Here is a 285102-nt window from a genome sequence, read left to right on the forward strand (position 1 = left end):
TCCCTGAGTAAGTTCTTTCGCTCCTCTATGGGCTTCATTCTGAATCCGATACACTTGTTAAGCGGATGCGGCCTTTTATGTATAGGGCATTCTTTGTTAAGGTCCCTTGGTTTCTTGTCCCTTACGGCCGCTTGGCCGGGACTCGCGTGGGTCGTAGGGGGCACGTCCGTCCTGTGGACCGAGATGGGTGTTCTGGCATCCTTGTATCTCGCTGCTGACCTTTCGTTCCTTGGGTGGCTGGCACTGGATGTGGTCTGCGCACCTAGGATGAAGCTGGGGTCGTTTCTCGTCCTTGCTGCTTCGCGAATGAAGCTCAAGAAAACTGAGAATGGGGGGTAGGCGACTTGCTTCTCCCTTTTGTATTTGGAGCCTTGTGAAATCCACCTTTCTTGGAGGTTGAAGGGTAGCTTCTCCAGGATGGGTCTCACTCCACGAGCTGAGTCTAGGACGTTGAGACCTGTTAGGGAATGGTCTTTTCTTGCAACCTCCAGCTCTTGCAGCAGGTCTCCGAGCTCTCGTAACTTCGAGTAGTCTCTAGTTGTGATCTTGGGAAAGCTGTCGACTCTTTTGAAGAGCGAATCCTCAACTGCTTCGGGGCTACCGTAGCACTCTTCTAGCCTCTCCCACACTAGGTCAAGACCTACTTGGGGGTGGTTTGCATTTGCCGTGCGAAGTCTCTTTGCGTGCTCCCTGGATTCGTTTCCCAGCCATTTGAATAGCAGGTTGAGCTCTTCCCTTGCTGAGAAGCCCAAGCTGTTGATTGCGTCCTTGAACGTGAACTTCCACGTCCGGTAGTTCTCACGGCGGTCGTCAAAGCTGATGAGTCCTGTTCGCACCAGGTCACGCCGGATCGTGTAATTGGCTATGTCTGTCAGGCCTGAGGCATCGGCGTGTTGGTCACGTTCTGAGGTAGTTGCTGGGAGGGTCCGTGCGGTCGCCTCTTCCTTGGCGTGGACACGTGATGGCTGCTGGTCAGTGTGAGGGGCTGTGTTCTCCCGTGTGGGTGTACCTGGATTGCGAGCCTGTTGTGGTGCATCCGTGTGCGCGCTGGCGTGTGGATCACTGTTGCGGCTGTGGCTATCCCAGGCAGCATGTACCACTGAAGGAACAGCATTTTCTCCTCGTGGAGCTAGCAAGTTTTCGGTGTCTGTGGAGTCACTCCCTCTATGTTGAGATGGTGCGCTGGTGTTTACACTGAAGAGGCTCCTTACGTAGTCTTCAGTGCGTTGGGCTGGATCCTCTGAGGCTATCCATCTGTACGGTTGCTCCCCGCCGTCCTGTTGCTGCTTCTAGGACTTCAGCTTGGGCTATAGCGGCGGCGGCTTCCTTCTCTTGATTAAGTGCCTCTAGTTCCGCATCAAATTCGGCTTTCCTACGCGTAGTGGCTGCGGCAGTAGCGGCGGTGGCAGCGGCAGCAGTGGTGGCGGCATTAGCGGCGGCTGTCTGCTCCTCCTCTTCTATGCGCGCTCTTCCTGCTTTTACGGCTGCCTCTCTCCGACTATATTTCGGCCCTGGCATGTGCGGCCTCTGCAGCGGCTCGCACCTTGGTAGCGTTTGTGCTTGCGCTGGACGCGTTAGATTGCGCTGATCTCGCTGACCTTGATGAGTGCCTGGATGTGCTTGAGCGCTGCGATGCGGTCTCCTGCAACAGGTCTTTTCTCTTATTCTCAGCTTCCGTGATGGCGGTTTGCACGATGCCATCACTGTGACGGGAGCTTTGTGACAGGCTATTAATAATACACACCAAATACATAACTGGGTTGAACCGGATGAGACTTAGATATGATAAAATATAATTTATTCCTTGATAAAGGTGAACACACGAGATATACAAATAACAGGCAAAATATGGACACTTACTTAAAGGTTAGGACAAGAAAGCCATCAGGATACAGGATGGGCCATTTCTTCCATAATTCAGTTGACATCACAGCAATACATGCAGCTCATGAAGGCACATGAAGGAACCCATGAAGACATGAAGACCTGAAAACTTTTGAGTAAGGGGTGACTCTGACTTAAATACCATGTCAAACTCATCTCTTAACCCTAGATGCCGAGTTGGCTAGAAAAAATCTCTTTGAAGCAGATTTTGACTTCCATTGTTAGTGTGAAGTATCACACTTAAAAACCACTCAGTTCCTTGGTTCCTGGCCCCAGTATAAACAATTAGGGCAGTTACCTTTTTGATCACTGGCCTATGCTAATTCTTGCAGGATGCTCTCCCTGCCCTATTAGCATAGTAGATGAGGGTCTGCATTTTCAGAGCAGAACCAAAATTCCATATACACTGTAAATAACTTCATAACTTCAGTTCAGTCATACTTACTGGCACGCGAGACATATTAATACATTCCGTCACGCATGACGCTCCCAATGAGACTAAATATTATCGTGTAATACTAAAATTAAGAGAGATATTAATATCTGTCTATTAGAACCGGCTAAACATCAGGTGGCTGTAATCGTTATTTGCGAATCAGTCCCACGAATACACATATGTAGCTTTTAGCACGTTCAGCTGAGGACATCTCATAATATTCTTATATTTAATAAGGTCACTCATTCTGTAGCCCCACTCCTAAATCAGGTGCGTTTGGCCAGTCTACCAAATGGAGTGTCTGGCAGGAAACTATGGTTTGTAAGTGTGAGTTTTAACACTCACAAACCACTCCAGCTTCCTAAACATTTGGTCGCATTCCTTAGTAGGCAGGCATCTTTGAGGGTAACTTAAACAAGGGCTAGAATCACTATTTTGACATTAACCCCTTCCCTCCCGCATCAATCCTAGTGTATGTGTGGGTGCAAACACCAGGATAACACAATACATTTACACAGGGGAATAAACATTTGGATATTGAAGCAAGGCAAAACACATTACTGGACCTCAGTCCAGTTAACCCCTTGCTTCCCTGATGAGAGTAGAGGGTGGCCAAATGGGGGTGTAACCCCTTTAATCCCGGGCCAAATCCTCTCGATCATGACAATCACGTTCTAGGTCAATCGCCTTTTGCAGGTCGCGCTCTCGTATGCTATCTTCCATGTTAGTTCTTGTTAGATAGGTGAAATATGCCTGTGACAGTGCTTGGTAGCGCGAGTTTTCTATCTTCAATTGAGTTATTGCCTGCTTGAGCTGTTGTACATAGTTACCAGCGCCGGCGACATTGCACATCCCAAGTGTGGTGGTGTCCCAGGCCAACTCTAATTTAGCGCGGTGCGCTTCAATGTCAGTCTCATATTTTTCGCGGGCCTTTTGTGTCAGTGTGACTGTCCGTTGAGGCCTTGCGTCTGCCTGCTGCCTTGCGCAGCGGTCTCTGTGTCTGAGTGGTCACTCTCCTGCGTGATATCTGGTGAGGCTCTGAGTTCGGCTATGCTGTAGGTGTGTGTAGGCCTTTAGCCAGTGCGTGTGGCCTTTTACCTGTGTCAGCGATGGGCGACTGTCTCAGATGATGCCGAGCGGTGTCCTGCAGCGTTCAGCGTAGGGGTAGCTGTACTCACAGGTGTCCGGTGGCTCTGACCCGTGTCCTGGAGGTGTCCGGTGGCGTGGCCCTTGGTGGCGCTTGCCGGGAGACGTGCGCAGGGTTAGGTGAGATGGTAGCTCCTCACTGAGAAACTGTGCAGAGGGTGGACTCAAAAAAACAGAGAAGTCAATCAAGGCTCTGTGTGTTATGAACTTTCTGTCTGCAAAGCTGCGTGTGCAGTGTAAGCTGCTTGCTACTTGTCAGTCTGCAGAGACTGCTCTGTGTTATCATAAAGTCTAGAGTAGCAGCTCCTGTAAGTGTCTGTAAGGCACACGGTCTTCATTTTCACTATTCTGGAGGCCAGGGTCATGTGTAGGATGATTAGCCCAGATAAGTTCAACTCGGCCCTCTTTCCAAAACACAACAAGTCCTGTATATTTTCTTCACTTTATTTTAGGGAAAGCAGCAATAAAGACAGGCACTTGTGGATGAGATGTTTGTGATGGAATAATGTCTCACTGTGGGTGCTTTGTAGTAAGGGCAGGTGAAAAGGATAAATCCTGCCACTAGAGAAATGACAGAAGGTACTCACTCAGACAGTGATTAAGGTGGAAAAGGAAGTGTGAGTGTATTCTGGGTAACAAGATAGCCTGGGGACAGACCATCTGTGGACAAGGCAGAGTAACCCAATCTGAGGGAAAGGCTGAGGTTGCTATAGCAACTCACTGAAAAGTCTAAGTAAACAACAAGTGTAACAAAATGTTGCTCTTTACATGCAGCAAACTGCTGGAACAGGGGAAATATCAGGCAACTGAACAAGGGAGAAATGAACCCCATAAGCTGAAAGGGGAGACAGAGGAATATGGAATCTAGTTCTAGGACAGTAAGTTAGCCCTTACAATGGGATTTGTTATTTTGTTGTTTTTGTATGTTTTGCCTGAATAAAGGTACAGGCTCAATAAAGCCAAGATATAATTTCACCCAAATCGTTCTCCATTATATGTACCTCGGCACACATCTCTTACATATGGTGTCAGAAGTTGGGATGAGAGGTGGCCCTTGAATTTCAAAGGGGCCCCGGAGACTGCCTGGGAATTTTTTCTGCTTTTGCCTGCATACAGTTCCAACAAACAGCCTGAGCAACAAAACAAAGAATCAAGTGCAGAAGTGACCAGAATTAAAGGGCTACACTTACAGGCAGGAAAGCTACAACTACACTGGAGAAAGCCACTACGCCACAGTTTGACTGGGAGGACTGCGACAGATGGTGACCCACACAAGGGACTGATGCTGTGACCAGAGTCTACCCCACTTGTGGGGGAAAAAAGAAAAAAAAACTCGGATTTTAAAATGGCCACCCAGCTGAAGTCAAATACAGACTCTGCAAGAATGGGGGAGAAAATGTGTTCCTGGTGTAAAGAGCCCAGCCACACGGAGCAGTGTCCCTTCAGGTCTTATTCTGATGATGAGGATGATCCCTATGTGGCCCCAGAAAAAGGGCAGCAGCCAGAGGAATATTTTTTTCAACGTGCCTAGGAACTGCAGCAGCAAGCAATGTGCTGTGGTATCAAGGAAAATGCAGAAGTTTTTCTTAGCAAGTGCACATTCAGTATCACTGATGAGAAAGAATGTGTGCACAGTACTGCTGATGTCTCAGAATCTGCAAAAGTAAAGAAGAGAAAAAGTCTACAGAGACACCTGTGAGAGCTACGAACTCTGCAAGCAAAGTCTGCCCACCTGTAGGACTAGCAGCTGGGGTTCTAGGGAATACAGTGAAAACAGCTGCCATAGCGCCTCCCGAGGTCAGGAAGAAAAATACACCTGATACCGCCAAAATGGAGGCAAGATGTGGCGTTCCTGTAATGAAGTGAGCTATGAAAAGTGACTGCGGCACTCCCTCAGATATAAAAACAATCATACAAAGTCATAAAAAGCACAGAAAATACCAAATGGTAATTATACTGGCCCTTAGATGCTGCTGCTCAATCAAAAAGGATCTTCCCTTGATCCCCATCAGACGTGAAAAGCAAGTGGCAATGAGCGCATGCAGAAATGAATAAGCATAAAAAACACTGATGAGTGGTTGTACTTTCTTGTCAGCTAGGGTAACACACAAACAATAGGAAGAGGGATGTGTTAAATGAATAAATAAATGCATAAGCAATACTCACATGGCCATGTGCGAGACTAAATCCCTTAGAGAATCTTTGGGCACTGTAAGTGCCTTTTCCCGATGATGGCTAATCAATCTATCGTCTGGTGTCACGCATTGATAGGCGTCCAGCGTCCTTGCAACAGACCCAGAAAGGATGATTGGTGCTTTTTTTCGGTTCCTGCTGTTCAACCAATTTTTTTGCATTCTACCAGAAAGGATGACAGTCACAGGACAGAATATAAAATATACAATTTATTAGAAATAAAAGTATCCGTTGAGTTACATCAATAAAACATCACAGCTGAAGGTAGCCCCTCCAAGTGATCGGGCGCAGTTGCTTCCTCCTTCCGCGTCCGGACGCCAGCCCGAGTTCTCGCGAGGATACGGTGGCCTTTGTTGGACAAAACGCTCCACTTCCCAACACGGAACAACGCGTGTAGCCCTTACAAAGGGATAGGGGTTATTTTGTTGTTTTTGTATATTTTGCCTGGATAAAGGAACAGGCTCAATAAAGCCAAGTTATCATTTGTCCCTAATCGGTCTCAATTATATGAACCTCTGCACTCATCTCTTACAGTCTCCCAGGCACCAGTACTGATCACTGGGGGCAGGAATTCTTACGCTGTGTAACGCTGGGGCAGTAAGGGTCTCCCAGGCACCAGTACTAATCACTGGGGGCAGGAATCCTTACGCTGTATCACGCTGGGGCAGTAAGGGTCTCCCAGGCACCAGTACTGATCACTGGGGGCAGGAATCCTCACGCTGTGTAACGCTGGGGCAGTAAGGGTCTCCCAGGCACCAGTACTGATCACTGGGGCAGGAATCCTTACGCTGTATCACGCTGGGGCAGTAAGGGTCTCCCAGGCACCAGTACTGATCATTGGGGCAGGAATCCTTACGCTGTATCACGCTGGGGCAGTAAGGGTCTCCCAGGCACCAGTACTGATCACTGGGGGCGGGAATCCTCACGCTGTGTAACGCTGGGGCAGTAAGGGTCTCCCAGGCACCAGTACTGATCACTGGGGGCGGGAATCCTCACGCTGTATAACACTGGGGCAGTAAGGGTCTCCCAGGCACCAGTACTGATCACTGGGGGCGGGAATCCTCACGTTGTGTAACGCTGGGGCAGTAAGGGTCTCCCAGGCACCAGTACTGATCACTGGGGGCGGGAATCCTCACGCTGTATCACGCTGGGGCAGTAAGGGTCTCCCAGGTACCAGTACTAATCGCTGAGGGCAGGAATCCTTACGCTGTATCACGCTGGGGCAGTAAGGGTCTCCCAGGCACCAGTACTGATCACTGGGGGCGGGAATCCTCACGCTGTATAACACTGGGGCAGTAAGGGTCTCCCAGGTACCAGTACTGATCAGTGGGGGCAGGAATCCTCACGCTGTATAACGCTGGGGCAGTAAGGGTCTCTCAGGCACCAGTACTAATCACTGGGGGCAGGAATCCTCATGCTGTATAACGCTGGGGCAGTAAGGGTCTCCCAGGCACCAGTACTGATCACTGGGGCAGGAATCCTCACGCTGTATCACGCTGGGGCAGTAAGGGTCTCGCAGGTACCAGTACTGATCAGTGGGGGCAGGAATCCTCACACTGTATAACACTGGGGCAGTAAGGGTCTCCCAGGCACCAGTACTGATCACTGGGGGCGGGAATCCTCACGCTGTGTAACGCTGGGGCAGTAAGGGTCTCCCAGGCACCAGTACTGATCACTGGGGGCAGGAATCCTCACGCTGTATAACGCTGGGGCAGTAAGGGTCTCTCAGGTACCAGTACTGATCACTGGGGGCAGGAATCCTCACGCTGTGTAACGCTGGGGCAGTAAGGGTCTCCCAGGCACCAGTACTGATCACTGGGGGCAGGAATCCTCACGCTGTGTAACGCTGGGGCAGTAAGGGTCTCCCAGGCACCAGTACTGATCACTGGGGGCGGGAATCCTCACGCTGTATAACGCTGGGGCAGTAAGGGTCTCCCAGGCACCAGTACTGATCACTGGGGGCGGGAATCCTCACGCTGTATAACGCTGGGGCAGTAAGGGTCTCCTAGGTACCAGTACTGATCACTGGGGGCGGGAATCCTCACGCTGTGTAACGCTGGGGCAGTAAGGGTCTCTCAGGTACCAGTACTGATCACTGGGGGCAGGAATCCTCACGCTGTGTAACGCTGGGGCAGTAAGGGTCTCCCAGGCACCAGTACTGATCACTGGGGGCAGGAATCCTCACGCTGTGTAACGCTGGGGCAGTAAGGGTCTCCCAGGCACCAGTACTGATCACTGGGGGCAGGAATCCTCACGCTGTGTAACGCTGGGGCAGTAAGGGTCTCCCAGGCACCAGTACTGATCACTGGGGGCGGGAATCCTCACGCTGTGTAACGCTGGGGCAGTAAGGGTCTCCCAGGCACCAGTACTGATCACTGGGGGCGGGAATCCTCACGCTGTGTAACGCTGGGGCAGTAAGGGTCTCCCAGGCACCAGTACTGATCACTGGGGGCAGGAATCCTTACGCTGTGTAACGCTGGGGCAGTAAGGGTCTCCCAGGCACCATTACTGATCACTGGGGGCAGGAATCCTCACGCTGTGTAACGCTGGGGCAGTAAGGGTCTCTCAGGCACCATTACTGATCACTGGGGGCGGGAATCCTCACGCTGTATAACGCTGGGGCAGTAAGGGTCTCCCAGGCACCAGTACTGATCACTGGGGGCGGGAATCCTCACGCTGTGTAACGCTGGGGCAGTAAGGGTCTCCCAGGCACCAGTACTGATCACTGGGGGCGGGAATCCTCACGCTGTGTAACGCTGGGGCAGTAAGGGTCTCTCAGGTACCAGTACTGATCACTGGGGCAGGAATCCTCACGCTGTATCACGCTGGGGCAGTAAGGGTCTCCCAGGCACCAGTACTGATCACTGGGGGCGGGAATCCTCACGCTGTGTAACGCTGGGGCAGTAAGGGTCTCCCAGGCACCAGTACTGATCACTGGGGGCAGGAATCCTCACGCTGTGTAACGCTGGGGCAGTAAGGGTCTCCCAGGCACCAGTACTGATCACTGGGGGCAGGAATCCTCACGCTGTGTAACGCTGGGGCAGTAAGGGTCTCCCAGGCACCAGTACTGATCACTGGGGGCGGGAATCCTCACGCTGTGTAACGCTGGGGCAGTAAGGGTCTCCCAGGCACCAGTACTGATCACTGGGGGCGGGAATCCTCACGCTGTGTAACGCTGGGGCAGTAAGGGTCTCCCAGGCACCAGTACTGATCACTGGGGGCGGGAATCCTCACGCTGTATAACGCTGGGGCAGTAAGGGTCTCCCAGGCACCATTACTGATCACTGGGGGCAGGAATCCTCACGCTGTGTAACGCTGGGGCAGTAAGGGTCTCTCAGGCACCATTACTGATCACTGGGGGCGGGAATCCTCACGCTGTATAACGCTGGGGCAGTAAGGGTCTCCCAGGCACCAGTACTGATCACTGGGGGCGGGAATCCTCACGCTGTGTAACGCTGGGGCAGTAAGGGTCTCTCAGGCACCAGTACTGATCACTGGGGGCGGGAATCCTCACGCTGTGTAACGCTGGGGCAGTAAGGGCCTCCCAGGTACCAGTACTGATCACTGGGGGCAGGAATCCTCACGCTGTGTAACGCTGGGGCAGTAAGGGTCTCCCAGGCACCATTACTGATCACTGGGGGCAGGAATCCTCACGCTGTGTAATGCTGGGGCAGTAAGGGTCTCCCAGGCACCAGTACTGATCACTGGGGGCAGGAATCCTCACGCTGTATAACGCTGGGGCAGTAAGGGTCTCCCAGGCACCAGTACTGATCACTGGGGGCGGGAATCCTCACGCTGTGTAACGCTGGGGCAGTAAGGGTCTCCCAGGCACCAGTACTAATCACTGGGGGCAGGAATCCTCACGCTGTATAACGCTGGGGCAGTAAGGGTCTCCCAGGTACCAGTACTGATCACTGGGGGCAGGAATCCTCACGCTGTGTAACGCTGGGGCAGTAAGGGTCTCCCAGGCACCAGTACTGATCACTGGGGGCAGGAATCCTCACGCTGTATCACGCTGGGGCAGTAAGGGTCTCCCAGGCACCAGTACTGATCACTGGGGCAGGAATCCTTACGCTGTATCACGCTGGGGCAGTAAGGGTCTCCCAGGCACCAGTACTGATCACTGGGGGCGGGAATCCTCACGCTGTGTAACGCTGGGGCAGTAAGGGTCTCCCAGGCACCAGTACTGATCACTGGGGGCGGGAATCCTCACGCTGTATAACACTGGGGCAGTAAGGGTCTCCCAGGCACCAATACTGATCACTGGGGGCAGGAATCCTCACGCTGTATAACACTGGGGCAGTAAGGGTCTCCCAGGCACCAATACTGATCACTGGGGGCAGGAATCCTCACGCTGTGTAACGCTGGGGCAGTAAGGGTCTCCCAGGCACCAGTACTGATCACTGGGGGCGGGAATCCTCACGCTGTGTAACGCTGGGGCAGTAAGGGTCTCCCAGGCACCAGTACTGATCACTGGGGGCGGGAATCCTCACGCTGTATCACGCTGGGGCAGTAAGGGTCTCCCAGGTACCAGTACTAATCGCTGGGGGCAGGAATCCTTACGCTGTATCACGCTGGGGCAGTAAGGGTCTCCCAGGCACCAGTACTGATCACTGGGGGCAGGAATCCTTACGCTGTATCACGCTGGGGCAGTAAGGGTCTCCCAGGCACCAGTACTGATCACTGGGGGCAGGAATCCTCACGCTGTGTAACGCTGGGGCAGTAAGGGTCTCCCAGGCACCAGTACTGATCACTGGGGGCGGGAATCCTCACGCTGTATAACGCTGGGGCAGTAAGGGTCTCCCAGGCACCAGTACTGATCACTGGGGGCGGGAATCCTCACGCTGTATAACGCTGGGGCAGTAAGGGTCTCCTAGGTACCAGTACTGATCACTGGGGGCGGGAATCCTCACGCTGTGTAACGCTGGGGCAGTAAGGGTCTCTCAGGTACCAGTACTGATCACTGGGGGCAGGAATCCTCACGCTGTGTAACGCTGGGGCAGTAAGGGTCTCCCAGGCACCAGTACTGATCACTGGGGGCAGGAATCCTCACGCTGTGTAACGCTGGGGCAGTAAGGGTCTCTCAGGCACCATTACTGATCACTGGGGGCGGGAATCCTCACGCTGTATAACGCTGGGGCAGTAAGGGTCTCCCAGGCACCAGTACTGATCACTGGGGGCAGGAATCCTCACGCTGTGTAACGCTGGGGCAGTAAGGGTCTCTCAGGCACCAGTACTGATCACTGGGGGCGGGAATCCTCACGCTGTGTAACGCTGGGGCAGTAAGGGTCTCCCAGGCACCAGTACTGATCACTGGGGGCGGGAATCCTCACGCTGTGTAACGCTGGGGCAGTAAGGGTCTCCCAGGCACCAGTACTGATCACTGGGGGCAGGAATCCTCACGCTGTGTAATGCTGGGGCAGTAAGGGTCTCCTAGGTACCAGTACTGATCACTGGGGGCGGGAATCCTCACGCTGTGTAACGCTGGGGCAGTAAGGGTCTCTCAGGTACCAGTACTGATCACTGGGGGCGGGAATCCTCACGCTGTATAACACTGGGGCAGTAAGGGTCTCCCAGGTACCAGTACTGATCACTGGGGGCAGGAATCCTCACGCTGTGTAACGCTGGGGCAGTAAGGGTCTCCCAGGCACCAGTACTGATCACTGGGGGCAGGAATCCTCACGCTGTGTAACGCTGGGGCAGTAAGGGTCTCTCAGGCACCATTACTGATCACTGGGGGCGGGAATCCTCACGCTGTATAACGCTGGGGCAGTAAGGGTCTCCCAGGCACCAGTACTGATCACTGGGGGCGGGAATCCTCACGCTGTGTAACGCTGGGGCAGTAAGGGTCTCCCAGGCACCATTACTGATCACTGGGGGCAGGAATCCTCACGCTGTGTAACGCTGGGGCAGTAAGGGTCTCCCAGGCACCAGTACTAATCACTGGGGGCAGGAATCCTCACGCTGTATAACGCTGGGGCAGTAAGGGTCTCCCAGGTACCAGTACTGATCACTGGGGGCAGGAATCCTCACGCTGTGTAACGCTGGGGCAGTAAGGGTCTCCCAGGCACCAGTACTGATCACTGGGGGCAGGAATCCTCACGCTGTATCACGCTGGGGCAGTAAGGGTCTCTCAGGCACCAGTACTGATCACTGGGGGCGGGAATCCTCACGCTGTATCACGCTGGGGCAGTAAGGGTCTCCCAGGCACCAGTACTGATCACTGGGGGCAGGAATCCTCACGCTGTGTAACGCTGGGGCAGTAAGGGTCTCCCAGGCACCAGTACTGATCACTGGGGCAGGAATCCTTACGCTGTATCACGCTGGGGCAGTAAGGGTCTCCCAGGCACCAGTACTGATCACTGGGGGCGGGAATCCTCACGCTGTGTAACGCTGGGGCAGTAAGGGTCTCCCAGGCACCAGTACTGATCACTGGGGGCAGGAATCCTCACGCTGTGTAACGCTGGGGCAGTAAGGGTCTCCCAGGCACCAGTACTGATCACTGGGGGCAGGAATCCTCACGCTGTATCACGCTGGGGCAGTAAGGGTCTCCCAGGCACCAGTACTGATCACTGGGGCAGGAATCCTTACGCTGTATCACGCTGGGGCAGTAAGGGTCTCCCAGGCACCAGTACTGATCACTGGGGGCGGGAATCCTCACGCTGTATAACACTGGGGCAGTAAGGGTCTCCCAGGCACCAGTACTGATCACTGGGGGCGGGAATCCTCACGCTGTGTAACGCTGGGGCAGTAAGGGTCTCTCAGGCACCAGTACTGATCACTGGGGGCAGGAATCCTCACGCTGTATAACGCTGGGGCAGTAAGGGTCTCCCAGGCACCAGTACTGATCACTGGGGGCGGGAATCCTCACGCTGTGTAACGCTGGGGCAGTAAGGGTCTCCCAGGCACCAGTACTGATCACTGGGGGCGGGAATCCTCACGCTGTATCACGCTGGGGCAGTAAGGGTCTCCCAGGTACCAGTACTAATCGCTGGGGGCAGGAATCCTTACGCTGTATCACGCTGGGGCAGTAAGGGTCTCCCAGGCACCAGTACTGATCACTGGGGGCGGGAATCCTCACGCTGTATAACACTGGGGCAGTAAGGGTCTCCCAGGTACCAGTACTGATCAGTGGGGGCAGGAATCCTCACGCTGTATAACGCTGGGGCAGTAAGGGTCTCTCAGGCACCAGTACTAATCACTGGGGGCAGGAATCCTCATGCTGTATAACGCTGGGGCAGTAAGGGTCTCCCAGGCACCAGTACTGATCACTGGGGCAGGAATCCTCACGCTGTATCACGCTGGGGCAGTAAGGGTCTCCCAGGTACCAGTACTGATCAGTGGGGGCAGGAATCCTCACGCTGTATAACACTGGGGCAGTAAGGGTCTCCCAGGCACCAGTACTGATCACTGGGGGCGGGAATCCTCACGCTGTATAACGCTGGGGCAGTAAGGGTCTCCCAGGCACCAGTACTGATCACTGGGGGCGGGAATCCTCACGCTGTGTAACGCTGGGGCAGTAAGGGTCTCCCAGGCACCAGTACTGATCACTGGGGGCAGGAATCCTCACGCTGTGTAACGCTGGGGCAGTAAGGGTCTCTCAGGCACCAGTACTGATCACTGGGGGCAGGAATCCTCACGCTGTGTAACGCTGGGGCAGTAAGGGTCTCTCAGGCACCAGTACTGATCACTGGGGGCGGGAATCCTCACGCTGTATAACGCTGGGGCAGTAAGGGTCTCCCAGGCACCAGTACTGATCACTGGGGGCGGGAATCCTCACGCTGTATCACGCTGGAGCAATAAGGGTCTCCCAGGCACCAGCACTGATCACTGTCTCACTGTGTGTGTCTGTATCACTATCTGTTTGTATGTCTGTGTCACTATCTGTGTGTGCCTCTCACTGTGTGACTATCTGTGTGTGTCTCGGTCTCTGTGTCACTCTGTGTGTATGAGTCTCTGTCTCAATGTGTGCATGTCTCTGTGTCACTGTCTCAGTGTGTGTGTGTATCTCTGTGTCACTATCTGTGTGTCTGTATCACTGTATCTCTCTCACACTGAGTGTGTCACTATCTGTGTGTGTCTATGTGTGAGTCTGTGTCTCTGTCTCACGATCTGTGTGTGTCTCTGTCTCACTGGGTGTAACTGTGTCATAATCTGTGTGTGTCTTTAACACTATCTGTGTCTCTCTCTGTGTTTGTGTCACTATCTGTGTGTCTGTCTCAATGTGTGTGTGTCTGTGTCTTTCTCACTCTGTCACCATCTGTGTTTGTCTCTCACTGTGTGTGTCTGTGTCACTATCTATGTCACTGTGTGTCTGTAAATATCTGTGTCTGTCTCATTGTGCGTGTACGTGTCTCTGTCACTATGTCTCTGTGTGTGTGTCTGTCTCACTATCTGTGTGTTTCTCTGTCACTTTGTGTGGCTCTGTCACCATCTGTGTCACTATCCATGTGTGTCACTGTCCCGATCTGTGTGTGTCTCTGTCACTGTCCCTATCTGTGTGTGTCACTGTCACCATCTGTGTGTGTCACTATCTGTGTGTGTCTCTGTCACCATCTGTGAGTGTCACTATCACCATCTATGAGTGTCATTGTCACTATCACCATCTGTGAGTGTCACTATCACCATCTGTGAGTGTCACTGTCACTATTTGTGTGTGTCACTGTCACTATTTGTGTGTGTCACTGTCACTATTTGTGTGTGTCACTGTCACTATTTGTGTGTGTCACTGTCACTATCTGTGTGTGTCACTGTCACTATCTGTGTGTGTCACTGTCACCATCTGTGTGTGTCACTGTCACCATCTGTGTGTGACACTGTCACCATCTGTGTGTGTCACTGTCACCATCTGTGTGTGTCACTGTCCCAATCTGTGTGTGTCACTGTCACTATTTGTGTTTGTCACTGTCACAATCTGTGTGTGTGTGTCTCTGCATCGCTATCGTTTGTGTCACTGTGCGTGCCTGCCTTCTTGCGTGCGGGCAACAGTGTGCGTGTGCAGTGCACCGCCCGCAGTTGCAAGTCCCCACGTGATCTCATCTCCACGGCCAATCAGCAGCTGCGCGTGAGGCGGGGATTCCTTGCGCGCGCGTCACTGTTATATTATATTTGGGGCGGGAAGATAAAGCACGTGACCCGGCCCCCGCGCAGGCGGGAAACGGAGTGAGGGGGGAGTGAGTGAAGGGGCATGGCGGGGAGAGGGGAGTGAGGGGGGATGGAGAGGGGAGTGAGTGAGGGGGGATGGAGAGGGGAGTGAGTGAGGGGGGATGGAGGGGGGGAGTGAGTGAGGGGGGATGGAGGGGGGAGTGAGTAAGGGGATGGAGGGGGGAGTGAGTGAGGGGATGGAGGGGGGAGTGAGTGAGGGGGGGAAAGGAGAGAGCGAGGGGGGGAGAGAGTGAGGGAGCGGGGGGGGGGTGGAAGGAGAGTGAGGGAGCGGGGGGGGGGGAAGGAGAGAGTGAGTGGGGGAGGAGAGCGTGAGGGGGGAGGAGAGAGAGAGGGTGGGGAAACGAAAGAGGGTGGGGGAAGGAGAGAGTGAGGGGGGGGAGGAGAGAGTGAGGGGGAAGGAGAGAGTGAGGGGGGGAGAGAGTGAGGGGGGGAAGGAGAGAGTGAGTGGGGGGGAGGAGAGAGTGAATGGAGGGAGGAGAGAGTGAGTGGGGGGAAAGGAGAGAGTGAGTGGGGGGGGAGGAGAGAGTGGTGGGGAGGAGAGAGTGGGGGGGAAGTAGAGAGTGGGGAGGGAAAGGAGAGAGTGAGTGGGGGGAAAGGAGAGAGTGAGTGGGGGGGAAGGAGAGAGTGGGGGGGAGGAGAGAGTGAGTGGGGGGGAAGGAGAGAGTGATGGGGAGGAGAGAGTGAGTGGGGAAGGAGAGAGTGAGTGGGGGGAGGAGAGAGTGAGGGGGAGAAGGGGGAGGGGGAAGGAGAGAGCGAGGGGGAAAAGGAGAGAGCAAGGGGGGTGGAAAAGGAGAGAGTGAGGGAGCGGGGGGAAGGAGAGAGGGGGTGGGGAAGGAGAGGGGGTGGGGAAGGAGAGAGGGGGTGGGAAGGAGAGAGGGGGTGGGGAAGGAGAGAGGGGGGGAAGGAGAGAGTGAAGGGGAGAAGGAGAGAGTGAGGGGGGGAAGGAGAGAGTGAGAGGGTGAGGAGAGGAGGATTGAGGGAGGGGAGGAGAGGAGGATTGAGTGAGGGGAGGAGAGGAGGGGGAGAGGAACAGAGAGTGAGGGGGGAGAGGAGGAGGAGAGAGTGAGTGAGGGGGAAGGAGAAAATGGGGGGAGAGGAGGATTGAGTGAAGGGAGGAGAGGAGGAGGAAAGAGTGAGGGGGAGAGGAGGAGAGAGTGAGGGGAGAGGAGGAGTGTCGGGAAGAGAGGGGGAAGAGGAGGCGAGAGAAGGGGAAGGAGGAGAGAGAAGGGATAGGAGGAGAGAGGGGGATAGGAAGGAGATGTGCGTAGGAGAGAGAGAAGGGGGATAGGAGGAGAGAGAGGGTAGAATGAGAGAGGGGTAGAATGAGAGAGAGGGGGGTAGAATGAGAGCGAGGGGGGATAGGAGGAGAGAGGGGGGGATAGGATGAGAGAGGAGGGATAAGGGGGTAGAGGGGATAGGAGGAGAGAGGGGGGATAGGAGGGGGGTTGAATAGGATAGGAGGAGAGTGGATTTAGGAGGAGAGAGATAGAGGGGATAGGATGAGAGAGATGGGGCATACAATGAGAGAGAGGGGGGATAAGAGGAGAGAGAGAGAGGGCAGGATAGGAGGAGAGAGGGAGGGGGATAGGAGGAGAGGAAAGGAGAGGAGGCGGAAGGGAAAGGGGAGGAGGGGGAGAATACATCTCGCATTATCTATCTATACACCTCACATCTCTCACACTATCTACCTATACACCCCACATCTCTCACACTATCTACCTATACACCTCACATCTCTCACACTATCTACCTATATACACCTCACATCTCTCACACTATCTACCTATACACCTCACATCTCTCACACTATCTACCTATACACCTCACATCTCTCACACTATCTATCTATACACCTCACATCTCTCACACTATCTACCTATACACCTCACATCTCTCACACTATCTACCTATACACCTCACATCTCTCACACTATCTACCTATACACCTCACATCTCTCACACTATCTATCTATACACCTCACATCTCTCACTATATACCTATACACCTCACATCTCACACTATCTACCTCACATCTCTCACACTATCTATCTATACACCTCACATCTCTCACACTATCTATCTATACACCTCACATCTCTCACACTATCTATCTATACAGAATACATCTCTCACACTATCTATCTATACACCTCACATCTCTCACACTATCTATCTATACACCTCACATCTCTCACACTATCTATACACCTCACATCTCTCACACTATCTATACACCTCACATCTCTCACACTATCTATCTATACACCTCACATCTCTCACACTATCTATCTATACACCTCACATCTCTCACACTATCTATCTATACACCTCACATCTCACACACTATCTATCTATACACCTCACATCTCTCACACTATCTATCTATACACCTCACATCTCTCACACTATCTATCTATACACCTCACCTCTCTCACACGATCTATCTGTACAGAATACATCTCTCACACTATCTATCTATACAGAATACATCTCTCACACTATCTATCTATACAGAATACATCTCTCACACTATCTATCTATACAGAATACATATCTATCTATCTATACAGAATACACCTCTCACCCTATCTATACAGAATACATATCTATCTATCTATCCAGAATACATCTCTCACACTATCTATACAGAATACATCTCTCACACTATCTATACAGAATACATCTCTCACACTATCTATACAGAATACATCTCTCACACTATCTATACAGAATACATCTCTCAGACTATCTATATATACAGAATACACCTCTCACACTATCTATCTATACAGAATACACCTCTCACACTATCTATACAGAATACACCTCTCACACTATCTATCAATACAGAATACATCTCTCACACTATCTATCTATACAGAATACATCTCTCACACTATCTATACAGAATACATCTCTATCTATCTATACAGAATACATCTCTCACACTATCTATCTATACAGAATACACCTCTCACACTATCTATATATAATACACCTGTCACACTATCTATCTATACAGAATACACCTCTCACACTATCTATACAGAATACACCTCTCACACTATCTATCTATACAGAATACATCTCTCACACTATCTATCTATACAGAATACATCTCTCACACTATCTATACAGAATACATCTCTCACACTATCTATCTATACACCTCACCTCTCTCACACGATCTATCTGTACAGAATACATCTCTCACACTATCTATCTATACAGAATACATCTCTCACACTATCTATCTATACAGAATACATCTCTCACACTATCTATCTATACAGAATACATATCTATCTATCTATACAGAATACACCTCTCACCCTATCTATACAGAATACATATCTATCTATCTATCCAGAATACATCTCTCACACTATCTATACAGAATACATCTCTCACACTATCTATACAGAATACATCTCTCACACTATCTATACAGAATACATCTCTCACACTATCTATACAGAATACATCTCTCAGACTATCTATATATACAGAATACACCTCTCACACTATCTATCTATACAGAATACACCTCTCACACTATCTATACAGAATACACCTCTCACACTATCTATCAATACAGAATACATCTCTCACACTATCTATCTATACAGAATACATCTCTCACACTATCTATACAGAATACATCTCTATCTATCTATACGGAATACATCTCTCACACTATCTATCTATACAGAATACACCTCTCACACTATCTATATATAATACACCTGTCACACTATCTATCTATACAGAATACACCTCTCACACTATCTATACAGAATACACCTCTCACACTATCTATCTATACAGAATACATCTCTCACACTATCTATCTATACAGAATACATCTCTCACACTATCTATACAGAATACATCTCTCACACTATCTATCTATACAGAATACATCTCTCACACTATCTATACAGAATACATCTCTCACACTATCTATCTATACAGAATACATCTCTCACACTATCTATCTATCTATACAGAATACACCTCTCACACTATCTATACAGAATACATCTCTCACACTATCTATCTATACAGAATACATCTCTCTAACTATCTATCTATACAGAATACATCTCTCACACTATCTATCTATACAGAATACATCTCTCACACTATCTATCTATCTATACAGAATACATCTCTCACACTATCTATCTATCTATACAGAATACATCTCTCACACTATCTATCTATACAGAATACACCTCTCACACTATCTATACAGAATACATCTCTCACACTATCTATCTATACAGAATACACCTCTCACACTATCTATCTATACAGAATACATCTCTCACTATCTATCTATCTATTCAGAATACATCTCTCACACTATCTATCTATACAGAATACATATCTCACACTATCTATCTATCTATACAGAATACACCTCTCACACTATCTATCTATCTATACAGAATACACCTCTCACACTATCTATACAGAATACATCTCTCACACTATCTATCTATACAGGCATACCCCGCATTAACGTACGCAATGGGACCGGAGCATGTATGTAAAGCGAAAATGTACTTAAAGTGAAGCACTCCCTTTTTTCCACTTATCGATGCATGTACTGTACAGCAATCATCATATACGTGCATAACTGATGTAAATAACGCATTTGTAACAGGCTCTATAGTCTCCCCGCTTGCGCACAGCTTCGGTACAGGTAGGGAGCTGGTATTGCTGTTCAGGACGTGCTGACAGGCGCATGCGTGAGCTGCCGTTTGCCTATTGGGCAATATGTACTTACTCGCGAGTGAACTTAAAGTGAGTGTCCTTAAAGCGGGGTATGCCTGTACAGAATACATCTCTCACACTATCTATCTATACAGAATACATCTCTCACACTATCTATCTATCTATACAGAATACACCTCTCACACTATCTATACAGAATACATCTCTCACACTATCTATCTATACAGAATACACCTCTCACACTATCTATCTATACAGAATACACGTCTCACACTATCTATACAGAATACATCTCTCACACTATCTATCTATACAGAATACATCTCTATCTATTCAGAATATATATCTATCTATCTATACAGAATACATCTCTTATCTATCTATACAAAATACATATCTATCTATCTATACAAAATACATCTCTCACACTATCTATACAGAATACACCTTTTAGCTATCTATACAGAATACATATCTATCTACAGTATTTATACAGAATATATCTCTAGCTATCTATACAAAATACATCTCTCACACTATACAGAATACATCTCACACTATCTATCTATACAGAATACATCTCTCACACTATACAGAAGGCTTGTCTCCTTTTCAATATATATGTATATATACAGTGGTCGACAAATCACCAAAAAATCTACTCGCCCAACAAAAAAATCTACTCGCCACCTAGTACCAAACGTGTGATGTCTGGGCCACTAGGAGCTCGCCACGATGTTAAATCCACACGCCCGGGGCGTGCAAATGTATAGGTTTGTCGAACACTGTATATATAGATATATTTGTGTTCTATATTTTATCATCATCTTCAGCCCTTGTCAGTGCTGGATGAAGGCCTACCCAATTATCTTCCAACTATTGCGGTTGGAAGCTATATGTATATGTATATGTGTGTATCACTTCAGCCCTGGTCTCCCCACTGCTGTATGAAGCCTCCCCTATATAATGTGTGTGTGTCTCCCCAATGTATGTATATATATATATATATATATATATATATATATATACAGGCATACCCCGCATTAACGTACGCAATGGGACCGGAGCATGTATGTAAAGCGAAAATGTACTTAAAGTGAAGCACTAACTTTTCCCCACTTATCGATGCATGTACTGTACAGCAATCGGCATATACGGGCATAACTGATGTAAATAACGCATGAGTAACAGGCTCTATAGTCTCCCCGCTTGCGCACAGCTTCGGTACAGGTAGGAACCAGTATTGCTGTTCAGGACGTGCTGACAGGCGCATGTGTGAGCTGCCGTTTGCCTATTGAGAGATATGTACTTACTTGCGAGTGTACTTAAAGTGAGCGTCCTTAAACCGGGGTATGCCTGTATATATATATATTTTTTTGATAAGTTATGGTGGGTGAAAAGGTGACGAAAAACCCTCCCCCGTATAGTATATAGCCAATAAAGAATATCACTTGTGAGCACATTCACATGTATTAGACAGGTCTGCAACCGTGCCTTTCACCATTATCACCTAGCACAGCGGTGCGCAAACTGTGGGGCGCGACCCCCAGGGGGGGCGCGACACTGCCGACGGGGGGGCTCGGGGTTTACAGAGGCCCCGCGCGCTTCCCGAAGGCACTTAAATTAAGTGCCGGGGAGCTGCAGGGCCTCTGTAAACCTAACTTACCGTGGCTCCGGCGGCTTCCTCCCTGCGTCGCCATGGCAACGCGGCGGCAAAATGACGCTGCGAGGTCATGTGACGTCACGTTGCTATGGCAACGTGACGTCATTACGCCGGAGCGCGGGTAAGTTGGGGTTGGGGGGGGGGGGGGCGCGGGAGTGAGGGGACAGCCGGCAGGGGGGCGCAGGGAAAAAAGTTTGCGCTCCCCTGACCTAGCATATAGTGCTCCCACTACAGTAAGGGATTCTGGGAAACGACATGCAAATGAGCACACCGTGTCACCTTTTGCCTTAAATCCATTTTTACTTGGAACCCATATAAGCTTATGCAACACTGCATTACACAGCTCATTTGCATGTCATTTCCCAGAATCCCTTGCTGCAGTGGGAGCACTGTATGCTAGGTGATAATGGTTGAAAGGCAGGGTTTCAGACCTGTCTAAGACATGTGAATGTACTCACAAGTGCTATTTTTATTTGCTGTGTATATAGATATATAGATACATACACACAAATAATCATCGCCAGCCCGTGTCTCCCACTGCTGGATGAAGTCTCCCCAATGATCTCCCAGGTACTGCAGTTACAGCCTCTCTTCTAAACATCGCTCCCACACATGTTCTCATCTCCTCCTCCCATCTTACTTTGGGGCAACGTCTTGGTCTTTTAATCTCTCTCGATATCCAGTCGAGTTCCATCGTTGTCCAACAATGATCATTTCTTCTTGCGATGTGTCCGGCCCACCGCCATTTTAATTTCTTCCCCCGTGTGATCGTGTCACAGACTTCTTTGGTTTTGAACCCATTTATTCTGTTTCCTGTCCCCAGGTTATACCCAGCATGCATCTCTACGGTGTCTCCCTGCCGCACTCCCTTACTGATCCTGGTGACACCATGTCTCCCTGCCGCACTCCCGCCCTGATCCTGGTGACACGGTGTCTCCCTGCCGCACTCCCTTACTGATCCTGGTGACACCATGTCTCCCTGCCGCACTCCCGCCCTGATCCTGGTGACACGGTGTCTCCCTGCCGCACTCCCTTACTGATCCTGGTGACACCATGTCTCCCTGCCGCACTCCCGCCCTGATCCTGGTGACACGGTGTCTCCCTGCCGCACTCCCTTACTGATCCTGGTGACACGGTGTCTCCCTGCCGCACTCCCTCGCTGATGCTGGTGACATGGTGTCTCACTGCCGCACTCCCTTACTGATCCTGGTGACATGGTGTCTCCCTGCCGCACTTCCTCACTGATCCTGGTCAATGATTCTTCCTGCCGCACTCCCTCGCTGATCCTGGTGACACGGTGTCTCCCTGCCGCACTCCCTTACTGATCCTGGTCACATGATTCTTCCTGCCGCACTCCCTCGCTGATCCTGGTGACACGGTGTCTCCCTGCCGCACTCCCTTACTGATCCTGGTGACACTGTGTCTCCCTGCCACACTCCCTTACTGATCCTGGTGACACGGTGTCTCCCTGCCGCACTCCCTTACTGATCCTGGTGACACGGTGTCTCCCTGCCGCACTCCCTTACTGATCCTGGTGACACTGTGTCTCCCTGCCGCACTCCCTTACTGATCCTGGTGACACGGTGTCTCTCTGCCACACACCCGTACTGATCCTGGTGACACGGTGTCTTCCTGCCGCACTCCCTTACTGATCCTGGTGACACGGTGTCTCCCGGCCGTACTCCCTTACTGATCCTGGTGACACGGTGTCTCCCGGCCGTACTCCCTTACTGACCCTGGTGACACGGTATCTCCCGGCCGTACTCCCTTACTGATCCTGGTGACACGGTGTCTCCCGGCCGCACTCCCTTACTTATCTTTAATAGCATCTTCATGTAATCTAATGGTTCTTAATGCCTTTAAAACTTCTGAGGTATAGAGAGCATTGAATGCTTTTTTGTAATCTTTGAATCCCTGGTACAGTAGATCGTATTCATTACTTTGGAAAAAAATTATTGTGCAACATGGATGGGATCCATTGTATTGTCTAAATCCCGCGTGTTCTCCAGGCTGGGAAACTCCCGGGACTGCTGCAGCCGATTAGTGAGTATCTCCGTATAAACCCTGTAAGTGATTGGGAAGTAGGCTGATTGGTCTGTAGTTCTTGAGGTCTCTGTCTCCTCTCTTGGGGCTGAGGATAACTGACATTACTCCATTGTTCTGGGATGTTCCTGTTCCACAAGCCGCATGGAAAGACTTGTGCGAGGATTTTCTCTTCTCCAGCTTCTTCCCAGATTTCAGTTGTTATTCCCTCTCCCCTGGGAGCCGTCCCATTCTTTATGGATATTATCGCCTTTGCCACTTCTTCTGGAAGGACACGTGGTACATCCTTGGTGGTTTCTTCTCGCGTGTCCTCTGCTGGGTCACACCCTGTATTATCTGTGTTCCCGTACAATTTCATGTAGAAATCCTAAACTCTCTTTATGATAAGTGCACGGCCCTTTATTGTTGATCCATCGTCTTGTTTGAGTGTGATGACTTCTTCCCAATCACAAGTCGCTGCGTCGTCTTCTTTAAGCTTTTGTTATCTTCCATCGTCTTCCTCACATATCACAGTTACATCCTCTTACATCCTCAGTTATACGTTTGGGGATCGCACAGCTCTGTATATTCAGTTATACGTTTGGGGATCACACAGCTCTGTATATTCAGTTATACGTTTGGGGATCGCACAGCTCTGTATATTCAGTTATACGTTTGGGGGTCGCACAGCTCTTTATATTCAGTTATACGTTTGGGGGTCTCACAGCTCTGTATATTCAGTTATACGTTTGGGGATCGCACAGCTCTGTATATTCAGTTATACGTTTGGGGATCGCACAGCTCTGTATATTCAGTTATACGTTTGGGGAGCGCACAGCTCTGTATATTCAGTTATACGTTTGGGGATCGCACAGCTCTGTATATTCAGTTATACGTTTGGGGATCGCACAGCTCTGTATATTCAGTTATACGTTTGGGGATCGCACAGCTCTGTATATTCAGTTATACGTTTGGGGATCGCACGGCTCTGTATATTCAGTTATACGTTTGGGGATCGCCTCGCACAGCTCTGTATATTAATTTCCTGCATTTTGGGATTGCTTCATTTCTTTTCGTCTCCTCAGTTACTCTTTTCGTCTCCTCAGTAACTGATTTCAGATGATATTATCCTGGTTTTTCTTAGCGGTTCCTCCAGCTTGTATGTTAATGTGTCCCGGCGCTTTTCCAGCTTTCCGCTCTTGTGGAAATAATCGGCCGTTATTCTTGATGAAAGTTTTTGTCTTTTTTTTTATCAGTTTTCTTCTTTCCATCGCCCCATGCCGCTGTAATCTGCAGCGAACCAATCAGTGATCTCTCGCGGTGTAAAATCGGTTACGGACCTTGCAGTCTTTAATCTCATGTTTTTTCTTAGCTAGTACATAGTCCCTTTCATTCCTGACTCCATTGGGTCCACTCCATATCCATTCTCTATTTGGATTCTTCTTGAAGAATAAATTCCTGATGGTGAAGGTTTCACATCCTGCAAATGCTAGGACTCTGTCCCCACGTTCATGCCTGTTACCGTCACCAACTGATGCTTCATCTTTCTATAGTATAGTGTGTGTGTATGTGTACTGTATGTATGTGTGTGGATATATATATATACAGTGTTCGACAAACCTATACATTTGCTCGCCCTGGGCGAGTGGATTTAACCCCCGGGCGAGTAAATATTGGCCCAAGCAGCACACGTTTGGTACTAGGTGGCGAGTAGATTTTTTTTGTGTGGCGAGTAGATTTTTTGGTGATTTGTCAACCACTGTATATATATATATGTGTAGGTATCATACTGTATATTGTTGGGCTTGTTATGATGTAGCTGTGAGCACACACTGTGTGTGTATATATATATATATATATATATGGGTCTATATCGGTGAGTACTGTTTGGGGTGTATTTTCAGGTAGTTGTGAACACACTGTGTATATACAGTATATATCGGTGAGTACTGTTTGGGGTGTATTTGCAGGGATGGACTGGTTCCACTGTAACCTGTGCTTCCTGCGAGAGGACACCGCCTTCTACGTCACCAGCTGTGGACACATCCTCTGCCAGATGTGCGTCACCAGAGGTCCTGCCCATTACCCACATGTTATAACCCTTCACCAGAGAGAGGTGTTACATGGGGGGCTGCCCCAGGGTGCGGTGGGGTACCCCTCCTAACATCCCATTAGGCAAGCCTTCCTTCTCTTGCTGAGGTTCTTTGTGTTCGCAGTGTCACATGGTGTGGGTGTGTGGAAGTGAGCAGGGGATTGTGGGTATGTGAGGATGAGAGTATACCTAGAGGGATATGTAAAGTCTGAGTGCACTGCAGGAGGTATAGACTCCTTTCTCCCCGCGTGTATTTGTATATCCACTTCTCTTGTCCCAGTTTTCTGTTAAACGTACCAGTATTGCATACAGAAATAGCTTTGAGAAGTGTGAATAGAGGTATGTCCCGACGTCACTTCTCACCAACGAATCGCGTTGGGGATACAAGGTATCGGGGATACAGAAGCTGATTCACCCGTGTCTCATTTAGTATATCGTTAACGAACTGCTCGTTACTCTGTCAGGTGTTAAGGGCAGAGGAGGCCAACTCCAGTCCTCAAGGGCCCCCAACAGGTCGGGTTTTAAGGATATCCCTGCTTCTGCACAGGTGCAGTCGTTGACTGAGCCGCTGATTGAGCCACCTGTGCTAAAGTAGGGATATCCTTAACACCTGACCTGGTGGTGGCCCTTGAAGGCCGGAGTTGGCCTCCCCTGCAGTAGAAAATGTGGGGATTACGGGATTTGGGTTCCTGTAGATAATCTTTCCATGACCTGTGCTCGGGCTGTGTAACCCCCGGGAAACTTCAGCTGAACTAATGTAAGGGATTTCATGGAGAGGACGATTATTAACCGTTACGTGTAAGGGATTTCATGGGGAGGAGAATTATTACCCCGTTATGTTTAAGGATATGAGCCGCTCTCCTGTGGATGACGATGGGCACCAAAGGTTGCTGTCCATGTACACAGTTGGTTGTGTAGGACCTGCTGATGGTGTGTGTGTGTGTGTGTGTGTGTCCTGCTGAGGGACTGGCCTTTGAAATGTCCTGGCCGAAGGGTTGAACTAAATGACCCATACTTATGAGAACAAAAACCGGATTACACAGATAGTGCTGAACTAAATCATTTGTCTATTGTTGTATATTTGAGGCCACTGTCCCAGTAGCCCGCAAAGTGACAGAAAGCAATATATACAGTATATATATACAGTATGAGGAGGTGGCTTTGGGTTTTGAGCTTACTAAGATTCCCAGGCGAAGGTCTCTTTCTTATCAGTTGTCTGTGCTGGTTTCTCCGTGCCGGGGCGGGGGAGGGAAAGCAGCCTGAAGAAATGCTGATGTGGCTGAGTTGATTAAATGCTGATGAGGGAGGCAGTCGTGCCCTAGCGCCCTCACTTACCTGCAATCGTGCCCTCACTTACCTGCAGTCGTGCCCTAGCGCCCTCACTTACATGCAGTCATGCCCTAGCGCCTTCACCTGCAGTCGTGCCCTAGCACCCTGACATGCAGTCGTGCCCTCACCTGCAGTTGTGCCCTAGCGCCCTCACTTACCTGCTGTCGTGCCCTCACTTACATGCAGTCGTGCCCTCATTTACGTGCAGTCGTGCCCTAGCACCCTCACTTACACACAGTCATGCCCCGGAGCCCTCACTTACACGCAGTCGTACCCCAGAGCCCTCATTTACATGCAGTCATGCCCTAGAGCCCTCACATGCAGTTGTGCCCTGGCGCCCTCACTTACGTGCCCTCACTTACGTGCCCTAGAGCCCTCACATGCAGTTGTGCCTTGGCGCCCTCACTTTACATGCCCTAGAGCCCTCACGTGCAGTCGTGACCTGGCGCCCTCACATACCTGCAGTCGTGCCCTTGTGCCCTCACATACCTGCAGTCGTGCCCTTGCGCCCTCACTTACCTGCAGTCGTGCCCTAGCACCCTCACTTACGTGCCCTCACTTATGTGCCCTCATTTACCTGAAGTCATGCCTTAGCGCCCTCACTTACATGCACTCGTGCCCTAGCGTCCTCACATATATGCAATCGTGCCCTAGCGCCCTCACATATATGCAGTCGTGCCCTAGCGCCCTCACATATATGCAGTCGTGCCCTAGCGCCCTCACGTGCAGTCCTGCCCTAGCGCCCTCACGTGCAGTCGTGCTCTCACGAGCAGTCGTGCTCTCACGAGCAGTCGTGCCCTAGCACCCTCACTTATACGCAGTTGTGCCCTAGTGCCCTCACTTACGCGCAGTCGTGCCCTCATGCGCAGTCGTGCCCTAGCACCCTCAGATACGCGCAGTCGTGCCCTAGCGCCCTCACGTGCAGTCGTGCCCCAGCGCCCTCACACGCTGTTCTGCCCCAGAGCCCTCACACGCAGTCGTGCCCTAGCGCCCTCACTTACGTGCCCTAGCGCTCTCACTTACATGCCCTCACTTACGTGCAGTCGTGCCCCAGAGCCCTCACTTACGTGCAGTCGTGCCCCAGAGCCCTCACTTACACGTAGTCGTGCCCTAGCGCCCTCATTTACGTGCCCTAGTGCCCTCACTTACGTGCAGTCGTGCTCCAGAGCCCTCACACGCAGTTGTGCCCCCGTGCCCTCACTTACGTGCAGTCGTGCCACAGAGCCCTCACTTACATGCAGTCGTGCCCTAGTGCCCTCATTTACATGCCCTAGTGCCCTCACTTACGTGCGGTCGTGCTCCAGAGCCCTCACACGCAGTTGTGCCCCCGTGCCCTCACTTACGTGCAGTCGTGCCACAGAGCCCTCACTTACACGCAGTCGTGCCCTAGTGCCCTCATTTACATGCCCTAGTGCCCTCACTTACGTGCGGTCGTGCTCCAGAGCCCTCACTTACATGCAGTTGTGCCCCCGTGCCCTCACTTACGTGCAGTCGTGCCCCAGCGCCCTCACGAGCAGTCGTGCCCCAGTGCCCTCTCTTATGCGCTTTACCACTTAGATTGTAAGTTCTTCTGGGCAGGGACTTCTTTTCCTAAATGTTACCTTTATATCTGAAGCGCTTCTTCCCATTATATGTTATATCATGATGTCCCGTGCATTACTGCTGTGAGGCGCTCTGTACCTGGACGGAGCTATATAAATAAAGACATCCATCTGCACAGGATTACACGGGACAGTGACTACAACTGAAGCCTTTTTACCTTCCCAAACAATGTCACGTTCTGCAAATATTTGCTCCCGTTACCAGAGCAATAAGAAAAAGGTCCTCCGATGTTTTGTTTCCATCGCCTTGGTCAGCTCACCAACAGAAACCTCTAGGACCCCATTGTCAACGCTCAACCCCCCTCTTGTCTCGGTCCTTGTGGGGTTTGTCCGAGCTGTGCGATTGGGGGGGGGGGGGGTATTACATGTATTTTTTCACATCTGCACCCTCCGTCCATTACACGAGGATTGGAGGATTAAAGAAGATATGGGCTGCTCCAGTCGACTTTCTCACGGGGCACATGGATGTATATCTCTATAGTGCCACCCATGCACATAGCGCTTTACGGCAGTGACAGACGGGACGCCGTGGGAATACGCACTTCATACAGCAAAGACATTAGGGAAAGGAGTCCCTGCCCCGAAGAGCTCACACTCTGGTAATAATAGCAGATTGTGTTGTTCTTATAAGCAAAGTACGGGAGAATGCATGTACAATACTGAAACACATCCCTCTTCCCCCCCATCACACCTGTTACGCTCTGCGGAGGTTGCTGAATTGGATGTGAACCCTGCCCCCAGCCCTTTGAGCCGGCACTTATAGGCAGTTAATGGCTAACGTGGTCTCCTCTGTCTCCTTGCGCAGATTATTGCAGCGTCTGCAGGACGGCCTGCAAATACCTGGCACTATCAGAGAATGTGAGTGTGGGGACGGGTTTCTGGTACTTGGGAAATGGACCAATTACACATGTGACAGCACATATATATCGCTGTTAATGCTGACCTGGGACAAAGAGAGATAAGGATGCATTCTGATCTCTACAAACACAAACAGCGACACACACAGTTTGCCCAGCACGACTACCCCCCTGTGAGCCGTTGTTTTTTGTGTCACTGTGTCCTCTTTAGCTCAAGCCACAAGAGAAGATCTTTTTTCGAGGCCTGAAGGAGACAGCCCAGAAGTACTTTGATCACATCGCCCAGGTGCGTTTCTCAGACACATGAATGTCCCTGTGGGGGACGAATACATGGAGATGGCCCTGCATGCCGAGTTACAGGCAGAACATGCACACCTTGTAGACATGGGGATGGGCGCCTGAAACGGTGATGATATGAGGATCGTGAATTCTACCTCATGAGGGTTCCCATGCTCCTGCAAAGTCTTCCAGATGGATTTCTGTCTGTGATATAAAAAGATAACCTGCTCAACCTCCCAGTCAGTGCCTCTGATAACAACGGGTTAGCCCCCCCAAGCTGGGGACCTTATCACATAAAGAGGAAGGGGTTAGTGAGTGAGCCTGGATATTTCGGTACGTCTGCTCCTTGGTTGGCCCAGCGGGTATGAAAAGCTGGTAACCTTTGAGATGTGCGGCCCAAACACAAGACTACATGGGAAGTAGTTTGACCATATGCAGGTAGTGTTATTGTTCAATTACTGTAGTATAAAGTGAGCTGCTCTGAGATACAATTACTGTTCAAGGCCACACATAGATAAGTGGCAGGTAGAGGCAGAACATGATTAACATCTGAAGATGTGAAGGGAGTCTGCATGAGTTCACACAGATGCATGTGTTACTGCAGTGGCATTGGTCCCTATAGGTGTGTATTGGGTGACAGTGGTCCCTATAGGTGTGTATTTGGTGACAGTGGACCCTATAGGTATGTATCAGGTGACATTGGTCCATATAGGCATGTATCAGGTGTTATTGGACCCTATAGTGTGTATTTGGTGATTGTGGTCCCTATATTCTTGTATAGGTTGACATTGGACCATACAGGTGTGTATTTGTTGACAGTGGTCTCTATAGGTGTGTACCAGGTGATATTGGTCCCTGTAGGTGTGTATTTGGGGACAGTGGTCTCTACAGGCATGTATATGTTGACATTGGTCCCTATAGGTGTATATCGGGTGCCATTAGCCCCTGTATGTGTGTATCTGGTGACATTGGCTTCTATATGTGTGCATCGGAGGACATTGGGCCCTATAGGTGTATATTGGTGCCATTGGTCCTTATACAGGATTATAGGGTCCCATTGGTCCCTGTACATGTGTATTGTGTAATATTGGGTCCTGTAGATGTGTATCGGAGGACATTGGTCACTGTAGGCATGTTTACGTGTGTCATTGGTCCCTATAGGAATGTATAGGGTGACATCGGTCACTATATGCATGTGTACGATGTAATTGGCCCCTATAAGTGTGTAATGGGGGACATTGGTCCCTCCCTCTAGGTATGTATAGGGTGACATTGACCCTTATAGGTGTGTATATGTTGAAATTGGTCCCTATAGGCATGTATACAATGTAATCGTTCCATACAGGTGTGTATAGGGTGACATTGGCCCTTCCCTATAGGTGTGTGTATAGGGTGATATTGGTCCCTATGGGTGTGCATCGGGTGACATTGGTCTCTATAGCAGTCTATAGGATGACAGGTCCCTATAGGTGTGGGTGTGTAGGGTGACAGTTCCCTATAGGTGTCTGTGATTTTCCTCACAGGTATGGAGTTTTCAGAAGCAGCAGGGGGACCTCACCATGGCTTTCTACAAGCAGCACCTTTCTAAGACCCAGAATGCATTGCAGGAGGCGCTACTAAAGATTGACAACCAAGAGAGGTATTGAAACATACAGACATGACTACGCAGGATGTCACACACGTGCGTCTCCACACATTAATAGCCGTGTTCCTTCCCTTTCCTTAGGGAGTTGAAAGCCACAAAGAGGGACAACACAGAGCTCAGGTCGCTGGTCAGCCTCCTGAAGGTGAGGAGGGGGCCCGAGACCTACCGGGCCGCTCCGGTAGGAAGGGGGCAGAGGTATAGCCGTGTTACCCCACGCCCATACACATGGGTTACCATCACATATTCATGTTACTGCTTTTTCTGTTCCTACCGACTCTTCTCCTTGTCTCTTTCCAGGGCTCACTGAGCAGGTCGCAGAGTAGCAGCCGGTAAGACTCGTTGTCAGTGCTTATTGCTGGGAAGTGCCCTGTATTTAGCTGCTGTGGAAAGCAAGTCTGCGCTGTTATACGTGTTAGAGCGCCCCTCTGTGGCGAGAGGGGAAACAGCTCGGTGCGGAGATGCTGTAACTATGTTCCACGTTAGATCTGCACAGAACGTGGCTTCATTCCCTGTGCAGAGCTTGACGGCAGCTTATTGTGCTTCTCTCCCACCAGGTCCTGCACGCCACGTCCCGTGGCTATCACCTCTCCCACTCAGACAGGTAAAGGATGCGTGTTGTGTGTGTGGAAGCCTGCCAGAGCCTCACAGATACATAACTTCTTTACACAAGGTCGCAAGGTGTAGAGATAGGAACGGGCCGAGAATATCGGTGGGTAACAGAGACCCCCGCGTGGAATGGGCCGAGTCGTACAACCGGGACACACGAGAATATCGGTGGGTAACAGAGACCCCCGCGTGGGCTGGGCCGAGTCGTACAAACAGAAACCGGGACACACGAGAATATCGGTGGGTAACAGAGACCCCCGCGTGGGCTGGGCCGAGTCGTACAAACAGAAACCGGGACACACGAGAATATCGGTGGGTAACAGAGACCCCCGCGTGGACTGGGCCGAGTCGTACAAACAGAAACCGGGACACACGAGAATATCGGTGGGTAACAGAGACCCCCGCGTGGACTGGGCCGAGTCGTACAAACAGAAACCGGGACACACGAGAATATCGGTGGGTAACAGAGACCCCCGCGTGGACTGGGCCAAGTCGTACAAACAGAAACCGGGACACACGAGAATATCGGTGGGTAACAGAGACCCCCGCGTGGACTGGGCCGGGTCGTACAAACAGAAACCGGGACACACGAGAATATTGATGGGTAACAGAGACCCCCGCGTGGACTGGGCCGGGTCGTACAAACAGAAACCGGGACACACGAGAATATTGATGGGTAACAGAGACCCCCGCGTGGACTGGGCCGAGTCGTACAAACAGAAACCGGGACACACGAGAATATCTGTGGGAACAGAGACCCCCGCGTGGACTGGGCCGGGTCGTACAAACAGAAAACGGGTCACATGAGACTATTGGTGGGTAACAGACACCCAAGTTGACCGGGCCGAGTCATACAAACAGAAAACGGGACACACAAGAATATCGGTGGGTAATAGAGACCCCCGCGTGGGCTGGGTCGTACAAATAGAAAACAGGACACAGCCAATATAAGGATAAAAACAGCGCAAAGAGATGTGGTGGAAATAAAACCAAGCTATAAATAAAAATGTTGTGTGTGGATAACGGAGCCACAGACATCTTCTGGTTTCTTGAATAGCGTGGCTTAGTAAACATGGGCCTGCGTGTGAAGCATCTGTACAACTCTGGTCAATGCCGTAATTGTGCTTCTATCTTCTAGTTACACCCCGGCACAGCTCTCAGCACTGCAGCCAGGTGGTAAGGTAAGGGGCTGGCAGAGCGTGCACAGAGAAAGGTACCAGGATTGTGAGATAGCCGCTGGGTTGGTATGGGTCTGGCAGAGCGGGGACATTACGCAGCCAGGTGGCAAGGGGCTTGCAGAGCGGGCACAGGTATATTACACAGCCAGGTGGTAAGGTAAGGGGCTGGCAGAGCGGGCACAGAGAAAGGTGCCAGGATTGTGAGATAGCCGCTGGGTTGGTATGGGTCTGGCAGAGCGGGGACATTACGCAGCCAGGTGGCAAGGGGCTGGCAGAGCGGGCACAGGGACATTATGCAGTGAGGTGGTAAGGTAAGGGGCTGGCAGAGCAGGGACAGGGACATTACGCAGCCAGGTGGTAAGGTAAAGGGCTGGCAGAGCGGGCACAGGGAAAGGTGCCAGGATTGTGAGATAGCCGCAGGTTTGGTAAGGTAAGAGACTGGCAGAGCGGGTTGGTAAGGAGGGAGGATACTATCAGGGAGGTATAATTTGTGCCTTTTCTTTCCAGCCGTTCATCCTCCGTGGATTCGATCCCGTACCGAGTGTCCCGCTCGGGGGAACGGAGTGTAAGTTTCTCTCTCCAAGAAAAACACTAAAAACAATCACTCCACACCCTCCCATCTCTGGGAGAGTTGGTTCGTAATGGTTAAATGATGGACATGTCATGTTAGACTTGGGGGATACAGGACAGGCTTAGGAATCCATCATTAAAGTCCTGCAGACAGAAGAGAAGAATTGTGACGGGTCCCCACGTCCTGATCCTTAGCAGGAATATATTCAGACCTTTGTCACCAAGAAGGGCGGCTCAGTAATGGATTCCCCATCCTAGAACAGACAGGGCACAAAGCCATAAAAATCATGGTCTCCCAAGATCTCGGGCCCAGCACACATGCCGGGTCTGTAGTTTAAGGGTGAGGTGGTATAAGGAAAACTTTGAAGGTTTTCCCTTGGGTAATATCTGGATACGTCCCCTTGTGTCTCCAGCAGTCGGCATCCACAGGCAGAGTGCAGGACAGGACCACTCCGATAACGCCCAGTCACGGTGAGGGGGAAGATGGGAGGATGGGGGGAGGCAGAAGGGTGGGGGGTAAGGAAAGGTAGGACCGATATGTAGGGGGAGAAAAGCTAAATGCCCAAACACAGATTTAGCCGATACTGCAGTTGTGTAGAGTAGCTCCATGGCAACACGGTGCAGGAAACAAGGTCAGAAGTCCGAACCACGGTACAGATATCGTGTGCTGGCCACGTGGTTTCTATAATTCACAGGCACACACTTGAACTCATCATTTAGTTTAAAAAACAAAACATCACCTAATTAAAAATTTAAGCTTTCAAATGACACATAGTAAGACAAGATGATCGGTCTGGGTGTGCGGCTAAAATGGGGGTTCGGTTTCCACTTGATTTAGGGATTCTTGCAGTTTCACATGGTGGATTAATGATATACCGGTAATAATTAGTAAGTTAAGAGCTAGCCGTTCTCATTCTTTTCTGTCAGGCGCGCTAGCAGGACCCCTTTTAGTGTTACAGTAGATCACAAATGTAATGTTCATTTCTAGGTGTCCACAACATAGTGACTGAATTTCATTACAGGGTCGCCCATGTCTGGACACAGCGGGCCATATCGGTAAGAGAAACCGTCCTCGCTAATTGTGGGAGAGATTGCCCCCCGGCAGTATATATTTATACGGGCAGTCGATTCCGAGTGCATTGTGGGGAACACACGGTTACATGGAACGGGAGGGGCCACTTGAGTATGTAACATTTTTCCAGACCCCCGCCAGGACCTTCTGACGTAGCCAGTGTTTGATACGGTTACAGTTTGCTCACTGAACAGATTAGTGGTGTATCGTGTGTCTTTTTATTACCTACCATATCAGTAGTGTTTGGGGGGGACATTACATGAGGCTAAAATGATGTCCCGGGCTATGTTATCGAGGTCACAATGATAGGAGCCCCGTGGCTGTGAAATGCGTTGGATAATGTCGGTGATGTGGAACTCGCCTCCTCTGTTTTTGTAGCTTCCCTTCACATTCATCATCCATGGTGAATTTCCCTTTCTTGGGGGAGCAGTCAACGGACTCTGTGGACCGGCTACAAACCCACACGGATAGAAGCACTCCCCGAATATACTCAGGTAACTAAATATGGCCAAGGAATGTGCCCTGCCTGTTACGCAGGTGATCATGGCCAGCGGGCAAGAAGATGGATACATTGTGGGGAGAAGCAAACGGACGCAGAGCAGATAAAACCCAATCCAAAATCTATAGGGGCCAGGCCCTCACACTGACAACTCTGCTATATATCTGCTACATATTCCCACGCGGGGAACGCCGGGCCCTCACACCGACAACTCTGCTACATATTCCCACGCAGGGAACGCCGGGCCCTCACACCGACACAACTCTGCTACATATTCCCACACGGGGAACGCCGGGCCCTCACACCGACAACTCTGCTACATATTCCCACGCGGGGAACGCCGGGCCCTCACACCGACACAACTCTGCTACATATTCCCACGCAGGGAACGCCGGGCCCTCACACCGACACAACTCTGCTACATATTCCCACGCGGGGAACGCCGGGCCCTCACACCGACACAACTCTGCTACATATTCCCACGCGGGGAACGCCGGGCCCTCACACTGACAACTCTGCTACATATTCCCACGCGGGGAACGCCGGGCCCTCACACCGACACAACTCTGCTACATATTCCCACGCGGGGAACGCCGGGCCCTCACACCGACACAACTCTGCTACATATTCCCACGCGGGGAACACCGGGCCCTCACACCGACAACTCTGCTACATATTCCCACATGGGGAACGCCGGGCCCTCACACCGACACAACTCTGCTACATATTCCCACGCGGGGAACGCCGGGCCCTCACACCGACAACTCTGCTACATATTCCCACATGGGGAACGCCGGGCCCTCACACTGACACAACTCTGCTACATATTCCCACGCGGGGAACGCCGGGCCCTCACACCGACAACTCTGCTACATATTCCCACATGGGGAACGCCGGGCCCTCACACTGACACAACTCTGCTACATATTCCCACGCGGGGAACGCCGGGCCCTCACACCGACAACTCTGCTACATATTCCCACGCGGGGAACGCCGGGCCCTCACACCGACAACTCTGCTACATATTCCCACGCAGGGAACGCCGGGCCCTCACACCGACACAACTCTGCTATATATTCCCACGCGGGGAACGCCGGGCCCTCACACCGACACAACTCTGCTACATATTCCCACGCGGGGAACGCCGGGCCCTCACACCGACACAACTCTGCTACATATTCCCACGCGGGGAACGCCGGGCCCTCACACCGACAACTCTGCTACATATTCCCACGCGGGGAACGCCGGGCCCTCACACCGACACAACTCTGCTATATATTCCCACGCGGGGAACGCCGGGCCCTCACACCGACAACTCTGCTACATATTCCCACACGGGGAACGCCGGGCCCTCACACTGACACAACTCTGCTACATAAATAGTCAGAAACCTGAAGATACATTTCTTTTTACCATCGAACATTTAATAAAATAAGCTCAGTCTAGAAACACAGTCGGTTATACACAATAGCACAGTGCGCAGCAACGCAAATAACCCCACACCATGTCCCACGCCTCTCCCTGCAGGTGATCGGAGGGAATCCAGCGTTACCCCGGGGAGCAGCACGGACCGCCTACGGGCCATTCAGGTGTGTGCAACGTCCAGGGGCCGCCGGATCCTGAATTACACGTCTTTCAGGTGTATCTGAAGCTTGCCGTTCGGTTGTTGCAGGCAATGACGGGGCCGAGATTGTGCGCATAGCAAACCTGTAAAATCGGACATGCTAGCTCGCATCACACAGATCTGCTTCACTACATGCCTCATTATAAGGCCGTGATACCAGAAAAATCGCCCTCGTCGAGCGGCGCCAAAATAAATATGATAAAACCAAAGTGTTCATACCTATGGCGACGGTCGCGCCGCGCCATACTGCAAAGCGGGAGGCTGTGGAAGAGATTTCTAAATTTGTTGCCATCTGGTGACAGCCGTATCACGTGATGCAAACGTCCAATCAGAGTCTTCCGATCAACCTTGTCTCCCTTGCAGTCGCGTGCGCCAAAGAATGTGCTTGTGCACGTCACAGCATCGCACATTGCCGTACTCGGTATAATCTCAGCCTAAGGGTGTATATACAGAGGTAGCAAGGCTTACTGTCTTCTGCATCTAAGGACGAACGCTTCGGGGGGGTCCCATTGAGAAGCATGGACCCTGTGCAGCTCCATCGCAGCAGATACCGTCCCTGGCGCCCGAGGAGCTGTAGGGACGCGTGATATTTATCAGCGTATAAACCCGATACGTGCTGCAGGGCTAACACATTGGACAAGATGTGTCCTGGCAAACGTGGGGGCACAAACTGGGTCATATTCACCTTGTGTAGAGGGTTTGCGCACAGTTTTGTGCCGTGTGTGTCATCTTGTGATGTGGGAAATGTCGAGTAGTTACAAGACACGCAGATTGTGAGATGTAGCAAACTCTGGCCCAGATTCCCAAATGGGCCTCAGCCCAGTACTTTAATCTCCGGGAGCAAGGAAAGCGTCGCTCCCTTCTCCGGATCTACGTCTCACGTATTTGTGTCACAGACACACCCGGTCGGAGGCGACTCCCAACTTACATCAGGTATAGAAAACTCTAGGGCCCCTTTTATAGTTGTGGCTTCAGTGCACACGCGTGTCCGCTTGACGTCACTTGCGCGAAACCTGCGCTGGAGGCATCGGGCGCCGTGATGTCACGGCAGCAGTTCGCCCTCATTGGCTGAACCGTTCATGTGTTTTGGCCGTTGCGCAGCAACAACAATTTCAAATATGTTAAAATTTCACGCGGTTGGACGCGCTCAAAGAACATTACGCCGTGCGCTGCCACTACAAAGGTCCTTACACATACATCTCCCCATATAGTTTACCGTACAAAACACTTCCTGATTGCAGCGAGTACTTTTTAAGGCCTGTACGACGTGACTGCTTGCGTTACCATGTTTCCCATGCTCACCTCGTAAGCGTACGGACTTCTTACCTCTCTTACAGCTGACTTTCACCCCGAGAACACCTGGATCCCATCACTCCCGAGGGTAAGTACAGTCCCCCCTTCACCAGAAGTGGGTATGTTATTTCCATGTAATAATAGTCTGTTCTGTATCTCACCTCGTCTGTTTCTTCCCCAAGAATCCCAGACACAATCGGTTAGACGTCCGTATTCCCAAGCCGCCTCCGTCGTTAATCAACGTGAAGGACAAACGCCCGCGCCCCCCCCCCCCCATGTACATCTCAACACCGATTACCCCTCAACTCTACACTCCTAATAAACGTGATGCTCACTTATCTGCATGCGCCAGTTGTGAGTCCCTTCAGCGTGTCGCTATGTGAGGGACAGACTCCGTGGCTTTGTTCTGTCACTTTATCATCCCGTGGCAGCAGGTATGCTCCGTATCATTTTGTGACTACAAAAAGTGGTACAGAGTATATCATGCCACAGGATGGTAGCGTAGTAGTCCGTGGGATAAACGAAGAAAAGTACATTTAAAGTGATACCTTTTTAAATCGCTCACTCATGGCTAAAAAGAGTGTAAGCTCTCAGGATCACAAAGGTTCCTTCAGGTAAACAAACCTTCCCGGAGAAAGGACCTTTGTGGACCAGAAATCTTACCTTTAATAGACAACTCGTGGCTAAAAAGAGTGTGTATCACTTCAAAATGTACTTTTCATATACCGTTAACAAAATTCCGACTGCGCAAACGCATACACCGGCCCACGTCCAAGGTGAGATCCGGCCGCTCAGATTAACAGGCTGAAAACAAGGCCATGTGTTTGTATATAATGAGAGCCCGGGTGCATGCAAACTGAACGCAGCTACGTAGCGACCTCCAGGAGTACGAAGACTGGTCAAACCACACAGGGTTATCCAAAAGAAAGAGGGTACCGACCATATAACCCTTTCTAGGCTGGAGCAATCTCGCTGTACAACGATATACCCGGTGCTGTACGTTTCTAAACGGTTTTAAAGCAAACGATGCAGAAACCTCCCTCCCCCCAACCGTAAATCCACAATGTTTATTTATTTGTTGTGTACAGGTGGTGTGTGTGCTCCTGGAACTTGCAGCAATCGTGTGTCAAGATTCAGAGAAATCAGATTAACATGCATGTTGAAAACAGATATAAATTATACTAAAAAAAAATAAAGGGCGGGTCACAAACAAGATGCACGTTCAGATATCTGCGCTGGGGGAGGCCAACTCCAGTCCTCAGGGGCCACCAGCAGGTCTTCAGGATATCCCGGCTTCAATGATTGAGCCACCTGTTCCGAGGCGGAGATATCCTGAAAACCTGACCGGCTGGTGGCCCTGGAGGACCGGGGTTGGCCGCCCCCAGCTCTAGAACAAGTAGATATACAATGTGACGGGGCAGCGGTCACCTGAACACTGGGGAGACGTGGTATAAGGAGGCTGCAGTAGCAGATTATTTATGTATAAAATGTGTTACCAGGAAGTAATACATGGAGAGTTACCTCTCGTTTCCAAGTATGTCCTGGGCACAGAGTTATGCTAATAGAAGGTCATGGGTTGCACGTGAGCGGAGCTGGTATCTTGCTCTAAGCCAGCGTTTCCCAAATGGGGTTTCTGTGGAGCAGTCCCAGGGGTTCCGCCTACGGACGGGCCGCCAGCACTCACTGTGCCAGATTTCCCCCTCAAAAAAGCAGTCCGTCTGTAGCTGCAATTTCTCAGTCAGGCATTAGGTGGCACTGTGCTGCACAGCTCATGCAGCACCTCGTCTGCCTTGCTGCATGCATCGTGATAAGGTGTGTGTGTGTCATTGTGTAAGAGAGACATGGGCAGAGGTGGGGTGAAAGAGGCATGGGGGTGTGAGACATATTGGGGGGAGGGGGAGACACTAGGGGAAGGTGAGAGAGACACTGGAGGGAAGGGAGAGTGAGAGAGACACTGGGGAGGAAGTGACACACTGGCTGGAGGGAGAGAGAGACCCTGAGGTAATGGAGAGACACACTGGGGGGGAGGTCAGAGAGAGACACTGGAGGGAAGGGATAGAGACACTGGAGGGAAGGGATAGTGATAGAGACACTGGGGGGAGGAAGTGACACACTGGCTGGAGGGAGAGAGACCCTGAGGTGATGGAGAGACACACTGGTGGGAGTGAGAGACACTGGGGGGAGGGAGTGAGAGACACTGGGGGGAGGGAGTGAGAGACACTGATGGGAGGGAGTGAGAGACACTGGGGGGAGGGAGTGAGAGACACTGGGGGGAGGGAGAGACACACTGGGGGGAGGGAGAGACACACTGGGGGGAGGGAGCGGTGGGGGTCTTTTAAAAATGATCTTGAACCCCCCCAAAAATACGCTTTTTTCCCCCATGTGCTACGCTAAAAAATATTTAGGGGGTTCCATTCTGTTTTACAAAATATAAAAAGGGTTCCACGACTAAATGTAATTGGGAAATACTGCTCTAAGCAGCGGCCCAGCTTTGTGAATACGTCCATGACCCTAACCAATGGGAGCGTCGGCCCTGTATAATTATCGTGTGAAAGTACTACTACCACTGACCCCCAAGACTTTATGGACCAAGGGGTGGGACGGGCGGGCTTGCAGCCACGAGACCAGCTAGTTCTTAACGTAAAAGCAAAGTATTCCAACTCTGTACTGGTGGCTCATAGGGAACATATAATTGTACCCTGTATTTGTACACCTGGATTGGAGATATGGGACTGGTGACCAGATTGAGGGGAGGGGGGGGGGGGCGCCCCAGAATGAAACGGTTAGATGCTTCGTCTTCTGGCCCCTTTAAAGCTGCAGTTCAGTCTTTTTTTTTTTTTTTAATTAATTTTATTACTTCAATATTTTCATGTGGGCAATCTCTAATTACCTAAAGAACTGCATAGCTGCCGGTCAATTCGTTCTCCATGTATTGATCGGCAAAAATTGTCAAGATCTTTAGATATGGCATATGTTTTTCTTCTGCTTCTGTCACTCAGTGGAAGCTCATGAATATTCATGAGCACTCCTGCACTGACATGTGCTAGGGAGGGCAGGGCTGACAAAGGGGTGTGCCAGGGCTTGTGACAGGACATGAAGGGGCAGTGCCTTAGCAAATGGCTGTTAAATTAGAATACAAGAAAATTGGTCTTTCAAAGTTGTTTTTTTTAAAACAGAAAATGCTAAAAGTATTTTTTCTTACTACAGAACTGATTTATTATAAAAAAACACACATGCAGGATATTGACTGAACTGCAGCTTTAAGTACCAGGAGTCAGAATGATTCAGTGACTAAGAGCTTCAGTAAATTCACCAAATTGGCAGCTTACGTAAAATGGGAGCAGGACAGTGGCCCAGCTGCGTGCCAGGCCAACACGGTCATCTTCTCACTTCCCACTCATCCATCAAACCTTCTTTCCCAACACACATCTCTGCCGGATTCTCTCCCCCCAAACTCCTCGATCAGGCACCTTTCTAAACCCTCTGTGCCCATGGAGTGGTTTAACAGGTCAGAATGGACTCGAGCCAACAATGAACACACACGAGAGGGAAACCCTCTCTCACACATGCAGTGACCTTCGCTCGGGAGAGGCAATCTATTTCTTTTGTTTTATTCAAATAGTCTATTGAGGGAGGGGGGGGGGAATCTCTGTGTATACAGGAGCGTTTGTAATTTCCATGGCACTGTATATAGTCCGGGGAGACTTGAGCTAAAGGGCCCTTTAGTCCTGAATAACCACGTCATCATCCTCTTCTTCCTCCATCTCTTCCTCATCGTCGTCCTCCTCCTCTTCATCATCCAAGCACACCTCCACCTCAGCTGGCTCGCTAGACTTGTGACAGAACCAGTCCAGCACCTGCTGGCGCCCTAACCCCGACTCCATGACCAGCGAGGGTAAGTCCACGTCCTGGATGTGACGGTGAAGGGTCCAGTAACGCTCCAATACTCCAAAGTCAATGCGGTGAGGGGCGGCTGGAATGGGAGATGGAGGAGGAAGGGGTGTCTGTACTGTCTCTAATGCTGTGAGTACCACCTGGCCTACTGGCTCTGAAGTGTTTGTAAAGGGAGACTGTGCTCCTAAACTGCCTTGTACAACTGCCTCTGTGCCTCTTGCCTCTGGTGTCTCTGAGGTTATTGCCCATTTAGCATCCAGCATTTCGGGGGCTTTTGCTTCATGTACCCCAGAGCCTTTCACCTCTGGCGTCCCTGAGCACTGAGCAGATGCAGCTGCAGCATTTGGCACGGGCATCTGCACCACAGAAATTGCCACTGGAGTCGCCATGGCTTGTGCCACTAAAGTCCTTACTGGTTGAATTATAGTTCTTACGTCTGCCCCTGAAACTCTAACCACCGGCATTGCCATTTCTGCCCCGGGACTTCCCCCAGGCTTTGGCTCAATCGGTCTTCCATTTTGGCCAATAAGATGCTGAGGCTCGTCCAGCCAGCTGGGCCGGCCCTGGGCATTGTCCCGAAACCACTTCAGCTGCCCATGCTTCAGCGCATAACGGGTATCGCCGAACCACTGGATGATCTCTGGCCTCGGCAGCCCTGTTATCTCCTCCAGCTTCTGGTAGTCCTCACGGCGTGCCCACTGGCACTGCAGGAAGAAGGACTTGAGCACCGTCAGCTGTTCTTTGGTTTTGCGTTGGCGTCTCATGACTGGCATGTAGCAGTCGTCGCCCCGGAAAACACCACCGCCGTGGTCCTGATACCCGTGACCTTGCGATGCCATGAAGCCGTCCATATTCCAGGACGGAGTGCCCACCCTCCTGCACAGCTCTTCCTCGGAGGGGAGGCAAGCCACGGCCTTGCTTACTTCTGTCCCATCAACGCCAAACATCTGACCAGCAACCAGAAGCTTGGCTGGGATCCTCAGCTCTGGCTGCCGCTCCATGCGAGCATTCGAATCTGGGAAATGGTGGCCATAAGTGCCGGACGGATCCCACGCCCTCCCAGGACTCGGCATCCGATGCTCCGGCGTGAACTCGGCAGCCCTTACTGGTCCTCGCTCGGACGCCATGCACTCTGTCCTCGCCCTTTTAGCCTCGGGGAGAGCGTTGCCAGAGAACGGGAAAGGTGAGGGAGGCGAGATCTCTCGCCTCGTCTCGCTCTTGGGAGCCGGGATCGATAGTTTCTCTGGGGTTTGATGGCCGCTGGCTTTCCTGGCCAGGGCAACCAGAGGCTTGAAGTGCAGCTGGTCCTGATTGTAAAGGAGACGGGAGCGCGTCTCCTCAATCTCCTCCGACGACCAGCTGATCCCGCAGCGGATACGCTGCACCATGAACCAAGTCTTCACCTTCTCCATCTGCAGCCCGTAGCGCAGGCAGAGCAGGGCTATCTCGGGCATGCTAGGGTAGGGGAAGTAGCTGAAGGTGTGGACCAGCTGCGGGTGATCGTCCAACTCGTTGGTCAACTGGGGCTGAGTCCAGATCAGCTGCAGGTCATCCGAGATGGGAGGCAGGCAGACCAGCTCTGGGGTAAAATTTGGGCAGACCCCAGGATCCTTAGTGGTTGTGGGGGACATTGTCAGAGGCTGAAGGGGTCACACCCTGACCCGCGCCCCTTAGCGAAGAATCCTGGGTAACCTCAAGTGCTTGTTCAGTAGTCACACTCTCTCTGTGAGGAGGGGCAAGAGGATCCCTCTCCCTGCTCACTGGATCTCCTGCAGAACAGAAAAGAGATGGTTAGTAAGGGCAGGAGACGTATACAAAGGTTTGTATGGACTGTACAACACGTTATATTACACAGGCACTGCGAGGATATGTGTCACTGCATGTTATATTACACAGGCACTGCGAGGATATGTGTCACTGCATGTTATATTACACAGGCACTGCGAGGATATGTGTCACTGCATGTTATATTACACAGGCACTGCGAGGGTATGTGTCACTGCATGTTATATTACACAGGCACTGCGAGGGTATGTGTCACTGCATGTTATATTACACAGGCACTGCGAGGGTATATCACTGCATGTTATATTACACAGGCACTGCGAGGGTATATCACTGCAAGTTATATTACACAGGCACTGCGAGGATATGTGTCACTGCATGTTATATTACACAGGCACTGCGAGGATATGTGTCACTGCATGTTATATTACACAGGCACTGCGAGGATATGTGTCACTGCATGTTATATTACACAGGCACTGCGAGGATATGTGTCACTGCATGTTATATTACACAGGCACTGCGAGGATATATCACTGCATGTTATATTACACAGGCACTGCGAGGATATGTGTCACTGCATGTTATATTACACAGGCACTGCGAGGGTATGTCACTGCATGTTATATTACACAGGCACTGCGAGGGTATATCACTGCATGTTATATTACACAGGCACTGCGAGGATATATCACTGCATGTTATATTACACAGGCACTGCGAGGATATGTGTCACTGCATGTTATATTACACAGGCACTGCGAGGGTATGTGTCACTGCATGTTATATTACACAGGCACTGCGAGGATATGTCACTGCATGTTATATTACACAGGCACTGCGCGGATATATCACTGCATGTTATATTACACAGGCACTGCGAGGGTATATCTCTGCATGTTATATTACACAGGCACTGCGAGGATATGTCACTGCATGTTATATTACACAGGCACTGCGCGGATATATCACTGCATGTTATATTACACTGGCACTGCGAGGATATATCACTGCATGTTATATTACACAGGCACTGCGAGGATATAACACTGCATGTTATATTACACAGGCACTGCGAGGATATAACACTGCATGTTATATTACACAGGCACTGCGAGGATATATCACTGCATGTTATATTACACAGGCACTGCGAGGATATGTGTCACTGCATGTTATATTACACAGGCATTGCGAGGGTATATCACTGCATGTTATATTACACAGGCACTGCGAGGGTATAACACTGCATGTTATATTACACAGGCACTGCGAGGATATATCACTGCATGTTATATTACACAGGCACTGCGAGGATATATCACTGCATGTTATATTACACAGGCACTGCGAGGGTATGTCACTGCATGTTATATTACACAGGCACTGCGAGGGTATGTCACTGCATGTTATATTACACAGGCACTGCGAGGGTATATCACTGCATGTTATATTACACAGGCACTGCGAGGATATATCACTGCATGTTATATTACACAGGCACTGCGAGGGTATGTGTCACTGCATGTTATATTACACAGGCACTGCGAGGATATGTCACTGCATGTTATATTACACAGGCACTGCGCGGATATATCACTGCATGTTATATTACACAGGCACTGCGAGGATATGTCACTGCATGTTATATTACACAGGCACTGCGCGGATATATCACTGCATGTTATATTACACTGGCACTGCGAGGATATATCACTGCATGTTATATTACACAGGCACTGCGAGGATATAACACTGCATGTTATATTACACAGGCACTGCGAGGATATAACACTGCATGTTATATTACACAGGCACTGCGAGGATATATCACTGCATGTTATATTACACAGGCACTGCGAGGATATGTGTCACTGCATGTTATATTACACAGGCATTGCGAGGGTATATCACTGCATGTTATATTACACAGGCACTGCGAGGGTATAACACTGCATGTTATATTACACAGGCACTGCGAGGATATATCACTGCATGTTATATTACACAGGCACTGCGAGGATATATCACTGCATGTTATATTACACAGGCACTGCGAGGATATGTCACTGCATGTTATATTACACAGGCACTGCGAGGATATATCACTGCATGTTATATTACACAGGCACTGCGAGGATATATCACTGCATGTTATATTACACAGGCACTGCGAGAATATATCACTGCATGTTATATTACACAGGCACTGTGAGGATATATCACTGCATGTTATATTACACAGGCACTGCGAGGATATATCACTGCATGTTATATTACACAGGCACTGCGAGGATATATCACTGCATGTTATATTACACAGGCACTGCGAGAATATATCACTGCATGTTATATTACACAGGCACTGCGAGGATATATCTCTGCATGTTATATTACACTGGCACTGCGAGGATTTATATCACTGCATGTTATATTACACAGGCACTGCGAGGATATGTCACTGCATGTTATATTACACAGGCACTGCGAGGGTATATCACTGCATGTTATATTACACAGGCACTGCGAGGGTATATCACTGCATGTTATATTACACAGGCACTGCGAGGATATATCACTGCATGTTATATTACACAGGCTCCGTGAGGATATATCACTGCATGTTATATTACACAGGCTCCGTGAGGGTATATCACTGCATGTTATATCACACATGCACTGCAAGGCTATATCACTGCGAGGATATAACACTGCATGGTATATGACTGGCACTGTGAGGATATATCTCTGCATGTTATATTACACAGGCACTGCGAGGATATATCATTGCATGTTATATTACACAGGCACTGCGAGGATATATCACTGCATGTTATATTACACAGGCACTGCGAGGATATATCACTGCATGTTATATTACACAGGCACTGCGAGAATATATCACTGCATGTTATATTACACAGGCACTGTGAGGATATATCACTGCATGTTATATTACACAGGCACTGCGAGGATATATCACTGCATGTTATATTACACAGGCACTGCGAGGATATATCACTGCATGTTATATTACACAGGCACTGCGAGAATATATCACTGCATGTTATATTACACAGGCACTGCGAGGATATATCTCTGCATGTTATATTACACTGGCACTGCGAGGATTTATATCACTGCATGTTATATTACACAGGCACTGCGAGGATATGTCACTGCATGTTATATTACACAGGCACTGCGAGGGTATATCACTGCATGTTATATTACACAGGCACTGCGAGGGTATATCACTGCATGTTATATTACACAGGCACTGCGAGGATATATCACTGCATGTTATATTACACAGGCACTGCGAGGATATGTCACTGCAAGTTATATTACACAGGCACTGCGAGGATATGTCACTGCATGTTATATTACACAGGCACTGTGAGGGTATATCACTGCATGTTATATTACACAGGCACTGCGAGGGTATATCACTGCATGTTATATTACACAGGCACTGCGAGGATATATCACTGCATGTTATATTACACAGGCACTGCGAGGATATGTCACTGCATGTTATATTACACAGGCACTGCGAGGATATGTCACTGCATGTTATATTACACAGGCACTGCGAGGATATATCTCTGCATGTTATATTACACTGGCACTGCGAGGATTTATATCACTGCATGTTATATTACACAGGCACTGCGAGGATATGTCACTGCATGTTATATTACACAGGCACTGCGAGGGTATATCTCTGCATGTTATATTACACAGGCACTGCGAGGGTATATCACTGCATGTTATATTACACAGGCACTGCGAGGGTATATCACTGCATGTTATATTACACAGGCACTGCGAGGATATGTCACTGCATGTTATATTACACAGGCACTGCGAGGATATGTCACTGCATGTTATATTACACAGGCACTGCGAGGATATTTCACTGCATGTTATATTACACAGGCACTGCGAGGATATGTCACTGCATGTTATATTACACAGGCACTGCGAGGATATATCTCTGCATGTTATATTACACAGGCACTGCGAGGATATGTCACTGCATGTTATATTACACAGGCACTGCGAGGATATTTCACTGCATGTTATATTACACAGGCACTGCGAGGATATGTCACTGCATGTTATATTGCACAGGCACTGCGAGGATATGTCACTGCATGTTATATTACACAGGCACTGCGAGGATATGTCACTGCATGTTATATTACACAGGCACTGCGAGGATATATCACTGCATGTTATATTACACAGGCACTGCGAGGATATATCTCTGCATGTTATATTACACAGGCACTGCGAGGATATATCACTGCATGTTATATTACACTACACTCTCCTTCCATAGCAGGAGAACTATTCTGATTTCAAACTATCTATAAAGCCCATGTAACTATATACCGCAGGCTGGTATCCTCAGAGCATGGGAAGTTTTGCCCTGGTCCACGGGAAACGTTGTGTCTTTGTATGATAAGTCCCACGTGGGTATATCTCATCATACAGCTTGGAAGAGATTGGCCTCAATAACTGCATCTCCTAACTTCTGCCTTGTATGATGGAGACCATCACCCTACTGTTTCATGGACGCTGCAATAGATGTGTATGTATTCACAAAAGCACACACTAGTCTTGTATATGCACACACAGACACACAGAAACACAGAGACACAGAAACACAGAGAGCGATGATCTATTGTGTAGGCGTAGGGCCCAGTGACTGTGAATGGGGATGTGTGTTCATGGCCTCAGCAGTAAGGGGGAGGGGGTGGGGGATCCCTGCGTTGGGTGTTGGGGTGCTATTCTCCCTCACCTCCTTACCTGCCGCTCAGGGTGCTGGGATTCGGGACTTGACATGGAGCAACACCCTCTATGAAGACATGGAGAGAATCAGAGGTCAGCCTGGGAGCCCCTCACCGCAGCCGGGGAGGGGGGTGGGGGGGATTCCCACAGCAAGACAGAAGGTAGCAGAGAGATGCAGCATGAAGCACATCACATGGGGGGAGGGAAGAGACACCCACCCCCCACCTCTGACGGGAGAACAAAAGGTTAACTCCACCTCTGGTGTCCACCCAGTCCCTCTGTCAGGCTCCTTTGTCTTGTCACCTCTCTCTCAGATGAATGGGATTAAGCCAGCAGCTCTGATCTGATCTCCTCTGGGATCCCACAACCTCTCTCTCCCCCCATTACTCTGCTTAAATCAACCCCCCCACCTAACCTCTCTCCCCCCCTTTACTCTGCTTCACCCCCCCCCTACCTAACCCCTCTCCCCCCCTACCTAACCCCTCTCCCCCCCCCCAATTACTCTGCTTCATCAACCCCCCCCCCTTTACTCTGCTTCACCCACCCCCCCACCTAACCTCTCTCCCCCCCATTCCTCTGCTTCATCAACCCCCCCACCTAACCTCTCCCCCCCCATTACTCTGCTTCGTCAACCCCCCCATTCCTCTGCTTCATCAACCCCCCACCTAACCTCTCTCCCCCCCATTACTCTGCTTCGTCAACCCCCCCCATTCCTCTGCTTCATCAACCCCCCCACCTAACCTCTCTCCCCCCCATTCCTCTGCTTCATCAACCCCTCCATTACTCTGCTTCACCCACCACCCTACCTAACCTCTCTCCCCCATTACTCTGCTTCACCTCCCCCCCCTCCCCTAACCTGAGCATGCAGCACGTCTCTACTACTGTGTGTTTGTATATATGAGAGCGTGCGTGTTACACGGATGTGGACAATGCATAGAAACGTAAAGGTCATACAGGCAACACACGCACACACCAGGGTGAAACATGCAGAAATATGTACTCCCACAGCTCACACACAGCGCTCACACACAGATGTAACACACACAGATGTAACACACACAGATCACACAGCATTCACACACAGATGTAACACAAACACACAGATGTAATAATACACAGCCCTCAGACAGATGTAATACACAGAGAGAAACACACGGAATCACACACACAGCACTCAGAGAGAAATAAGCACACACACAAATATAACACACAGTGTTGAGAGAGAGACACATACACACAGATATAACACAGCGCTCACAGAGAGAGAAGCACACACCCGCACACAGATGTAACACAGCTCTCACGGAGAGAGACGCACACAGCAAGAGAAACACACAGAAGCGCACGCACAGAGAACCGTACACACGCGCACAGAGAACCGTACACACACACACACACACACAGACTCAGAGAAAGAAGCACACACAGATGTAACAGTGCTCACAGAGAGAAGCACAGACACAGATATAACACACAGCACTCAGAGAGAGAAACACACACACACAGCGTTCACAGACAGAATCACTCACACACACACACACACACACACACACACACACACAGATGTAATACAGCGCTCAGAGAGAAACACAAAGATATAACGCACACAGATGTAACAGCGTTCACAGAGAAACTCGCACGCACACACACACACACACACACACACACACACACACGAGACAGTAACAGAGAGAGAGACACACACAAACACAAGAGACAGTCACAGAGAGGCACACACACACACAAGACAGTCACAGAGACACACACACACACACACACACACACAAGAGACAGTCAGAGAGAGAGAGAGACACACACAAGAGACAGTCAGAGAGAGAGACACACACACACAAGAGACAGTCAGAGAGAGAGAGAGAGAGACACACACACAAGAGACAGTCAGAGAGAGAGACACACACACACACACACACACAAGAGACAGTCAGAGAGAGAGAGACACACACACACACACACACACACACACAAGAGTCAGAGAGAGAGACACACACACACACACACACAAGAGACAGTCAGAGAGAGAGACACACACACACACACACACACACACAAGAGACAGTCAGAGAGAGAGAGACACACACACACACACACACACACAAGAGACAGTCAGAGAGAGAGAGACAAACACACACAAGAGACAGTCAGAGAGAGAGACACACACACACAAACACACACAAGAGACAGTCAGAGAGAGAGAGACACACAAACACACACAAGAGACCGTCAGAGAGAGAGAGACACACACACACACAAGAGACAGTCAGGGAGAGAGCCCCCCCCCCACACACACACACGAGACAGTCACAGAGAGAGAGACACACACACACACACACACACAAGAGACAGTCACAGAGAGAGACACACACACACACACTAGAGACAGTCACAGAGAGAGAGAGAGAGACACACACACACACACACACACGAGACAGTCACAGAGAGAGACACACACACACACACACACACACACACACACACACACACAAGAGACAGTCACAGAGAGAGAACGAGGCGAGAGAGAAGAGACAGTGCGGCACAAGAGAGACACAGAGAGAGTCACACATAGAGAGAGAGTCACACAGAGAGACAGTGCAGTACAAGAAACAGAGAGAGACAGTGTAGCACAAGGGACAATCACAGAGAGACAGCACAAGAGACTGTCACACTCACCATGGTAGCAGTCTCTCCATTTAGTGGCATTTCTTCCAGCACTCCCGCTCCCTCAGCTCGTTGTGCTCTCGCTGCGAATCAGACTGTCTCTTGGGGAAGTGGAGCACTCTCTGTGACTCACACAGTCTCTCTCCGGCTCAGACAGTAGCAGTCTCAGGCTGTCTACACATCCTGATGTAGCAGTCTCATACAGCAGCGAGCTGCCTCTAACTTCTTGTCTGTCACTATGTTGATGTTATCTTGCTGGAGGTCTCTTCGGGCCTAGCCGCTACCAGGGTGTCTCATCTGGGAGGAGAGACATCCAACCAGCAGTCACTGTCTGAGAGCAGAGATTGGTGAGAGCACAAGAGGGAGGAGCGAGGGGACAACCCTCCCAGGGAGAGGAGACAGGAGGGAGGGGACAAGGACAACCCTCCCAGGGAGAGGATAGAGAGGGAAACAACCCTAACCGGGAGAGGAACGACGGGGGGAGAGCGGACAACCCTCACAGGGAGGGGAGCGCTGTCTCATTGGGAGCCATAGCGCTCTGATATCTCATTACTGAGCAAAGGAGCGAGCGGACAACCCTCACAGGGAGGGGAGAGACGTCTCATTGGGAGCCATGCCACTCTGATATCCCAATACGGAGGGGAGGAGTGAGCAGGCAACCCTCTCAGGGAGGGGAGAGCGGTCTCATTGGTAGCCAGGGCACTCTGACATACAATTACCATCCCATCCATACATCAGAACATCCCCTCTGTTTCCTCCTCCCATCCTACACTGCTTCCTAAGGCCTGGGGCATGGTCAGCGCATAATGCTGAGCCGCGCTGCTGCTCGGCACTGAGCCCCTGCAGCCGCAATGAGAGCGGCTTTAGCAGGGGCTCGCGCACGCTTGGGGAAGCGTGTGTCTGACGGCGTTTTGACATTTCCCCACTTGCCGGAGCGCTGGGCCGGTCACGTGAGCGGTTCGCCCAATGAGGGCGAACCAGCTCCGTGACGTCACTGGCCCGCCCTCGGCCCGCCCCCTGATGGCGCGCTGTGTAAGGCCAGGGAAAGCACCGCTTTCCCTGAGCCTCAGCGCGCCTCAGCACGTTTGAGAGGCACTATGTCCCAGGCCTAAGGCCTCGGACAAGCGCTGACCTGAGCCCCTGCAGCCACAATGAGAGCGGCTTTAGCAGGGGCTCGCTTACGCTTACGCAAGCGTGCGGAAGCGTAATTCTTAGCTACATTTTAAATTTTCGCGCTTGCCGGAGCGCAGGGCCGATCACGTGAGCGGCTGTGACGTCACTGGCCCGCCCCCTGACACGCCCCCGGACGGCGCGCGGTCTAAGGCCAGGGAAAGCACCCGCTTTTCCTCAGCCTCCGCGCGCCTCAGCACGCAATCAGGAACCATGGACGCAGCCTTAGGCTGGGGCCATAGAGGGGGTAGCAGGGCTGAGGCTCGCCTGCTGAAATCTGCGCGATTTCATGCCCATGCAGGCGAGCCAGCGGGCGCGATCGGGAGGCGGGGGGAGACTGAGGGAGGCGGGGCAGTGACGTCACTGGGCCAATCACCCGCGACGCACCGACGTCGCGGCGCCCGCCGTGACGTTGACGCTGCTCTGCGCTGATATGATGTTTTCAGCCGACAGCGCTCTGAAAAACAGTTTGGCGCTCGGCTGAAAAATCCAGCGCCTCAGCACGTCTGCGGACGCTCGCGTGAACCCTCTCTAAAGACATCCTCATGGAGGATGCAGGGGCTCAGCGCTGAGCGTCAGCACAGCTCAGCACGGCTTGTCCTTCTATGGACTCGGCCTTACTCTCCTCCTGCCTTCCTTGACTCTCTTTCCGCTGTCACAGAGGAGGATGTGTCACTGCTGATCTCCACTTCTCCCTCTACCACTTGCCCTCTTGACCCCCTTCCCTCCCATCTCCTAAAACCTCTTGCTCCTACTACAATCCCTACGCTCTCGCACATTTTTAGCTCCTCCCTCTACTCTGTTACCTTTCCCTCCTCCAAACGTACAACAGTCATACCATTACTCAAGAACAGCAAGCTTGACCCTACCTGTCGTTCTAACTATCGACCTGTCTCCCTTCTGCCTTTTGCCTCTAAACTCCTTGAACGTCTTGTATTCTCTCGCTTGCTCCATTTTCTCAACACCTATTCTCTCCTAGACCCTCTACAACCTGGCTTCCGCACTGCTCACTCCACTGAAACAGCCCACACTAAAATAACTAATGACCTCCATGCTGCAAAAGACAGAGGTCATTACACTCTGCTTATATTACTCGACCTCTCTGCAGCATTTGACACCTTGGACCACCCTCTTCTCCTTCACATTCTCCATTCTCTTGGTATAAGTAACAAAGCTCTATCCTGGATCTCCTCTTGCCTCTCCCATCGTACTTCCAGGGTCTCTTCTGCTAACAAATGACAAAAAAGCGCAAAAGCCCATAGAGTAGTATAGTAATAATTAATAATTAAAAAAACGATTACAAACGTAAGTTGTAACAGGCACTTTGGTACTTAGAATGACCGCTGGAACAGTAGCAGTCCCCCTGTCTTAGCTGGGCGCTTGGTGTCCTTCCTTTGCTTTCTTCCACTCGATCAGCGGCGTGCATCCGCTTCCGCGTCACGTGGCTCGTAGCTCGTAGGGGAAAGCTAAGGAATATTCCCTGACGAAGTATATCCATATACGAAACGCGTAGGAAGGAAGAGGGCGCGATCCAACCCATTACCTATTGAGCTTCAGGTTTAATACCAACATTGACTTTGTTCGGGACATTTTTTGCCTAAACGGCAAAAGACGCGACGCGAGTACCCAGACGGCGCCATCTGATGACGTCATCAGCACACGTGCGGTGAGCCGGAACCGTAACAGCGGCGGCTCTACCCTCACTACACGGTGAGGGCTCCAACTTATTCGAGTGGAGGGAGCATCTATACAGCCCCCAGAGAAGGAGGAGAGAGACCTGATCCGGCCGATGGGCGGTCACAACGTGGCCCACGGTCGCAGCCTGCATGGTGGTAACATGTCCCTAACATGTCATGCTGATTTACATCTTTTTTGATGTACGTGCAATACTCGCCTGTTTTAAGTTATAAGCACGTTTTTATTTACTACACCATGAGGTTTTTTTGCGCTGTTTCTCTTTTTGTTTTTATATTAGTCTCGGTATGTGGAGCCATCCCACGTACACAGCAGCACTTACCTCTATTCAAAACAGGTTATATTTGTTATAATCACTTTCTAAGGGTTGAACACTGTCTTTATTTGCACTAGCAAATTTATACTCTAGCGCATTATCACATTTTTATGAGCGCAGATCACTCTTTTTTCACTCAACCCCCTTTGTATCTAAAGCCCTCTCCCGCCTTAAACCCTTTTCACTGACTGCCCCGCACCTCTGGATTGCTCTTCCCCTCAGTACCCGACTAGCACCCTCTCTATCCACCTTTAAGACCCACCTTAAGACACACTTGCTTAAAGAAGTATATGAGTAGCACCGTGGATAATCCTGGACACACGATACATAAAGCTTGGCCCCCTGCAGACGCACTTACCAGAACTCCCTCCTACTGTCTCTGTACGTTCTCCCTACCTACCAATTAGATTGTAAGCTCTTCGGAGCAGGGACTCCTCTTCTGAAATATTACTTCTATGTCTGAAGCACTTATTCCCATGATCTGTTGTTTGCATTATCTGTTATTTATATGATTGTCACATGTATTACTACTGTGAAGCGCTATGTACATTAATGGCGCTATATACATAAGGACATACATGCATTACTGAGGGGAGTAGCGAGCGTATAACCATCGCAGAGAGGGGAGAGTAGTCTTATTGGGAGTGTTACGTACGGCACCATGTGAGCACACGACCTAATACTCACGCTCACAAGTGCACCCACTTTTCACCCCCCGCAGACGTTCCTCAAATGGACAATATCTCCTCTACAAGACAAGGATCAATACACAACCCGCATGCTGCCCCACTCTTCACCTCCGCAAAGGTCCCTCAGATGAGTTATATCTCCTCAAGCCATCCCATTATACCACCGTCCCGAACAGCACACAAGTGAGCACGTGACTTAGAATTGCAACCAGGGTTAATACACACGGCTACTCTAGCAAACTCAACTTTCTCCTGCGCAAGGTACCTCCAGTGAGTTAATATTAACCCCTTACTCAATGGTAATTATATCTATACACTGTCACCACCTGGGATATAGAAATAAGAAATTAATTAATTAATTAATCAAATTAATTTTTGCGAGGGTCCCAGGTCCCTGCTTATTATAGAAAAAAACGATGCACTTTAACACACACCAATTCTGTTGTAGCAAAATGTGTCCGAAAATGTAAATACTCTCTCCAGAGCGTGCAACAGTTCATTCAGAGCCCAAAGCATTACTTAGTAAAATATATAAAAAAAAAAAAAAAAAAAAAAAAAAAAGAAGCGCAAACTCCATAGCGCGGGACTGTATAAAAAATATGGCAAATTTATTAAAACAATGATCCCAATGAAATGCACTTACAGAGTCCTTTAAAAACACGTGTGGGAGAGAAATCTCTGTGGGAGTCAAACAGCATGGACGGAGAGATCCACAGTGGGGGTATTGCACCTGGACATTTCCTTGGGATCATTGTTTTAATAAATTTGCCATATTTTTTATACAGTCACGCGCTATGGAGTTTGTGCTTTTTGTTTTTTATCTATAGGTTCATCAGTGGGAGGCTACACCACTTGTTTTGAAGCAGCATTATACTCCTAGGATCTCATTGCTGGGTTTCCTTCTCTGGACTTCTTTGGAACTATATCAAGTTTGATCAATTGAACTTCACATTTATATATATATACATATATGTTTTATATTAATATCTATTGCAATATCACGATTTGGCACTACAGGCATACCCCGCTTTAAGTACACTCACTTTAAGTACACTCGCGAGTAAGTACATATCGCCCAATAGGCAAACGGCAGCTCACGCATGCGCCTGTCAGCACGTCCTGAACAGCAATACCGGCTCCCTACCTGTACCGAAGCTGTGCGCAAGCGGGGAGACTATAGAGCCTGTTACAAATGCGTTATTTACATCAGTTATGCTCGTATATAACGATTGCAGTACAGTACATGCATCAATAAGTGGGAAAAGGTAGTGCTTCACTTTAAGTACATTTTCGCTTTACATACATGCTCCGGTCCCATTGCGTATGTTAATGCGGGGTATGCCTGTATATAATATTGTTTATTTATTTAGATTAATTAGTAATATCATCACAGTTAATAAGTTATTTAATCATCTTTATTAACATTTATTCACATAATTTTTCAAATGTATCACTTTAATCACTAACTATTTAGCGCTACTCTTTGTGTGTGTTGTTTGATATATATATATATACACACACACACACAGTGGTCGACAAATCACCAAAAAATCTACTCGCCACACCCCCCTGAGGAAGGTCCTGCCAGGACCGAAACGTTGGGTTTATAGTGTGCTGTTTTGTAACTGCTAATACATGTCTTTTTGCTTTATCTGAGTGTTGCTGCTTTTGTGCCTTCTCTTATGGGAAGACAGGGTTTCTATATTGATTTCTATGGAGCATGCACCTTGACTTTACATTTGTTGCTTGGAGTGCTGGCTGCTGCTTTTTGTTATATATATATATATATATATATATATATATATATATATATACATATACACACACACACACACACACACACACACAGTGGTCGACAAATCACCAAAAAATCTACTCGCCACCTAGTACCACACGTGTGCTGCTTGGGCCAATAGGAGCTCGCCACAATGTTAAATCCACTCGCCCGGGGTGTGCAAATGTATAGGTTTGTTGAACACTGTATATATATATATATATATATATATATATATATATATATATATATATATATATATAGCAATTGGAAATATTCCTGTATGCTCATTTGCATGTCTTAGACAGGTCTGCAACCCCGCCTTTCACCATTATTACCCCGCACACAGTGCTTCCACTGCAGCAAGGGATTCTGGGAAATGACATGCATATGAGTATACAGTGCCACCTTTTGCTTCAAAACGATATATATATGTAGCCCTTTTTCTGAACCCTCCCAAAGGAACTACTGGTCGCTGTACAACACCTGCGGCTCCAGGAGATCTGAGCCTCCGCTAGCTGGGAGCCTTACCTTTCCTTAGCGCAGCGCCTCCACTTACCCAGGATCCCCGTGATGTGAGATTCCCCATGGCAAGAAATACATACACACATATGTGATGCAACCAACTTTACTGTATATGATAATGCATGGCAACCTTATCACTGTAACATGCATTTAGCAATAACACTTATCATACTTATACTCTAACGGTATAACTTTAGTGGCTGCCCCCTCTTCGGGGCAACGTCTCCGTCCCCTCACCGCGTGCCCCACACATGTGTCCATATATTGTATATTGGTATAGGCTCAGTTCTTTAGCCACTCGCTCAGTGTCCCTAAAGAGTTACGCCTAAGGCGGGATCAGCGCCTGTTGACCGGTGTTGGTGCACTTGATGATATAATACCTTCCGGTCAGACCGGCAACAACTTCACAAAGGGTCAGACGCCTCCAACACGCAGCCTCCAGATATCACGGTATCCAGCCGTCTGGTCCCAGGTGACTGCAACCGCCGCAACTCTGTGCTTTGTCCCTAACTGGTACTCAGTAAGGGGTGATGCTCGCTCTCACTATAAGCCGTCCCTACAGCACAGCAACCTTGAATGGCTTTAGGGGAAACTCCTAGGGCCTGCGGGGTAGCCTATCCTATGCAGGTGGGTCACTGACCCCCTGCACCCACACTACCTCTCCCTTCACCTCCCGGATCCCCTCTCACTAACTTCTCCCTAACCTCTGCAGCAAACACACTGCACACACACTCAACCTGCAGCAACCCACTGTACTGCACACACGGTGCCTACTTGTCAGCGCTCACAGCACTACCAGCCGTGACACTGACAAACCTGCACCCTCACACACCTAAGGGCAGAGTCCCTAACCTGGGGCTGTCCCTCAGTACTACCCACTACCCTAACAGGGATTGGGGCCTGCCTGGGACTTGGGGATCCTTACCTGGTGCGGGAGCCACTTGCTCCTTGCACCCTTCCGTCCCCTTCCTGCTCCCAGCTCCAACTCCTGTTAGTGACAGAGCCCCTATCCTTAGGCTATCACTGGCAGCACTTACTCCACTGGGCGACTCAGAGCTATCTTGGGCCTTGGGGGCTGCTGGCCTAGTGTAGGGAGTCACTGACTCCTGCACCCTACCTCCTTCCCTTGGCTGCTCCTGGGTCTGACTGACCTGCGTGCTCCAAGCCCGCGAAATGTATCCTTTCTCCCTGCCTGGGAATCCTTGGCCCTCATTGGCCACTATCAGGCACCTGGTGCCTGCCTCGCTAGGCCCTATGGGAATTGTAGTCCCGTGGGACCTGTCTGTGCATTGGGGCCGCGTGCGCACTTGCCCTGCGCATGCGCGAACCCCTAATGGCCGCCGCAACCTTTTCCTCTGCTTCCCTGCACTCGCGCGACTTCTCCCTAGCTCCCGAGTACCTTCTGCGCATGCGCGATCTGTCTGGGGCCTTCCCTGTGCCTGCTTGCCGTTGCGCATGCGCGAACTATTGCGCAATGGCGGCGCCCTGTTCCCCGAGCCGCCGGGACCTCGGCAACGCGATCGCGGCCCTAACAACGGGCCGCTCGCGTCCCCAGCAACCGCCCGCATCAGGGAACAGCGCACGGCTCCCTGCACTAGCCCCCACCCTCGCATTCTGCCGGCGGGTCCGTCGCTGGCTCCGGCGGCACCCGCGATCGCTCGGCACGCTACAGAGAGGGACAAGGAGTGAAAAATAAGACCATGGCTACATATATATATATATATATATATATATATATATATATATATATAATTATAATACAGTGCTTGGATTACAGGGAAAAGTATTACACATACAGTTACAATAAAATGCCGAACAGTTTCTCAAAATAAAAAGGATATAACATTAAAAAAAACGCTATACATAACCCTGTGACATATATTTTCTCCCAGAGAGGTCACTGGTACAGAAGATGAGATTTCCCGTATTGGTCCGAAATACACTTCTGTAGACATCTGATTTTTCATAATCTTTGCCCAGACTTTCCGTCCAATTTTCCCCATTGCCCCAACCTAAGCCCACCCCCATCATAAATGAGCTGTGAGATTGAAAGTGTTGTGACAGAGACAAAACATCACATTTTCTTTGAAGTTGACAAAGTCCAGTCTGCTTATTGTTTACAAGCTTCTAAACAACAGTGTCACTTGAGTGGGCTATCCTGGATAGGACCCCCCCCCCCCCCTCAATTAAGTCTCTTTGAAGCTCAGCACCGAACCATGAAGGGTCCTGGCCTGTTACAAACCCAGATATAGTGTATATATAGATATATATTTTCTTTAACTATGCATGCAATGTATTGTATATAATGTATACCCAGCTCACTTATGTAACTGTATTTGTAACCATGTATTATTTGTCATTTTAACTCTATGCCCAGGACATACTTGAAAACGAGAGGTAACTCTCAATGTATTACTTCCTGGTAACACATTTTATAAATACATTTGCAAACTTCAAACTGTAGCTCATTATCCCCTGAAGCACCAGATGGATTAAAATACATAATACCTGATAACATTATCATGACAGGGAGCCATGGCACTCTGACATCCCATTACTGAGGGGAGGGAGGAGCGAGCGGACAACCCTCACAGGGAGGGGGGAGAGCTGTCTCATTGGGAGCCATGGCACTCTGACATCCATTACTGAAATGTAGTTTTGAGGTGACACAGTTGTGTGTTGGGGGTCAGTACTGGAGATGTAGTGTTGGGGTGACAGTTGTGTGTTGTGGGTCAGTATTGGAGATGTAGTGTTGGGCTGACAGTTGTGTGTTGGGGGTCAGTTCTGGAGATGTAGTGGTGGGGTGACACAGTTGTGTGTTGGGGATCAGTACTAGAGATGTAGTGTTGGGGGTCGGTACTGGAGATGTAATGTTGGGGTGACACAGTTGTGTGTTGGGGTCAGTTCTGGAGATGTAGTGTTGGGGTGACACAGTTGTGTGTTGGGGATCAGTACTGGAGATGTAATGTTGGGGTGACACAGTTGTGTGTTGGGGATCAGTACTGGAGATGTAATGTTGGGGTGACAGTTGTGTGTTGGGGATCAGTACTGGAGATGTAATGTTGGGGTGACACAGTTGTGTTGGGGATTAGTACTGGAGATGTAATGTTGGGGTGACAGTTGTGTGTTGTGGATCAGTACTGGAGATGTAGTGTTGGGGTGACAGTTGTGGTTGGGGGTCAGTATTGGAGATGTAATGTTGGGGTGACAGTTGTGTGTTGGGGGTCAGTACTGGAGATGTAATGTTGGGGTGACAGTTGTGTGTTGGGGGTCAGTACTGGAGATGTAGTGTTGGGGTGACAGTTGTGTGTTGGGGGTCAGTATTGGAGATGTAATGTTGGGATGACACAGTTGTGTGTCAGTATTAGAGATGTAGTGTTGGGGTGACACAGTTATGTGTTGGGGATCGGTACTGCAGGTGTAGTGTTGGGGTGACACAGTTGTGTCTTTGGGGTCAGTACTGGAGATGTAGTGTTGGGGTGACACAGTTGTGTGTTGGGGATCAGTATTGGAGATGTAATGTTGGGATGACACAGTTGTGTGTTGATCAGTACTGGAGATGTAATGTTGGGGTGACACAGTTGTGTGTTGGGGGTCAGTACTGGAGATGTAATGTTGGGGTGACAAAAGGCTTTTTGGGGTATAAAACGCTTTTATTCGGTTGCCCTGCATACAGTGTACACAGCACTGTGCATCATGGGATACAGACACACTGGAGGTGTGCTCCACTCTGCCCCGAAGAGCTCACCGTCTGCTCCGGCAGGGTGTCAGCATTGGCAAGCCGTGTGCCCCTCTTTGCCATATTGGGGTATTATTTTTCATGCCCACTGCTGGGTTCCCTTAATCCAGTCTCTTCACCCCGGTAGCTCCTTCTCTCCCACCCCCAGCAGGGGCTTTCCTCCCCCCTCCCCAGCAGCTCCTTCTCTCTCCCCCCCCATCCCTCCCTAGCAGCCTCTTTTCTCCCACCCCTCCCCGGCAGCCTCTTCTTTCTCTCCCCCCACCCCCTCCCTGGCAGCATCGTTTCTCCTCCCCCCCGCCTGGCAGCCTCTTTTCTCCTCCCCCCCCCCCCCCCCGGCAGCCTCTTTTCTCCCCCCCCCCCCACGCGGCAGCCTCTTCTCTCCCCCCCCCCGCCCGGCAGCCTCTTTTCTCCTCCCCCCCCCCTCCCCTGCAGCCCCTTCTCTCTCTCCCCCCCTCCCTCCCTGGCAGCATCTTCTCTCCCACCCCCTGCAGTCTCTTTTCTACCCCCTCCCCGGAAGCCTCTTTTCTCCCCTCCCCCCCTACCCGGCAGCCTCTTTTCTCCCCCCCCCTACCAGGCAGCCTCTTTTCTCCCCCCCCTTACCAGGCAGCCTCTTTTCTCCTCCCCCTACCAGGCAGCCTCTTTTCTCCCCCCCCCTTACCAGGCAGCCTCTTTTCCCCCCCCCCCCTACCAGGCAGCCTCTTTTCTCCCCCACCCCCCACCTAGCAGCCTCTTTTCTCCCACCCCTCCCCGGCAGCCTCTTCTTTCTCTCCCCCCACCCCCTCCCTGGCAGCATCGTTTCTCCTCCCCCCCCGCCCGGCAGCCTCTTTTCTCCCCCCCCCCCACGCGGCAGCCTCTTTTCTCCCCCCCCCCCCCCACGCGGCAGCCTCTTTTCTCCCCCCCCCCCTTACCAGGCAGCCTCTTTTCTCCCCCCCCCTACCAGGCAGCCTCTTTTCTCCCCCCCCCCTTACCAGGCAGCCTCTTTTCTCCCCCACCCCCCACCTAGCAGCCTCTTTTCTCCCACCCCTCCCCGGCAGCCTCTTCTTTCTCTCCCCCCACCCCCTCCCTGGCAGCATCGTTTCTCCTCCCCCCCGCCCGGCAGCCTCTTTTCTCCTCCCCCCCCCCCCGGCAGCCTCTTTTCTCCCCCCCCCCACGCGGCAGCCTCTTTTCTCCCCCCCCCCCCACCCGGCAGCCTCTTTTCTCCCCCCCCCCCCCACCCGGCAGCTTCTTTTCTCTCCCCCCCTCCCCAGCAGCCTCTTTTCTCTCCCCCCCCCCCTCCCCGGCAGCCCCTTCTCTCTCTCCCCCCCCCCTCCCTCCCTGGCAGCATCTTCTCTCCCACCCCCCGCAGTCTCTTTTCTACCCCCTCCCCGGAAGCCTCTTTTCTCCCCTCCCCCTCCTACCCGGCAGCCTCTTTTCTCCCCCCCCCTACCAGGCAGCCTCTTTTCTCCCCCCCCCCTTACCTGGCAGCCTCTTTTCTCCCCCACCCCCCACCTAGCAGCCTCTTTTCTCGCCCCCCCCTCCCTCCCTGGCAGCCCCTTCTCTCCCACCCCCCTCCCTCCCTCCCTGGCAGCCTCTTCTCTCCCACCCCCCTCCCTCCCTGGCAACATCTTCTCTCCTCCCACCCCCCGCAGCCTCTTTTCCCTCCCTCTCCCCGGCAGCCTCTTTTCTTCCCTCCCCCTCCCTGGCAGCCCCTTCTCTCTCTTCACCCCACCCCCTCCCTGGCTGCATCTTCTCCCCCCCCCCCACTCGGCCGCCTCTTTTCTCCCCCCCCCCCACTCGGCCGCCTCTTTTCTCCCCCCCCCCCACCGGCAGCCTCTTTCCCCCCCCCCACCCGGCAGCCTCTTTTCTCCCCCCCCCCCCCCACCAGGCAGCCTCTTTTCTCCCCACCCCTTCCCAGCAGACTCCTTTCTCCCCCCCCACCCCTCCCTAGCAGCCTCTTCTCTCTCCCCCCTCCCCCCCGGCAGCCTCTTTTCTCTCCCCCCCCCCCCCCTCCTCCGGCAGCCTTTTCTCTCCCCCCCCTCCTCCGGCAGCCTTTTCTCTCCCCCCCACCTCCCCGGCAGGCTCTTCTCTTCAAAACCCCACCCCATGGCAGCCTCTTCTCTCTCCCTTACTCCCCCTCTCCCTGGCAGCCTCTCTTCTTTTCCCTCCCCCGGCAGCCTCTTTTCTCCTCCCCCCCCCACCAGGCAGCCTCTTTTCTTCCCCCCCCCCCCCCCACCCGGCAGCCTCTTTTCTCCCCCCCCCCCCCCACCAGGCAGCCTCTTTTCTTCCCCCCCCCCCCCCACCCGGCAGCCTCTTTTCTCCCCCCCCCCACCAGGCAGCCTCTTTTCTCCCCCCCCCCCCCCCACCAGGCAGCCTCTTTTCTTCCCCCCCCCCCCACCCGGCAGCCTCTTTTCTCCCCCCCCCCACCAGGCAGCCTCTTTTCTTCCCCCCCCCCCCCCACCCGGCAGCCTCTTTTCTCCCCCCCCCACCAGGCAGCCTCTTTTTATTTTTTTTATTTACTTACAATTTTTATTAATCATTTTTTCAAAAATAAAAAAAAAGGGGGTACAGAAAGAAAAAATGAGGGGGGAAATACAACGGTACAGTGTTTCAAATAATCTGGTGTTTACACATTAGGGGGGGGATGAGGGGGGAAGGGGACAGCATTTGAAACCATATAACATAGTAAATAATAGGGTAAATACAACATAAACCACTCCGTTCAAAATAACCTAATCTAAATATGGGGATATACCTGCATGTCAGAACCAGGGAGCCCGAGCTCCCGGCAGCCTCTTTTCTCTCCCCCCCCGGGCAGTCTCCTCTCCACTCCTCGGCGGCCCCCCTAACGGTGACATTGCTGGCACGCTGGCTTCTTGCTCCCATACCCGTGACAGTCCGGCCCGACACACTGGCAGCAGCCGTTGTGGAACCAGCGGTACTGGCCCGATCCCACGGACTCGCACGCCTGCCGGCATCGGCTCATGGACATGCAGGGGTTAAAGTACAGCACCGTGCAGAGAGAGGACACGTTCCCTGAGGCAGGAGGACTCCGAGCTGTGCGAGGGGGAGAAGAAAGAGAGAGGCCCAGGTTACAAAATGATGCTCAGCCAATGGAGCTCTACCCCCTTACCTTAGCTCCACCTCCTTACTGAAGCTCCACCTCCATACTGAAGCCACACCCCCTCACTGGAGCTCCACCTCCTTACTGAAACTCCACCTCCATACTGAAGCCACACCCCTCACTGGAGCTCCACCTCCTTACTGAAGCTCCACCTCCATACTGAAGCCACACCCCCTCACTGGAGCTCCACCTCCTTACTGAAGCTCCACCTCCATACTGAAGCCACACCCCTCACTGGAGCTCCACCTGCTTACTGGAGCTCCACCTCCTTACAGAAGTTCTATCTCCATACTGAAGCTCCACCCCCTTACTGAAGCTCCACCCCCTTACTGAAGCTCCACCTCCATACTGAAGCCCCACTCCCTTACTGAAGCTCCACCCCCTTACTGAAGCTCCATCCCCTTACTGAAGCTCCACCCCCTTACTGAAGCTCCACCCCCTTACTGAAGCTCCATCCCCTTACTGAAGCTCCACCTCCATACTGAAGCCCCACTCCCTTACTGAAGCTGCACCCCCTTACTGAAGCTCCACCTCCATACTGAAGCCCCACTCCCTTACTGAAGCTTCACCCCCTTACTGAAGCTCCACCTCCATACTGAAGCCCCACTCCCTTACTGAAGCTCCACCCTCTTACTTAAGTTCCATCTGATGGAAGCTCCACCCCTTTACTGAAGCTCCACCCCTTACTGAAGCCCCACCTCCTTACTGAAGCCCCACTCCCTTATTCAAGCTCCACCCTCTTACTTAAGTTCCACCTGATGGAAGCTCCACCCCTTTACTGAAGCTCCACCCCCTTACTGAAGCTCCACCTCCTTACTGAAGCTCCACCCCCTTACTGAAGCTCCACCTCCTTACTGAAGCTCCACCCCTTTACTGAAGCTCCACCCCCTTACTGAAGCTCTGCCCTCTTACTGATGCTCCACCCCCTTACTGAAGCTCCACCTCCTTACTGAAGCTCCACCTCCTTACTGAAGCTCTGCCCTCTTACTGAAGCTCCACCTCCTTATGGAAGTTCCACCTCCTTGCTGAAGCTCCACCTCCTTACTGAAGCTCTGCCCTCTTACTGATGCTCCACCTCCTTATGGAAGTTCCACCTCCTTGCTGAAGCTCCACCTGCTTAGTGAAGCTCCACCCCCTGCATGCTGGTTATAGAGGAAAGGACCCCCCTCTGTGCTGCGGGGATGAGACCGGGCCCCTAAACTCGCCGGGATGGGAGTACCAGCCCTCCCCCTGGTAATACATGTGCAGCGAGAGCAGTACTCACAGACCCCCGTGTGAGCCCCCAGCAGCACGTGGTCCGTGTGCGTGAGCTGCGCCAGCTCCTCGGACATGGGCAGCTCCTCCACCTTCCATGCGGGTGCCGAGTCTCTTTCCTGCATGCCACTCAGAGCCTGGAACAAAGAGGGCACCGGGGAGGGGAGGCCCCCCAGTGAGCTCCGGCGGGCGGGAGGCTTGCCGGCACCTCTGTCCTTCCTGCACAACCCTGGGGGGGGGGCACAGAGAGGCTGGTCACACGCATGTTACTCTGCAACACTATAGATTGCGGCATATTTCTTACACACATAAATTTGCTTACCTCCGCGGGTTGTTATTGTACCTGCAGTGGTGCCGAATGGACATACTCACCCACGCAGTTGCAGCACTGGTCCCACGCGGTGCCCAAGCACCGGGTACACTCCCGGCAGCACGGGCAGTCCCCAGCCGTCACCTGGCACTGACACAGCTCCTACAGGAGAAGCACAGGCCGAAGCACACCGTGACGGGCCGTATTCACTAAGCAGTGCTAAGCCTTAGGACCCATTTACTTGATTTGGCTGGAAGGTGCCGTACGGCTTAGCACTGTGAGTAATATGGCCCCATTGGGCTCATTTTAATACTGCCATGATATATGTGAGCCAGGGAATTTATACGTGAACCCAGGGGAATTTACACATGAAGCCCAGGGAATTTGCACATCATCTGAGGTAATTTACACATGTAATGCCCTAAAGGAGGCAGAGACTTTGCAAGAGCTGAGCTGCTCATGGAACCTTCGGAGGAGCAGCATGGAGCCTTCAGAGGAGCAGCATTGAACCTCTGGAGGAGCCGCATGGAACCTCTGGAGGAGCCGCATGGAACTTTCAGAGGAGCAGCATAAAACCTTCGTAGGAGCCGCATGGAACTTTCAGAGGAGCAGCATAGAACCTTCGTAGGAACCACATGGAACTTTCAGAGGAGCAGCATTGAACCTCTGGAGGAGCCGCATGGAACTTTCAGAGGAGCCGCATGGAACTTTGAGAGGAGCCGCATAGAACCTCTGGAGGAGCCGCATGGAACTTTCAGAGGAGCAGCATAGAACCTTCGTAGGAGCCGCATGGAACCTCTGGAGGAGCCGCATGGAACTTTCAGAGGAGCCGCATGGAACTTTCAGAGGAGCAGCATAGAACCTTCGTAGGAGCCGCATGGAACCTCTGGAGGAGCCGCATGGAACTTTCAGAGGAGCCGCATGGAACTTTCAGAGGAGCCGCATGGAACTTTCAGAGGAGCAGCATAGAACCTTCGTAGGAGCCGCATGGAACCTCTGGAGGAGCCGCATGGAACTTTCAGAGGAGCCGCATGGAACTTTCAGAGGAGCCGCATGGAACCTCTGGGGGAGCCGCATGGAACTGTCAGTGTAGCCACATGGAACCTCTGGAGGATCCGCATGGAACCTCTGGGGGAGCCGCATGGAACCTCTGGGGGAGCCGCATGGAACTGTCAGTGTAGCCGCATGGAACCTCTGGGGGAGCCGCATGGAACTTTCAGAGGAGCCACATAGAATCTTCGTAGGTATATATATTGACGATTTGATTTTCATTTGGAAGGGGGATGAAATTTCACTATTTTCTTTTATTGATTACCTTAACAACAACACTCACAATATTAAGTTTACTTTTGAGCACCACATCAATCACATTCATTTTTTGGATTTATTCCTGTATATTGACGGCAATATGACAATACAATCTGACATTTATAGGAAGCAGAATTCCAGAAATACACTTTTATGCGCGCAAAGTTCCCATCCACGGTCTTTAGTCAAAAACATTCCAGGGGCTCAATTCATCAGATTGAAAAAACTTTGCTCAGATAATGAGGTGTTTTTATCTCGAGCCAAGGAGATGTCAGACAGATTTCTGGCAAGAGGTTATTCGATTAAGGACATATCAGCAGCGTTTGCCAAGGCAGACACTATAGATAGACGTACACTCGTTTGCAAGAAAAATAGGAATTACATCTCTAAAAGAGAGAAAGAGTTATCATCAAGATCTGACAACACCAAAAGTCCATTCTTTATTAGTACATTCAATTCCCAGTCTCAACAAATCTGTAACATTATATCCAAGCATTGGCACACATTGTTATTAGATAAAGATATTAGCCCCATTGTACAACATGGACCTAGATTCACTTACCGGAAAGCCAAGACATTGGCCTTTCATTTATCTCCTAGTATGTTTACTTCTAAGTCCAAGTTTCCGAACATCAAAAACATTCCCAAAGGTTTTTTTTCGATGTGGCAGATGTTCCATGTGCCAGTATACATCCCAAAATTAAATACATCACATATAATGACAACCCTAGAAAATATTACATCAAGAATTTTCTTAATTGCAATATTAGTTTCGTCATTTATGTTCTTTTTTGTGGTTGTGGGCACAAATACGTGGGTCGCACCACAAGACCGCTTAGAATAAGAATAGCCGAGCATGTACGTTTAATCAAAAAAAGAGATCTAAACCATCCAGTACCTAGACATTTTTCACAATGTTCCAAAGGTGGTATTAACAACTTTTCTTTTTCAGCAATAGAACATATACCTTGCCACCCTAGGGGTGGAAACAGGGAGAATGTTCTGAACAAACAAGAGATGTATTGGATATACACTCTCAACACTCTCCACGCACATGGCATTAACCTTGATTGGGAGCTAAAACACTTCCTTCAGGGTTGAGTGGTTGGGGAGTCTTGGGAGTGTGTCTCCATACATCTCAATACATATTATATATCCATCGTTGTTGTCTATATATGCTCGGCTATCAGTACATTATATTTTGTGACATAATTTACATAATTTACATACAATTTGTACCCGAGGTTATGCATATATCCTTTCATTATAGCATATTTATTGTACTTTATTATATTGACATCATATGTTATAACTTACCTGTACTGTAACATGTACATCGCCATCTTTGGATGGGGTGTGAATATATAATGCATTTTATTTGTCTATTAGTTCAAAATACAATTTTCACTCCATATACTTCCCCTATGGGTTAAGATACCATCTAGTGCAATTCATTACTTTTATATTTATGTTGCTTTACATCACTCACAGTTGTTTTTAACATTATTTTTAATCGTTTGTATGTTGTTACATGTTTATCACCTTATTATGTGTTGCCATACAGCACATCTTGCAGGCAAGTTCGTTTTTCACATGAGGTTTCAATCTGATTGATTGATTGATTAAGTGCTTTTCACTGTGTGAATATATTTTTAGCCAATAGGAAAGAAGGACTTGCCTACTTAAGATGTTCCTGTAGAGAGTTTATTCACTCTTTGATAAAGTCCCAGGATGGGACGAAACGCGTCAGAGGTCTCTCTGTGATGTACAGCACCATTGGTTAACAAAGCTGATTTTAATCTTCTTTTTGGCTGAAGTTCCATCCACGCAGTGACCGCCTACATTTCATCTACTTTTTTTAGAACCTTCGTAGGAGCCGCATGAAACTTTCAGAGGAGCCGCATGGAACCTCCTGGGGGAGCCGCATGGAACTTTCAGAGGAGCAGCATGGAACCTTCGTAGGAGCCGCATGGAACTTTCAGAGGAGCCGCATGGAACTTTCAGAGGAGCAGCATGGAACCTCTGGAGGAGCCGCATGGAACTTTCAGAGGAGCCGCATGGAACTTTCAGAGGAGCAGCGTAGAACCTTCGTAGGAGCCGCATGGAATCTTCGTAGGAGCCGCATGGAATCTCTGGAGGAGCCGCATGGAACTTTCAGAGGAGCCGCATGGAACCTCTGGGGGAGCCGCATGGAACTGTCAGTGTAGCCGCATGGAACCTCTGGGGGAGCCGCATGGAACTTTCAGGGGAGCCGCATGGAACCTCTGGGGGATCCGCATGGAACCTCTGGGGGAGCCGCATGGAACTTTCAGGGGAGCCGCATGGAACCTCTGGGGGATCCGCATGGAACCTCTGGGGGAGCCGCATGGAACTTTCAGGGGAGCCGCATGGAACCTCTGGGGGAGCCGCATGGAACTTTCAGAGGAGCCGCATGGAACTTTCAGAGGAGCCGCATGGAACCTCTGGGGGAGCCGCATGGAACTGTCAGTGTAGCCACATGGAACCTCTAGAGGATCCGCATGCAACTTTCAGAGGAGCCGCATGGAACTTTCAGAGGAGCCGCATGGAACCTCTGGAGGAGCCGCATGGAACCTCTGGGGGAGCCGCATGGAATTTTCAGAGGAGCCGCATGGAACCTCTGGAGGAGCCGCATGGAACCTCTGGGGGAGCCGCATGGAACCTCTGGAGGAGCCGCATGGAACCTCTGGGGAGCCGCATGGAACCTCTGGGGGAGCCGCATGGAACTTTCAGAGGAGCCACATGGAACCTCTGGAGGAGCCGCATGGAACTTTCAGAGGAGCCACATGGAACCTCTGGGGGAGCCGCATGGAACTTTCAGAGGAGCCACATGGAACCTCTGGAGGAGCCAGTGCTGGGTTCTTGGGAGGGGAGCTGGCATTTTGAATAGAGTTGAAGTGTCAGTTGAAGAGGCACCCCGAAGAGAAGCAGGAGTCAACAAACCCCCCCCCCCAAAAAAAAGGGGTAGTGTAGTGCTAACAAGTGAATTATATACAATAAGTGTAAAGACCCAAATAATCACAAATTAGTGAAAGGCGGCTGCCCCAAAAAATATATATGGCTGACTAGCTGTGCCAATATAGACTGTGCAAAACCAAAAATATATATATTTGGCGTCTGATATTAAAGTCCTGGTACTAGTACCATACAGATATGATATACAGCCGTTAGATGATAGTAGAAGACTAATGTCCTGGTTGCTCCAAATGGTTGTATATCATATTTGTATGGTACTAGTACCAGGGGTTAATAACCCGCAACCCAAAGATTGGCAGGAGTCAATAACCCACAACCCGTGAGAGGCAGGAGTCAATAACCCACACCCCGTGAGAGGCAAAAGTCAATAACCCACAACCCGTGAGAGGCAGGAGTCAATAACCCACAACCCGTGAGAGGCAGGAGTCAATAACCCACAACCCGTGAGAGGCAGGAGTCAATAACCCACAACCCGTGAGAGGCAGAAGTCAATAACCCACAACCCGTGAGAGGCAGGAGTCAATAACCCACACCCCATGAGAGGCAGGAGTCAATAACCCACAACCCGTGAGGCAGGAGTCAATAACCCACACCCCGTGAGAGGCAGGAGTCAATAACCCACAACCCGTAAGGAGCAGGAGTCAATAACCCACAACCCGTGAGAGGCAGGAGTCAATAACCCACAACCCGTGAGAGGCAGGAGTCAATAACCCACAACCCGTGAGAGGCAGGAGTCAATAACCCACAACCCTTGAGAGGTAGGAGTCAATAACCCACAACCCGTGAGAGGCAGGAGTCAATAACCCACAACCCGTGAGAGGCAGGAGTCAATAACCCACAACCCGTGAGAGGCAGGAGTCAATAACTCACAACCCGTGAGAGGCAGGAGTCAATAACCCACAACCCGTGAGAGGCAGGAATCAATAACCCACAACCCGTGAGAGGCAGGAGTCAATAACCCATACAGTAGAGGAGCAATACTTCTGATATATATATCAACGCAGTTTGTTAAATAATTAAATATATATATGCGTATATATATATATATATATGGTTGTAGAGGTATATATATACATGTGTGTAGAGGTATCAGTACCGTGTTAGCCGAGCTTCAATAATCAAAAAATAAATAGATGATACCGTTCTGTGGCTAACGAAATGCTTTTATTTGTGCGAGCTTTCGAGATACACTGATCTCTTCTTCCGGCGATGTTACAATGAATGAAGCAAGCAAAGGGTATACTGTAAACAGTGTCTATTGGAATGTTATCTGTGCTGGTCCTTCCCCCGGTGTGGATGTGTTTTATGGCTGGAGGTGTCAAAAGGTTCCTGAAAGCAAGTGATGAAAGAGTGTGTATGTGTATCAGTGTGAATTAACATGAATGGAGAGCCCACAGTATATACAGTGCTTTACAAAAGGTGTGTGTGGAGTGGGAGCGGATATAAATGGTGTGGGTGGGTGTGGAAATGTGAGAGTTAGTAGCATAACTAAAAGTGTGTGTGGATACTATGTGGTCCCTATTGGTGTATAGGGATGGAAAAACAAATTTATGCAACTGTTCGGGACACTTAGCAGTGGCCTAAACAGAGATCAAAATTTTATGAGTCATTACTGACACAAGTGAACTCTCTTCCCATGAGCGCTATAGGCCATGTCTGTACATACTGTGCTATATGTATGCACACACAGCTGTCTCTCACACATACTTATACTCCTTGTTTTTCCATCTCTATACACCAATAGGGACCACATAGTATCCACACACACTTTTAGTTATGCTACTAACTCTCACATTTCCACACCCACCCACACCATTTATATCCGCTCCCACTCCACACACACCTTTTGTAAAGCACTGTATACACTGTGGGCTCTCCATTCATGTTAATTCACACTGATACACATACACACTCTTTCATCACTTGCTTTCAGGAACCTTTTGACACCTCCAGCCATAAAACACATCCACACCGGGGGAAGGACCAGCACAGATAACATTCCAATAGACACTGTTTATAGTATAGCTTTTGCTTCATTCATTGTAACATCGCCGGAAGAAGAGATCAGTGTATCTCGAAAGCTCGCACAAATAAAAGCATTTCGTTGGCCACAGAACGGTATCATCTATTTATTTTTTGATTTTATATATATATATATATATATACATTCATCTTTAATTTGTGTCCTTAATGAAGAAACAAATTAATACGTATATAGTCCTTTCTGTAATGTACCTGGCTAAGCCTGGCTCCCCTCCTCGGGGTATAGGGGGCTGTCTGATTCTCTGACGCTGTCTCACTCTTACCACTCTGTCTGCTTTTCTAGTGAGGTTACCTCTCTCAGGCTGTCTGTCACTTCCTCAGCAGTCACACGGTCGCTGTATGTATGTATGTATGTATGTATGTCTCTGTCTCTTCCAGGGCGGCTCCCACAGAACCAACCTCCTTTACCAACTCCTTCCCCAACCACACGCCGGGTCCCCTCCCTCCCCAAAACTCGGGCGCCAACGAGAGCAGCGTCTCGGCTCAGGCAAAGTCTCTGCCTCCTCTAGGTCATTACAAGTGATCATAGGGGAATTTACATGTCCTTCATGAAACCAGGGGAATTTACATGGGATCCCAGGCGATTTGACATGGAATCCTAGGGAATTTACACGTGATCTCAGGAAATGTACACGTTATGACAGAGAATTGACATGTGAAACCAGGGAAGATACATGTAATCCTAGGGAACTGACGTCAGCCAAAGGAATTTACACATGAAACCAGGACATTTACATGTAATCAGGGAATTAACACGGAATCTGAGGAAATGCGCGCGTGATCCCAGGGGATAAACACATTGACCCCCTGGGAATTTACACATGATCGCACTGAATTTTCACGTGATAGCGCGGAAATTACATGTGGAACCAGGGGAATTTACACATGATCGGCGCACGGAATTTGCAATCTCGTACCTGTAGCAGACATTTGCTGACATCACTGGCGCACAGAGCTTTGTTACAGCCAATCACAGAGGAGGTTATAGAGCAGCATGTTGCAGCAAAGAGAAGCCTCACTGAATTCCACATTGTCACCTGCTTTACGTAGAGGCAGCTCCCACCCCTCAGATACCCTGTGACAGAGAGGACATGATGGTGGTCACAGTGGGATTATAAAGTCAACAGCATGGTCTCCGTCCATATCAACCGGATTAAATCAAATACATGGCATTCTGTCCTACAAATTCCTTCAAGGGACTGGAAGGCGTCTTCTCCAATAGTACCACTTAGTCATTGTGTGCCTAATATTAAAGGCATCGTAACGTTTTGGGAATGGAACCACTTCCCTTGGAATTTCCCCCTCAACAGTGGTTGGGTGCCAGTAGTACCCACGTGTGCCAAACATGACCAGAAAACCGTCCGTAAATGGCATGGCTTGAACGGTGGTTGGCGCCCGATTCTGCCACTTGGTAAACGGATGCTTTCCCCCCATAAATCACGCTGGCATAAACAAAATGTGATGGTGATATCACTGATAAGACGCCATGACATTGGCTAGATCCAACCGCACAGGTAAAACCACTGCCTACTTGGCCACTTGGGGAGACGGACACAACGATCGCATTTACTCAGGAAGCAGGAGGCCTGGCAGTGTTAATATTAAAAGGAATATTAAAGATGGTTGAAATATTAGGATGATTTTTTCAGACCCCTCTATATAAAGCTGGAAGGGGAGCATGTATACTTATATCGGTTTTCATCCCGAGAAACCGAGGCACAGGATACTATAAACCAGACGATCTGTATGTGGAGTAAAAATTAGGAAAGCCATACATGCAGTAATACAACAGACAGTAATAGCCATACACACAGTAACAGCCATACAACAGACAGTAATAGCCATACACACAGTAACAGCCATACAACAGACAGTAACCGCCATACAACATACAATAACCAACATACAGTAACAGTCATACAGACAGTAACAGCCATACAATATACAGTAACAGCCATACAACACACAGTAACAGCCATACAACACACAGTAACAGCCATACAACACACAGTAACAGCCATACAACACACAGTAACAGCCATACAACACACAGTAACAGTCATACAGACAGTAACAGCCATACAACACACAGTAATAGCCATACAACAGACAGTAATAGCCATACACACAGTAACAGCCATACAACATACAGTAACAGTCATACAACAGACAGTAACAGTCATACAGACAATAACAGCCATACAACATACAGTAACAGTCATACAACAGACATACTGACAATAACAGCCATACAACATACAGTAACAGTCATACAGACAGTAATGACCATACAACACACAGTAACAGCCATACAACAGAAAGTAACAGCCATACAGACAGTAACAGCCATACAACATACAGTAACAGCCATACAGACAGTAACAGCCATACAACACACAGTAACAGTCATACAACACACTGTAACAAACATACAACACACAGTAACAGTCATACAACAGACAGTAACAGCCAAACACACAGTAACAGCCGTACAACAGACAGTAACAGTCATACAACAGACATATAACATACAATAACAGTCATATAACACACAGTAACAGTCATACAACACACAGTAAGAGCCATACAACAGACAGAAACAGTCATACAACAGACATTAAAAGCCATACAACACACAGTAACAGCCATACAACACACAGTAATAGCCATACAACAGACAGTAACAGTCATACAACAGACATTAAAAGCCATACAACACACAGTAACAGCCATACAACAGAAAGTAACAGCCATACAGACAGTAACAGCCATACAACACACAGTAACAGTCATACAACACACTGTAACAAACATACAACACACAGTAACAGTCATACAACAGACAGTAACAGCCAAACACACAGTAACAGCCGTACAACAGACAGTAACAGTCATACAACAGACATATAACATACAATAACAGTCATACAACACACAGTAACAGCCATACAACACACAGTAATAGCCATACAACAGACAGTAACAGTCATACAACAGACATTAAAAGCCATACAACACACAGTAACAGCCATACAACACACAGTAATAGCCATACAACAGACAGTAACAGTCATACAGACAATACTGTAACAGTCATACAACAGACAGTAACAGCCATACAACATACAGTAACAGCCATACAACACACAGTAACAGCCATACAACATACAGTAGCAGTCATACAGACAGTAACAGCCATACAACACACAGTAATAGCCATACACACAGTAACAGCCATACAACAGACAGTAACAGCCATGCAACATACAGTAACAGTCATACAACAGACAGTAACAGTCATACAGACAATAACAGCCATACAACACACAGTAACAGCCATACAACAGACAGTAACCGCCATACAACATACAATAACCAACACACAGTAACAGTCATACAGACAATAACAGCCATACAATATACAGTAACAGCCATACAACAGACAGTAACAGCCATACAACATACAGTAACAGCCATACAACACACAGTAACAGTCATACAACATACAGTAACAGCCATACAACAGACAGTAACAGCCATACAATATACAGTAACAGCCATACAACACACAGTAACAGCCATACAACATACAGTAACAGCCATACAACACACAGTAACAGCCATACAACACACAGTAACAGCCATACAGCATACAGTAGCAGTCATACAGACAGTAACAGCCATACAACACACAGTAATAGCCATACAACAGACAGTAATAGCCATACACACAGTAACAGCCATACAACAGACAGTAACAGCCATACAACATACAGTAACAGTCATACAACAGACAGTAACAGTCATACAGACAATAACAGCCATACAACATACAGTAACAGTCATACAACAGACATACTGACAATAACAGCCATACAACATACAGTAACAGTCATACAACAGACATACTGACAATAACAGCCATACAACATACAGTAACAGTCATACAGACAATAATGACCATACAACACACAGTAACAGCCATACAACATACAGTAACAGCCACACAACATACAGTAACAGTCATACAACACACTGTAACAGTCATACAACAGAAAGTAACAGCCATACAACACACAGTAACAGCCATACAACAGAAAGTAACAGCCATACAGACAGTAACAGCCATACAACATACAGTAACAGTCATACAACACACTGTAACAAACATACAACACACAGTAACAGTCATACAACAGACAGTAACAGCCAAACACACAGTAACAGCCATACAACAGACAGTAACAGTCATACAACATACAATAACAGTCATATAACACACAGTAGCAGTCATACAACAGACATTAAAAGCCATACAACAGACAGTAACAGCCATACAACACACAGTAACAGCCATACAGACAGTAACAGCCATACAACACACAGTAACAGCCATACAGACAGTAACAGCCATACAACACACAGTAACAGCCATACAACACACAGTAACAGCCATACAACAGACAGTAACCGCCATACAACATACAGTAACCGCCATACAACAGACAGTAACAGTCATACAGACAATAACAGTCATACAACAGACAGTAACAGCCATACAACATACAGTAACAGCCATACAACACACAGTAACAGCCATACAACACACAGTAACAGTCATACAACACACAGTAACAGTCATACAACATACAGTAACAGTCATACAACAGAAAGTAACAGCCATACAACATACAGTAACAGTCATACAACACACTGTAACAGGCATACAACACACAGTAACAGCCATACAACATACAGTAACAGTCATACAACAGAAAGTAACAGCTGTACAACACACAGTAACAGTCATACAACAGAAAGTAACAGAAATACAACATACAGTAACAGCCATACAACACACTGTAACAGGCATACAACATACAGTAACAGCCATACAACAGACAGTAACAGTCACACAACACACTGTAACAGGCATACAACAGACAGTAACAGTCACACAGCAAAGCCATACAATACACAGTTACAGGCATACAACCCCATGTTTGCCATCGCGTCTCATCACCATACAGTACCTCCGAGCCTGTTTTGCTGTAGTGCCTGAAACTTGCATGTTATATCTCAAGTCTCCCACCTTTACCTCCTTCCATACCTTATTCTGTCTCATGCACTATTCTGTAGCTTGGGGTCCCTACCTCACTCCTCTTCTGCTCTTTTCCTGGGAGTCCGGGAGAGATGTCTGAGTGAAAGGAAGGAGCGAAGGGACTATGGAAGGAGGGGAAAAGGGGAGTGTGGAAGGAGGGAGAGAGAGGAGTGTGGAAGGAGGGATAGAGGGGTGTGTGTAAGGAGGGGGAGAGGGAAGTGTGGAAGGAGGGAGAGAGGGGAGTGTGGAAGGGGGAGAGAGGGGAGTGTGGAAGGGGGGAGAGATGTGTGTGCATGGGAGGGAGGGGGAAGAGGGGAGCTTCTTTGGAGAGGAAAAACAAGAAACATGTGGAAAAGATTAGTGTCTGGAAGCCAGCAAGAATGGAGGGGGGTGGGGGGCTGAGAGAGCTAATGGGAGAGGGTAACTAAATGAGGCAGTTAGGGTGAAAGATTGGACAGAGAGAATATAGACTGGGAACTCTGCAGTAAGAGAATGGTGGAGAGTCCATGGAACTAGTCTGGGACTCTGAGCACAATTATAAGTGTTGTCTCACATCTTCTACATTAGGGGGGAGAGGGGCTAATCTCCATGACCTGCCCCTAAAGGGACAGGTATCATGGAGGCGTATCCGGTGCTCTGCACCCTTTGCGCTCCCCACATCCCACTCATGGGGGGAGAAAACTTCATGCCTTTGGGCCATCTTCTCCCTCGGGCGCCTCTTCCATTGTTCATGGTCAGTACTATCTCCGAAGTCAAACATATCTGGGGCCAGTTTACCCGGGCCACTTTTCTTCTGCCGGGCGTGACCCGTTACTTCGGCACTGTACAGATTGGCCACTACAGTGCATCTTCTTACGGGCACATCATGGGCGGTTTCGTTCCTTACTTCGACCGTTCCACCTTCTTCCGCTCTTCATCAATAGTCCTCTTGAGTATCCTCCATGAGGGGGGCTATCATAACTGTGGGACCCTGCAGTTCTCGAGGGAGAGGTACTCTCCGTCTATTTTCTGTGTACTGTTGGGGGGACTCTCACTGGATGAAGCCCCGTCCATCTTACCCTCCCTTGTTGGGTCTTCTGATGGGTTACTTGCCTCTATCTCCACTCGCTGGTATGCCTTCAAGCTCAAGGGGTGAATGGTCAGCATCCTATCATAGTCATCTCCCCCAACCGCTTGACACCATTACGCCAGCGTACCGAAAATATTGGCATTTGTTCCGATTATGGCACCTGCTTATTCCCCCTCACGGGCTTCCGGGCATATTAACGCCACGACATTAAGAGGCCCCGACAACCCTGTAACTTCCTTTCGTGGTAAGGGTAGGCGGTTAATTTAAGAGATTTTAGTAGTTAGGGTAGGGGTGAATTTAATTGTTTTTAGTGGTTAGGATAAAGGATTAATTTAAGGCGTTTTAGTGGTTAGGGCAGGGGTTAATTTAAAGGGTTTTAGTGGTTAGTGTAGGGGTTAATTTAAATGGTTTTAGTGGTTAGGGTAGGGGTTAATTTAAGGGGTTTAGCAGTTAGGGTAGGGGGTTAATTTAAGGGGTTTAGCAGTTAGGGTAGGGGGTTAATTTAATTGGTTTTAGAGGTTCGGGTGGGTGTTAATTTAATCCCCCATACCAATGTAACATACTCAGCTAATTCGTTATTTTAGGCATTCTACTCACAGTATATTATACTGCTCTCCCCACCCTATAATTTAAGATGATATCCTTTTACATAAGGTCGCTAATTAGGATAACTAGCATATACTTATATGCCTTATCCGGCATTGTCCATTATCCGGAGTGTCTATTCTCCTATTCGGATATCATGCGTTATTTAATCTGTTTTTAGTGCCCATTATTTTATCCATTGGTTCAATAAAGTTATACAGGTCAACCCCGTTATAGCGCGATCCGTTATAACGCGAAACCACTTATATCGCGATGCAAGGATGGCTCCCAATTTTCGTATGTATGAATACTTTACAACACGATTATTGGTGTCTTAAATACTTTATCGTACAATGCATACAATTGTACATTATTTCTAGCGCTATCCGCTTATAAAGCGATGTGATTCTTTGGACCCCAAGCACAGCGTTATAAGGGGGTTGAGCTGTAGTTTTAAATGTATCATCAATCAACCAGTTTGGTGACAGAGTGCTGTTCACTGGGTCCTTTCTCTCTCCTAGTTTGCCTACCTTACCTACCAAGTTAGCCCCAACACCAGCCTATTCCATTAGCCAATGCGAGGTTTCCTATCTAGTTTGACAAAATGTTTTGGATCAGAACCAGGAGGAAACTCTGGGTTATTAGAAATAGAAGTTAATTGGGACATGGTGGACGTAAACTTATATTTTCTTTTGGTTTTGCTCTAAATATACCATGTGCACATCATCGGACCTAATTGGAACATCTTAACATTCGGTTCCCGTATCGCTGGAGTCCAAATAGACAACGGCAAAGAGAAGGTTCTCGAGTATTGAGATTCAATAGCTAGCCAGCAGAATCATTTTGGATCAGCATTCCAGACAATCACCTGACGGAGCTGGGCTGCTTGATAGTACATCCGGGACACCCAAACCCCGGGACCCTCAGCCCCCTCTCGCTCTTGAGGCTAGCATAACAGACCTAGCCTTCCTTGGCCTCTTACCCTGCCAGATACATTGGAATACAGGCATACCCCGCATTAACGTACGCAATGGGACTGGAGCATGTATGTAAAGCGAAAATGTACTTAAAGTGAAGCACTACCTTTTCCCCACTTATCGATGCATGTACTGTACTGCAAACGTCATACACGTGCATAACTGATGTAAATAACGCATGTGTAACAGGCTCTATAGTCTCCCCGCTTGCGCACAGCTTCGGTACAGGTAGGGAGCCGGTATTGCTGTTCAGGACGTGCTCACAGGCGCATGCGCGAGCTGCCGTTTGCCTATTGAGCGAGATGTCCTTACGCGCGAGTGTACTTAAAGTGAGCGTCCTTAAACCGGGGTATGCCTGTACCTTGTTTTGTAAATGTTTAAGTTCAGTACTTGGACTCTGGATCGGAAGGGTCTGAAAATAGTAAAGCCATCTGGGAAGTATATTCATTGTGACCGATACTATTCTACCTATCCAAGATATCTGAAACTTAGCCCAAATCTCCAAATCTTTTTTAATCCCGTTAAAAAGAGGGGGGTAATTACATTGGTACAAGCATGTGGAAAGGGAAGGGGAGCGCAACTTGTTCAATGATGAATATGTGGAATGAGAAAATGATACAATAGTGCAACACAGTCTCTGTAGAAAACACTTCAAAATCAGTCGATCTCTATTAATTCAGAACTCGCATTCTTTCATAAGTATACGAGAATGTAACCCAAACTGATGTGGCTAGTATGGAAATTCGTGCAGGTTCTCTTTCTCTTTATCTCTCAGGGTTCCTGGGGATACCTTGATTCTCTCAGATTGCCAAGGTATCAGCCATATATATGGAAGAATGGAAAGCCAGACATAGTTTGTACCGTACAAAAATTAGACACTTTAATTGCTAAAAAAAAACCAAAGGGTGTATGCTTACATCAATAAAACATGTACCAGGCACATAGGAAAAGCGAACTCTGTGTCCCAATTCTCACCCCCTCTGCCCGATTCACTGCTCGATTCTCCCGTCACGTCACTTCCGGTTTACCGGCATCTCACTTCTGGTATCACGGCACAGCTGGAATTCAACGAATAAGGGATTCTTGGGTGCAGGAGTCTGACGAAGCAACGATAGCGAAACGCGTAGAGTTGGAAGCGCCCTGCTGTCGCCACTCACCTTCACTCGATCTGCAAGAATCCCTTATTCGTTGAATTCCAGCCGTGCCGCGATACCGGAAGTGAGATGCTGGAAGTGTTCAAATTAGTTCCTCCAATTTATCATTATTAATTTTATAGCCCGAAATGTTACCGAATTTTGATGAAGAATATTGGAGGTTGGGCAAAGATGTTTGGTGGTTGGCCAATGTTAATATTATATTATCAGCAAAAAGAGAAATCTTATAGTTTATACTACCAATAGAAACACCCTGAATATCCATTTTCCCTCGAATTTTTGAGGCAAGTGGCTTGATTGACAAGGCAAAGAGGAGAGGAGACAATGGGCAGCCCTGTCTTGTACCATTTTTTATCTCAATCACATCTAGATTGTTTCCCGAGAATTTGACTAGGGCAGATGGTCCATTGTAGAGTGCTCTAACACCCTCCAGGAATGGGCCTCCAAATCCAAACCTCTGCATTGCCCCATCCAAAAATGCCCAATCTATTCTATCGAACGCTTTCTCAGCGTTGAGGCTCAACAGAATAGCTTTCGTGCCAGAAAGGTGCACATAGTCTATGCTGTCTATAATCTTCCAGGTATTGTCTGAGGCTTGTCTGCCCGAAACAAAACCTACCTGATCTATATGGATTAAGTTCGGCAAAATAGGATTTAACAACAGATCTTAACCTACAGTACATTCTAAGTAAAAAAAATTGAGTTGACCTCATCCAGCCCTCTTAATAAAATTATCTAGACATACACAATAAACTAATCACTAGAACAACACAGAAACCAGAGGCCCCACCAGTGTCTCCGACAAGACCAGTGGAATTTTCTAACGTTCCTTAATATCAACAAACTAATGATTTATAGAGTCCAATAGAGCCGCTGTGTTTCTAAAGACCCTCCGCCTCTCTGAAAGCGCGCGTATAAATAGCAGACGCTAAAAACCAAACCTGGGGATGAGGATCCAGTTTGAGAGCCGGACGAGTCTTGTAGACCTCTCGGGTACATGGCATAGTCTTGCGGAAGGTACCGGATACCTCTCCTCCTGGGGATTATCTCAGAACCCCACAGTTCAAATCACGCTCTGCTAATGCAGGCGAACGAGACCAGGAGTGCCTCCCCCCCATCCGAAGGGGAGACGCAGCCTCTCCCGACTACTGGAATCATGAGGGAGCCCCCCCGAAAGAAACACATATTGAGACGGACCGTCCCGGCACTTCAAATTCCCTGGACCTCCGGTGAGGTCGGCCAACCTTCTGCAAGTGGGACCCTTCGATCTTCTCGAAGGGTGATGATGTCAACCCCACATCTGCGTTGGAGTCGGCTGCACGGAACATGAACACCTGCCCCCCCTCTATGCCCGGGGGACTTAAAGCTTGTACAGAAGACGCTGCTAGGTGCGGGTCTTGCACAGTGGTCAGGTAGGTGAAGACAAACTTTCCTCTGCAGAGACCCTAGGGAGAGGAGGGCGGGGAGGCGGGCAACCGGGCAGCAATCAAACCCGACAGGCTTAATTAAAGCATCCAACGACCCGGTAAACCAGGAGAAAATACGATGAGGAGGGTCCAAGCATCCATTCTTCATTCCCCAGACTTTGTGGGTTTTAAGCTGGCCAGCCTTTCTGAGGATCATCGCCATCTTGGATATCGCTGCTCTGACCTGTGGCTCGCAGTGAGCTTGCAAAATAGCGGGATACATCTTGTGTATTTATTTTTGTACGTTTTCCAGCCATTGCTGGATGTCTGAATAGATGGCAGAGCCCCAAAAAGTTCAACATCTGAGAGAGGGAAAAGCCTTCTTGATCTAAATGCGATATGAGGGTCTCAAGAGCTCCCTCGCTAGTCAGCCATCGCCCCCCGTGATGTCACCGGGTGTCTCCTCAATTTAAGGGGGCTTAGTGGTTAGGGTAGGGGATTAATATAAGGGGATTTAGTGGTTGGCGAGGGGTTAATTTAAGGCGGTTTAGTGGTTAGGGTAGGGGTTCATTTTTTTTTTTTTGTAACACTTTTTTTATTGGACACGTTCACATATAAAAGTACATACAGAAATGTCACGAGCCCGCAACATTTCAACTCAATACAATCAGGTGGTGACCATTAACATTTTCACGTTTTCCATAGGGGGAAAAGAGAGAGAGGGGGGGGGGAGGGAGAGAGGGTAACAAACAAGTGGGGGAGAGGGGAATGGGTGAATGGGTGGGAGGGGTGGGTAAAGGTACGTCCAGAGGCTTCCTTGATTCTCTCTCCTGCTATCTGGAAGGGACTAAAGGTCTAGGTGGTTGGCCTTTTTGTGCTTTATCTCTCTTACCAGGGGTCCCATGTGTTCTGAAACGGAGGCATCTTCTTTTGGAGCATAGCTGTCAGCTTCTCCATAGTCATGACCTCATTGATTCTTCTGACTACTGTAGTTCTCGAGGGGGGCTTAACCTGTTTCCAGGCGGCCGCTATGGAGCATCTGGCCGCTGTCAGCATTGCCGTGATCAGCCTTGACATCGGCGGAGGAAGATCTTCGATGGGTTTGCTCAGCACCAGAGTCAGAGGCTCCAGGGGAATGGGGAGCCCCGTGGTCTCGTAAATGAGCGTCTGGATCATGGTCCAGTACCTCTGAATCTCCGGACATGACCACCAAATGTGGGCCATGTCCCCTTTTGACCACATCCCCTCCAGCACAGATCCAGTGTGCCGGGGAAGACCTGGCTCAGCCTAGCCGGAGTCAGGTACCACTGAAATATAATTTTATAGATGTTTTCTTTTATTGTTGTGCAGATTGATGTTTTAGCGGCTTGCTCCCAAATTTCCTCCCAGTCTTCCAGGTCTATTTGGAGGCCCAGATCCTCCGACCATTTTTGCATGTATCGGTGATTCGAGGGCTGGATGTTGGCTTTATTCCCTTATATATCTTGGAGATCAGGCCTCTTTGGTAGGTATTTTTAATGCATATGGATTCAAATCTGGTCAGCGGGGGGAACTTGGAGGTTGAGGATAAAGATAGTAGGAAGTGACGAACTTGTAAATACTTAAATAGGTGAAGGCCCTGGATCTGGAATTTGTCCTTCAGCGCCTGATAGGTTAATATCTCCTCCTCCTGCAGCAGATCGGCAACCATCTTAATATTATGACTCTGGAATTGGTCAAATTGTCTTGGGGAACACCCTGGCGGGAAATTGGGGTTCCCAAAGATTGGAGTGAGCTGGGAGGGGGAAGCTAGCAGACCATATTTCCCTTTGCTTTTAAGCCATGCGTGCCACATACATCTCATTGCTCCTAGGTCGAACCTCTGTGGACCAGCCCCGCCACCACTTGTGGTCCATAAAGCCGCTTGGAGGGAGTGGGGACGCGCGTAATGAGACTCTATTGCGAGCCAACAGGCTGAGGCCGGGTCGCAATTCCAAACTACGGCCTGCTTCAGTTGTGCTGCGAGATAATACCTGACGATATCGGGGACCCCCACACCTCCTCTTGCTCTTGATGAGAGCATCACTGATCTTGGGACTCTTGGCCTTTTATCGTTCCAAATGAATTGGAGCAGTAGTGATTGGATGTTCTTGAGGGCCGCTTGTGGCACCGTAATTGGGAGGGTTTGGAAATTATACAATAACCTTGGGAGAACATTCATTTTAACGGAAACTATTCTCCCAAACCAGGAAATTTGATGTTTTTTTCCAAGTTTCCAGGTCTTTTTTAATCTAATCGAATAGGGGGGGGGGGGGGGTAATTATATTGGAAGAGGGTATTGTAGGAATTTGAGATTTTAACCCCAAGATATTTAATATAGGTGGAACTCCACTTGTATTTATAGTTAGCTTGAATGAGTTTCCACGTCTGGGCTGGGAGGGATATATTTAGGGCTACTGACTTGTCCATGTTAACTTTATAGTCAGGGACTGACCCAAATTGGGTCAGTAGCCTTTGTAGGTTGGGGAGGGAGGTATGGGGTCAAGGGTCAAGGGTCAAAATCACATCGTCAGCAAATAGAGAAATTTTGTATTTTCTTTCCGCAATTTGGATCCCCTTAATACTTTTTTCTTCTCTGATTTTGGCCGCTAAGGGCTCAATGGTTAGGGCGAATAGCAAGGGGGAGAGCGGGCAACCTTGTCTGGTCCCGTTCCTAATTTTTATTGGGTCAGAGAAGCCGCCTGATAATTTAACATACGCCGTTGGGTTTGGGTAGAGGGCTCTCACCCCCTCCAAAAAAGGGCCACAGAAGCCAAACCTCAGCATTGTTTGGTCTAAAAAAGTCCACTTGATTCTGTCGAACGCCTTTTCAGCGTCAAGGCTCAGAATCATTGCTTTGGAACCGGTGAGATGCACGTGGTCAATTATATCCACAATTTTGCGGGTATTGTCGGAGGCCTGTCTTCCAGACACAAAGCCTACTTGATCTACATGTATGAGTCTAGGGAGAATTGCGTTTAGCCTGTTTGCCAGGATCTTACTGTAGATTTTGAGATCAGTATTTAATAGGGAGATGGGCCTGTAGTTGCCGCATAGTAGCGGGTCTCTACCCTCCTTGTGAATTATGGCTAAATTTGCTGCTGTGATTGTGGCGGGAATCGGCTCCCCTTGAAGGAAGGAATTGTACATATCTAATAGGTAGGGGGAGAGGGTCGGCATGAACATTTTGTAGTAGGAGTTTGGAAAGCCGTCCGGGCCCGGAGTTTTGGCTAACTTGAGTGAGCTGATAGCCTGAGATAGTTCCTCTTGGGAGATGTTGTTGTTCAGACTCTCTACCTCCTCGGGGGACAGGGATGGGAGGTTACATTGCTCTAGATATTGTGTAATTGTGTTGCGGCTGATCGGGTCATCGTCTGGGGGGTGGATGTTGTATAAGTCAGAGTAAAAATCTGCAAATTCCTGGGCTATCTCTTTTTCTATGTATGAGATCTGCCCTTTTCGTGTCTGAATGCGGGCTATCTGAGATTTAACTCTGGCGCCCCTGAGCTTTGATGCCAAGAGCCTATCTGCTTTATTGCCTTTGTCAAAGTATTTTTGTTTTGACCACCTCAGTGCTTTCTCCACCTCTTCGAGTTGGGTCTGTTTCAGGGCAGATCTAGATAGATTTAATTGTTTTAGCGCTTTTTTAGACGCCGTGATTATATGTTGCTGTTCCAGTTGGGTGATCTTATCTGTGAGGTCCTTTTGTAGCTTAAGTTTAGTTTTCTTTTTATAAGAGGCGATTGAGATCAGGTCTCCTCTGATGGAGGCTTTATGAGCCTCCCAGAGCATAGCTGGGGCTGAGACGGAGCCTGCATTCATTTGAAAAAACATTGATAGTTTTTGGCGTATTATTATTTCCGTGATGGGACAGTTCAGCATAGATTCGTTTAACTTCCATTTATATTGGGTGTTTTTCACAAAGGGAAGGGATAGGGTGAGGTCGATTGGTGCATGGTCGGACCAGGTGATTGAACCTATGCCTGACTGGGAGGACCCCCGGAAGACATTACTCGTACCCAGAAAATAATCGATCCTCGAGTAGGACTGATGAGGGGAGGAGAACAAGGTATAATCCCTTTGACCCTGGTGCTGAGCCCTCCAGATGTCCACTAGTGAGTATTCCTCAAAGATGTCTCTGAAGTTCTTAGCTTTCTTTTGGGACTGAGTGGCGTATGGAGCGGGAGTAGATGGTAGGAGGGTGGGGGCGGGGTTTGATTTGTCTTGTGCGTGAGAGGCCACCATATTAAAGTCTCCACCAATGATGAGGGATGAGAGGGATTGCTGCTCCAATGATTCGAGGAGATTTCTTAGGAAGGGAATTTGGTTATCATTGGGGGCGTAAACATTAACAAGTGTAATTGGCGTACCTGCTAGAGTGCCCTGTATTACCAGAAATCGAGCGTCTGGGTCTGGGAGTGACTTGGTTAGAACAAAGGGGAACCCGGTTCTGATGAGGGTGGCTACTCCTCTTTTTTTGCTTGGTGAGGAAGCGAAATATGCCTGGGGGAATACACTTTTGAATGTATTGGGGGGCGTCGGGGAATTAAAGTGGGTCTCTTGAATGAGGACAATGTCACCCTTAGCTTTTTTTAGGTCCAGCAGGACAAGCTTCCTTTTTTTTGCTGAATTGAGGCCTTTGACATTAATCGAGATAAATTTGATGGAAGACATGTTTCGAGAGACCTTCTCAGAGCTCCAGGCTCTGATGCTCTTATGTTTCCCATGTCAAGAGCTCCGTTTTGGGATATAGGACGTAGGTCCAGGGATGGTTGGGAGGAGAGTAAAGTGGATGTCTCAGGACGGGGGGAGGGAGGGCGGGGGGAGGGAGAGGGGGGTGGGGTGGACACAGTAGGGAAGGAGAAAACAGACGGACCCTTGCGGGGCCCAAGAGAAATAACCTTAGACACGAGAGTGAATAAGGTAGTGGGGTCAAACACCCCTGGAGAACCTTCCAGGACAGAAAGCCTGGTGTGGGGCAGGGTACAGGGCCCGAGACCCTCCCTGCAATAGAACTTAAACCACTTGTATTTCAGGTGCTTTTAGGCAGGGAGTCTCGGGAGCTCTTCCCTCAAGCTACCATGCCGGCTGACGTCACAGGAAGTCCTTCAGGGTAGGGGTTCATTTTGAAGGGGTTTTAGTGGCGACACGGGATAGGGATGCGACATGTCCCGGTGGCGGGTTATTTGTGGCAAGACGACCGCACACAACTGTCGTAGCACGCTGTGGTTACCTCTCAGTACTCCAGCACATCAACACACCCGTTTCTCTGACACGTGGCAGCGTGGCCTCCAGAGAATTTCGGTGGAGCCACGTTCCGTGCACATCTCTCATCCTAACATTATTTATATTTATTTAGCCTTTTTTGGGATACCGCGCTGCCCAGTACATGACACAAGACTTTATTAGTGGGAACATTTGTTTTATTATAGGCTGGATCACGCACGGAGATCTGCGTTGGGTACATTTTCTCCTGGACCTGGTCGGTGTCCTGTAAGGTGGCAGCTGATCCACGTAGAGTATATCCTTTTACCAGACTAACTATCCACTAACTAACCCCTGCTTCTCGTTACTGGGATTAGTCACATTGTATAGTGGACACACACACACGCACAAACACACACACGCACAAACACACACACGCACAAACACACACACGCACAAACACACACGCACACACACGCACACACTGCAGTCCCTTTGTGTTCTTCTCAAACAAATATTTGTACAACTGTCTTTGTTAATGAGATTCAAAATATGGGATGGAACTGCGACCCCTTAATTTTCTTTCCCCCCCCTCCCTCTTTATTTTCTGTCCCTCCACCCCCTTTATTTTATGTACCCCTCACCCTTTATTTTCTGTACCCCTCCCTTTATTTTTTGTACCTCATCCCCTTTATTTTCTGTCACCCCTCCCTCCCCTTTATTTTCTGTCACCCCTCCCTCCCTTTATTTTTCTATCCCCCTCCCCCTTTATTTTCTGTCACCCCTCCCTCCCCTTTATTTTCTGTCACCCCTCCCTCCCTTTATTTTTCTGTCCCCCTCCCATCCCCCTTTATTTTCTGTCACCCCTCCCTCCCCTTTATTTTCTGTCACCCGTCCCTCCCTTTATTTTTCTGTCCCCCCCTCACTCCCCCTTTATTTTTCTGTCCCCCCTCACTCCCCCTTATTTTTCTGCCCCCGTCCCCTTTATTTTCTCTCCCCCTCTCCCTTTATTTTCTGTCCCCCTCTCCCTTTATTTTCTCCCCACCTCTCCATTTATTTTATGTGCCCCTTTATTTTTCTGTCCCACCTCACTCCCTTTATTTTTCTGTCCCCCCTCACTCCCCCTTATTTTTCTGCCCCCATCCCCTTTATTTTCTGTCCCCCTCCTCCTTTATTTTCTGTCCCCTCCCCCTTTATTTTCTGTCCCCCTTTATTTTCTGTCCCCCTTTATTTTCTGTACCTCCCCTCTCCCACAAACCCTCCTTCCCTGGATAATTCATGGTCAGTGCAGCACTGAGAGGAAGGTGCAGTTGAGCGTTGAGATGTCTTTATAAGGATCGTATGACCAGCGGAGGAGGAGAGGACCTCGGGGGTCTCATGTTTACGTGTGTTCTGGGGTCTGCACTCTCGAACAACCAGAAGACCGAGATCCCCAGAGAAACGTTCAGATCTGCCGGCTCCAGTTAGTGGGAAAGGCATTAATTCCAGGGGCGTGGAACTGGAAAGGGCAAAGTGTCTGATATGTCATCGTGCGCCGGGATTACAGCTTCTCGTCAACTTCAACTCAGAGACTCTCCTAGAAACATGGAAACCACACGTCCTGGTCCGTGTGTTTGCTGTAACTCGGTGTGCTTCACTCGTATTCTCCGTACTTTTCTCTAGCTGTCCGATGTATGGAGTATGCGGCGCTGGGGGAGGGGGATACCATGACAGCGCTGGGGCAGGGGGGTTCTTTCGTTTCAGTGGGACCTCCCCCAGCGTTCATCCTCCCTGGACTCTATGAGTGCGATCACGGTGCTAGGAATAATAAGACTGTCTGCAACCCTGCCCTTCCCCATTATCTCTTAGCATACAATGCTTCCACTGCAGCCAGGGATTCTGGGTAATGAATAACGAGCAGCGCAGATCCTTCTGGAAGTTAGGAGCAGTAAACGTTGGCGGGTTTGTGAGTGTAGAAGGATCCTCCCTGCACACAGGTAGCTGGTAAACTCCACGGACGCAATGAGAAATGTTTGTCTCCGTGCGGCTAACGTGGAATATCAGCAGCAGTTAGACACCATCACGTTGAGGACTCGGGCAGCGTGACCACTGGAAGGGGATCTGATAGGATATCTTATCTGGGCCAGAGACGGGTCGAAGGGATCTAGTGAGTCTCTGTACTATAGCCCTAATGTTTCCTTTCCAGATCGCATGGTGGGAAATCCTGGCCTTGGGTTCTGGGTTGGTCTCACATGGAATGCTGGGAAATCGTGGTGTTGGGTTCTGGGTTGGAAGCGTTGGTCTCACATGGAATGCTGGGAAATCATGGTGTTGGGTTCTGGGTTGGAAGCGTTGGTCTCACATGGAATGCTGGGAAATCGTGGTGTTGGGTTCTGGGTTGGAAGCGTTGGTCTCACATGGAATGCTGGGAAATCCTGGCGTTGGGTTCTGGGTTGGAAGGGTTGGTCTTTCCTGAAATGCTGGAAAATCCTGGCATTGGGTTGGTCTCACATGGAATGCTGGGAACTCCTGGTGTTGGGTTCTGGGTTGGTCTCACATGGAATGCTGGGAAATCGTGGTGTTGGGTTCTGTGTTGGAAGGGTTGGTCTCCCATGGAATGCTGGGAAATCCTGGAGTTGGGTTCTGGATATTGATGAAACGCCAGATGGTAATGAAGCTGTTACGTGGGTGAGTGCTTCGGCTTTCTTTCTGTAAGCGGTATACCAAGGCTCAGCTCAGCACATCATCCATTTCTCTGCTCACGTGGAGAGCGGTGTTAAAGGGTTACCCCTCCCCTGATTAGTGGGAAGTGGAGAGCTGTACAGTGCCGGGCATACTTACAGGGGTCTCACACCCAGTGCTGCCGACTCCACCATCAAAGATGTCCTAATGGGAAGAACCTGGAGTGGAGGCTGGTGTCCCTGTGCTGGGAGAGATCTGTGCCTGGGGGAGGGTTTCCTGCTTAGTAATGGTTGCAGAGGTAGTGTAGGGGCTCCACCATTGTGGTGAGATGGAGGTCAGTGGGTCACTAGTTTATGGCCTCTTTGTCCTTGCTTGACCTTCAGAGGAGCTGGGCCAGATGGTGTTATTTCTGTGTGTGTTGTTGTTGCCATTAGCGAGACATTCCTGGAGTCTCTTACTCCGTGTTTACCGTCTCGGCGCTCAGTCTGTCTCCTGTACACACGCAGAACGGGGCGCCATGTTCTCAGGGCCCTCACTGCGACCACTGAACGCCATTATTATCCTTTATTTGTATAGCGCCAACATATTCCGCAGCGCGGTACAACGGGGTCACAGAGTGACATCACTTACATAAACTGACTGACATAGAAGGACGGACAGGTAATGAGGCCCTGATCCGGAGAGCTTACACTCTACAGCAGCTAGTTCTGCACATGTGAGGGATAACACGCGTGTCAGGAACACTTTACACCTGGTTACATTGCTGTCACTTGTCTGCTCACCCAGAAGTTTGTTCCTGAGGTTGAGTTATCCTCCCCCCCTCCCCCCGTGAGGTGGACGGGTCACGCCCGATGAGGCAGAATAGTCATATCCCAAGTGAGGGGGATGGGTCACACCCGGTGAGGGGGATGGGTCACCCCCAGTGAGGGAGACAGTCAACCCAAGTTAGGAGGATGGGTCAGCCCCGGTGAGAGGGATGGGTCACCCCCAGTGAGAGACGGTCACCCCATGTGAGGATGGGTCACCCCTCAGTAAGGAGGATGTGTGACCCCCGGTGAGTGGGACGGGTCACCCCCGGTGAGGGCGACGGGTCACCCCATGTGAGCTTTCCGATGAGGGTTATGTGTCACCCCCCTGTAAAGAGACAGGCCACCCCCGGTGAGGGGGAAGGGTCACCCCCTGTAAGGGGAGAGGCCATCCCCCGGTGAGGGTTATGGGTAAGCTTTCCGGTGAGGGTTATGGGTCACCCCCCTGTAAAGAGACAGGCCACCCCCGGTGAGGGGGATGGGTCACCCCCTGTAAGGGGAGAGGCCATCCCCCGGTGAGGGTTATGGGTAAGCTTTCCGGTGAGGGTTATGGGTCACCCCCCTAAGGTTACAGGCCACCCCTTGAGATAGTCTCCGTTCTTGCAGTGTCTCTGGTAGCCGTGGGATGAGGGTCACAGTGCAGCCCTGACTGTCCCCGTGGTTAGAGAAACAAGGTCTTATCAGCTCGTGTTACAAAGTAACTGTGACATTTCCCAGGCAGACAGTGCTCCGTATGCACAAGAGATCAGCCCCGCTGTGGGGCAGAGTAAGGGCCAACTCCAGTCCTCAAGGGCCACCAACACGTCAGGATATCCCTGCTTCAGCACACGTGGCTTAGTCATTGTGCCACCTGTGCTGAAGCAGGGATGTCCCTCACACCTGACCTGTTGGTGGCCCTTGAGGACTGGCGTTGGCCACGCCCGGTGTAGAGTAACGGCTCACAGACCATGTTATAGCGCTACAGACAGAGCGTTTGTGGGCGCGATTCCTCACTCATTACATGGGAAGTGAAACATTGAATCCCCGAGGCACTAACCAGCCCGTGTTATAGGGAGGAGAGCTGTATAGTGAGGGAAGGTCCGACTCTCACCGGCATTTCATTCTCGCCAGATATCACACCTGTGAAGCGCGCAGACGTACGGTGACCTCACAAGGACACGCGGCACCATATTTACCACTCGCAGAAAGGGCTTGTGGTGTAGCGCCGTTTAGTAAACGTGCCCAGACGTCTCTTCCTTGTGAGGAACGTAATCGGATATGGCGAGGGGTTTCAGCCGGTCCTATATCCTGTCTCCTGTAGACATAACGCTGAGTCACTGATTCCCCGGGGAGCAGGTTTAGTATCTGTTTAGTTAGATTGTAAGCTCTTGGGGACAGTGACCCACGTTTCCTGCTGTTCTAGGTCTGAATCGCTTATTCCCGTTGTGTCCTGTGTATAGTACAGCGCTGCATACCTGGATGGCACTATACAGAGAGGTAATAAAATGTCCCATTATGAGGTGAGCACAGGAAAGACCCAATGTGCCCGTCCCACGGATATGTGCCACGCCCCAGACACGGCCCCATCGGTCAGTATGTGTGCCTGGCACGGGGACCCCCGGGAGTTAGTTGTAGTGACCGCCCTTAGTGCCGGGATAAATCTGTTACTTCTGGTCTGGAGCCTGAGGGGTCTCGCAGCGCTCCGCTGCCTGCAGCAATTATCAGCGTACGACTGACTGAAAGTACCGGGTACCCCATCAGTGTACAGCGCTGTGCACATTACCATGCTGGCGGCCCTGGGGGAGGGGAACGCCATACGGGCTCCGTGTTATCGGACTTCAGTTTCTATATGTGGGGGGGGGGGGGGTAAAAAGAGTGAGAAAATCCCTCCCCCGTACAGCGTGAAAATACTATACTGTCTCCCTGCTCTGCCCCATTATCTCTTAGCATACAATGCTTCCACTGCAGCCAGGGATTCTGGGTAATGACAGGCAAAGCAGCACTCACAGTGTGTTGGCTTCTTATTCAGTGTAACATGGGGGCCCCTATACGGTTAGACCTGCCGCATTACACCGCTTGATCTTGTACAGATAACGCCTGCTCCTGTACTTATCCCATTCTCTATCACACAAGGATTTACTTGCACACCCCTAATACACACGCAACTTACACGCCCCTCATACACACACACCCCTTGTCCTGGAACCAGATTGCATATTTTCCCTGTTCTGAGGCAGCCATCACTCCTCAGTGTAAGAGTGCAACAAATGTATCTTTCCCTTAGCTTCTAGTCTGTTGCCCTGGCAACCCCCCTGCTTTTCTTAGTTAGTTGAGCTGTGCCCTTTCCCCCTGCTAGTTGGCACAGTCCTGACTGTATTTCCTATTAGTCCAGGCTAGCATGCTTCGTTTTTACAATCAGCAGCCATTGTGGATAGTCATAACATGTCACTTGGTTTAGCCATTGTAATTTCCCTCTCCCTTATATTTGCCACCTGCCAAGTTCCCCCTTTTTGTTATTGTTTTCACAGAGTACAAAAGAAAGAAGGACTCTGTGTGCATCTCTGGGGAGTGAACTGCCTGACACTACTCACTTGCCACAGTGTGCTTGAGTCAGAACACCACTCATACACTCTCACACTTCTGTTACACATCCAACACACTTCTCTGTTACACATCCCTCATACACACTCACACTTCTCTATTACTCATCCTTCATACACACTCACACTTCTCTGTTACACATACCTCATACACACACTTACAGTTCTATAATACACAAGTATCTCCTTGTTATACAGTCACACTTTAACCTCCCTGATACACACCCTCTCCTGCTCTTATTTTGCATATATCAGAGAATGCAGCTCCACCCCCCCCCCTCCAATCCTTTCCCTCTCAGGCCTCCCCCCCCCTGATCCCATCCCTCTGAACTCCCAGTCCCCTGTCCCTCTCAGACCTACCCCTCCCAGTCCCCCCCCCCGGTACCCCATCCCTTTCAAACCTTCCCGTCCCTCTCAGACCTGCTCCCCCAAATCCCATCCCAATTAGTCCTGTGTCCCCCTCAGACCTGTGTCCCCTGTCCCTCCCTTTCCTCCCATCCCCCCCTGTTGGGTGTTTTTGGTCCTGGCTCTTTGGTCGTCTGTGGATAGGGGATAGTTATTGTGTAGGTGAGGTGTGGGGCGCCCTCTCCTCTTCCCCCCCTCCCTGTCAGATAAAATGTATCCATCCATTCTCCGCGTCGCGGGCCGGCGGAGGGTCCGCCCCGGGAGGTCCCAGGCTGTAGTTCCTGCCCCCATTGTTGTCCCAGAACTGCTCCTCTCCCACTTGGTAGCGGATGGCGAATTGGAGCAGCGGGACATCGGGCTTGTCCCGCGGGGGCAGAGGAAGGCGGAAGGTGAAGAGGTCGGTACCGGGGTGCCCAGGTCCCCCGTGGCAGAGCCGTGCTGCATACAGAGCGTGGGTGTCCTGGTAAGAGCGCCAGCCATCCAGGGAGTAGCGCACCGTGACCCGCTTCTCGTAGGCCAGGTCCAGGACCCTCACGGACCCCCAGAGGAAGCAGCTCTCGCAGCGCACGCTCTGCAGGCACACGCGCTGGTCCCACGTGTGCTCGTCCCACGTCCCACGCTCCCACGTCTCCTGCTCCCATGTGCCCGGATCCCATGTCTCGGACATGGACAGCCAGTTGGGTGTCCCGCCATGACGGGCTTTGCACCAGCCCTGAAACAAAGGAACAGGTGAAGACCCCGGGACTCCCCTCCCTTTAACAGCGAGGAAGGGGGCAGTGTAAGGCTAGCGCTGAGCGCGCGGTTCTTGCCGAGATTAGTTGCTGCAATTTAAATTGTCCCGTCCCATCTCACGCGGTGCGCTCGTGCGTGGGCACACATGCTCTCCCAAGCTTGGCGCTTGGGGAGACAAAAAAAGAGAGAGTTTGAAGTGCGCTCAACAAGCCCCAACGCCCCCCTGCGCGCTTGCAAAATAGCCAGGACACACGGCGCTGATGCTTGGAGAGCTGGTGATGTCACCGCTCGCAAGCAGGAGCGCGGTCAGGGCCCAGCGGGGCTGCAGCCTTAGGGTGAGAGGGGGATAGGTGTATAACAGGGAGGGAGGGGGCAGTGTAAGGGTGAGAGGGGGATAGGTGTATAACAGGGAGGGAGGGGGCAGTGTCGGGGTGAGAGGGGGATAGGTGTATAACAGGGAGGGAGGGGGCAGTGTAAGGGTGAGAGGGGGATAGGTGTATAACAGGGAGGGGGCTGCAGCCTTAGGGTGAGAGGAGGATAGGTGTATAACAGGGAGGGAGGGGGCAGTGTAAGGGTGAGAGGGGGATAGGTGTATAACAGGGAGGGAGGGGGCAGTGTAAGGGTGAGAGGGGGATAGGTGTATAACAGGGAGTCGGCAGTGTAAGGGTGAGAGTGGGATAGGTGTATAACAGGGAGGGGGCAGTGTAAGGGTGAGAGGGGGATAGGTGTATAACGGAGGGGGCAGTGTAAGGGTGAGAGGGGGATAGGTGTATAACAGTGAGGGGTCAGTGTAAGGGTGAGAGGGGGATAGGTGTATAACGGAATGGGCAGTGTAAGGGTGAGAGGAGGATAGGTGTATAACAGGGAGGGGGCAGTGTAAGGGTGAGGGGGATAGGTGTATAACAGGGAGGGGGCAGTATAAGGGTGAGAGGGGGATAGGTGTATAACAGGGAGGGGCATTGTAAGGGTGAGAGGGGGATAGGTGTATAACAGGGATGGGGGAGCAGTGTAAGGGTGAGAGGGGGATAGGTGTATAACAGGGAGGGGGCAGTGTAAGGGTGAGAGGGGGATAGGTGTATAACAGGGAGGGGGCAGTGTAAGGATGAGAGGGGGATAGGTGTATAACAGGGAGGGGGCAGTGTAAGGGTGAGAGGGGGATAGGTGTATAACAGTGAGGGGTCAGTGTAAGGGTGAGAGGGGGATAGGTGTATAACGGAATGGGCAGTGTAAGGGTGAGAGGAGGATAGGTGTATAACAGGGAGGGGGCAGTGTAAGGGTGAGAGGGGGATAGGTGTATAACAGGGAGGGGCAGTGTAAGGGTGAGAGGGGGATAGGTGATTAACAGGGATGGGGGAGCCGTGTAAGGGTGAGAGGGGGATATGTGTATAACAGGGAGGGGGCAGTGTAAGGGTGAGAGGGGGATAGGTGTATAACAGGGAGGGGGCAGTGTAAGGGTGAGAGGGGGATAGGTGTATAACAGGGAGGGGGCAGTGTAAGGGTGAGAGGGGGATAGGTGTATAACGGAGGGGGGAGCAGTGTAAGGGTGAGAGGGGGATAGGTGTATAACAGGGAGGGGGCAGTGTAAGGGTGAGAGGGGGATAGGTGTATAACAGGGAGGGGGCAGTGTAAGGGTGAGAGGGGGATAGGTGTATAACAGGGAGGGGGCAGTGTAAGGGTGAGAGGGGGATAGGTATATAACGGAATGGGCAGTGTAAGGGTGAGGGGGATAGGTGTATAACAGGGAGAGGGCAGTGTAAGGGTGAGAGGTGGATAGGTGTATAACAGGGAGGGGGCCGCAGCCTTAGGGTGAGAGGGGGATAGGTGTATAACAGGGAGGGGGCAGTGTAAGGGTGAGAGGGGGATAGGTGTATAACAGGGAGGGAGCAGTGTAAGGGTGAGAGGGGGATAGGTGTATAACGGAGTGCGCAGTATAAGGGTGAGAGGGGGATAGGTGTATAACAGGGAGGGAGCAGTGTAAGGGTGAGAGGGGGATAGGTGTATAACAGGGAGGGAGCAGTGTAAGGATGAGAGGGGGATAGGTGTATAACGGAGGGAGGGGGCAGTGTAAAGGTGAGAGGGGGATAGGTGTATAACAGGGAGGGAGGGGGCAGTGTGAGGGTGAGAGGTGGATAGGTGTATCACAGGGAGGGGGCAGTGTAAGGGTGAGAGAGGGATAGGTGTATAGCAGGGAGGGGGGAGCAGTGTAAGGGTGAGAGGGGGATAGGTATATAACAGGGAGGGAGCCGTGTAAGGGTGAGAGGGGGATAGGTGTATAATAGGGAGGGGGCAGTGAGAGAGGGATAGGTGTATAACAGGGAGGGAGCAGTGTAAGGGTGAGAGGGGGATAGGTGTATAACAGGGAGGGGGCAGTGTAAGGGTGAGAGGGGGATAGGTGTATAACAGGGAGGGGGCAGTGTAAGGGTGAGAGGGGGATAGGTGTATAACAGGGAGGGGGGAGCAGTATAAGGGTGAGAGGGGGATAGGTGTATAACAGGGAGGGGGCAGTGTAAGGGTGAGAGGGGGATAGGTGTATAACAGGGAGGGGGCAGTGTAAGGGTGAGAAGGGGATAGGTGTATAACAGGGAGGGGGCAGTGTAAGGGTGAGAGGGGGATAGGTGTATAACAGGGAATGGGCAGTGTAAGGGTGAGGGGGATAGGTGTATAACAGGGAGAGGGCAGTGTAAGGGTGAGAGGTGGATAGGTGTATAACAGGGAGGGGGCCGCAGCCTTAGGGTGACAGGGGGATAGGTGTATAACAGGGAGGGGGCAGTGTAAGGGTGAGAGGGGGATAGGTGTATAACAGGGAGAGGGCAGTGTAAGGGTGAGGGGGATAGGTGTATAACAGGGAGGGGGCAGTGTAAGGGTGAGAGGGGGATAGGTGTATAACAGGGAGGGGCATTGTAAGGGTGAGAGGGGGATAGGTGTATAACAGGGATGGGGGAGCAGTGTAAGGGTGAGAGGGGGATAGGTGTATAACAGGGAGGGGGCAGTGTAAGGGTGAGAGGGGGATAGGTGTATAACAGGGAGGGGGCAGTGTAAGGGTGAGAGGGGGATAGGTGTATAACAGGGAGGGGGCAGTGTAAGGGTGAGAGGGGGATAGGTGTATAACAGTGAGGGGTCAGTGTAAGGGTGAGAGGGGGATAGGTGTATAACGGAATGGGCAGTGTAAGGGTGAGAGGAGGATAGGTGTATAACAGGGAGGGGGCAGTGTAAGGGTGAGAGGGGGATAGGTGATTAACAGGGATGGGGGAGCCGTGTAAGGGTGAGAGGGGGATATGTGTATAACAGGGAGGGGGCAGTGTAAGGGTGAGAGGGGGATAGGTGTATAACAGGGAGGGGGCAGTGTAAGGGTGAGAGGGGGATAGGTGTATAACAGGGAGGGGGCAGTGTAAGGGTGAGAGGGGGATAGGTGTATAACAGGGAGGGGGGAGCAGTGTAAGGGTGAGAGGGGGATAGGTGTATAACAGGGAGGGGGCAGTGTAAGGGTGAGAGGGGGATAGGTGTATAACAGGGAGGGGGCAGTGTAAGGGTGAGAGGGGGATAGGTGTATAACAGGGAGGGGGCAGTGTAAGGGTGAGAGGGGGATAGGTATATAACAGGGAATGGGCAGTGTAAGGGTGAGGGGGATAGGTGTATAACAGGGAGAGGGCAGTGTAAGGGTGAGAGGTGGATAGGTGTATAACAGGGAGGGGGCCGCAGCCTTAGGGTGAGAGGGGGATAGGTGTATAACAGGGAGGGGGCAGTGTAAGGGTGAGAGGGGGATAGGTGTATAACAGGGAGGGAGCAGTGTAAGGGTGAGAGGGGGATAGGTGTATAACGGAGTGCGCAGTATAAGGGTGAGAGGGGGATAGGTGTATAACAGGGAGGGAGCAGTGTAAGGGTGAGAGGGGGATAGGTGTATAACAGGGAGGGAGCAGTGTAAGGATGAGAGGGGGATAGGTGTATAACGGAGGGAGGGGGCAGTGTAAAGGTGAGAGGGGGATAGGTGTATAACAGGGAGGGAGGGGGCAGTGTGAGGGTGAGAGGTGGATAGGTGTATCACAGGGAGGGGGCAGTGTAAGGGTGAGAGAGGGATAGGTGTATAACAGGGAGGGAGCCGTGTAAGGGTGAGAGGGGGATAGGTGTATAATAGGGAGGGGGCAGTGAGAGAGGGATAGGTGTATAACAGGGAGGGAGCAGTGTAAGGGTGAGAGGGGAATAGGTGTATAACAGGGAGGGGGCAGTGTAAGGGTGAGAGGGGGATAGGTGTATAACAGGGAGGGGGCAGTGTAAGGGTGAGAGGGGGATAGGTGTATAACAGGGAGGGGGGAGCAGTATAAGGGTGAGAGGGGGATAGGTGTATAACAGGGAGGGGGCAGTGTAAGGGTGAGAGGGGGATAGGTGTATAACAGGGAGGGGGCAGTGTAAGGGTGAGAGGGGGATAGGTGTATAACAGGGAGGGCGCAGTGTAAGGGTGAGAGGGGGATAGGTGTATAACAGGGAATGGGCAGTGTAAGGGTGAGGGGGATAGGTGTATAACAGGGAGAGGGCAGTGTAAGGGTGAGAGGTGGATAGGTGTATAACAGGGAGGGGGCCGCAGCCTTAGGGTGACAGGGGGATAGGTGTATAACAGGGAGGGGGCAGTGTAAGGGTGAGAGGGGGATAGGTGTATAACAGGGAGAGGGCAGTGTAAAGGTGAGAGGTGGATAGGTGTATAACAGGGAGGGGGCAGTGTAAGGGTGAGAGGGGGATAGGTGTATAACGGAGGGGGCAGTGTAAGGGTGAGAGGGGGAGAGGTGTATAACAGGGAGGGGGCAGTGTAAGGGTGAGAGGGGGCTAGGTGTATAACAGGGAGGGAGCAGTGTAAGGGTGAGAGGGGGATAGGTGTATAACAGGGAGGGAGTGGGCAGTGTAAGGGTGAGAGGGGGATAGGTGTATAACAGGCAGGGAGCAGTGTAAGGGTGAGAGGGGGATAGGTCTATAACGGAGGGAGGGGGCAGTGTAATGGTGAGAGGGGGATAGGTGTATAACAGGGAGGTAGCAGTGTAAAGATGAGAGGGGGATAGGTGTATAACAGGGAGGGAGGGGGCAGTGTAAAGGTGAGAGGGGGATAGGTGTATAACAGGGAGGGAGGGGGCAGTGTGAGGGTGAGAGGTGGATAGGTGTATCACAGGGAGGGGGCAGTGTAAGGGTGAGAGAGGGATAGGTGTATAGCAGGGAGGGGGGAGCAGTGTAAGGGTGAGAGGGGGATAGGTGTATAACAGGGAGGTAGCTGTGTAAGGGTGAGAGGGGGATAGGTGTATAATAGGGAGGGGGCAGTGAGAGAGGGATAGGTGTATAACAGGGAGGGAGCAGTGTAAGGGTGAGAGGGGGATACGTGTATAACAGGGAGGGAGGGGGCAGTGTAAGGGTGAGAGGTGGTAGGTGTATAACAGGCAGGGAGGGGGCAGTGTAAGGGTGAGAGGGGGATAGGTGTATCACAGGGAGGGGGCAGTGTAAGGGTGAGAGAGGGATAGGTGTATAGCAGGGAGGGTGGAGCAGTGTAAGGGTGAGAGGGGGATAGGTGTATAACAGGGAGGGGGCAGTGTAAGGGTGAGAGGGGGATAGGTGTATCACAGGGAGGGGGCAGTGTAAGGGTGAGAGAGGGATAGGTGTATAGCAGGGAGGGTGGAGCAGTGTAAGGGTGAGAGGGGGATAGGTGTATAACAGGGAGGGGGCAGTGTAAGGGTGAGAGGGATAGGTGTATAACAGGGAGGGAGCAGTGTCAGGGTGAGAGGGGGATAGGTGTATAACAGGGAGGGGGCAGTGAGAGAGGGATAGGTGTATAACAGGGAGGGAGCAGTGTAAGGGTGAGAGGGGGATACGTGTATAACAGGGAGGGAGGGGGCAGTGTAAGGGTGAGAGGTGGTAGGTGTATAACAGGGAGGGAGGGGGCAGTGTAAGGGTGAGAGGGGGATAGGTGTATCACAGGGAGGGGGCAGTGTAAGGGTGAGAGAGGGATAGGTGTATAGCAGGGAGGGTGGAGCAGTGTAAGGGTGAGAGGGGGATAGGTGTATAACAGGGAGGGGGCAGTGTAAGGGTGAGAGGGGGATAGGTGTATAACTGGGAGGGGGCAGTGTAAGGGTGAGAGGGGGATAGGTGTATAACAGGGAGAGGGCAGTGTAAGGGTGAGGGGGATAGGTGTATAACAGGGAGGGGGCAGTGTAAGGGTGAGAGGGGGATAGGTGTATAACAGGGAGGGGCATTGTAAGGGTGAGAGGGGGATAGGTGTATAACAGGGATGGGGGAGCAGTGTAAGGGTGAGAGGGGGATAGGTGTATAACAGGGAGGGGGCAGTGTAAGGGTGAGAGGGGGATAGGTGTATAACAGGGAGGGGGCAGTGTAAGGGTGAGAGGGGGATAGGTGTATAACAGGGAGGGGGCAGTGTAAGGGTGAGAGGGGGATAGGTGTATAACAGTGAGGGGTCAGTGTAAGGGTGAGAGGGGGATAGGTGTATAACGGAATGGGCAGTGTAAGGGTGAGAGGAGGATAGGTGTATAACAGGGAGGGGGCAGTGTAAGGGTGAGAGGGGGATAGGTGATTAACAGGGATGGGGGAGCCGTGTAAGGGTGAGAGGGGGATATGTGTATAACAGGGAGGGGGCAGTGTAAGGGTGAGAGGGGGATAGGTGTATAACAGGGAGGGGGCAGTGTAAGGGTGAGAGGGGGATAGGTGTATAACAGGGAGGGGGCAGTGTAAGGGTGAGAGGGGGATAGGTGTATAACAGGGAGGGGGGAGCAGTGTAAGGGTGAGAGGGGGATAGGTGTATAACAGGGAGGGGGCAGTGTAAGGGTGAGAGGGGGATAGGTGTATAACAGGGAGGGGGCAGTGTAAGGGTGAGAGGGGGATAGGTGTATAACAGGGAGGGGGCAGTGTAAGGGTGAGGGGGATAGGTGTATAACAGGGAGAGGGCAGTGTAAGGGTGAGAGGTGGATAGGTGTATAACAGGGAGGGGGCCGCAGCCTTAGGGTGAGAGGGGGATAGGTGTATAACAGGGAGGGGGCAGTGTAAGGGTGAGAGGGGGATAGGTGTATAACAGGGAGGGAGCAGTGTAAGGGTGAGAGGGGGATAGGTGTATAACGGAGTGCGCAGTATAAGGGTGAGAGGGGGATAGGTGTATAACAGGGAGGGAGCAGTGTAAGGGTGAGAGGGGGATAGGTGTATAACAGGGAGGGAGCAGTGTAAGGATGAGAGGGGGATAGGTGTATAACAGGGAATGGGCAGTGTAAGGGTGAGGGGGATAGGTGTATAACAGGGAGAGGGCAGTGTAAGGGTGAGAGGTGGATAGGTGTATAACAGGGAGGGGGCCGCAGCCTTAGGGTGACAGGGGGATAGGTGTATAACAGGGAGGGGGCAGTGTAAGGGTGAGAGGGGGATAGGTGTATAACAGGGAGAGGGCAGTGTAAGGGTGAGAGGTGGATAGGTGTATAACAGGGAGGGGGCCGCAGCCTTAGGGTGAGAGGGGGATAGGTGTATAACAGGGAGGGGGCAGTGTAAGGGTGAGAGGGGGATAGGTGTATAACGGAGGGGGCAGTGTAAGGGTGAGAGGGGGAGAGGTGTATAACAGGGAGGGAGTGGGCAGTGTAAGGGTGAGAGGGGGATAGGTGTATAACAGGCAGGGAGCAGTGTAAGGGTGAGAGGGGGATAGGTCTATAACGGAGGGAGGGGGCAGTGTAATGGTGAGAGGGGGATAGGTGTATAACAGGGAGGTAGCAGTGTAAAGATGAGAGGGGGATAGGTGTATAACAGGGAGGGAGGGGGCAGTGTAAAGGTGAGAGGGGGATAGGTGTATAACAGGGAGGGAGGGGGCAGTGTGAGGGTGAGAGGTGGATAGGTGTATCACAGGGAGGGGGCAGTGTAAGGGTGAGAGAGGGATAGGTGTATAGCAGGGAGGGGGGAGCAGTGTAAGGGTGAGAGGGGGATAGGTGTATAACAGGGAGGTAGCTGTGTAAGGGTGAGAGGGGGATAGGTGTATAATAGGGAGGGGGCAGTGAGAGAGGGATAGGTGTATAACAGGGAGGGAGCAGTGTAAGGGTGAGAGGGGGATACGTGTATAACAGGGAGGGAGGGGGCAGTGTAAGGGTGAGAGGTGGTAGGTGTATAACAGGCAGGGAGGGGGCAGTGTAAGGGTGAGAGGGGGATAGGTGTATCACAGGGAGGGGGCAGTGTAAGGGTGAGAGAGGGATAGGTGTATAGCAGGGAGGGTGGAGCAGTGTAAGGGTGAGAGGGGGATAGGTGTATAACAGGGAGGGGGCAGTGTAAGGGTGAGAGGGGGATAGGTGTATCACAGGGAGGGGGCAGTGTAAGGGTGAGAGAGGGATAGGTGTATAGCAGGGAGGGTGGAGCAGTGTAAGGGTGAGAGGGGGATAGGTGTATAACAGGGAGGGGGCAGTGTAAGGGTGAGAGGGATAGGTGTATAACAGGGAGGGAGCAGTGTCAGGGTGAGAGGGGGATAGGTGTATAACAGGGAGGGGGCAGTGAGAGAGGGATAGGTGTATAACAGGGAGGGAGCAGTGTAAGGGTGAGAGGGGGATACGTGTATAACAGGGAGGGAGGGGGCAGTGTAAGGGTGAGAGGTGGTAGGTGTATAACAGGGAGGGAGGGGGCAGTGTAAGGGTGAGAGGGGGATAGGTGTATCACAGGGAGGGGGCAGTGTAAGGGTGAGAGAGGGATAGGTGTATAGCAGGGAGGGTGGAGCAGTGTAAGGGTGAGAGGGGGATAGGTGTATAACAGGGAGGGGGCAGTGTAAGGGTGAGAGGGGGATAGGTGTATAACTGGGAGGGGGCAGTGTAAGGGTGAGAGGGGGATAGGTGTATAACAGGGAGGGGCAGTGTAAGGGTGAGAGGGGGATTGGTGTATAACAGGGAGGGAGGGGGCAGTGTAAGGGTGAGAGGGGGATAGGTGTATAACAGGGAGGGGGCAGTGTAAGGGTGAGAGGGATAGGTGTATAACAGGGAGGGAGCAGTGTCAGGGTGAGAGGGGGATAGGTGTATAACAGGGAGGGAGCAGTGTAAGGGTGAGAGGGGGATAGGTGTATAACAGGGAGGGGGTAGTGTAAGGGTGAGAGGGGGATAGGTGTATAACTGGGAGGGGGTAGTGTAAGGGTGAGAGGGGGGATAGGTATATAACAGGGAGGGAGGGGGCAGTGTAAGGGTGAGAGGGTGATAGGTGTATAACAGGGAGGGGGTAGTGTAAGGGTGAGAGGGTGATAGGTGTATAACTGTGAGGGAGGGGTCAGTGTAAGGGTGAGAGGGGGATAGGTATATAACAGGGAGGGGTCAGTGTAAGGGTGAGAGGGGGATAGGTGTATAACAGGGAGGGGGCAGTGTAGGGGTGAGAAGGGGATAGGTGTATAACAGGGAGGCAGGGGACAGTGTAAGGGTGAGGGGGAAAGGTATATAACAGAGAGGGGGCAGTGTAAGGGTGAGAGGGGGATAGGTGTATAACAGGGAGGGGGCAGTGTAAGGGTGAGAGGGGGATAGGTGTATAACAGGGAGGGAGGGGGCAGTGTAAGGGTGAGAGGGGGATAGTTGTATAACAGGGAGGGAGGGGGCAGTGTAAGGGTCAGAGGGGGATAGGTGTATAACAAGGAGGGGGCAGTGTAAGGGTGAGAGTGGGATAGGTGTATAACAGGGAGGGGGCAGTGTAAGGGTGAGAGGAGGATAGGTGTATAACAGGGACGGGGCAGTGTAAGGTTGAAAGGGGGATAGGTGTATAACAGGGAGGGGCAGTGTAAGGGTGAGAGGGGGATAGGTGTATAACAGGGAGTGGGCAGTGTAAGGGTGAGAGGGGGATAGGTGTATAGCAGGGAGGGGGGAGCAGTGTAAGGGTGAGAGGGGGGTAGGTGTATAACAGGGAGGGGGCAGTGTAAGTGTGAGAGGGGGATAGGTGTATAGCAGGGAGGGGGGAGCAGTGTAAGGGTGAGAGGGGGATAGGTGTATAACAGGGAGGGGGAGCAGGCAGTGTAAGGGTGAGAGGGGGATAGGTATATAACAGGGAGGGGGCAGTGTAAGGGTGAGAGGGGGATAGGTGTATAACAGGGAGGGGGCAGTGTAAGGGTGAGAGGGGGATAGTTGTATAACAGGGAGGGAGGGGGCAGTGTAAGGGTGAGAGGGGGATAAGTGTATAACAGGGAGGGGGCAGTGTAAGGGTGAGAGGGGGATAGGTGTATAACAGGGAGGGAGCAGTGTAAGGGTGAGAGGGGGATAGGTGTATGACAGGGAGGGGCAATGTAAGGGTGAGAGGAGGATAGGTGTATAGCAGGGAAGGGGCAGTGTAAGGGTGAGAGGGGGATAGGTGTATAACAGGGAGGGAGCAGTGTAAGGGTGAGAGTGGGATAGGTGTATAACAGGGAGGGGGCAGTGTACGGGTGAGAGGGGGATAGGTGTACAACAGGGAGGGGGCAGTGTAAGGGTGAGAGGGGGATAGGTGTATAACAGGGAAGGAGCAGTGTAAGGGTGAGAGTGGGATAGGTGTATAACCGGGAGGGGGCAGTGTAAGGGTGAGAGGGGGATAGATGTATAACAGGGAGGGGGCAGTGTAAGGGTAAGAGGGGGATAGGTGTATAACAGGGAGGGGGCAGTGTAAGGGTGAGAGGGGGATAGGTGTATAACAGGGAGGGGGCAGTGTAAGGGTGAGAGGGGGATAGGTGTATAACAGGGAGAAAGGGGTCAGTGTAAGGGTGAGAGGGGGATAGGTGTATAACAGGGAGGGGGCAGTGTAAGGGAGAGAGGGGGATAGGTGTATAACAGGGAGGGAGGGGGCAGTGTAAGGGTGAGAGGGGGATAGGTGTATAACAGGGAGGGAGGGGGCAGTGTAAGGGTGAGAGGGGGATAGGTGTATAACAGGGAGGGAGGGGGAAGTGTAAGGGTGAGAGGGGGATAGGTGTATACCAGGGAGGGGGCAGTGTAAGGGTGAGAGGGGGATAGGTGTATAACAGGGAGGGGGCAGTGTAAGGGTGAGAGGGGGATAGGTGTATAACAGGGAGGGGGCAGTGTAAGGGTGAGGGGGATAGGTGTATAACAGGGAGGGAGCAGTGTAAGGGTGAGAGGGGGATAGGTGTATAACAGGGAGGGGGCAGTGTAAGGGTGAGAGGGGGATAGGTGTATAGCAGGGAGGGGGCAGTGTAAGGGTGAGAGGGGGATAGGTGTATAACAGGGAGGGAGGGGTCAGTGTAAGGGTGAGAGGGGGATAGGTGTATAACAGGGAGGGGGCAGTGTAAGGGTAAGAGGGGGATAGGTGTATAACAGGGAGGGGGCAGTGTAAGGGTGAGAGGGGGATAGGTGTATAACAGGGAGGGAGGGGGCAGTGTAAGGGTGAGAGGGGGATAGGTGTATAACAGGGAGGGGCAGTGTAAGGGTGAGAGGGGGATAGGTGTATAACAGGGACTGGGCAGTGTAAGGGTGAGAGGGGGATAGGTGTATAGCAGGGAGGGGGGAGCAGTGTAAGGGTGAGAGGGGGATAGGTGTATAACAGGGAGGGGGCAGTGTAAGGGTGAGAGGGGGATAGGTGTATAGCAGGGAGGGGGGAGCAGTGTAAGGGTGAGAGGGGGATAGGTGTATAACAGGGAGGGGGCAGTGTAAGGGTGAGAGGGGGATAGGTGTATAGCAGGGAGGGGGGAGCAGTGTAAGGGTGAGAGGGGGATAGGTATATAACAGGGAGGGGGCAGTTTAAGGGTGAGAGGGGGATAGGTGTATAACAGGGAGGGGGCAGTGTAAGGGTGAGAGAGGGATAGTTGTATAACAGGGAGGGAGGGGGCAGTGTAAGCGTGAGAGGGGGATAGGTGTATAACAGGGAGGAGGCAGTGTAAGGGTGAGAGGGGGATAGGTATATAACAGGGAGGGAGCAGTGTAAGGGTGAGAGGGGGATAGGTGTATAACAGGGAGGGGCAGTGTAAGGGTGAGAGGAGGATAGGTATATAGCAGGGAACGGGTAGTGTAAGGGTGAGAGGGGGATAGATGTATAACAGGGAGGGGGCAGTTTAAGGGTGAGAGGGGGATAGGTGTATAACAGGGAGGGAGGGGGCAGTGTAAGGGTGAGAGGGGGATTGGTGTATAACAGGGAGGGAGGGGGCAGTGTAAGTGTGAGAGGTGGGATAGGTGTATAACAGGGAGGCGGCAGTGTAAGGGTGAGAGTGGGATAGGTGTATAACAGGGAGGGGGCAGTGTAAGGGTGAGAGGGGGATAGGTGTATAACAGGGAGGGAGGGGGCAGTGTAAGGGTGAGAGGGGGATAGGTGTATTCCAGGGAGGGGGCAGTGTAAGGGTGAGAGGGGGATAGGTGTATAACAGGGAGGGGGCAGTGTCAGGGTGAGAGTGGGATAGGTGTATAACAGGGAGGGAGGGGGCAGTGTAAGGGTGAGAGGGGGATTGGTGTATAACAGGGAGGGAGGGGGCAGTGTAAAGGTGAGAGGGGGATAGGTGTATAACAGGGAGGCGGCAGTGTAAGGGTGAGAGTGGGATAGGTGTATAACAGGGAGGGGGCAGTGTAAGGTTGGGAGGGGGATAGGTGTATAACAGGGAGGGGGCAGTGTAAGGGTGAGAGGGGGATATGTGTATAACAGGGAGGGGGCAGTGTAAGGGTGAGAGGGGGATAGGTGTATAGCAGGAAGGGGGGAGCAGTATAAGGGTGAGAGGGGGATAGGTGTATAACAGGGAGGGGGCATTTTAAGGGTGAGAGGGGGATAGGTGTATAACAGGGAGGGGGAGAAGGCAGTGTAAGGATGAAAGTTGGATAGGTGTATAACAGTGAGGGGGCAGTGTAAGGGTGAGAGGGGGATAGGTGTATAACAGTGAGGGGCAGTGTAAGGGTGAGAGGGGGATAGGTGTATAACAGTGAGGGGTCAGTGTAAGGGTGAGAGGGGGATAGGTGTATAACAGGGAGGGGGCAGTGTAAGGGTGAGAGGAGGAGAGGTGTATAACAGTGAGGGGGCAGTGTAAAGGTGAGAGGGGGATAGGTGTATAACTGGGAGGGGGCAGTGTAAGGGTGAGAGGGGGATAGGTGTATAACAGGGAGGGGCAGTGTAAGGGTGAGAGGGGGATTGGTGTATAACAGGGAGGGAGGGGGCAGTGTAAGGGTGAGAGGGGAATAGGTGTATAACAGGGAGGGGGCAGTGTAAGGATGAGAGGGGGATAGATGTATAACGGAGTGGGCAGTGTAAGGGTGAGAGGGGGATAGGTGTATAACAGGGAGGGAGCATTGTAAGGGTGAGAGGGGGATAGGTGTATAACAGGGAGGGAGGGGGCAGTGTAAGGGTGAGAGGGGGATAGGTGTATAACAGTGAGGGGGCAGTGTAAGGTGAGAGGAGGATAGGTGTATAACAGGGATGGGGCAGTTTAAGGGTGAGGGGGATAGGTTTATAACAGGGAGGGGGCAGTGTAAGGGTGAGAGGGGGATAGCTGTATAACAGGGAGGGAGGGGGCAGTGTAAGGGTGAGAGGGGGATAGGTGTATAACATGGAGGGGGCAGTGTAAGGGTGAGAGGGGGATAGGTGTATGACAGGGAAGGAGGGGGCAGTGTAAGGGTGAGAGGGGGATAGGTGTATAACAGGGAGGGGGCAGTGTAAAGGTGAGAGGGGGATAGGTGTATAACTGGGAGGGGGCAGTGTAAGGGTGAGAGGGGGATAGGTGTATAACAGGGAGGGGCAGTGTAAGGGTGAGAGGGGGATTGGTGTATAACAGGGAGGGAGGGGGCAGTGTAAGGGTGAGAGGGGGATAGGTGTATAACAGGGAGGGGGCAGTGTAAGGATGAGAGGGGGATAGATGTATAACGGAGTGGGCAGTGTAAGGGTGAGAGGGGGATAGGTGTATAACAGGGAGGGAGCATTGTAAGGGTGAGAGGGGGATAGGTGTATAACAGGGAGGGAGGGGGCAGTGTAAGGGTGAGAGGGGGATAGGTGTATAACAGTGAGGGGGCAGTGTAAGGTGAGAGGAGGATAGGTGTATAACAGGGATGGGGCAGTTTAAGGGTGAGGGGGATAGGTTTATAACAGGGAGGGGGCAGTGTAAGGGTGAGAGGGGGATAGCTGTATAACAGGGAGGGAGGGGGCAGTGTAAGGGTGAGAGGGGGATAGGTGTATAAAAGGGAAGGGGCAATGTAAGGGTGAGAGGGGGATAGTTGTATAACAGGGAGGGAGGGGGCAGTGTAAGGGTGAGAGGAGGATAGGTGTATAACAGGGAGGGATGGGGCAGTGTAAGGGTGAGAGGGGGATAGGTGTATGGGAGGGAGGGGGCAGTGTAAGGGTGAGAGGGGGATAGGTGTATAACAGTGTGGGGGCAGTGTAAGGTGAGAGGGGGATAGGTGTATAACAGGGATGGGGCAGTTTAAGGGTGAGGGGGATAGGTGTATAACAGGGAGGGGGCAGTGTAAGGGTGAGAGGGGGATAGGTGTATAACAGGGAGGGAGGGGGCAGTGTAAGGGTGAGAGGGGGATAGGTGTATAAAAGGGAAGGGGCAATGTAAGGGTGAGAGGGGGATAGTTGTATAACAGGGAGGGAGGGGGCAGTGTAAGGGTGAGAGGGGGATAGGTGTATAACAGGGAGGGGGCAATGTAAGGGTGAGAGGGGGATAGGTGTATAACATGGAGGGGGCAGTGTAAGGGTGAGAGGGGTATAGGTGTATAACAGGGAGGGGGCAGTGAGAGGGGGATAGGTGTATAACAGGAAGCAGGCAGTGTAAGGGTGAGAGGGGGATGGGTGTATAACAGGGAGGGAGGGGGCAGTGTAAGGGTGAGAGGGGGATAGGTGTATAACATGGAGGGGGCAGTGTAAGGGTGAGAGGGGGATAGGTGTATAACAGGGAGGGGGCAGTGAGAGGGGGATAGGTGTATAACAGGAATCAGGCAGTGTAAGGGTGAGAGGGGGATAGGTGTATAACAGGGAGGGAGGGGGCAGTGTAAGGGTGAGAGGGGGATAGGTGTATAACAGAGAGGGGGCAGTGTAAGGGTGAGAGGGGGATAGGTGTATAACAGGGAGGGGCAGTGTAAGGGTGAGAGGAGGATAGGTGTATAGCAGGGAAGGGGTCGTGTAAGGGTGAGAGGGGGATAGGTGTATGACAGGGAGGGAGGGGGCAGTGTAAGGGTGAGAGGGGGATAGGTGTATAACAAGGAGGGGGCAGTGTAAAGGTGAGAGGGGGATAGGTGTATAACTGGGAGGGGGCAGTGTAAGGGTGAGAGGGGGATAGGTGTATAACAGGGAGGGGCAGTGTAAGGGTGAGAGGGGGATTGGTGTATAACAGGGAGGGTGGGGGCAGTGTAAGGGTGAGAGGGGGATAGGTGTATAACAGGGAGGGGGCAGTGTAAGGATGAGAGGGGGATAGATGTATAACGGAGTGGGCAGTGTAAGGGTGAGAGGGGGATAGGTGTATAACAGGGAGGGAGCAGTGTAAGGGTGAGAGGGGGATAGGTGTATAACAGGGAGGGAGGGGGCAGTGTAAGGGTGAGAGGGGGATAGGTGTATAACAGTGAGGGGGCAGTGTAAGGTGAGAGGAGGATAGGTGTATAACAGGGATGGGGCAGTTTAAGGGTGAGGGGGATAGGTTTATAACAGGGAGGGGGCAGTGTAAGGGTGAGAGGGGGATAGCTGTATAACAGGGAGGGAGGGGGCAGTGTAAGGGTGAGAGGGGGATAGGTGTATAAAAGGGAAGGGGCAATGTAAGGGTGAGAGGGGGATAGTTGTATAACAGGGAGGGAGGGGGCAGTGTAAGGGTGAGAGGAGGATAGGTGTATAACAGGGAGGGATGGGGCAGTGTAAGGGTGAGAGGGGGATAGGTGTATGGGAGGGAGGGGGCAGTGTAAGGGTGAGAGGGGGATAGGTGTATAACAGGGAGGGAGGGGGCAGTGTAAGGGTGAGAGGGGGATAGGTGTATAAAAGGGAAGGGGCAATGTAAGGGTGAGAGGGGGATAGTTGTATAACAGGGAGGGAGGGGGCAGTGTAAGGGTGAGAGGAGGATAGGTGTATAACAGGGAAGGATGGGGCAGTGTAAGGGTGAGAGGGGGATAGGTGTATAACAGGGAGGGAGCAATGTAAGGGTGAGAGGGGGATAGGTGTATAACATGGAGGGGGCAGTGTAAGGGTGAGAGGGGTATAGGTGTATAACAGGGAGGGGGCAGTGAGAGGGGGATAGGTGTATAACAGGAAGCAGGCAGTGTAAGGGTGAGAGGGGGATGGGTGTATAACAGGGAGGGAGGGGGCAGTGTAAGGGTGAGAGGGGGATAGGTGTATAACATGGAGGGGGCAGTGTAAGGGTGAGAGGGGGATAGGTGTATAACAGGGAGGGGGCAGTGAGAGGGGGATAGGTGTATAACAGGAAGCAGGCAGTGTAAGGGGGAGAGGGGGATAGGTGTATAACAGGGAGGGAGGGGGCAGTGTAAGGGTGAGAGGGGGATAGGTGTATAACAGAGAGGGGGCAGTGTAAGGGTGAGAGGGGGATAGGTGTATAACAGGGAGGGGCAGTGTAAGGGTGAGAGGAGGATAGGTGTATAGCAGGGAAGGGGTAGTGTAAGGGTGAGAGGGGGATAGGTGTATAACAGGGAGGGAGGAGTCAGTGTAAGGGTGAGAGGGGGATAGGTGTATAACAGGGAGGGGGCAGTGAGAGGGGGATAGGTGTATAACAGGAAGCAGGCAGTGTAAGGGTGAGAGGGGGATAGGTGTATAACAGGGAGGGGGCAGTGTAAGGGTGAGAGGGGGATAGGTGTATAACAGAGAGGGGGCAGTGTAAGGGTGAGAGGGGGATAGGTGTATAACAGGGAGGGAGCAGTGTAAGGGTGAGAGGGGGATAGGTGTATAACAGGGAGGGGCAGTGTAAGGGTGAGAGGAGGATAGGTGTATAGCAGGGAAGGGGTAGTGTAAGGGTGAGAGGGGAAAGGTGTATAACAGGGAGGGAGGGGTCAGTGTAAGGGTGAGAGGGGGATAGGTGTATAACAGGGAGGGGGCAGTGTAAGGGTGAGAGGGGGATAGGTGTATAACAGGGAGGGGGCAATGTAAGGGTGAGAGTGGGATAGGTGTATAACAGGGAGGGGGCAGTGTAAGGGTGAGAGGGGGATAGGTGTATAACAGGGAGGGAGGGGGCAGTGTAAGGGTGAGAGGGGGATAGGTGTATTCCAGGGAGGGGGCAGTGTAAGGGTGAGAAGGGGATAGGTGTATAACAGGGAGGGGGCAGTGTCAGGGTGAGAGTGGGATAGGTGTATAACAGGGAGGGAGGGGGCAGTGTAAGGGTGAGAGGGGGATTGTTGTGTAACAGGGAGGGAGGGGGCAGTGTAAAGGTGAGAGGGGGATAGGTGTATAACGGAGGCGGCAGTGTAAGGGTGAGAGTGGGATAGGTGTATAACGGAGGGGGCAGTGTAAGGGTGGGAGGGGGATAGGTGTATAACAGGGAGGGGGCAGTGTAAGGGTGAGAGGGGGATATGTGTATAACAGGGAGGGGGCAGTGTAAGGGTGAGAGGGGGATAGGTGTATAGCAGGAAGGGGGAGCAGTATAAGGGTGAGAGAGGGATAGGTGTATAACAGGGAGGGGGCAGTTTAAGGGTGAGAGGGGGATAGGTGTATAACAGGGAGGGGGAGCAGGCAGTGTAAGGATGAGAGTTGGATAGGTGTATAACAGTGAGGGGCAGTGTAAGGGTGAGAGGGGGATAGGTGTATAACAGGGAGGGGGCAGTGTAAGGGTGAGAGGGGGATAGTTGTATAACAGGGAGGGGGCAGTGTAAGGGTGAGAGGGGGATAGGTGTATAACAGGGAGGGGGCAGTGTAAGGGTGAGAGGGGGATAGGTGTATAACAGGGAGGGGCAGTGTAAGGGTGAGATGGGGATAGGTGTATAACAGGAGGGGGCAGTGTAAGGGTGAGAGGGGGATAGGTGTATAACAGGGAGCAGGCAGTGTAAGGATGAGAGGGGGATAGGTGTATTACAGGGAGGGAGGGGGCAGTGTAAGGGTGAGAGGGGGATAGGTGTATAACAGAGAGGGGGCAGTGTAAGGGTGAGAGGGGGATAGGTGTATAACAGGGAGCCGGCAGTGTAAGGGTGAGAGGGGGATAGGTGTATAACAGGGAGGGGGCAGTGTAAGGGTGAGAGGGGGATAGGTGTATAACAGGGTGAGAGCAGTGTAAGGGTGAGAGGGGGATAGGTGTATAACAGGGAGGGGGCAGTGTAAGGGTGAGAGGGGGATAGGTGTATAACAGGGAGGGAGGGGGCAGTGTAAGGGTGAGAGGGGGATAGGTGTATAACAGGGAGAGGGCAGTGTAAGGGTGAGAGGGGGATAGGTGTATAACAGGGAGGGGGCAGTGTAAGGGTGAGAGGGGTATTGGTGTATAACAGGGAGGGGGCAGTGTAAGGGTGAGAGGGGGATAGGTGTATAACAGGGAGGGGTAGTGTAAGTGTGAGAGGAGGATAGGTGTATAACAGGGAGGGAGGGGGCAGTGTAAGTGTGAGAGGGGGATAGGTGTATAACAGTCGGGGCAGTATAAGAGGGGGATAGGTGTATAACACAGAGGGTGGGGGCAGGATAAGAGGGGGATAGGTGTATAACACAGAGTGTGGGGGCAGTATAAGAGGGGGATAGGTGTATAACACAGAGGGTGGGGGCAGTATAAGAGGGGGATAGGTGTATAACACAGAGGGTGGGGGCAGTATAAGAGGGGGATAGGTGTATAACACAGAGGGTGGGGGAGGTGTAAGAAGGGGATAGGTGTATAACACAGAGGGTGGGGGCAGTATAAGAGGGGGATAGGTGTATAACACAGAGGGTGAGGGCGGTGTAAGAGGGGGATAGGTGTATAACACAGAGGGTGGGGGCAGTATAAGAGGGGGATAGGTGTATAACAGGAAGCAGGCAGTGTAAGGGTGAGAGGGGGATGGGTGTATAACAGGGAGGGAGGGGGCAGTGTAAGGGTGAGAGGGGGATAGGTGTATAACATGGAGGGGGCAGTGTAAGGGTGAGAGGGGGAGGTGTATAACAGGGAGGGGGCAGTGAGAGGGGGATAGGTGTATAACAGGAAGCAGGCAGTGTAAGGGTGAGAGGGGGATAGGTGTATAACAGGGAGGGGGCAGTGAGAGGGGGATAGGTGTATAACAGGAAGCAGGCAGTGTAAGGGTGAGAGGGGGATGGGTGTATAACAGGGAGGGAGGGGGCAGTGTAAGGGTGAGAGGGGGATAGGTGTATAACATGGAGGGGGCAGTGTAAGGGTGAGAGGGGGATAGGTGTATAACAGGGAGGGGGCAGTGAGAGGGGGATAGGTGTATAACAGGAAGCAGGCAGTGTAAGGGTGAGAGGGGGATAGGTGTATAACAGGGAGGGAGGGGGCAGTGTAAGGGTGAGAGGGGGATAGGTTTATAACAGAGAGGGGGCAGTGTAAGGGTGAGAGGGGGATAGGTGTATAACAGGGAGGGGCAGTGTAAGGGTGAGAGGAGGATAGGTGTATAGCAGGGAAGGGGTAGTGTAAGGGTGAGAGGGGGATAGGTGTATAACAGGGAGGGAGGGGTCAGTGTAAGGGTGAGAGGGGGATAGGTGTATAACAGGGAGGGGGCAGTGTATGGGTGAGAGGGGGATAGGTGTATAACAGGGAGGGAGGGGGCAGTGTAAGGGTGAGAGGGGGATAGGTGTATAACAGGGAGGGGGCAGTGTAAGGGTGAGAGGGGGATAGGTGTATGACAGGGAGGGAGGGGGCAGTGTAAGGGTGAGAGGGGGATAGGTGTATAACAAGGAGGGGGCAGTGTAAAGGTGAGAGGGGGATAGGTGTATAACTGGGAGGGGGCATTGTAAGGGTGAGAGGGGGATAGGTGTATAACAGGGAGGGGCAGTGTAAGGGTGAGAGGGGGATTGGTGTATAACAGGGAGGGTGGGGGCAGTGTAAGGGTGAGAGGGGGATAGGTGTATAACAGGGAGGGGGCAGTGTAAGGATGAGAGGGGGATAGATGTATAACGGAGTGGGCAGTGTAAGGGTGAGAGGGGGATAGGTGTATAACAGGGAGGGAGCAGTGTAAGGGTGAGAGGGGGATAGGTGTATAACAGGGAGGGAGGGGGCAGTGTAAGGGTGAGAGGGGGATAGGTGTATAACAGTGAGGGGGCAGTGTAAGGTGAGAGGAGGATAGGTGTATAACAGGGATGGGGCAGTTTAAGGGTGAGGGGGATAGGTTTATAACAGGGAGGGGGCAGTGTAAGGGTGAGAGGGGGATAGCTGTATAACAGGGAGGGAGGGGGCAGTGTAAGGGTGAGAGGGGGATAGGTGTATAAAAGGGAAGGGGCAATGTAAGGGTGAGAGGGGGATAGTTGTATAACAGGGAGGGAGGGGGCAGTGTAAGGGTGAGAGGAGGATAGGTGTATAACAGGGAGGGATGGGGCAGTGTAAGGGTGAGAGGGGGATAGGTGTATGGGAGGGAGGGGGCAGTGTAAGGGTGAGAGGGGGATAGGTGTATAACAGTGAGGGGGCAGTGTAAGGTGAGAGGGGGAAATGTGTATAACAGGGATGGGGCAGTTTAAGGGTGAGGGGGATAGGTGTATAACAGGGAGGGGGCAGTGTAAGGGTGAGAGGGGGATAGGTGTATAACAGGGAGGGAGGGGGCAGTGTAAGGGTGAGAGGGGGATAGGTGTATAAAAGTGAAGGGGCAATGTAAGGGTGAGAGGGGGATAGTTGTATAACAGGGAGGGAGGGGGCAGTGTAAGGGTGAGAGGAGGATAGGTGTATAACAGGGAAGGATGGGGCAGTGTAAGGGTGAGAGGGGGATAGGTGTATAACAGGGAGGGGGCAATGTAAGGGTGAGAGGGGGATAGGTGTATAACATAGAGGGGGCAGTGTAAGGGTGAGAGGGGTATAGGTGTATAACAGGGAGGGGGCAGTGAGAGGGGGATAGGTGTATAACAGGAAGCAGGCAGTGTAAGGGTGAGAGGGGGATGGGTGTATAACAGGGAGGGAGGGGGCAGTGTAAGGGTGAGAGGGGGATAGGTGTATAACATGGAGGGGGCAGTGTAAGGGTGAGAGGGGGATAGGTGTATAACAGGGAGGGGGCAGTGAGAGGGGGATAGGTGTATAACAGGAAGCAGGCAGTGTAAGGGGGAGAGGGGGATAGGTGTATAACAGGGAGGGAGGGGGCAGTGTAAGGGTGAGAGGGGGATAGGTGTATAACAGAGAGGGGGCAGTGTAAGGGTGAGAGGGGGATAGGTGTATAACAGGGAGGGGCAGTGTAAGGGTGAGAGGAGGATAGGTGTATAGCAGGGAAGGGGTAGTGTAAGGGTGAGAGGGGGATAGGTGTATAACAGGGAGGGAGGAGTCAGTGTAAGGGTGAGAGGGGGATAGGTGTATAACAGGGAGGGGGCAGTGAGAGGGGGATAGGTGTATAACAGGAAGCAGGCAGTGTAAGGGTGAGAGGGGGATAGGTGTATAACAGGGAGGGGGCAGTGTAAGGGTGAGAGGGGGATAGGTGTATAACAGAGAGGGGGCAGTGTAAGGGTGAGAGGGGGATAGGTGTATAACAGGGAGGGAGCAGTGTAAGGGTGAGAGGGGGATAGGTGTATAACAGGGAGGGGCAGTGTAAGGGTGAGAGGAGGATAGGTGTATAGCAGGGAAGGGGTAGTGTAAGGGTGAGAGGGGAAAGGTGTATAACAGGGAGGGAGGGGTCAGTGTAAGGGTGAGAGGGGGATAGGTGTATAACAGGGAGGGGGCAGTGTAAGGGTGAGAGGGGGATAGGTGTATAACAGGGAGGGACGGGGCAGTGTAAGGGTGAGAGGGGGATTGGTGTATAACAGGGAGGGAGTGGGCAGTGTAAAGGTGAGATGGGGATAGGTGTATAACAGGGAGGCGGCAGTGTAAGGGTGAGAGTGGGATAGGTGTATAACAGGGAGGGGGCAGTGTAAGGGTGAGAGGGGGATAGGTGTATAACAAGGAGGGAGGGGGCAGTGTAAGGGTGAGAGGGGGATAGGTGTATTCCAGGGAGGGGGCAGTGTAAGGGTGAGAGGGGGATAGGTGTATAACAGGGAGGGGGCAGTGTCAGGGTGAGAGTGGGATAGGTGTATAACAGGGAGGGAGGGGGCAGTGTAAGGGTGAGAGGGGGATTGGTGTGTAACAGGGAGGGAGGGGGCAGTGTAAAGGTGAGAGGGGGATAGGTGTATAACGGAGGCGGCAGTGTAAGGGTGAGAGTGGGATAGGTGTATAACGGAGGGGGCAGTGTAAGGGTGGGAGGGGGATAGGTGTATAACAGGGAGGGGGCAGTGTAAGGGTGAGAGGGGGATATGTGTATAACAGGGAGGGGGCAGTGTAAGGGTGAGAGGGGGATAGGTGTATAGCAGGAAGGGGGAGCAGTATAAGGGTGAGAGAGGGATAGGTGTATAACAGGGAGGGGGCAGTTTAAGGGTGAGAGGGGGATAGGTGTATAACAGGGAGGGGGAGCAGGCAGTGTAAGGATGAGAGTTGGATAGGTGTATAACAGTGAGGGGCAGTGTAAGGGTGAGAGGGGGATAGGTGTATAACAGGGAGGGAGCAGTGTAAGGATGAGAAGGGGATAGGTGTATAACAGGGAGGGGGCAGTGTAAGGGTGAGAGGGGGATAGGTGTATAACAGGGAGGGGGCAGTGTAAGGGTGAGAGGGGGATAGTTGTATAACAGGGAGGGGGCAGTGTAAGGGTGAGAGGGGGATAGGTGTATAACAGGGAGGGGGCAGTGTAAGGGTGAGAGGGGGATAGGTGTATAACAGGGAGGGGCAGTGTAAGGGTGAGATGGGGATAGGTGTATAACAGGAGGGGGCAGTGTAAGGGTGAGAGGGGGATAGGTGTATAACAGGGAGCAGGCAGTGTAAGGATGAGAGGGGGATAGGTGTATTACAGGGAGGGAGGGGGCAGTGTAAGGGTGAGAGGGGGATAGGTGTATAACAGAGAGGGGGCAGTGTAAGGGTGAGAGGGGGATAGGTGTATAACAGGGAGCCGGCAGTGTAAGGGTGAGAGGGGGATAGGTGTATAACAGGGAGGGGGCAGTGTAAGGGTGAGAGGGGGATAGGTGTATAACAGGGTGAGAGCAGTGTAAGGGTGAGAGGGGGATAGGTGTATAACAGGGAGGGGGCAGTGTAAGGGTGAGAGGGGGATAGGTGTATAACAGGGAGGGAGGGGGCAGTGTAAGGGTGAGAGGGGGATAGGTGTATAACAGGGAGAGGGCAGTGTAAGGGTGAGAGGGGGATAGGTGTATAACAGGGAGGGGGCAGTGTAAGGGTGAGAGGGGTATTGGTGTATAACAGGGAGGGGGCAGTGTAAGGGTGAGAGGGGGATAGGTGTATAACAGGGAGGGGTAGTGTAAGTGTGAGAGGAGGATAGGTGTATAACAGGGAGGGAGGGGGCAGTGTAAGTGTGAGAGGGGGATAGGTGTATAACAGTCGGGGCAGTATAAGAGGGGGATAGGTGTATAACACAGAGGGTGGGGGCAGGATAAGAGGGGGATAGGTGTATAACACAGAGTGTGGGGGCAGTATAAGAGGGGGATAGGTGTATAACACAGAGGGTGGGGGCAGTATAAGAGGGGGATAGGTGTATAACACAGAGGGTGGGGGAGGTGTAAGAAGGGGATAGGTGTATAACACAGAGGGTGGGGGCAGTATAAGAGGGGGATAGGTGTATAACACAGAGGGTGGGGGCAGTATAAGAGGGGGATAGGTGTATAACACAGAGGGTGGGGGAGGTGTAAGAAGGGGATAGGTGTATAACACAGAGGGTGGGGGCAGTATAAGAGGGGGATAGGTGTATAACACAGAGGGTGAGGGCGGTGTAAGAGGGGGATAGGTGTATAACACAGAGGGTGGGGGCAGTATAAGAGGGGGATAGGTGTATAACACAGAGGGTGGGGGCGGTATAAGAGGGGGATACGTACCGACTCCTCCTCAGACATACAGCACCCCCCTCGGTGCCCTGTTGCCTCGCCCTGCAGTCGGTGGGTGACGTGGAGGGGCACGCAGGGCATCTCCTCGTGGCTGAAATGGCGCACCGCCTCCAGCTCCAGCCCCAGTGCGTCCGCGAATCTCACCCTCTTCCTGGTCTCCGGGCTGCGGCGACGCTCCGCCCGGGTCACCCGCAGCGCCGGGGCAGAGCGCGACCGCCACCTCCGCGGAGGGCAGGAGGACGGTGACCCTCTCCCGGGGCGGTCGGCGGTCAGCTCCTCCTCCTGCTCCTCCAGGCTGGGCCTGGCGGTACGATAATACGCCCGCTCGTACAACCCTGCGATGTAACTCAGGTTCCTGGGGATATCCCCCGAGGGGGGCCGCGCGGGACGTGACATTCCCCCTCCTCCTGCCCCTGAGGCGCTCGCCTCACATCCCCTGGGAAACGGGGAACGCGACCTTCACAGTCCCCAGAATAACCCAGCGCCTCTCCTTCTAATGGCTCTCTCTCTGGTTTCAGCATCTTGCAGCAATTCTTTTCTCTCTCCCTCATTAACATTTTCCCTCCCTCTCTCCCCCTCCCTCTCACAGTCTCTCTTCTCTGTCATTAACATTTCTTCCCTACCTGCCCCTCTCTATTCTCCCATGTCCCTCCATCCTTGCCTCCCCCTAGTCTCTCCTCCTCCCCCTCCAGTCTCTACTGTCTCTTCCCCAGTCTCTTCTCTCGCCCCCCCCCTTTCTCACCTTTCCCCCTTTCTTTCCTCCCCCCCCTTTCTCTCCTCCCCCCCTTTCTCCTCTCCCCCCCCTTTCTCTCCTCCCCCCCTTTCTCTCCTCTCCCCCCCCTTTTCTCCCCCCCCCTTTCTCCCCACACCTTTCTCTCCTCTCCCCCCCTCCCTTTCTCTCCTCTCCCCCGTTTCTCTCCTCATTCGGCATCTCTGCTCCCTGGACCAATACCGTAATGTCAAGTAAAGAAGCTCCCTCCTGCAGTTCAGCGAGCAGGGGGAGGGGGCGGGCTGCCAGGGGTTTTGGGGGAGTGACAACTCCACTTCTCACAGCTAAAGGGGGGGAGGGAGCACAGAGGTGTCACACGCGGGGCACAGAGGTGTCACACGGGGCACAAAGAAGGCACAGAGGTGTCACACGTGGGGCACAGAGAGCACACGCGGGGCAGAGGTGTCACACGCGGGGCACAGAGGTCACACGCGGGGCACAGAGAGGGCACACACGGGGCACAGAGAAGGCACACGCGGGGCACAGACTGCATCATTACTGCTGTGATGCTGCCTTTACCATTTATATTTGCTGTGACTTCACTTCTTCTCAAATTATGCACTTCTTTTTACCAGCCTTAGTATGTCTCTAACTCTATTCATATATCTCCATCTCTCCTCCTTCCCCACTTCTCTGTTCACATGAACTCCTTTCTTACCTGCGTCCTCTGACACCACACAGTTATATCCCCTGCACTAAAAAACACCCCTACAAATCATCCTCACACATCCTCTTTATATCCATGCTTCTCCTCCTTGCTTCTGGGGATATCTCTCCCAATCCTGGTCTCTGCCTTATTCCTACATGTTCTCGTCCTCGCCTGCCAATTGCAACCTCTACTCCTTCTGGTGTCAACCCCTCCAACCTCATACCCATCCCCTGCTACCCTCCCTCCTGTCTCCTGTGCCCTTTGGAATGCTCGCTCCCTCTCTAACAAGTTCCTCTCTGTAGATTACTTCTTTCTCTCTCACTCTCTGCTCCTATTTGCTATAACTGAGACCTGGCTCACTCAGTCTGACTCTGCTCTGGAAGCTGCCCTCTCCTATGGTGGCCTTTCCTTCTCCCACACTCCGCGCCCTGATGGCAGGGGTGGAGGCGTGGGGCTCCTGCTCTCCTCTCTCTGCCGTTATCGAACCCTTCCTATTCCTCCATCTCTTGCTTTTCCCTCCTTTTGAGGCTCACACTATCTAGATCTTCTCTCCTCTCATTGTCTATGTGGCGGTCATCTATCGCCCACCTACCTCTACTCATCCCCCTTCATCCTTTCTCTCTCACTTTGAATCCTGGCTCTCTTTCTTTCTCTCCTCAGACTCCCCTGTTCTTCTCCTTGGGGACTTCAATTGCCACATTGATGGCCATTCTCTCCCTTGGGCTTCCCGCTTTCTTTCTCTAACCTCTTCTTTTGGCCTTCAACAGTGGACAGCAGCCAGCACCCACAAGGATGGCCACTACTTAGACCTGGTTTTCACTAAAAACTTCTCTCTCTCTGATTTCTCCATTTCCCCTTTTCCTCTCTCTGACCATAACCTCATCTCATTCTCTCTATCTTGCTTCTCCACCTCCATCTACCCCCTGGTTCTGCAGAAACCTTCGCTCTATTCACTTACCTGACTTTGAGTCCACTTTACGCTGCTCCCTCTCCTCTCTCAGCTCTGCTACAGACCCTGACAACCTGGTCAGGAACTACAACTCTACCTTGTCCTCTCTTGATCTACATGCACCGCTTTCTCACTGGCACACTTGCCCTTCTAACCCTAGACCCTGGTTAAATTCCCACACGCGCATGCTGCGTTCCTCCACTCGTTCCTCTAAATGCCTCTGGAGGATATCTCATACTCTCGCAGACTTCCTTCACTACAAATTTATGCTATCCTGTTTCAACTCTGCCCTCTCACAAGCTAAACAAGCCTACTTTTCTTCACTAATCAACATGCACAAGTCTAACCCACGCTGACTGTTCTGTCTTTGACACTCTACTCAAACCACCCTCAGCTGCCTCTCCTTCCTCCATCTCCGCTCAGGACTTTGCTGACTATTTTAAGGAAAAGGTGGAATCCATACGTCAGAACATCCCCTCTGTTTCTTCCTCCCATCCGACACCTCTTCCTAACTCTCCTCCTGCCTTCCTTGACTCTTTTTCCACTGTTTCAGAGGAGGATGTGTCGCTGTTGATCGCCTCTTCTCCCTCTACCACTTGCCCTCTTGACCCCATTCCCTCCCATCTCCTTAAACCTCTTGCTCCTACTATAATCCCTACGCTCACACACATTTTTAACTCCTCCCTCTGCTCTGGAATATAATCCTCCTTCAAACATGCAACAGTCATACCATTACTCAAAAACAGCAAGCTTGACCCTACCTGTCTTTCTAACTATCGACCTGTCTCCCTCCTGCCTTTTGCCTCTAAACTCCTTGAACGTCTTGTATTCTCTCGCTTGCTCCATTTTCTCAACACCTATTCTCTCCTAGACCCTCTACAATCTGGCTTCCGGACTGATCACTCAAATGAAACGGCCCTCACTAAAATAACTGACGACCTCCATGCTGCCAAAGACAGACACTCTGCTCATATTACTCGACCTCTCTGCAGCATTTGACACCGTGGACCACCCTCTTCTCCTTCACATTCTCCATACTCTTGGTATTCGGAACAAAGCTCTATCCTGGATCTCATCCTACCTCTCCCATCGTACTTTCAGTGTCTCTTCTGCTAACACCTGCTCCTCCTCTATCGATCTCTCTGTGGGGGTACCCCAGGGCTCTCTCCTGGGACCTCTTCTCTTTTCTCTGTACACACTCTCTCAAGGTGACCTAATAACATCTTTTGGGTTTAATTATCACCTTTATGCTGATGACACACAAATATACTTTTCAACACCCGACCTTACACCTGCTGTACAAACCAAAGTTTCTGAATGTCTCTCTGCTATATCATCCTGGATGGCCCTCTGCCGTCTTAAACTCAACATGGCTAAAACAGAGCTCCTCATACTTCCTCCCAAACCTGGCCCTACTACCTCCTTCAACATTACTGTTGGAACTACGATCATTCACCCAGTAGCCCAAGCATGCTGCCTAGGGATCACCCTCGACTCCTCTCTCACATTCGCCCCTCACATTCAAAACATTTCTACAACCTGTCGCTTTTTCCTCCGCAATATAACAAAGATACGCCCTTTCCTCTGTTGCTCGACTGCTAAAACTCTGACTCAGGCCCTCATTCTCTCCCATCTTTATTACTGTAACCTCCTGCTTTCCGGCCTTCCTGCCTCTCACGTGTATCCCCTACAATCTATCCTAAACGCTGCTGCCAGAATCACTCTACTCTTTCCTAGATCTGTCTCAGCATCTTCCCTCCTGAAATCCCTCTTATAGCTTCCGATCAAATTCCATATCTCACACTCCATTCTTCTCCTCACTTTTAAAGCTTTACACTCTTCTGCCCCTCCTTACATCTCAGCCCTAATTTCTCGTTATGCACCATCCAGACTCTTGCGTTCTTCTCAAGGATGTCTTCTTTCTACCCCCTTTGTATCTAAAGCCCTCTCCCACCTTAAACCTTTCTCACTGACTGCCCGCACCTCTGGAATGCCCTTCCTCTCAGTACCCGACTAGTACACTCTCTATCCACTGACGAAGTTGAGACATTAGGGGGTCTGACATAACAGCATTAGGATCAAAGCAGCCATTTTGTTTTGACTCTTTTCAGTCCGCCATCTTGTCTTTGTGAGTTTTAATGTCATCATTCTATGTGAAGAAATCTGTGTGAAAGAGAATGGAATGTTTTCGCTCCTAGCTGACTTTATTGATCTTTCCTCATCCAATCAGCTTATAAATGAAAGTGTAAACAGGCCAGATGTTATGAGAAGCCTGTGAGATAAGCTCAGATTCTTACAGGGAAAATGATTCTCATACAATGTGCCAAGTGGCAGAACTGACATCACATTTAACCCCATAATGATTTTTAGCTTACATACAGTTTTAGTATTATTATGTATTACAAAATGACATCAGCTTTAGTATTGTTATGTATTACAAAATGAGGTAATATTTAGTGACGTGCAAGCCCCCCATAAAGGGGTGGAACTTTAGGTTTTAGGGTATAAATATATGGCATACCGTGTTATCTGGGAGAAAGCTTTATGTTTTGAAGCTGTCTCCGTTGTGTGCACCTGAAATAAACTCATTTGATAACTGAATCTTTGTTGTAACATTTTTACTGCTTTTACAGATGGTAGCAGAGGATGGTTCCCAATATCTCGGATGCAGAGCACCTGGACAGGCCACTCCTCGGACACTCAAACCTGAGCGCTCATAAGAATCAAGGTAAAAGGCACTGTGGCAGGACGGCCTGTAGCCGAGGTCAGGGAACAGTCCACACGTGTAGTTTCAGGATAATGAAAAATGTTCAATGGCTTTATTTCTCCACAGTAACATAACATGCGGGTACACTGTCCCTTTAACAAAATAAATCCTGCTCCACGATGGGAGAAAAACTGACTAACACAGCAGGCCTATCTAGCAGGCTGGCTGGCTAAACCATAACCAAACCTTCAGAGTCTTTTAAGCAGTCATGAAAACAAATGAAACAAATCTTACTTTGGCTGCAGTAAGTAGTGTGTTGTATCCTTCTGGCTAGCAGCACATCTATCCATGTGCTCTTGTCTGAGGGAGCCACCTACTGCTGGTAACAAGATCCTTTTCTACCTTTCTGGCTCTCAGGTGTCAGCTTACTTCCTGACTACCCAAGTTCCACCTGAGTTAACCCTTATGAGTGCTGGATGAAGCACTCAGACATATGTCTCCCAGGCGTAACTGATAGGAGTTGACTTCACTCTGTCACAGGCACCTTTTTGCGGAAAGCCTGAGTTTAAAATTGTTTGAGTGCTGTGTAGAGAGCTGGTCCTTAAAGGGTGTTTTTCTGAGTGACGGGGAATCCAGTTTTATCAATTGAGTTTATTATTCTCTGTTCCTGTATTCATTTTAAAGTGTATGAGTGTTAAGAGTTGTTAGGGGCTAAGGTGAGAGTCCCGTTAAAGTTTTGGTGATGAAGGTGAGTGTTTGTATGCTAAAGGGATTGTTTTCAGACCGTCCGGGGTTGTGATAAATATTTTTGTTGTCTGAGCAGGACAGGTCCCTGATTGTACATTTGCTCTGTCTTGTCATTAACATACTAAGTGAGTTATTTATGGATATCTGGTTAGAAGGTGGTATCTGTATCCATGGCATAAAAGTATAAGGTTTATCAGTACTGGGTTGGACCCGCTGAAGTGATTCAGGGTTTTCTTTGGTATAGTTATTTTTCTGGATGGTATGTAGTGGTGATTATTAGTTAGAAACCGGTAAAAAGAGATGGCCTCACCATGGGGGATGAACAGAGAAGGGTCTTGTACTCACTGTCTCCAGGGTGGAAAAGGAAGTGAGGGGCAGTGTGGGTAAAGGGAATAGTCTAGGGGCAGACTATCTCTGAACAAACAGGAGGGGGGGCAGACTAGCCCATTCTGGTGAGGATCTCAGAAACTGCAGTAGCAGCTCACTGATTCCATGCCCAGAGGCAAGAAATGCAACATTGTTGCAAGTTACACAGGCACAGTATGTGTGTGCAGACTCCATGCAGCTGGGACTAAGATCTGACAGGCAGAAGCTGCAAAGGAGAGAGGGGGGTGATTCAGAAATGTAGTTCTTGTTCCATGACACTCCCCATCTGGTATCTGTAGATACCACTATATAACAGACTATGTGGAACATATGTGCAATGCATAACAAAGATAACATCACATTCTCAAACGATGCAAGAGTCCATGTCCACATAGCGATGTGACACCGGCCGGTATCACTGGTATCAAGGTCCCTTGGTCAAGGTTCTTTGGCAAAGGATGCAGGGTGGATGCACAGCTCCAGGTTTGATGGTTGCACCACAATGTCTTTGTGTAAAGGTCTCTGGCACTGTTTCCTTTTAGCCTTGTGAGAGAACAGTCTTTTTGTCTCTGTAGTTTTACCCACAGAATGCCTCCCCTTGTAGGTATGCCAGTCGTGGTAGCCTGTCGCTCTATCACCTGGCGTTTGGCAGAAGGAGATGGCTTTTGGCTCCTTGCGGAAGCGGAACAACACTCCTGGAAGACTGGTTGTCGAATCTAGTCCAGTAAAGAGGGCGTCGTTCAGGGAGACTCCCTGAAGCTGAGTGCTGGGGCTGAACACTACCCAGATTTGATCGTGTTCCTGAAGGTGGTAGGCCCCAGATGATTGGAGGTACCAGCATTCTTCACCTTCCTTCATTAGAGGTGCTGGCTTTGCATGGCCGGTAAGGAATATCTTCTGGATGAAGGCCAGAAAGTTGTTTTTGGTCTCTGGTTCCCTTTGTAGGTCGCAGAGGTGCGAAGTGAACCTAGAGATGGCATGTTCTCCATTGTTTGGGAAGCGCCTTCTTGGTGAACGGAATGGTAGCGGGTTCACCCAACTGCCTGGTCCGTCTTTGGAGAGCTCCTTGGTTGTTAACCTCGGGAATCCTCTATCTTCCCTCGATGGTGTTTTCTTGTCGTTGTCCTTTGTGGTCTGGAACGCTGTGCACCCTAAGTCATTGGTGCATTTCTCTTGCAAGAGAACGTTTCCACGTATTTTGGTGATATTGGACATTTTTGCAAGTTACACAGGCACAGTATGTGTGTGCAAACTCCATGCAGCTGGGAATAAGATCTGACAGGCAGAAGCTGCAAAGGAGAGAGTGGGGTGAGTCAGAAATGTAGTTCTTGTTCCATGACAGTTATGGTGAGAAATTGTGATTGGGGAACAGTCTTGTGACAGGTCCTTATTTGCATATTTACACTATTCAGAACAATAACATGCCAAAAGAGTTGTACGTAATCAGCTTGCGCTGATTATTGTAGTCGAAGTATTGTACAGGTCAATTAAATTTGATTTCTGTAGCCGAAGAAATATTGTACAGGTCAATTAAATTGGATTTCTGTAGCCGAAGAAGTATTGTACAGGTCAATTAAATTTGATTTCTGTAACAGGGGAATAATGGGAAACCAAAAATTCTCAAAAGATTGTGTGTCTGCAGACAAAAATAATAAAGAATGAATACAGAGAACGAAAAGAGACAATATAAATATATTTCGTTGGCCAGTGAATGGCACTGTTTGTACTATTATCAACAATTTGCGCAGATGTTTAAATGAAAGAGGGGTCTTTTTCTGTGGGTTTGAGAGGCTCAGGGAGCGCCGTCTCGTGTGTTTTTGAATCCCACAGGGAAACATACCTTACGTTAATATGGGTCAAAAGAATTCTGTTGAGGGACAGAAGGGTCCCGCTGCACTAATTTTTACCATTGCCAGGACAGAAGTTAATATAATAACAAGTGAAAAAGAAAGTGAATAGGAAAGAATTAGCAAGTGAATTTGCCGATAGATAATCAAGGCATATGATGATGTTGAGGAAGTAGATATTGAGGGTTATTTTTATGAAAGGTTTATAAGCAGAAATTGGGATACAATTAGAGACTGTGTATATTGTTTGGAAGGGACAGAAAGTGTTTGGAAGGGACAGGAAGTGTTTGGAAGGGACAGAAAGTGTTTGGAAGGGACAGAAAGTGTTATAATTGTAAAAAAAACAAAAAACGGACATTTTGCTAGTAATTGCAATGCAGCCTTAAGAGAGAGAAGAGAACGGAAAACAATGGGAGTAGCCCTGTAACTGGTAAAATTTTAAAAGGTTTGTTCGTACTGGCCTCACGAATGGGTCTTTTAAACCAGAAAATATTCTTTTTCCTTCTGTTCTAATGGCAACTAGAAAGAGAATCAGAATACCAGCAGCACAGACCGCGCCAAAAAAAACCCTTTTTCTCCAAAGGAATGTGCAAAAGATACGAAAAGTTAGCTCAAAAGCTCCGGAGCATAAATTTTTTTTAGTTTTAAAAGCAGGTTATTTATGAGAAGTTGATTCGCTGTGTAGGAGAGAAGTTTGTGTCTATGTTCTTTGTGTGTCTGTATTGTTGTTTCTGTGTGTATAAACCAGTAAAAACACGTCAATTGCATTTCTATAGGATTAGGATATGTTGGAAATATTTTAAGCTCACACGTATTGTTTAAATTATATATGATGTGTATCTAACCTCAGTTTAGTTAATTGTCCCATTTTTATTTTTAAGAGGCCATATTTTTATTTTTGAGAGGCCATATTTTTATTTTTGAGAGGCCATATTTTTATTTTTGAGAGGCCATATGTTTATTTTTAGAGAGGCCATAAATGTTTTCGTTTTTATTGCTGTGGAGAGAGCTTCATTTTTAACTTTGAGCTGAAGTTTCAATTCAGTAATTAATATTTAGAAGACTGAGAAGCTGTTTTGTTATCTGCTCGGCACTCTCAAGGTCTTTTTGGCGAAACGCCCGGGCTGGCAAATTGCCAAGATAAACAAGCGCTGAAATTTTTATCTGAGTGTCTTTAAAAATAAATAAAAAAATAACGCTGTCAGTGTGTTCGGCACTGTGCAAAGAGATTATATTACAAGAAATTAGTGTGACGTCCTATACAAAAGCATTTGACTATTATCTGAATATGTGATGTATTTGATAACTTTTAACTATTTATTTTTTCCATAGGTGTCCTATTTTATAATAAGCAGTAGTTACTGTTAAAATCACTGTATAATATATAATTCTAATTCTGCTGATTAAGCAAACAACATCCTAGTTGCTAATTTATTTATTTTATTTGTAGAATGTTTTGCCAGGAAGTGGTGCACTGGGAGTCACCTCTCATTTTTGGGTGTGTCCTGGGTATAGAGTTAAAGGACAGGTGATATATAGTTGCAAATACAGTTACATAAGTGAGCAGGGTATATATTATATGCAAGGCATTTCACATTTTTGGCAGAATAGTTACAATGGAGTGTTTGGGGTGGAGTCCAGACTGAAATTAGCTAGGGGCATTTGTCTTAGTATAGTAATTGTTTAATTGGGAGTGAACACATTTTTGTCCATGACTTTGGATAGTATAGTATTGTAGTGTATGACTTTATTTATATATAGCGTCAAAAAAATGTTCTTAGCACTTCACAAAGAATACAGTAGAGGGAATTATAATAGAATAGTAAGTGCAGCAAAATCAGACAATAGGAAAGGAAATCCCTGCCCTGTAGAGCTTGCAATCTAAGGTTTAAGGAAAATGTACAGAGACAGTAGGTGATGGAATAAGTGCTGTAGATGGCAGTGCGTAGCCACAATGGGTGGTAGGAGTGACTGTGTGTGGGATAATAGCCATGAGTGCAGGCTATTGGGATGCTTAATTTGTGGGGCAAGTTTTAAGGTTAGTTAGTATTTAATGAAAAGGTTGATACCATTTGCATCGGAGGAGATGACAGTGAGGCATGAATGAGAGCAAGTGTGTTTTGGGAGAAGAGAGATTGGTCTGTAGTTTGAGACAGTGTTTTTGTCCCCACTTTTGAAGATTGGGACAGCTCTGGTAGTTTTCCAGGTCTTAGGGATATGGCCTGCAGAAAAGATAGAGTTGATTATGGAAGCAATTGGTTTGACAATGGCTGAGGCCCAAAGTCTTAGGAACTTAGATTGTAGTACAGTCAAGTCCACATTAGCTGCTTAGTTTTAAATATGAGGAGCATTAATAGGAGATACCTCTGTCTATATGCGGATGTTAAGACAGTAGTAAACACATTGATACAAGAATTTATTCCTAGGTATAAATTATCTCCCTATGGGACACTTATGGGATGACTTATGACTATCAGTAGTTCAAAGGAACAAATGAAGGACCATCTATTGGTAATAAAACAATTAATAAGTATTATATGCCACTAATACATTTTTTGAGTCTCTCTAGGCATAAGGTATGATAAAAGTGCACCTACGCGAGACGGAGTTAAAGGTCAAGTAGTTCCTACACAAGCATGCTCTTCATCCCAGATGAAAAGGCCCATACTAACCACCAATACAGCAATTAAAGTGGCAGAGTTCTTTCCCTGGACCCAAAGTACAGTAAAGCTCGTTCCAGCTCCACCAAAGACCAAAGTCATCTAAAGCACAGCCGCATCAAGTTAATGTTTTGACGAGACATAAACTTTGACTGTTAACCAACGAGGAAAATAAGATACCAGGCAGAGGCCTGATCTTATCAGAACATTTTATTTTGTCAAAGACTCAGAACATTTAATTTTTTCAAAGACTCAATATTTTTATTCTTTTATAGTGTGTATAAGTTAGAATTTTAAGATGTATGCACCATTGGGTCTGCGAAGGTATAACCCACAGAGAGATGACAGGATTGTCATGATGATGCTCTACAGAGCCTTGTCAGCAATACTCATCTCCCTGTGTTCCTTATACATCGCAGACATCTATCACCATGGTCAAGGTAACATTTACACTAACCATCTCACCCACAAACAGCAAATTCCATTGGTTCCCTGGAAGTGAGGCTTGTGAATGTGTTTTGGCAGTACTCATCACTCTCTATGTATGTGTCATGTGCAGCAAAACTTTGACCCAGAGGTGTGTTGCACCCCCACCGAGAGGAGGGGGTCACCAAAGGGCGTGTGTCAGCCACAAGGAAAGGATCATAAGTCAGCCATTTTTGACCATCGCAGACATTTTTTCTTCTGTTTTTCTGAGTGAATGATGTATATGATGCGTGCAGGAGTGATGATCATGCATTTCACTTTCATAGATACCAAACCCCTCAATTCTCAGTAATAGAATGTTGTGCTAATTCTCAAAATATATTATGGTAGAGATAGATGCAATTTTCTTTAGCTAGTAGCAGAAAGGTCACTTGCCTAAAATAAGGTTTTTAGCATTTTTTGTATCCATTTTTACACACTAGCAACACCAATCATTTATGGGTCAAGTGCCTCCAACAACCAGAAACAAGAGAAAAACACCAAATATTTCAGGGCTGAAAAGTAGTTTATGGAAAGAACAATTCTGTATTAGTTTAGTTCTAAATGTAGGAGGTGGGTTACTATATGTGATGGTAGCTTTGAGACAGGCTATTAATAATACACACCAAATATAACTGGGTTGAACTGAACAAGACTTAGATATGATAAAATCGAATTTATTCCTTGAAAAAGGTGAACACACGAGATTATACAAACAACAGACAAAATATGGACACTCACTTAAGATGGAAATGATGAAATAGTCAGAAATCATGACTAGCAGTTCATACAGCAATCTTGAAAATCACAAAAGACATGAAAGACAATAGCCATAGGCTGAGCCTGGTTCTTATACAATTATTTCCCATTGAACACAACCTAAACCCAGCCCCTCTCATAAATCAGTGGTTAGGTTGACAGTTTTCCTCAGAGTAAAACTCCTCCCACCCAAGGATGTTTAAAAACTGCTTTTCCTATCTAAATAACTTCATAACTTCAGTTCAGTAATACTTACTGGCACGCGAGCCATATTAATACATTCCGGCATGCATGACGCTCCCAATAAGACTAAATATTACCGTGTAATACTAAAATTAAGAGAGATATTAATATCTGTCGCTTAGGACCTGCTACACATCATGTGTCTGTAATCGTTATTTGCGGCTCGGTCTCCCGGTTACACATATGTAATTTTTAGCACGTTCAGCCGAGGACATCTCATGGTATTCTTAAATTTAATAAGGTCACTCATTCTCATATCTCCTTGGGAAACCGCACCCCTGGCCCACATAACCCCTTGTCAATAAATCCTTTGAAGCAGGGACTCGTGTGTAGAGAACATTTGTCACAGGTGCTAGATTTCACACCCAATGCCCCAGACATGGGCCTAGCTGTCTCTACCAGCAATATGTGTTAACATACACCAAACCCCCTCTGTACTTTTCACACCCAACTTCAATCAAGCCTGTTGAAGCCCAGATATTTCTGAAAAGACACCACACACATTTGTATTTTCCTAAACTGTAGCTCATTAACCCCTTAGGCCTCCCGCATCCATCCCAGTGTATGTGTTGGTGCAACACTGGAACAGAAACAATACATTTTTACAGGGGAATATACATTAGGATGCTGAAGCAATGTAAAAACACATTACTGGACCCCAGTCCAGTTAACCCCTTGCTTCCCAGGTGAGAGTAGAGGGTGGCCAAATAGGGTGTAACCCCTTTAATCCCGGGCCAAATCCCCTCTCTCTTGACACTATATGACAGGCTTAATACATTAACAGATGTGTTAGATGATGTCCTCAATCACACCACTACAGCCATAGCATCACTAAACCAAGAACAGGTTCAGATCAGGCTTATGGCCTTACAAAATAGAATGGCTTTAGATTACATTTTAGCATCAAAAGGAGGTGTATGTGCCCTAATTAAAGAACAATGTTGTATTTTCATCCAAGATCAGAGTGGCAAGGTACAGCATGAGTTAGACAAGATAGAAATTCAAGAAAGACTTAGGAAGGAAGGTGACACAGACTGGGACCCTTTGGAGCTGGGTGGATTGGTAGGATCACTAGGAGCAAAATTTTTGAATGCGGTAATGTGTGTGCTTGTGATACTCATTGTCATCTATGTTTGTGTTACGTTTGTCAAAGGCATGATCCACAAATGTGCCACCCCCTCTGCAGACATAATACCATTGTTTGCAGAACCAATTTACAGCAGTCCCTTGAAGAAAGAAGATGCCAAGTACAGTGTTCTAACTCTGGAAAAGAATTTGGCCGCAACGCCATACGAGACTATGTTTGACATTTGGCAGGCACCCTCGTGCACTGTCCTATACACTCAAGCAGCATTATGAGATGATGGAGCACCCCTGTGCCTCCCAACGTGTTTCTGGACTAAAATCATGCCAATAATTCTCAAAAAAAATATGTTTTAAAGAATCAGAGGAGGGACTGACGAAGTTGAGACATTAGGGGGTCTGACATAACAGCATTAGGATCAAAGCAGCCATTTTGTTTGACTATTTTCAGTCCGCCATCTTGTCTTTGTGAGTTTTTTTTTTCCAATATTTTTTTCCTTTATTGGAGACATGTGTATAGGTTACAAACAGTGGTTACATCAGATCAATACACAGTACAGTGAGGTCATCGGCACATGACCGTAGAGTATATAAGATGTCCCAATAAATCCATTTCCTGTTTTTTTAGTAGAAAAAGATGGGGAGACATAGGGTGGGACGATAGCTGGGGACGACAAAAGAAGGGGAAGAGGGGGGGAGAGGGGGAGGGGTAGGGTATCTCTCCGATTAATTCCCAGTGCTAGTTGCTTAGTTAGTAATTAGAACCTGGGGCAGGGGTAGGTCCTCTGGCTTGGGCCAGGGTTCCCATGTATTGTAAAATTGGGGCATTTTTTGTTTCAGCATGGCCGTGAGTTTTTCCATGTTCCTGACCATGTTTATCCTATTCACTACTGTCCTTCTCGAGGGTGCCTTAACTTGCTTCCAGGCCGCCGCAACTGAGCATCTCGCCGCCGTGAGTATGGCTGAGGTCAGCCTGGCCGTGGGGGCCGGGAGGTCCTCTATTGGTTTACTCAGTACGTATGTCAGGGGGTCCAAGGGGATCTCCAGGCCCAGGGTATCGTCCAGAAGTCTCTGGATTACAGCCCAGAATCTCTGGATCTCCGGACATGTCCACCAAATGTGGGCCATGTCACCCTTTTGTCCACATCCTCTCCAGCACAGGTCAACCGTGCCGGGGAAAATCTGGCTCAGTCTACTCGGGGTCAGGTACCACTGAAATAGAATTTTGTAAATGTTTTTTTTTGTGACTGTGCATATTGAAGTTTTGGGAGCTGCTTCCCAGACGTCCTCCCAATCCTTCAGGTCCAGTGGCGTGTTAAGGTCTGCGCACCATTTTTGCATGTAGGTATGTGTGGGTAGGGGGAGGGAGTTCTCGAGTATTCTACAGATTCCTGAAATTAGTCCTTTTTGGTACTCTCTTATACGACAGAGAGACTCAAATCTGGAGAGCGGGGGGAATTTCGAGGTCGGGGATAGAGCTCCAAGGAAATGCCTTATCTGTAGGAATTTGAATATGGGGAGATTGAGGGCTGTAAATTTAGTTTTGAGCTCTTGGAAGGACAGAGCTTCGTTATTCTCCAGTAGATCCGCAACCATGCTAATGTCTAGGTCCTGAAATTGACCAAACTGTGTTCGGGAGCACCCTGGAGGGAATTATGGGTTCCCGAGAATGGGGGTGAGTTGGGAGGGGGATGAAGTTAGGCCATATTTCCCTCTGTTCTTGAACCATGTGGACCAAGTGCATTTCATTGCTCCAAGCTCGAGCTTCTGAGGTCGTTTTTCCTTGTACTCTTGGGACCATAATAGTACTGGAAGGGGGATGGGGGATGCGTGGTGAGTCTCAATTTCTAGCCAGCAGGCAGAGCTCGGGGGGCTGTTCCAGACCACCGCCTGCCTAAGCTGGGCTGCAAGGTAGTATCTAACCACGTCAGGGACCCCCAGTCCTCCCCTTGTCTTTGCGGACAGGAATACCGACCTCGGGACTCTAGGTTTACGTTGTTTCCATATAAAACGTAGGATATGTGATTGTATATTTCTTAATTCGGCGAGGGGGACTGGGATTGGGAGTGTCTGAAAATAATATAGTAGGCGGGGGAGCATATTCATTTTAGCGGAGACAATTCTGCCAAACCAGGAGATCTGGTATGCATTCCAAGTGTCTAGGTCTCTCTTGATTTGGTCAAATAGAGGGGGGTAGTTTGCCTTGTACAACAAGTTGTATGAGCTAGAAATTTTTATTCCCAAGTATTTTATGTGGGAAGAGTTCCACTTATATTTGTAGTTTAATTGTAGAAGCTTCCAAATGGGATCAGGGAGAGATATGTTCAGCGCTTCGGATTTATCCATGTTTATCTTATAGTCTGAGACCTGGCTGAATTGGTCTAATAGTTTCTGTAGATTAGGGAGGGAGATGTGTGGGTCGGCTAGGGTCAGAATTACGTCATCCGCAAAAAGGGATATTTTATAGTTTTTATCGGCGATTGTTATGCCTTTGATGTTCGGGTTGGCTCTAATTTGAGATGCTAGTGGTCCAATAGAAATCGCGAAAAGCAGAGGGGAGAGGGGGCAACCCTGTCTGGTTCCATTTCTTATATGGATTTGGTTGAATTGTCCTCCCGGGAGTTTTAGGTATGCGGTGGGTTCTGATATAGGGCTCGGACACCCTCGAGAAAGGGGCCTGAGAAGCCGAGTTTAATCATGGTTTGGTCGAGGAAGGTCCATTTGATCCGATCAAAGGCCTTCTCGGCATCTAGACTGAGAATCATGGCCTGGAGTTTATTGAGATGCACGTGGTCGATAATATCAATGATTTTACGGGTGTTGTCAGAGGCCTGTCTTCCTGACACGAACCCCACTTGGTCTATATGAATTAGTCTGGGGAGAATAGGATTTAGCCTGTTTGCGAGGATCTTGCTGAAGAGTTTCAGGTCTGTGATAAGCAGGGAGATCGATTTGTAGTTACCGCATTGTAGCGGGTCCCTTCCTTCCTTATGGATAATGGCTAAGTTGGCAGCTGAAATTGTGCCCGGGATCGGTTCTCCTTCTAGGAAGGAGTTGAACATTTCAATTAGGTAAGGGGAGGGGGACGATGTGAATTTTTTATAGTAGGCGTTCGAAAAGCCATCGGGGCCTGGGGTTTTAGCTATTTTGAGGGAGCTTATGGCTTGGGTCAATTCCTCCTTAGTGATTTTGTGGTTCAGAGCTGTAAGCTCTTCTTAAGTGAGAGAGGGAAGATTACATCGCGCCAGAAACTGCGAGGCAATATCTGCTGCATTTGGGTCTTGATTAGGGGGGTGTAGATTATAGAGGTCTGTGTAATAGTTTGCAAATTCTTGGGCGATTTATTTTTCCACATAAGTGGTGTGGCCGCCTTTGGTGCGGATCTTAGTGATTTGAGCCTTTGCCTTAAGACCTCTTAGCTTTGTTGCTAAAAGTTTGTCTGCTTTGTTGCCCCTATCGTAGAACCTCTGGTTGGTCCATCTTCTAGTTGTGATTGTTTTAGTTCAGATCTTGTTTTGTCAAGTGTTCTGCGTAGTTTTTTGGACGGGGTCTTTTTGTGTTGTTGTTCGAGGGCTAGTATCTTGTCAGTTAGTGCTTTCTGTACTTTTAGTTTGGTTTTTTTCTTGTGGGATGCTAGAGAGATTAGGTCTCCTCTAATTGTAGCCTTGTGGGCTTCCCACAGCATTGATGCAGCGGAGACAGACCCTTTATTTATTTGAAAGAATGATGCTAGTTTTCGCTGGATTGTTTCCACAACTTGTGGGTCGTTAAGGAGGGAATCATTAAGTTTCCACTTATACGAGGAGTTCTTAACAAAGGGCAGAGAGAGGGTCAATTCGATTGGGGCATGGTCCGACCATGTGATCGGGCCTATGTCGGAGTGGGAGGCCGCCTGGAGAACGTTTGTGGTTCCTAGGAAATAGTCGATCCGCGAGTAAGACTGATGTGGGGCCGAGAAGAACGTGTAGTCCCTCTGGCCTACGTGCTGGGCCCTCCAAATATCCGTGAGGGAAAAGTTCTGTAAAATCTCTCTGAACTTTTTCGCCTTGTGCTGGTTCTGGGCTGTGTGTGTAGTGGAGGGCAAGCTAGACTTGTCTTGATCTGGTGACAAAACCATATTAAAGTCTCCGACCAGTAGTAGCGAGGCGAGTATTGATTGGTCTAGGGATTCTAAAAGGTCCTGTATAAATCGTACTTGGTTTTCGTTGGGGGCATATACATTAATGATAGAAATGGGGTTTCCGGATAGGGAACCCAGCAAGAGTAAGTATCGTCCCTCTGGGTCTCGGACTATTTTAGTAGGGGCAAAGGGGACATTGTTTTTTATCAGTATGGCGACTCCCCTTTTTTTAATGGGGGAGGAAGCATAGAAGGCCTGAGGAAAGGCCTGTTTGAACGTATTGGGGGGGTCGTTAGAGTTAAAATGGGTTTCTTGAATGCAAATAATGTCGCTTTTGTTTTTTTTAAGTTCCTGTAGTGCTAGTCTGCGTTTCTTAACTGAGTTGAGGCACTTTAGTGGCATCTAATGCGTTCTACCCCTTATTTACATCATATAAACAGCTATTGTGCGGTTCAGAGGGTCACTGGGGCCGCAAAATTCTTCTTTTGTTGACTGAGAGTGCCTCTGCAGTCGATGTGTGTGGGGGGGGGGAGAGGGAAGAGGGGGGGGAGAAAAGGTGAGGGGAGGGAGGGGGGAGAAGGGGGGGGAGGAAAAGGGGGGGAGAGGGGGTGGGAGAGGATTGGCAGAGAGGGCTCACTGGCATGTAACCTTAAGCCGCTGCAGCAGTTGATAAGCCTTTAACTGTTAGCTGTCGTTCAGCGCGATGGGCCCCTGGGAGGCTTGTGAAGCCCCTGTGGTTGTCATGGTTTACCTCTTGAGTCCGGGTGTACAGGGGGCAGTGAGGGGGGGGGGGAGGGGGAGAGGGGGGGAGGGAGATGCGTTGGTTGAGGTGGGATTCCGTTAGAGGGAGATATCAACGAACAATGATTGGGGGATCCCTAAAGTATATAGCAATGCTTGCTGTATTGGTTATACATTGTACCTTTGGGACAGATTTGGAGCAGGGTATGGGGCTGGTCATTAAGCTAGGCCATGGGGGACGTAAGGAGTGGGATAGGGGGGAGGAGGGGGGGGGCAGCGTAGGGGAGGAGGGGGCGAAGGGGGGGGGAGGAGGGCGGTTGAGGGGAGGGGGGGGGGGAAGAGGGGGGGGAAGGGGAGGAGGGGGGGGGAGGGACGCATATAAATCTGACAATTGTGAGCAGGTGGTGCGTTTTCATCTCCTTCGTAGCAGTTCTCATTTACCACAGGTTATCTATACAATATATTGGTCTGTGGTTTTGCACAGGACATTTCAACACATTGATCAACGTTCATTTTTCATATCCTAAATACACCATAGAAACTACTGGTATTCGGCTCAGTTGCCGAATCTGCTGAAGCAGATTTTGGGTGCTTCTGCAGGTGATGTGCGTGGGGAGGGGGAGGGGGGGCGGATGAGGAGTGGGGGGACGAGAGAGGGGGGATAGGGGGGAGGACGTGATGGGGGGGGGGAACCCATGGGGGTCTGACCTTCATGAGCATATTGTGCTTTTTCATCTCCTACATAGCAGTTCCCATCTATCACAGATTATTGATATCACATAAGGACTCTTGGTTAAATACAGGACCTTTCGGCACATTAGTAGCATCAACGCGTGCTACATCTTATTTACACCCTATGAACAGTTATTGTGCGGTTCAGAGGGCCGCAAAATTCTGCTGAGTGAGGCTGAGAGTACCCCTGCAGTCGATGTGTGGGGGGGGGGGGGGAAGAGGGGGGGAAGGGGGGGAGGAGGGGGGGAGAGTGGGGCGGGGGTTGCGGAGAGGGATCCCTGGTGTATAGTCTTAACCAGATGCAACAAGTGATAAACCTTTAACTGTCTGCAGATGTTCGGCGCAAAGAGCCCCTGGGAGGCTTGTGAGGCCTCTGTGGCTGTCCTGGATTACCTCTTAAGTCCGGGTGTACAGGGGGCATTTGGGGGGGGGGAGGGGAGGGGAGGGGGGGAGGGGGAGCAGCGTTGATGGAGGTGGGGTTCCTTTAGAGGGTGATGCCAACTAGCGGTGATTTGGGGGCCCCTAGAGCATACAGCTAAGTTTGCTGTGTTTGGTATACATAGAACATTTGGGACGGACTTGGAGCAGAGTATGGGGGGGACCGCTGAGCTCGGTCGTGAGGGACGTATGGAGGGGAATGGGGAGGGGGAGGGGGGCAGCTTAGCTTATACGACCTGAGTTCAGAGGCTGGCCGCGGGGGGGTGATAACCGTCCAACTAAAGTTTTCCGGGTTGGTGCCACTGCAAGAGATCTGGGGCTGCACTGTTTCTCCTGTTGGGGATCGGGGAGTCTGGCCTTTTCGGGGGGGGGGGGGTCCGTCCCGGTCCCTCGCTATGACAGTCCCGCAACTCTGGTCCTTTAAGGCCCCCCCCTCCGCCGGGGGACCGGGGCCGTCGGTTGAGATGATGTAATAGGCAACGGCCATCAGCTTATCCCGGTCCGATCCTGCGGATGGAGGGAGTGACCCTCGGCGCCATCTCTCGTCAGATGCTCCTCCGGAACAGGTGGGCTGCGATGAGGGCTGGGCATCAGCTGGATCGTGGCGGAGGTATACGTGAGGGGGTAATATCGAGTAAGGTAAGGAGAGGGGGGGGAGGTAAGGAGAGAGGGGGGGGAGGTAACGAGGGGGGGGTGGGGAGGGGGGGGGGAGGGGGTTGTACTCTAGGCCATTCGGAGGGGAGATCTGCTGGTTGAGGGGGGGTAGGGAGTAGGGAGGAAGGAAAGAAGGAGGGGAGGGAGTGAGGAGGGGAGGGGGGAGAGGAGAGAGGGGGGCGAGGATTGGGGGGGGGAGGTAGGGGGGGGCGATGTCCAGTTGGGCCATCAATTTAATGGTTCAGGGGATACTGTTGGAGAGAGTTAGTGTGGGTGGGTTGGGTATCTTGTAAGGATGGCGCCATGCGGGAACGTAGAGGCAACAGGGCTGTTCGGGGCACCGTTGTGGGATATGAGGCTCACTGAATCCTTTGGTTAGCGAGTCTTTCTCTCTCACTGCAATTGCGTTTAATCCTAGTGAATTGGCTGGATGGAACTCCATCCATCCACCTAGGCAGATGGCAACTTGTCCGTAGGATATAGTTATTTTTGTCTGTCTCCTTGAAATAGGTTCTAGTTCTTCTTTTTTCGTTCTCAACATATATCTCCAGATTTAAATAATTTACTTGCTTGTCACTGTAATTACTGGTGAACTTTAAATTCAGGTCGTCGCTGTCTAGTCCTGACAGAAAATTAATCAGCTTAGTTTCGCCCCCTCCCCATATTAGGAACACATCGTCGATGAAACGACGCCATAGGACCAGGCCCTCCCCAAGCTCACCATTAGGCCAGATGTTTTCCTCTTCCCAAGATGCCATGAAGAGGTTGGCGTAGCTTGGGGCGAACCTGGTCCCCATCGCCGTTCCCCGCTTCTGTAGGTAATGATCCTCATTGTACCAAAAAAAGTTATGCTGCAAGATGAACATGATGGCATCAATGATAAAATCAGCTTGTACTTCTACCAGATCATTGTCTTTTACGTCTTGGGAAGAGGAAAACATCTGGCCTAATGGTGAGCTTGGGGGAAAAAATAAGAACTAGAACCTATTTCAAGGAGACAGACAAAAATAACTACATCCTACGGACAAGTTGCCATCTGCCTAGGTGGATGGAGTTCCATCCAGCCAATTCACTAGGATTAAACGCAATTGCAGTGAGAGAGATACATTTTTATCACAATCAAAGTAACTTAAGGATAGATTCATGGAAAAGAATTATAGAGAGGACAAGTTAGATGAGGCTCTAATAAAGATAGATGAACTGAAGAGGGAGGATCTCCTTAAACCCAGACTAAAAAACAAGGTTGCAAAGAACAAATTTGACTTTGCGTTCCTCACCAACTATAAAGGGGAAGCAAAGGAAATTAGAAAGATCATCACCAAACACTGGGACATCCTCAGAAATGACCCAGTACTGGGGAGTGAAATACCCAAACATCCTAACATCATATTCAGAAAGGCCTGTAACTTAAAAACAAAATTAGCACCTAGCATTCTGAAAAAGAAAACTAAATCTCAACACTGGTTACAACAAAACAAAGGATTCCATGGATGTAAAACATGTAGGGCATGTCAATTTAAATCAAACAATAAAACTGAATTTGTTTCAAACAATACAGGGGAAAATGTCAAAATAGAATCTTGTCTGACATGCAGGTCTGACCATGTGGTGTACCTCCTGGAGTGTCCGTGTAAACTGCAGTATGTGGGGAAGACGGAAAGACCTATAAGGGGCAGAATTATTGAACATCTAAGCAGTATAAAACGATCCCTTGTCACACATAGTCTATCAAAACATTTCACGGAGAAACACCAGGGGGACACCACGGGTCTGACATACATGGCCATCGAACATGTCCCGGGCCACTGGCGGGGGGGGGGGGTCGCATCCAGGAACTCATGAAGAGGGAATCTTTTTGGATACACAGGTTGCGGACCCTCTCCCCCAGGGGCCTCAACATGGAAATAGAGATAGTACCGTTTTTATGATAATAACTGTTTCATCACTGCTAATTATGTCTCTCTTGTTCATTTCCCTTGTTTCTTTCCTCTCTGCCATTGACGAGCCCATCTTTGTCTCTAGAGATGTAGTTCAACACATATAGGATCACTAGATAAGAGTTAGCGCTGTTGTTGTTGTTTTTTAATCCCCTGGGGCATACACCCCTTCAGGTATCTCATTGATAGGATGTTTAAATCAACTGTTTGAATCCCCTCTTTTTACATTGAATTGTATAAATTTAACATTTGTGCTGTAATTAACATGATGCCGCTTGCAAATATCTTTTGCAAAAATGTATCTCATAGAGATGTTCTTCTATCATACATTGTTTTATAACCCCTGAACTTTGTACATCACGAAGTACCTGTCACCCATTTTTTTCACTCCACTCTAGATAGAACGTGTGTCTAGCACACAGCAATGCTGGGTGCATACCAGTCCAGTCAACTGCCCCATTAAATTCTCCAACAGCCCTTTAAGGAGATTCTTTGCTTCACAATGCCAATCCGGGTATGGATTTCCAACTGGATATATATTCCATGAACTTTTTTCCCCCACATCCTTTTCCCCTTCCAAATTTGGATCATCTCTTTTTTATAAGCTTTTTTTATAAGTAAATATTGACACTGAGATTGTTTAACCTACAGTAGATTTCACTCCCCATCTATATTTTTAATTATAACTCTTTTCATATATTCATTTATATATCTTTATATATTTATATCATTTTGAAACAATATGTCACATTATTATCCCCTCATACCATGCGGATGCTCCCTTATGTACATTGATGAATTTCTCGTCAGTGATTAGTGCAGACCTCGTAGAAGCAGATGTTTTCAATCATAATTTAGGCTGTAAGCTATATTAAGACTCAGACTAGCAGGGGGCGGTACACTCCTGACGAAGCCACGCACCGATTGGCGAAACGCGTAGAGTGGTACCCGCCCACAGGTAGAGAGAAGCAGGGACGGAGATTGCAGACCCACAACCGGAAGTGACGTATCGCGACCACACCGGAAGTGACGTATCGGAGTCCACCGGAGGGGACGGGACGGCACGCTTCAGAGGGAGCTCCAGAGACACACCAGACCGACGTCTAACACAAGGACCGGAGCGGACGACACCCGAACACCCTAGAGGGAGCTGAGAAGGTGGAGCGTCCAGCGCAGCAGCGTCCCACGCAGTACATACACACCGGAGGTGGTGGGTGAGCCAAAAGTCCACAGCCTACTCTCTCTCATCACATTATTGTGATTCATGCTTGATTTGAATGTTTTTATTGTAAGTGTTCATTTTTAAACTCTATAAAAGTTACGTTTTTACATTATCGGTCTGCACTATGGATACTCTTTCTCCCACATATTAACCGCTGTCGTGCTGAGATTGGGGGTCCACACCACATCAAGAATCAAGAGGTCCTTCCTGCAAAGACCACTGTGTCACACTGCCCGTATTTTATCTACATCTTGTGAGTAGGCTACACATACGAGCCAAGACATATCACTGTTTTGACCCATGAAGTATTATACGGTCTACACTTAGATTATATTTTGTTTTATCTCCCTTCCATGCTCCCCCTGGATTTCACACCAATCTACCAAGTGGCAGAACTGACATCACATTTAACCACATAATGATTTTTAGCTTACATACAGTTTTAGTATTGTTATGTATTACAAAATGACATCAGCTTTAGTATTGTTATGCATTACAAAATGAGGTAATATTTAGTGACGTGCAAGCCCCCCATAAAGGGGTGGAGCTTTAGGTTTTAGGGTATAAATATATGGCATACCGTGTTATCTGGGACAGAGCTTTTTGTTTTGAAGCTGTCTCCGTTGTGTGCACCTGAAATAAACTCATTTGATAACTGAATCTCTGTTGTAACATTTTTACTGCTTTTACACCACCTTTAAGAACCACCTTAAGACACACTTGCTTAAAGAAGCATATGAATAGCACTGTGGATATTCTGAACACATGATACATAATGCTTGGCCCCCTGCAGACGCACTTACCAGAACTCCCTCCTACTGTCTCTGTACGTTCTCCCTACCTACCAATTAGACTGTAAGCTCCTCGGGGCAGGGACTCCTCTTCCTTAATGTTACTTTTATGTCTGAAGCACTTATTCTCATGCTCTGTTATTTATTTGATTACCACATGTATTACTACTGTGAAGCGCTATTTACATTAATGGCGCTATATAAATAAAGACCTACAATACAATACATACACAGAGAAGGCACACGCGGGGCACAGAGAGGGCACACGCGGGGCAGAGAGGGCACATGCGTGGCACAGAGGTGTCACACGCGGGGCACAGGTGTCACACGCGGGGCACAGAGAGGGCACACGCGGGGCAAAGGTGTCACACACGGGGCACAGAGAGGGCACACGCGGGGCAGAGGTGTCACACGTGGGGCACAGAGGTGTCACACGCGGGGCACAGAGAGGGCACACGCGGGGCAGAGGTGTAACACGCGGGGCACAGAGGTGTCACACGCGGGGCACAGAGGGCACACGCGGGGCACAGAGAAGGCACACGTGGGGCACAGAGAGGGCACACGCGAGGCACAGAGAGCACACACGGGGCACAGATAGGGCACACGCGGGGCAAAGAGGTGTCACACGCGGGGCACAGAGAAGGCACACGCGGGGCACGTGTCACACGCGGAGCAAAGAAGTGTCACACGCGGGGCACAGAGAAGGCACACGCGGGGCACAGAGAAGGCACACGCGGGGCACAGAGAGGGCACATGCGGGGCACAGAGAAGGCACAAGTGAGGCTCAGAGAGGGCACACGCGGGGCACAGAGGTGTCACATGCGGGGCACAGAGGTGTCACACGCGGGGCACAGAGAGGGCACACGCGGGGCACAGAGAGGGCACACGCGGAGCACAGAGGTGTCACACGCGGGGCAAAGAGAGGGCACACGCAGGGCACAGGAGGTGTCACACGTGGGGCACAGAGAGGGCACACGCGGGGCACAGAGAAGGCACACACGGTGCACAGGTCACACGCGGGGCATAGGTCACACGAGGGACACAGAGGTGTCACATGCGGGGCACAGAGAGGGCACACAGGGGGCACAGAGGTGTCACACGCGGGGCACAGAGAAGGCACACGCGGGGCACAGAGAAGGCACACGTGGGGCACAAGTGTCACACGCGGGGCAAAGAGTTGTCACACGCGGGGCACTGAGAAGGCACACGCGGGGCACAGAGAAGGCACACGCGGGGCACAGGGCACACGTGAGGCACAGAGAGTGCACACGCGGGGCACAGAGAGGGCACACGCGGGGCACAGAGGTGTCACATGCGGGGCAAAGAGAGGGCAAAGAGAGGGCACACGCGGGGCACAGAGGTGTCACACGCGGGGCACATAGGTGTCACACGTGGGGCACAGAGAGGGCACCCGCGGGGCACAGAGAAGGCACACGTGGGGCACAGAGGTGTCTCACGCGGGGCACAGAGAAGGCACACGCGGGGCACAGAGAAGGCACACGCGGGGCACAGAGAAGGCACACGCGGGGCACAAAGGTGTCACATGCGGGGCACAGAGAGGGCACACAGGGGGCACAGAGGTGTCACACGCGGGGCACAACGAAGTCACACACGGGGCACAGGGAGGGCCACAGGGGGCACAGAGAGGGCACACGCGGGGCACAGAGAAGCACACTCGGGGCACAGAAAAGGCACACGCAGGGAACAGAGGTGTCACACGCGGGGCACAGAGAAGGCACACGCGGGGCACAGAGAAGGCACACGTGGGGCACAAGTGTCACACGCGGGGCAAAGAGTTGTCACACGCGGGGCACTGAGAAGGCACACGCGGGGCACAGAGAAGGCACACGCGGGGCACAGGGCACACGTGAGGCACAGAGAGTGCACACGCGGGGCACAGAGAGGGCACACGCGGGGCACAGAGGTGTCACATGCGGGGCAAAGAGAGGGCAAAGAGAGGGCACACGCGGGGCACAGAGGTGTCACACGCGGGGCACATAGGTGTCACACGTGGGGCACAGAGAGGGCACCCGCGGGGCACAGAGAAGGCACACGTGGGGCACAGAGGTGTCTCACGCGGGGCACAGAGAAGGCACACGCGGGGCACAGAGAAGGCACACGCGGGGCACAGAGAAGGCACACGCGGGGCACAAAGGTGTCACATGCGGGGCACAGAGAGGGCACACAGGGGGCACAGAGGTGTCACACGCGGGGCACAACGAAGTCACACACGGGGCACAGGGAGGGCCACAGGGGGCACAGAGAGGGCACACGCGGGGCACAGAGAAGCACACTCGGGGCACAGAAAAGGCACACGCAGGGAACAGAGGTGTCACACGCGGGGCACAGAGAAGGCACACGCGGGGCACAGAGAAGGCACACGTGGGGCACAAGTGTCACACGCGGGGCAAAGAGTTGTCACACGCGGGGCACTGAGAAGGCACACGCGGGGCACAGAGAAGGCACACGCGGGGCACAGGGCACACGTGAGGCACAGAGAGTGCACACGCGGGGCACAGAGAGGGCACACGCGGGGCACAGAGGTGTCACATGCGGGGCAAAGAGAGGGCAAAGAGAGGGCACACGCGGGGCACAGAGGTGTCACACGCGGGGCACATAGGTGTCACACGTGGGGCACAGAGAGGGCACCCGCGGGGCACAGAGAAGGCACACGTGGGGCACAGAGGTGTCTCACGCGGGGCACAGAGAAGGCACACGCGGGGCACAGAGAAGGCACACGCGGGGCACAGAGAAGGCACACGCGGGGCACAAAGGTGTCACATGCGGGGCACAGAGAGGGCACACAGGGGGCACAGAGGTGTCACACACGGGGCACAGGGAGGGCACACAGGGGGCACAGAGAGGGCACACGCGGGGCACAGAGAAGCACACTCGGGGCACAGAAAAGGCACACGCAGGGCACAGAGGTGTCACACACGGGGCACAGAGGGCACAAATTAATATATTTGTGAGGGTCTCAGATCCCTGTTTATTATAGAAAAAACTATGCACAAAAATTTTTGTAACAAAATGTGTCCGAAATATAAATACTTTCCCAGAGTCCGCGGCCAAAAGCACAAAGCATCGCTTATTCCATGTTTTACTATATATAAATACAGTGCTGAGGTTACCGAAAAAAAGATAATTACAAGAACATACAGTTACAATTAATGTAAAAGCATCACTTATTAATTATAGCATTATAAAGAAATGTTATACGCAGCACCTGTATATAACAGGTCAGTATACAGGGGGATGTTATACAGTGTCTGTATATAACAGGTCAGTATACAGGGGGATATTATACACAGTGTCTGTATATAACAGGTCAGTATATAGCGGGATGTTATACACAGTCTGTAGATAACAGGTCAGTTATACAGGGGGATGTTATATACAGTCTGTATATAAAAGGTCAGTATACAGGGGGATGTTATACACAGTCTGTATATAATAGGTCAGGGGGTGTTATACACAGTCTGTATATAATAGGTCAGGGGGTGTTATACACAGCGCCAGTATATGGGGGTCGCTGCGCGTCACCTCTACACTTTACGGTATGAGGGGCGGAGTCTAGCTGCTCACTCTTTGACCAGTCAGCAGGTGGGTCGCTTGCAACGTCATCGGGCGTCGCCGTGACGCACCCGGAAGTGGCTGCCGAAACCCCGAGGAAGGAGAGGAGCAGCGGGGAGACCCGGGGACCGGAAGCTGCGGCATGAAACCGGAAGGGACCGGGGGGGCCCTGAACTACACCTGACCGGTTAGAACCAGGGAGCAAGGGGTTAATCATTGCGCTGCGGGTCACTGGCAGGGAAGGGGTTAACCATTGCTCTTCCAGGGAAGGGTTTAACCATTGCTCTGTAGCTCTGACAGGGAGGGGGTTAATCATTGCTGTGTGTGTCTCGCAGGGAAGGGGTTAATCATTGTTCTACCGGTCTCTCTGGCAGGGAAGGGGTTAATCATTGCTCTGTGTTTCTCTGGCAGGGAAGGGGTTAATCATTGTTCTGCTGGCCTCTCTGGCAGGGAAGGGGTTAATCATTGTTCTGCTGGCCTCTCTGACAGGGAAGGGGTTAATCTTGGCTCCTCGAGGGTTTCTGCGCCTGTCTCACGGACGGCACACCTCTGTGAGCACAGGACTTGCGTATGTGACACGGGGTAATACATACAGCTATCTGTCTGAGCCATTAATCTCCCCCACGGGGTCCCTCACGTGAGTCATATCCCCCCTCACCATTACTCTGCACCTCATCTTGCTGCCACGTCGGGTAACGGGAAGGTCTCACCCAAACATGGAATCAACACGCCACCCGTTGTAGCAAAAAATGTCCGAAAATGCCGTTACTCAAGATTTCAATTAGGGGCCGAGACACAACACACCAATTATATTGGGGAAGTCATATACAGAACTAGTCCAGTGCTTGGTTACGGGATATCAAGATTACACGAACATACGGTATAGTACGTGCGGCCCGTTTCATAGATAAACGCGGCGCTCCGAACAGAAAGCGCGGTGTCTGGTCACGGGACAATATCCGAGCGCTCGCAGAGATTGGAAGAGGCAAATCCGCGCGCCTATTTTTAGGATGGAACTGCTTCCTAAAATAAACCGTGCGCGTGCGTGTGTGTGTGTGTGTGTGTGTGTGTGTGTGTGTGTGTGTGTGTGTGTGTGTGTGCGTGTATAAGTCTGGCAGCGCTCTTTGGGACGTTTTGCTGTGGCCAAAATGCTGCCCACTTCGGCGCGACCTCCGGTCCTGCGCCTGACCGGCCACTACAAAAACTGCCGCGTAAATGTCCCGCACGGGACCGCTTCACTGCCTATACAGGCCGCTCCGACGCGCCATCTTTAAATGTCCTGCGGGACTAGGCAGTGTAGCGTTCTATAGCGGGGCATTAAACACGCAGTTGTAGGAGCGGCAGGCCGGGTCGGGTACGTTGCGGAAGAGTCCCAGCGGTGGCGTTTTGGTCACCGTAAAACGTCCCATTCCGCTGGCAGGGAGGGGAGTTGCAGCGCGGGTCTTTGGCAGGGAGAGCGTGGATCTGGCAATGCCGGGATTACCGCAGTGCTGGGGTCACTGGCAAGGCGTGTCTCTGGCAGGGTGGGGGGGGTTCTCTCTCTGGCAGGGCGGGGTTACAGTGTGTCTTGCAGGGTGGGGGGTTTCTCTGGTTGGATGGGGTCTCAGACAGGGCTGTGGCAGGGCGGGGTTAGTGTCTCTGGCAGTGTGGGGGGGGTTCTCTCTGGCAGGGCGGGGTTAGTGTGTCTGGCAGGTTGGGGGGTTTCTCTGGTTGGATGGGGTCTCAGACGGGGCTGTGGTTGGGCGGGGTTTACCGCGTGTTTCTCTCTTGCAGAGAGTGGCTGGATGGCGGAGTCCGCGTCGGGATCCCGCGCCCTGGTGGAGGACTTTGTGCGGTACAAGCTGTGTCAGCGCGGTCTGAGGTCGGAGCCAGCGGGGGGCGCTTCCTGCCCTCTTCACGCCACGATGCGTGCTGCTGGGGACGAGTTTGAGGAGCGTTTCCGGCAGGAGTTCAGCGAGATCTCTGCGCAGATCCATGTGACTCCCAGCACGGCGTACCCACGCTTCGCCGAGGTGGCGGGTGGCCTCTTCCAGGGCGGCGTGAACTGGGGGCGCGTGGTGGCGTTCTTTGTGTTTGGCGCCGCGCTCTGCGCAGAGAGCGTCAACAAAGAGATGTCACCGCTGGTACTGCGGATACAGGACTGGATGGGAACTTACCTGGAGACCAACCTCAGGGACTGGATACAGAACAACGGGGGCTGGGTGAGGATCCTACCTTAACCCTCCCCCCACTACCCCTCCCCCCACTACCCCTCCCCCACTACCCCTCCCCTAATTGCCTTCTCCCCCCGGCCCTTCTCTTCCCCCCACCCCCCCCTCCGGCCCTTCTCTTCACCCCCCCCCCCCCCCCCCTCCGGCCCTTCTCTTCCCCCCCCCCCCCCCCGGCCCTTCTCTTCCCCCCCCCCGGCCCTTCTCTTCCCCCCCCGGCCCTTCTCTTCTCTTCCCCCCCCCCGGCCCTTCTCTTCCCCCCCCCCCGGCCCTTCTCTTCCCCCCCCCCCGGCCCTTCTCTTCCCCCCCCCCGGCCCTTCTCTTCCCCCCCCCCGGCCCTTCTCTTCCCCCCCCCCGGCCCTTCTCTTCCCCCCCCCGGCCCTTCTCTTCCCCCCCCCCCCCGGCCCTTCTCTTCCCCCCCCCCCCCCGGCCCTTCTCTTTCCCCCCCCCGGCCCTTCTCTTCCCCCCCCCCCGGCCCTTCTCTTCCCCCCCCCCGGCCCTTCTCTTCCCCCCCCCCCCGGCCCTTCTCTTCCCCCCCCCCGGCCCTACTCTTCCCCCCCCCCGGCCCTTCTCTTCCCCCCCCCCCCCGGCCCTTCTCTTTCCCCCCCCCCCCCCCCGGCCCTTCTCTTCCCCCCCCCCCCCCGGCCCTTCTCTTCCCCCCCCCCCCCGGCCCTTCTCTTTCCCCCCCCCCCCGGCCCTTCTCTTCCCCCCCCCCCGGCCCTTCTCTTCCCCCCCCCCCCGGCCCTTCTCTTCTCCCCCCCCCGGCCCTTCTCTTCCCCCCCCCCGGCCCTTCTCTTCCCCCCCCCCCGGCCCTTCTCTTCCCCCCCCCCCCCGGCCCTTCTCTTCCCCCCCCCCCCCGGCCCTTCTCTTCCCCCCCCCCCCCCCGGCCCTTCTCTTCCCCCCCCCCCCCGGCCCTTCTCTTCCCCCCCCCGGCCCTTCTCTTCCCCCCCCCGGCCCTTCTCTTCCCCCCCCGGCCCTTCTCTTCTCCCCCCCCCGGCCCTTCTCTTCCCCCCCCCCCCCCCCCGGCCCTTCTCTTCCCCCCCCCGGCCCTTCTCTTCCCCCCCCCGGCCCTTCTCTTCCCCCCCCCCCGGCCCTTCTCTTTCCCCCCCCCCCCCCGGCCCTTCTCTTTCCCCCCCCCCCCCGGCCCTTCTCTTCCCCCCCCCCCCCCCGGCCCTTCTCTTCCCCCCCCGGCCCTTCTCTTCCCCCCCCCCCCGGCCCTTCTCTTCCCCCCCCCCCCCCGGCCCTTCTCTTCCCCCCCCCGGCCCTTCTCTTCCCCCCCCGGCCCTTCTCTTCTCCCCCCCCCGGCCCTTCTCTTCCCCCCCCCCCCCCCGGCCCTTCTCTTCCCCCCCCCGGCCCTTCTCTTCCCCCCCCCCCTCCGGCCCTTCTCTTCCCCCCCCCCCCCCGGCCCTTCTCTTCCCCCCCCCCGGCCCTTCTCTTCCCCCCCCGGCCCTTCTCTTCTCTTCCCCCCCCCCGGCCCTTCTCTTCCCCCCCCCCCGGCCCTTCTCTTCCCCCCCCCCCGGCCCTTCTCTTCCCCCCCCCCCGGCCCTTCTCTTCCCCCCCCCCGGCCCTTCTTCTTCCTTCCCCCCCCCCGGCCCTTCTCTTCCCCCCCCCGGCCCTTCTCTTCCCCCCCCCCCCCGGCCCTTCTCTTCCCCCCCCCCCCCCGGCCCTTCTCTTTCCCCCCCCCGGCCCTTCTCTTCCCCCCCCCCCGGCCCTTCTCTTCCCCCCCCCCGGCCCTTCTCTTCCCCCCCCCCCCGGCCCTTCTCTTCCCCCCCCCCGGCCCTACTCTTCCCCCCCCCCGGCCCTTCTCTTCCCCCCCCCCCCCCGGCCCTTCTCTTTCCCCCCCCCCCCCCCCCCGGCCCTTCTCTTCCCCCCCCCCCCCCGGCCCTTCTCTTCCCCCCCCCCCCCGGCCCTTCTCTTTCCCCCCCCCCCCCGGCCCTTCTCTTCCCCCCCCCCCGGCCCTTCTCTTCCCCCCCCCCCGGCCCTTCTCTTCTCCCCCCCCCGGCCCTTCTCTTCCCCCCCCCCGGCCCTTCTCTTCCCCCCCCCCCCGGCCCTTCTCTTCCCCCCCCCCCCCGGCCCTTCTCTTCCCCCCCCCCCCCGGCCCTTCTCTTCCCCCCCCCCCCCCGGCCCTTCTCTTCCCCCCCCCCCCCCGGCCCTTCTCTTCCCCCCCCCGGCCCTTCTCTTCCCCCCCGGCCCTTCTCTTCTCCCCCCCCCGGCCCTTCTCTTCCCCCCCCCCCCCCCCGGCCCTTCTCTTCCCCCCCCCGGCCCTTCTCTTCCCCCCCCCCCGGCCCTTCTCTTTCCCCCCCCCCCCCCGGCCCTTCTCTTCCCCCCCCCCCCCCCCGGCCCTTCTCTTCCCCCCCCGGCCCTTCTCTTCCCCCCCCCCCCGGCCCTTCTCTTCCCCCCCCCCCGGCCCTTCTCTTCCCCCCCCCCCCCCGGCCTTTCTCTTCCCCCCCCCCCCCGGCCCTTCTCTTCCCCCCTCCCCCGGCCCTTCTCTTCCCCCCCCGGCCCTTCTCTTCCCCCCCCCCCGGCCCTTCTCTTCCCCCCCCCGGCCCTTCTCTTCCCCCCCCCCCGGCCCTTCTCTTCCCCCCCCCCCCCCCCGGCCCTTCTCTTCCCCCCCCCCCCCCCGGCCCTTCTCTTCCCCCCCCCCCCCGGCCCTTCTCTTCCCCCCCCCCCCCCCGGCCCTTCTCTTCCCCCCCCCCCCCCCCCGGCCCTTCTCTTCCCCCCCCCCCCCCCCCGGCCCTTCTCTTCCCCCCCCCCCGGCCCTTCTCTTCCCCCCCCCCGGCCCTTCTCTTCCCCCCCCCCCGGCCCTTCTCTTCCCCCCCCGCTGGCCCTTCTCTTCCCCCCCCCGCTCTTCTCTTCCCCCCCCGCTCTTCTCTTCCCCCCCCGCTCTTCTCTTCCCCCCCCCCCCCGCCCTTCTCTTCCCCCCCCCCGCCCTTCTCTTCCCCCCCCCCCGCCCTTCTCTTCCCCCCCAGCCCTTCTCTTTCCCCCCCCCCCGCCGCCCTTCTCTTTCCCCCCCCCCCCCCACCGCCCTTCTCTTTCCCCCCCCCCCACCGCCCTTCTCTTTTCCCCCCCGGCCGCCCTTCTCTTCTCCCCCCCGCCCTTCTCTTCTCTCCCCCCCGCCCTTCTCTTCTCCCCCCCCCGCCCTTCTCTTCTCCCCCCCCCGCCCTTCTCTTCTCCCCCCCGCCCTTCTCTTCTCCCCCCCGCCCTTCTCTTCTCCCCCCCCCGCCCTTCTCTTCTCCCCCCCGCCCTTCTCTTCTCCCCCCCCCGCCCTTCTCTTCTCCCCCCCCCCGCCCTTCTCTTCTCCCCCCCCCCGCCCTTCTCTTCTCCCCCCCCCGCCCTTCTCTTCTCCCCCCCCCCGCCCTGCTCTTCCCCCCCCGGCCCTTCTCTTCTCCCCCCCCCCCCGCCCTTCTCTTCCCTTCCCCCCCCCCCCCCCCGCCCTTCTCTTCCCCCCCCGCTCTTCTCTTCCCCCCCCCCCCCGCTCTTCTCTTCCCCCCCGCTCTTCTCTTTCCCCCCCCCCCCGCCCTTCTCTTCCCCCCCCAGCCCTTCTCTTCCCCCCCCCCCCGGCCCTTCTCTTCCCCCCCCGCTCTTCTCTTCCCCCCCCGCTCTTCTCTTCCCCCCCCCCGCCCTTCTCTTCCCCCCCGCTCTTCTCTTCCCCCCCCCCCCCCGCCCTTCTCTTCCCCCCCAGCCCTTCTCTTCCCCCCCCCCCCGCCGCCCTTCTCTTTTCCCCCCCGGCCGCCCTTCTCTTTTCCCCCCCGCCGCCCTTCTCTTTTCCCGCCCGCCACCCTTCTCTTTCCCCCCCCCGCCCTTCTCTTTCCCCCCCCCGCCCTTCTCTTCCCCCCCCCCGCCCTTCTCTTCCCCCCCCCCGCCCTTCTCTTCCCCCCCCGCCCTTCTCTTTCCCCCCCCCGCCCTTCTCTTCCCCCCCCGCTCTTCTCTTCCCCCCCCGCTCTTCTCTTCCCCCCCCCGCCCTTCTCTTCCCCCCCAGCCCTTCTCTTCTCCCCCCCCCCGCCCTTCTCTTCTCCCCCCCCCCGCCCTTCTCTTCTCCCCCCTGCCCTTCTCTTCTCCCCCCCCCCGCCGCCCTTCTCTTCCCCCCCCCCCCCGCCGCCCTTCTCTTCCCCCCCCCCCGCCGCCCTTCTCTTCCCCCCCCCCCCGCCGCCCTTCTCTTCCCCCCCCCCGCCGCCCTTCTCTTTCCCCCCCCCGCCCTTCTCTTTCCCCCCCCCGCCCTTCTCTTTCCCCCCCCCGCCCTTCTCTTTCCCCCCCCCGCCCTTCTCTTTCCCCCCCCCGCCCTTCTCTTTCCCCCCCCCGCCCTTCTCTTTCCCCCCCCCGCCCTTCTCTTTCCCCCCCCCCGCCCTTCTCTTTCCCCCCCCCCGCCCTTCTCTTTCCCCCCCCCGCCCTTCTCTTCCCCCCCCGCCCTTCTCTTCCCCCCCCGCCCTTCTCTTCCCCCCCCGCCCTTCTCTTCCCCCCCCGCCCTTCTCTTCCCCCCCCGCCCTTCTCTTCCCCCCCCGCCCTTCTCTTTTCCCCCCCCCGCCCTTCTCTTCCCCCCCCCGCCCTTCTCTTTTCCCCCCCGCCGCCCTTCTCTTTTCCCCGCCGCCCTTCTCTTTTCCCCCCCGCCGCCCTTCTCTTGCCCCCCCGCCGCCCTTCTCTTGCCCCCCCGCCGCCCTTCTCTTCACCCCCGCCGCCCTTCTCTTCCCCCCCCCGCCGCCCTTCTCTTCCCCCCCCCCCTTGCCGCCCTTCTCTTCCCCCCCCCCGCCACCCTTCTCTTCCCCCCCCGCCCTTCTCTTCCCCCCCCGCCCTTCTCTTCCCCCCCGCCCTTCTCTTCCCCCCCGCCCTTCTCTTCCCCCCCGCCCTTCTCTTCCCCCCCCGCCCTTCTCTTCCCCCCCCGCCCTTCTCTTCCCCCCCCGCCCTTCTTTTCCCCCCCCCGCCCTTCTCTTGCCCCCCCGCCGCCCTTCTCTTCCCCCCCCCGCCGCCCTTCTCTTCCCCCCCCGCCGCCCTTCTCTTCCCCCCCCGCCGCCCTTCTCTTCCCCCCCCGCCGCCCTTCTCTCCCCCCCGCCCTTCTCTCCCCCCCAGCCCTTCTCTTCCCCCCCGCCCTTCTCTTTTCCCCCCCGCCGCCCTTCTCTTTTCCCCCCCGCCGCCCTTCTCTTTTCCCCCCCGTCGCCCTTCTCTTTTCCCCCCCGTCGCCCTTCTCTTTTCCCCCCCGTCGCCCTTCTCTTTTCCCCCCCCCCGCCGCCCTTCTCTTTTCCCCCCCCCCGCCGCCCTTCTCTTTTCCCCCCCCCGCCGCCCTTCTCTTTTCCCCCCCCCGCCGCCCTTCTCTTTTCCCCCCCCCGCCGCCCTTCTCTTTTCCCCCCCGCCGCCCTTCTCTTCCCCCCCCCCCCGCCCTTCTCTTCCCCCCCCCGCCCTTCTCTTCCCCCCCCGCCGCCCTTCTCTTCCCCCCCCCGCCGCCCTTCTCTTCCCCCCCCCGCCGCCCTTCTCTTCCCCCCCCCGCCGCCCTTCTCTTCCCCCCCCGCCGCCCTTCTCTTTTCCCCCCCGCCGCCCCTCTCTTTTCCCCCCCGCCGCCCCTCTCTTTTCCCCCCCGCCGCCCCTCTCTTTTCCCCCCCGCCGCCCCTCTCTTTTCCCCCCCGCCGCCCCTCTCTTTTCCCCCCCGCCGCCCTTCTCTTTTCCCCCCCGCCGCCCTTCTCTTTTCCCCCCCGTCGCCCTTCTCTTTTCCCTCCCGCCCTTCTCTTCACCCCCCCCCGCCCTTCTCTTCCCCCCCGCCCTTCTCTTCCCCCCCGCCCTTCTCTTCCCCCCCGCCCTTCTCTTCCCCCCCGCCCTTCTCTTCCCCCCCGCCCTTCTCTTCCCCCCCGCCCTTTCTTCGCTTTCCTTCCCCCCCGCCCTTCTCTTCCCCCCCGCCCTTCTCTTCCCCCCCGCCCTTCTCTTTTCCCCCCGCCGCCCTTCTCTTTTCCCCCCCGTCGCCCTTCTCTTTTCCCCCCCGTCGCCCTTCTCTTTTCCCCCCCGTCGCCCTTCTCTTTTCCCCCCCCCGCCGCCCTTCTCTTTTCCCCCCCCCCGCCGCCCTTCTCTTTTCCCCCCCCCGCCGCCCTTCTCTTTTCCCCCCCCCCGCCGCCCTTCTCTTTTCCCCCCCCCGCCGCCCTTCTCTTTTCCCCCCCGCCGCCCTTCTCTTCCCCCCCCCCCCGCCCTTCTCTTCCCCCCCCCGCCCTTCTCTTCCCCCCCCGCCGCCCTTCTCTTCCCCCCCCCGCCGCCCTTCTCTTCCCCCCCCCGCCGCCCTTCTCTCCCCCCCCCGCCGCCCTTCTCTTTTCCCCCCCGCCGCCCCTCTCTTTTCCCCCCCGCCGCCCCTCTCTTTTCCCCCCCGCCGCCCCTCTCTTTTCCCCCCCGCCGCCCCTCTCTTTTCCCCCCCGCCGCCCCTCTCTTTTCCCCCCCGCCGCCCCTCTCTTTTCCCCCCCGCCGCCCTTCTCTTTTCCCCCCCGTCGCCCTTCTCTTTTCCCCCCCGTCGCCCTTCTCTTTTCCCTCCCGCCCTTCTCTTCACCCCCCCCGCCCTTCTCTTCCCCCCCGCCCTTCTCTTCCCCCCCGCCCTTCTCTTCCCCCCCGCCCTTCTCTTCCCCCCCGCCCTTCTCTTCCCCCCCGCCCTTCTCTTCCCCCCCGCCCTTCTCTTCCCCCCCGCCCTTCTCTTCCCCCCCGCCCTTCTCTTCCCCCCCGCCCTTCTCTTCCCCCCCGCCCTTCTCTTCCCCCCCGCCGCCCTTCTCTTCCCCCCCGCCGCCCTTCTCTTCCCCCCCCCCCGCCGCCCTTCTCTTCCCCCCCCCCCGCCGCCCTTCTCTTCCCCCCCGCCCTTCTTTCCCCCCCCGCCCTTCTCTCCCCCCCCGCCCTTCTCTCCCCCCCCGCCCTTCTCTCCCCCCCCGCCCTTCTCTCCCCCCCCGCCCTTCTCTCCCCCCCGCCCTTCTCTCCCCCCCGCCCTTCTCTCCCCCCCGCCCTTCTCTCCCCCCCCCGCCCTTCTCTTCCCCCCCCGCCCTTCTCTTCCCCCCCCCGCCCTTCTCTTCCCCCCCCGCCCTTCTCTTCCCCCCCCGCCCTTCTCTTCCCCCCCCGCCCTTCTCTTCCCCCCGCCCTTCTCTTCCCCCCCGCCCTTCTCTTCCCCCCCGCCCTTCTCTTCCCCCCCCGCCCTTCTCTTCCCCCCCCCGCCCTTCTCTTCCCCCCCCGCCCTTCTCTTCCCCCCCCGCCCTTCTCTTCCCCCCCCGCCCTTCTCTTCCCCCCCCGCCCTTCTCTTCCCCCCCGCCCTTCTCTTCCCCCCCCGCCCTTCTCTTCCCCCCCCGCCCTTTTCTTCCCCCCCCCCCCGCCGCCCTTCTCTTTTCCCCCCCGCCCTTCTCTTCCCCCCCCCCCCGCCGCCCTTCTCTTTTCCCCCCCGCCGCCCTTCTCTTTTCCCCCCCGCCGCCCTTCTCTTTTCCCCCCCGCCGCCCTTTTCTCCCTCCCTTCCACCCTTTTCTCCCTCCCTCCCCCCCTTTTCTCCCTCCCTCCCCCCCTTTTCTCCCTCCCCCCCTTTTCTCCCTCCCCCCCTTTTCTCCCTACCCCCCTTTTCTCCCTACCCCCCTTTTCTCCCTCCCTCTCTTTTCTCCCTCCCTCTCTTTTCTCCCTCCCTCCCCCCCTTTTCTCCCTCCCTCCCCCCCTTTTCTCCCTCCCTCCCCCCTTTTCTCCTTCCCTCCCCCCTTTTCTCCTTCCCTCCCCCCCTTTTCTCCTTCCCTCCCCCCCCTTTTCTCCTTCCCTCCCCCCCTTTTCTCCTTCCCTCCCCCCCTTTTCTCCTTCCCTCCCCCCCTTTTCTCCTTCCCTCCCCCCCTTTTCTCCTTCCCTCCCCCCCTTTTCTCCTTCCCTCTCCCCCTTTTCTCCCTCCCCCCCGCCCTTTTCTCCCTCCCCCCCCTCCCCCCCGCCCTTATTTCTCTTCCCCCCTCCCCAATACCCTCTACTGGGACGGTTGCGATAGAGGACGCGAGAGGGGAACTGGGCCTCTCTGTGCGGGGGTAACAGCGTCTCTCTGTCCTGCAGAACGGGTTCCTGGCCCTCTACGGGGACGGTGCGATAGAGGAGGCAAGGAGGCAGCGGGAGGGGAACTGGGCCTCCCTGAAGACGGTCCTTGCGGGCACAGTGGCACTGGGGGCTCTGATGACGGTGGGCGCTCTGTTTGCCAGCAAGTGACACCCTGAGTCCTGGGACAGAAACACGAAGTGTTCCCTACAAACTCTGCGCTGTCTGCTTGTCTCTGTGTGATTGTGTGTCACTGGGTGCGGTTGTATTTGTCTCCTGCGTTGCTTGTGTGTACGTGTGTGTGCATGTGGTATCGTGCATGGTATGCGTACATGTATCGGCCATGCGCTGTTTGTGCACGCGCACAATACCAATGTACGCGGTGCGCGCGCACAATACCGGTGTGCGCCTGTGTTGCATACTCTGTGTGCGCGCTATTATTCAATTGTGCGGTGTGTCACTTTTGTGGTATGTGTTGCGTGTATTATCCTTGTCACATGTTTGCGTGCAGTATCTATGTCACTGTGTGTTTGTGCACACAATATATGTTGTGTGTGTGTGTGTGTGTGTGTGTGTGTGTGTGTGTGTGTATAATATCTGTCACATAAAGTGTGTATGCACGCGGAGTATCTTGTTTAATGTGTGTGATTGTGCGCAGAGTTTCTGTAACGTGTGAATGTGCGTGCATGCAGTATCTTTCACTGTGTGAGAGAGCGCGCGTGAGATAGTGTGTCACATAGTGTGTGTGTGCGCGATAGTGTGTGTCACATAATGTGTGTGTGTGTGTGTGTGTGTCATAATATTTATTGCTTCTCTTCCGCCTGGTTCCCCTGTGCTCTCTTGGCCTTTGTGGTGGGAGTTTGAGGGGAAGGCACAGATCTCTGTCCTCTCCTCCCACAGTAACGTTTTTCCGTGCACCTTCCCAAGCAGACAGCACGGAACCTAGCACAGTGACCTAGAACCCCCCAGGGGGAGGGGATTGTGCAAGACTTGGAGTGATCACAAGGTGTCACGCTCATTAGTTCTAGCTGTCTGGTGGGAGGAGGGGGCGCAGAGTGGGTGAGAGACACTTCTATCACATGGAGTGAGACTTCCAATGTTCCCAAACACATTTCCCGTGGGAGGCTTCAGCCTGGCCCTGCTCTGCATGCTGGTATATTTCTGGACCGCACATAAGGGGTCACTCCCCCTCGTCACACCGCGGAAGGACTCCACATAAGAGGTCACACTACCACAAGCGAGGGTCTGGACATGTCTGCCCCAAGACAGGAGCCATCTCAGCCCTTCCCACTTGCCATGTCTGATGGGAAGGGGCAAGAGGAGGAACCCTCCCCCCCCCCATCTCAGACAAGGGGCCTCCGTACAGAACACTAAATGGATGGGGGGCTGCGAGTGCCCGGACGAGATCTGTAATAAAGTTTCCGGCACGGGACAGGATCGCCTTATTTACTAATTACTCATACAAATGTATCCCTACTTGCCCGGCTTTGCAGGAGTTAACATCGAGTTGGATATATACACATGGCTGTGGTCAGTCTCAGACCTGGTCAGTGTGCTGGGTCAGTTCAGGCTGGGCTCAGTCTCAGACCTGGTCAGGGTGCTGGGTCAGTGCAGGCTGGGCTCATTCTCAGACCTGCTCAGGGTGCTGGGTCAGTGCAGGCTGGGCTCAGTCTCCCAGACCTGGTCAGGGTGCTGGGTCAGTGCAAACTGGCTCAGCCTCTCAGACCTGGTCAGGGTGCTGGGTCAGTGCAGACTGGGCTCAGTCTCAGACCTTGTCAGGGTGCTGGGTCAGTGCAGGCTGGGGTCAGTCTCCCAGACCTGGTCAGGGTGCTGGGTCAGTGCAGACTGGGCTCAGTCTCAGACCTTGTCAGGGTGCTGGGTCAGTGCAGGCTGGGCTCAGACCTGGTCAGGGTGCTGGGTCAGTGCCGGCTGGGCTCAGCCTCAGACCTGGCCAGGGTGCTGGGTCAGTCTCAGACCTGGTCAGTGCAGGGTGCTGGGTCAGTGAAGGCTGGGCTTAGCCTCTCAGACCTGGTCAGGGTGCTTGGTCAGTGCAGGCTGGGCAAAGTCTCTCAGACCTGGTCAGGGTGCTGGGTCAGTGCAGGCTGGGCTCAGTGTCTCAGACCTGGTCAGGATGCTGGGTCAGTGCAGGCTGGGCTCAGTCTTAGACCTGGTCTGGGTGCTGGGTCAGTGCAGTCTGGGCTCAGACCTGGTCAGGGTCAGTGCAGGTTGGGCTCAGCCTCTCAGACCTGGTCAGGGTGCTTGGTCAGTGCAGGCTGGGCAAAGTCTCTCAGACCTGGTCAGGGTGCTGGGTCAGTGCAGGCTGGGCTCAGTGTCTCAGACCTGGTCAGGATGCTGGGTCAGTGCAGGCTGGGCTCAGTATTAGACCTGGTCTGGGTGCTGGGTCAGTGCAGTCTGGGCTCAGACCTGGTCAGGGTCAGTGCAGGTTGGGCTCAGCCTCTCAGACACTGGTCAGGGCAGATAGAATAAGGATATGCGCCAGGAACTTTTACATTACAAACAAAGAGCTTTATTCACACCCGTTGGTAATGCTCCACATGCATAGGACATACTTCTCATAGACATTAACTGGGGACAAACAATATGGTTACTCTGCTTCTTCCCCTGGTATATCTCTTACACTAGGGAGGTACTTGGGATTCATCCCCTTGGCAGCCCTCACTCATACACTTGGAAGGTACTTATACTTGTGTCCTTTAGAGATGTTAGATTGCCAATCTCTTGTGTAGCTTCTTTAATGCCCATGGATCTTGGGGACACTACTCTCGCGGATCAGTATCCCATTACTGTTGCCGGCATTTTTCCTCTATATAAGATCAGGAGTTCACTGAGGAATTGTTGGTCAGAACACACTATACGTTCAGGGATCAGTATCCTGTCATTCTGTATACTGCCCAGTTCGTCCATACCTATTGAATCAGGGCTTCACTAGGGAATTTTCGGTGGGCCTTATCCAACTGTGCTCCGGAGTTTCTACTCTAAGAACTCCCTGCTGAGCACTCGCCTGCTCATCTGGTCAGAGAAAAATCTTTGCTCTTTACTAGGGAATGTGCCGTTTACAGATAGAGCCCCTAACTGAAAACAATTAAGGTGACAGGACATCTTTACTACACATAACTATATGCTTAAACATAACTTACAGTGAGGCTCCTCCACTATCACTCCTCTAGGAACTGGATTCTAGAATTTTCTAGCTGAGTATATATTGTTGTTGTAGAGGTCAAAGTCATTAACTGTATTCTTTGAATACTGAGAAAAAGGCGATAAAATGTTCTTTTTGACATTATTTAAAAATCATACTTAAGGAGTTTGATGTTTTAGTAACTGAACAATGATTTAAATAGGCGCTTAATGATTTTTTTCAATAGAAAGATCAAGGAATTCCAAGTGAGGAAGAAGTGCATTTAGTGTGTTTTACCTGTACGACAAAGATATACTCTTGTGGTAACGTCACTTATCAGACAAACCAACACTATCACATGATGGGGAGAGAAGCAACTCTGTGACCCCCTCACAGTTAACTACTAGTAGTCCATAGCAGGAGGGGGCTACACTCTCCACTAACGTAAAGGCGATGTTGCCCCCAACATCCAACAAATTCGCTATGGGTAACATTGGGATATTTAGCCGAATACATCCTAGACCAGTGTTTTTCAACCTTTTTTGGTTAGGGAACCAAAATAACCCAACCTTCGCCCGTCGTTCATGTCTCTTCCCCCCTCACACTCTCCCCTTTACACTCCCTCACACACACATTCACACACTCCCTTTTTCACACACACTCACTCCCCCTCTTACACACACTCTCACTTACACACATGCAAGCCCCCCCTGCCATTACCCGATCCTCCTGTCAGACGGAATTTGACGACTTCCGGAGCAGGCAGGGGGAGGAAGGATAGCAGTGACCGGGTGGCTGAGCTCGGGACCTGCCGGGTCACTGCTATGTGGGGTGCCGTCACGCCGCCGGGCCTGGGACAGCTGGGAGAGTTGTCCCAGCTCTCCTCCCCTGGTGGCCGTGGAATCCCTGAGTGGTGCTCGCAAAACCACGGTTGAAAATCACTCTCCGAGACACATAATATAACATGACAGTACTATACATTTCTTTCAATATACATACAGGTAGTTTCCCTACTATAATCATCCTGTCACGGTACTTGGCATCTCGTAATCAACACCCTACATACTTATTTGTCAAATATGTGATCACAATACCACCACCATATACATTCTGGGAATATTTCAAGATACCTCACTGGGTACAACACACACTGCCTATACTTTGGGTGCGTCTCTAAGACAATTTATGGCATAACTCCAGCAATTTACTGTTATACTCTATTCACTCAGCATATAGCTTACTGTGACGTCAGATACATATACTGCGGCGAGAAAACGTTTGTGAACCTGTGAGAGACCTGCAGAGGTACAACCATGGAGACATATTTGGGGAAAATAAACCATGGCTTTTGTTCAGCCTGTAGCTTTAAGCAATATATTCTAAGGATGCACACCAATAAGCAAACATCCTATCCCTGTGTGAGGGCTTACTCACTTTCCCAGTCCCTATCTGCAGGGCTGGGAAGATAGGCCTCTTTCCAACCTATGACCCCAAAGTCCAGAGAGATACCTGTAAGCAGGGGGCTCTTTGTCAGTCTCTGGGGTGTGTCCGTTGGGGGGCCAGCCTCTTTCGGGTTCCGGGGTCTGCTGCACCCTGTATATAGAGGCTCATTTCAGGGTGTCTTGCTGGCAGCACAGTCTTGTGCTCAGGAGATCCCCTGCAGTTCCAGCAGGAGCTATTCTACCTGTCTGATGAGCCAGGTGGAGAATGATTAATTGTCTGCAGTTGCAATTAACCAGCTCCCTGCTGCATTCCTCAGACTAATACAGGCTTCCTATTGAAGCCCTTGTAGACAGGGTTTCTGCCCTATCACAGAACCCCTTAGGATTTTCACATATTTCAAACCTAAAATGTTATTAGATCTTAATCGAAGTCTTAATAATAGATAAAGATAACCTGATCAAACAAATGACACAAAAACATGATCCCTTTTCAACATTTATCCACAAATTATTAAACAATCAATATCCATGTATGAAAAAGTATGTGAAGTTTTAGTTTCAGTACCAGGTGGCGCCCCCTTGAGCAGCAGTGACTTGCGTGTCCTGTAACTGCTGGTCAGTCAAACATCTTTTTTGAGGAATTTTGGCCCATTCCTCCTTACAGAATTGGTTCAACTCAGTGACATTTGAGGGCTGCCTTGCATGGACAGCGCGCTTCTTGTCCTGCCACGACATTTTGATAGTGTTTAGTTCCAGACTTTGACTAGGCCAGGGGTCTGCAACCTCTCAAGAAGGAAGAGCCACTTTCTAAAAAATAAAAATTTCTCCAAAATATTCAGAGAGCCGCAATACATGCATGAATATTACAGCCCCACAGATACATACATATACCGTACACACACTAATAGGTATATACAGTATACACATTAACACACGGCAAAATATGTGGGGGAATAAAATGCATCTCACTTATTATTTAGTTTTTTTTCCATTGATTTTCTGTGCAGAACAGTGTTATTTACAAATACACACACAAACCCCCCTCCCACCCCCAAATACATACATACACATATACCTCACTGGGTACAAAACACGTACACACACACACACACATTTTGGTGGGTAAAAAAAGTGACAAAAACCCTCTACAGTAAAGCATATAGCAACTGTAAATATTACTGTATATTCATTTGCATGTCTTAGACAGGCCTGCAACCCTATCTTTCACCATTAAAGCCCAGCACACAGCACTTCCACTGCAGCAAGGGATTCTGGGAAATGACATGCAAATGAGCACAGTGCCACCTTGTATCTCAAGCTCACATTACATGAACAACCCTTAGCCAATGCATGCTGCTTTAAACACAGCTTTTAAGCAAGGGCTTGGGAGATGCAAAGCCAGTAAACCCACTCACAGACATGTTTCAACCTTGATGGGTATCATCAGTGTGAGGTTGGTTGCTGGAATTTGCTGGTTTGAGATTAAGAGTAGGTAATCACCACACTTATTAAGGTTATGGAGACCTGTCTAAGACATGCAAATGAATATACAGTAATATTTACAGTTGCTATATGCTTTACTGTAGAGGGTTTTTGTCACTTTTTTTACCCACCATAACCTTAATAAGTGTGTGTGACGGTAGCTTTGAGACAGGCTATTAATAATACACACCAAATATAACTGGGTTGAACTGAACGAGACTTAGATATGATAAAATATAATTTATTCCTTGAAAAAGGTGAACACATGAGATTATACAAATAACAGACAAAATATGGACACTCACTTAAGATGGAAATGATGAAATAGTCAGAAATCGTGACTAGCAGTTCATACAGCAATCTTGAAAATCACAAAAGACACGAAAAGACAATAGCCATAGGCTGAGCCTGGTTCTTATACAATTATTTCCCATTGAACACAACCTAAACCCAGTCCCTCTCATAAATCAGAGGGGAGGTTGACAGTTTTCCTCAGAGTAAAACTCCCACCCAAGTATGTTTAAAAACTGCTTTTCCTACAGTATCTAAATAACTTCAGTTCAGTTTTACTTACTGGCACGCGAGCCATATTAATACATTCCGGCACGCATGACGCTCCCAATGAGACTAAATATTACTGTGTAATACTAAAATTAAGAGAGATATTAATATCTGTCTCTTAGGACCTGCCAGACATCATGTGTCTGTAATCATTATTTGCCGCTCGGTCCCCCGGTTACACATATGTAACTCTTAGCATGTTCAGCCGAGGACATCTCATAATATTCTTATATTTAATAAGGTCACTCATTCTGAGATCTCCTTGCGTAACCGCACCCCTGGCCCCCATTAAGGAAATCCTTTGAAGCAGGGCTGTGGGTAGTGAACATTTGTCACCGGTGCTATATTTCACACCCAATGCCCCAGCCTGGGTCCTAGCTGTCTCTACCAGCCAGATGTGTTAACATACACCAAACCCCCTCTGTACTTTTCACACCCAACTTCAATCAAGCCTTTTGAAGCCCAGATATTTCTGAAAAAACACCACGCATCCTAATGTATTTTCCTAAACTGCAGCTCATTAACCCCTTAAGCCCCAGTGTGTGTGTGGTGCAGACACTGGCCCAGAAACAATACATTTATACAGGGGAATAAACAGTTGGATGGCTGAAGCAAGGCAAAAACACATTACTGGACCCCAGTCCAGTTAACCCCTTGCTTCCCAGGTGAGAGTAGAGGGTGGCAAATGGGGTGTAACCCCTTTAATCCTGGGCCAAATCCCCTCTCTCTTGACACCTCCCCTGCTCAATGGGTGCCTGGTGCCCCAGCTGCCTTCCCTGGCACTGGGACACCACTGGCGTCCTTGAAGCACTCAATAAGTCCTGAGGGGTTGGCCTGGCAAAATTGTCCTCCGGCATTGTCCAGTACATTTTCCTGGCCACTGGATAGTGAAGTCCAGATCCTGCTGAGCAGGGCTCCACTGTGCCCGCCGGGCATTATCCTTTGCCTCCCTCTGCCCCCCACCCCGTGTCTGGTGAACCAAGTCCCTGGTGAAGGGGCCTTTCTGCAGACCAGGCTGCATACTGCCCAGAGACTGGCATGTCTCTGCACCAGCGAGAGACCAGCTATCAAGCACAGACCGTCGCTGTCCTGTCAACCAATTCTGGGAAAGAGCTATGTCACTATCCTGTAGGGACCCTACCTGCCCTGGCCCTGTGCCCACCTGTAGCTTCTCCGCTAAACCCTTGACTCTCCTCCCTGGCTGCCTATCTAACCACAGCCCCTCCTCTGGGAACCCTGGGGAATCTGTCAGGGGGGTCACTCCTGGCCAGTCAGAACAAGGGACCTCCTGCCTACCTAGCCCATCACTAGCTTCTGCCAGCTGCCTGACACCCCCCTGACCTCCTATCTCCCCCTGCTCCACAGTGTCTCCCTTCATAGCCTCCCCTTGGCCCAGCACCTCAGCCCCTGCTGATGACTCCTGCTGCTTACCTCCCTGCAGCCCACCTGCACTCCTCTCCCCCCTGGGCAATACTAACCCAGACACTGGAACTACCTGAGTGCACCTACCTCCCTGACCTTGTCTCCCCCTTACCAGGGATGAGCTCGGGGGCACCTCTCCAGATGCAACCGCCTTAGCTCTCGGCTGGCAGGTATCCCTGGGGTGGCACAAGCTTGCCACTGCCCATGATACCCCCAGCCTATAGCCAGGCTGCAACAGGGGTTTGCTGATCTGAGAAACCCCCTGAGGCTCTGCCAGGGTAATGGGGAACTCTAGCTGCCATACCTGCTGCTTTCCCTCCCCGGCTACCACTAGCCCTTCTTCTCTCACTGAGATCTGATGCTGGCTACCTACCTGCAGCCTTCCCTCACTCCGCTTCTCCCTAGCTAATCCTAACCTGGATCCTAGGGACACCTGAGAGAGGCCATCTCCCTGACACTGCCTCCCCATTACCGGGGATGAGTTCAGGGTTGCTGGTGCAGATGCACCCACATTAGCTCCTGGCTGGTAGGTAACCCTGGGGTGGTCTAACTTTGCCACAACCCCTGATACCTCCAGCCCATAGCAAGGCTGCAACAGTGGGGCTCTTAACTGAGAGTCCCCTTGCTGCTCCGCCAGGGTAATGGGGAAGCCTAGCTCCCCTACAAGCTGCCCTTCCTTCCCCTCCCCTGGTGCCCCTATCTACTGCCACCCCCCGGTCACCCGTATAGTGAAACAAAAGGGTACAGTTATAGGAAAAAATAAGTCAGAGTCAGTCTGCGACTTGGTCTGGCTTACCTCGCTGGTCCCCGCAGAGACCGCCGCCTTCGTTGATCCCGATTGCAGGGGGACTGGAGTGGCCGCCGCCGGCATCTAGGCCGGGCAGCAACGGGCCGCTGTCGCAACAGCGCCCGGGCTTGGTTCAGGTAAAACGGTGCAGGACAAGGGTCCCAGGTCTTTGTGGAGTAACACGGCTCCCGCCAAACCAGGTAAAATAACCCCCTCCCGCAATCCCTGTCCCTCCCCCCACTCAGAAAGGGCTCCGGCATTTTGCCGGAATCGCGGCTCTTCCGCCGTCGCCGCCATGGGCAAGCCCCGGGTAGCTGCCGCAACAGTACCCGGCTTTGGTGCACGGTCGCTGGCATGGATTGTGGGGCTCCGGTTATCGCTGGGAATCGCCGACTCCGCCAAACAATGTGAAACACCCACCTCCCGCACACCCCAACCCTCCCACCAAATAAAATTGCCACCGGCAGGATGCCGGAGTGGTGGCTTCTTCTCCGCCGCCGCCGGTTCTCCGCCAGGATCAGATGGATGGCTGCCGCTCTCCGCCACTGTTGCCGATGCAGCCCGGCCAGGTTCTCCAGGACTCATTCCGTGAAGGGTTGTCGCCCTGACTGGGCGGGAGCCATCAGAGGATGCCGCTAACTGGGTCATCTTTTCCGCAGCTCGTGAGCGCTGGCCCTGAGGGGCTTCTTCGCCCGACAGTGCACGGTCCGGGCACCAGGCATTATTGTGGCCCGTTTGTTGGCAGTGCCGCAGCGCCTGCCGGAGCTTCTCCGCCACCGGTGGACTACCCCCCGTGAGGGGTTACTGAGTCCAGAGCAGAGTTGCTTGAGCACTGGGCTCTGGGAGGGGGTAAGCGGGTCGGTGCGGCACCAACGCCATGAACTGGGTCCACTTCGCTGGGAACCACGTCTTGCCCAACGCACACACCAGTGCTAGCTCTTTCAGGGAAAATAGACGGGCTGCCGAAACGGCCGTTACCTCTCCTGGTGCAAGACATCCGTGGTCTCCGAGACCACCCGCTCCCTCCACAAGTCTCTGCCGTCCCGGAGCTGGGTCCAGTCCTTGCTCTCCGGGCGGTTGGATGGTTACAGCGGCTACAGCTGTGGATCTTTGCTCAGCCTGCCGGGTTTCATGCTCACCGATCGCCGTCTCTCTCTCAGCCTTGCCGGCTGCTGGTCCCCACGCCGACTTGATGCACTCCTCCGGTCTCGGTGCCTGGCTCCAGTCACATGGATGGCCGGCACTTTGCTTCTGGAGGCAATGCTTCTCACAAGTAGGGGAACAGTGAGAAGGTGCCATATCTTGTGTTATATGTTGTACACTGTGTGTTCAATATCTTTAGTCCCAGGAACTCGCAATTACACTCGAGTTCCCACTATATTACAGAATCCCGCAGTACTCTGTAATACAGGTCCAGTTCAATCCCGCCGCTGCCACCAGTTTTATTAAGGCCTGTGACGGTAGCTTTGAGACAGGCTATTAATAATACACACCAAATATAACTGGGTTGAACTGAACGAGACTTAGATATGATAAAATATAATTTATTCCTTGAAAAAGGTGAACACACGAGATTATACAAATAACAGACAAAATATGGACACTCACTTAAGATGGAAATGATGAAATAGTCAGAAATCGTGACTAGCAGTTCATACAGCAATCTTGAAAATCACAAAAGACACGAAAAGACAATAGCCATAGGCTGAGCCTGGTTCTTATACAATTATTTCCCATTGAACACAACCTAAACCCAGTCCCTCTCATAAATCAGTCGGGAGGTTGACAGTTTTCCTCAGAGTAAAACTCCTCCCACCCAAGGACGTTTAAAAACTGCTTTTCCTATCTAAATAACTTCATAACTTCAGTTCAGTTTTACTTACTGGCACGCGAGCCATATTAATACATTCCGGCACGCATGACGCTCCCAATGAGACAAAATATTACCGTGTAATAATAAAATTAAGAGAGATATTAATATCTGTCTCTTAGAACCTGCCAGACATTATTTATTTATTTATAAAATATTTTACCAGGAAGTAATACATTGAGAGTTACCTCTCGTTTTCAAGTATGTCCTGGGCACAGAGTAAGACACATAATACATGGTTACAAATACATCATGTGTCTGTAATCATTATTTGCCGCTCGGTCCCCCGGTTACACATATGTAACTCTTAGCATGTTCAGCCGAGGACATCTCATAATATTCTTATATTTAATAAGGTCACTCATTCTGAGATCTCCTTGCGTAACCACACCCCTGGCCCCCATTAAGGAAATCCTTTGAAGCAGGGCTGTGGGTAGTGAACATTTGTCACCGGTGCTATATTTCACACCCAATGCCCCAGCCTGGGTCCTAGCTGTCTCTACCAGCCAGATGTGTTAACATACACCAAACCCCCTCTGTACTTTTCACACCCAACTTCAATCAAGCCTTTTGAAGCCCAGATATTTCTGAAAAGACACCACGCATCCTAATGTATTTTCCTAAACTGCAGCTCATTAACCCCTTAAACCCCAGTGTGTGTGTGGTGCAGACACTGGCCCAGAAACAATACATTTATACAGGGGAATAAACAGTTGGATGGCTGAAGCAAGGCAAAAACACATTACTGGACCCCAGTCCAGTTAACCCCTTGCTTCCCAGGTGAGAGTAGAGGGTGGCCAAATGGGGTGTAACCCCTTTAATCCCGGGCCAAATCCCCTCTCTCTTGACAGTGTGGTGATTACCTACTCTTAATCTCAAACCAGCAAATTCCAGCAACCAACCTCACACTGATGATATGCATCAAGGTTGAAACATGTCTGTGAGTGGGTTTACTGGCTTTGCATCTCCCAAGCCCTTGCTTAAAAGCTGTGTTTAAAGCAGCATGCACTGGCTAAGGGTTGTTCATGTAATGTGATCTTGAGATAAAAGGTGGCACTGTGTGCTCATTTGCATATCATTTCCCAGAATCCCTTGCTGCAGTGGAAGTGCTGTGTGCTGGGCGATAATGGTGAAAGACAGGGTTGTAGACCTGTCTAAGACATGCAAATGAATATACAGTAATATTTACAGTTGCTATATATATATATATATATATGTATATGTATATATATATATATATATATATATATATATATATATATATATATATATATATATATATATATACAGTGGTTGACAAATCACCAAAAAATCTACTCGCCACACAAAAAAATCTACTCGCCACCTAGTACCAAACGTGTGCTGCTTGGGCCAATATTTACTCGCCCGGGGATTAAATCCACTCACCCGGGGCGAGCAAATGTATAGGTTTGTCGAGCACTGTATATATATATCCATGCGCCAATAGAAATCTTGGGGCCCAGGAGAAATTAAACGAGCAGGGATCCCCCTTATTAATTCCCCCATCTTCCCCTTGTAATCCCCCCACCCTTTTAAACACCACAGCGTTTTGTGTATTCCTTAGGGTTGAGAGAACGAGATATGGGGAGAGAGGAGGGAGGAAGGAGAGAAGGGGGAATAGTAGGAAGGAGAGAGAGGGTGGGAAGGAGAGAGATGGGAGGAGAGGAGTGAGAGAGGGGACAGGGATATTGGAGGAGAGGATCTGAGTGTGCCTGCTGCTTACTGGCTGCCCTGGAGGATTGAGGGAGCCTGTAAGTGGGCTGTGGAGGTGGCATGCTGAGCTGCCTGCTGAAAGGTGCCCACGGAGGTGTCTGCCAGGGGAACCTCCCTTCTACCAGTAGGAGCAGAAAGAGCCGCAGGTTGCTGACCCCTGCACTAGGCCATTCTAAAACGTGGAATTTCTTCTGCAGCGATTCATTTGTAGATCTGCTTGTATGTTCAGGATCATTGTCTTGCTGCATGACCCACTTTTGCTTTAGCTCACGAACGGGAGGCCTGACGTTCTCCTCTAGAATCTTCTGATGCAATGCAGAATTCATGGTTGTGTCAATGATGGCAAGCCGTCCAGGTCCTGAAGCAGCAAAGCAGCCCCAAACCATCGCACTTCCACCACCATGCTTGACGGTTGGGATGAGGTTCTTCTGTTTGAATGCAAAGTTTGGTTTGCGCCAAACATAACGTTTCTTATTGAGGCCAACACGTTCTACCTTTAACTCATCTGTCCAGAAAACATTGTTCCAGAAGTCTTGTAGATCATCTATGTGCTCTTTGGTGAACTTCAGATGTGCAGCAATGTTCTTTTTAGAGAGCAGCGGTTTCCTCCTGGCTATCCTTCCATGAACACAATTCCTGTTCATTCTTTTTCTGATAGTTGAGTCACGAACACTCGCATTAGCCCAGGCGAGAGTGGTCTGCAGATCCTTGGATGTTACTGTGGGTTTCTTTGTGACTTCCCGGATGTTTTGCCGGTGTGTTTTTGGAGAGATTGTGCTAGGACGACCGCTCCTGGGTATGGTGACTGTGGTCTTGAATTTTCTCCATTTGACCGACAGTGGATTGGTGGAGCCCCAAATCCTTAGAATGGTTTTGTAACCCTTTCCAGACTGATGAGCATTAATAAGTGCTTTCCTGAGGTCCTCAGGCTTCTTTTTATCGCGGTATGACGTATTTCCACACACCTGTATGGTGAAGACCAAACTCACAAAGTTTCTGATCTTTATGTAGGGTGGGGCCTCCCAAACTCACACCTTAAGATCTACCTAATTATTTAAACACCTGATTCTAATTACCCCCTTCAATTTAGATGATAAAACAAGCGTTTCACTTACTTTTGCACATACCCTGACTCTTAATTACTCATTGTTTGTCTAATTCATACAAAATTTTGTTTCAAAAGACATGGAATAGGTTAATATAAACCCTATTGGATATTTAAGAAAAAAGTGTTTTTTATTCATGAAGGTTATTGGGGAATAACGGTGGAATGTCCATAATTATCATTGGGGTTTCCAAACTTTTTCTCGCCACTGTACATAGTAATCCCATTTACTTTAGTAGAACTTCCTATATTGGGGTTATGGGCGTACTATAATTCAGCACAATTCTCTTAGCATGATACATTCTCGGATTCTGGTACACACACTTTCATTTACAGTCTCTGACACATGACATGTGCCACGTAACCTCCCGCCGGCAGGGAAAGACAGCTTTCTTTGCAAGGAGTACAGTTGGTTGTTAGCGAATTAACATCTCTATGTCAGCCCCCATACCCGGGACCCTGGCAATGTTAGTTTTCTGGTATAGGGGAAACTTTTGCTATCAAATACTTGACACTGTTATTTTGGAAAACATTAGCTCCTAGTCCATAAACTTGCAGAATCCTTTCTCTTGACTCAAAATATGTGCAGAACTAGTAGGAGTATTAAGAGAAATAATCCTCCGATGATGATGCTCACATACTAGTGAGTATTAATGGACATAACACAATCTGTGGCAAATGCGGATGGGTGGTGGAAGGATGCAGGTTATCTTAAAAGAGAGACGGAAAACACCATCGCGCAGAGTCAATATGACTCCTGAAGAAGCTTATGCCCAAGCGAAATGCGTGGAGTCCCCAAGAAGAAGCATTTGATTGGAAAGGGAACTGTTGTCAAGGCTGCCAAGGTTTCAGGGCGGCCGCTACCGGAAGCTACACCAACCAGCATCCCACATCTGACTCCATTGGCGTCTCAGAAGCGGTGTAGCTACACAGAGAAATTGATTTTACTATTGTGATTCACCTAAAAGAATGGCCTTCTCGTAAGTGCGCATTCTATAGCCCTTCACTTAATATTTTTTTTATAAAGATTGTCATATTTATCTGCGCGATGGTGTTTTCCTTCTCTATTTCGAGTTAACCCTCATCCTTCCACCACCCATCCGCATTTGCCACAGATAGTGATATGCCCATTAATAATTGTGTGGTGTGAGTATAATCATTGGAGGGTTATTTCTATTAATACTCCTACTAGTTCTGACAATACTACTTTATGGTCCATTTTTGTTTCCATTTCATAATTGATGTCCCCTGTTCCCTCATCTCCCTGGAACGACTAGATTTGAGAAACTGGAGAACATTTTTTTTCTTTGAAGGTTGGGTGGAGGACTCATTTTTTGCACATTTGATTGTATTGTATGTCTTTATTTATATAGCGCCATAAATGTACATGGAGCTTCACAGTAGTGATACACGTTGTAATCATATAAATAACAAATAATATAAATAACAGGTCATGGAAATAAGTGCTTCAGACATAAAAGTACAATAAGGAAGAGGAGCTTACTATCTAATTGGTAGGTAGGGGAACTTATAGAGACAGTAAGAGGGAATTCTAGTAAGTGGGTCTGCAGGGGGCCAAGCTTTATGTATCATGTGTCCAGGATTATCCACAGTGCTATTCATATGCTTCTTTAAGCAAATGTTTCTTAAGGTGGGTCTTAAAGGTGGATAGAGAGGGTGCTAGTCGGGTATTGAGGGGAAGGGCATTCCAGAGGTGCGGGGCAGTCAGTGAGAAAGGTTTAAGGCGGGAGAGGGCTTTAGATACAAAGGGGGTAGAAAGAAGACATCCTTGAGAAGAACGCAAGAGTTGGAATGGTGCATAGTGAGAGATTAGATCTGAGATGTAAAGAATGTAAAGCTTTAAAAGTGAGGAGGAGAATTGAGTTTGAGATACGGGATTTGATCAGAAGCCAGGAGAGGGATTTCAGGAGGGGAGACGCGGAGACACATTTAGGAAAGAGTAGAGTGATTCTGGCAGCAGCGTTTTAGAATAGATTGTAGGGAAGACAGGTGAGAGGCAGGGAGGCCAGACAGCAGGAGGTTGCAGTTATCGAGATGGGAGAGAATGAGGGCCTGAGTCAGAGTTTTAGCAGTCGAGTAACTTAGGAAAGGGCGTATCTTTGTGATATTGCGGAGGAAAAAGCAACAAATTTTAGAAACTTTTTGAATGTGAGAGGAGAATGTGAGAGAGGAATCGAGTGTGACCCCTAGGCAGCGTGCTTGGGCTACTGGGTGAATGATCGTATTTCCAACATTAATGTGGAAGGAGGTAGTAGGGCAGGATTTGGGAGGAAGTATGAGGGGCTCTGTTTTTGCCATGTTAAGTTTCAGTTGGCGGATGGCCATCCAGGATGATATTCCAGAGAGACATTCAGAAACTTTGGTCTGTAAAGCAGGTGTAAGGTCAGGGGTTGAAAGGTAAATTTGTGTGTCGTCAACATAGAGGTGATATTTAAACCCAAAAGATGTGATTAGGTCACCTAGAGAGTGTGTAAAGAGAAAAGAGAAGGGGTCCCAGGACAGAGCCCTGGGGTACCCCCACAGAGAGATCAAAAGAGGAGGAGGAGGAGGTGTTAGCAAAAGAGACACAAAGTACGATGGGAGAGGTAAGAGGAGATCCAGGATAGAGCTTTGTTACGAATACCAAGAGTATGGAGAATGTGGAGGAGAAGAGGGTGGTCCACGGTGTCAAATGCTGCAGAGAGGTTGAGTAATATGAGCAGAGTGTAATGACCTCTGTCTTTGGCAGCATGGAGGTCGTCGGTTATTTTAGTGAGGGCTGTTTCATTAGAGAGCAGTGCGGAAGCCAGATTGTGGAGGGTCTAGGAGAGAATGGGTGTTGAGAAAGTGGAGCAAGCGAGAGAAAACAAGACGTTCAAGGAGTTTGGAGGCAAAAGGCAGGAGGGAGACAGGTCGATAGTTAGAAGGACAGGTAGGGTCAAGCTTGCTGTTTTTGAGTAATGGTATAACGGTTGCATGCTGGAAGGAGGATGGAAAGGTACCAGAGTAGAGGGAAGAGTTACAAATCTGTGTGAGCATAGGGATTATAGAAGGAGCAAGAGGTTTTAGGAGATGGAAAGGAATGGGATCAAGAGGGCAGGTGGTAGAGGGAGAAGAGGAGATCAGCAGTGACACATCCTCCTCCGAGATTGCAGAAAGAGTCAAGAAAGGCAGGAGGAGAGTTAGGAAGCGGTGTGGGATGGGAGGAGGCAACAGATGGGATGTTCTGACGTATGGATTCCACCTTTTCCTTAAAAAAGTCAGCAAAGTCCTGAGGTGAGATGGAGGAAGAAGAGGCAGCCGAGGGTGGTCTGAGTAGAGACTCAGAGACAGAAAAGAGTCTGCGTGGGTTAGACTTGTGTGTGCGTTGATTAGTGATGAAAAGTAGGTTTGTTTAGCCTGAGAGAGGGCAGAGTTGAAACAGGACAGCATAAATTTGTAGTGAAGGAAGTCTGCGAGCATATGAGATTTCCTCCAGAGGCGTTCAGAGGAGCGAGTGCAGGAACTCAGCATGCGTGTATGGGAATTTTATTCACTTATAAATTGGTCACTGTTGTTAGATTGGTTCATGTCACATACACTATCCACAATTATGTGTTATTAGTGGTCATAGAACCGATCACATCATATTCACAGTTTGGATATATGCACTGTGTTCACATTGATTTGTACTTGGTTGAGGTGCACATTCATTCTTAGAGTTTAAGTATTAATACTGGTTTGAGAGTTCCATTCCTGTATCTGTACCCTACTCAAAATGTGTGCAATCATTTCACCTGCTGCAGTGACTTACACAGGAGTTCTCTTAGCAGAAGAACAGGTGAATCACAGTCTTTTAGAGCTATGGATACGATACATTGACGACAACCTTGCCCTATGGAAAGGAAGTAAAGAACTCCTTCATGAATTTATACAAATTCTAAATGTTATCACCCATAATCTGAAATTCACTTGTGAATTAAACGTGGAGGAGATTGGTTTTTCTGGATCTAACAAGTAAAATAGATGACCTAAGAAACTTGTGCATTACTGTACATACCAAGAAGACCGACAGACTATTATTAAAGGCATTCCAACTGGTCAGTTCTTACGAAGTCACATGCAATTATTTCACCTACTGCAGTGACTTACACGGGAGTTCCCTTAGCGGGAGAATGGGTGAATCAGTCTTTCGCATGTGTTCCTTGCAAAAAATATTCTTTACATTATAGCAGCAGCAAAAAAAGTTTCCACGATGGGAAACGACAAAACTTCTGTGAAAAATGTTAAAACACTTTTTTTCCTTCACAGTAACAATTTGCAAATAGCAAAAATAACAAAAATACAATCTTTGCTACAAAAGTTCCAAAATGAGCAAAAAACACAAACACTTTTCTTTTGCATGCCCAGTCCCATGGTGGGCACCAAATGTAACTCTCCTTGCCTGACCCTGAAGGAGTTAACTGTGTTGGATATATATATATATATATATATATATATATATATATATATATATATATATATATATGTAGCGGTCATGTAAAATGCCTACAGTCATCTCTCCTGTTGGCAGTAAGGCCTGGTAAGTGTGGGCATGCCAGCAGTAATTATGGAGGTTTCCCCTCACCCCCTGGTGGGGTGCTCTGTGTATGGCTGGGACTGGTCACATGCTCTGACTCCATGGTTAGTGATGTCAGAGATGTGTCAGCCTCAGAAGCTTACATAAGGCACAGCACAGTGTTCTAAAGTGGTTAGTAGTTGTTCTGCAGAGAAAGGAGTTCCAGTTCTTGTCAGAGCTGAGGAAGGAGTTCAAGTTCTATCAGAGTGTCAGTTATGTTATAGTAACTCCATGGGAGGCTGTGTCCAGGGACCTGGCACAGGACAGTGATTCCTGCGGGAATAAGTGAATCCCTGATCTGGGTGACATACCTAACTAAAGGGAGCACTGGCGAGATGAGCGGCTGAAGATACTCCTTGTGGAGGGCAGCTATGCCCACCGTGTCAATAAAGATGAGTTCAGCCAGAAACCCTCTCGTGTATCTATCTGGAATGAGTGTACAGAGAGGAGCACCACGGAGGAGTTCCTCGCCAGGATCATCCCCGTGCGGACGCAGGGACCCTGGTGAGGTGGAGGCGCTGCACTGGAACTAGGTGAGACTCAGCACACTACCTCAGCTGCCTGTCTGACGGGTTCTCCCCACACACCATCATGCAGGAGACTCAGGAGTCCTGTAGCCAGCAGGTGCACCATCAGGCATATTCACACTGTAATGGGGTCCGGTTAGACCACAGGGGCCAATGTGAGATTGGGTGGGTCAGGCCGGGCCAGAAACACCGTTACATTTGGAGGCGAGCTGCTGAGATCAGATCCGTCAACAGGACAGGCTTTTAGCTAGGTCACTGGGAAACAGGGAGAGTGTCTGCTGCCACTTTGTGCTGCGTAGGGACGGACCTAGGGGTGGTCAGGGGGCTGACGGGATATTGTCAGTTCGCAGGGACAACCTAGGGGCCTGAAGGGAGTGAGGGGTCTGGAGCGGGCTATAGCTGACCGAGTCACCTTGAGGCAGTGCTAGTTGGTAGGATGCCAGAAGGGACAGCCTGTTAACTTGGTCAGGAGTCCTGGAGAGGGTCTGCGCTAGGCTGACCAAGACAGGTAGACGCCCCAAGTACTGCATGGCAGAGCCAGCCAGAGTACCTAGCCATTCCAGACACTCACCGTAGGGAGCACAGACTGGGAGGAAGGAGTCACAGCAGACACTGAGAGAGTGAGCCTAGCCTGAGGTAGTGCAACACTGAGTCACACCTAGATAAGGTACACATGTGGTGGTGCATCTGAGCTAATCTTTATTGTACCGGTGTGGTGGCTGCCCCGCAGAGTGGAGCCTCATGTACGACAACTGTTATGAGAGAGTGGAGGATCCGCGTGGCGCGGAGAACGTAAAATGGCGGACAGAGGCTGATGGGGAGGGCACCCGTGGCGTGCAACCCACTGAAGAGCAGACTGTCGCCGAGTTGTCATTGACCAGGCTGCTCTGGAGCGGAGCGAAGGCTATGGCTGCCCCGTTTTTATCCTGTATGGGACAGCGAGGGGCCACCCTTGAAGAGTGTGAAGAAATTGTTATAATTGGGGGAGAACCCCGTGAGGAGAGCGAACGAATGGACTTTTTGGGCGCAAAAACCAACCAAAATGGCGGCTCCCGCTTGCTAGGGAAACCGCATGGGCCAGGCGCAGAAAAAATGGCTGCTGCAGGACTTGCACAGAGCTGGCCGGGAATGGCGCGAACAGCAGAGCCCCGCCCTGAAGGGGGGCATGGCGCGAAAGCTATGGCTGCGCCGGGATGGACAGTGACTAATTCAGCCCCTGTGCTGAGTCAACCGTTGAGTTTATGGGACCCTCCCCTGATTTCTACCAGGGGGAGTGACTTTCAATTATGGCCTGTGGGAATGCACCCACTGGGCCCAGGGACTGATATCCAGACGGCGCCACTACAAAAAGTAGTTCCGGCCGTGGAGGTGATTTGCAAGCAAAGGTACCTTGTGCAAAAAGCTGCTGCAAGGAGAAGGCGGGAACTAGCCGCGGGAAAGGACTCCAGCTCTGGGGAGGAAATTGGCGCGAAAACGCAGACCGCGCCCACCAGGACTGAGAGAGGTGCGGCCTTAATTAAGGGGCATGATATTCCCCTGTGGGAACCGCCCATTATTGCAACCCCTGGGGGCGGGTTCCAACTCTGTCAGAGAAGGGAGGAGCCGAAGCAGGGAGTGGCGGATCCAGCAACTTCCACCAGTCAGTTGCGAGGAACCACAGAGAAGGAGAGACCTGTACAGGAAGTGACTCCTGTACAAAGAATGGCCTGCTCCTCCACTGTGGGCACTATGGTCTCCACCCAGCCCTACTCAGTGCCCGGCGGGGTGCTGGTGGTGAGGGTGGCCAATACAGAGACGGTAGTCGGGCTCTGCCTACAATGCGGGCTGCCCGGAGGTACAGTGAATACGATGGCACGTTGCCCTCATTGCGGGACTTTGTATCTGTGGCCTATGCCCACATTCGTTCCAATACAGCCTGCTGACCCCCCGGTGGATGTGACACGGCGCTCTGCTGAGTCCCCGGGCGCGCTGTGGATCAACCGCGCGAGTCCCGGAGACAGGGGACTGGAGCCGGTCAAGTCGGCTGGGTCACTGGCCATTGAGGCGGCTGGATTAAACCCCGCGACAGGGGCAAAGAGACTTTCACCCCGCCCCGAGACCCCTAGGTCGGGGCGAGGGGACTACTCTGATGAGGACCTCCGTGAGCTGGCGGTAGCAAGAACGGAGCGGAAAAGACAGACGGGGAGAACGACGCCCCGTGGGGTGAGTGACCGGACGTCCCCCGCAGATCGGCGATCCGACCGACGGAGTCCCGCCATCCCAGGACCTGGCGGAGATGGGAGAGAGACGCCTACACCCCTGCGGATGGGTAAGCCAAAAAGCCCTATCTCTTACCTGGTCACAACAGACGGCGAAGCGCTGGAAGGGCCGCGCCAGGCCCAACGCGCACGTGGAGGGACGGCATCACTTCCGGTGGCGACGGCGGAGCAACCGGATGTCGTGGGAGAAGAGATCCCGCATGGGGGTCCAACGCGAGATGGCGACGCTTCCGGTTCCGGGGAGGACGTCACTTCCGGTGGCGACGGCGGAACCCAGGAAGGGGAAGCAGCGACGCTTCGGCGATTGGGGGAAGGTCCCCGACCGCTCGTATTGCCCAGAAATCGGAGAGACGATCTCAGGACTGAGGAGGGTGAGACATCATCCTTGGACCAGTCTACGGACAGCCAGGAGCGGGTCGTAACCCCGTGGGGTCCCGTTCCCTGCCCCTATACCCAACCCCATGCCCTAGCTAATGCCCCTACCCCTATCACACGGTCACCGGGTTCACCGCCCAGCTTGGAACTTGTGGACATACCTTTGGGGGGGGAGGAAAAACGGACTGGGGAGAGGCAGCTCAGTGGAGCTACGGAAGGTGATTCACGGGGAGGAGGGGAATTGAGGGTGGCGGATACAGCACCCCAACCGGCAGTAAAGGCTCCGGGGTCCTCGAGGTGGTTCAACTCGCGATCCACAAGGTCGTCAGGGGTATTTTCGTTTGATGACGACCGGGAACCAGGGCCTAATCCCTTTAAGGAGACCAGGTGGTGGGCTCCACTATTTGAGGGGTATTCCGCATGGATGGACCGTACTCGGTTCCTCATCCGGCGGGAGGACGTGGTAGATTTCTGGTGGAAAGAGGGAGAGTTTACACCCGAGCAGAGGGACAGGGAACTACAGAAGAGGTGGTTCCAGCTGGAGCGTAGAGACATAGCGCCCATGGGTCCTGACACTCTGTCAGACCCAGTAGATCCTGATGAGCCCCTATCATGGGTGTTACCTGGGAGGGCAGGTAATGCTGATCTGACCAGGGTCAGTAGGGCGGAGAGGGCTATAATAGCCAAATATAAAAAATCCCATGGGTTGGAGTATCCCTATGTTCCGGAGCCCCTGATGGATGAAATTGAGGACAATAGGGAAACGTGGCTCCAAGAAACTATAGAGCTGTATTTAGCCAATAGGGGGAGCGACATTGTAGGTAAAAAGGCGGAAGAAAGAATAGACACCCTGATGCGAGTGTGGAGCATAGGGAGAAATGTTCACAAACATAGGGTGACCTATGTGCCAGAGAGAGGATCACCTAGGCATTATTATGTTACGGTCCTGGATATGGGTAACCGGGAAGTGAGGAAACCTGACCCAGATCACTATTATTAAGGGGGTACTGAGACATTACGCGGGTTCGTGGCTGCTGGTCGGGGCGGGCTTGGCGGATGACTGTATTCATGTGTACTGTATTATGAGGAAATTTGTGTGATGTTAATTATGTTTTCCGTTACAGTGCTTCCTGGAAAGAGGTATACAAATTTAGGTCCCAGCGAGGACGATGGGATTCACCAGGGGGAGAATGTAGCGGTCATGTAAAATGCCTACAGTCATCTCTCCTGTTGGCAGTAAGGCCTGGTAAGTGTGGGCATGCCAGCAGTAATTATGGAGGTTTCCCCTCACCCCCTGGTGGGGTGCTCTGTGTATGGCTGGGACTGGTCACATGCTCTGACTCCATGGTTAGTGATGTCAGAGATGTGTCAGCCTCAGAAGCTTACATAAGGCACAGCACAGTGTTCTAAAGTGGTTAGTAGTTGTTCTGCAGAGAAAGGAGTTCCAGTTCTTGTCAGAGCTGAGGAAGGAGTTCAAGTTCTATCAGAGTGTCAGTTATGTTATAGTAACTCCATGGGAGGCTGTGTCCAGGGACCTGGCACAGGACAGTGATTCCTGCGGGAATAAGTGAATCCCTGATCTGGGTGACATACCTAACTAAAGGGAGCACTGGCGAGATGAGCGGCTGAAGATACTCCTTGTGGAGGGCAGCTATGCCCACCGTGTCAATAAAGATGAGTTCAGCCAGAAACCCTCTCGTGTATCTATCTGGAATGAGTGTACAGAGAGGAGCACCACGGAGGAGTTCCTCGCCAGGATCATCCCCGTGCGGACGCAGGGACCCTGGTGAGGTGGAGGCGCTGCACTGGAACTAGGTGAGACTCAGCACACTACCTCAGCTGCCTGTCTGACGGGTTCTCCCCACACACCATCATGCAGGAGACTCAGGAGTCCTGTAGCCAGCAGGTGCACCATCAGGCATATTCACACTGTAATGGGGTCCGGTTAGACCACAGGGGCCAATGTGAGATTGGGTGGGTCAGGCCGGGCCAGAAACACCGTTACATATATATATATATATATATATATATATATATAAAACAGGTGTTCCTTACCAGGCAGACCAGAGAATCCAAGACCACACAGCAAGAAAGGAGACAGCACTCAATATAAAGTCCAACAGATGTATTAAAAACAGACACATTCAACCGACATTTTGGTCCTTACAACAGGACCTTTCTCAAGGGAGCACTCCTTGGTACGTATATACGTATGTGCGTGCGTGTGTGTCGTATGACCTCACTAATCTAGAAAAAAAGCCTGATGTGAATGACTTGTTTACTGAACCCCTTAACCAGTGTCTGGATGCCCCCACTTCACAATTTCTAAAGCAGCAATCCCACCTCGGATCTTACCTGATCTGCAGGCCCTCAATGTCCAGGTACCCTCATTCCCGCAATGCTATATAATTGAGGGGAGGTGTTCCCTTCCTGTCTTCTGGGTTAAGTGTGATTCTGATGTCTCCCATGTGAAGCTGGAGAGTCATATCTGGAAGAAAGCAGAATAGGTTATTTTGGTGTAGGTATACAGTAGGTCAGTTAAGATATATAGAGTAATTAAGATATCCAGATCCAGAGTGTGAGAGAGAGAGTGTGGGTGACAGAGAGAGTGGGTGACAGAGGGAGAGTGTGGGTGAGAGTGGATGATGGGGTGGGTGGGTGATGGGGTGGATGGGTGACAGGGTGGGTGACTGACTGACTGGGTGACTGACTGACTAGCAGGGTAACTGACTGATTGGGTGGGTGACTGACACTTGGGTGGGTGGCTATGACTGACTGGGTGGTTGGGTGACTGACTGGGTGGGTTGGTGGTTAGGCGACTGATTGTGGGTGGATGACTGACTGTGGGTGGGTGTCTATTCATTGGAAGGGAGGGGGCCCAACTGTGCAGCAGAGTTAATTGATCATTGCTTGCTTGCAGCACACCTACTTCTGGTGTCCTGCACATGCGCGCATCGCAGGCGTGCGGGCCAGCGCACGAGCACAGTGCAAGGCTCCAGTCACTTCAGCTCCCGACCTTCGCACTCTAAGCATCTGGTGCTCCCCAGCACCTCCGTGCGCTACCCAGTGTCTTCTCCGTGGCTGCCTCCTCATTCTCTTGACGCCCTGTGAAGTCACAAGCGTCATGTTGGCATGGCAACGCAGTGGCGGCCATTTCCAATGCAGTTGGAAGAAAATATCCATTGAAGCTGCAACACGCCACCGCAGAACCCCGCAACAGCACCCAGCCACAGCACCTCGCCAGCGGCTAAAATGCAGTCGCCCCAGGCGACACACACACATGGCAGTGCTCAGTCTCTCATACTTTTGCAGCGTGCAGGCTGGGTGTGGATATGCAGATAGAATAAGGATGGGCGTCAGGAATTTTTACAATACAAACAAAGAGCTTTATTCACAGCCGTTGGTAATGCTTCACATGCATAGGACATTCTTCTCATAGACATTAACTGGGGTCAAGCAATATGGTTACACTGCTTCTTCGTGAAGACAAAAAACAAATGTAAGTACCGTGTTATATTATAAAAAGTGATCACACTTGTGAGAGGGTTTATTAAAAAAATGATTGAGACAGTCCTCTAGGAGGGTGCTGCTCCTTAGATGGACTCCATCCAAGTCCAGATAGGGGTATAAGGTGGACAGCACAGGCAATAGAAGGACTCTCAGACTTTTGGTATACTTTGGTGACACTCGGCAAAGGATTTGGTTCCCTCTTCCTGCAAAACTCCAGTGGGCGGCCGCCACGGGTGGAATACCAGTGAAGGTGGAAATGCTGCTTGTTGCCATTGACTGCCCCTGGGTGGTCCCAATGCCTGAGTCCTTTTTTATGTTTGTGAGTGTAAACTTTGTTATTTATTATATTTGTTATAAAGCTTTTTTGCACTATTTCTGTGTCCTCCATTTTCCACATATGGGGTCCTCCACCCCTTGCCTCTCTGCACGACTGTTTGCTGATGGACATCACTGCTGAAATGTACATCTGGGGTGGTCACTCCTGATAACCAAAAAGCTCTTATTACTCACGGAGAATGTGAGTGATTATATATTATTTATTCCAATCGCGCTTATCCAGGCGTTTTTTTGCACTATATGTGTATGTTCTTTCTCCTATTTTTTATACCCCTGGACGTGCGTGCGCTCCTGACCCTCTGCCTCTATACTCTGCTTCTTCTTGTGGTAATTCTCCTTCACTAGGGAGGTACTTAGGATTCATTCTCTTGGTAGCGCTCGCTCATATGCTGGGGACGTACTTATACTTGTGTCCTTTAGTGATGTTAGGTTGGCAATCTCTTGTTGGCAATCTCTTCCTTAGTGCACATGTACCTTGGGGGGGACACACTATTCTCAGGGATCATTATCCCATTACTGTGGCCGGCATTCTTCCTGTATATTTATCAGATCGGGAGTTCACTGAGGACCTGTCAGTAGGAACATTATATCTTCGGGAATCAGTATCCCGTCATTCTGTATACTGCCCACCTCATCCATAGCTATTGGAACAGGGCTTCACTAGAGAACTTCCATCTACGCTCCAGAGTTTCCACTCTGAGAACTCCCTGCTGAGCACTCACCTGCTCCTCTTCTGGTCAGAGAACAATCTCTGCTCATTACTAGGGGCTCTATCTGTAAAGGGCACGTTCCCTAACTGAGAACAATAAAGGTGACAGGACATCCTTACTACACATAACTATGCACATAAACATATCTAGTTGCAGCTACGCAGGCAGTCGCGCCGTGGGAGATGGGACGTGGGCGGCCACACGGTGGGAGTCGGGACGTGGGCGGTCACGCGGTGGGAGATGGGACGCGGGGCTGTAAGCCTCTGCTCTTGCTTTCCACTTCAAGTTATCACTTATCCTGCGCTCCTCTAATAATGCTATATGATGTCACGCAGTGGGAGGGGCTTGGTGGCCATTTTAATTCCAGGTTCGGAATATAAGACATGTAGGGATGGTTAAAGCGGGAGTTTCCAGGGTACAACCCCATTTCCAAGAGAGGCGCAGATAGCGCTGCTCGTGTAAAGAGCCGCACGCAGGACCGGTGACCGCATGCTATTACACCCATGTAACCCGTCTTATATCCCTGTATGTGTGTAACGGGGGCTCGCCACAAACAGGACGGAACCACAAGGCTGAGGTGTGGATTTAGAAAACACCAATCCGCAGCCACGAGACTGCGTCCGGTGTGCACGTCCGTAGTCGTGTAGCTGGGTCTGGATTGGAGAAGAAGGGTGGTGGTTATACTCATCGTGGTCAAGCGTTGGAGAATAGAATATCGATATGGGTAGCCGAGGTCGAGGTAAGGAGAAAGTGTAAGTCCAGATACGAAGCTGAGGTCGAGGGTAGGAGAAGACAAGAATCTGGGTCTGAGGTCCGAGATACTAAGAGACAAGTCAAGGTAAGCAAAATTGCACAAGGCAAAGCAGGACATGGCAAGCGGGGTGCTTGTGGGTAGCACTTCATCACAGGCTATAGACTACTATGCTCAGCTGATTAGGAAAAGGAATCAGTGAGCATATAAGGGACTCAGATGAAAAGCACAAGGATGAAGGTAATGATTGCCTCTTGATTGAAGAGCCAATCCAAGATGAGTTGCACGGTTGTAAATATTGATTGCTATCAGCTTACTCGTTTGTCATGGGGCGGAGTTAGCACCAAAGGTGAAATAGATGAGAGTTATTCTGCTGTCAGTGTCAACTCGTGGTTGAGTACTGTGCCCAACAACAAATGGATGATTCCTGTGCATGATCCTGTCATCGCAAGGTGCGTCACAGGGGCAGGCCCTAAACCTGATCCTCACATTACCCCTCCCCCCCTTCAGAAGTGACCTCTGGATGCCTCAAGAATGGCTTGGTGGGGTACCTCCGGCGGAAAGGCCGGATAAGCCTTGCTGTGTGGAGTTGATCTCTGGAGATCCAGAGACGCTCTTCAGGACCGAAACCCCTCCAGTGGACCAGGTACTGGAGTTTCCCTCTTGTCACCTTTGAATCCAGGACAGTCTGAACCTCAAATTCTTGTTGTCCTTCTATTAGAACCGGTTCAGGAGGAGACACGAGCAAGAGACAAAAAATCCTGTACAAATGGTTTGAGAAGAGAGGTGTGAAATACTGATGGTATTCTCATAAATGCTGGCAGACGTAGCCAGTAGGCCAACGGATTAACCCTCTCTATGATGATAAAATGAATCTCGGTGCCAGTTTCGCCATAGGTGCTTTTAATCTGATATTTTTTGTAGACAGCCATACCTTTTCACCAGGGTTGTACGCTGGTGTTTCACATCGGCGCCGATCTGCCTGTTTTTCCTCTACTGTCACCACTCTTTGCAGACTCTCACGAATCTTCCCCCATTTTATTTATTTATTTATAAAAATGTGTTACCAGGAAGTAATACAGTGAGAGATACCTCTCGTTTTCACTTATGTCCTGGGCACAGAGTTATAAAAAATACGTGGTTACAATAAAAGAACAGGGTTATACAGTCACTTCACAGACATTTCATGGACAGATAAAGTAGGAAAATTGGGTACAGGGGATAAAGGGCTTGTGAGTTTCAGATAGAAATAGAGCAGCTTTAACATCAACTAACATCAGCGAACGGCAGCAAACGGCTCACGCCCTTTGGCTGCGCCAAAGGCTGTGCGCCTTTGGGGCAACGCAGATGTACGCTGGAGTGAACAAAAAGATCTTTCCTTTGTGTCCCCATGGCTCATTAACATTCCAGTGGGTGGGGTTGCCGTTTCAACAAAGATCAAGCACATGTTAACCCTTAGCACGCTGGTCCTGTGCAGAGGGGAGCAGTTTTTGGGTGGGCCCCATCAGGCTGTGCGACTTTGGGGCAACGCAGATATACGCTGGAGTGAAAAAAAAAAAAAAAAAAGCTCCTGCAGTTGTTGAATCCTGCTATCTACTGCTGGAACTCCGGATCTGGGTCCTGCTGTAGGAAGAGCTGAGCTGTGATAGCCATAATTAGCAAAGAATGATTGTTGTGCAAGAATTCGGCCCAAGGCAAGAGCTTTGTCCAGTTGTCCTGAGTCTCTGAAATGAAACATCGGATGAATTGCTCCAGTGACTGATTCGTCCACTCCGTCTGCCCATTAGTCTGATGATAAGCAGATGAGAAGTGAAGGGACACTCCCTATTGCTGACAAAAGGCCCGCCAGAATGTTGAGATAAATTGAGAACCCCGATCCGATACAATAACTTGGGGAATTCCATGGTCGGAATACTTCTTTAATGAATATCTTAGATAATTTGACGGCATTTGGTAATCCCTGAAGGGAAATAAAATGTGCCTGTTTTGAATACTGGTCCACAACCACCAGGATAGTGTTCATACCTTTGGATACTGGTAACTCCCCAATGAAATCCATAGATATGTGGGTTTATGGCCGATCTGGGATTGAGAGTGGTTGCAGCAAACCTATAGGCCGATTACTGAGTTTTATTTTGAGCACATATTGGACATGCTGCGACAATTTTTTTAACCTCCTTTCGAATCCCTGGGCACCAAAACGTCCGTTCCAGAAGATCGATAGTTCTTCTTTTACCCAGATGTCTGGAGGTTTTGGAGCTGTGACCCCAATCCAGGACTTTCCTTCGGAATGCTGGTGCAACGAACAGGCGTCTTTCCAAAACCTCGATATCCTCTGGAATGTTGACTGACTTTGAAGGATCTCCTTGAAGGAATTGAACGTTGCAGCAGAGATTATTCGAGATGGAGGAAGTATGGTATCCTTGGTCTTCGGCCTTATCTACCAGGAATTGGCGGGAAAGTACATCCGCCTTCCCATTCTTGGAACCTGGTACATAAGAAATTACAAAATTAAACCAAGAGAAGAACAATGACCACTGTGCTGTCGTGACCCCAAAAAACGGGCGCCTCCAATGTATAGGAGGTTTATGTGGTCTGTGAGAATGGTAACCGTGTTTTCGGTGCCCTCAAGGAAGTGTCTCCATTACTCTAATGCCAGTTTAATGGCCAAAAGTTCTCGGTTGCCTATGTAGTAGTTTCGTTTGGCTGACGAGAATTTCTTAGAAAAGAAGGCACACGGGTGTAATTTGGCTTTAGAATTCTTCCTATGAGATAATACTGCTCCTGCCCCGACATCCTAAGCATCCACCTCTAGGGTGGACAGTAATGCAGGATCAGGATGCACCAGAACGGGAGCGAAACGAAGGCTGTTTTAAGTCCTTCAAATGTCTGTATCGTCTCTGCAGCCCCCTTTTGCTTCTACAGCGTAATGGGAGCTACAACGGATGAGAAATTCTGGATGAAACTACAGTAATAATTAGCAAACCCTAAAAACCGTTGTACAGCTCCCACACACATAGGACGAGGCCATTCCAGAAAAGCTTTTACTATTACTGGATCCATGGCAAGTCTAGTAGCGGGGATAATGTATCCTAGAAATTAAGTACTTGTCTGATGAAATTGAGATTCCTACATTTTTGCGAATAAACGATTCTCTCGCAAACTTTGAAGTGCCTGTATTACATGGCCAGAATGTTCCAGTACTGATTTAGAGAATATTAATATGTCATCCAGGTATACAATGACATATTTGTTGAGGAGATCCCTAAAGACTTTGCTCACAAAGTTCTGAAAAACCGCTGGGGCATTACAAAGTCCGAATGGCATAACGAGATATTCATATTGGCAATCTGTGAGGAATCGCCATCCTGGCGGACGTAGACCGTCTCCTAACCTTAAAGACTCTTCCGCGACAGACATCCACGATGCGCAATCTCAAACTTACCCGATAAACCCAGTGTAATTTTCAGCAAAGCGCCAAATGCAAAAGGGTTGATTGTCCCCTACATCCTTTAGGAAGAAAACTACCAACACCCCCAGTTGGCTCAGCAAACCTAAAGGTTTTTTTGGTTGCATTATGTGCAAGGTATGTATTCATAAGGCCGCGGGCATGGTGCTCGGGCCGTGCTGCACTGCGCTCCTGCTCAGCCTCGCCTGCTCAAGCGGGTGCTTTTACCTGTCCTTGCAGGCGAGGCAACGAGCATACTTTGTGGGCGGGCCGTAGGCGTGGTTTGCGATCCGCATCATCCGCATCTCACGCATCACGCCATCGATGTCACTGCGCAAAGGTAAACATCACGCTGGCAACGTCATTGTATGTCGCCGGCGCCAAAAGACACTGCCATCCCCACACAGCAGCAGGCATCGTGTGCACATTGAAAGATTGAATATATATATATATATATATATATATATATATATATATATATATTCATTTTTTATTTATATATTACTGCTGACATCAAATTGATCATCCGGATATATGCTTTAAAAGTATTGATCTATATACCATCTAAGTGTTAGAAGAGACAGTACCTGAGGGGCGCAGTTTTTTCTTTGTCTGTTTAAATATATATATATATAATAATAATAATAATAATATATAGGTACCCTGGTATAAACATATTATAATATAAATATTAAATATATATAATAATAAATATTATAGTAATATATTAACTATATAAATATTTAAAATATTTATATATTTCTGAGTATGCACCTTAACCCTGGCTGTGCTCAAAGCTGTGACCATGCAGCAAGCTTAAGCCTATAGGGAACCATGTTAAAAATGGTTTTTGAAGCAAAAAGTGGCTCAATGATGTTATATTTGCCAAAGTGAGATATACATCACCGCTTGGAGTGGGAGTCTTGCTGAGGGGGGCCCCTACCTTTCCCCATCTGACATGGAGTTCTGACCCACTTTTTTGCCTGTGACACCACTACACTGAGCGGTGATGTATATCTCACTTTGGCAAATATAACATCATTGTATCCACTCTATGCAATTATTGCACATACTTATATGGTGATTCCTTTAAAGTGGATACAACTTTTACAGTGTGGGTTCATTACTACACAGGTGTGCTCACACAGAGCCCCCTTTGCCCTGTGCATGTTGTGTTTTGCATTTATATTTAGACCCTTGCCTCCAGGTCCATATTGTTAGGTATAGTTGAGCCCTCCTCTTCTTTAAAAACGTTATCCCCTGTTTTAACTCACCTTAATAAACTCTCTTTTTGTTACACTTTAAGTTATGTCCGTGTGCTTCTTATAAGGTTGCTTTTCTCTCTGTTGCTTCTACATTATTTCAACCTTTAGCACCACTGTTAAGTTTAACTAATATATGACTTACTGACAGTTGTTTTGGACACTACTGATTTGAGTGTTGAGCGATATTTCTGTGTGTTTCATCATATATATATATATATATATATATATATGTAGAGGTATCAGTACCGTGTTAGCCGAGCTTCAATAATCAAAAAATAAATAGATGATACCGTTCTGTGGCTAACGAAATGCTTTTATTTGTGCGAGCTTTCGAGATACACTGATCTCTTCTTCTGGCGATGTTACAATCTTTCTTCACTTGCTTTCAGTTACCCTTTGACACCTCTAGCCATAAAACACATCCACACCGGGGGGAAGGACAAGCACAGATAACATTCCAAGAGACACTGTTTTTAAGTTATCCTTGCTTCATTCATTGTAACATCGCCGGAAGAAGAGATCAGTGTATCTCGAAAGCTCAAACAAATAAAAGCATTTCGTTAGCCACAGAACGGTATCATCTATTTATTTTTTGATTATATATATATATATATATATATATATATATATAAAAATATATTAACTATATAAATATATCAAATATTTATATATATTTATATATACGGTAAAGTACAAAAGTAGTTCAAAGTATATACATATACATGTACTACTAGTGTCTCTATATATTATTATTATATTATATTATTATTTGATTATGTCAATGTCAAAAGAGCTCTGCATGGTTTTTTTATTGGAAAATGTGTACCTGAAAACTGAACTTTTGGGCGGGAGGACAACAAGTGTCAGCGCGAGACACTCGGCCAATTTGCATGAAAAGACATTTTTGGAGTACATGAGAATGTCTATAAAAACTTTCGACTATATATTGCAAAAAGTCGAGGGAATGATTACACCAGTCCAAACAAATTTCTGCCACATCATTCGTTCCGAGGAGAGATTGATGTTGACTTTGCGGTAAGTTGTACGTTGAATATGTACTGATATAATGATGTCAATGTGTTAATATGTGTCCAAATGCCTATATATATATATTGATATATAGTTATATATATGTGTGTGTGTGTCTGTATAGATATACATATATATGTATGTGTATGTGTATATAGGTGTATGTATGTATATATATGTATATATGTACACATACGCATCTGTGTGTGTGTGTCCGTATATATTTCTGTGTGTGTGTCGACGTGTATGTATATGTGTGTATGGAAACAGAAAGAGGTTTGTGTCCTTATGTGTATATATGTGTGTATGTGTATATATATATATATATATATATATATATATATATATATATATATATATTATAAATAAGTCTATTATCTTGTTGGTCTATTTGTTCAGTTGTGATGCTGTTAAGATACTGTAATAAATGTTCTCTTATTTCTTTATAGATTTCTTTCTACTGGAACATCATTTCGTGCCTTGGCCTTCTCATTCAAGATGGGAAAAAGCACGGTGGCATCAATAGTACATGGCACCTGCGTTGCTATTTACAATTCGCTGCAAGCAGAGCATATGCCATTCCCAACAGTTGACAATTTGGAAGATGTAGCAAAGGAATTTGAGTTTAAATGGAACTTCCCAAATTGTGTAGGGTGTATAGATGGCAAGCATATAGAATTAAACACCCCGCAAAATCTGGAACAATGTTCTACAACTACAAACATCATTCCATAGCGTTGCAAGCTGTTGCTGACGCAAAATGTCGCTTTATAGTGATCGATGTTGGAGCATATGGAAAGCAAAGCGATGGTGGGGTGTTTAGAGCATCTTCCCTATACAAGTTAATCGAAAAAAGTACAATTGTGTTCCCAGCTGCAAAAACATTGCCATCAAGTACCAGAGAAAAGTTGCCTTGTACTTTTGGCGGATGAGGCCTATCCGTTGCTAAAATATCTCATGAAGCCGTACCCCAGGAAAGCCTTAACAAAAGAGGCAGAAATATTCAATTACAGACTATCTAGGGCCCGACGTTGCGTGGGGTGTGCATTCGGTATAATGTTGTTACGCCGTGCTCACCACAAACAGGACGAGACCCCGGTACTGAGATGGGAATAGGTAAACACCAGCCACAGACAGGGGGGCCACGTCCGGAGTGTAGGATAGTCTTGGCAGCAGGGTCTGGAGTGGAGAGGCCAGGGTAGTTTGTATACTTGCCAGGTTCAGTGCAGGAGAGGTCCGGAGCGTGGAAGGTACTATGCCAAGGTCAGGGTTGGAGAGAGCAGGGTAGTTGAAGTTCAAAGCCGAGTTCAGGGTTCCAGATAAGCGGGTGGTCAAAGGCAAGCCAGGTCGGTACACGAGGGGTTAATCTAGGAAGCAAGGCAACAGGACAAGGACAAGACAGGATCAGCAGAGGAAAACACAGAGTAACACAATCTATGCTCAGCCAAAGTGCCAGTGGCACAGCTGAGCATATATAGGCTAGATTAGCCAATCCCCATGGGGGGGTGGAGCAGAGGCGCGGCCTCCACAGAAGCCTGTGATAGGTTTCAGCCTATGAGCAGGTACAGCTGTTAGTATCAGCAGATGATGTAGTTGCCACGGAGCTTGGGGGCGTGGTGCACATGTCATGTGCGTGCGCTGCGCACTGGGAGCGTGTGGAGCGATCTGGAGGCGGAGCCCGAGTTTGCAGTGTCAGGTGACATCACTGCTGCGCGCATGCCCGGTGTGCGTGTCAGGAGAGGAGTACGGGCTGAAGGTGCCCCACGTGTGTGCAGAGCTGCGCGAGAGGAAGCGCGGGGTAGGCATGCGTCCGTAATCCTCACAGTACCCCCCCCCCCCTTCAAGAGAGACCTCCGGGCGATCCTTGCGAGGTTTTAGGGGTTATTTCCGGTGGAATTTCCTGACCAGCTCGGGCGCATGGACCTGATGATGCGGAATCCAAGCGTGTTCCTCGGGTCCGTATCCCTTCCAATGAACCAGATATTGGATGGTTCTCCTTGATCGCCTGTATCTCGTACTCCTGCTGCCCCTGTACGAGTGGGGGGCTGGTGGTGCAGGAGAGGGATATGAGAAATGGAGACTGCGGAATGCGGGTTTCAACAAAGACACGGAAAACGGATGGGATCCTCATAGATGCTGGGACTTGTAATCGATATGCCACTGGGTTAATCTTTTCCAGAATTGAAAAAGGGCCCAAGAATCTTGGCGCCAGCTTGAGTGTGGGGACTTTTAAGCGTATGTTCCTAGAGGACAGCCATACCTTGTCTCCTGGTCTCAAGTCAGGTATCCCTCAGCGGTGGCGGTCTGCTTGAACCTTCTGTTTTTATGAAGCCTTCCTAAGGTTCTCCTGAATCCTGGTCCATGAGGACTGTAGGGCTTGAATCCGGTTATCCGCTGCCGGAACCCCAGAAGAAGGAAGCGTGATGGGTAGTCATGCAGGGTGAAATCCGTAGTTCACGAAGAAGGGCGACTTTTGGGTAGATTCACTCCGTAAGGAATTGTGGGCAAACTCAGCCCAGGGAAGGAGCTCAGTCCAATCGTCTTGGGTGTCGGTCACGAAGCAGCGCAGGTACTGCTCCAAGGACTGGTTGGTCCTCTCTGTTTGTCCGTTAGTCTGGGGGTGATACCCGGAAGAGAAGTGCAGGGCTATACCCAACATTTTTGAGAACGCCCGCCAAAACTTGGAGATGAACTGGGACCCCCGGTCGGAGACGATTGTCAAGGGGATTCCATGGAGACGGAAGATTTCTTTAGTAAAGATGTCCGCCAAAGTAGGAGAGTCCGGTAGGCCCTTGAGTGGAACGAAATGCGCCTGCTTAGAGAAGCGGTCAATGATTACCAAAATAGTGTTCATGCCCCTGGAAATAGGCAGCTCAACGATGAAGTCCATTGACAAATGGTTCCAGGGGCGATCAGGAATGGGAAGAGGAAGCAAAAATCTCTGAGGTTTATTGCGGGGGACCTTGTTCCGGGCGCATGTGGTGCAAGCTTTGACAAATTCGGTGATATCTCCTCGCATGTTGGGCCACCAGAAAGTCAGTTCAATAAGGTCTGTAGTTCTCTTGGTACCCAGTTGACCCGCAGTTTTGGATGAGTGTCCCCACTCCAGAATTTTCCTGCGGTGAGATGGTGCTGCAAAGAGACCACCGTCCGGAACCTCCCGACCCTCCGGAATGTTGGACTGGTCCAGAAGAATGTCATCTAGGACATCGAAAGTATTGGCGGATATGATGTATTTGAAAGGAAGTATGGCCTCTGTTCTGGCCTCGGTTCTGTCCACGGTTAGAAATTGACGAGAAATAGGGGGTATGAAAAATATGTTACCACGGGGGGTGCGGACGCTGTAAGGGGTATGAAAAATATGTTACCACAGGGGGGTGCGGACGCTGTCAGGGGTATGGAAAATATGTTACCACAGGGGGGTGCGGACGCTGTAAGGGGTATGAAAAATATGTTACCACAGGGGGGTGCGGACGCTGTAAGGGGTATGAAAAATATGTTACCACAGGGGGGTGCGGACGCTGTAGGGGGTATGGAAAATATGTTACCACAGGGGGGTGCGGACGCTGTAAGGGGTATGAAAAATATGTTACCACAGGGGGGTGCGGACGCTGTAAGGGGTATGAAAAATATGTTACCACAGGGGGGTGCGGACGCTGTAGGGGTATGAAAAATATGTTACCACAGGGGTTGCGGACGCTGTAGGGGTATGGAAAATATGTTACCACAGGGGGGTGCGGACGCTGTACGGGATATGGGAAATACTTACGTAAAATGTTCAGATTCAGCCCTATCTCCTTCCAGAGCTTATCATGAACCATCCTGTCATGGTATAATTTTGCACGCTGATTGTATAATGAATCCCTCACCGAGACCTCTGAAATGAGTAATTCAATAAGTGCAGGATCCATTTTACCTTATACCAGTCTGCTCCTTCAATGTACTCACGATTATCAGCAGGTACTTGTAGAAACTTGGTACTTCCTTCCTATTGGCTGGTTCCCAGGTCACGTGATCAGCCCTCTGCGCCGAAACTTAAATCTTCATGTCGGCTTCAACTAAGTTCGGCTCCGCACGGCTGCAGAAGCGTGCGGCGGCGGCATGCACTAAAGCCACCCACCATGCCGATGCAGGGGGTAAGACAGCAGGCTCAGCGCGGCTCAGCGCTGTCTTGTATACCATGCCCGCGGCCTAAGAAGCGACAGAGAAGCCCAATGCTACATCCAATATGGCAAAAATACACAGTATATAAATACTTATATAGCCTGGCCTTCGGCAGCTATTGCTAATTCTGGGCCTTTCCTCTGTCAGTCCTGTTAGAACAGGCAGTGGAAAGGTTAATTCCTTCAGTTGGCCTGTTTGTGAGTTTCAGCTCTGAGTATGTAGCAATATTCAGAGGCGGGCCTAAGCAACCTGTGAGCATGTTAATCCAAAGGGTGGATATGGGTTGGAACACCCCTTGATGTGTGTGTGAGCCAATCGGTATCCAGCTTTGAGTTGTAATGATTCAAAGTTAGAGACACTCCCTGAGGATATTCAAATTGAGACATGTCTCCAAAAATATAGTACGTCAGTTAGTTAGTAGGAGTAGGAGAGAAGAGATTGAAGAGAGGGGACAGAAAATCGTTCTCCCCCTCTTGCCCCACCTGGGTAAGGAGGGGGGGGAAGTTAAGCTGCCATGAGCAGAAATGCAGAGAGCAGGATCAGGCCTATGATGTTCTGCTGTATGCTGTGTATGCTGCTCTGAATAAAGAACCACAGAAAGAAGCTGCTGTGTGTGTCCCTGTTCCTGGTGTGAGGAGAATGGAGTGTCAGTGGGGGTCTCTCCTCTGGAGACCCCAGGGGATCCCTACTGGCTGGAGGCACTGCACCACCCAGAGAGAGCAAGGTAACCTGTCCCACACCACCTCCTGTCCCTGTCCTGGTTCTCCCCACAACACCGCGGAGCCCTCAGCCCTCCTGTTTACCAGCAGGTCACATCACCCAGACCACTCAGAGTGACCAGAAGGAGTGTACCCCCCAATCTCATGTCGGGTGGGGTACCATAGAAGGGTTACACTTATATATTCTCTTGAAAAAGGGTCATTAAATTTAACCCTTTGGCCAAAGCATTGTAAGCCTGTGAGCCACGACAAGGCAGACCCAGTTCGCAGGTCCTACCAGATAAAATACTAATATACCTCTATTAGGATTACAATTCTCATTTACCTTTATTTTCATAGTTATTTTGGTTTAGGCAATCACATGGTTACTTGGTTTTGACAACTATAAGGCTAAGGCCCCGCTCCCTCAGTCAGCGCGCCCGCACTGCAGACAGGCGGCGCGCTGACAGGCACAGACCGCGATATGCGGTCTGTAGGGAGCTGGAGCGGGAGGGAGTGGGGCGGGATCTGATCGTGATGCCGTCCACCCCCCCATACACATTCATACACACATACATACACACACACATACACACATACATACACACACTTTGACCCAAAGCTCCTTCTCCGCCCAAGGCGTCTCCCATCTAGCTCCTTCCCTCCCCTCCTCCCCATTGGCTGACTCGCGTACCACGTGACGCGTCAGCGCCGAAAATCACAAGGATCTTGCAGCATCGGCCGGCTGACGCGTCACAGTACGTAGTCAGCCCTGCCGGAAGGAGGCAGCGGGGGCAAGGACCATTCGGGCAAGGGTCTGGTGGCCCGCGGCCGCACGTGCCGCAGGCCGCAGCGGGTTCGCGGCCTAATGGGCAATACATAATTCCAAAGACATTTCTGGAAATAGCTAATTTTATGGACTTAAAGTTGCTTTCTGTTTATTGCTGATCTGAGCACACCATTATAGTATTACTTTGCTTCCTGCCGAACACAGCATATTATTGGAATGTTCTATATGTCTACTTAATAAAGAGGAAATAATGCTGTAGTTGAACCCCTTGACTATGCGGTAACTTTGCCGACCGTGATACCCATCACATTCAAGCTTAGACAGGTGAGATATATATATATTTTTCAACAACATTGCAGACTCCTCCAACATTGACGCAATGTGATTGATTTTAACATCTTATTGCCACAAGGAAATGAACCAATTCAAAATTCACAGGTTGAGTTTTTTGCACTAAAGTATTTGCAAGAAAAAGAATCTTAAGTGGGTAAAAAAACTTAAGTGGTGGTAAATTAGTTATGGGAATTAAGGGAAGGTTTACACTACTTGCCATGCCAGAGGTTTTAGTAAAAAACTGAGTAAGTACATTATACCGTTGGCAATTCAGATAGTACCCACATAATACTGTATGAGGATGTGCCAAGGCTATAATGTTAATGATCCATATACCAGAAAATAACCATTTTAAATTCAATGAATTGCAATAGTAATTAGTTTTTAAGACAATACCAGATCTATTGGTCTGCCGGTGCAAAATATGGCAATGCTAAATTCCACATTTTCATAGGTTCAGCAAGGACTACATATGGCATTACGTGCTGTCTGATGGATAATGGGTTGTAGAGTGTTGCTTCTGCAGTGGTTATTGAATTTACTATGTGAGGATTTGAGTACTTTGCGTTTTACATTTTTTTCTTATACATTTTAAAGTCACAAATCGTTACGTTATCAACGTAATCACATAGTGAGAGCTAAGACCAAAATCTAAACTGTGTAAGACAAGTTCTTTACTTGAATTTCTGAAGTTCTTTTGTTCTGTTTCACTGCATTTGTGCTCATGACGAAGTTTGTACAAATCTCATGTTCACCAATTTCTTTTGCCCTGTGTTGTTGTGGAACAATGGAGAAGCGAAATACATTTATAAGAAATTAAATGTGAAAAAAGATCACTTAATTGACTGGGTTATTCACCAAAGTCTACAGGCTGTAGAACTGGGGCAAAGTTTGTGCAAAATAATTACACAGTTGTCTGTGTTTTGCACTGGTTTTGTCCTATGTTTGCAGCGGAAACTGTAGCCAATAGACCCACGGGTATCTAGTTGAGGTCTGTGCTTTTTGTTTTGAGTGTTTTGTGTGCATTTTCTTGGAAAGTTCTATTTTGTAAGTGAATATATGTTAAATAAAGTTTTTGGAAACAAAAATAAATTCTCATTTACCTCTATTAGGCCGTGCCTATAGTGCCGCCGACGGCGACACGATGGGTTACGTCACCTGTCGCCACAGGCGAAAGTTATGTTTCGCCGGTCGGCGGCATCGCAGGATTCCCGCAATTTGATTTGTTAAAGGGCCGTCACGTGACACGACGGCCATTGAAAAATTTAATTTTGCCGGCGGTTTTGGCGATGGCTCCGTCGCTTGTCGCGTGCACTACAAGCGCAATCGGCGGCAGCAATGCTTTTTGTTTTCGGGCAAATTCGCATCGCCGTCGCTGGCACTATAAGCGCAGCCTTAGGAGGGAGAAAGACCAACATTGGATCTATATCCAGTTAAATGAAAAGGACCTGCTGACTTGGGAAGTGGGGAGGGGCGGGGTTAAACCCTGGGAAGGAGGAGCCACTAACCTCCAACAGCTGAAAATAAGTTAACAAACAACACACAGAACCATAGCAAGCTCTTTTTGGGAACCCCAAATTGTGTTGTAGAGGGTTTTAAGTTTGCTAAGGTGGGTTTTAGGTGCCGAGCCATATACTATGTCTCCATAGTCAATAATTGGCATTAGCATCTGCTGTGCGATACGTTTTCTGACCAGGAGACTTAGGGAGTGTAGAGGGAGAAAGGGGGTGGCCTGGGATTAAAGAGGTTACACCCCATTTGGCCATCCCCTGACCTCACCAGGGAGACAAGGGGTTAACTGGGCTGAGACCTAGAACTGTGATTCAACCCATGTTTTAACCTGTAAATGTGTATTCCCCTGTTTCCCCTGTTTTATTGTAACATCTGGTCTGCAGCACACACACTGGGATCCATCCGGGAGCACAAGGGTTAATAGTGGTATAGTGATTATAGCCCTTTGTGTAATTTTCCCACCTTTTCAGGCACGATTTTGCAGGTTCCCATAGGCCGCCATTGGGACTCCATGTCTTTCAATGGCGAATCTTGCTGTTGAGTCCTGTTCCTGAGAAGACCAGCAGATGGCGTCCGAGAGGGAGAGCGGCGGTTTCCCATTGAAAGTCTATGGGCTCATTGACTTCAATGGAGAAACCCTCGAAAGAGCTGTCCAGGAACGAGTTGGCTGCCGTCCAAACCGCTTAACCTCAAAGCGGATACATTTTCAATAGGAGAGCTTTGATCACTTACAAGTCAAGTTCAACAACAAGTGGCGTGGGAATAAACAGTTCTAGGGCCCCTAGAAATAAAATTCTTTCTGTCCCTAGTTCCTAGACCTCCCCCCACTCGAACACAACCGGGTCCCCGTATCCTGGACCCCCGATAAGGGTCGAAACGAGAAGAGAGGGCCGTGCCATAGGTTTCAATGGCGGCGGCAGAAACAGCTCAGGAAAATGGCTAAGTGTCAAATGCAGAAATTTGGTATTCCATAGCTCCGGTTCCGGAGGGTCCAGAGAGTCAGGGTTTGGGGTATCTGTAGCCACTGCTCCGGCATCGCTGCAGAACCATCCTTGACCCTCTGGAACCAACCCGACGGAGTGTGGACCCCCTTGAAAGTTCGGGATTTCTCCCATAGACTTCAATGGCGGCCAAACCCCATTGACCGGCAACGGCGGAAAACTCCCATTGACTTCAATGGCGGCATTGCCCCGTTGAAGGTCTATGGCGGGGATTCCCATAGCCGCCAATGGCAGCGGTTTGCCATTGAGAGTCTATGGCGGCGGAACCCGTTGTTTTCAATGGGGATTTAGTGAAAAACCGTGATTTGATTTACAGCGGAGTTTTATGTATTCAAATGTAAAACGGTTTTAAGTGTATTTGTGTATCTCCGGTTTCCCAGGTCGTAGCAGGTCGCAAATTGGACCATAGGGTGTCCCAGTTCCGGCATTGAGAACTGGGAAGTTTGGACCTGCTGGACCCAAAGGAACCGGATATTTTAATATGTTCGTGTTTTATCCAACATACTGTATTCCGAGATATGGGTAAAACTCAGAGGAAATTCCTTTGCCTACCAGGGTAGCATATGGCCAGAAAGGCGACCCAATGTCTAGGGCCTGAGTATGTTTCAAAGGATTTTGTCACCTCCACTGTTTGCATGAGGGTGGAGACTACTCAAACCAGAGCAGTCTTCAAGTGTTCCATTTCACACCTCACAACAAAGGATTTCCTGCCAGGTACTCCATTTGGTAGACTAGCTGGCATTCCTGATATAGAGGAGGAGTTATAGAAATGGGACCCCAGAGCTCTACTGCGCATGTACCAACCAGCCAGGGGGCATGGGTCAAAAAGTGTTCCCACGTTAACCACTGGCTAGAGGTAATTGCGAACCAATCCACGGTACTCAATGTTAAGGATAGGGCACAAAAGGTTTATAAACTGATGTCCACCCTGTATCCTTTGTCTTCATTTTATCATCTGAATGCTACCTGATTGCGAGAGAATTGCTATGCTTCATACTTCTCATTCCCCAACCCCAAAGTAAGTCTACTTCTTGTTTGTTACTGTATTATTCGTGTGTTCACCTATCCAAAGGAATAAATATACTTTATTATATCTAAGACTCGTCCCAGTTCAGACCCAGTGATAAATATATCATCTGTTATATATATTTATGTGTGATTTATACAGCCTGCCATAATCTCACCGTGACAAGCTTGTTTAATAACTGGTGGCCCATGTCACCCCTATTCCGGTTTCATCGGTGCCTACAGCCAGGAGCGGAGGACATCTCGGCACAGACCTGCAGCAGACGGACGGCCGGAGCAAACATCTTACCCCGGTCACAGTCGGTGACCGGTAAGCAGTCGGCTTGTTAGATTCAGGAGCCGCAGTGACCCTGGTCCGACCTGATATGGTCCGGCCAGAGGAATTGCTCCCAGGCCCTGGGATGCAGATCACTGTGGCCGACGGAGAGCCACGTTTCCTGCAGGTGGCCCGCATCTTTTTGGATTGGGGGGTGGGCAAGGGTGTGCGGGAGGTGGGAGTTTTACCCGGTTTGGATGCCGACATTCTTTTGGGCAACGACCTGGGACCGATGACCTGCACCTACGACCGTGTGCCCCAGCCTGCTGCAGTAGCGACGGTTACCAGGAGCCAGACCGCGGCAATGCCGGCGGCGGCCACTCCAGTCCCCCAGCCTTTGGGACCCATGTTAGCGGAGGGCGCAGAGGAGCCCGGGGAGGTAAGCCAGGATCAGTTGCAACCACAGGCTGACTTACTGTTCCCCCTTACCCTGTCCCCTGACAATGACATGACTGGGGGGTGGCCAGACTTAGGAGCCCAGTTTAGGGAGGCAGTGAAGGCAGACCCTACCCTGGCCGGCGTGAGACTTCGGGCGTCCGAATCTCAGGCAGGGGAGGGCACTGAGCGCTGCCTATGGCATAAGGGACTCCTATACAGAGAAGGGAACCCGGGGATAGAGGAGGGATTGACCGGTAAGCGACAGTTAGTAGTGCCCTAGGGGTACCGACAGCAACTGTTACGGGTAGCTCACTCTATTCCATTAGCGGGACATCAGGGGGTCACCAGGACGCAAGCCCGGTTATTGCAGCGTTACTACTGGCCGGGGGCATCCCGAGATGCGAGCAATTTCTGCCGCTCTTGTGATGCCTGCCAGCGAGTAGGTAAGGCGGGGGACCGTGTGAAGGCACCCCTGAGACCCCTGCCGATAATAGGGGAACCCTTCCAGAAGGTAGCGATGGACCTGATAGGACCCCTCATGATTCCTAGCAGGTCAGGTAAGCGCTACATCCTCACGGTGGTGGACTTTGCCACCCGGTACCCTGAGGCTGTAGCACTTGGCACCATAAGTGCCAAGACAGTGGCAGCAGCTTTGCTGAACATTTTTGCTAGGGTAGGTTTCCCTAGTGAGATCCTAACCGATCAGGGGTCGCAATTCATGAGTGAACTGTTACATTGTCTCTGGGATGCCTGCGGTGTACAGCACCGGCGCACTACCCCTTACCATCCCCAGACAAACGGACTATGTGAGAGGTTTAACGGGACCCTGAAGTAGATGCTTCAGACCTTTATAGAGGCGGAGGGGAAAGACTGGGAGATTCACCTGCAGCACTTGCTGTTTGCCTACCGAGAGGTACCGCAAGAATCTACAGGCTTCTCCCCCTTCGAGCTACTATATGGCCGCAGGGTACGTGGACCTCTGGACCTATTCCATGAGGGATGGGAAGGGGAGACAACTGCTACTGATGCTTCAGTGATCCAGTATGTAGTAGATCTCAGAGATTGGTTAGGGATGCTCATGGGGGTGGCTCAGGACCACCTCAGGGCTGCTCAGACCAAGCAAAAGCAATGGTATGACCAGCAGGCCCGTAGCAGAGAATTCATCCCAGGACAGCAGGTGCTTGTTCTCAAACCCACTCGGGAGAACAAGCTGATGGCTGCCTGGTCGGGACCGTACTCGGTCATCCGAAAGGTGAATGAGTGCAACTATGTTGTACAGGTAGCGCCTGAGAGGCACAAGACATACCACATCAACATGTTGAAAGAGTACAGAACCCCGAGTATGGGAGCAGTGCTGGCCATTTGTAGCCCACTGCTGGAGGATCCGGCGAGCAATGCTCTGCCTGATCTCCTAGGGGAGGCAAGGCAGGGAAACACTGTAGTGCAGGTAGAGATAGGGGCACACTTGAGTGCTAGGCAGAAGGGAGAAGCCAGGGACATGCTAGCTCAGTATAGCGCCCTCTTCACTGACATGCCAGGGACCACACATCTCACCAAACACCCAGTACACACAGGGGACCTGCAGCCTCTGCATAAGCACGCTTATAGAGTGTCAGCAGAGGTCAAGACCAGTATGGAGAGAGAGATAGAGGAGATGCTGACCCTGGGGTTAATTACTCCGTCCCAGAGCCATTGGGCAAGTCCAGTAGTCCTAGTTCCTAAGAAGGACAAGACCACCAGGTTTTGTGTGGACTACCGGTTGCTCAAAACTGGGACGGTGTCAGATGCTTACCCCATGCCCCGCATGGATGAGTTACTAGATGAACTCGCGGGGGCAAAGTATCTGACCACCATGGATTTGAGCAAAGGCTATTGGCAAATCCCACTGACCCTGGAGGCTAGAGAGAAGTCAGCATTCATCACTCCAAGTGGCCTCTATGAGTTCTTAGTGATGCCATTTGGGATGAAGAATGCCCCGGCTACCTTTCAACGCCTGGTCAATAGGTTACTGGAAGGGATGCAGAGCTATGCCAGGGCTTACTTAGATGACATTGCTGTCTTTAGTAATTCTTGGGAATCCCACTTAGGATATGTGTCTGCGGTGCTGGGTAGGATCAGGGAGGCTGGGCTTACCTTAAAACCCACTAAGTGTATGGTAGGGATGGCAGAAGTCCTGTACTTAGGGCACAGGGTGGGTGGAGGGCATCTCAAGCCAGAGCCAGCCAAGGTAGAAGCCATAGTTGAATGGCCTGTTCCAATAACCAAGAAACAGGTCATGGCATTTTTGGGCACCGCAGGGTACTATAGGAAGTTTGTCCCACAGTACAGCGCCCTGGCCAAACCCCTGACTGATTTGACCAGGAAGCAACTGCCTGTGCTTATTACCTGGACTCTTGCCTGTGAAACTGCTTTCCAGGCCCTGAAAACTGCGCTTGCTGGAGCCCCTATACTGGCTGCTCCAGACTATACCAAGCATTTTCTTATACAAACTGATGCCTCAGACTTTGGTGTGGGGGCTGTGTTGAGCCAGGTGGGGGACGACGGCAAAGAGCACCCTGTGGTGTATCTAAGTCACAAACTGCTCCCCAGGGAAGTGGCATATGCCACCATTGAGAAGGAGTGATTGGCCATTGTGTGGGCACTCAAGAAGCTTCAGCCCTATGTATATGGGAGGGCTTTCACGGTCATCACAGACCACAATCCCCTGAGTTGGCTACAGAGGGTCTCAGGGGAGAATGCCAAGTTGCTGAGATGGAGCTTGGCTTTGCAAGAATTTGAATTTACCATTCAACACAAAAAGGGCAGTGAAAACAGCAATTCTGATGGACTTTCACGTCAGGACTATCCCTCTGAGACTGAGTTCATTAATGTTGCCAGCAGTGCCCCACTCCCCATAAGGGCCAGTGGGCCACAGGACACCCATTAAGAAGGGGAGGTGTAGAGGGAGAAATAGGGTGGCCCAGGATTAAAGGGGTTACACCCCATTTGGCCATCCCCTGACCTCACCAGGGAGACAAGGGGTTAACTGAGCTGAGACCCAGAACTGTGATTCAACCCCTGTTATAACCTGTAAATGTGTATTCCCCTGTTTCCCCTGTTTACTGTAACATCTGGTCTGCAGCACACACACTGGGATCCATCCGGGAGCACAAGGGTTAATAGTGGTATAGTGATTATAGCCCTTTGTGTAATTTTCCCACCTTTTCAGGCAACATTTTGCAGGTTCCCATAGGCCGCCATTGGGACTCCATGTCTTTCAATGGCGAATCTTGCTGTTGAGTCCTGTTCCTGAGAAGACCAGCAGATGGCGTCCGAGAGGGAGAGTGGCGGTTTCCCATTGAAAGTCTATGGGCTCATTGACTTCAATGGAGAAACCCCCGAAAGAGCTGTCCAGGAACGAGTTGGCTGCCGTCCAAACCGCTTAACCGCAAAGCGGATACATTTTCAATAGGAGAGCTTTGATCACTTACAAGTCAAGTTCAACGACAAGTGGCGTGGGAATAAACAGTTCTAGGGCCCCTAGAAATAAAATTCTTTCTGTCCCTAGTTCCTAGACCTCCCCCCACTCGACCACAACCGGGTCCCCGTATCCTGGACCCCCGATAAGGGTCGAAACGAGAAGAGCGGGCCGCGCCATAGGTTCCAATGGCGGCGGCAGAAACAGCTCAGGAAAACGGCTAAGTGTCAAATGCAGAAATTTGGTATTCCATAGCTCCGGTTCCGGAGGGTCCAGAGAGTTAGGGTTTGGGGTATCTGTAGCCACTGCTCCGGCATCGCTGCAGAACCATCCTTGACCCTCTGGGACCAACCCGACGGAGTGTGGACCCCCTTGAAAGTTCGGGATTTCTCCCATAGACTTCAGTGGCGGCCAAACCCCATTGACCGGCAACGGCGGAAAACTCCCATTGACTTCAATGGCGGCATTGCCCCGTTGAAGGTCTATGGCGGGGATTCCCATAGCCGCCAATGGCAGCGGTTTGCCATTGAGAGTCTATGGCGGCGGAACCCGTTGTTTTCAATGGGGATTTAGTGAAAAACCGTGATTTGATTTACAGCGGAGTTTTATGTATTCAAATGTAAAACGGTTTTAAGTGTATTTGTGTATCTCCGGTTTCCCAGGTCGTAGCAGGTCGCAAATTGGACCATAGGGTGTCCCAGTTCCGGCATTGAGAACTGGGAAGTTTGGACCTGCTGGACCCAAAGGAACCGGATATTTTAATATGTTCGTGTTTTATCCAACATACTGTATTCCGAGATATGGGTAAAACTCAGAGGAAATTCCTTTGCCTACCAGGGTAGCATATGGCCAGAAAGGCGACCCAATGTCTAGGGCCTGAGTATGTTTCAAAGGATTTTGTCACCTCCACTGTTTGCATGAGGGTGGAGACTACTCAAACCAGAGCAGTCTTCAAGTGTTCCATTTCACACCTCACAACAAAGGATTTCCTGCCAGGTACTCCATTTGGTAGACTAGCTGGCATTCCTGATATAGAGGAGGAGTTATAGAAATGGGACCCCAGAGCTCTACTGCGCATGTACCAACCAGCCAGGGGGCATGGGTCAAAAAGTGTTCCCACGTTAACCACTGGCTAGAGGTAATTGCGAACCAATCCACGGTACTCAATGTTAAGGATAGGGCACAAAAGGTTTATAAACTGATGTCCACCCTGTATCCTTTGTCTTCATTTTATCATCTGAATGCTACCTGATTGCGAGAGAATTGCTATGCTTCATACTTCTCATTCCCCAACCCCAAAGTAAGTCTACTTCTTATTTGTTACTGTATTATTCGTGTGTTCACCTATCCAAAGGTATAAATATACTTTATTATATCTAAGACTCGTCCCAGTTCAGACCCAGTGATAAATATATATCATCTGTTATATATATTTATGTGTGACTTATACAGCCTGCCATAATGTCACAGTGACAGGCTTGATTTATTCCTGTAAAGTACCCCTAGTTTGGCATAGGTCTTGGTTCTCAGGGTATTAATGTGCATCCCTAATGTTAAGTGGGAGTCAAACAATATGCCCAGGTATTTAAAACTAGTAACAGGAGTTAGGTCTGTTACATACGCCTATGATATATATTATCTCTAACTGTGCATGCAATGTCTTTTATATAATGTATATACAGTAATAGGAGAGTGAGTGTAGTGCTCAATAATCAGACACGGTTCCGTCTGTAGAAAGTATATGGCATGAGTATCCAGATGAAAATGGAGTGTCCACACAGTAATAGTATAGTTGAACTGGAGGGGATAAGTGTCTAGTGGAGTCCACGTGACACCCATATCAATTAACACTTCAATAAACACCCGACCAGTATATGAATATATATACAATAATGTCCGTTGTGTACAGGGTATAGCATAAGGTACTGCGAATCTTTCCTGTACACTCCGAGGGACACGCCAAATGTCTGCGCCGTGCAGTCCATCCAGGTGTAGATTCAGAGTTGTAGGAGATAGAGCACAGCCAGGGAAGTCCTGCTTCTGGTAGCACATTGATAAAGTGCTGTTGTATGAAACGCGTAGGTGCATTCATGTAGTCCGTTTTTATTGCAATAAATGTGATCATTAATCTTAGTTTGGAGTTGCCTGGGTGTTTTTTCCTTCTCTGGATACCAGAAGCAGGATTTCCCGGGCTGTGCTCTGTCTACATCTACTACAACTTGGAATGTATATACAGTACCCTGTTCACTTATGTAACTGTATTTGTAACCTGTCACGATAGCCTATGACAGGGTGTAATTTACACCAATAACTGGGTTTGAACTGAACAAGGCTTAGATATAATAAAGTATATTTATTCCTCTGGATAGGTGAACACACGCAATAATACAGTAACAGACAAGAAGTACACTTACGTTGGGGATGGGGGATGAGAAGTATGTTGCATAGCAATTCTCTCGCAATCAGGTACAATCAAGATGATATCAGAAGACACAGGATAAAGGGTGGACAACAGTTTATAAACCTTTTGTAGCCCTATCCTTAACATTAAGTACAGGTGATTGGATCACAATTACTGTAGCCAGTCATTAACGTGGGAACACATTTTGATACATGCCCCCCAGCTAGTTGGCACATGCACAGTTGACCTCTAGGCCTAGGGTCTCATTTCTGTAATCCCACATTTGCATCAGGGATGCCAGCCAGTCTACTAAATGAATTTCTGGCAGGATACTCTTTGTTGTAAGGTGTGAAATGGGACACTTACAGCCTGCTCTGGTTTGAGTAATCTCCGCCCTCATGTAAACAGTGGAGGTGATAAACTCCTTTGAACAGCACTTAAATTCTAGACATTGGGACGCTTCCCTGACCATCTGCTGCCTTATGGCCAAAGTAATTTCCTCTGGTTTCTGTCCATACCTTGGGACACAGTATTAAAGATAAAACACAAACATCTTAAAATATCCGGTTCCATTTGGTCCAGTGGGTCCAAACTTCCCAGTTCTCAATGCAGGAACTGGGACACCCTAGGGTCCAATTTGCAACTTGCTACGACCCTCGGAACCGGAGTTACACAAATACACCTTAAACCGTTTCCTATTTTAATACAATAAACTTCGCTGTAAATTAAATCACGGTTTTTCACTAAATCCCCATTGAAAACAACGGGCTTCGCCGCCATAGACTTTAAATGGCAAACCGCCGCCGTTGGCGGCTATGGGAATCCGCCGCCATAGACTTTCAATGGGGCTACGCCGCCGTTTAAGTCAATGGGGTTTTTCCGCCATAGCCGGTCAATGGAGATTGGCCGCCATTGGAGTCTATGGGAAAAGTCCCGAACTTTCATGGGGGTCCATACTCCGTCGGGTTGGTCCAAGAGGGTCAAGGATGGTTCTGCAGCGATGCCGGAGCAGTGACTACAGGTACCCCAAACCCTGATCCTCTGGACCCTCCAGAACCGGAGATATGGATTCCTAAATTTCAGCTTTTTACACTTAGCCGTTTTCTTGAGCTGTTTCTGCCGCCGCCATTGTAACCTATGGCGCGACCCGCTCTTCTCAGTTCGACCCTTATCGGGGGTCCAGGATTCGGGGACCCAGTTGTGGTCGAGTGGGGGGAGGTCTAGGAACTAGGGGCAAAAAGAATTGTATTTGAACTTGTCGTTGAACTTGACTGCTAAGTGATCAAAGCTCTCTTATAGAAAAAGTATCCGCTTTGCAGCTTGGACGGCAGCCAACTCGTTCCTGGAAAGCTCCTTCGAGGAATCTCCATTGAAGTCAATGGACTCATTGACTTACAATGGGAAACTGCAGCTCCTCCTCTCGGACGCCATCTGCTGGTCTTCACAGGAAACAGGACCAAAACAGCAAGATTAGCCATTGAAACGCATGGAGCTCCAATGGCGGCCTATGGGACCCTGCAAAATGGTGCCTGAAAAGGCGGGAAAATTACACAAAGGGCTATAATCACTAAAGAACTATTAACCCTTGTACTCCCGGATGGATCCTAGTGTGTCTGTGATGCAGACACTGATTAAACCAGATATTACAATAAAGCATGGGAACCGGTGAATACACATTTTCATGTCATAACAAGGGTTAAATCACATTTCTGGACCTCAGCCCAGTTAACCCCTTGTCTCACTGGTGAGGTCAGGGGATGGCCAAATGGGGTGCAACCCCTTTAATACCGGGCCACCCCCTTTCTCCTTCTACATAACCATGTATTATTTGTCATCTTAACTCTATGCCCAGGACATATTTGAAAACGAGAGGTAAATCTCAATGTATTATTCCTGGTAAAACATTTTATAAATGTAGCCCCGAGGTAAATTTGAAATCCCTGGCCCCTCTCCGCGAGTGCCGTGTGGTGGCGGGTGCCGCCGGAGGCTGCGACGGACCCGCCGGCACTTCGCGAGGGTGGGGGCCAGAGCGGGGAGCAGATCGCGCTTGTGGTTGCCGGGGCCGCGATCGGGCCGTCGCTGGGGCCGCGATCGCGTTGCCACCGGCTCGGCGGCTTGAGAGGAGGGCGCCGCCTATGCGCGTTAGCTCGCGCATGCACAGTAGGTACAAAGCGCGCAATAGGATCCCCAGTGCAGGGAGAGATCGCGCGAGAGTAGCGAAGGGAGTAGAGAGATTGAGGCGGCCATTAGGGGTTCGCGCATGCGTAGGGCAAGCGCGCACGCGGCCCCAATACATAGACAGCCCCCTGGGAACTACAATTCCCAGGAGGCTTAGGGAGACAGGCATCAGGTGCCTGAGTGCGGCCAATAGGGCTGGAGGAAGCTCAGCCCGGGAATATAGATACATTTCCCGGGCTTTGCATGCGTCAGTCAGACAGAGGAGAAGGAAGGAGTAGGAAGGGTGCAGGGAGCGCGTGGCTCCTGCATCAGGTAAGGGTTCTCCCTAGATCCCCAGGCAGGCCCCAATTCCCGGGAAGGGCAGGGGGTAACTGAAGAGGGACGGCCATAGCTAGGGAGGTGACCCTTAGGTGTGGAAGGTGCAGTTTGGCAGTGCCACAGGGGATAGGGCTGTGCGCACTGGCAAATAGGCACAGCGTGAGTGCAGTGGATTTGCTGCGGGATCCAGGTGGCTGTGTGTGATTGCAGCTGTCTGTGTGTGTTGTCGCTGCATGTGCTGGGCGCAGTGCGTGCAGTGTGTGTGAAGCGTGTGTGAATCCCTGCAGGCTGACAGTGTGAGCTGTGTGTCGGCTGCAGGTGAGTTAGGCTGTTAGGATTAGCCAGTTACAGATAGGACTGGGTAGCTAGGGGAAGAGGGGGCAGGTTATGGTTCCACAGGCCCTAGGAGTTCTCCCCAAGCCATCCCAGGTTGCGGTTCATCAGGGACAGGCCCTAGGTTAGGGATGCTGTCACTCTAGGAGTAGTTAGTGATAGGAAGGGATAGCGGCGGTTGCTGTTCCCATGCGGTTGGTGTTGCCGTGATCCGGTTGCAGTTCCCGTGGAGCGGTGGGACCCTCGTTGGGGTCTACCGGCAGAGTACCTGGAAAGTATCAGACGGACGTCTGACCCTTTGAGAAGAGAGTTGCGGTCCCGAGCATCGGAGTGCTCGGAAGGTATCTCAAGTATTCTAAGTGCACCAACTGGGCCCTAGCTTAATTTAGTGACTGCGCAGTCACCCACGACCTGCCGTAGGATTGCGGGACATTGGGTATGGGGGATCACAGGACACTGGGTGGGGAACACCAGACATTGGGCTGAGGTGATGCGGATAGAGCATCGGGTTATGTTATGTGATGTTATGTAATGAGTTATATGTGTGTGTTAAGTAAAGTGTTAGTTATTGGTTTATCATCTACGTGTGTTATTGTATTTCTTACCCAGGGCTATCTTTCATAACGGGGGATCCTGGGTAAGTGGAGGCGCTGCACCAGGTAATAGTAAGGGTTTCCCCAGGCTCAGCTAGCGGAGGCTCAGATCTCCTGGAGCCACAGGTGTTATGCAGTACCAGTAACCCTTTAGGAGCAGATGTGTTGCGGGGAAAGGAACCGGTTAGACCACGAGGGGCCAATGTGAGATTGGGTGGGTCGGCCGGTTCACAAAAAGGGTTACATTTGGAGGCGCTGCTGAGAGTTCAGACCTGGGGTGCCCTGTATATGTTTTTCTAAATTTGTGTCCTATTTTTGTTTCGCCATGGGGAAGCCCTCAAGGCGGAGGAAGCCACGTGCTAAGTCCCCGGCCGCGCGGGAAAATGTTGCCAACAGTTATCCAGGACTGGCGGGAAAACCCGAGCCCCGCCCCCACCCTGTGAGTGACTCCGTACAGATTTTGCAACATTCCCCAAAAGACTGTGCTGCCCCTCCTCTAGAGTCCACCAGGGGGAGGGAGCATCTTGAGCAGAGATCAGAAATTTCTGTTCCCCCTCAGGAAAGCCAGGGATGCCAAGAAAAACACCCTTGGCTGTATAGAGTCCTACGGTCCCCAGAGTTAGCATTGCCAATAGCATTATGCCCGTGTGCATTCAGAGACTGGGAGGTGACTGGTGGCTGGGTAGATGGGTTAACTAAGTCACCAGTAGCGCTCACGAGGACATTGGTAGATGGGGAAGAGTGGACGCACTGTTGCCTGAGGGAATGCGACTGCCCCCGCGGCAAATTGACTCGAGGGCCCGAGTGTCCTGACTGTGCAGTACAGTTCCTGCAACCCAAACTGCCAGTGGGAGGGGACACTGTTGTAGAAATGGAGTGTCCTTCCCCTGAGAAGGAAATAGACTGCCAGGGGTTACACCCCAATGTGTATGAGCCCTGGAGATTGCCAGGAATGGAGGTCACGATGCTAATGTGCCCCTGCCTGAGTGAAGCCCTTAAAGATGGAGTCGAACCGTCTCAGTTACAGCTAGGGTTCAGGTCAACTGAGGTGGACGGAGAAACGTTTACCCAGTGTTGGAGCCTCAAATGTGGCTGTTCCCGGAGGGAGGCACTGGCGTGGGAGCCCCAATGTGAGTGTTACGGGGCCTGGTTCCTAGAGCCTATCCTGCCCCAGGCGGCGGAACCAGCCGAGAAAGAGGAGGAGGAGCCGGACCTCTCTCCTACAGTAAATGATGCTTGTCCTCAGTTTGTTTTACTTCCAGAGGCCTCCGAGGACCCGTGTGTCCCGACCACTATTGCAGACCCTCTCCAAGGGGACCTTCAACTTGAAGAGCCGGAACCTCTGATGGCGGAACCTACGGAGGAAGAGGCGCCGGATGGTGCCACCAAGGTGGGTGAAGCCGCTCCTGAATTGCCCACTTCAGCGATGGAGGTGGTGGAGGGCCCGTGTGCCCAAAGGAACTTTCCAGACGCTGAGGCGGAGCCGCTGAAGGCGGAGCTCCAGATGGCGGAACCCCCGATGTCGGTTCCAGATCCGGTTCCCGAGCAGGAACCACCGAGACCAGAACCACAAGTCCCGGAAGGCCAGGTTAAGGTGTTTATACCCCCGCCCTTGTGTGATGAGTCCAGCGACCAACCGAGAGTGGTGATGCGCCTGCCGGCGGACCACTCCAGTGAGGTCACCGAGGCAACCACCTCAACTGACGCAGACCATGATGTGGGCCCGTGTGCCCTGCAACGGCCAGTCCGGCCTACCACCGAGGTACCAGCGGTCTCAGGCTTGGGATCAGTACCTGCCAACACCGACAGGGGTAAGTTGACTGCCCCAGGGGTGTCGGGTGTGAGCTCCCCGGTGATCGTGGAGCCTGGTGACTCCAAAGGTAGGGTCACCCGGGCGATGGGCTCACCCCGTCATCGCGTCCTGGTGGAGGTGTCTCCCCCAGAAGATCTCTGCGGATCGTGGAACGAACTCGACCTTATCCAGGGAACCGGTGTAGCGGACCGGAGCGACACATACTCCTGCGAGAGGAGTCTCCAAACGGGCCTACCCGAAGAAGTGGTGCCGTCCGCGGAAGAAGTCACCGTTAAAGGGATTGTTGGAGCGGACAAAGACTCTGTTGAGACCGCTCTGGTAGTTGTGGCCTCTCCCAGGTGCGCGATGGAGCGCTATGTTCGCCATGTGGTGGATCGAGGCAAGAGACTGAACCTCCCTGTCTCCCGTGAGACGAGACCGGAGGATCCGGCAAGGGTCAATACCCCGGACCCCTTACTATTTTTTCTGCGAGGGGGAGAAGGTGTGTTGGTGCAAGGGACAAGTCTTGAACTCCAAAAGACTCACAGGAGTCAAGGTGGGATACCCTCACCCAGTCTGTTAGGGGCACTCCAATCTGAAACTCAGCTGGCCTCGGGTATCCGTGCGGGGATGTTGGGTACAAATGGGAAATTGCTTGTGTATGATGTACTGTTTACAATGCATTTTCCATTATATAAACCACTGCATGGCTGCTACCCAAGCGAGACGTTGGGATTCTGCGAGGGGGAGAATGTAGCCCCGAGGTAAATTTGAAATCCCTGGCCCCTCTCCGCGAGTGCCGTGTGGTGGCGGGTGCCGCCGGAGGCTGCGACGGACCCGCCGGCACTTCGCGAGGGTGGGGGCCAGAGCGGGGAGCAGATCGCGCTTGTGGTTGCCGGGGACGCGATCGGGCCGTCGCTGGGGCCGCGATCGCGTTGCCACCGGCTCGGCGGCTTGAGAGGAGGGCGCCGCCATTGCGCGTTAGCTCGCGCATGCGCAGTAGGTACAAAGCGCGCGATAGGATCCCCAGTGCAGGGAGAGATCGCGCGAGAGTAGCGAAGGGAGTAGAGAGATTGAGGCGGCCATTAGGGGTTCGCGCATGCACAGGGCAAGCGCGCACGCGGCCCCAATACATAGACAGCCCCCTGGGAACTACAATTCCCAGGAGGCTTAGGGAGACAGGCATCAGGTGCCTGAGTGCGGCCAATAGGGCTGGAGGAAGCTCAGCCCGGGAATATAGATACATTTCCCGGGCTTTGCATGCGTCAGTCAGACAGAGGAGAAGGAAGGAGTAGGAAGGGTGCAGGGAGCGCGTGGCTCCTGCATCAGGTAAGGGTTCTCCCTAGATCCCCAGGCAGGCCCCAATTCCCGGGAAGGGCAGGGGGTAACTGAAGAGGGACGGCCATAGCTAGGGAGGTGACCCTTAGGTGTGGAAGGTGCAGTTTGGCAGTGCCACAGCGGATAGGGCTGTGTGCACTGGCAAATAGGCACAGCGTGAGTGCAGTGGATTTGCTGCGGGATCCAGGTGGCTGTGTGTGATTGCAGCTGTCTGTGTGTGTTGTCGCTGCATGTGCTGGGCGCAGTGCGTGCAGTGTGTGTGAAGCGTGTGTGAATCCCTGCAGGCTGACAGTGTGAGCTGTGTGTCGGCTGCAGGTGAGTTAGGCTGTTAGGATTAGCCAGTTACAGATAGGACTGGGTAGCTAGGGGAAGAGGGGGCAGGTTATGGTTCCACAGGCCCTAGGAGTTCTCCCCAAGCCATCCCAGGTTGCGGTTCATCAGGGACAGGCCCTAGGTTAGGGTTGCTGTCACTCTAGGAGTAGTTAGTGATAGGAAGGAATAGCGGCGGTTGCTGTTCCCATGCGGTTGGTGTTGCCGTGATCCGGTTGCAGTTCCCGTGGAGCGGTGGGACCCTCGTTGGGGTCTACCGGCAGAGTACCTGGAAAGGATCAGACGGACGTCTGACCCTTTGAGAAGAGAGTTGCGGTCCCGAGCATCGGAGTGCTCGGAAGGTATCTCAAGTATTCTAAGTGCACCAACTGGGCCCTAGCTTAATTTAGTGACTGCGCAGTCACCCACGACCTTCCGTAGGATTGCGGGACATTGGGTGTGGGGGATCACAGGACACTGGGTGGGGAACACCAGACATTGGGCTGAGGTGATGCGGATAGAGCATCGGGTTATGTTATGTGATGTTATGTAATGAGTTATATGTGTGTGTTAAGTAAAGTGTTAGTTATTGGTTTATCATCTACGTGTGTTATTGTATTTCTTACCCAGGGCTATCTTTCATAACGGGGGATCCTGGGTAAGTGGAGGCGCTGCACCAGGTAATAGTAAGGGTTTCCCCAGGCTCCCAGCTAGCGGAGGCTCAGATCTCCTGGAGCCACAGGTGTTATGCAGTACCAGTAACCCTTTAGGAGCAGATGTGTTGCGGGGAAAGGAACCGGTTAGACCACGAGGGGCCAATGTGAGATTGGGTGGGTCGGCCGGTTCACAAAAAGGGTTACATAAATAAATGTTTAATGGGAGTCAAACCATATGCCCAAGTATTTCAAACTAAAAATATGGGGTAATAGGAGTTATAGGGAGTGGTAATATGGGGCAATAGGAGGAGTTATAGGGCAAGGTTGTATGGGGTAATAGGAGGAGTTATAGGGATGGGTTATATGGGGTAATATGAGTTATAGGGAGTGGTTATATGGGGCAATAGGAGGAGTTATAGGGCGAGGTTGTATGGGGTAATAGGAGGCGTTATAGGGATGGGTTGTATGGGGTAATAGGAGTTATAGAGAGTGGTTATATGGGGCAATAGGAGTTATAGGGAGGGGTTATATGGGGTAATAGGAGTTATAGGGATGGGTTATATGGGGTAATAGGAGTTATAGGGAGAGGTTATATGGGGTAATAGGAGTTATAGGGATGGGTTGTATGGGGTAATATGAGTTATAGGGAGGGTTTATATGGGGTAATAGGAGTTATAGGGAGTGGTTATATGGGGTAATAGGAGTTATAGGGAGCGGCTATATGGGGCAATAGGAGGAGTTATAGGGAGTGGTTATATTGGCTAATAGGAGGAGTTATAGGGAGTGGTTATATTGGCTAATAGGAGGAGTTATAGGGAGAGGTTATATGGGGTAATAGGAGTTATATGGGGTAATTGGGGAATACAGGGAAGGGTCATATAATAATAGCATGTTCTTGTATAGCGCTGCTAGTTTTACGTAGCGCTTTACAGAGACATTTTGCAGGCGCAGGTCCCGGCCCCGTGTAGCTAACAAGCTTACAACCTATTTTTTGATGCCTGAGGCACAGGGAGAGTGACTTGTCCAAGGTCACAAGGAGCCGACAACGGGAATTGAACCAGGTTCCCTGCATCACACTCAATGCCAGTCAGTGTCTGGCCACTCAGTGCCACTCCTTCTCCTTATGGGGGTAATAGGAGTTATAGGGAGCGGGTATATGGGGTATTGGAGAAGTTATAGGGAGCGGGTATATGGGGTAATTGGAGGAGTTATAGGGAGCGGGTATATGGGGTAATATGAGGAGTTATAGGGAGCGGTTATATGGGGTAATAAGAGGAGTTATAGGGAGAGGGTATATGGGGTAATAGGAGTTATAGGGAGCAGGTATATGGGTTAATAGGAGGAGTTATAGGGAGCGGTTATATGGGGTAATAGGAGGAGTTATAGGGAGCGGGTATATGGGGTAATAGGAGTTACATGGAGAGGTCATATGGGGTAATAGGAGTAATAGGGAGCGGGTATATGGGGTAATAGGAGGAGTTATAGGGAGCGGGTGTATGGAGTAATAGGAGGAGTTATAGGTAGAAGTTATATGGGGTAATAGGAGGAGTTACATGGAGAGGTCAAATGGGGTAATAGGGAGAGGTTATATGGGGCGATATATTTTGAAGGCGGGCTCGTTAAAATGGCATAACAATTCCAAAATGGCGGCCTCCTGTGTGGGGCGAGGACTCTACAGCCAGAGAGCAATCTAGTGACGTCACGCAGTGCGCACGCACCGGAATGAAAACCTCCGCTTAGGCTATCTGTGAGAGTGCTGGGAAAGTGATTGGCAGCGGTCTGGCCCAATGAGCAGGCCTGGAACCTAGCTCTGTAGGCGTATCCTGAGAGACCCGCTCTTGGCAGCGAGCGTCCAATAAACCACCCAGCTGTGACCAATCAGCAGCCTACGTTCCCGACGGACAGCACGCGCAATCCAATCGGAAAGGCGAGAATGCATCGCCTTGGAAACGACTAGCCAATCATCGGCGCCGCTGGCCTGACGGACAGCGCTCGCAGCCAACCCCTGCCCTGTTTGTGGATAAATTGGGTTGGTCCGCGCGGCCTGGGCGCTCAGTCGCAGTAAAATGGCGATGACGCTGCGCGGTGGGGCAGACTATGAGAACGGGCTGAGCGGGGCCGTGCAGGAGCCGGAGGACATGGAGGGGGTGCTGAGCGGGGGAGGCGGGGACATGGAGCTGCTGGGACCCGGCGGAGGAGGAGGAGGAAGCGGCGGGAGGAGGAGTCGCCGGAGCCCAGGCCGGAGAGGAGAGAACGGGGGGGGAGCTGCAACACCGGGAGCCCAGGCCGGACAGGGAAGCCTGGAGGAGGCGGAGGAAGAGGAGCTCGGGGAGGACCCCAGCATACAGGGGGATGTTATACACAATGTCTGTATATAACAGGTCAGCATACAGGGGGATGTTATACACAGTCTGTATATAACAGGTCAGGGGGGTGTTTTACACAGCGCCAGTATATGGGGGTCGCTGCGCGTCACCTCCACATTTTACGGTATGAGGGGCGGAGTCTAGCTGTTTTAGTCAGCAGGTGGGTCGCTTGTGACGTCGCCGTGACGCACCCGGAAGTGCTGCCGATACCCCGAGGAAGGAGAGTAGCGGGGATACTCAGGGACCGGAAGCTGCGGCATGAAACCGGAAGGGACTAGGGGGGCCCTGAACTACACCTGACCGGTTAGAACCAGGGAGCAAGGGGTTAATCATTGCGCTGCGGGTCACTGGCAGGGAAGGGGTTAACCATTGCTCTGCCAGGGAACGGGTTAACTATTGCTCTGCCAGGGAAAGGGTTAACCATTGCTCTGCCAGGGAAGGGGTTAACCATTGCTCTGCCAGGGAAGCGGTTAACATTGCTCTGTATCTCTGGCAGGGAGGGGGTTAATCATTGCTGTGTGTCTCTTGCAGAGAAGGGGTTAATCATTGCTGTGTGTGTCTCTTGCAGGGAAGAGGTTAATCATTGCTCTGTGTTTCTCTAGCTGGGAAAGGGTTAATCATTGCTGTGTGTGTCTCTTGCAGGGAAGAGGTTAATCATTGCTCTGCTGGCCTCTGGCAGGGAAGGGGTTAATCGTGGCTCCTCGAGGGTTTCTGCGCCTGTCTCACGGACGGCACACCTCTGTGAGCACAGGACTTGCGTATGTGACACGGGATAATACATACAGCTATCTGTCTGAGCCATTAATCTCCCCCGCAGGGTCCCTCACGTGAGTCATATCCCCCCTCACACCATTACTCTGCACCTCATCTTGCTGCCACGGCGGGTAACGGGAAGGTCTCACCCAAACAGGGAATCGCCACGCCACCCGTTGTAGCAAAAAATGTTCGAAAATGCCGTTACTCTCAAGATTTCAATTAGGGTCCGAGAGACAACACACCAATTATATTGGGGAAGTCATATACAGAACTAGTCCAGTGCTTGGTTACCGGGAAAGCAAGATTACACGAACATACGGTATAGTACGTGCGACCCGTTTCATAGATAAATGCGGCACTCCGAATAGAAAGCGCGGTGTCTGGTCACGGGACAATATCCGAGCGCTCGCAGTGATTGGAAGAGGCAAATCCGCGTGTGCGTGTGTGTGTGTGTGTGTGTGTGTGTGTGTGTGTTTGGCAGCGCTGTGGGACGTTTTGCTGTGACCAAAATGCTGGCCACTTCGGCGCGACCTCCGGTCCTGCGCCTGACCGGCCACTACAAAAACTGCCGTGTAAATGTCCCGCACGGGACCGCTTCACTGCCTAGACAGGCCGCTCCGACGCGCCATCTTTAAATGTCCTGCGGGACTAGGCAGTGTAGCGTTCTATAGCGGGGCATTTAAACACGCAGTTGTAGGAGCGGCAGGCCGGGTCGGGTGCGTTGCGGAAGTGTCCCAGTGGTGGCATTTTGGTCGCGGTGAAACGTCCCATTCCGCTGGCAGGGAGGGGAGTTGCAGCGCGGGTCTTTGGCAGGGAGAGCGTGGATTTGGCAATGCGGGGATTACTGCAGTGCTGGGGTCACTGGCAAGGCGTGTCTCTGGCAGTGTGGGGGGGTTCTCTCTCTGGCAGGGTGGGATTACAGTGTGTCTGGCAGGGTGGGGGGGTTCTCTCTCTGGCAGGGCGGGGTTAGTGTCTGGCAGGGTGGGGGGGCTCTCTCTGGCAGGGTGGGATTACAGTGTGTCTGGCAGGGTGGGGGGGTTCTCTCTCTGGCAGGGCGGGGTTAGGCCTCGTTCAAGGTGCTGGCTTCGGAGGGCGGGCGTGCTGACGTGCGTGCTGCCGTGAGCAACAAAGTATTCAATTTGAATACTTGTTGTCAGGGTAGCAACTGCCCTGCCTCCGAAGCCAGGCGTTGCCGCTGACGACAGCTTCAGTAAACGAAAATTTCGTTTCTTGGAGCTGAAGCAGCGTCACAGGGTCCGAGGCAGCCAATGAAATCATTCTTCAGAATGATTTCATGAATGCAGCTTGGATACTTTACCCTGCTGTCTGTAGCCCCGCCCCCTCCCCAATGCCGAAAAGTCTGCTGGGGGATAATCACATGTCGCCCAGCAAACTCCCAGCACTGCCTCCCGCACGCCCCCCCTCCGAGTCCTCAGCTGGCTCCCTGAACGAGCCCTTAGTGTGTCTGGCAGGGTGGGGGGGGTCTCTCTGGCAGGGTGGGATTACAGTGTGTCTGGCAGGGTGGGGGGTTTCTCTGGTTGGATGGGGTCTCAGACGGGCCTGTGGTTGGGCGGGGTTTACCGCGTGTTTCTCTCTTGCAGAGTGTGGCTGGATGGCGGAGTTCTCGTCGACATCCCGCGCCCTGGTGGAGGACTTTGTGCGGTACAAGCTGTGTCAGCGCGGTCTGAGGCCAGAACCTGCGGGTCTCCCTTCCTGCCCTCTTCATGGCGCGATGCGTGCTGCTGGGCACGTGTTTGAGGAGCGTTTCCGGCAGGAGTTCAGCGGGATCTCTGAACAGATCCATTTGACTCCCAGCACGGCGTACCCACGCTTCGCCGAAGTGGCAGGTGACCTCTTCCGGGACGGCGTGAACTGGGGGCGCGTGGTGGGGTTCTTTGTGTTTGGAGCCGCGCTCTGCGTAGAGAGCGTCAACAAAGAGATGTCACCGCTGGTACCGCGGATACAGGACTGGATGGGAACTTACCTGGAGACCAACCTCAGGGACTGGATACAGAACAACGGGGGCTGGGTGAGGGTCCTACCTTAACCCGCCCCCACTACCCATCCCCTAATTTCCTTCTCTCCCCCCCCCATCCCTTCTCTCCCCCCCCCATCCCTTCTCTCCCCCCCCCATCCCTTCTCTCCCCCCCTGCCCTTCTCACCCCCCTGCCCTTCTCTCCCCGCTTGCCCTTCTCTCCCCGCTTGCCCTTCTCTCCCCGCTTGCCCTTCTCTCCCCGCTTGCCCTTCTCTCCCCGCTTGCCCTTCTCTCCCCGCTTGCCCTTCTCTCCCCGCTTGCCCTTCTCTCCCCCCCTGCCCTTCTCTCCCCCCCTGCCCTTCTCTCCCCCCCTGCCCTTCTCTCCCCCCCTGCCCTTCTCTCCCCCCCTGCCCTTCTCTCCCCCCCTGCCCTTCTCTCCCCCCCTGCCCTTCTCTCCCCCCCTGCCCTTCTCTCCCCCCCTGCCCTTCTCTCCCCCCCTGCCCTTCTCTCCCCCCCTGCCCTTCTCTCCCCCCCTGCCCCCTTCTCTGACCCCCTGCCCCCTTCTCTGACCCCCTGCCCCCTTCTCTGACCCCCTGCCCCCTTCTCTGACCCCCTGCCCCCTTCTCTGACCCCCTGCCCCCTTCTCTGACCCCCTGCCCCCTTCTCTGACCCCCTGCCCCCTTCTCTGACCCCCTGCCCCCTTCTCTGACCCCCTGCCCCCTTCTCTGACCCCCTGCCCCCTTCTCTGACCCCCTGCCCCCTTCTCTGACCCCCTGCCCCCTTCTCTGACCCCTCCCCCCTGCCCCCTTCTCTGACCCCTCCCCCCTGTCCCCTTCTCTGACCCCTCCCCCCTGTCCCCTTCTCTGACCCCTCCCCCCTGTCCCCTTCTCTGACCCCTCCCCCCTGTCCCCTTCTCTGACCCCTCCCCCCTGTCCCCTTCTCTGACCCCTCCCCCCTGTCCCCTTCTCTGACCCCTCCCCCCTGTCCCCTTCTCTGACCCCTCCCCCCTGTCCCCTTCTCTGACCCCTCCCCCCTGTCCCCTTCTCTGACCCCTCCCCCCTGTCCCCTTCTCTGACCCCTCCCCCCTGTCCCCTTCTCTGACCCCTCCCCCCTGTCCCCTTCTCTGACCCCTCCCCCCTGTCCCCTTCTCTGACCCCTCCCCCCTGCCCTTCTCTGACCCCTCCCCCCTGCCCCTGCCCTTCTCTCCCCCCCCCCCCCCCTCTCCTAATACCCTCTACTGGAACGGTTGCGATAGAGGACGCGAGGGGGGAACTGGGCCTCTCTGTGCGGGGGTAACAGCGTCTCTGTCCTGCAGAACGGGTTCCTGGCCGTCTACGGGCCCGGTGCGACAGAGGAGGCAAGGAGGCAGCAGGAGGAGAACTGGGTCTCCCTGAAGACGGTCCTTGTGGGCGCGGTGGCACTGGGGGTTCTGGTGACCTTGGGCGCTCTGTTAGCCAGAAAGTGACACCCTGAGTCCTGGGACAGAAACACGAAGTGTTCACTACAAACTCTGCGCTGTCTGCTTGTCTCTGTGTGATTGTGTCACTGGGTGCGGCTGTATTTGTCGCGTGCGTGCGTGCGTGTGTGTGTGCGTGTGTGTGTGTGTGTGTGTGTGTGGTATCGTGCATGGTATGCGTACATGTATCGGCCATGCACTGTTTGTGTGCGCGCACAATACCGATGTACGCGGTGTGCGCCTGTGTTGACGCATACTCTGCGCGCTATTATTCAATTGTGCGGTGTGTCACTTTTGTGGTATGTGTTGCGTGTATTATCCTTGTCACATGATGTTTGCGTGCAGTATCTCATTGTGTGTGTGCAAAAAACAAACAATACAGACCGGCGCCTAAAGAGTCCAATATGGGTAGAAAAAAAGTCCAATAGTGATGAAGTGTCAAGAAGTAGTAAGTCCAATCTCGCACTTCCAAAATCCACAGCAGGATATTATGTGGCACATGTAAAGCAAGAAGAGGAAACCATCATAGTGCAAAACTGCTAGAAATAATAACAAATAGGACGAACACGACAAGGCAAATACTAGACAAACACAAGCAAGGCTGAGAAATAATACAAAGAGTTAATTTAATACACAAAATAAAAAGAACGTAGGCAGATGACGAATCCGGTTTGGAAAACCCGGATTCCTACTTACAAGACGTTCGCAATAACCACGCAAAGATATAAGGCGAGTAGTGAATGGCTCCGGCATCAGGTGAATGCGCGGCGTCCAGGCGCTGCTCCAAACACTGTCCTCCACTCCGCAACCGGATGTGCGTCACTGGGGGTGGGTCTGAGACGCTCCAAACGCTCTCTGCCACTCCGTGGCCGGAAATACGTCACCGGGGGTGGGTCAAACGCCGGAACCCCCTTCTCCTACTGCTGGTAATGCGATCACGCTCTCGTGAGTACTCTGCCTCAGTCCTTAGAGTAACTCTTACAAACTGCCCAACGCGTTTCGTGTGCTGGATATCACCTGTGGTGTACCGCAAGGCTCTGTTCTGGGGCCCCTACTCTTCTCAGTGTTCATCAATGATCTTCCCACAGCTTGTCAGGAAGCCTCAATACACATGTATGCAGATGACACAATCCTATATGCGCACAGCCATAGCCTCTCTGACCTTCAACACATACTTCAGTCTGACTTTTTGAGACTCGAAAACTGGATTTCCAGTTTGTAAGAGTTACTCTAAGGACTAAGGCAGAGTACTCACCAGAGCGTGATCGCATTACCAGCAGTAGGAGAAGGGGGTTCCGGCGTTTGACCCACCCCCGGTGACGTATTTCCGGCCACGGAGTGGCAGAGAGCGTTTGGAGCGTCTCAGACCCACCCCCAGTGACGCACATCCGGTTGCGGAGGGGAGGACAGTGTTTGGAGCAGCGCCTGGACGCCGCGCATTCACCTGATGCCGGAGCCGTTCACTACTCGCCTTATATCTTTGCGTGGTTATTGCGCACGTCTTGTAAGTAGGAATCCGGTTTTTCCAAACCGGATTCGTCACCTGCCTACGTTCTTTTTATTTTGTGTATTAAATTAACTCTTTGTATTATTTCTCAGCCTTGCTTGTGTTTGTCTAGTATTTGCCTTGTCGTGTTCGTCCTATTTGTTATTATTTCTAGCAGTTTTGCACTATGATGGTTTCCTCTTCTTGCTTTACATGTGCCACATAATATCCTGCTGTGGATTTTGGAAGTGCGAGATTGGACTTACTACTTCTTGACACTTCATCACTATTGGACTTTTTTTTCTACCCATATTGGACTCTTTAGGCGCCGGTCTGTATTGTTTGTTTTTTGCTTTGCACTGACTGTGTTTTGGGTTAGTTTCACTTGGCAGCCGTGCCTTAATTAATTAAGGTGTAGTGTAGGATCACACATTTTATCACTTTTTTATGTTTGTACACTGTTTATTTAATTAACACAGCCTTTTAGCTCTATTTACACCATTCTTTTTTCCTATACTGTGTGTGTGTGCACAATATATGTTGTGTGTGCACATAATGTTTGTATGTGCGTGGAGTATCTGTCGTGTGCGCGTGCGTGTGTCTTCTGCTTGGTTCCCCTGTGCTCTCTTGGCCTTTGTGGTGGGAGTTGGAGGGGAAGGCACAGATCTGTCCTCTCCTCCCACACGAACGTCTTTCCGTGCACTTTCCCAAGCAGACAGCACGGAACCCAGCACAGTGACCTAGAACCCCCCAGGAGGAGGGGATTGTGCAAGACTTGGAGTGATCACAAGGTGTCACGCTCATTAGTTCTAGCTGACTGGTGGGAGGAGGGGGGGGGGGAGAGGGTGAGAGACACTTCTATCACATGGAGTGAGACTTCCAATGTTCCCAAACACTTTTCCTGTGGGAGGCTTCGGCCTGGCCCTGCTCTGCATGCTGGTATATTTCTGGACCGCACATATGGGGTCACTCCCCCTCGTCACACCGCGGAAGGACTCCACATAAGAGGTCACACTACCACAAGCGAGGGTCTGGACATGTCTGCCCCAAGACAGGAGCCATCTCAGCCCTTCCCACTTGCCATGACTGATGGGAAGGGGCAAGAGGAGGAACCCTCCCCCCCCCATCTCCGACAAGGGGCCTCCGTACAGAACACTAAATGGATGGGGGGCTGCGAGTGCCCGGATGAGATCTGTAATAGTTTCCGGCACGGGACAGGATCGCCTTATTTACTAATTACTCATACAAATGTATCCCTACTTGCCCGGCTTTGCAGGAGTTAACATCGAGTTGGATATATACATGGCTGTGGTCGGTCTCTGAGACCTGGTCAGGGTGCTTGGTCAGTGCAGGCTGTAGTCAGCCTCAGACCTGGTCAGGGTGCTGGGTCAGGGTGCTGGGTCTGTGCAAGCTGGGCTCAGACATGGTCAGGGTGCTGGGTCTGTGCAGGCTGGGCTCAACCTCTCAGACCTGGTCAGGGTGCTGGGTCAGTGCAGGCTGGGCTCAGTCTCAGACCTAGTCAGTGTAGGCTGGGCTCAGCCTCTCAGACCTGGTCAGGGTCCGTGGTCAGTGCAGGCTGAGCTCAGTCTCAGACCTGGTCAGGGTGCTGGGTTGGTGCAGGCTGGGCTCAGACCTGCTCAGGGTGCTGGGTTGGTGCAGACTGGGCTCAGCCTCTCAGACCTGGTCAGGGTGCTGGGTCTGTGCAGGCTGGGCTCAGCCTCAGACCTGGTCAGGGTGCTGGGTCTGTGCAGTCTGGGCTCAGTCTCTCAGACCGGGTCAGGGTGCTGGGCAAAGTCTCTCAGACCTGGTCAGGGTGTGGGGTCAGTGCAGGCTGGGCTCAGTCTCAGACCTGGTCAGGGTGCGGGGTCAGTGCAGGCTGGGCTCAGACCTGGTCAGGGTGCTGGGTTGGTGCAGACTGGGCTCAGCCTCTCAGACCTGGTCAGGGTGCTGGGTCTGTGCAGTCTGGGCTCAGTCTCTCAGACCGGGTCAGGGTGCTGGGCAAAGTCTCTCAGACCTGGTCAGGGTGCGGGGTCAGTGCAGGCTGGGCTCTCAGACCTGGTCAGGGTGCTGGGTCAGTGCTGGCTGGGCTCAGACCTCGTCAGGGTGCTGGGTTGGTGCAGGCTGGGAGCAGCCTCTCAGACCTGGTCAGGGTGCTGGATCCGTGCAGGCTAGCCTCAGTCTCAGACCTGGTCAGTGTAGGCTGAGCTCAATCTCTCAGACCTGGTCAGGGTGCTGGGCAAAGTCTCTCAGACCTGGTCATGGTGCTGGGCAAAGTCTCAGACCTGGTCAGGGTGCTGGGTCAGTGCAAGCTGGTCTCGGTCTCTTAGACCTGGTCAGGGTGCGTGGTCAGTGCAAGCTGGGCTCAGACCTGGTCAGGGTGCTGGGTCAGTGCTGGCTGGGCTCAGACCTCGCCAGGGTGCTGGGTTGGTGCAGGCTGGGATCAGCCTCTCAGACCTGGTCAGGGTGCTGGGTCGGTGCAGGGTGGGCAAAGTCTCTCAGACCTGGTCAGGGTGCTGGGTCGGTGCAGGGTGGGCTCAGTCTCAGACCTGGTCAGGGTGCTGGGTCTGTGAAGGCTAGCCTCAGTCTCAGACCTGGTCAGGGTGCTGAGCAAAGTCTCTCAGACCTGGTCAGGGTGCTGGGCAAAGTCTCTCAGACCTGGTCAGGGTGCTGGGCAAAGTCTCAGACCTGGTCAGGGTGCTGGGTCAGTGCAGGCTGGGCTCAACCTCTCAGACCTGGTCAGGGTGCTGGGTCAGTGCAGGCTGGGCTCCGCCTCTCAGACCTGGTCAGGGTGCTGGGTTGGTGCAGGCTGGGCTCAGCCTCTCAGACCTGGTCAGGGTGCTGGGTCTGTGCAGTCTGGGCTCAGTCTCAGACCTGGTCAGGGTGCTGGGCAAAGTCTCTCTGACCTGGTCAGAATTCTGGGTCAGTGCAGGCTGGGCTCTCAGACCTCGTCAGGGTGCTGGGTTGGTGCAGGCTGGGATCAGCCTCTCAGACCTGGTCAGGGTGCTGGGTTTGTGCAGGCTGGGCTCAGTCTCAGACCTGGTCAGTGCAGGCTGGGCTCAGTCTCAGACCTGGTCAGGGTGCTGGGTCTGTGCAGGCTGGGCTCAGTCTCAGACCTGGTCAGTGCAGGCTGGGCTCAGTCTCAGACCTGGTCAGGGTGCTGGGCTCAGTCTCTCAGACCTGGTCAGGGTGCTGGGCAAAGTCTCTCAGACCTGGTCAGGGTGCTGGGCAAAGTCTCTCAGACCTGGTCAGGGTGCTGGGTCGGTGCAGGCTGTGCTCAGTCTCTCCGACCAGGTCTGGGTGCAGGCTGGGCTCAGTCTCTCAGACATGGTCAGGGTGCTGGGTCAGTGCCGGCTGGGCTCAGTCTCAGACCTGGTCAGGGTGCTGGGTCTGTGCAGGCTGGGCTCAGTGTCAGACCTGGTCAGGGTGCTGGGTCAGTGCAGGCTGGGCTCAGTGTCTCAGACCTGGTCAGGGTGCTGGGTCGGTGCAGGGTGGGCAAAGTCTCTCAGACCTGGTCAGGGTGCTGGGTCGGTGCAGGGTGGGCTCAGTCTCAGACCTGGTCAGGGTGCTGGGTCTGTGAAGGCTAGCCTCAGTCTCAGACCTGGTCAGGGTGCTGAGCAAAGTCTCTCAGACCTGGTCAGGGTGCTGGGCAAAGTCTCTCAGACCTGGTCAGGGTGCTGGGCAAAGTCTCAGACCTGGTCAGGGTGCTGGGTCAGTGCAGGCTGGGCTCAACCTCTCAGACCTGGTCAGGGTGCTGGGTCAGTGCAGGCTGGGCTCCGCCTCTCAGACCTGGTCAGGGTGCTGGGTTGGTGCAGGCTGGGCTCAGCCTCTCAGACCTGGTCAGGGTGCTGGGTCTGTGCAGTCTGGGCTCAGTCTCAGACCTGGTCAGGGTGCTGGGCAAAGTCTCTCTGACCTGGTCAGAATTCTGGGTCAGTGCAGGCTGGGCTCTCAGACCTCGTCAGGGTGCTGGGTTGGTGCAGGCTGGAATCAGCCTCTCAGACCTGGTCAGGGTGCTGGGTCAGTGCAGGCTGGGCTCAGTCTCAGACCTGGTCAGTGCAGGCTGGGCTCAGTCTCAGACCTGGTCAGTGCAGGCTGGGCTCAGTCTCTCAGACCTGGTCAGGGTGCTGGGCAAAGTCTCTCAGACCTGGTCAGGGTGCTGGGCAAAGTCTCAGACCTGGTCAGGGTGCTGGGTCAGTGCAGGCTGGGCTCAACCTCTCAGACCTGGTCAGGGTGCTGGGTCAGTGCAGGCTGGGCTCCGCCTCTCAGACCTGGTCAGGGTGCTGGGTTGGTGCAGGCTGGGCTCAGCCTCTCAGACCTGGTCAGGGTGCTGGGTCTGTGCAGGCTCGGCTCAGCCTCTCAGATTTGGTCAGGGTGCTGGGTCTGTGCAGTCTGGGCTCAGTCTCAGACCTGGTCAGGGTGCTGGGCAAAGTCTCTCTGACCTGGTCAGAATTCTGGGTCAGTGCAGGCTGGGCTCTCAGACCTCGTCAGGGTGCTGGGTTGGTGCAGGCTGGGATCAGCCTCTCAGACCTGGTCAGGGTGCTGGGTCTGTGCAGGCTGGGCTCAGTCTCAGACCTGGTCAGTGCAGGCTGGGCTCAGTCTCAGACCTGGTCAGGGTGCTGGGTCTGTGCAGGCTGGGCTCAGTCTCAGACCTGGTCAGTGCAGGCTGGGCTCAGTCTCAGACCTGGTCAGGGTGCTGGGCTCAGTCTCTCAGACCTGGTCAGGGTGCTGGGCAAAGTCTCTCAGACCTGGTCAGGGTGCTGGGCAAAGTCTCTCAGACCTGGTCAGGGTGCTGGGTCGGTGCAGGCTGTGCTCAGTCTCTCCGACCAGGTCTGGGTGCAGGCTGGGCTCAGTCTCTCAGACCTGGTCAGGGTGCTGGGTCAGTGCCGGCTGGGCTCAGTCTCTCAGACCTGGTCAGGGTGCTGGGTCTGTGCAGGCTGGGCTCAGTGTCAGACCTGGTCAGGGTGCTGGGTCAGTGCAGGCTGGGCTCAGTGTCTCAGACCTGGTCAGGGTGCTGGGTCGGTGCAGGGTGGGCAAAGTCTCTCAGACCTGGTCAGGGTGCTGGGTCGGTGCAGGGTGGGCTCAGTCTCAGACCTGGTCAGGGTGCTGGGTCTGAAGGCTAGCCTCAGTCTCAGACCTGGTCAGGGTGCTGAGCAAAGTCTCTCAGACCTGGTCAGGGTGCTGGGCAAAGTCTCTCAGACCTGGTCAGGGTGCTGGGCAAAGTCTCAGACCTGGTCAGGGTGCTGGGTCAGTGCAGGCTGGGCTCAACCTCTCAGACCTGGTCAGGGTGCTGGGTCAGTGCAGGCTGGGCTCCGCCTCTCAGACCTGGTCAGGGTGCTGGGTTGGTGCAGGCTGGGCTCAGCCTCTCAGACCTGGTCAGGGTGCTGGGTCTGTGCAGTCTGGGCTCAGTCTCAGACCTGGTCAGGGTGCTGGGCAAAGTCTCTCTGACCTGGTCAGAATTCTGGGTCAGTGCAGGCTGGGCTCTCAGACCTCGTCAGGGTGCTGGGTTGGTGCAGGCTGGGATCAGCCTCTCAGACCTGGTCAGGGTGCTGGGTCTGTGCAGGCTGGGCTCAGTCTCAGACCTGGTCAGTGCAGGCTGGGCTCAGTCTCAGACCTGGTCAGGGTGCTGGGTCTGTGCAGGCTGGGCTCAGTCTCAGACCTGGTCAGGGTGCTTGGCTCAGTCTCATATCTGGTCAGGGTGCTGGGCAAAGTCTCTCAGACCTGGTCAGGGTGCTGGGCAAAGTCTCTCAGACCTGGTCAGGGTGCTGGGCAAAGTCTCTGAGACCTGGTCAGGGTGCTGGGCAAAGTCTCAGACCTGGTCAGGGTGCTGGGTCGGTGCAGGCTGTGCTCAGTCTCTCCGACCAGGTCTGGGTGCAGGCTGGGCTCAGTCTCTCAGACCTGGTCAGGGTGCTGGGTCTGTGCAGGCTGGGCTCAGTGTCAGACCTGGTCAGGGTGCTGGGTCAGTGCAGGCTGGGCTCAGTGTCTCAGACCTGGTCAGGGTGCTGGGTCGGTGCAGAATGGGCAAAGTCTCTCAGACCTGGTCAGGGTGCTGGGTCGGTGCAGGGTGGGCTCAGTCTCAGACCTGGTCAGGGTGCTGGGTCTGTGAAGGCTGGGCTCAACCTCTCAGACCTGGTCAGGGTGCTGGGTCAGTGCAGGCTGGGCTCAGCCTCTCAGACCTGGTCAGGGTGCGTAGTCAGTGCAGGCTGGGCTCAGTCTTTCAGACCTGGTCAGGGTGTTGGGTTGGTGCAGGCTGGGCTCAGCCTCAGACCTGGTCAGAGTGCTGGGCAAAGTCTCTCAGACCTGGTCAGGGTGCGGGGTCAGTGCAGGCTGGGCTCTCAGACCTGGTCAGGGTGCTGGGTTGGTACAGGCTGGGCTCAGCCTCTCAGACCTGGTCAGGGTGCTGGGTCAGTCTCAGACCTCGTCAGGATGCTGGGTCAGTGCAGGTTGAGCTCAGACCTGGTCAGGGTGCTGGGTCAGTGCTGGCTGGGCTCAGACCTGGTCAGGGTGCTGGGTCAGTGCTGGCTGGGCTCAGACCTCGTCAGGGTGCTGGGTTGGTGCAAGCTGGGATCAGCCTCTCAGACCTGGTCAGGGTGCTGGGTCTGTGCAGGCTAGCCTCAGTCTCAGACCTGGTCAGTGTAGGCTGGGCTCAATCTCTCAGACCTGGTCAGTGTAGGCTGGGCTCAATCTCTCAGACCTGGTCAGGGTGCTGGGCAAAGTCTCAGACCTGGTCAGGGTGCTGGGCAAAGTCTCAGACCTGGTTAGGGTGCTGGGTCAGTGCAAGCCGGTCTCGGTCTCTTAGACCTGGTCAGGGTGCGTGGTCAGTGCAAGCTGGGCTCAGACCTGGTCAGGGTGCTGGGTCTGTGCAGCCTCTCAGATCTGGTCAGGGTGCTGGGTCTGTGCAGTCTGGGCTCAGTCTCAGACCTGGTCAGGGTGCTGGGCAAAGTCTCTCAGACTTGGTCAGGATGCTGGGTCAGTGCAGGCTGGGCTCTCAGACCTCGTCAGGGTGCTGGGTTGGTGCAGGCTGGGATCAGCCTCTCAGACCTGGTCAGGGTGCTGGGTCTGTGCAGGCTGGGCTCAGTCTCAGACCTGGTCAGTGCAGGCTGGACTCAGTCTCAGACCTGGTCAGGGTGCTGGGCAAAGTCTCTCAGACCTGGTCAGGGTGCTGGGCAAAGTCTCTCAGACCTGGTCAGGGTGCTGGGCAAAGTCTCTCAGACCTGGTCAGGGTGCTGGGTCGGTGCAGGCTGTGCTCAGTCTCTCCGACCAGGTCTGGGTGCAGGCTGGGCTCAGTCTCTCAGACCTGGTCAGGGTGCTGGGTCAGTGCCGGCTGGGCTCAGTCTCTCAGACCTGGTCAGGGTGCTGGGCAAAGTTTCAGACCTGGTCAGGGTGCTTGGTCAGTGCCGGCTGGGCTCAGTCTCTCAGACCTGGTCAGGGTGCTGGGCAAAGTTTCAGACCTGGTCAGGGTGCTGGGTCAGTGCAGGCTCAGCCTCAGACCTGGTAAGGGTGCTGGGCAAAGTCTCTCAGACCTGGTCAGGACGCTGGGTCAGTGCAGGTTGGGCTCAGACCCGGTCAGGGTGCTGGATCAGTGCTGGCTGGGCTCAGACCTCGTCAGGGTGCTGGGTTGGTGCAGGCTGGGATCGGCCTCTCAGACCTGGTCAGGGTGCTGGGTCAGTGCAGGATGGGCTCAGACCTGGTCAGGGTGCTGGGCAAAGTCTCTCAGACCTGGTCAGGGTGTGGGGTCAGTGCAGGCTGGGCTCAGTCTCAGACCTGGTCAGGGTGCTGGGTTGGTGCAGGCTGGGCTCAGCCTCTCAGACCTGGTCAGGGTGCTGGGTCTGTGCAGTCTGGGCTCAGTCTCTCAGACCTGGTCAGGGTGCTGGGCAAAGTCTCTCAGACCTGGTCAGGGTGCGGGGTCAGTGCAGGCTGGGTTCATACCTGGTCAGGGTGCTGGGTTGGTGCAGGCTGGGTTCAGCCTCTCAGACCTGGTCAGGGTGCTGGGCAAAGTCTCTCAGACCTGGTCAGGGTGCTGGGCAAAGTCTCTCAGACCTGGTCAGGGTGCTGGGTCAGTGCAAGCTGTCCTCGGTCTCTCAGACCTGGTCAGGGTGCGTGGTCAGTGCCGGATGGGCTCAGACCTGGTCAGGGTGCGTGGTCAGTGCCGGCTGGGCTCAGTCTCTCAGACCTGGTCAGGGTGCTGGGTCTGTGCAGGCTGGGCTCAGTGTCAGATCTGGTCAGGGTGCTGGGTGGGCAAAGTCTCTCAGACCTGGTCAGGTTGCTGGGTCAGTGCAGGCTGGGCTCAGCCTCTCAGACCTGGTCAGGGTGCTGGGCAAAGTCTCTCAGACCTGGTCAGTGCAGGCTGGGCTCAGTCTCAGGTGCAGGAAGTATATATCAATAGTGGCGCTCTACTTATAATTAAAACACGTGTTAACACAGTATTAACATTTCAATGGAAAAGTAAATATAAATGTAGTGATACAAACGAATTCTTTGGATGCTGCTGTAACCCAATGAACGATTGCTCTCTCAATCCCAGGTGAGTATGAAGAGGTGCTGGTCGTTGGGACGCGCAAACATGTGAAAACAAAAAATAAATCTAATAGTGCAATATTGTTATATAACAAGTGTAAATGTCTCTGTCTTCTCGAGGTCTATGAATTGTATACTCACAGAAGTGAGGATAGATCAATGTACGTAGCGGTATCTTTAGATTATGCCTCGTCGGCTGTGAGGAATAGTATGCCAGCTTCAGCAGTGATGTATAGATGAATACCTTTAGTGGTTAGACACAGAGAACCAATCATAGTGCGGACTGTAGAAACCTGTATTAAAATAGTAAGTATATTACAATACACTCACATGATTTAGGATGTTATTAGGCATTTAGATACACAATCGATCTCGCCTCCGGTTTGTGTGAACTTTCTGCTTCTGCTCTGCGTGCGTCTCACAGCTGCGTTCCAGCGAATCCGGATGTGACGTCAGCAAGATCTGGGGGTTCCGGTCGGCGAAGTGGCTGTGGATCCTCTGTCAGCGTCACTCTACGCGTTTCACCTTTCTCGGTTTTATCAGAAGTGTCGGTGACATAGCTTAGGGTTTATAACCACTAAGAACTATCTACTGATAGGTTAAGAGCTAATTGATGTCTTAAAGTGATACTATTGAGAGCATGCTATAAATGACTGATATACAAACATTATCTCCACATCGGACATATATGGAGCTCAAAAATATATTAATTGATATTTATTTAAAAATTGAACTTAGCAAAACAGAAACATTTTGTTAAATGAAATTAGTCAAACTAATATTAAAAATTGAAATAAAATATACATAAACATATTGTAAACAAGTTTTGTAAACAATTTATCTAGGTTGCATTATTATAACCATTCTAGAAGTAATATTTAGAGATCTGTTGGAGATCTATAAGAAGGCTACAACGTTTATGATTAGATATACATCAGAGAAACGGTTTTATATCAAATTCCAGGTTTAAACCTAAAGGGGGAATCGTTTGGAGTTCATATATCCAATACGATTCCCTCTTTATTAGGGCAGAATTTCTATTTCCCCCTCTCCAGTGTGGCATTATTTGCTCAATTGCTTTAAAGGCAAGACCAAAGATACATAAAAATTTACAAAAAGGCCGATAATATCAGGCATGGGGTCATTAACATCAAACCTATCAGAATTCATAGATAGTTATCTGCAAGAAATAGTAAAAGAGCAAAAATCCTACTTAAAAGACACAAATGATGTAATATTATTACTACGAGATAAACAATGGCAAGAAGGCCATCTATTAGTCACTACAGATGTGACGGCTCTACATACATCAATTAAACATTCTGATGGATGTAGAGCCGTAAAAACATTTTTTGGAAAAAAGTGGGAATTTCCAAACACAACAAATTGGATTTCTTCTTAAATGTATCCAATTTATATTACAGAGGAATTTCTTTTGGTTCGATGAGGTATTTTACCTACCGCCATGGGGACCAAATTCGCGCCCAGTTATGCTAATTTACTCATGGCCATGTGGGAAGAATAACACATATGGTCATGGGAAGGCCTGGACGCGAACTTGGTCACATGGCGGAGGTATATAGATGACATAATCTTTGTTTGGAAGGGCACATTAGACGATTTAAACTTGTTTCTCTTATATTTGGATAACAACGACTTAAATTTAAAATTTACGTCCTATATAAGTGAGTCTACTGTAAATTTCCTAGATCTCACTATTTACATAGAGAACAACCTTATTAAAACGAAAAATTACTTTAAAGATGTGGATGTCAACAATTTTATATGACAGTCCAGTTGCCATCTTAACAAATGATTAGCAAACATCCCATATGGTCAATACCGCAGACTAAAACGCAACTGTACTGATAATCATATCTTCACAGAGCAGTCCACTATCTTAACTAAGAAATTTGCAGATAGAAATTATAAAACTAAAAATGTTAAGCACTAGACAAAATCAATTTAGAGTCTAGAGAATATGTTAATCCCTTCACTAAAGGGGGTCCAAAGCACAGCTCTAAAAGTGCCGTTCATAACCCAGTACAATAAGGATGCTAAAAAAATTGGCAAAATCCTTAATGCACACTGGTCTATATTAAAAAATGATCCTATTTTAGGATCATATTTACCAGATAGAGCACAGATGATTTTTAAAAAAGCCCCTAATATCAAAAACAAACAGGCCCCCAGTGCACTTAGGAAAAAAACCAACCGCTCATTCTACTTGGCTTAATCTTCCCAAGGGCTTCTTTAATTGTAAGACTTGCACTGCTTGTCAATTTAGTTCAACTATAGGAGATAGTTTTACTTCTAATACTACCCATAAATCCTATCAAATTAAACAACATTTAAACTGCAGATCTAACTTTGTAGTATATCTCTTAGAATGCAATTGTGGGTACCAATATTTAGGTAAAACCATACGTCCCCTCAGAATCCGCATATTAGAGCACATTGGAAACATTAAAAAGAGATTAACCACACATAGTGTTTCTAATCATTTTTTATTATGTCATAATTCCAACCCCCAAGGTCTTACCTTTTAAAGCAATTGAGCAAATAATGCCACACTGGAGAGGCATGGGTCAGTGCAGGCTGGTCTCAGCATCAGACCTGGTCAGGGTGCTGGGTCAGTGCAGGCTGGTCTCAGTCTCTCAGACCTGGTCAGGGTGCTGGGTCAGTGCAGGCTGGGCTCAGTCTCTCAGACCTGGTCAGGGTGCTGGGTCTGTGCAGGCTGGGCTCAGTCTCTCAGACCTGGGCAGGGTGGGCAAAGTCTCTCAGACCTGGTCAGGGTGCTGGGTCTGTGCAGGCTGGGCTCAGTCTCAGACCTGGTCAGTGCAGGCTGGGCTCAGCCTCAGACCTGGTCAGGGTGCTGGGTCAGTAACAGCTGGGCTCAGACCTGGTCAGGGTGCTGGGTTGGTGCAGGCTGGGCTCAGACCTGGTCAGGGTGCTGGGCAAAGTCTCTCAGACCTGGTCAGGGTGCTGGGTTGGTGCAGGCTGGGCTCAGCCTCTCAGACCTGGTCAGGGTGCTGTCTGTGCAGGCTGGGCTCCGTCTCAGACCTGGTCAGTGCAGGCTGGGCTCAGCCTCAGACCTGGTCAGGGTGCTGGGTCAGTGCAGGCTGGGCTCAGTCTCTCAGACCTAGTCAGGGTGCTGGGTCAGTGCAGGCTGGGCTCAGTCTCTCAGACCTGGTATGGGTGCTGGGTCAGTGCAGGCTGGGCTCGGTCTCAGAACTGGTCAGGGTGCTTGGTCCGTGCAGGCTGGGCTCAGACCTGGTCACGGTGCTGGGTTGGTTTATTTATTTATAAAATATTTTACCAGGAAGTAATACATTAAGAGTTACCTCTCGTTTTCAAGTATGTCCTGGGCACAGAGTTAAGACAAATAATACATGTTTACAAATACAATTACATAAATGAGTAGGGTATACATTATATACAAGACATTGCATACACAGTAAAGATAATATATATTATGGGTGTATGAAACAGTTACAGACCAGATTAAAATGTGGGACAGCCTTAGATTTGAAAGAACTTAAACTGGTGGTGGATATAAGCGTCTCTGGTAGGTTGTTCCAGTTTTGGGGTGCACAGTAAGAGAAGGAGGAGCGGCCGGATACTTTGTCGAGCCTTGGGACCATGAACATGCTTTTGGAGTCTGATCTCAGGTGATAGGTGCTGCATGTGGTAGGGGTGAGGAGATTGTTCAGGTAGCTGGGTAGCTTGCCCATAAAGAATTTGAAGGCAAGACAGGAAAGGTGAACTTTGCGCTTAGACTCGAGTGATGACCAATCTAGTTCTTTGAGCATTTCGCAGTGATGTGTGTTGTAGTTGCATTGGAGAACAAAACGACAAATTGAATTGTAGAGGGTGTCAAGTTTGCCAAGGTGGGTTTGAGGTGCTGAGCCATATACTATGTCTCCATAGTCAATAATTGGCATTAGCATCTGCTGTGCGATACTGTACGTTTTCTGACCAGGAGACTTAGGGAGTATTTGTTCCTGTAAAGTACCCCTAGTTTGGCATAGGTCTTGGTTGTCAGGGTATCAATGTGCATCCCGAATGTTAAGTGGGAGTGAAACCATATGCCCAAGTATTTAAAACTAGTAACAGGGGTTAGGGTGGTGTTAGCTGTGGTTTTAATCAGGAGCTCAGTCGCTCGAAGCTTTAAAAATGAAGTCTTGGTCCCAAATACCATTGTTATAGCGGTGTGTGTGGGTATATAGGGGTGTGTGTGGGTACATAGCGGTGTGTGTGGGTATATAGCGGTGTGTGTGGGTATATAGCGGTGTGTGTGGGTATATAGCGGTGTGTGTGGGTATATAGCGGTGTGTGTGGGTATATAGCGGTGTGTGTGTGTGTGTGTGGGTGGGTGTATATAGCGGTGTGTGGGTGTATATATAGCGGTGTGTGTGTTGTGGGTATATAGCGGTGTGTGTGTGTGTGTGGGTGTATATAGCAGTGTGTGTGTGGGGGGGGGGGTATATAGCTGTGTGTGTGTGTGTGTGTATTTATATAGCGGCGCGCGGGGGTATATAGCTGTGCGCATGTGTGTGGGTGTGGGTATATACCGGCGTGTGCGGGGGTATATAGCGGCGTGTGTGTGTGTGTGGCGGTGTGTGTGTGTGTGTGTGTGTGTGGCGGTGTGTGTGTGTGTGTGTGTGTACATAGCGGTGTGTGTGTGTGGGTATATAGCGGTGTGTGTGTGGGTATGTAGCGGTGTGTGTGTGTGTGTGGGTATATAGCGGTGTGTGTGCGTATATAGCGGTGTGTGTGTGTGTGTGTGTGTGTGTGGGTATATACCGGTGTGTGTGTGTGTGTGTGTGTGTGTGTGTGTATAGCGGTGTGTGTGTGTGTGTGGGTATATAGCGGTGTGTGTGTGTATATAGCGGTGTGTGTGTGTATATAGCGGTGTGTGTGTGTGTGTGGGTATATAGCGGTGTGTGTGTGTGTGTGGGTATATAGCGGTGTGTGTGTGTGTGTGTGTATATAGCGGTGTGTGTGTGTATATATAGCGGTGTGTGTGTGGGTATATAGCGGTGTGTGTGTGTGTGTGTGTGTGTGTATATAGCGGTGTGTGTTTGTGTGTATATAGCGGTGTGTGTGTGGGGGGGGTATATAGTGGTGTGTGTGTGTGGGTATATAGCGGTGTGTGTGTGGGTATATAGCGGTGTGTGTGTGTGTGTGTGTGTGGGTATATAGCGGTGTGTGTGTATGTGTGTGTGTGTGTGTGTGTGTGTGTGTGTATATAGCGGTGTGTGTGTGTATATAGCGGTGTGTGTTTATATAGTGGTGTGTGTGTGGGTATATAGGGGTGTGTGGGTATATAGCGGTGTGTGGGTGTGTGGGTATATAGCGGTGTGGGTGTGGGTATATAACGGTGTGCGTGTGTGTGGGTATATAGCGGTGTGTGTGGGTATATAGCGGTGCGTGTGTGTGTGGGTATATAGCGGTGTGTGTGTGTGTGGGTATATAGCGGTGTGTGTGTGGGTATATAGCGGTGTGTGTATGTGTGGATGTATATAGCGGTGTGTGTGTGTGGGTATATAGCGGTGTGTGTGTGTGGGTATATAGCGGTGTGTGGGTGTGTGGGTATATAGCGGTGCGTGTGTGTGTGGGTATATAGCGGTGTGTGTGTGGGTATATAGCGGTGTGTGTATGTGTGGATGTATATAGCGGTGTGTGTGTGGGTGTATATAGCGGTGTGTGTGGGTGTATATAGCGGTGTGTGTGTGTGTGGGTATATAGCGGTGTGTGTGGGTATATAGCGGTGTGTGTGTGTGGGTGTATATAGCGGTGTGTGTGTGGGTATATAGCTGTGTGTGTGTGTGTGTGTGTGTATATATAGCGGCGCGCGCGGGGGTATATAGCGGTGCGCATGTGTGCGTGGGTATATAGCAGCGCGCGCGGGGGTATATAGCGGTGTGTGTGTGTGTATGTGGCGGTGTGTGTGGCGGTGTGTGTGTGTGTGGCGGTGTGTGTGTGTGTGGCGGTGTGTGTGTGTGTGGCGGTGTGTGTGTGTGGGTATGTAGCGGTGTGTGTGTGTGGGTATATAGCGGTGTGTGTGGGTATATAGCGGTGTGTGTGGGTATATAGCGGTGTGTGTGTGTGTGTATAGCGGTGTGTGTGTGCATGTAGCGGTGTGTGTGTATATAGCGGTGTGTGTGTATATAGGTGTGTGTGTGTATATAGGTGTGTGTGTGTATATAGGTGTGTGTGTGTGTGTGTGTATATAGCGGTGTGTGTGTGGGTATATAGCGGTGTGTGTGTGTATATAGGTGTGTGTGTGTGTGTGTGTGTGTGTGTGTGTGTATATAGGTGTGGGTATATAGCTGTGTGTGTGTGTGTGTGTGTGTATATATATATATAGCGACGCGCGCGGGGGTATATAGCGGTGCGCATGTGTGTGTGGGTATATAGCGGCGCGCGCGGGGGTATATAGCGGTGTGTGTGTGTATGTGGCGGTGTGTGTGTGGCGGTGTGTGTGTGTGTGTGGCGGTGTGTGTGTGTGTGTGTGTGGCGGTGTGTGTGTGTGGCGGTGTGTGTGTGTGGGTATGTAGCGGTGTGTGTGTGTGGGTATATAGCGGTGTGTGTGGGTATATAGCGGTGTGTGTGTGGGTATATAGCGGTGTGTGTAGGTATATAGCGGTGTGTGTGTGTGTGTATAGCGGTGTGTGTGTGTGCATGTAGCGGTGTGTGTGTATATAGCGGTGTGTGTGTGTATATTGCGGTGTGTGTGTATATAGCGGTGTGTGTGTATATAGCGGTGTGTGTGTGTGTGTGTGTGTGTGTATAGGTGTGTGTGTGTGTGTGTGTGTATATATAGGTGTGTGTATATAGCGGTGTGTGTGTGGGTATATAGCGGTGTGTGGGTATATAGCGGTGTGTGGGTGTGTGGGTATATAGCAGTGTGTGTGTGGGTATATAGCGGTGTGTGTGTGGGTATATAGCGGTGTATGTGTGTGTGGGGGTATATAGCGGTGTGTGTGTGTGTGGGTATATAGCGGTGTGTGTGTGTGTGGGTATATAGCGGTGTGTGTGGGTGTGGGTGTATATAGCGGTGTGTATGTGTGTGGGTGTATATAGCGGTGTGTGTGTGGGTGTATATAGCGGTGTGTGTGTGGGTGTATAGCTGTGTGTGTGTGTGTGTGTGGGGGTATATAGCGGTGTGCGTGTGTGGGTATATAGCGGTGTGTGTGGGTGTGTGTGTGGCGGTGTGTGTGTGTGTGTGTGGGTATGTAGCGGTGTGTGTGGGTATATAGCGGTGTGTGTGTGGGTATATAGCGGTGTGTGTGGGTATATAGCGGTGTGTGTGTGTGTGTATAGCGGTGTGTGTGTGTATATAGCGGTGTGTGTGTGTGTATATTGCGGTGTGTGTGTATATAGCGGTGTGTGTGTATACAGCGGTGTGTGTGTATACAGCGGTGTGTGTGTATATAGGTGTGTGTGTGTATATAGGTGTGTGTGTGTGTGTGTGTATAGGTGTGTGTGTGTGGGTATATAGGTGTGTGTTTATAGCGGTGTGTGTGTGGGTATATAGCGGTGTGTGTGTGGTGTGACAGAAACCAGGGGATGGTAATAAATTCCGTATATAGGGCTCCCAGGATACTAGACAGTTTCTATCCTGTTTGGCCTGGGAGTGCAGCCTTATAATACATACACTCCATCCCACAGTTTGGCAAGCGCTGGAACTGAGGGATGAGAGATCCAGACCAGAGTTTGTCTGCTGCCTGATTTCTGTCACCTGTCATGCTAATTAGGAATCAGGTATGAAAGACTGATTTCCTGTTTGCTCTGGTCTCCCCACAAGAGCCAGGAGGCTGGAAGGCTGCTGAACTACAGAGGGGAGAAGCCTCTTCCCCAAACAGGTTCAATCTTTCTGTTCATTTGTGTAAGACTGCAAAAGTACCGTGTTTTGATGTTGGAAGTGGAAAAGCCACTTCCAACCCTGAGTCAGGGATATCTAAGTTAAGTTATCGCTCAGGTGAGCAGCTTTTGTTTTGATCTGTTTTCTGTTGTATGCACTGTGGCAGTCTCAGTGCCTGGGACTGAATAAACCAGGCATAGCCTGTTTAAAGGAACAGTACGTGACGCCTCATCATTTAACCTACCCTAAAAGACCGTGTTCTAAACAGTCCCGGACAAACGACGGAGCCCCGGAGTAAGCCGTTTGTCACATATGGTGGAGAATGCGGGCAGAGCACTAGGGGGTCTGCGGGTTGAAGAACTTTGAAAAAAAAAAAAAAAAAAAAAAAAGTTTTTTTCATCCTCTGCAAACAAGATGGAAGACGTGGTGGGTGCGCTGGTACGCAATCTCGCTGCCCAGAAAGACGCGAATGAAACCCAGCAACAGCTGTTAATAGCCCAGCAAGAAACTAATGCAAACCAGCAGCAGACGAATGCAGCCCAGCAACAGCTGCTAATAGCCCAGCAAGAGATTAATGCCAACCAGCAACAGGCGAATGCCAACCAGCAACAGGCGAATGCAAACCAGCAACAGACGAATGAAGCCCTGCAAAACGCGAATGCAAACCAGCAAGAGACAAACCGCTTGCTGAGAGAGGAGCAACAGCGGTTCGCTCAGGGCTTACAGCAGGAACTCGAGATCCTGAGGCGGACTATCAGTAACCTTCCACTGGCAGCTGCAGCCCCAGTACCGAAAATGACCAGGGCAAGCCACTACCTTCAGAAGATGGGACCCTCGGATGATGTGGAAGCCTATCTTCTCACGTTTGAACACACGGCACAGAGAGAGGGATGGCCAGAAGCTGAGTGGGCTGGTCTAATCGCACCCTTCCTAAGCGGCGAACCCCAGAAGGCTTACTTTGATCTAGAGCCAGCCGAAGCTAACGTCTATGCAAAATTGAAGTTCGAGATCCTCGCCCGCCTCGGCGTAACCACGGCTGTTCGCGCCCAAAGGTTTCACGCATGGTCCTTCACGATGGATAAAGCCACTCGAAGCCAGATGTATGACCTCATCCACCTCGCCCGGAAGTGGCTACAACCCGAGATCAACTCAGCCAGCCACATCGTGGAACGGTTGGTCATGGACCAGTTCTTGAGGAAACTTCCCTCTGCCTTACGCCGTTGGGTCAGTCGGAGTGACCCCCACAATGCGGATGAGCTTGTGGCCCTCGTAGAAAGGTACAATGCAGCAGAAGAGCACCCGCAACCCACAGTCGTGGAGCAACCCCACTACCCGAGGTTCCAGGACTCTTCCAGAGACGGTAAAAGGGTACCGGGGTTAAGGGGCGCTGAAGAGCGGCGACCACCTTCACGCAGCACCAGCAACAGTGGTTCGCACACTAAGGGCAATAGCCAACATGGGGAGCCGGGAAAAGGCTCTAAGTGGGACACAGACTATGTACCTAAATGTGTAAATTGTCATGAGAGGGGCCACACAGCAAAAATCTGCCCACTAAATGATGAGCCCATGCAATGCAACAGCGTGGAACCTTATTCGCTGTTGTCCCAATGTATGGGCCCTAGCCCAGAGGACCCCTTGAATAACCATCTGTGGGCATTTGTAAAGGTTAATGGTAAGAGGGTTCGGGCACTTCTTGACTCTGGGAGCATGGTCACACTAGTGTCCAAATACCTCTTGCCCATTAAGAAGAAACAGGGAAACAGTTCACAAAGAGTGGCAATTTGTTGTATACATGGGGATAATCATGAATATTCCACTGTTGATGTTTTTTTTTAAACAGAGTTTGGTTCTTTAGATTTCAAGGTGGGTATTGTACCCAAACTGGCACATGATGTGTTAATAGGGACCGACTTTCCCCATTTTCTAAAAATGTGGTCCCCCGCTCAGAATAGCGCCCAGAGTTCAATAGCGGACCATAACGAAGTATTAGAAGAAACAAATCCTTTCCCTTTTTCAGAAATGGAGGTTGACGAGGGCCCAAATAAGAAGGGGGAAAAGGAGGAGTGCTGTAAAATTCCCTTCCCCATCACTACTTTGGTAGGGAATACCCCAAATCAAGATGTTGAGCAGACACTTACCACCCCAGAACCGGATAAGACCCTCGCTGACCTAGAGGTCAGTCCTGGGAGTTTTAAGAAGGCCCAGTGGGAGGACCCCACATTAGCGGTAGCAAGGGGAAATATACGGGACCAGAATAGTACTCCTGGCCAACCAGATAGGTCACTTGCTTACCCCTACTTCGAGGTAGAGAACGACCTAGTATATCGGGTTGATAAAAGGAAATCAGTTACAACTAAACAATTGTTGGTACCACGGACATTCCGTAACGTAGTATTACACCTCGCACATAGTCATCCATTGGGGGGACACCTAGGGGTGGAAAAGACAAAAGAAAAGGTTCTCCGAAGCTTCTATTGGCCTGGGGTTCTGGCAGAAATTACGAATTATTGTTCCTGATGCCCAGAATGTCAGATCACCGCCCCGTTCAAGGCGTACCGCAGCCCATTGGTACCCCTTCCCATAATAGAGGTACCATTTGACCGGATTGCTATGGATCTAGTAGGACCCCTAATAAAGTCTGCTAGGGGACATCAGCATATATTGGTAATATTAGATTATGCCACCCGATATCCGGAGGCAGTTCCCCTACGTAGCACCTCAGCTAAAAACATAGCAAAAGAGTTAGTAGTTCTGTTTTCCCGGGTCGGGATTCCTAAAGAGATTCTATCTGACCAGGGAACACCATTTATGTCCCAAGTAACGAAAGAGCTATGTAAACTCCTAAAAATCAAGCATCTCAGAACCTCAGTGTATCATCCACAAACAGATGGTTTAGTGGAAAGGTTCAATAAAACCTTAAAGAGCATGTTACGGCGGGCGGTTGATAAAGATGGGAAAAACTGGGATTGTTTGTTACCGTACCTGTTATTTGCCATTAGGGAAGTTCCCCAATCATCCACTGGCTTCTCCCCGTTTGAACTATTGTATGGCCGACACCCAAGGGGCTTACTGGATATAGCCAAAGAGACTTGGGAACACGAGGTTACCCCTTACAGAAGTATAATAGAGCATGTTGCCCAGATGCAGGACCGCATTGCTGCAGTCCTACCCATAGTGAGGGAACACATGGAGAAAGCTCAAGAAGCACAGAGGAATACATATAATAAGGGTGCTAGGGTCAGAATTTTTTCTCCAGGTGATAGGGTACTAGTTCTGGTTCCCACCGTGGAGAGTAAATTCCTTGCTAAATGGCATGGGCCATATGAGGTCTTGGAAAGAGTGGGAGAAGTAAATTATAAGGTAAGACAGCCAGGTAGGAGGAAACCTGAGCAAATTTACCATATAAACCTACTCAAGCCCTGGAAAGATAGAGAAGTCTTGTTAACCCTAGTACCCCCAGGTCCGTCAGAGAATCAAGAAACTGACCCAGAGGTTAGCATAGCTGAAACCCTGTCTGTTCATCAGAAACGAGAGGTTCAGAATTTAGTGAAAAGAAACAAAGAAATCTTCTCTATACGGCCAGGTAGAACTAGCGTAATTGAACATGACCTAGTCTCTGAACCGGGGGTCCGAGTTAACCTTAAACCGTACCGAATCCCAGAGGCCAAAAGAAAGGCTATAAGTTTAGAGGTTAAAAAAATGCTAAAACTAGGTGTAATTGAGGAATCCCAAAGTGGGTGGAACAGCCCTATAGTCTTAGTCCCAAAGCCAGATGGTACAACAAGGTTTTGTAATGACTACCGGAAACTAAACGCGGTGTCAAAATTTGATACTTATCCTATGCCCAGGGTAGATGAACTTGTAGAGAGACTGGGCAAAGCCCGATATCTCACAACCCTAGACCTAACAAAAGGGTACTGGCAGGTTCCCCTCACAGAAAGGGCAAAAGAAAAGACAGCCTTCTCAACCCCAGACGGCCTCTTTCAGTATAAGGTGTTGCCTTTTGGCTTACATGGAGCTCCCGCCACATTCCAAAGAATGATGGATAAAATTTTAAAACCACATGCTCGGTATGCTGCCGCCTACCTGGATGATGTGGTAATCCATAGTGAAGATTGGCAATCCCACCTTCCAAAGGTCCAAGCTGTGCTTGACGCAGTCCGGTCTGCTGGACTAACTGCTAACCCCGCTAAATGCACTATTGGTCTGGAGGAGGCCAAGTATCTGGGATATTCTATTGGCAGAGGTTTACTCAAACCCCAAACACTCAAAGTGGAGGCGATACAAAATTGGCCAAGGCCAGTTACAAAAAAACAAGTAAGGACCTTTTTGGGGTTAATTGGGTACTATAGAAGGTTTATTCCCAATTTTGCAACTAAGGCAACCCCACTAACTGACCTCACAAAAGCAAGAGGACCGCTAATGGTAAAGTGGTCCCCCGAAACCGAACAGGCCTTTAGAAGCCTGAAAGAAGCTCTCTGTGCCCAACCAGTGTTGGTCACACCTGACTTCTCCAAAGAGTTCGTAGTCCAAACCGACGCATCTGAGGTAGGGCTGGGGGCGGTACTCTCCCAGGAGTCTCAAGGTGAGGAGCACCCCATCCTTTATTTAAGTAGGAAACTAAATCCCCAGGAGAAAAATTACTCCATAGTAGAGAAAGAGTGTCTCGCAATAAAGTGGGCTGTAGAGACGCTCAAATACTACCTGTTGGGGAGAAAATTCCGGTTGGTCACAGATCATGCACCCCTTACCTGGATGTGTCAAAACAGGGAAAAGAATGCTAGAGTGACCAGGTGGTTCCTAAGCCTACAACCCTTTAAATTTTCTGTGGAACACAGGTCAGGGCACAAACAGGGCAATGCTGACGGGTTGTCAAGGATGCACTCCCTAATATCCATGGTCGCTCATCCCTCGAGGTCTGAGCTGGGGGGGAGGATATGTGACAGAAACCAGGGGATGGTAATAAATTCCGTATATAGGGCTCCCAGGATACTAGACAGTTTCTATCCTGTTTGGCCTGGGAGTGCAGCCTTATAATACATACACTCCATCCCACAGTTTGGCAAGCGCTGGAACTGAGGGATGAGAGATCCAGACCAGAGTTTGTCTGCTGCCTGATTTCTGTCACCTGTCATGCTAATTAGGAATCAGGTATGAAAGACTGATTTCCTGTTTGCTCTGGTCTCCCCACAAGAGCCAGGAGGCTGGAAGGCTGCTGAACTACAGAGGGGAGAAGCCTCTTCCCCAAACAGGTTCAATCTTTCTGTTCATTTGTGTAAGACTGCAAAAGTACCGTGTTTTGATGTTGGAAGTGGAAAAGCCACTTCCAACCCTGAGTCAGGGATATCTAAGTTAAGTTATCGCTCAGGTGAGCAGCTTTTGTTTTGATCTGTTTTCTGTTGTATGCACTGTGGCAGTCTCAGTGCCTGGGACTGAATAAACCAGGCATAGCCTGTTTAAAGGAACAGTACGTGACGCCTCATCATTTAACCTACCCTAAAAGACCGTGTTCTAAACAGTCCCGGACAAACGACGGAGCCCCGGAGTAAGCCGTTTGTCACAGTGGGTATATAGCGGTGTGTGTGTGTGGGTATATAGCGGTGTGTGTGTGTGTGGGGGTATATAGCGGTGTGTGTGTGTGTGGGTATATAGCGGTGTGTGTGTGTGTGTGTGGGGGTATATAGCGGTGTGTGTGTGTGTGTGGGTATATAGCGGTGTGTGTGTGTGTGGGTATATAGCGGTGTGTGTGGGTGTGGGTGTATATAGCGGTGTGTATGTGTGTGGGTGTATATAGCGGTGTGTGTGTGTGGGTGTATATAGCGGTGTGTGTGTGGGTGTATAGCTGTGTGTGTGTGTGTGCGTGTGTGGGTATATAGCGGTGTGTGGGTGTGGCGGTGTGTGTGTGTGTGTGTGTGTGTGTGTGTGTGGGTATGTAGCAATGTGTGTGTGGGTATATAGCGGTGTGTGTGTGGGTATATAGCGGTGTGTGTGTGTATAGCGGTGTGTGTGTGTATTGCGGTGTGTGTGTATATAGCGGTGTGTGTGTGTGTATATAGGTGTGTGTGTGTATATAGCGGTGTGTGTGGTTATATAGCGGTGTGTGTGGTTATATAGCGGTGTGAGTATATAGGGGTGTGTGGGAATATAGCGGTGTGTGGGTATATAGCGGTGTGTGGGTATATAGCGGTGTGTGGGTGTGTGGGTATATAGCGGTGTGTGTGTGTGGGTATATAGCGGTGTGTATGTGTGGGTATATAGCGGTCTGTGTGTGTGTGGGTATATAGCGGTGTGTGTGGGTATATAGCGGTGTGTGTGTGTGTGGGTGTATAGCGTGTGTGTGGGTGTATAGCGGTGTGTGTGTGTGTGTGTGGGTGTATAGCAGTGTGTGTGTGTGTGGGTGTATAGCAGTGTGTGTGTGGGGTGTATAGCGGTGTGTGTGTGGGTGTATAGCGGTGTGTGTGTGGGGGTGTATAGCGGTGTGTGTGTGGGTGTATAGCGGTGTGTGTGGGTGGGTGTATAGCGGTGTGTGTGGGTGGGTGTATAGCGGTGTGTGTGTGTGTGTGTGTGGGTGTATAGCGGTGTGTGTGTGGGTGTATAGCGGTGTGTGTATAGCGGTGTGTGTGTATCGCGGTGTGTGGGTGTATAGCGGTGTGTGTGTGTGTGTGGGTGTATAGCGGTGTGTGTGGGTGTATAGCGGTGTGTGGGGGTGTATAGCGGTGTGTGTGGGGGTGTATAGCGGTGCGTGTGGGGGTGTATAGCGGTGCGTGTGGGGGTGTATAGCGGTGTGTGTGGGGGTGTATAGCGGTGTGTGTGGGGGTGTATAGCGGTGTGTGGGTGTATAGCGGTGTGTGTGTGGGTGTATAGCGGTGTGTGTGTGTGGGTGTATAGCTGTGTGTGTGTGGGTGTATAGCTGTGTGTGTGTGGGTGTATAGCGGTGTGTGTGTGGGTGTATAGCTGTGTGTGTGGGTGTATAGCTGTGTGTGTGTGGGTGTATTGCTGTGTGTGTGTGGGTGTATAGTGGTGTGTGTGTGGGTGTATAGCGGGGTATGTGTGTGTGTGTGTGTGTGTGTATAGCGGTGTGTGTGTGTGTGGGTGTATAGCGGGGTGTGTGTGTGGGTGTATAGCGGTGTGTGTGGGTTTATAGCAGTGTGTGTGTGTATAGCGGTGTGTGGGTGTATAGTGGTGTGTGGGTGTATAGCGGTGTGTGGGTGTATAGCAGGGTGTGTGTGTGTGGGTGTATAGCGGTGTGTGTGTGGGTGTATAGCGGTGTGTGTGTGTGGGTGTATAGCGGTGTGTGTGTGGGTGTATAGCGGTGTGTGGGTGTATAGCGGTGTGTGTGTGGGTGTATAGCGGTGTGTGGGTGTATAGCGGTGTGTGTGTGGGTGTATAGCGGTGTGTGTGGGTGTATAGCGGTGTGTGTGTGTGTGTGGGTGTATAGCGGTGTGTGTGTGTGTGTGTGGGTGTATAGCGGTGTGTGTGTTTGTGGGTGTATAGCGGTGTGTGTGTGTGTGTATAGCGGTGTGTGTGTGTGGGTGTATAGCGGTGTGTGTGGGTGGGTGTATAGCGGTGTGTGTGTGGGTGTATAGCGGTGTGTGTGTGTGTGTGTGTATAGCGGTGTGTGTGTTTGTGTGTATAGCTGTGTGTGTGTGTGTGTTTGTGTGTGTGTGTGGGTGTATAGCGGTGTGTGTGTGGGTGTATAGCGGTGTGTGTGTGGGTGTATAGCGGTGTGTGTGTGTGGGTGTATAGCGGTGTGTGTGTGTGGGTGTATAGCGGTGTGTGTGGGTGTATAGCGGTGTGTGTGGGTTTATAGCGGTGTGTGTGTATGTATAGCGGTGTGTGTGGGTGGGTGTATAGCTGTGTGTGTGTGTGTGTGTGTGTATAGCGGTGTGTGTGTGTGTGTGGGTGTATAGCGGTGTCTGTGGGTGGGTGTATAGCGGTGTGTGTGTGTGTATAGCGGTGTGTGTGTGTGGGTGTATAGCGGTGTGTGTGTGTGTGTGTGTGTATAGCGGTGTGTGGGTGTATAGCGGTGTGTGTGTGTGTGTGGGTGTATAGCGGTGTGTGTGTGTGGGTGTATAGCTGTGTGTGTGTGTGTGTGTGGGTGTATAGCGGTGTGTGTGGGTGTATAGCGCTGTGTGTGTGTGTGTGTGTGTGTATAGCGGTGTGTGTGTGTCTGTGTGTGTATATAGCGGTGTGTATGTGTGTGTGTGTGGGTGTATAGCGGTGTGTGTGTGTGTGTGTGTATAGCGGTGTGTGTGTGTGTGTGTGTATAGCGGTGTGTGGGTGTGGGTGTATAGCGGTGTGTGGGTGTGGGTGTATAGCGGTGTGTGTGTGGGTGTATAGCGGTGTGTGTGGGTGTATAGCGGTGTGTGTGTGGGTGTAGAGCTGTGTATGTGGGTGTACAGCGGTGTGTGTGTGCGGGTGTATGGCGGTGTGTGTGTGCGGGTGTATAGCGGTGTATGTGTGGGTGTATAGCGGTGTGTGTGTGTGTGGGTGTATAGCGCTGTGTGTGTGTGGGTGTTTAGCGGTGTGTGTGTGTGAGTATATAGCGGTGTGTGTGGGGGTATATAGCAGTGTGTGTGGGGGTATATAGCGGTGTGTGTGTGGGTATATAGCGGTGTGTGTGGGTATATAGGGGTGTGTTTGGGTATATAGCGGGGTGTGTGTGGGTATATAGCGGTGTGTGTGTGGGTATATAGCGGTGTGTGTGTGTGGGTATATAGCGGTGTGTGTGTGTGTGGGTATATAGCGGTGTGTGTGTGTGGGTATATAGCGGTGTGTGTGTGGGTATATGGCGGTGTGTGTGGGTATATAGCGGTGTGTGTGGGGGTATATAGCGGTGTGTGTGGGTATATAGCGGTGTGTATGTGTGGGTATATAGCGGTGTGTGTATGGGTATATAGCGGTGTGTGTGGGTATATAGCGGTGTGTGTGTGGGTATATAGCGGTGTGTGTGGGTATATAGCGGTGTGTGTGTGTGGGTATATAGCGGTGTGTGTGTGGGTATATAGCGGTGTGTGTGTGTGGGTATATAGCGGTGTGTGTGTGTGGGTATATAGCGGTGTGTGTGTGGGTATATAGCGGTGTGTGTGTGTGTGTGTGGGTATATAGTGTGTGTGTGTGGGTATATAGTGGTGTGTGTGGGTATATAGCGGTGTGTGTGGGTATATGGTGGTGTGTGTGGGTATATAGCGGTGCGTGTGTGGGTATATAGCGGTGCGTGTGTGGGTATATAGCGGTGCGTGTGTGGGTATATAGCGGTGCGTGTGTGGGTATATAGCTGTGCGTGTGTGGATATATAGCTGTGCGTGTGTGGGTATATAGCTGTGCGTGTGTGGGTATATAGCTGTGCGTGTGTGGGTATATAGCTGTGTGCGTGTGGGGGTACATAGCGGCGCGCGCGTGTTTTGGATAGATTGTAGGGGAGACAGGTGAGAGGCGGGGAGGCCGGACAGCAGGAGGTTACAGTAATCGAGACGGGAGAGAATGAGGGCCTGAGTCAGAGTTTTAGCTGTCGAGTAACAGAGGAAAGGGCGAATCTTTGTTATATTGCGGAGGAAAAAGCGACAGGTTTTAGATACATTGTGAATGTGAGAGGAGAATGTGAGAGAGGAGTGTGACCCCTATGCAGCGTGCTTGGGCTACTGGGTGAATGATCGTAGTTCCAACAGTAAGGCCTGGGACATAGTAAAGACTTTGGTGCTGCTGCTCGCTCTTGCTTGCTTGCTGCCGCTCGCTCTACCAGGAGCTTTTTGCTGTCCTGGCAGAGGAGACAGCAAGCGCGCTTGGGAGGCGGGTATCACTGTGTGTGTGTATCACTTGGTAGCTGTGTGTGTGTGTGTGATTGGGTAACTGTGTGTCACTTTGAAGTGGTCTGTGTGTTTGTGTGTCTCTGGGGAACGTGTGTGTGTGTGTATTATATAATATTTTAAAAAAGAAAAAAAAAGACATGTGAGAATAAATTATTTATTAACATTGTTCAACTTTGATAAATATATACACACACACACACACACACACACACACACACACACACACACACACACACACACACACACACACCTCTGTGCTGCCTCTACTCTGTCTGGTGGCTCCGACACAGTAGTAAAAATGTCCCCTGATGAAATCCGCTTAGACGGAAGAAACGCGTAGGGTCACGTGGTGGAGGCATCTACGGTGGTCGAGCAGCTCAGGCACAAGAATTAGGACGTCAGTTCCGGATCTCTCGGCTCTCTGACTGTGGAGAACTCGGGTACAGGCTACGATCGAGGAATTCCTTCCTCTCACAGAGAGAGTTTGGAGCGGCAGCAGCGTCAACATTTACATCCATTTGCTGAGTACACAGCCACTTGCAGATCGACGAGGACTATAACAGTGTGACGTCGGCTTGGTGCATGGGCTGGTCCCATAATATGCTTTTAACTTATTCAGAAAGTGTGAGTTGGCAATTGTCGTTACTTGGTGTATTAAACCTTTTATCACTGATTTTATACTAGGATCGGGCGCATATATATATATATATATATATATATATATATATATATATATATATATATATATATATATATATATATATATATATATATATATATATATATATACATACATACTAGCTGAGAGACCCGGCGTTGCCCGGGAGATAAATGCGTAATAGGTAGTATTATTTATAAATCGTGGAACAATAGGTGAGTATTTGTTGTAAAGGTTGGATAATAATATTGAAAAGAAAGATGGAAGAAAATGTAATACGATGTTGTATAAAAATGGTTTATTGTAACCACACCACAGTACAATGTATATTTTGGTGCCATAAGTGATGTAAAAATGTGAGGCGTGTGTCCTGCTAGGGTGTGAGGCGGCGGGTGGCGCGTGGGTTGTGAGTGCTGTCTGCGAGTGGGGGTCCTGCTAGGGTGTGAGGCGGCGGGTGGTGCGTGGGTTGTGAGTGCTGTCTGTGAGTGTGGGTCCTGCTAGGGTGTGAGGCGGCGGGTGGCGCGTGGGTTGTGAGTGCTGTCTGTGAGTGGGGGTCCTGCTAGGGTGTGAGGCGGCGGGTGGCGCGTGGGTTGTGAGTGCTGTCTGTGAGTGGGGGTCCTGCTAGGGTGTGAGGCGGTGGGACAGTGATGTCGGTGCGTAGGGGCGGGAGGCAGCAGGTGTGTGTGGCGGCAGGTATGTGTCGAGTGTGGCGGGTGTCTGTTGAGTGCGTGCAGCGGCTGTGAGGCGGTGGGTGAAAGGCAGAGGCGGCCGGAGTAAGGGCGGGTGAAAGGCAGAGGCGGGGGTGGGGAGGCGGTAAGGCGGGCAGGAAGGCGAAGGGCGGCGGGAAGGGGAGGAGGGGGGCAAGGGGTGGAGGAGGGGGGCAAGGGGTGGAGGAGGGGGGAAGGGTTAGAGGAGCGGGGGGGGGAAGGGTTAGAGGGGGGGGGAAAGGGGTGGAAGTGTGGGAGGGGGTGGGAGGGGAAAGGGGTGGAAGGGAGGGGGGTGCAGGGGTGGAGGGGAGGGGAGGGGGGGTGGAGGGGGGTGGAGGGGGGTGGAGGGGAGGGGAGGGGGGTGGTGGAGGGGAGCGGAGGGGGGGGTGGAGGGGAGCGGAGGGGGGGGAAAGGGGAGCGGAGGGGGGGGAAAGGGGAGCGGAGGGGGGGAAAGGGGAGCGGAGGGGGGGAAAGGGGAGCGGAGGGGGGGGGAAAGGGGAGCGGAGGGGGGGGGAAAGGGGAGCGGAGGGGGGGGGAAAGGGGAGCGGAGGGGGGGGGAAAGGGGAGCGGAGGGGGGGGGAAAGGGGAGCGGAGGGGGGGGGAAAGGGGAGCGGAGGGGGGGGGAAAGGGGAGCGGAGGGGGGGGGAAAGGGGAGCGGAGGGGGGGGGAAAGGGGAGCGGAGGGGGGGGGGAAAGGGGAGCGGAGGGGGGGGGAAAGGGGAGCGGAGGGGGGGGAAAGGGGAGCGGAGGGGGGGGGAAAGGGGAGCGGAGGGGGGGGGAAAGGGGAGCGGAGGGGGGGGAAAGGGGAGCGGAGGGGGGGGAAAGGGGAGCGGAGGGGGGGGAAAGGGGAGCGGAGGGGGGGGAAAGGGGAGCGGAGGGGGGGGAAAGGGGAGCGGAGGGGGGGGAAAGGGGAGCGGAGGGGGGGGAAAGGGGAGCGGAGGGGGGGGAAAGGGGAGCGGAGGGGGGGGAAAGGGGAGCGGAGGGGGGGGAAAGGGGAGCGGAGGGGGGGGAAAGGGGAGCGGAGGGGGGGGAAAGGGGAGCGGAGGGGGGGGAAAGGGGAGCGGAGGGGGGGGAAAGGGGAGCGGAGGGGGGGGAAAGGGGAGCGGAGGGGGTGGAAAGGGGAGCGGAGGGGGGTGGATGGAAAGGGGAGCGGAGGGGGGGGGGGTGGAAAGGGGAGCGGAGGGGGGTGGATGGAAAGGGGAGCGGAGGGGGGGGGGGTGGAAAGGGGAGCGGAGGGGGGGGAAGGGGAGCGGAGGGGGGGGAAGGGGAGCGGAGGGGGGGGAAGGGGAGCGGGGGGGGGAGGGGAGCGGGGGGGGGAGGGGAGCGGGGGGGGGGGGAGGGGAGCGGGGGGGGGGGGAGGGGAGCGGGGGGGGGGGAAGGGGAGCGGGGGGGGGGGGAGGGGAGCGGGGGGGGGGGAAGGGGAGCGGGGGGGGGAGGGGAGCGAGGGGGGGGAAGGGGAGCGAGGGGGGGGAAGGGGAGCCGGGGGGGGAAGGGGAGCGGGGGGGGGGGAAGGGGAGCGGGGGGGGGGAAGGGGAGCGGGGGGGGGGAAGGGGAGCGGGGGGGGAAGGGGAGCGGGGGGGGAAGGGGAGCGGGGGGGGAAGGGGAGCGGGGGGGGAAGGGGAGCGGGGGGGGGAAGGAGAGGGGGGGAAAGGGGAGCAGGGGGGGGAAGGAGAGGGGGGGAAAGGGGAGCAGGGGGGGGAAGGGGAGCGGGGGGGGAAGGGGAGCGGGGGGGGGAAGGGGAGCGGGGGGGGGGAAGGGGAGCGGGGGGGGGGAAGGGGAGCGGGGGGGGGGAAGGGGAGCGGGGGGGGGAAAGGGGAGAAGTGGTGGGAAGGGGGAGGAGGGGGGAGGTGGTGGGAAGGGACAAAGGGGGGAGGTGGTGGGAAGGGGGAGAAGGGGGGAGGTGGTGGGAAGGGGGAGAAGGGGGGATGTGGTGGGAAGGGGGAGAAGGGGGGATGTGGTGGAAAGGGGGAGGAGGGGGGATGTGGTGGGAAGGGGGAGGTGGTGGGAAGGGGGAGGTGGTGGGATGTGGTGGGAAGGGGGAGGTGGTGGGAAGGGGGAGAAGGGGGGATGTGGTGGAAAGGGGGAGGAGGGGGGATGTGGTGGGAAGGGGGAGGTGGTGGGAAGGGGGAGGTGGTGGGATGTGGTGGGAAGGGGGAGGTGGTGGGAAGGGGGAGAAGGGGGGAGGTGGTGGGAAGGGGGAGGAGGTGGTGGGAATGGGGAGGAGGGGGAAGGTGGTGGGAAGGGGGATGTGGTGGGGAGGAGGGGTGAGGTGGTGGGGAGGAGGGGTGAGGTGGTGGGAAGGGGGAGGAGGGGTGAAGTGGTGGGAAGGGGGGGGAGTTGGTGGGAAGGGGGAGGAGGTGGGAAGGGGGGGAAGGGGGAGGAGGTGGGAAAGGGGGGGAAGGGGGAGGAGGTGGGAAGGGGGAGGTGGTGGGAAGGGGGGGGAAGGGGGAGGTGGTGGGAAGGGGGGGAGGTGGTGGGAAGGGGGGGAGGTGGTGGGAAGGGGGGGGAGGTGGTGGGAAGGGGGGGAGGTGGTGGGAAGGGGGGGAGGTGGTGGGAAGGGGGAGGAGGTGGGAAGGGGGAGGAGGTGGGAAGGGGAGGCGGTGGGAAGGGGAGGCGGTGGGAAGGGTGAGGGGAGGCGGTGGGAAGGGGGGGGGGGAGGCGGTGGGAAGGGGGGGGGGAGGCGGTGGGAAGGGGGAGGGGAGGCGGTGGGAAGGGGGGGGGAGGCGGTGGGAAGGGGGGGGAGGCGGTGGGAAGGGGGGGGAGGCGGTGGGAAGGGGGGGGAGGCGGTGGGAAGGGGGAGGGGAGGCGGTGGGAAGGGGGGGGAGGCGGTGGGAAGGGGGGGGAGGCGGTGGGAAGGGGGGGGAGGCGGTGGGAAGGGGGGGGAGGCGGTGGGAAGGAGGGGGGAGGCGGTGGGAAGGAGGGGGGAGGCGGTGGGAAGGAGGGGGGAGGCGGTGGGAAGGGGGTGGGAAGGGGGGGGGAGGCGGTGGGAAGGGGGGGGGGAGGCGGTGGGAAGGGGGTAGGAAGGGGGGGAGGCGGTGGGAAGGGGGGGAGGGGGTGGGAAGGGGGGGGAGGCGGTGGGAAGGGGGGGAGGGGGTGGGAAGGGGGGGAGGGGGTGGGAAGGGGGTGGGAGGCGGTGGGAAGGGGGTAGGAAGGGGGGGGAGGCGGTGGGAAGGGGGGGAGGCGGTGGGAAGAGGGGGGGAGGCGGTGGGAAGGGGGGGGGAGGCGGTGGGAAGGGGGGGGGAGGCGGTGGGAAGGGGGGGGGAGGCGGTGGGAAGGGGGGGGGAGGCGGTGGGAAGGGGGGGGGCGGCGGTGGGAAGGGGGGAGGGGAGGCGGTGGGAAGGGGGAGGGGAGGCGGTGGGAAGGGGGAGGGGAGGCGGTGGGAAGGGGGAGGGGAGGCGGTGGGAAGGGGGAAGGGGGGCAGTGGACAGGAGGGGGGGGCAGTGGACAGGAGGGGGGGGCAGTGGACAGGAGGGGGGGCAGTGGACAGGAGGGGGGGCAGTGGACAGGAGGGGGGGCAGTGGACAGGAGGGGGGGCAGTGGACAGGAGGGGGGGGGCAGTGGACAGGAGGGGGGGGCAGTGGACAGGAGGGGGGGCAGTGGACAGGAGGGGGGGCAGTGGACAGGAGGGGGGGCAGTGGACAGGAGGGGGGGGGCAGTGGACAGGAGGGGGGGGCAGTGGACAGGAGGGGGGGGGCAGTGGACAGGAGGGGGATGCAGTGGACAGGAGGGGGGGCAGTGGACAGGAGGGGGGGGCAGTGAACAGGAGGGGGGGGCAGTGAACAGGAGGGGGGGGCAGTGGACAGGAGGGGGGGGGCAGTGGACAGGAGGGGGGGGGCAGTGGACAGGAGGGGGGGGGGCAGTGGACAGGAGGGGGGGGGCAGTGGACAGGAGGGGGATGCAGTGGACAGGAGGGGGGGCAGTGGACAGGAGGGGGGGGCAGTGAACAGGAGGGGGGGGCAGTGGACAGGAGGGGGGGGCAGTGGACAGGAGGGGGGGGGCAGTGGACAGGAGGGGGGGGCAGTGGACAGGAGGGGGGGGGGCAGTGGACAGGAGGGGGGGGGGCAGTGGACAGGAGGGGGGGGGCAGTGGACAGGAGGGGGGGGGCAGTGGACAGGAGGGGGGGGGCAGTGGACAGGAGGGGGGGGGCAGTGGACAGGAGGGGGGGGCAGTGGACAGGAGGGGGGGGGCAGTGGACAGGAGGGGGGGGGCAGTGGACAGGAGGGGGGGGCAGTGGACAGGAGGGGGGGCAGTGGACAGGAGGGGGGGCAGTGGACAGGAGGGGGGGGCAGTGGACAGGAGGGGGGGCAGTGGACAGGAGGGGGGGGGCGGCAGTGGACAGGAGGGGGGGCCAGTGGACAGGAGGGGGGGCCAGTGGACAGGAGGGGGGGCCAGTGGACAGGAGGGGGGGCCAGTGGACAGGAGGGGGGGGGCAGTGGACAGGAGGGGGGGGCAGTGGACAGGAGGGGGGGGGGCAGTGGACAGGAGGGGGGGGCAGTGGACAGGAGGGGGGGGCAGTGGACAGGAGGGGGGGGCAGTGGACAGGAGGGGGGGGCAGTGGACAGGAGGGGGGGGGCAGTGGACAGGAGGGGGGGGCAGTGGACAGGAGGGGGGGGCAGTGGACAGGAGGGGGGGGCAGTGGACAGGAGGGGGGGGGCAGTGGACAGGAGGGGGGGGGCAGTGGACAGGAGGGGGGGGGCAGTGGACAGGAGGGGGGGGGCAGTGGACAGGAGGGGGGGGGCAGTGGACAGGAGGGAGGGGGCAGTGGACAGGAGGGGGGGGCAGTGGACAGGAGGGGGGGGCAGTGGACAGGAGGGGGGGGCAGTGGACAGGAGGGGGGGGGCAGTGGACAGGAGGGGGGGGGCAGTGGACAGGAGGGGGGGGCAGTGGACAGGAGGGGGGGGGCAGTGGACAGGAGGGGGGGGGCAGTGGACAGGAGGGGGGGGGCAGTGGACAGGAGGGGGGGGCTGTGGACAGGAGGGGGGGCAGTGGACAGGGGGGGGGCAGTGGACAGGAGGGGGGGCAGTGGACAGGAGGGGGGGCAGTGGACAGGAGGGGGGGGCAGTGGACAGGAGGGGGGGGCAGTGGACAGGAGGGGGGGGGGCAGTGGACAGGAGGGGGGGGGGCAGTGGACAGGAGGGGGGGGGCAGTGGACAGGAGGGGGGGGCAGTGGACAGGAGGGGGGGCAGTGGAAAGGAGGGGGGGCGGGGGGCAGTGGAAAGGAGGGGGGGCGGGGGGCAGTGGAAAGGAGGGGGGGCGGGGGGCAGTGGACAGGAGGGGGGGGCAGTGGACAGGAGGGGGGGGCAGTGGACAGGAGGGGGGGCAGTGGAAAGGAGGGGGGGCGGGGGGCAGTGGACAGGAGGGGGGGGGCAGTGGACAGGAGGGGGGGCAGTGGACAGGAGGGGGGGCAGTGGACAGGAGGGGGGGGCAGTGGACAGGAGGGGGGGGCAGTGGACAGGAGGGGGGGGCAGTGGACAGGAGGGGGGGGCAGTGGACAGGAGGGGGGGGCAGTGGACAGGAGGGGGGGCGGGGGGCAGTGGACAGGAGGGGGGGGGGCAGTGGACAGGAGGGGGGGCAGTGGACAGGAGGGGGGGCAGTGGATAGTAGGGGGGGCAGTGGACAGGAGGGGGGGCGGGGGGCAGTGGACAGGAGGGGGGGGGGCAGTGGACAGGAGGGGGGGCAGTGGACAGGAGGGGGGGCAGTGGATAGTAGGGGGGGCAGTGGACAGGAGGGGGGGCAGTGGACAGGAGGGGGGGCAGTGGACAGTGGACAGGAGGGGGTGGACAGTGGACAGGAGGGGGGGGCAGTGGACAGGAGGGGGGGGCAGTGGACAGGAGGGGGGGCAGTGGACAGGAGAGGGGGGGCAGTGGACAGGAGAGGGGGGGCAGTGGACAGGAGAGGGGGGGCAGTGGACAGGAGAGGGGGGGCAGTGGACAGGAGAGGGGGGGCAGTGGACAGGAGAGGGGGGGCAGTGGACAGGAGGGGGGGCTGGCAGTGGACAGGAGGGGGGGGCAGTGGACAGGAGGGGGGGCAGTGGACAGGAGGGGGGGGCAGTGGACAGGAGGGGGGGGCAGTGGACAGGAGGGGGGGGCAGTGGACAGGAGGGGGGGGCAGTGGACAGGAGGGGGGGGGCAGTGGACAGGAGGGGGGGGCAGTGGACAGGAGGGGGGGCAGTGGACAGGAGGGGGGGCAGTGACACACACACACACACACACACACACACACGCGTCTCAGTCCCGTGATGCGCCCTTTCTCAGTTCTGTGCGGCGGCGGCGGCGCCGCAGGTGGGGGGGAGGTGGGGGAGCAACACACGCGACACCTACCTGTACTTCCAGCCGCCGCCATCTTCTCACTCGGCGCCGCCATCTTACGCGCCGCGTGGCAGCCTGTTCCCACGCCGGGGAGGGAGCGGGAGGGAGGTGAGTGGAGCGGGAGGGAGGTGAGTGGAGCGGGAGGGAATGGAGCGGGAGGGAGGTGAGTGGAGCGGGAGGGAATGGAGCGCGAGGGAGGAAGGGGGTCCGCCATCTTACGCGCCGCGTGGCAGCCTGTTCCCCCGCCGGGGAGGGAGGTGAGTGTAGCGGGAGGGAGTGGTGTGTAGCGGGAGGGAGTGGTGTGTAGCGGGAGGGAGTGGTGAGTGGAGCGCGAGGGAATGGAGCGGGAGGGTGGTGAGTGGAGCGGGAGGGAGTGGAGCGGGAGGGAATGGAGCGCGAGGGAGGAAGGGTGTCCGCCATCTTAGGCGCCGCGTGGCAGCCTGCCTGTTCCCCCGCCGGGGAGGGAATGGAGCGGGAGGGAGTGGTGTGTAGCGGGAGGGAGTGGTGTGTAGCGGGAGCTACACTGTGAGAGGTAGCGGGATAGGGGGAGGGACATTGGTGGCATGGTGTAGCGGGGTAGGGGGCCTTCCGGTCTGGTTGCGGTAGGGAGATGTGTGAGGTGCAGGAGATGTGAGGCGTGCTGTGCGGTTCGCGGGAGCTACACTGTGTGAGCTAGCGGGATAGGGGGAGGGACATTGGTGGCATGGTGTAGCGGGGTAGGGGGCCTCGCGGTCTGGTTGCGGTAGGGAGCTGTGTGAGGTGCAGGAGATGAGGCGTGCTGTGCGGTTCGCGGGAGCTACACTGTGTGAGGTAGCGGGATAGGGGGAGGGACATCGTTGCCATGGTGTGTGAGTGGAGGCCGCGGCCTCGCGGTCCGGTTGCGGGAGGGAGATGTGTGGCGTGGAGGGGAGGGGGGGTTTGAAGAGGCAGTCTGCAGTGTTTGGTGAATGTGTGTGTGTGCTGTGTTTGTGCGTTGTGTGTAGATTCTGTACCTGATTCGGCAGTCTGTGGTAGCAGACGTGAAGGTTTTGACAGTGAGGGGTGGGACAGTGTGGAAGTATTAGGGCATTGATGTTGGACGCAGGCCAATGAGAGGTGTGCGGGGGCGGGCATTGGACGCAGGCCAATGAGAGTCAGTGAGGGGTGGGACGCAAGCCAATGAGAGGTGTGCGGGGGCGGGCATTGGACGCAGGCCAATGAGAGTCAGTGAGGGGTGGGACGCAGGCCAATGAGAGGTGTGCGGGGGCGGGCATTGGACGCAGGCCAATGAGAGTCAGTGAGGGGTGGGACAGTGTGGCATTGGTGTTGGACGTAGGCCAATGAGAGGTGTGCGGGGGCGGGCATGGCCTGAGCCGGAGTGACAGGCCCAAGGTCCAATGCGATTGACCCTTGGGATGCAGACATACAGTGATTTCACAAATATATAGTAGATACACCACACACACCTCTGTGCTGCCTCTACTCTGTCTGGTGGCTCCGACACAGTAGTAAAAATGCCAGCTGCAGCCCCATTGGATGGGAGCGGTCACGTGACCGCTCCTCCTCTCCCCCAAGCGGCAAAATTTCAAACTTGCCTGTCTCCTTATTTTCTCAGCCTCCGCACGCATCAGCAAGCATGCGGAGGAACTATAGCCGCGCTGATTACAGATGCAGGGGCTTTGTGCATCTGTTCAGCGCAGCTCAGCCCGCCTCAGCGACGCTGATTTTACTATGTCCTAGGCCTAATGTGGAAGGAGGTAGCAGGGCCAGGTTTGGGAGGAAGTATGAGGAGCTCTGTTTTAGCCATGTTGAGTTTAAGGCGGCGGAGGGCCATCCAGGATGATATAGCAGAGAGACATTCAGAAACTTTGGTTTGTACAGCAGGTGTAAGATCGGGTGTTGAAAAGTATATTTGTGTGTCGTCAGCATAGAGGTGATAATTAAACCCAAAAGATGTTATTAGGTCACCTAGAGTGTGTACAGAGAAGAGAGAAGAGGTCCCAGGACAGAGCCCTGGGGTACCCCCACAGAGATCAATAGAGGAGGAGGTGTTAGTAGAAGAGACACTGAAAGTACGATGGGAGAGGTAGGATGAGATCCAGGATAGAACTTTGTTCCGAATACCAAGAGTATGGAGAATGTGAAGGAGAAGAGGGTGGTCCATGGTGTCAATTGCTGCAGACAGGTCGAGTAATATGAGCAGAGTGTAATGACCTCTGTCTTTGGCAGCATGGAGGTCGTCAGTTATTTTAGTGAGGGCTGTTTCAGTGGAGTGAGCAGTGCGGAAGCCAGATTTTAGAGGGTCTAGGAGAGAATAGGTGTTGAGAAAATGGAGCAAGCGAGAGAATACAAGACGTTCAAGGAGTTTAGAGGGAAAAGGCAGGAGGGAGACAAGTCGATAGTTAGAAAGACATGTAGGGTCAAGCTTGCTGTTTTTGAGTAATGGTATGACTGTTGCATGTTTGAAGGAGGATGGAAAGGTTCCAGAGCAGAGGGAGGAGTTAAAAATGTTTGTGAGCGTAGGGATTATAGTAGGAGCAAGAGGTTTACGGAGATGGGAGGGAATGGGGTCAAGAGGGCACGTGGTAGAGGGAGAAGAGGCGATCAACAGCGACACATCCTCCTCTGAAACAGTGGAAAAAGAGTCAAGGAAGGCAGGAGGAGAGTTAGGAAGAGGTGTCGGATGGGAGGAAGAAACAGAGGGGATGTTCTGACGTATGGATTCCACCTTTTCCTTAAAATAGTCAGCAAAGTCCTGAGCGGAGATGGAGGAAGGAGAGGCAGCTGAGGGTGGTTTGAGTAGAGTATCAAAGACAGAGAACAGTCGGCGTGGGTTGGACTTGTGCATGTTGATTAGTGAAGAAAAGTAGGCTTGTTTAGCTTGTGAGGGCAGAGTTGAAACAGGATAGCATAAATTTGTAGTGAAGGAAGTCTGCGAGAGTATGAGATTTCCTCCAGAGGCATTCAGAGGAGCGAGTGGAGGAACGCAGCATGCGCGTGTGGGAATTTAGCCAGGGTCTAGGGTTAGAAGGGCGAGTGCGGCAGAGAGAAAGCGGGGCATGTAGATCAAGAGAGGACAAGGTAGAGTTGTAGTTCCTGACCAGGTTGTCAGGGTCTGTAGCAGAGCTGAGAGAGGAGAGGGAGGAGCGTAAAGTGGACTCAAAGTCAGGTAAGTGAATAGAGCGCAGGTTTCTGCAGAACCGGGGGGTGGATGGAGGTGGAGAAGGGGAGAAGCGAGATAGAATGAGATGAGGTGATGGTCAGAGAGAGGAAATGGAGAAATCGGAGAGAGAGAGAAGTTTTTAGTGAAAACCAGGTCTAAGTAGTGGCCATCCTTGTGGGTGCTGGCTGCAGTCCACTGTTGAAGGCCAAAAGAAGAGGTTAGAGAAAGAAAACGGGAAGCCCAAGGGAGAGAGGGGTCATCAATGTGGCAATTGAAGTGCCCAAGGAGAAGAACAGGGGAGTCTGAGGAGAGAAAGAAAGAGAGCCAGGATTCAAAGTGAGAGAGAAAGGCAGAGGGGGGATGAGTAGAGGTAGATGGGCGATAGATGACCGCCACATGGACAGGGAGAGGAGAGAAGATCTGGACAGTGTGAGCCTCAAAGGAGGGAAAAGCAAGAGTGGGGAATAGGAAGGGTTCGGTAACGGCAGAGAGAGGAGAGCAGGAGCCCCACGCCTCCACCCCAGCCATCAGGGCGCGGAGTGTGGGAGAAGGAAAGGCCACCATAGGAGAGGGCAGCTTCCAGAGATGAGTCAGACTGAGTGAGCCAAGTCTCAGTTATAGCAAATAGGAGCAGAGAGTGAGAGAGAAAGAAGTCATGTACAGAGAGGAACTTGTTAGAGAGGGAGCGAGCATTCCAAAGGGCACAGGAGAGAGGGAGAGTGGCAGAGGATGGGTATGAGGTTGGAGGGGTTAACACCAGAAGGAGTAGAGGTTGCAATTGGCAGGCGAGGACGAGAGCATGTAGGAATAAGGCAGGGACCAGGATTGGGAGAGATATCCCCAGAAGCAAGGAGGAGAAGTATGGATAGAAAGAGGATGTGTGAGGATGATTTTGTAGGGGTGCGTTTTAGTGCAGGGTGTATAGCTGTGTGGTGTCAGAGGGCGCAGGTAAGAAAGGAGAAGTGGTGAAGGAAGGAGAGATGGAGATATATGAATAGAGTTAGAGACATACTGAGGCTGGTAAAAAGAAGTGCATCATTTGAGAAGAAGTGAAGTCACAGCAAATATAAATGGTAAAGGCAGCATCACAGCAGTAATGATGCAGTCTGGTATTGATGATATCCTCCTTTCCAGCGTAGTTTAAATGCAGGAATCAGGGCCTGTTGGGGTGTCCACTTCTTCTTCACTTCTTTTGAACTTCCTTTTAAACTTCAGTTGTTCAGTAGTCCTGCCACTTATAATGTGCATATAATAGTATATATAATATATAATGTGTATATAATAGTATATAGCGGGATGTTATACACAGTCTGTATATAACAGGTCAGCATACAGGGGGATGTTATACACAGTGTCTGTATATAACAGGTCAGTATACAGGGGGATATTATATACAGTGTATATAACAGGTCAGTATATAGCGGGATGTTATACACAGTCTGTAGATAACAGGTCAGTTATACAGGGGGATGTTATACACAGTGTCTGTATATAACAGGTCAGCATACAGGGGGATGTTATACACAATGTCTTTATATAACAGGTCACTCACTATACAGGGGGATGTTATACACAGCGCCAGTATATAACAGGTCAGTATACAGGGGGATGTTATACACAGTCTGTATATAACAGGTCAGGGGGGTGTTATACACAGCGCCAGTATATGGGGGTCGCTGCGCGTCACCTCCACACTTTACGGTATGAGGGGCGGAGTCTAGCTGCTCACTCTTTGTCAGTCAGCAGGTGGGTCGCTTGTGACGTCGCCGTGACGCACCCGGAAGTGGCTGCCGATACCCCGAAGGAGAGTACCGGGGATACCCAGAGACCGGAAGCTGCGGCATGAAACCGGAAGGGACCGGGGGGGCCCTGAACTACACCTGACCGGTTAGAACCAGGGAGCGCTGCGGGTCACTGGCAGGGAAGGGGTTAACCATTGCTGTGTGTCTCTTGCAGGGAAGGGGTTAATCATTGCTCTGTGTTTCTCTGGCTGGGAAGGGGTTAATCATTGTTCTGCTGGCCTCTCTGGCAGGGAAGGGGTTAATCGTGGCTCCTCGATGGTTTCTGCGCCTGTCTCACGGGCGGCACACCTCTGTGAGCACAGGACTTGCGTATGTGACACGGGATAATACATACAGCTATCTGTCTGAGCCATTAATCTCCCCCGCAGGGTCCCTCACGTGAGTCATATCCCCCCTCACACCATTACTCTGCACCTCATCTTGCTGCCACGGCGGGTAACGGGAAGGTCTCACCCAAACAGGGAATCGACACGCCACCCGTTGTAGCAAAAAATGTCCGAAAATGCCGTTACTCTCAAGATTTCAATTAGGGGCCGAGAGACAACACACCAATTATATTGGGGATGTCATATACAGAACTAGTCCAGTGCTTGGTTACGGGATATCAAGATTACAGGAACATACGGTATAGTACGTGCGGCCCGTTTCATAGATAAACGCGGCGCTCCGAACAAAGCGCGGCGTGTCTGGTCACGGGACAATATCCGAGCGCTCGCAGAGATTGGAAGAGGCAAATCCGCGCGCCCATTTTTAGGATGGAACTGCTAACTAAAATGAACCGTGCGTGTGTGTGTGTGTGTATTAAGGCTAAGGTCCCGTTGCACGCGTCCGCACGGCTGGCTTGCTTGCCGGCGGCGCGTGCAACTCACTGTACCGCGATCTGCGGTCTACAGGAAACTTCAGTAGTAGCGGGGGGGCGTGGCCAAACGGTTCGGGGGGGGGGGGGGGGGTGCGGCCATGACGTGGGGGGCCGGAGCGGGAGGTGGGAGGATTGACAGGGAGGGGGGGGCGTGGCTTGAGCGGAGGGACCCGCTACTCTTCCCCCCCCTCCCTCCACGGGCTGCAGGTAAGTAAAAAAAAACACACACACGCAGGCACACACGCACACACGCAGGCACTCACGCACTCATACACACACACACACAGACAGAGACAGGCACGCACGCACTCAGGCACACACATACACATACACACACAGAGACAGGCACGCACGCACTCAGGCACACACATACACACACACAGACAGGCACGCACGCACTCAGACACACACACAGACAGGCACTCACGCTGCTGTCACTCCACACTCCTCCCCGCTCCCCGAAGCCTCTCCTCCTCCCGAAGCCTCCCCTCCCCATTGGCTCACAGCCACACCACGTGACGCGTCGAAGCTAGGAAACACCATTCTCTTGTGTCTCCAGCGGCTGACGCGCCACAGCGTGTAGTGCGCTGTGCCGCCAGGGGGGACCGGGACCGGCTCCGCAGGATTTCCCTGCTGGTGGGGAACTCGCTACATTGCCGCCCGCGCCAATGAGCGCAGCGGGTCCCAGGCCTAAGTCTGGCAGTGCTCTCTCGGGCGTTTTGCTGTGACCAAAATGCTGCCCACTTCGGCGCGACCTCCGGTCCTGCGCCTGACCGGCCACTACAAAAACTGCCGTGTAAGTGTCCCGCACGGGACCGCTTCACTGCCTATACAGGCCGCTCCGACGCGCCATCTTTAAATGTCCTGCGGGACTAGGCAGTGTAGCGTTCTATAGCGGGGCATTAAACACGCAGTTGTAGGAGCGGCAGGCCGGGTCTGGTGCGTTGCAGAAGTGTCCCAGTGGTGGCGTTTTGGTCGCGGTGAAACGTCCCATTCCGCTGGCAGGGAGGGGAGTTGCAGCGCGGGTCTTTGGCAGGGAGAGCGTGGATCTGGCAATGCGGGGATTACCGCAGTGCTGGGGTCACTGGCAAGGCGTGTCTCTGGCAGTGTGTGTGTGGGGGGGGGGGGTTCTCTCTCTGGCAGGGCGGGGTTAGTGTGTCTGGCAGGGTGGGGGGGGTTCTCTCTCTGGCAGGGCGGGATTACAGTGTGTCTGGCAGGGTGGGGGGGGTTCTCTCTCTGGCAGGGCGGGATTACAGTGTGTCTGGCAGGGTGGGGGGGGTTCGCTCTCTGGCAGGGCGGGGTTAGTGTGTCTGGCAGGGTGGGGGGGTTCTCTCTGGCAGGGCGGGGTTAGTGTGTCTGGCAGGGTGTGGGGGGGCTCACTCTTTGTCAGGGCGGTATTACAGTGTGTCTGGCAGGGTGGGGGGGTTCTCTCTGGCAGGGCGGGGGTTACAGTGTGTCTGGCAGGGGCGGGGTTAGTGTGTCTGGCAGGGTGGGGGGGCTCTCTCTGGCAGGGCGGGGTTACAGTGTGTCTGGCAGGGTGGGGGGTTTCTCTGGTTGGATGGGGTCTCAGACAGGGCTGTGGCAGGGCGGGGTTTACCGCGTATTTCTCTCTTGCAGAGAGTGGCTGGATGGCGGAGTCCGCGTCGGAATCCCGCGTCCTGGTGGAGGACTTTGTGCGGTACAAGCTGTGTCAGCGCGGTCTGAGGTCGGAGCCAACGGGGGGCGCTTCCTGCCCTCTTCATGGCGCGATGCGTGCTGCTGGGGACGTGTTTGAGGAGCGTTTCCGGCAGCAGTTCAGCGGGATCTCTGAGCAGATCCATGTGACTCCCAGCACGGCGTACCCACGCTTCGCTGAGGTGGCGGGTGACCTCTTCCAGGACGGCGTGAACTGGGGGCGCATGGTGGCGTTCTTTGTGTTAGGAGCCGAGCTCTGCGTAGAGATAGAGAGCGTCAACACAGAGATGTCACTGCTGGTACTGCGGATACAGGACTGGATGGGAACTTACCTGGAGACCAACCTCAGGGACTGGATACAGAACAACGGGGGCTGGGTGTGGGTCCTACCTTAACCCGCCCCCCACTACCCCTCCCCTAATTGCCTTCTCCCCCCCTTCCCTTCTCTCCCCCCCTTCCCCCTTCTCTCCCCCCTTCCCTCTTCTCTCCCCCCCCTCGCCCCTCCTCTCCCCCCCCATGCCCCTTCTCTCCCCCCCTCGCCCCTTCTCTCCCCCCCTCGCTCCTTCTCTCCCCCCCCTCGCCCCTTCTCTCCCCCCCCTCACCCCTTCCCTTCCCCCCTCGCCCCTTCTCTCCCCCCCTCGCCCCTTCTCTCCCCCCCCCTCGCCCCTTCTCTCCCCCCCCCTCGCCCCTTCTCTCCCCCCCCCTCGCCCCTTCTCTCCCCCCCCTCGCCCCTTCTCTCCCCCCCCCTCGCCCCTTCTCTCCCCCCCTCGCCCCTTCTCTCCCCCCCCTCGCCCCTTCGCTCCCCCCCCTCGCCCCTTCGCTCCCCCCCCTCGCCCCTTCTCTCTCCCCCCCCTCGCCCCTTCGCTCCCCCCCCTCGCCCCTTCTCTCCCCCCCCTCGCCCCTTCTCTCCCCCCCTCGCCCCTTCTCTCCCCCCCTCGCCCCTTCTCTCCCCCCCTCGCCCCTTCTCTCCCCCCTCGCCCCTTCTCTCCCCCCCTCCCCCCTTCTCTCCCCCCCTCCCCCTTCTCTCCCCCCCTCGCCCCTTCTCTCCCCCCCTCGCCCCTTCTCTCCCCCCCTCGCCCCTTCTCTCCCCCCCCCTCGCCCCTTCTCTCCCCCCCCTCGCCCCTTCTCTCCCCCCCTCGCCCCTTCTCTCCCCCCCCTCGCCCCTTCTCTCCCCCCCTCGCCCCTTCTCTCCCCCCCTCGCCCCTTCTCTCCCCCCCTCGCCCCTTCTCTCCCCCCCTCGCCCCTTCTCTCCCCCCCCTCGCCCCTTCTCTCCTCCCCCCCTCGCCCCTTCTCTCCTCCCCCCCTCGCCCCTTCTCCTCCCCCCCCCTCGCCCCTTCTCTCCCCCCCCTCGCCCCTTCTCTCCCCCCCCCTCGCCCCTTCTCTCCCCCCCCTCGCCCCTTCTCTCCCCCCCCTCGCCCTTTCTCTCCCCCCCCTCGCCCCTTCTCTCCCCCCCCTCGCCCCTTCTCTCCCCCCCCTCGCCCCTTCTCTCCCCCCCTTGCCCCTTCTCTCCCCCCTCGCCCCTTCTCTCCCCCCTTCTCTCCCCCCTCGCCCCTTCTCTCCCCCCTTCTCTCCCCCCTCGCCCCTTCTCTCCCCCCCGCCCCTTCTCTCCCCCGCCCCTCGCCCCTTCTCTCCCTCGCCCCTTCTCGCCCCTTCTCTCCCTCGCCCCTTCTCGCCCCTTATCTCCCCCCCTCGCCCCTTATCTCCCCCCCTCGCCCCTTATCTCCCCCCCCTCGCCCCTTCTCTCTCCCCCCCCTCGCCCCTTCTCTCTCCCCCCCCCTCGCCTCTTCTCTCTCCCCCCCCTCGCCCCTTCTCTCTCCCCCCCCTCACCCCTTCTCTCTCCCCCCCCTCGCCCCTTCCTTCTCTCCCCCCCCCCTCGCCCCTTCCTTCTCTCCCCCCCCCCTCGCCCCTTCCTTCTCTCCCCCCCCCTCGCCCCTTCCTTCTCTTCCCCTCCTCTCCTAATACCCTCTGCTGGAACGGTTGCGATAGAGGACGCGAGAGGGGAACTGGGCCTCTCTGTGCGGGGGTAACAGCGTCTCTGTCCTGCAGAACGGGTTCCTGGCCGTCTACGGGCCCGGTGCGACAGAGGAGGCAAGGAGGCAGCAGGAGGAGAACTGGTCTCCCTGAAGACGGTCCTTGTGGGTGCGGTGGCACTGGGGGTTCTGGTGACCTTGGGCGCTCTGTTTGCCAGCAAGTCCAGCAAGTGACACCCTGAGTCCTGGGACAGAAACACGAAGTGTTCACTACAAACTCTGCGCTGTCTGCTTGTCTCTGTGTGATTGTGTCACTGGGTGCGGCTGTATTTGTCTCCTGCGTGCGTGCATGCGTGTGTGTGTGTGCGCGGTATTGTGCATGGTATGCGTACATGTATCGGCCATGCGCTGTTTGTGTGCGCGGTGTGCGCCTGTGTTGTGTCGCATACTCTGTGCGCGCTATTATTCAATTGTGCGGTGTCACTTTTATGGTATGTGTTGCGTGTATTATCCTTGTCACATGATGTTTGCGTGCAGTATCTCACTGTGTGTGCAAAAAACAAACAATACAGACCGGCGCCTAAAGAGTCCAATATGGGTAGAAAAAAAGTCCAATAGTGATGAAGTGTCAAGAAGTAGTAAGTCCAATCTCGCACTTCCAAAATCCACAGCAGGATATTATGTGGCACATGTAAAGCAAGAAGAGAAAACCATCATAGTGCAAAACTGCTAGAAATAATAACAAATAGGACGAACACGACAAGGCAAATACTAGACAAACACAAGCAAGGCTGAGAAATAATACAAAGAGTTAATTTAATAAAATAAAAAGAACGTAGGCAGATGCCGAATCCGGTTTGGAAAACCCGGATTCCTACTTACAAGACGTTCGCAATAACCACGCAAAGATATAAGGTGAGTAGTGAACGGCTACGGCATCAGGTGAATGCGCGGCGTCCAGGCGCTGCTCCAAACTCTGTCCTCCCCTCCGCAACCGGATGTGCGTCACTGGGGGTGGGTCTGAGACGCTCCAAACGCGCTCTGCCACTCCGTGGCCGGAAATACGTCACCGGGGTTGGGTCAAACGCCGGAACCCCCCCTTCTCCTACTGCTGGAAATGCGATCACGCTCTCGTGAGTACTCTGCCTTAGTCCTTAGAGTAACTCTTACAAACCGCCCAACGCGTTTCGTGTGCTGGATATCACCTGTGGTGTCCCGCAAGGCTCTGTTCTGGGGCCCCTACTCTTCTCAGTGTTCATCAATGATCTTCCCACAGCTTGTCAGGAAGCCTCAATACACATGTATGCAGATGACACAATCCTGTATGCGCACAGCCATAGCCTCTCTGACCTTCAACACATACTTCAGTCTGACTTTTTGAGACTCGAAAACTGGATTTCCAGTTTGTAAGAGTTACTCTAAGGACTGAGGCAGAGTACTCACGAGGGCGTGATCGCATTACCAGCAGTAGGAGAAGGGGGTTCCGGCGTTTGACCCACCCCCGGTGATGTATTTCCGGCCACGGAGTGGCAGAGAGCGTTTGGAGCGTCCCAGACCCACCCCCACTGACACACATCCGGTTGCGGAGGGGAGGACAGTGTTTGGAGCAGCGCCTGGACGCCGCGCATTCACCTGATGCCGTAGCCGTTCACTACTCGCCTTATATCTTTGCGTGGTTATTGCGAACGTCTTGTAAGTAGGAATCCGGTTTTTCCAAACCGGATTCGGCATCTGCCTACGTTCTTTTTATTTTGTGTGTATTAAATTAACTCTTTGTATTATTTCTCAGCCTTGCTTGTGTTTGTCTAGTATTTGCCTTGTCGTGTTCGTCCTATTTGTTATTATTTCTAGCAGTTTTGCACTATGATGGTTTTCTCTTTTTTCTCTTCTTGCTTTACATGTGCCACATAATATCCTGCTGTGGATTTTGGAAGTGCGAGATTGGACTTACTACTTTTTGACACTTCATCACTATTGGACTTTTTTTTCTACCCATATTGGACTCTTTAGGCGCCGGTCTGTATTGTTTGTTTTTTGCTTTGCACTGACTGTGTTTTGGGTTAGTTTCACTTGGCAGCCTTAATTAATTAAGGTGTAGTGTAGGATCACACATTCTATCACTTTTTTTTATATGTTTGTACACTGTTTATTTAATTAACACAGCCTTTTAGCGCTATTTACACCATTCTTTTTTCCTATACTGTGTGTGTGTGCACAATATATGTTGTGTGTGCATATAATGTGTGTATGTGCGTGGAGTATCTGTCGTGTGCGCGTGCGTGTGTCTTCTGCTTGGTTCCCCTGTGCTCTCTTGGCCTTTGTGGTGGGAGTTTGAGGGGAAGGCACAGATCTGTCCTCTCCTCCCACAGGAACGTCTTTCCGTGCACTTTCCCAAGCAGACAGCACGGAACCCAGCACAGTGACCTAGAACCCCCCAGGGGGAGGGGATTGTGCAAGACTTGGAGTGATCACAAGGTGTCACGCTCATTAGTTCTAGCTGACTGGTGGGAGGAGGGGGGGGGGGTGAGAGACACTTCTATCACATGGAGTGAGACTTCCAATGTTCTCAAACACTTTTCCTGTGGGAGGCTTCAGCCTGGCCCTGCTCTGCATGCTGGTATATTTCTGGACCGCACATATGGGGTCACTCCCCCTCGTCACACCGCGGAAGGACTCCACATAAGAGGTCACACTACCACAAGCGAGGGTCTGGACATGTCTGCCCCAAGACAGGAGCCACTTCAGCCCTTCCCACTTGCCATGACTGATGGGAAGGGGCAAGAGGAGGAACCCTCACACCCCCCTCCCCCAATCTCAGACAAGGGGCCTCCGTACAGAACACTAAATGGATGGGGGGCTGCGAGTGCCCGGACGAGATCTGTAATAGTTTCCGGCACGGGACAGGATCACCTTATTTACTAATTACTCATACAAATGTATCCCTACTTGCCCGGCTTTGCAGGAGTTAACATCGAGTTGGATATATACATGGCTGTGGTCAGTCTCTGAGACCTGGTCAGGGTACTGGGTCAGTGAAGGCTGGGCTCAACCTCTCAGACCTGGTCAGGGTGCTGGGTCAGTGCAGGCTGGGCTCCGCCTCAGACCTGGTCAGGGTGCTGGGTCAGTGCAGGCTGGGCTCAGCCTCAGACCTGGTCAGGGTGCTGGGTTGGTGCAGGCTGGGCTCAGACCTGGTAAGGGTGCTGGGTCAGAGCAGGCTGGGCTCAGTGTCTCAGACCTGGTAAGGGTGCTGGGTCAGTGCAAGCTGGGCTCGGTCTCTTAGACCTGGTCAGGGTGCGTGGTCAGTGCAAGCTGGGCTCAGACCTGGTCAGGGTGCTGGGTCAGTGCAGGCTGGGATCAGACCTGGTCAGGGTGTGGGGTCCGTGCAGGCTGGGCTCAGTCTCAGACCTGGTCAGGGTGCGGGGTCAGTGCAGGCTGGGCTCAGACCTGGTCAGGGTGCTGGGTTGGTGCAGGCTGGGCTCAGCCTCTCAGACCTGATCAGGGTGCTTGGTCTGTGCAGGCTGGGCTCAGCCTCTCAGAACTGGTCAGGGTGCTGGGTCTGTGCAGTCTGGGCTCAGTCTCAGACCTGGTCAGGGTGCTGGGCAAAGTCAGACCTTGTCAGGGTGCGGGGTCAGTGCAGGCTGGGCTCTCAGACCTGGTCAGGGTGCTGGGTTGGTGCAGGCTGGGCTCAGCCTCTCAGACCTGGTCAGGGTGCTGGGTCAGTGCAGGCTGGGCTCAGTCTCAGACCTCATCAGGATGCTGGGTCAGTGCAGACTGGGCTCAGACCTGGTCAGGGTGCTGGGTCAGTGCTGGCTGGGCTCAGACCTCGTCAGGGTGCTGGGTCTGTGCAGTCTGGGCTCAGTCTCTCAGACCTGGTCAGGGTGCTGGGCAAAGTCTCTCAGACCTGGTCAGGGTGCTGGGCAAAGTCTCAGACCTGGTCAGGGTGCTGGGTCAGTGCAAGATGGTCTCGGTCTCTTAGACCTGGTCAGGGTGCGAAGTCAGTGCAAGCTGGGCTCAGACCTGGTCAGGGTGTGTGGTTAGTGCCGGCTGGGCTCAGTGTCTCAGACCTGGTCAGGGTGCTGGGTCGGTGCAGGGTGGGCAAAGTCTCTCAGACCTTGTCAGGGTGCTGGGTCTGTGCAGGCTGGGTTCAGTGTCTCAGACCTGGTCAGGGTGCTGGGTTGGTGCAGGGTGGGCAAAGTCTCTCAGACCTTGTCAGGATGCTGGGTCAGTGCAGGCTGGGCTCAGACCTGGTCAGGGTGCTGGGCAGGCTGGGCTCAGCCTCTCAGACCTGATCAGGGTGCTGGGTCAGTGCAGTCTGGACTCAGTCTCAGACCTGGTCAGTGTGCTGGGCAAAGTCTCAGACCTGGTCAGGGTGCTGGGTCAGTGCAGGCTGGGCTCAGACCTGGTCAGGGTGCTGGGTCAGTGCAGGCTGGGCTCAGCCTCTCAGACTTGGTCAGGGTGCTGGGCAAAGTCTCTCAGACCTGGTCAGGATACTGGGTCAGTGCAGGCTGGGCTCAGACCTGGTCAGAGTGCTGGGTTGGTGCAGGCTGGGATGAGCCTCTCAGACCTGGTCAGGGTGCTGGGTCTGTGCAGGCTCGCCTCAGTCTCAGACCTGGTCAGTGCAGGCTGGGCTCAGTCTCTCAGACCTGGTCAGGGTGCTGGGCAAAATCTCTCAGACCTGGTCAGGGTGCTGGGCAAAATCTCTCAGACCTGGTCTGGCTGCTGGGTCAGTGCAGGCTGGGCTCAGCCTCTCAGACCTGGTCAGGGTGCTGGGTCTGTGCAGGCTCGCCTCAGTCTCAGACCTGGTCAGTGCAGACTAGGCTCAGCCTCTCAGATCTGGTCAGGGTGCTGGGCAAAGTCTCAGACCTGGTCAGGGTGCTGGGTCAGTGCAGGCTTGGCTCAACCTCTCAGACCTGGTCAGGGTGCTGGGTCAGTGCAGGCTGGGCTCCGCCTCAGACCTGGTCAGGGTGCTGGGTTGGTGCAAGCTGGGCTCGGTCTCAGACCTTGTCAGGGTGCGTGGTCAGTGCAAGCTGGGCTCTGTCTCTTAGACCTTTTCAGGGTGTGTGGTCAGTGCAAGCTGGGCTCAGACCTGGTCAGGGTGCTGGGTCAGTGCAGGCTGGGCTCAGACCTGGTCAGGGTGCTGGGTCTGTGCAATCTGGTCTCAGTCTCAGACCTGGTCAGGGTGCTGGGCAAAGTCAGACCTGGTCAGGGTGTGGGGTCAGTGGAGGCTGGGCTCAGACCTGGTCAGGGTGCTGGGTCAGTGCTGGCTGGGCTCAGACCTCGTCAGGTTGCTGGGTCAGTGCAGGCTGGGCTCAGACCTGGTCAGGGTGCTGGATCAGTGCTGGCTGGGCTCAGACCTCGTCAGGGTGCTGGGTTGGTGCAGGCTGGGATCAACCTCTCAGACCTGGGCAGGGTGCTGGGTCTGTGCAGGCTAGCCTCAGTCTCAGACCTGGTCAGTGCAGGCTGGGCTCAGTCTCAGACCTGGTCAGGGTGCTGGGCAAAGTCTCTCAGACCTGGTCAGGGTGCTGGGCAAAGTCTCTCAGACCTGGTCAGGGTGCTGGGTCAGTGCAAGCTGGGCTCGGTCTCTTAGACCTGGTCAGGGTGCGTGGTCAGTGCAGGCTGGGCTCAGACCTGGTCAGGGTGCGTGGTCAGTGCAGGCTGGGCTCAGTCTCAGACCTTGTCAGGGTGCTGGGTCTGTGCAGGCTGGGCTCAGTGTCAGAACTGGTCAGGGTGCTGGGTCAGTGCAGGCTGGGCTCAGTGTCTCAGACCTGGTCAGGGTGCTGGTTCGGTGCAGGGTGGGCAAAGTCTCTCAGACCTTGTCAGGGTGCTGGGTCAGTGCAGGCTGGGCTCAGCCTCTCAGACCTGGTCAGGGTGCTGGGTCAGTGCAGTCTGGGCTCAGTCTCAGACCTGGTCAGGGTGCTGGGCAAAGTCTCTCAGACCTGGTCAGGGTGCTGGGTCAGTGCAGGCTGGGCTCAGTCTCAGGTGCAGGAAATATATATCAATAGTGGCGCTCTACTTATAATTAAAACACGTGTTAACACAGTATTAACATTTCAAAGATAAAGTAAATATAAATGTAGTGATACAAACGAATTCTTTGGATGCTGCTGTAACCCAATGAACGATTGCTCTCTCAATCCCAGGTGAGTATGAAGAATTGATGGTCGTTGGGAAGCGCAAACATGTGAAAACAAAAAATAAATCTAATAGTGCAATATTGTTATATAACAAGTGTAAATGTCTTTGTCTTCTCGAGGTCTATGAATTGTATACTCACAAAAGTGAGGATAGATCAATGTACGTAGCGGTATCTTTAGATTATGCCTCGTCGGCTGTGAGGAATAGTATGCCAGCTTCAGCAGTGATGTATAGGTGAATACCTTTAGTGGTTAAACACAGAGAACCAAACATAGTGCGGACTGTCGAAACCTGTATTAAAATAGTAAGTATATTACAATACACTCACATGATTTAGGATGTTATTAGGCATTTAGATACACAATCGATCTCGCCTCCGGTTTGTGTGAACTTTCTGCTTTTGCTCTGCGTGCGTCTCAAGGCTGCGTTCCAGCGAATCCGGATGTGACGTCAGCAAGATCTGGGGGTTCCGGTCGGCGAAGTGGCTGTGGATCCTCTGTCAGTGTCACTCTACGCGTTTCACCTTTCTCGGTTTCATCAGGAGTGTCGGTGACCTAGTTCTTAGTGGTTATAAACCCTAAGCTGTCTATTGATAGGTTAAGAGCTAATTGATGTCTTAAAGTGATACTATTGAGAGCATGCTATAAATGACTGATATACAAACATTATCTCCACATCGGACATATATGGAGCTCAAAAATATATAAATTGATATTTATTTAAAAATTGAATTTAGCAAAACAGAAACATTTTGTTAAATGAAATTAGTCAAACTAATATTAAAAATTGAAATAAAATATACATAAACATATATTGTAAACAAGTTTTGTAAACAATTTATCTAGGTTGCATTATTATAACCATTCTAGAAGTAATATTTAGAGATCTGTTGGAGATCTATAAGAAGGCTACAAAGTTTATGATTAGATATACATCAGAGAAACAGTTTTATATCAAATTCCAGGTTTAAACCTAAAGGGGGAATCATTTGGAGTTCATATATCCAATACGATTCCCTCTTTATTAGGGCAGAATTTCTATTTCCCCCTCTCCAGTGTGGCATTATTTGCTCAATTGCTTTAAAGGTAAGACCAAAGATACATAAAAATTTACAAAAAGGCCGATAATATCAGGCATAGGGTCATTACCATCAAACCTATCAGAATTCATAGATAGTTATCTGCAAGAAATGGTAAAAGAGCAAAAATCCTACTTAAAAGACACAAATGATGTAATATTATTACTACGAGATATACAATGGCAAGAAGGCCATCTATTAGTCACTACAGATGTGACGTCTCTATATACATCAATTAAACATTCTGATGGATGTAGAGCCGTAAAAACCTTTTTGGAAAAAACATAAATTGAATTTCTTCTTAAATGTATCTAATTTATATTACAGAAGAATTTCTTTTGGTTCGATGAGGTATTTTACCTAAAGCTATGTGGGAGCGCCATGGGCACCAAGTTCGCGCCCAGTTAGGCTAATTTACTCATATCCATGTGGGAAGAATAACATATGATCATGGGAAGGCCTGGACGCGAGCTTGGTCACATGGCGGAGATGTATAGATGACATAATCTTTGTTTGGAAGGGCACATTAGACGATTTAAACTTGTTTCTCTTATATTTGGATAACAACGACTTAAATTTAAAATTTACGTCCTATATAAGTGAGTCTACTGTAAATTTCCTAGATCTCACTATTTACATAAAGAACAACCTTATTAAAACGAAAAATTACTTTAAAGATGTGGATGTCAACAATTTTATATTACAGTCCAGTTGCCATCTTAACAAATGGATAGCAAACATCCCATATGGTTAATACCGCAGACTAAAACGAACTGTACTGATAATCATATCTTCACAGAGCAGTCCACTATCTTAACTAAGAAATTTGCAGATTGAAATTATAAAACTAAAAATGTTAAGCACTAGACAAAATCAATTTAGAGTCTAGAGAATCTGTTAATCCCTTCACTAAAGGGGGTCCAAAGCACAGCTCTAAAAGTGCCGTTCATAACCCAGTACAATAAGGATGCTAAAAAAATTGGCAAAATCCTTAATGCACACTGGTCTATATTAAAAAATGATCCTATTTTAGGATCATATTTACCAGATAGAGCACAGATGATTTTTTAAAAAGCCCCTAATATCAAAAACAAACAGGCCCCCAGTGCACTTAGGAAAAAACCAACCGCTCATTCTACTTGGCTTAATCTTCCCAAGGGCTTTAATTGTAAGACTTGCACTGCTTGTCAATTTAGTTCAACTATAGGAGATAGTTTTACTTCTAATACTACCCATAAATCCTATCAAATTAAACAACATTTAAACTGCAGATCTAACTTTGTAGTATATCTCTTAGAATGCAATTGTGGGTACCAATATTTAGGTAAAACCATACGTCCCCTCAGAATCCGCATATTAGAGCACATTGGAAACATTAAAAAGAGATTAACCACACATAGTGTTTCTAATCATTTTTTATTATGTCATAATTCCAACCCCCAAGGTCTTACCTTTTAAAGCAATTGAGCAAATAATGCCACACTGGAGAGGCATGGGTCAGTGCAGGCTGGTCTCAGCATCAGACCTGGTCAGGGTGCTGGGTCAGTGCAGGCTGGTCTCAGCATCAGACCTGGTCAGGGTGCTGGGTCAGTGCAGGCTGGGCTCAGTCTCTCAGACCTGGTCAGGGTGCTGGGTCAGTGCAGGCTGGTCTCAGTCTCTCAGACCTGGTCAGGGTGCTGGGTCAGTGCAGGCTGGGCTCAGTCTCTCAGACCTAGTCAGGGTGCTGGGTCAGTGCAGGCTGGTCTCAGTCTCAGACCTGGTCAGGGTGCTGGGTCGGTGAAGGCTGGGCTCAGTCTCTCCGACCTGGTCAGGGTGCTGGGTCAGTGCAGGCTGGGCTCAGCCTCTCAGACCTGGTCTGGGTGCTGGGTCAGCGCAGGTTGGGCTCAGCCTCTCAGACCTGGTCAGGGCAGATAGAATAAGGATATGCGCCAGGAACTTTTACATTACAAACAAAGAACTTTATTCACACCCGTTGGTAATGCTCCACATGCATAGGACATACTTCTCATAGACATTAACTGGGGACAAACAATATGGTTACTCTGCGTCTTCCCCTGGTAGCTCTCCTACACTAGGGAGGTACTTGGGATTCATCCCCTTGGCAGCCCTCGCTCATACACTTGGAAGGTACTTATACTTGTGTCCTTTAGAGATGTTGGATTGGCAATCTCTTATGTAGCTTCTTTAATGCCCATGTATCTTGGGGACACTACTCTCGCGGATCAGTATCCCATTACTGTTGCTGGCATTTTTCCTCTATATAAGATCAGGAGTTCACTGAGGAACTGTTGGTCAGAACACACTATACGTTCAGGGATCAGTATCCTGTCATTCTGTATACTGCCCAGTTCGTCCATACCTATTGAATCAGGGCTTCACTAGGGAATTTTCGGTGGGCCTTATCCAACTGTGCTCTGGAGTTTCTACTCAGAACTCCCTGCTGAGCACTCGCCAACTCCTCTGGTCAGATAAAAATCTCTGCTCATTACTAGGGAATGTGCTGTTTACAGATAGAGCCCCTAACTGAAAACAATAAAGGTGACAGGACATCCTTACTACACATACCTATATGCTTAAACATAACTTACAGTGAGGCTCCTCCACTATCACTCCTCTAGGAACCGGATTCTAGAATTTTCTAGCTGAGTATATATTGTTGTTGTAGAGGTCAAAGTCATTAATTGTATTCTTTGATTACTGAGGAAAAGGCGATTAAATGTTCTTTTTGACATTATTTAAAAATCATACTTAGGGGGACTTCCGGTGATGTCACTCGGCATGGATGGGTAAAAGAGGAGCTCCAGGGACCCGCAGGCAAATTCATATAATAAACCATACTTCCCCCCAAAACTGCCGGATTTTATTGGACTCCCCTGAAAGGCTAACCGAGAGGCAATGTCCAAAGCATAAAGAACGGGTAATCAGGGAGTGACAAAATACTTTTCACCATCTCAACGGGCTAAAGAGAGCACGATGGATCTCCAAGATGGCGCCACGCCTCATGGCACCTCGGTGCAAACGGAAAAAAACCCAGCCGAAAGAGCACCCCCCAACAAGCCATGAACACCCTATAACCCGATCATATCTCGAGGAGCTGCTCACAACAATGTCAGCAACACTCCAATCTTCTTTCCAAACGGAACTCAGGACAGCAGTGAGCGACATCAGAAAGGAAATCTCGGGGCTAACTGAAAAAACAACTACCCTAGAGAACAAGCTCACTGAATCCCTGCAACGTCAGAGTGAAGCAGAAGAGGAGATTGTCCGCCTGGGAGAGGAGATTACCCTCCTTAAGGAAGGAATGGAGGAGCAGGAAAATCGGGACCGGCGCCAAAATATACGCGTCCGGAACGTCCCTGAATCAATTCTACAAGAGCACCTCTGTCCCTATCTCCTGGAGCTCTTCACCTCGGTCTGCGGGGAGCTGGAGGAAAGTGAGATCGAGATTGACAGGGCCCACCGTGCCCTGGGACCTAAGTCTGATGATCCCAAGCGGAGAAGGGACATTATAATAAAAATGCACAATTACACCACAAAAGAAAAGATTATCACGGCCTGTCGAGACCTGAGTGAAATAAACTTCCAAAATGAAACCCTTCAGGTTTACAATGACCTCTGGAAGGTAACAAGGGACCGCAGACGTGAGCTCAAACCACTGACTAACGTGCTACGAGAGAAGGGGATCAAGTATCTATGGGGTTTCACTTTCAGACTCACGGTCAACAAAAATGGAAAATACCTGTCTCTGAAATACCCCGGGGACATGGCTCCCTTTGCCCAACGCTTGGTTTAACGCCACCACAATCGTGGTCATCGACTCACCCGACCCAGGAGGGAACCGCAGGAGACCCACCTCGAACCTCCGAAAGAATTGCGGCCCATCACGCTAAAGACAAATAATGGCCGCTGCGGTAACCACCCAAGCTCCATACATCGATCTACAAAAAGGAGAACACCACCACTTACCTTAAAGAGCCCCTCGCCGGGTTTAAGCCCCGCCGGAGGACTAGCCGCCTACCTCCCCTTGACGCCGAAGCAGGATATCTCCTCCACGTGAAGCCACACATCACCTGTTCCCGCGATGGTTCCTGAGGAGTCCCGCTCATCAACTGAGAGACCGAGCACCCGCGCGGTTCAGCGCCATCGGAGGGGCTGCCCCGAGCAGCAGGATCGCTGATCTTCCCACTCTCAGGACCGGAGTCCCTCCGCCCCTGCGTTCTTCTGTCTCGCCGCAGCTCTGTATCTCCGTCTCTCCTTCCCCCGGTTGCTCCAGCTTCCCGGTATGGTGTCCCTTCCGACGGAGGGGGGGGGGGAGGGGGAGAGGAGACTCCTTGTTTATCCCCAGTGACCCACATGTATGTTAACGGGTCATTGGACCCCGAACCACACGGGGCCCTCCGACTTCTATGATCAGGGATGATCGGAGCCTTGGACGCTGAGCCGCCCGCTACCAGGTGCAGCCAAAATGTTTTTGTTGGTCTAGGTGATTTAAGTTATAAATCATAGTCCATGTTCAAGAGTTTGTATATATCGTGTTAAGTTGCCATGTTTAATTCGGCACCCCATTCCCCCCCCACCCAGCTATGCACCCCCCCGCCCCCACCCAGCCACACACACCCCCACACACACACACGCCCCCCCACCCACGCACCCACGCACCCCCCCCTTCCACGATCCACCCCCTTCCACGCACCCCCCCCCTTCCCCATCTCCAACCCCACAATCAGAACCCATTGCGCAGTGTGACTGATGAAGATACACTCACTGGCTATCAAAATGTGTAAAACACGTAAATAGTACAAGATTGCACACTGAATGTATACTAAAAGGTGTGAAATGTGACTTTGACCTCCCCCCTCTCTCTCTCCCCCCCCCTCACCCCCTTCCTCTCCCCCTCCTCTCCCCCTTCCCCCCCTCCCCCTTCCCCCCCCCTTCCCCCCTCTCTCTCTCTCCCCCCCTCACCCCCTTCCTCTCCCCCTCCTCTCCCCCTTCCCCCCCTCCCCCTTCCCCCCCCCTTCCCCCCTCCTCTCCCCCTTCCCCCCTCCTCTCCCCCTTCCCCCCCTCCTCTCCCCCTCCCCCCCTCCTCTCCCCCTCCCCCTTCTACCCCTCCTCTCCCCCTTCCCCCCCTCCTCTCCCCCTTCCCCCCTCCTCTCCCTCTCCCCCCCTCCTCTCCCCCTTCCCTGTCCCTCCCCACCCTTCCCTCTCCCTCCCCACCCTTCCCTTTCCCTCCCTACCCTTCCCTTTCCCCCCTCCACACCCCTATTATCAAGGTTGCCCATAATACCATCCGCCTGTTATGTCAGCGGAGAAAGCACTCAGATGAATCCATTACGCAGAGTGACTGCTGAAGATACACTCACTGGCTATCAAAATGTTTAAAACCTGCCAATAGTTATCCTGAAGCCAGGGTCACGAATGGTGTATGAATGACTCCAGTTAGCTTAACTCATGTCTCACCTCTTCCAAAGCACAAACAAGTCCTTTTCTCTTTCTTGATTTTATTGAGGGAAATCACAGGGAGATAGGTGCTTGTAGATGTAATGTTGGGAGAGAGTGCTTCTCTGTCTGATGTGCAGTGTATCAATGATGAGACAGTGTAAAACAAAAAGGCCTTGCTGGGGTAAATAGCAGGCAGTTACTCACTCAGAGTCCATGGTGAAAAGGAAGTGAGGAGCAAGGGTCACACTAGATGGGAAGTGAGACTATACTAACTGTCAGCAAGGACAGGGGGGTAGGAATAGCCCACTCTCAGCTAGGAGAATATGAGCTGCAGGCAACCAACACAGGCTGTGTAAACAACATGTGGCAATAATGTTGCATTTTACATGCAGCGTTGCTGCTGGGACAGGGGAAACTGACAGGCAACTAAAGAAGGGAGAAATGGATCCCATAAACTAAAGGAGAGACAGAGGAATATGGAATCTAGTTCCAGGACACTCCCCGTCTGGTATCTGGAGATACCACTATTTTAGGTATATGTGGAGCATATGTGCAATACAACATAACATGCAAAATTCATGTCCACATAACGATGGGATACCGGCCGGTACCATCAGCTTGAAGTCCTTGCCATCTCGGTAAGGTAGGTGAATGCACAGCTCTAGGTTAGCTTGATGCACCACAATCTCTCTCAGAGTCCATAGAACTGGTAGTCAGTTCTTCTTTGTTATAGTCCGATTTAGGCATTAGGAGGATAGTCTCTGTGATAGGTCTCAAAAAGGTTTTAATGACCCCATTCTGGGTCACCCGAACTTCCACTTTGCGGACCCTTTCCTCTTCGCTTGGGATGGTTTTGATAATAAGTCCCATGGGCCATTCGTTTCTTGTTACCTGTTTGTCTTTCAACAGAACCACATCTCCCACTTGGATATCTGGTTTAATCGTTTGCCATTTATGGCGTTCTTGGAGTGTCACCAGATACTCGCGTCTCCAGCGATCCCAAAATGTGTTGGCCAAGCGCTGCACCTGTCTCCACTGTCGTTTGTACATATCCTTAGAGTTGAAACCTTCGACTGGGGTGGGGATGTTCCCTACTTTCTGGGTTAGCAGCATTGCTGGTGTCAAAATACTTGGCGATTCTGGATCTGTTGACACTGGAATCAAGGGCCTAGCATTAATTGTCGCTGATATTTCGGCCATGAATGTGGTTAACACTTCGTGAGTGAGTCGAGTCAGGTCGGTTTTTAGCATCATAGAGTCCAAGATACGCCGGACTACCCCGATCATGCGTTCCCATGCTCCGCCCATGTGAGAGGAGTGAGGAGGGTTGAATGTCCACGTGCACTCTTGGTCGCGCAAGTATCTTTGGATACTATTGTCTCTATTATCTTTAGTGTTTATTTGTAATTCCTTACATGCTCCAACGAAATTGGTGCCACAATCGGAGCGTATTTGTTTAACTGGTCCTCTGACTGCAAAGAATCTTCTGAGGGCATTTATGAAGCTTGAAGCATCCATAGATTCTATAATCTCGATGTGTATAGCTCGCGTACTCATGCAGGTGAAGAGTACCGCCCATCGCTTACTGTTTGCTAATCCGCCTCTCATTCTACGTGAGATGACCATCCAGGGCCCAAATACATCGAGTCCTACATAGGTAAAGGGGGGTTCTGTATTAAGTCTGTCGATAGGTAGATCTGCCATCCTTTGGTCTTGGCTTTTGCCTCTCAGCATTCGGCACCTAACACATTTGTGGAGATTACTGGCCACGCACCTTTTCATGCCAACGACCCAAATGCCCGCCGCCCTAATAGCGCCTTCGGTGAAGTGTCGTCCCTGATGCATGACTTGTTCGTGGTAGTAGCGCACCAACAAGGTAGCGATGTGATGCCGGCCAGGGATGATGAGAGGATTGCTTTCCTCCCTGCTCAGTTGGGACTTGTTGAGGCGGCCTCCTACTCTTATGCGGCCGTCATCGTCGATGAAGGGATTCAACTTCCAAAGTGGGCTGTTCTTGGGAACACTCTTCCCTCCACGAATGCAATTGATCTCTTCCGCGTACGTTTCTCTCTGAACATGACTGAGAACAGTTTCCTTAGCCCTTGTGACTTCCTCCACGGTGCGCAACTCTTTGCAGATGTGCCAGCCGTGGCAGCCGGTAGTTTTGCCATCTGGTGTCTGGCGGAAGGAGGAGGCTATATGCCTGAGATGGGCTACTGCTCGCAGAAGGGCTGTCCACCTTGAGAAGCGATGGAATTGATGTGATCCGAATGCGTTCTTGTGACATACATTGGTGAGTAACACGGTGAGTACATTGGTGAGTAACACGGATACTTGTGGGGGCCTTATCTCCGTATCCTTCCGGATCCATGAGTTCAAAGTCGCTGTTACGCCGATGCTCGCCACAAACCGGGACCGGACCGCGGGGCTGAGGTGGGGTTATATAATCACCGACCTTAGTCCACGCAGACTGATCCGGAGTGCGCAGTTCATAGTCGTACATCGCAGGGTCAGGATTGGAGAAGGCAGCATCGTCGTTAATGAAGCAGGAGTTCGGCAACAGGAAGTCAGGAGTTCCCCGCTTCAGCTTAGGAGCGCGGGAGTGGCTTCTGCGCGAGGAGCGGCCTCGGCCCATGACGCCGATCTCAGCAGGAGGAGACAGCAGGCTGGCCGAAGTTCACCGCAGGGCAGCGTCGGGAAGAACCAACGCTTCAGCGCAGAAGTCCAAGGCAGACCTCTGCGAGAGGATAGCAGCAGGTCACAGGAAAGGAAGGGTAGCCGCAGCTAGGAGGGAATGCAGCAGATACCAGTGCTGGCAACAACGCTTCAGCACAGACGTCCAGGGCAGGCCACTGCAAGGAGATAGCAGCAGGCCAGTGCTGGCAACAACGCTTCAGCACAGACGTCCAGGGCAGGCCTCTGCAAGGAGATAGCAGCAGGCCAGTGCTGGCAACAACGCTTCAGCACAGACGTCCAGGAACAGGCCTCTGGATACTCAGGAACTTGAAGGAAAGAACACTTGGAGTGAGGCCTGGGGCGGTTTGTGGCAGAGACAGTAACGTCCAGGTAGGAAATTATGCTCGGCGCTGGTTCAGTGCCAACGCCTAGAATATAAAGGGCGGAGATCCAATCACAGGAGGAGGGTGTGTGAGTATTCCTCCAATGATGTAGCACAGGACAGAAGCTGCAATTGAGAGGCAGCACATGTGCCTTTGATTGCCAGGGGAAGTTTGCAACTGCATGATTCTGCAAGGCTATAGTCAAAGCCAGTAGTGGATTCCTTACAGTACCCCCCCCCCTTCAGGTGAGACCTCCGGACGAACAGGAACCATCACAGATTTGGGGGACATGGAATTGTTCCTAAACCTCCTTAGGCGAGAGGAGGCGTTGAAAGCCCATAGTTTGTTGGGATTCCTTACAGTACCCCCACCACAGGGTGAGAAGCCTGGGTGGACAGGACCATTCATAGGTCTGGGAGACATTGAGTTGTTCCTGAAGTGTCTCCGGCGAGAATTAGGTCCACAATCCAGGTGTACATTGGCGAGTGCCATAAAAGACAGCGGTGGCACTGCAGTTCTTGGTACATGGACAATGGGACCTGAGGGCTCCGGAATGGGAACATCAGAAGGACAGTAGCCAGGTGTCCGGTGCATAGTAATAGTCCAAGAGTACGGGACACAGGACACAGATTGTCGGACAAAATTAGCAGAGGGATCTTCAGAGAAGGCAATGTCTTTAGTGAAATCAGCACGGAGGAAGTTGAGAAAGTCTTTAGCTTCCAAGGAATTCCGGGTGATGGTTAGCGAGGGAATGGGGCGGGAGGGTACACTACACACTATAGCAGCGGTACTTTTGATACAAAACAGGGTTGCTATACTAGGCAATTTGCAAGAGTCTGTAGCAGTGTGTATGCAACCCTTGGTCATGGTACTGGCAGTTGAAGAAGGATCCGCTTCCTTTGGTTTGTGATCTTTAGAGAGAATCAAGTCCGAAATTGTGGCCTTGGTGAAGGACATAATAAGCATGTCTATACCCATAATGGACCCATAGAGAATAGGGACGGACGCTTCAGGTAAAGCGACGAGGTCCAGTAAGGGTATCTTCGTCTTAGAGAAAGGCCAAATGCCATCCAGAGAGGGCACTTTGGGCACCGCACAGAGACCTGCGTGTAAGGAGTCTGTTTGAAAGGTGAGAAAACAGATCTTATCCAAAAAAAAAGGCAGGCGGTTAAACGGTGCATCAGCCTTAGGGAAAAAAGTCTTGGGGTTAAAGCTGGGTACCTCCAACACAGAGAAAGAAGACAGAGAACTAGAGCTTGGCTTCGGAGTAGAGGTCCCAGGTACCCAGGTTTCACATGATACTGTGGGAGAAGCAATGCAAATTGTTACTGTTTTAAACATAGGGTTTTTAACATCGGTAGCTCCAGGCACCTTCTTGAGAGGTAACCCTAGTCTTGGGACAGGACAGTCAATAGCAAGTACCCCAAGTATTGTGGAAGACACAGAGAAATATACGTCCATCTTAAAGACGGAATTTTTTGAAAAAAGGGAAAGTTCCAAATGCGATAACCCTGAGTTCGTGGTAGTAGACATACAGTCAGTAGTGGATACCCCGAATACTGTGGGTGAATCAGCGTGAAACAGTATTATTACAGGAGTGGGCATCCCAGACTTAAAGTCATTTTTAATGATCCCGGAGGCTGTGGCATGATCCGTGAGAGAGACTGGGGTAGACTTTTCAATAGAAACAAGGGACATCTTGCTTGTAATGAAATCAGAGAACATTGCGCTTGTTTCAGAATTGGGTCCCAGAGAATCCCTAGTGAGGGCATCAGACTCCATGGGAAACTTAGTGACAGGGTTTTTGGAACCAATGAAAGGAATTGCAGGTATCACAGACTTAATAGGAGAAATACCTTGCAAAACAGAAATTTTAGTAAAGGTGATAGGCATCACAGAAAGGACAGACAGAAGTAAGCTAGGCAAGATTGCTTCTACAACAGAAGATTTTGCAGCGGCAGGGCTTAACTCAGCGGCTGCTTGAGAACCTTTAACTACAGTGAGAAGGGACTGCAGGTTTACAAAATCAGGGATAAAGGGATTTTTACATTTGAAAACTTGATCCTTTAAAAAGGGGGACCCTGACTGTAACTGTACTAAGGGAGCAACAGCAGATATGCTGATATCAGAAGGGGTCACTTGGAAAGGGACATAATATGTACTGTTCACTTTAAACCCTAGGATTTGAGAAAAGGAGACCACAGACAGTGCAAGTGGGGCAACCACAACTGTGCTGGTCTCTGAAGTGGGTATTTGGGAAAGAGTGTCTGGGACATCAGAAACGACAACAGAGTCCACGAAAAGGGATCTATGCTCAGAAGCAGGGGTCTCAGCTCTCTGAGTGACAGATGGGGTCAGCGAAATACCTAGGAGTAGGGATTCTGTGAACAGGTTTAGAGAAACAAACGGCTCCAGAATACTTTTAACTGGAGCCAGTATTATTGCCGAAAGTTCAGGGGACGTAACCCCGAGAATTTTAGCTGAATCAGGGGACATAAGGGGTTCATCCTCTGAGGCTAAGGAGGTATCCCTGACTGACGGACTACAGGTATTTACCAAGGAAGATTCATAGGGCTGGCCTGTAGGGGTTAACATAGGAAAAACCTCAAGGGTTAAATTACTCTGTACCCGAGAATCAGGGAAATAGAAGCTAGTCTCCGAGAGTGGGGTCATAGGGGGTTCTGCCTCTTGCCCTAGGGACCTAACATTAAACTGCGGAATACTAGGGTTAACAGTGGGGACCTCACAGAGCAGACTAGCAGGGGTTAAAACAGAAAAAACCGATGCGCATGCGCGGCAGGTTGGAGATGGAAGTGTAACTGCACAGCTCCTCCAACCGCCGGCAGATATTAGCAAATAAACGATAAAAAACCAAACCTGGACATTTTAAAACTAGCGCCAGCAACATCTGACACACCCCAGATAACATTCTGAAACCGGAGGAGGGATGGCAGCGACTAGACAAAAGACCCGGCGAAAATCCGATGTGAGGGCCTACTTCACCGGCCAGGGTAAAGCCGGAGCAGCAGAGATGTCGGCTATGTCTGACTCGGATTCGGCACACGATATGGATATGCCAATGTTTATGTAGTTCTTGAAGTTCTAAGTCGCCGCAGGCGATGCTCGGTTTCCCCAGTTTTAACCCCCTGAAACGAACAGACACTCAGTATCACTGCCTGTGGAGGAGCAGGAAAAGAAGGTTCAGAAAGTCGGAACACGCCCAAAGATTTTCTCGCCACGTTTTTTGCCGCCAAAATGGCCTCCCCAGCTTACCTGAAGTAGAAGAAGGAGTCGAGGCGCGGAGACATCAATGGCAGCCAGGGTCTTGGCGGGAACGACTGCTCCGTGCGTGAGACCCGCCCTGGGATCCGCCTATGGACACACCTTCTTCCCGCGAGGAGCTGCCTCTGAATGCGACCGCCTCGCCCAGTCTGACGACATCTCTGATCCGGATCTCGCGAGAGTGGGAGTTCGGTCAGACGGACCGGAAGCAGCGGAAGTGGGGGGGAATACCCAGATGTCTCGGAGACCCGGAAAGGAAACGGTCCTCCCTGGCGGGGGTGCGCGAATTCCGCCGCCGGGGAGAGACATAGGTTGCAACAGCAGTCAGGGATGGACCGAGACAGTGGAGCATGGACGGCAGAGCGGTAGATATGGGCACAGGAAGAGACGGGCTAAGGGGATGCGGGCAACGTATAGCCAGCCGGCAGGGGGACAAAAACAGAGGCCATATAATAGAGCCCATACAAAGGAGAGGGGGCCCAGGCTAAGGGGATCATCTATCTACATAAGGCGAGAGGGGGAGTAAAGACGGTTAGGGGTACTTAGTTTCCGATTAACAGGGGTAGTTAGGGAGGGAGCGGGAGGGCATACAGGGATAGTTATAGATTAAGTTGGGGATAGATTAAAAGATAGTAATTAGGTTTTGGTTACCTTTAAAGGCCGGCGGGAGGGGGGCGGGTAGCCACTCTACCTGCAGGCATGTGCGTCGTTACCAGGGAGGTGGGCTCGGACTGTTTCCCTGGAAAAGACCCGGATATTCATGGCCGTGACGATGGGCCATGGATCTGGACCAGGAGGGAGGGGGGTCCAGAGAGAGAAGATCTATACCGGGCAATGAACCAGAGGTCCAACGAGACCAACATGGTTCTTTCTGTTTTTCTATGTGAGTCGTTTATGGCTTCCGTAATGCTCACTCCACGGAAACAGCCCTCACTAAAATAACTGACGACCTCCATGCTGCCAAAGACAGAGGTCATTACACTCTGCTCATATTACTCGACCTCTCTGCAGCATTTGACACCGTGGACCACCCTCTTCTCCTTCACATTCTCCATACTCTTGGCATTCGGAACAAAGCTCTATCCTGGATCTCATTCTACCTCTCCCATCGTACTTTCAGTGTCTCTTCTGCTAATACCTCCTCCTCCTCTATTGATCTCTCTGTGGGGGTACCCCAGGGCTCTGTCCTGGGACCTCTTCTCTTTTCTCTGTATACACTCTCTCTAGGTGACCTAATAACATCTTTTGGGTTTAATTATCACCTCTATGCTGACGACACACAAATATATTTCTCAACACCCGACCTTACACCTACTGTACAAACCAAAGTTTCTGAATGTCTCTCTGCTATATCATCCTGGATGGCCCTCCGCCGCCTTAAACTCAACATGGCTAAAACAGAGCTCCTCATACTTCCTCCCAAACCTGGCCCTACTACCTCCTTCCACATTACTGTTGGAACTACGATCATTCACCCAGTAGCCCAAGCACGCTGCCTTGGGGTCACACTCGACTCCTCTCTCACATTTGCCCCTCACATTCAAAACATTTCTAAAACCTGTCGCTTTTTCCTCCGCAATATAACAAAGATACGCCCTTTCCTCTGTTGCTCGACTGCTAAAACTCTGACTCAGGCCCTCATTCTCTCCCGTCTTGATTACTGTAACCTCCTGCTGTCCGGCCTTCCTGCCTCTCACCTGTCTCCCCTACAATCTATCCTTAACGTTGCTGCCAGAATCACTCTACTCTTTCCTAGATCTGTCTCAGCATCTCCCCTCATGAAATCCCTCTCCTGGCTTCCGATCAAATCCCGCATCTCACACTCCATTCTTCTCCTCACTTTTAAAGCTTTACACTCTTCTGCCCCTCCTTACATCTCAGCCCTAATTTCTCGTTATGCACCATCCAGACTCTTGCGTTCTTCTCAAGGATGTCTTCTTTCTACCCCCTTTGTATCTAAAGCCCTCTCCCGCCTTAAACCTTTTTCATTGACTGCCCCTCACCTCTGGAATGCCCTTCCCCTCAGTACCCGACTAGCACCCTCTCTATCCACCTTTAAGACCCACCTTAAGACACACTTGCTTAAAGAAGCATATGAATAGCACTGTGGCTATTCTGAACACATGGCACATAAAGCTTGGCCCCCTGCAGATGCACTTACCAGAACTCCCTCCTACTGTCTCTGTACGTTCTCCCTACCTACCAATTAGACTGTAAGCTCCTCGGAGCAGGGACTCCTCTTCCTTAATGTCTAAAGCACTTATTCCCATGATCTGTTATTTATATTATCTGTTATTTATTGGATTACCACATGTATTACTGCTGTGAAGCGCTATGTACATTAATGGCGCTATATAAATAAAGACATACAATACAATACAATACAATGTGTTCTTCCCTCATGTTTTATCCCTTCCTCACCCCAGCTCCAAAAGGTGAAAGGCAGGAGGAGTCCTACAGGTGTCAGCACTACAACTCGCAAGTCCGCCAAGGGATCTTGGATTTGGGTAAGCGTAAGATTGAATATAAACTACTGCTATGCACACACCACATTATAGGATGGCGGTAACTTTTCTATCACAGAATGCTAAGGGGCTCAATAGTCCACATAAGAGGAGGGTCGCCTTTGCGGAGTTTAAAAG

The 285102-nt window shown here is 51.8% G+C and overlaps 8 protein-coding genes and 1 long non-coding RNA gene across 19 annotated transcripts; 6 read left to right on the forward strand and 3 right to left on the reverse strand.

Moving 5' to 3' along the window:
* Positions 1–14760: 14760 nt before the first annotated feature.
* On the forward strand, positions 14761–38236 carry RNF212B (ring finger protein 212B). 5 transcript variants are annotated; one of them, XM_075569048.1, is made up of 16 exons: positions 14761–14832; positions 25224–25325; positions 29081–29133; positions 29344–29418; positions 30935–31050; positions 31138–31198; positions 31354–31385; positions 31611–31657; positions 32801–32843; positions 33348–33405; positions 33824–33881; positions 34433–34466; positions 34861–34976; positions 36509–36570; positions 37943–37986; positions 38081–38236. In XM_075569048.1, the coding sequence occupies exons 2-16, from the start codon at positions 25226–25228 to the stop codon at positions 38100–38102; spliced, it is 921 nt and encodes a 306-aa protein (XP_075425163.1). In that variant the 5' UTR covers positions 14761–14832; positions 25224–25225; the 3' UTR covers positions 38103–38236. The 5 variants fall into 5 exon arrangements, with proteins under 5 accessions (XP_075425163.1, XP_075425166.1, XP_075425165.1 ...); XM_075569051.1 differs by having other exon boundaries at positions 33827–33881; XM_075569050.1 differs by having other exon boundaries at positions 14776–14821.
* A 2889-nt stretch (positions 38237–41125) lies between these two features.
* On the reverse strand, positions 41126–51619 carry HOMEZ (homeobox and leucine zipper encoding). Of its 3 annotated transcripts, none has more exons than XM_075569055.1 (3): positions 51066–51619; positions 48388–48444; positions 41126–43561 (listed from the first exon to the last, which is right to left on the reverse strand). In XM_075569055.1, exon 3 carries the CDS (start codon positions 43421–43423, stop codon positions 41621–41623), a length of 1803 nt encoding a protein of 600 aa, XP_075425170.1. In that variant the 5' UTR covers positions 43424–43561; positions 48388–48444; positions 51066–51619; the 3' UTR covers positions 41126–41620. The 3 variants fall into 3 exon arrangements, with proteins under 3 accessions (XP_075425170.1, XP_075425168.1, XP_075425171.1); XM_075569053.1 differs by having other exon boundaries at positions 48396–48444; positions 51066–51618; XM_075569056.1 differs by lacking the exon at positions 48388–48444 and having other exon boundaries at positions 51066–51618.
* Positions 51620–63480: 11861 nt separating this feature from the next.
* LOC142465125 (twisted gastrulation protein homolog 1-like) lies at positions 63481–77320 on the reverse strand. Of its 3 annotated transcripts, none has more exons than XM_075569059.1 (5): positions 77004–77320; positions 72888–73045; positions 65688–65787; positions 65326–65544; positions 63481–63994 (listed from the first exon to the last, which is right to left on the reverse strand). In XM_075569059.1, exons 2-5 carry the CDS (start codon positions 72999–73001, stop codon positions 63783–63785), a joined length of 645 nt encoding a protein of 214 aa, XP_075425174.1. In that variant the 5' UTR covers positions 73002–73045; positions 77004–77320; the 3' UTR covers positions 63481–63782. The 3 variants fall into 3 exon arrangements, with proteins under 3 accessions (XP_075425174.1, XP_075425173.1, XP_075425172.1); XM_075569058.1 differs by having other exon boundaries at positions 77081–77319; XM_075569057.1 differs by having other exon boundaries at positions 77124–77317.
* Positions 77321–93942: 16622 nt separating this feature from the next.
* On the reverse strand, positions 93943–119253 carry PPP1R3E (protein phosphatase 1 regulatory subunit 3E). The gene is made up of 2 exons (XM_075567913.1): positions 118519–119253; positions 93943–94648 (listed from the first exon to the last, which is right to left on the reverse strand). Exons 1-2 carry the CDS (start codon positions 118921–118923, stop codon positions 94139–94141), a joined length of 915 nt encoding a protein of 304 aa, XP_075424028.1. The 5' UTR covers positions 118924–119253; the 3' UTR covers positions 93943–94138.
* Positions 119254–122307: 3054 nt separating this feature from the next.
* Positions 122308–132352, forward strand: LOC142465126 (uncharacterized). Its single transcript, XR_012787797.1, has 3 exons — positions 122308–123022; positions 123528–123622; positions 129131–132352. It is a non-coding gene; the product is annotated as an uncharacterized LOC142465126 (long non-coding RNA).
* Positions 132353–146010: 13658 nt separating this feature from the next.
* On the forward strand, positions 146011–157610 carry LOC142465127 (apoptosis regulator R1). The gene is made up of 3 exons (XM_075569060.1): positions 146011–146166; positions 147753–148180; positions 156200–157610. Exons 2-3 carry the CDS (start codon positions 147764–147766, stop codon positions 156347–156349), a joined length of 567 nt encoding a protein of 188 aa, XP_075425175.1. The 5' UTR covers positions 146011–146166; positions 147753–147763; the 3' UTR covers positions 156350–157610.
* Positions 157611–214379: 56769 nt separating this feature from the next.
* On the forward strand, positions 214380–219121 carry LOC142465128 (apoptosis regulator R1-like). 2 transcript variants are annotated; one of them, XM_075569061.1, is made up of 3 exons: positions 214380–214500; positions 216843–217270; positions 218532–219120. In XM_075569061.1, exons 2-3 carry the CDS (start codon positions 216854–216856, stop codon positions 218679–218681), a joined length of 567 nt encoding a protein of 188 aa, XP_075425176.1. In that variant the 5' UTR covers positions 214380–214500; positions 216843–216853; the 3' UTR covers positions 218682–219120. The 2 variants fall into 2 exon arrangements, with proteins under 2 accessions (XP_075425176.1, XP_075425177.1); XM_075569062.1 differs by lacking the exon at positions 214380–214500 and adding an exon at positions 214606–214788 and having other exon boundaries at positions 218532–219121.
* A 208-nt stretch (positions 219122–219329) lies between these two features.
* Positions 219330–225275, forward strand: LOC142464628 (uncharacterized). Its single transcript, XM_075567997.1, has 3 exons — positions 219330–219428; positions 224077–225015; positions 225063–225275. The coding sequence occupies exons 1-3, from the start codon at positions 219330–219332 to the stop codon at positions 225273–225275; spliced, it is 1251 nt and encodes a 416-aa protein (XP_075424112.1).
* A 33618-nt stretch (positions 225276–258893) lies between these two features.
* On the forward strand, positions 258894–263744 carry LOC142465129 (apoptosis regulator R1-like). Of its 2 annotated transcripts, none has more exons than XM_075569063.1 (3): positions 258894–259049; positions 261441–261874; positions 263544–263744. In XM_075569063.1, the coding sequence occupies exons 2-3, from the start codon at positions 261452–261454 to the stop codon at positions 263619–263621; spliced, it is 501 nt and encodes a 166-aa protein (XP_075425178.1). In that variant the 5' UTR covers positions 258894–259049; positions 261441–261451; the 3' UTR covers positions 263622–263744. The 2 variants fall into 2 exon arrangements, with proteins under 2 accessions (XP_075425178.1, XP_075425179.1); XM_075569064.1 differs by having other exon boundaries at positions 261441–261796.
* Positions 263745–285102: the final 21358 nt, after the last annotated feature.

The sequence above is a fragment of the Ascaphus truei genome, chromosome 13 (genome assembly GCF_040206685.1).
Source record: "Ascaphus truei isolate aAscTru1 chromosome 13, aAscTru1.hap1, whole genome shotgun sequence".
NCBI classification, from domain to species: domain Eukaryota; kingdom Metazoa; phylum Chordata; class Amphibia; order Anura; family Ascaphidae; genus Ascaphus; species Ascaphus truei.

Bases quoted from the DNA above. Each gene is read 5' to 3' on its own strand.
- RNF212B (XM_075569048.1), top strand. From the start codon at position 25,226: ATGGACTGGTTCCACTGTAACCTGTGCTTCCTGCGAGAGGACACCGCC. The intron at 31,199-31,353 runs GTGAGGAGGGGG...GTCTCTTTCCAG, and splicing joins CGCTGGTCAGCCTCCTGAAG to GGCTCACTGAGCAGGTCGCA. The intron at 31,386-31,610 runs GTAAGACTCGTT...CTCTCCCACCAG, and splicing joins AGGTCGCAGAGTAGCAGCCG to GTCCTGCACGCCACGTCCCG.
- HOMEZ (XM_075569055.1), bottom strand. From the start codon at position 43,423: ATGTCCCCCACAACCACTAAGGATCCTGGGGTCTGCCCAAATTTTACC.
- LOC142465125 (XM_075569059.1), bottom strand. From the start codon at position 73,001: ATGTGGAATTCAGTGAGGCTTCTCTTTGCTGCAACATGCTGCTCTATA. The intron at 65,788-72,887 runs GTACGAGATTGC...CTTCTCCTGTAG, and splicing joins TCAGCAAATGTCTGCTACAG to GAGCTGTGTCAGTGCCAGGT. The intron at 65,545-65,687 runs GTGAGTATGTCC...CCCCCCCCCCAG, and splicing joins CCAGTGCTGCAACTGCGTGG to GGTTGTGCAGGAAGGACAGA.
- PPP1R3E (XM_075567913.1), bottom strand. From the start codon at position 118,923: ATGTCACGTCCCGCGCGGCCCCCCTCGGGGGATATCCCCAGGAACCTG. The intron at 94,649-118,518 runs GTACGTATCCCC...CCTTTGTTTCAG, and splicing joins GTATGTCTGAGGAGGAGTCG to GGCTGGTGCAAAGCCCGTCA.
- LOC142465127 (XM_075569060.1), top strand. From the start codon at position 147,764: ATGGCGGAGTCCGCGTCGGGATCCCGCGCCCTGGTGGAGGACTTTGTG. The intron at 148,181-156,199 runs GTGAGGATCCTA...TCTGTCCTGCAG, and splicing joins TACAGAACAACGGGGGCTGG to AACGGGTTCCTGGCCCTCTA.
- LOC142465128 (XM_075569061.1), top strand. From the start codon at position 216,854: ATGGCGGAGTTCTCGTCGACATCCCGCGCCCTGGTGGAGGACTTTGTG. The intron at 217,271-218,531 runs GTGAGGGTCCTA...TCTGTCCTGCAG, and splicing joins TACAGAACAACGGGGGCTGG to AACGGGTTCCTGGCCGTCTA.
- LOC142464628 (XM_075567997.1), top strand. From the start codon at position 219,330: ATGACGAATCCGGTTTGGAAAACCCGGATTCCTACTTACAAGACGTTC. The intron at 219,429-224,076 runs GTGAATGCGCGG...TGACCTGGTCAG, and splicing joins GTGAATGGCTCCGGCATCAG to AATTCTGGGTCAGTGCAGGC. The intron at 225,016-225,062 runs CTGGTCAGGGTG...AGTCTCTCAGAC, and splicing joins CTGGGCTCAGTCTCTCAGAC to CTGGTCAGGGTGCTGGGTCT.
- LOC142465129 (XM_075569063.1), top strand. From the start codon at position 261,452: ATGGCGGAGTCCGCGTCGGAATCCCGCGTCCTGGTGGAGGACTTTGTG. The intron at 261,875-263,543 runs GTGTGGGTCCTA...TCTGTCCTGCAG, and splicing joins TACAGAACAACGGGGGCTGG to AACGGGTTCCTGGCCGTCTA.